Raw genomic sequence first — 288,358 nt, forward strand, 5'->3', positions numbered from 1 at the left:
TATAACAGGCTATGGCTGGTGCAAGATGTCTCTGAGTTTTCTAACTTCTGGAAAATAATGTTGAAAAGAAAATAAGAAACTGGTAAGAAAGGGTGGGTAAATCTTAGGTAAGCTTGTTTGTTATAAACAAGTCAGGTATGTATGTGAGTAGGGTGAAGCTCATAATTTCGGGATAGTATGACCGCTGCACTGCTGCCTTCCAGATTGGTAAAGTATTGGTAAAGTATTAATATTAAAAGTATTAATTAACATTAATTCTATAATGCTGTTTTGACTAATAAAACCAGATTGAGCCTGTGTTATCTGATGTCTCATCAATACTCTAAATCAAACCCTAACAACTGAGTCTCTTCAGGATCAGGCATAAATGCACAAAAAGGGAAACCATATCCAACCATTGTCTTAGGATGTTTTTTAATTTGAGACAGACCTCAGATCTTATATAAGAGCAACTCTCACCTGGGTCTTCAGCCTGGCTGCCAGGTTGAGACTGTTTCTGTTCTCCCATATTTTCCTAGCCCTTTCCCATTACAAGAGAGCTACAAATCCAATGTGTTTTTTCTTAAAGTGACTGGTAGCATAATCACCTTTTCTTGAAATTTGAGATAATTTAGTCATGTGGGGAGTACAGTTTTCAAGGACCTAGAGAAACAAAGGAATTAATTCTTTCATATATTCTAGTCAGTCACTTTCTCATGTTACACCATGTTGAACAGCTCTGTGCCAAAGTAGCATCTCTATTGTAAAGTATTTTTGATAGAATAAAAATTAACCGAGAGATTGAAGTAGGAACAGGAGGGAATTGGTGAAGGATACACATTCCCCATTATATCTGAAAAGTTGAGCAGAGAAGGCTATCGCTCCTACCAGTTGCTCACATGCATCAACTGTATCATTTGATGATCCACACACAGATTAACTGAACCTGATGGAGCGTCAACTGGAAACAGATGACCAAATGACCAAACTGGCTGGAAAGATATTAAAGAAGTGAGAATACAATTAGTCATTATGGTGATTGACCCATAAACAACTATTAGGATCAGAGGCACTTAGGTTCTATGGTGAAGGAGCATTTTACAAATGTCTATAATAGGTAAATATGTTGATTGATTAGACAGAAAATAGGACTTTATTCTACTCTGTACTGAAGAACTCTCACTGCATGGGCACTTCCTCATTGTTCCAGGGTGATATGGGCCTTTCAAGAGGGACAGGGACAGAAGGCCAGTGCACCTGTGACTGGTTAGTTGCCATCCGCAGCTCCCTCACTTAGGTTTAAGAAAGGGCCCCAAGTTAGGGGAGGTGGGAAATCCAGTGAGCTGGAAACTTGGAGAGCCAAGAAGTAACAGGAAAAGAAGTACTTGAAGGAAAGCACTAAATGTGAGGTGCTGGTGAGGAGCTTAGAGGAAAGCTGTTGGTGACAATTGACAAAAGTTGGGGTCTCCTGATGAGCAGAAGGCTTGGGCAGAGACCCCTAGGAAAGGAAAAGATGTATCTTGATCAAGGGGAGATGAACCTGGAAACAAGAGGGTTGTTGCAAGAGGGTGGATTCTTCTGAACAGAGGTAGGATGTCTTAGTAGGGAGCCTGGAGGAATGGAATCCTTTGGGTGAAGGACTGTGGGAAGACCAGTCACTCTCAGGCAGGTAGGCCTAGAGAGTGGGACTCTGGATCAGGGGTAAAAAAGGAACTGGGGACAAAGTGCTGCTCTTGACTCTTGGGTGGGTGACTTGAAGGTGATGTCTGTGAAGAGGGGGATGTGGGGAAATCCCTGCTTTATCTGCTTTGTGTTTGTTATGGAGAATGATCTCTTTGTAAGGTTTGGGGGAGTCACTGAATTGGTGTAGATGAATAAATTATGCCCAAAGGGGGGCTTTGTAATGGACACTGGGAGACTATGCCCCTTTCATGGGCAGAAGAAAGGGGAAACTAAGACAAGTGTATGTGTCAGGTAGTAGCCTGCTGCAGGAGGGCACCCAAGGCAGAGGCCATTTTTGTCACATTCAGATACTGGAGAGCTTAACTTTTGAGGTCTTAACTTTTATATTTCCTCAGATGAAGGAGGAAGTGGTATGATTTTGTGGGTTTTTTTCATAATGTATTTTTCCCCAGTGTGAACCAGTTTAAGCTTTATATGATAAAAAGTTGGGTTTTTTGTATATTTAAAACAAAAAGTGGAAGGGCTGGACCCAAAAAATGATGCCTGAGTAGGTTGGGTTTTGACCCACAGAGAGCAATGTTATATATCCACAGAAGAGAATTAACCAGAAATGAACACCTGAAGCCATTTACTTAAATGTGTTGGGCTTTGAGAATACGTAAGTGTTGGTTTGTATTTTTTGTTTTGTGGAGTCTGCTTACAGTATAGTGTGTGGGGTTTTTTCATTTGTTTTGTTTTTTTGGCAGGAATGTAGCAGTCTGGCATTTGCATTGTCAAGGATGATTTAACCAAAATAATCTCCTGAAACAAACCTCAGACTGGGTTTTTGTTTCTACATCTCATGCTCCTGGGACCTCTAGTTTCAAAGACCCTGCCCTTGCATTAGCTTGCCTAACATTCTCTTGTGGCCTAGAGTCTTCCTCAGCATAGCCAGGTGTCTCTCAATTTCACATTTACTTCTAAATGTCACTGATGGTTTTGGGGATCTATAGGTAATGCAGATGTTTGCAAAGTTTATTAATATTTCTATTCAAACATAGGCAATATTATGAAAATAAAATAAAATAGCAGGTACCTGAGTCCACTGTTCTCCACCCCATTGCGGAACCCCAGTAAGTGTGATGTCACCACCATAATGCATACCGGGAAACATGGAGGGCAGGCGCTGGTGGTGCTAAACAGCAGGACTTATAAAATATAAGAATTTGTTATCAATTATTTGCTAGATTTTCCACTCTGCCCTGACCACAGTGCTTAGGACATTAAACAAATAACTAAATCAACTGGATTTTTTAAGCATTTGCAGGTCATCTTAAAAAAGTACATCTCCAAACTTAAATCTGGATTTGGGGATAGGTATGTATATTTCAGTCAAAAAAAAAAAAAGATGATGAAGAAGAAAAAATGTCAAAATGAACCATTTCAGCACTAACAAAATGTCTCATTTTAATTTTTCAGGCTAAATTCACAGATGGGATTTAAGAACCAAAAACACTGGCAGGGGAGTCGGCAGTGCCATCTTTATAACCTTCAGCTAGGTTGTGGGAGAACCAGGTTTGAATCCCCACTTTGGAGCAGGTGATTGAACCCAGGTTGCTGCTCTTTCATGGGTGGTCACTCTCAACACCAGGCTGTTGAGTGTTTGGAGGGTGAGTGCTTCTTAATCTCGCCTGTTAAAGCTGGTTCACTGGGTGTAAAATACTTGAATAGCCATTGGGCCAGAGAATGAGAGAGTGACTTTATAGCCCAGTAGTTAGGGCACTGAGAAAGGGGAGACACTTGAGTATTCAGTGGAGCAGGGGCTGGAACACAAGTATTTATACAAAGTGGGAAAGCTTCAAAAGGAGAGACGGAGTACCTAAATCCAGAATATCCCATAGCTTTGCTGTTAAGGCATTTACCAGTGTAGGAACTCTCTTATCAGGGAGTATTGATTGTATTACACACAGCCTTTCAAAGGGAGTCAGATATTCAGTAATATCATCCTCCTCACTGTATGCAGGACACAAGTGTTCCCATTTATGGATTTTTGGAGTGATGGGGGTCGGGGGAAGGGCCGGCTCCAGGCAGCAGCTTTCCAAGCAGGTGCTTGGGGCGGCATTCAGAACGGGGCGGCAGTCCGTGTCCCACGGTGACAATTCGGCAGCAGCTCCACCCCTCTTCCGAGTGCAGCTGCAATTTGGCAGCAGCTCCGGCGCTGTTGCAGCGGCAGCAATTCGGTGGCAACTGCTTGGGGCGGCAAAATTGGTAGAGCCGCCCCTGGTCAGGGGCCTCTGGTTCTGCTTTTATAGCAGGTCCAGCTGGTGTTTTCTTTCTCTCTCTTTTTCTTTTATCTCCAGTTCTTTCAGTTGCAATAATCTCTGGTGCTACCTCTTCTTTCCTGCAACCTGCAGCATAAAAAGCTCCAACTTCGCAATTGCTTCACTGCTTTCAGTCATTTTTCTGCTTTCCTGTTCTTACTTCCCTTTCCCAAAATAAGCAAACAGAAAATAACAAAACTGTGACCTCCTCCTGACTGTTCTTAGCCACTGCACTTAAGACTCACTTAAAATCACAAATATCAGTGCTTAAAGTGTGAACTCCACTTGGAGTAACAAGCTGCACGTACACCCCGCTCGGTGTGATGTTCCCGTGGTGTTAGCTGGACTGGTGATCTGCTACGTCACTCCAATCCTCAACTCTGGGAACCAGCCTTACCCTGCTTCACTGTGAGAACCCTCACTCCCATGCTGTTCACGCACAGCCTCTAGCATATAAGCTGCTCCCAGCACGTGAGTGAGCACTTTTGGCCAGCTGCTGCTTGGATTGTGCAACCAAATGACACTAGCCAATATCTCTGGTCCCAGATACAACCCTAGGTACCTCCATCTTGCAGTGTCCAGTTATGCCTGCTACATGCTGCAAGCTTATATGAGTTTGTCAATTTAACAAAGAAATTGATATGTACCAGACTTGTTATCCCCAGGGGACTCTCTGACACACTTCAAACCAAATGCACTGCTGCTTCAGGTAGAATAAACAAACACATTTATTAACTACAAAAGATAGATTTTAAGTGATAAGTCAAAGCACAACAAATCAGATTTGGTCAAATGAAATAAAAGCAAAACGCATTCTAAGCTGATCTTAACACTTTCAGTGCCCTTACAAACGTAGATGCTTCTCACCACAAGCTGTCTGATTGTCCTTCAGCCAGGCTCTCCCTTTTGATCAGCACTTCAGTCACTTGGTGGTGTTGTCTGTAGATGGAGGTGGCAAAGAGAGGGAGCATGGCAAACGTCTCTCCCTTTTATCGTGTCCTATCTTCCCTCTTGGCTTTGTGTCTCCCCTTCAGAGTCAGGTGAGCATTACCTCATCATAGTCTCAAACTGACCAAGGGATGGGGGTGACTCACTCAAGAGTCCAACGGATCCTTTGTTGCTGCCTAGGCCACTGTCCTTTGTTCCTGTGAGGCTGGGCTGAGTTTGTTCTGTACATGCCCTGATCAGGTGTGAACTGCCCCTCTGCTCTTGGAGGGTTTTGCCTGGGCTTGTTTTAAGCCATGAGCACACATTTTCAGCCTCATAACTGTATACATGAAATTACAACCTATAACATTACTATAACAACGACGCTCAGTGCATCATGAGCCTGCCGAAAACACTCAACACAATAAATTTTGCATTGGAAACCGCACAATAATATTATAAGGATGAACATGGGGGTGCAGGGTGTTTCCCTGAGGTACAGAGTGTCAGAAGCACAAACAATGTTACACACTGTTTCATTTCCATCTTTATTTGCGTAGGGAAAACAGGATTTGAATGTCTGTTCTCACAAATGTTAATAATCTGCTGTAACAGGTTCCTACCCTTGAACTATAAAGCTTCTTCTGTATAAAAACCAAAACATTCTTGTAACTTTTTACCTGGGCGGCAGGTATCAAAGGCCAGGGTAAATTAAGCCTCCCCTAACCCAGGCCGTGGCCCTGTCCTAGCTCCCCGTCCTCCCTGAAGCTGATGGAGGCTCAGCTCCAGCCTAGAGCTCAGGCTAGGGGTCAGGCTGAGCGGCCAGGGCCTTGGGTGGCTGAGACTCCTCCAGCCGCAGATGGGGGTGGTGGCTCAGGGCTCCTCTGGCCATGGGGTTGGGGGCTCAGGTGGAAGGGGTGGAGCTGGGGGGCTAGCCTCCCCAAAGGGGGGTTCATCTGCCACTCATGCATGGCAGTTTAAGATCCTGATCACCTCTTTGGAGGTTCATCCCTCTATCAGTGCCAGGCTTAGTGGAGGGACAGAGTGGAGGTGGATGTGCCTCCCTGATTCCAGGCCTCCTGGATGCCCTAAAACTGCACCACTGCAGCACCACAGAATCACTGGGATAAAAAGACCCTAGCCACTTCCCATTCCACCCTTGGCAAGCACACTGACTGCTCCTGAATTCCACCTGCACCTGGGATGTGTGTGAGAGGGTGCAGGAGGGGGGCATGCAGTACACAGAGCCAGCTCCTGTTGAAAGTCTCTTGAGCCAGAGTGTTTCCTGAAGGGCCTGTACAGCTGCAGAACAGCTGTAAATTGGGCTCCAGGAGAACAGCTTCTTGTGGTAATTTGGTATTTCTGCTTCACCCCAATAAAAATTAAAAAGTGCAGAGGAACTGTAGAAATGTTGTTAAAATTTGTGCTTTTTGAAAAAACTTATAGAAATGTATGACTGGGGTAACTTTGAGAGGTCATCTAGTCTAGCCCCATGTGCTGAGGTAGGACTAAGTATACCTAGATCATCCCTGACAGATATTTGTCTAGCCTGTTCTTAAAAACCTCCAGTGAGGAGGGATTCCACAGCCTCCTTCGGAAGCTTATTTCAGTGCTTAACTAGCCTTATAGTTAGTAAGTTTTTCTTAATATCTAACCTAAATCTCTCTTGTTGCAGGTTAAGCCAATTACTTCTTGGCCTGCTTTCAATGGATATGGAGATCACAACTAGAGCTATTAAAATTGGGGCCTTAAACTTGTCTCTGTAAAATGGGCATGGTATTACTTAAGCCTCACAACATCACTGAGAGGAGTAATTAATTATGCATATGTGCTTTGATGTACTCTGGTGGAAGGTGCTATTTAAAGTAATTTGATTGTATACTGTTTGTTAAAGTTTAAGTCTTACAACATTACAAGTGGCATCTGTCTCTTTTGTCTTTTTGAATGTGTCCCTGCCACATAAAATCCGTAAAGACAAAACATTAACTGACACCTGAATTCCAGTGACTTAACTGCCTTTTAAAGAATTACAACAAAATATTGTGCTGTAAATTACATGCTGTGGGACAACTATTTTACTGACAAATCTTGTAAAGTGTATTTTATTTTTTAATCTAATGTGAGGTTGTGATGTTGCACTCTGTATGATTTTATGAAAATATACTAATGAGTGTGAATATAATATAACTGGAATATGCTTCATGCAAAAGGTCTCTTGTAAGGTATCATTACAAAGCTTATAATCTTGTGAGTGTGGTCATCCTATTTGTATAAATGTATCACTCTTGTATCTGAAACTAGAAATATGAAATATAACTCTGAGGGCCTATTGTAATTATGCAAAGTGTGGGTCATTAATGGTTGTTTGGAATCTTGATGGCTCCCATCAACCAGGACAATTGACTGTGGATGACTCTGTTTGCAGGCAGGCCTTCCTGTGTGTCAAGCTGAGAGGAATGAAGGCTTGGGGTCTCACAGGACACGTGACCAGGTCACCTGGTACTGAAATCCATCTTAAACCAGGTGCTTTTCCATTTAGAAGGAGGGGTGGGAACCCAGAGAGGCACAAAGGATTCCCGCCTTGTACAAAAGATGTATACGGAGCTGGAAAAGAACAAAGAGAGGCAATCATGAGAAATCCCCTAGCTACCACCTCAGCTGGAACAAGGGCTGTACCAGGGGAAAGAATTGTGCCCAGACTAGGAAGGCATCCAGTCTGTGATAGAAGCTTATTGAAACATCTCTGAGGGTAAGATTTTATCTGTATTCAGTTTTCTTACTGTATTAGGCATAGACTTGCATGTTTTATTTTATTTTGTTTGGTAATTTACTTTGTTCTGTCTGTTATTACTTGGAACCACTTAAATCCTACTTTTTGTATTTAATAAAATCACTTTTTACTTATTAATTAACCCAGAGTATGTATTGATACCTGGGGGGTGGGGCAAACAGCTGTGCATATCTCTCTATCAGTGTTATAGAGGGTGAACAATTTATGAGTTTATCCTGTATAAGCTTTATACAGGGTAAAATGGATTTATTTGGGGTTTAGACCCCACTGGGATCTGGGCATCTGAGTGTTAGAGACAGGAACACTTCTTAAGCTGTTTTCAGTTAAGCCTTCAGCTTGTGGGGGACGTGGTTCAGACATGGGTCTGGGTTTGAAACAGGCTAGTGTGTCTGGCTCAAACCAGGCAGGGTTCTGAAGTCCCAAGCTGCCAAGGGAAACAGGCTGAGGGGTAGTTTCAGCACATCAGGTGGCATTTCCCAAGGGAGTTTCTGTGATCCAACCCGTCACTGAGGTATTATGATTTACCTTGTTCATTTGTTCCCTCTCTGGGTAGGTGGGTGGGAACTACGAACCTCATCTGCTTGAAAGCACGGACACAAAGTAGATGCGGTGTAAGAAAATAAAATTCACATACTCTAAATACACATACTCTAAAAAATCACAAATGAAATAACCCACACAGCAAGAAAATTTAATGGACATCTACATAACACACATAGGAGTACATGAGGTAGAGCTTGTCTGAATAAGCTGTCCAAATAACTTTAATGTGTTTACTGTTTAAAATAAATAACAAGACTGCACGTCTTATTCATTTGTACCCCCTACCCCCAGGACCTCCCATGTGTGTGAGAGAGATAAATACTATAAAATTAGGTTCATCCACTGAGCTGTACAAATAGTACCAGAGAATAAAAGAGTCACAGCCCTCATATGTGATCTGGCCAGGGTGAAGTGGTACCTAGAGGAGATCTCCTACATCTCTCCATTTTTTCATTAGCATCTATTCCTGAGGCAATATTGGGTTGCTACATGGAGTGATGCTGTAAATGAATGGTTAACTTTTATACTGTTCAGCCATATATAACATAGCTTAAATTCACAATAGCCCTTCATGGTTGTGTGCATTAAAGGATGTTCTAGCTAGCGAAGACATCTGCTGTATTGGGAAAGAAGGGCTACAGCCAGCTCAGCCCGGCTTTGCTAGTAGCAGCCTGCAACCTACCATGTACAAGAAGTACATGATGGGTGAGCTCTGTCTCCTTTTCCCTGGTGCTAGACCCTGTTTCTTTTCTTTGCTTATCTTTCTTGTATGGCCTCATATTTTGGTCATTAGATTGAAATCGGAACACTTCCTACTCTCTCCTATCACACTGGTTTAATAGGTGTGCTAGTCTGAGTTTTGACTGTCCTGTGTGTCCCTTAGTTTCTGTACTTGGCAAAATTCTGCCTTAGCTTTGCACGTTTACATTAGGTAGGTCAGCATAATAAAGGATCATAAGGGCATGTCCCAAGCTCTTGCTGCTTGGGTACTCTCTCACCTGCCACCTCTACCCTGTGAAAACATATTCTCTTACAAATTGTGTTAACTAACAAAAATATTATTAGAGGGCAGTGTCATGTTTATGTTTAAAAATGGGTTAGCTGGTGATGGGAGTATCTGGTAAATAATTCCACACCCATTTTACAGAGACATATAAGTTGAAGGTGCCCCTGTTATTGGGTTTAACACTGTTTGTGTTAACACCTTTTCTATCAGAAAGCCTCTTCTGAGCGCTGGACCTGGCTACAGACACGCGGTCCCCTTTCTCACAGCATGATAGCTAATACGCTCACAACCCATATACGAAACAAACCACCCACCCTCTCACACAAACCGGGGGTACCCTCTCCCTCGCACAACCCTCACCACAACCCCGTGCGCGCTCACACTCCCACGCGCGCACACACTTTCGCCTCTTGCCCCCAGGCCAGTCCCCTCCCTGCCGCTCTCGGCAGGCGGCCCTGGCGCTCCGCGGCTGGGCCGGCTCGGCTCGAGGCAGCGCCTGCGGTTGCCGCTAGGTGGCCGACGCGGACAGCGGCTGGAAGCGGTGACGCGGAGGGTCGCAGCTCTGGTCGGCGTCCCAGCTGAGACTCGGAGTTGAGAAGCAGCTGCCGCCACCGCCCGCGCTGAAGTGATGCGCCCGGCTGAGGGAACGGCCCCAGGAGCCGCCGTCGCGGCTCTAAACGCGGCGTGAGGGGAGCTCGGCGCCCAGCAGCGGGAGCCGCAGAGTTTGTCCCGGTGAGGGGAGCTCGGGGAGGAGCGGGGCAGGGCAGGGCAGGGCAGGGCAGCCCTCTGAGGGGCTGGGGAGCGGCTGGGGAGCGGCTGAGGAGGAGGGGGTTGGCCGTGGGTGAAGGGGCTGTGGCGGGGCAGTGCCTGGCAAAGCTTGTCTGGGGGTGAGGATGGTAAACGGGCTGTGCTGGGGGGTGGCGTCTGGAAGAACGAGTCTGTTGGAGGGGATAGTGTACCTGGGGAGAGTTGTGGGGCTGGGAGCCGAGTCCCCGAGGAGTGGGGGGGGGCATGGCGGGGGTGGAGAGGAGTGCCCGGGAAGACTTGGGGGGGGGGAAAGGGGGTGTACCTGGGGGATGAGTGACTGGAGAAAATTGGGGGAGTGGGGTGCCTGGAGAGAGTGGGGGCAGGGGCAGTGGAGTGGGATACCTGGAGAGAGTTGTGGGGAGGGGGTGGTGTGCCTGGGGAGAGGGAGCAGGGTATCATGAGGAGGCGCAGCAGCACCCGGGAGGCAGGGTACTCAGGATTTCTGTTTAATGATACTACTTCTGCTTCCCTTTAGGGAGGAGGAGGTGGGTTTTTGGCAAGGTGCAGTTTCCTACTGCCCCACACTTTGAATGACAGAAGAATCCTGTGCCATCTGTATCCTTGGTTGCCTTGTTCCCCCTCCCCTCGAGAAGAGTGAGGCAGGGGTGGATGAAATAGCGCCAGCAGCAGGTTGTGGAAGATGCTGTGGCTGCTGGTAGCTTTCCAGGTCCTGCTGTTGCTGCAGACGGTGCTGTGGAGCACGGGCACAGAGATGTGCCCTTCATCAGAGTGTGAGTGCTTAGACTGGGACCACTACAAAATCACCTGCAAGGAGACACGTTTCATTCCCAGCCTTCCACAGGACACCAAAACCCTGTGAGTAGTGGAGTGGAGTCATACAACAGCTTTGTGTGAGAACTTGGAGGGATACACTCAGAGCTGGTACCCTGTGACAAATGGGGAGGGAGATGGCAGTGAGATGTGATGAATGCTGGCACTCAGGCCTGAGAGTACCTAGGGATGGAAACAATGATATTCAGATGCTATAGGTAACTGCAGGTGAGGAGAGCAATGACCTTCAGACCTCGCAATAATGTGCGGAGTATAGAATCATAGAACTGCAAGGGACCTCAATAGGTCATCTAGTCCAGTTCCCTGCACTCGTGGCTGGACTAAGTATTATCTAGACCATTTCTGACAGGTGTTTGTCTAACCTGCTCTTAAAAATCTCCACAACCTCCCTAGGCAATTTATTCCAGTGTTAACCACCCTGACAGTTAGGAAGTTTTTCCTAATGTCCAACCTAAACTTCCCTTGCTGCAATTTAAGCCCATTGCTTCTTGTCCTATCTTCAGAGGTTAAGAAAAACAATTTTTCTTCCTCCTCCTTGTAACAACCTTTTACATACTTGAAAACTGTTATCACGTCCCCTCTCCATCTTCTCTTTTCCAGACTAAACAAACACAATTTTTTCAATATTCCCTCATAAGTCATGTTTTCTAGACCTTTAATCATTTTTGTCACTCTTCTCTGGACTCTCTCCAATTTGTCCCCATCCTTCCTGAAACGTGGCACCCAGAACTGGACAGAGTACTCCAGCATTACACTGTTGATTCATGTTTAGCTTGTGGTCCACTATGACCCCCAGGTCCCTTTCCTCAGTACTCCTTCCTAGGCAGCCATTTCCCACTTTGTATGTGTGCAACTGATTGTTCCTTCCTAAATGGATTACTTTGCATTTGAGTGCGATGAATATGATGGATATTTGGACCTTGTAAGAGTTTAAATGGGATGTGGGAAAGTCAGGCACTGAGAGTACTTGTACGCAAGAAGATGGGAAGCTTGGATCCTATGATTAATATACCTAGAAAGGGAGGAGGGAGAAGGCAGGGGTAGGTCAGACACTGTACCCTAAAAATGAACATAAATCAGATGTGCCACTACCAAACAGAATAGTTCCATACAACCTCACCATATTTACTTTTCCTTTTTGCCCCATTTTGACAGACAAGATATAACTGTGCAGGAATTTCAAAAGCACATGGAATTCATTTTTGTTCTTTAGTGTAGAATAACATATGCTAACACCTCAGGTTCCCAATTCAGTCTTTCAGGTGTCAATCAAAATGCTTCATAGTTAGGCCCCTACCAAATTCACAGTCCATTTTTGTCAATTTCATGATCATAGGAATTTAAAAATAGTAAATTTCATGATGTCAGCTATTTAAATCTGACATTTCACAGTGTTGTAATTATAGGGGTCTTGATCCAAAAAGCAGATGTGGGGGGTCGCAAGGTTATTGTGGAGGGAGTTGCGGTACTGCTACCCTTACTTTTGCACCGCTGCTGGCGGCAGCACCGCTGCCTTCAGAGCTGGGCAGCTGGAGAGCAGTGGCTGCTGGCCAGGAGCTCAGCTCTGAAGCCAGAGCTGCCACCAGCAGCAGCACAGAAGTAAGGATGGCATAGTATGGTATTGCCACTCTTACTTCTGCACTGCTGCTGGCAGTGTGCTGCCTTCAGAGCTGGGTGCCTGGCGAACAGCCACTGCTCTCTTGCTGCCCAGCTCTGAAGGCAGCGCAGAAGTAATGGTGGCAATACTGAGAACCTCTAAAATAATCTTGCAACTCCCTTTTTTGTCAGGACCCCCAATTTAAGAAATGCTGGTTTCCACCATGAAATCTGTATAGTATAGGGTAAAAGCACACAAAAGACCAGATTTCACAGGGGAGACCAGATTTCACAGTCCGTGACATATTTTTCAGGGCCGTGAATTTGGTAGGGTCCTATTCATAGTAATAAAAGAGTACATTATCTGAGATAGTAGTAAATTGGAGGCATGTGAGAGTGATAGATACCTCTCCTTTTACAGTATTTTTTTGCAAGATTAAAAATGTTTCTAACCCCAAAAGAGAGACCCTGGTTTGTTTGTAATATTCCAGTAAAAAAAACAAACAAACTAACAAACAGCGACTCCTAATTTATTAAACTGGGAGTTGAAACCATTTCAGGTTATTTGAGAACCCTGATTAAAATTATAGATTTTGACTGGATGTTAAAATAATCAAGTTATTTTAATAATGAGCTTCTCAAGAATATTTAAAACCCTTAAGAAGTAGGATGTCACAGAACCAACTTCTTACCTGCAAGTACAGCTAAATAAATGTTTACATGCTTTCCATTGTTTATCTATGTGTGCCTTGTAATTTTTGTACTATTGGACTGCAGCTGTTGAAGTATTCCAGTTGTTATGGATATTCTTGAATTTCAGATTAGACTCATTTGTTCTTGGAGATGCTGGACTTGAGGCTTTATGTGGTTTAGTTTATAAATATGATAATATTGTACAGAGACAATGCTTACTGTATGTCTTGGGAATCTGTGCTGCCAAACTGGAAAAACAGATAGCTCTCAACTCTTGAGACAGGAATTTAAATCAAATCCCAGAAATGTCTGAAATCCCCAACTAAAATTGGAGGCACTCTTTTTGGAAAAGGGGTGCATAAGAATGGCCATACTGTGTGCATGTCTTTCAGTATCCTGTCTTCCACACGTGGCCAGTGCCACATGCGTCAGAGGGAAAGAACAGAACAGGGCAGTAATCAAGTGATCCATTCCCTGTTGTGCAGTTCCAGCTTCTAGGACACCCAGAGCAAGTGGTTGCATCCCTGACCATCTTGGCTAATAGCCATTGATGGATCTATCCTCTGTGACCTTATCTAATTCTTTTTCTGAAGCCAGTTTTACTTTTGGCCTTCACAATATCCCCTGGCAATGAGTTCTACAGGTTGATTGTGCATTGTGTGAAGAAGTACTTCCTTTTGTTTGTTTTAAACCTGCTGCCTATTAATTTAATTTGGAACCACTGGTTCTTGTGTTGTGTAATTTACCCTTTACACTTCCTTATTCACTTTCTCCACACCATTCATGATTTTATAGACATCTATCATATCCCCCCATTAGTCATCTCTTTTCTAGCTGAAAAGTTCCAGGCTTTTTAAGTTCGCCTCATATAGAGGCTATTCCATGCCCCTGACCATTTTGTTGCCCTTATTTGTGTACCTTTTCCTATTCTAATATATCTTGTTAGAGATGGGGCAACCAGAACTAGTATTTGAGGTGTGGCATACTGTAGATTTATACAGTGACATTATGTTTTCTGTCTTGTTATCTATCCCTTTCCTGATGGTTCCTAACATTCTGTTAGCTTTTTTGACTGCTGCTGTACATTGTTTTCAGAAAGAAAAGGAGTACTTGTGGCACCTTAGAGACTAACAAATTTATTTGAGCATAAGCTTTCATGAGCTACCGCTCACTTCATCAGATGCATTCAGTGGAAAATACAGTGGGGAGATTTATATACATAGAGAACATGAAACAATGTGTGTTATCATACACACTGTAACAAGAGTGATCACTTAAGGTGAGCTATTACCAGCAGGAGAGCAGGGTGGGGGGGAACCTTTTGTAGTGATAATCAAGGTGGGCCATTTCCAGCAGTTGACAAGAACGTCTGAGGAACGGGGGGGTAGGGGGTGGGAAGGGGAATAAAAAAGGAAAAATAGTTTTACTTTTTGTAATGACCTATCCACTCCCAGTCTCTATTCAAGCCTAAGTTAATTGTATCCAGTTTGCAAATTAATTCCAATTCAGCAGTCTCTCGTTGGAGTCTGTTTCTGAAGTTTTTTTGTTGAAGAATTGCAACTTTTAGGTCTGTAATAGAGTGACCAAAGAGATTGAAGTGTTCTCCAACTGGTTTTTGAATGTTATAATTCTTGACATCTGATTTGTGTCCATTTATTCTTTTACTTAGAGACTATCCAGTTTGACCAAGGTACATGGCAGAGGGGCATTGCTGACACATGATGGCATATATCACATTGTTTTCAGAGAGAGTTTTCGGAGATAGTTCATGATGAATGAGAAGTACATAAAAATCTAGCCTCCTAAAGGAAGCACTAAGTGTTGTGTGGAAATCTAATATTTTCAAATACCAATTTCTAATGAGGGGCTGTAGGAAAATGAGGATGATCACCAAAATATTTAAGTAAAGCATGCAGAAACTTCAATTCCATCAAAACCGTAGAAAACAGCTACAAATTGTTTTCAGAATGTTTGGGTGCAGTCTAATAATCTGTATCAATGGAGAAGGCATTTGTGAACGTCTCATTATAAAATAAATTCTTAGTTTAATCTACTCTTCAGATAACAAGAAAAGATTTAGGCAAGTGAAAAATGTGATTTTTATACTGTGCAAAGTGGAAAGGGTAGAGTGTTCAGTGTTTATCTTTATCAGTTTCTATCTGAAGTTGCATTTATTTTAAAACAAATCAGGGCTAAGGTAATAGGGAAAGCACTGTTTTGTCTCATAAGAATTTGCCTGGTGGTTTACTTTTATTCACAGTTTCCCCTAATGGGAAAGGAGCAAAAATTTTCACCCTTACAACTGAGTTTGTCATATGTGTAATCCAGTGGTTCTCAACCTTTTTGGGCTCAGGGCCCGTTTGTAAATGTTTATGGCCTGTCACAACCCAGTAAATAGTCTTGGGGTGGAGGCCTTGGGTAGTTTTGGTCAGATCCTGTCCTGTCCGGCACTCACCCTACAGTGGCGGCTCCTGTGCTGTGGGGCTGGCTTGGCTTGGCTCTCCACTCCAGGCATTACAACCTCTGGGGTTGTAGCACTGCTCAGGTTTGGCCCCGCCCGCACAACTGGACCAAATTTGGGTGAGTGGAGTTGTGACCTGGCTCACTCTAATTTGGCTTACCAGACTCCCCTCATCATGTCGGCTGGGCTAAACCTGAGTGGTTCTGGGACCCTAGAGGTTGTAGTTCCTGGAGCAGGGAGGCGAGCCCAGCCAACCCCTTAGGACAGGACTTGTCTCACAACCCTTTAAAACATTCTGGCGACTCAATTTTGCGTCTAGCTGAAGTCTAGTGAACTGAGTCATAGGATTGTGAGTTAAAATATTTGGGTTCTGATTTTGTTACTGACTGCTCTGTGATTTTGGACAAGTTACTTAATCTCTTTTGTTTTCCCCATCTATAAAATATGAATGATAATACATATATACCTTTCTGTTTTCCATGCACACAACATCCATAACACTTCAGTATTACTGTTTATTTTATATTAAGGAAAAAATAACAAAAATAGTCTCCATGAGAGAGCACAGAGTGTCAGACTCCTCTTTAATGTACTGAATTCCTCTGCTTCACAAAATAGCAACAGTCTCTGCAGACTGCAGATTTCTAGAAGTTTAGTTTCAGTTGTTAATTGAGAATAAAACAAGATATACTTTTCTTTTTGAAATAAAGTACATAAATGCCTAAAAAATTGTACAACTCTAGCAAAATCATACAACTTTTTAAACATTCTTACATGGCTAACCAGTTTTGTAGAACTTGCAAACCTGAATGATTGATTGTGGTAAATATGGGAGTAGACTGGCTGGCTTTTGGGGACAGTGAGCCCTTTTCAGTAGGCAGAATCTTGAAACTTTAGTTGCAATATCACCCAGCTTTTTCAATCTGGACTGTTCTCTTTTGTGTGTCCTACTTTAGAAGAGCAGCATACAATCTCTTTTTTGTTTGCATTTTAAGTGAGGTGTATGCTTATAAGAAATTATAGGAAATGTTTATTTCAAAACTCAGCTGGTGGAACAGTCTTATGAAATCCAGCCAGCAAAGCCTGCTTGTCTTAGACTGTTCTTACTGTACTTATCCAGAAATGACTAGTGCAGATGCTTATCCAGAATGGACCACTGCACAGCAGTTATTCATGGAGCAGCTTATTTTTCAGTGTTAGAATTTTGTCTTTGCTGTGGAGTAAACCAGAAAAATAGAGATTGGCATATATGTTATAGGCATAGCTGGTAGTGTTGCCTATTATTGTCACCCAACAATTTCAAGACCCTGTTTTCAGTGGTTTATAACTTTGCCAGACTTTAACTGTTCATGCTGAAATTTTCCATGCTGGGTGTCTGCCTCGGGCTGATTATTTTATTTTAATTTTTTGGGAGACTTTCAGCAAAAATGGTTCAGCAGTTTCTGAGAACACAGTAATGGAAACACATTATTTTGCCCATGTTAAAAGAAATTCTTCTAGCCATTTCTCTGAGAACTCTTTGGTTCAGGGACTTGAAATTTGGCAGTGGGTGTTTGTGTCTGGGAAATGCTTTTTGCCCACAGTTGGCCAAGTTATAAACCATTGAAAAAGGTTTCAAATGGCAAATGGTCACTAGAGATTTGTTAGAGTTTAGGAGCTAAATTCTCTAAGAGTCCATCTGTTCTGAGCATGCTCCATCCCAGGGCTGAAGGGGCTGAGCAGGATTTTCCTTCAACTGTTGTTCTGGACCACCAGAACTGAGAATAGGGAGACTATGACCATGCGAACTTACATTGGTATAACTGTGTCGCTCAGGGGTGTGAAAAATCCACACACCTGAGTGACGTGGTTATGCTGATCTAACCCCCAGTGTGAACAACACTATGTTCATGGGAGTGCTTCTCCCACTGATATAGCTACTGCCTCTTGTGGAGGTGCATTAACTATGCTAACAGAAGAAGCTCTCCAGTTGGCATAGTAGCATCTTCACTAAAGCATTACAGTAGTATAGTTGCACCACTGCAGCTTTTTAAGTGTAGACCTGCCCTATATCTCCAGTGTTCTCTGTGCCCCAATGCTGACTTTCCAGGCAGTGTGGAGGAAGATTGCAGTCTGACTTAAATGTAGAGGGAACAAGAGCTGGGTCTGGTGCGGGGTGGAAACTGTAGGAATCGGCAGGGAAGGGAGAAACGGCTGATGGCGTGTCTACACTTAGGGCGTGTCTACAGTACAAAATTACGTCAACCAAACTTATGTTGGCATGCAGCCACCACAGTTATTAAATCGCTTGTGTGTGTGCACACTTGGTTCCTTGTGTTAACGGTGCGCATCCTCACCAGGAGCACTTGTATTGATTGTATTGTCAATGTGGGGCATTGTGGGACGGTTACTGAAAACCAGTAATAGTTGACATAAGCAACGCAGTGTCTGCACTGACACTGCGTCGACCTAATTACATAGCCGATTTAGTAACACCACCTCCCTGAGCAGCATAGAGGGACACTTCAGTGGAGCCAAATTTAAATAAAGACACTTCCACAGCTAGGTTGAAGCAAGACAGTTTATGTTGACCTACCCTGTAGCGTAGATCAGGCCTTATAGCACTGCAATGGCACAGCTGCAGCACTTAGTGAAGATACTAGTATCAAGAATGAGGAGATTGGTGTGAGGAGTAATTGCCATTACTTTGTGGCCTGAGTTGCTGTTCAAAACTTACATTGTTGAGAAGTACAACATTATTGTAATCTGGTTTATGAGTGTAATGTGCATTAATTTAGATTTATAAAAAGGCACTCCTTCAAAGGCTCTGGGAAACCAGACATCAATTCAAATTGCAAAGATATATAACAAACATGCTGTTAGCTTTTCTATTTTACAGACGCCAACAGGCTCTGATAAACACATCAATATCCTGCAATACTTCAGTTATTATCCATCCATTTGTACTCTAACTTTCTCCAAAATCCAGGAGAAACTGTCAGCAGAGTCTTCTGCAGTTTCCACAGTATGCATCCGATGAAGTGAGCTGTAGCTCACGAAAGCTTATGCTCAAATAAATTGGTTAGTCTCTAAGGTGCCACAAGTACTCCTTTTCTATCAGCAGAGGGGAGACTGAGTCGCAACAACTGTTTCCTTTGCATTTCATTACAGTGCTTAAATAGTTAACTAAGATTACCATACATCCAGGTTTTCCCAGACATGACCTCTTTTTTGATTCTCCGATCTCCATCCAGGTGGATTTTTGAAATATGAATAAATGTCCATGATTATGAACTGGGTGGCCAGAAAGCAGCAGTTGCTGGCCAGGCATCAAGCTCTGAAGGCAGCGCTGCCACCAGCAGCAGCGCAAAAGTAAGGGTGGCATGGTATGGTATTTGGGTGGGGGAGGGTCGTCACAGCCTGAAATATTTTCAAAGGGGGGCCTAGCAAAAAAAGGGTTGAGAATTACTGAACTAAATCAAAGCTAGCTTGGGTATGTAAACAAATGCTGCAGTCACACCTCTCAGAGCAGTATAGACTACCCTGAGTCTGGCAGTGTGTAAGTCCAGTATCGACTTGGAACATCCACTAGCCAAGGTAGCTCTGTATCTGGCTTAAGTGGCATCCATCTCCCTGTTTTTATTTCTGAGAACCTGATGCCAAGGGCCTCAGATTCCCCCAGGTTCACCTATTTCAGTTCTGATATTCTGGCATTGTTGACAAGGTGATGAGGTCTCTGGTTCCCATTGGTATGACTGAATTCGATCCTGGCATCTTGGCACCATTGATCCAATGCATTGACCAAGATTGCCTAGGATCCAGCATCATAGATCCTGGTGAACCACTTGATTAGGTGGTCCGGTGCCCATTATAGATAGTATTAATGTTACCACAAATTCCAGGTCATCTAAATCTGGTGCTAAGGTTTCAGTACCACTTACTTAAACTGGCGAGCACCAGTATAAGTAGTGTTAAACCAGGAAAAATCTGAGGAACGAAAACCATGCCTACTGGGTCTAGTGCCAAGGATCCAGCATAACTTGAAGTGACTCAGTGCACAGTAAAAGTGGCACTAAGGTTGATCTTAGTTGAAGTGGCTATGTACCCAAATCAACTGGCAATAGGAACCTCAGATCTATCTGAGTCAATGTAATTGTGACAAGTGACAAGAACTAGCACTAGTAACTTGGGTAAGTCTCTTGATGAAGTGGTTTGGTGCCCAGTGTCAGGAACACTCAAATCCCCAGGTTTGCACAGGAGAACTGGGTCCAGGCTGGCATGATTCACTGTCTCTGAAGTGCTACTTGCCAAAAGAGTATTATACTCTACATAAGTGTAACCAAGATTCCCTGATTTGTCACAGGTTCAGCAGAATTACATATTATGGTGCTTTAGGTCAAGTATAAGTGGCACATAGGTCCCTGGACCTATTTACATCAATTGAGTCTGGTTCAGAGAACCTGGCACCATAGATCCCTGATCCTTTGGGGTCTGGTAGGTTGGCACCTCTAAAATCTGGGTCTACTATCCTAGTCTCCCTTAAATACTACTGAGAGGTGATATCTACCAATAGTTTATTGCCAGAGCCTGTAGGGATAGTTAACTGAAGCTCTAGGCATTCCTTTTATTGAAGTCTTTCCAGATGAAATTGGTAGAACTGTTCAATGTTTCCAGGTCTAGGTTCTGATGAGGGCCTAGAGCAGTGTTAGTGGCACTGAAACCTTTCAGAATTGTGTTACGGGTTTTCCCCAGATGGTATGGATAGTGATTTCAGCTTCCACCAGTGCCTGCTTTAGTCAACAGTTCTCACTCACCTTGCAATACTCTAGCCTTTGGTGGGATTGCTCTGTGTACTACTGGGGTTATTTAAGATGACTGCTTTGCCATCAGGGTTGTGCCGAAGGAAACTGGATTTCTTTATATTAGTATACTTGGTTGTGCTGTGAGTGTCACGGGATGGATGTATTAATTTAGTTGCCCAAATGATATTTTTTCTAATGCATGTATCTCTCTTGGTGTGGAATTGGAGTCTTGTTTCTCAGAATTTGTTGGACCTCTGGTCTGCTACTTGATAGAATATCACCTGTACTGTACACCTGAGAAGAGGACATTGCTCCTACCCATAGCTACTGCTTGGACTTACTGAGATACAGACCACATGGGTTGTTTTCTATAAACTGTAATCCATATGGGAAATGTGATTTGGTCAGTCAGTGCCCTCATCCCCATTTCCAGTCTCAATTCATCTCTGTTTCTATCTCAAACTGTTGCTAACATGACTGTATTTCCCTGTAGCGGGGCAGTTCCTCTGGTGGAGGAAGGCTGGGCTGACTGGGGAGGCAGCTACAGCTGGGGCCACAGCCCCCACCAGGCCACACCTGACCCTGTTATAAGGGATCAGGGAGGAGCTGGGTCAGTTTTTTTCTAGCTGTGGAGAGAGAAGGACCTGACTGCCTGGGAGCACAGGGTACTGGGAGTAGAGTAGTACAGGGGAAAGACAAGAGGAGTGGGGGTACTCTGGCCTGGCAAATCCCCAGGCTGTGGGCCTTGCTAAAGGCCAGAGCAAGTACTGGGGTTGCAGAGGTGCAGCCTGGGGTTAAGCAGAGGCAGCTGGTCTGACCCCCTTGCCAATGATGAGTGGCCTTTACAGACTGCAGTTTGCCCCAGTGAGAGGGAGCTAGATGACAACTGGCAGTAGCCACTGAGGCAAGGTGGGTATAGAGGGCTGGGGATTCCCTGGAAGGGGAGACTGAGAATGAGAGGGTACTGTTGGGGCAGAACTCCAGGGTAAAGGGCACTGGGGTCCAGGAGGGACACGGAGCCTGAGGCAGGTGAGACATTGGCCAGCAGGAGGCAATCTGAGTGCTGAAAGAACTAATTCCCAGGATGACCAGTGGGAGGCGCCATGCCAGTGAGTCTTTGCTTCTCTACATTCCCCAAGTCTCTTTTACATTCTTCTTTATCCAGGTCTTCATTCACCTGCATTTATCAGAAGGTATTCAGTAAGCTGATGGCAGCCTCAATTGCATGCTTCTCTCTCTTGTAGAATTTGCAAAGCTGTTACTTGAAGCTGTATGTATTTTTTTTAATTGCCCTTCACTGAGGTCTGATGTGAGAGGGTGATATTTTGGTCATTTCAATACACACTTGACTTGTCACCTACAGCTCATGCTTGCTTTGACAGTATTGTAGTTCCTATTCACCTAGAGTGCCTGCACCCAACTTCCTAGGGGTTTGTATTGCTTGCTGATCTCCCACAAGTGGGAATATGTAGAAGCTACTCAAAGGAAGGAGAGGTTACTTACCAGTAACTGTTGTTCTTTGAGAGTGTTGTCCCTGTGTATTTACATTTCCCACCCACCTTCCTCACTTCTTTGGAGTGTCAGGTAAAGAATTCCAAAATTAGGGAAGAAACTGGAGGGCAGTTGGTGTCCCTCCTCCTTTTAAACTCTCAGAATCTTTTGCAAGGTAAAGGGGTACATAGCCCTAGTTGACACGGCTTGCTAGAAGAATTCCGCAGCTTGATGCCAGTAGCGAAATATCCCACAAATGTGAATATGCAGAGGCAACGCTCTCAAGTAACGTAGCTACTGGTAAACATCCTCTTGTTTCTCATGGTGAGTTTATATGTACTGTTTGGGTGAAAAGCTGAAAAAGCATTGTTGGCTTTCCTCAGAGGCCTGTCACCAGGTGCTTTTGGGAAGTGGGGATGAGGCTAAAGTTGTTGAGGGATGGGGTTGTGCTCTCTCTACTAATTTCATTACCTTTACTATATGTGGGAATTTCACAAATGCACTTAGGAAGAAGAAACCTTATAATTTGCTGCATGAGCATAACAAGGGTCAATAAAGCAATTTTTCAGGTTGGCATCCTTTATAAACTGGCCTCGTCACATAGTATTAAGATGTTTTATCTTTATCCAGTGCCCTCTTTGCACCATCTGAAAAAATGGTACCTGAGTCATGAATGTTTCATCTACTAATGTAATTTAGTAGTAACAAAAAGAGGACTTACCAGCTTTCCAGCAGCTATTTTAAAAAAAGCCACCAATGTACTTTTTAGCTTGGAATAGTAGGGGTTGTTTTTCTTTTTTACATCTTTGATAATTAATCTGCTGTTTGGGTTGTTGTGTCCTTTATTTGATTTCTCTTTTGCGGCAATTCATAGATTTTAAGGCCAGAAGGGGCATTGTGATTATCTAATTGGACATCCTACATAACACAGACCATAGAACTTCTTTTAATTTAATTCCTGCTTCATGCCTAATAACTGTGGTTGAACTAGAGCAGATTTTTATTCAATCTTGATTTTTAACATTTCCTGTAATGGAGAATCCACCACAACAGTTGGTAGGTTGTTCCAGTGATAAATTACCCTCATTATTAAAAAAAAAAAGTGCCTTATTTTTAGTTTTGATTTGTCTAGCTTCAGCTTTTGACCATCAGATCTTGTTATACCTTTGTCTACTTGACTAAAGAGCCCTGTATTATCAAATTTATTTTCCGCATCTAGGTACTTACAGACTGTGATCAATTTGTTCCTTATCCTTCTCTTTGATCTAGATAGAATTGAGCTCCTTGAATCTCTCACTGTAAGGCATGTTTTCCAATCCTTTATTCATTCTTACGGCTTTTATGGATTCTGTTGAATTTATCAACATACTCTTTGAACTGTGGATACCAGAACTTGACATAATATTCCAGTAACAGTTGCACCAGTACCAAATGCAAAGGTAATACAATCTCCTTACTCCTACTTGATATTCCCCTATGTATACATCTAGAAATAACATTAGTCCTTTAGCCATAGCATCACACTGCAAGTGCATGTTCAGCTGACTATCCAGCGTGACATCTAAGTCTTTTTTTTAGAGGCATGGCTTCCTAGGATCGAGTTCCCCGTCCTGTAAGTACTGCTTTCATTCTTTGTTCCTAGATGTATAACTTTACATTTGGCTACATTGAAATGCATATTGTTGTCTTGCACCCAGATTACCAAGTGATCCAGATCACTCTCATAATGATTGTCCTCTTGTGCAGTACCAAGTTAAATGCCTTACAGTCGTCTATTACATTAACATTATTACCTTTATCAACTAACCTTGTAATCTCATGAAAAATATCACATTAGTTTGATATCTAGTTTGACATTAATTATGTTACAAGGACTTCATTAATAAAGAATTAAAAGAAAGTATTAGCTCCATTATTTTCCGTGGGATTGAGGTCTGGCTGTATGACAAAGTGGGATATGTCTGTGTCAAATTATGACTTGTTGAACACGTCTAAACTTGCTTGAGGGCAGCCTATTGTAAAGCGGCTGTCTAGAATGGATTACCCAGGAAAGGTACTTGATACTTCATTGAAGGACTACCTCAGGGAAGCCAATGAGATGGCAATCTAGAACTATTGGTTTTGAAAGATAACTACTGGTCACCTGTCAAGCTCCATGGATCCTTCACATGCATATGGTATACCTCATCCAGTGTACTAAAAGCCCCAATAACTATGTGGGTGAAACCAGACAATCACTATGCTCTCAAACTGTCACAGGAAATTGATAAAAGATAACACTTTATCAGCAGTGGGTGAATGCTTTTCACAAAGAGATTGCTCTATATCGGAGCTATCAGTCCTCATCCTCAAAGGAAACCTGCACAATACTTTCAAAAGATGAGCCTGGGAGCTTAAATTCATTACTCTGGTAGACACTAAAAATCGTGGACTTAACAGGTTTCAGAGTAGCAGACGTGTTAGTCTGTAGTCGCAAAAAGAAAAGGAGGACTTGTGGCACCTTAGAGACTAACCAATTTATTTGAGCATAAGCTTTTGTGAGCTACAGCTCACTTCATCGGATGCATAAAAGTGGAAAATGCAGTGAGGATATTCTTATACACACAGACCATGAACAAATGGGTGTTTATCACTTCAAAAGGTTTTCTTTCCCCCCACCCCACTCTCCTGCTGGTAATAGCTTATCTAAAGTGATCACTCTCCTTACAATGTGGAGTACTTGTGGCACCTTAGAGACTAACCAATTTATTTGAGCATAAGCTCAAACTTTATTTAAGCATAAGCTAAACACCCATTTTTTCATGGTCCATGTGTATAAAAACATCCTCACTGCATTTTCCACTTTTATGCATCCGATGAAGTGAGCTGTAGCTCACAAAAGCTTATGCTCAAATAAATTGGTTAGTCTCTAAGGTGCCACAAGTACTCCTTTTCTTTTTATGGACTTAACAGACACTCTGGATTTATGGTTTATTACAACAATCTGTAACCCAGTAACCCCCTCTTACTGTGCCATGTAAGGCTCAGAATTTTATCCTAAACTCTCATGTGTAACTGGGCTTTGACATACCGGTTTGTTCTCCTTTGTTTTTGTTGTTAATCAAAATGCCCTGCATATTGATCAATTTTCCATGCCAGCATTTGTTACTGAAGATTATTACATCTTCATACACCTATAAGTTAAGTTTTCTTGGCTCCATGCACTATTAAAATCTGACACCATCACCCCCTATGTACAAACACCCATACAAATAAATTCTGGGCTCTTCCTCTCACTCATATCTGTCCTTATGAATCCTGGATTCGTTCACTCTTTCCCCCACATTAATGAATTCTAGTCTATTTTCCTAAGTATTTTATGTATTCCAATGCTTAGTTTACAGATCAAAACAGGAATTTTTCTGAATACCAAGACTGCAAGATCTGAAAACTGGTATCCTTTCTGTCTCCATTATTCATATAATCACAACATAGTTGAACAATTTAATTGATATAGGAAGAGCTCCTACTGGAATATATTTTACATTTTAACATGCTCATTATATATCACAAAGATATAAATAAAATATTTTAGGTTGCAAAGGCAAAATTTGTGTGTAGTGTAATATATACTAGTTTACTAAACATAATATGAATAGAAACCTTTTTCATGAAGCTGAAAAAGAATAATTTAAAATGTAGATATTTCTCACTAATTTTGTGACTCCAAACAACAGCATTTTTCAGAATGACCACTAGAAAAGAGAAGCAAACTATTTAAAGAAACTAAGAACTTATTTATATGCAGAAGTTAGTGTGGAGTAAGATAGTGTGAATTTAAAGCACACTAGCTACTCTGTATTAATGCATTGTGCATTAATGCTGAGTAGCAAGTGTGCACTAGCTACTCTGGCCTTTTTTCTTCAAGCAGAAAAGCTCTTAATAGTTAATGTTGTCCACGCTGAATGAAATGTTAAAAATAAGCAAAGTGCAGACATGAGAAAAATTAGATTTTTAATTGTTAGTAACAATTTTAATTTTATCTGTAAAAACCCTCCTGTGCTGTATCTGTTTTATTATAATAAGTGGTGGTGGGTTAGTGTGGTGGTCTTTTTTTTTTTTTTTTTTTTTTTGAATTTCCCGATGTTCTTTTGCTTTTTGTCATATCTCCAAAAAAGTAAGTTTCAGGAGATTTTCTTGAATTTTAATGTATTTTTTTATTTTTAAAAGCCCCAGTAGTTTTCACAGTCTGTTTCCTTTTTCCCCCATCCATGATCTCAGCCCAAAAGTGCCCTTCTTGTCTCACAAAACCAGATGTTTCTACTTATGCAATTGCAGGAATTTTTTTAAGTTTACATTAGAAATATAAAAAACCTACTAGCTAAAGCATGTTGCTCCCTAATACGTGCTTCCCGAGTCAAATTCCAACTGAATTCCCTTCCTATTCTAAAATAAACTTATTTATACTGTTTTTCCTTTTGTAACTATTTCTTTAAAGGGACACTATTCAAATAGTCTGTGCACCAAATTTGACCTACCATAACATTTTCACAATCTGGGGTAATGGCCTGTGGATTATCAATATTTTTGTTTTAAATCCACGAATCTAGTTTAGAAAAATTAAGAAACCACAATAACAAAGTAAAAAGGGCTGTGGGGGAGGGTAATTGCGTTGGCACTGGGAATGAAATCTCTGCCAGGCTCTTCCCCTCTAGGAGGTGCTCTATAGCACAAAATTTTACCATGTCTGAACGCAGTTGTGAAAATTCTGATAATTGACAAGAGGCTGACTGTGACGTAGCAGTCAGTGTAGACCAGGACAAATCATGCTAGCGATTTGTCTGGTCAATGCTAAATTCAAAATTGTGGTCAGTATTGTATCAGCTAACTTGATTCTGTACAACCAGGTTTGGACATGATAAAATTTTGCAGTGAAGACAACCTATGAGAGATTCCTCTGAATTCTTTCATGAAGGAAAGAGGTTTGTCCCTTTCACCTTCCCCCTCCCACTCTTCCTTCCCCCAAACATGAAATAGGAGGTTTGACCCTCAAATCCTCTGGATGTATGAAGATTCCGTGGATGTCATGGGATTCACTGGTGGTCCTTTGCCTCTCATCTGTCTTCACAGATATCTGTTCCTCATCCCAGTCTGTAGCTGACCTTACAATCTCCCTAGAAAGGGAGAGGGGGATTTCCATGTGAAGAGGCCCTGCAAGAAAATTATACTTTTATGTAGGCTATATTATCTTTTGTGCAGATTCCCTACTTTGTTGGGCAGCGGTAACAAAGTGAATCCTCCCCCATCCTTAAACATACAGAACTCCCTGTAGGGACTGTAACAGGCAGGAGTAATATTGTGGAGGTCACTTCGCCCTCTTCCCCTGTGGCCTATAATGGTACTTCATGACCGTAGTTTCGTTCTGCTACTATAGAAAAGTGACTAGCAGAGGGAGCACAAGTTAACGAACAAACCCTATTGCCAGAATTTCTATATCATCAGCAATGGTAATAACAAATTAAGAAGTAAACCAAAATAAATCATATTGATTTTTAAACATAAATTTGGGGGTGAGGATGAGACTTGGCAGGGGTTTAGTTCCTACCAGGCAGGTGCCCACGTCACTGGAAAACCGTCACACTTTGTGCTGAATGAACGCAACATGCAAATGAATGACTCTTTCAGTTACAGAGGTGACCCCTTCATAACAGGATTGAGATTCATTTGCAGGGCTGTATTGGGAAGGGAAACCTGCACTATTGCTAGAAATACTGTAACAGTTCTATGGTTAAATAGAGGACATAAGTCTTAAGTGATGTAAAGCTAGTAATTTTCACCTGTACTGAAAAGAAAATTAATTAGAAAAATGCAGGAGAGAAGTATATTAAGAAAAATTAAAAGGAGTAGAAGTAAAACTGGTATAAAAAGTTCAGTAATGGACATTTGGATCCAATGGCTCTTTGGAGTTATGACATTCTGAAGAAGTCACTTTATTTCACTTCATTAATAAATAGGGTGCAGCCAGATCATCCCCTCTCTGTCAAGAGGCAATTCATCTAGGGGACTGTGCATACATCACCCGATCAGTCTCATTCCTCTATACTTAACAGGTGTTCAGAACAAACAGCAGACCAACTTGGCAGGAAGTGCTTTCTGAGTCACAAATGGACTTTCAAAGATTCAGTCCTCTATCAAGTCATCCTCAAATGGAGTTTTCCTTCCACAGGCCTGTTTGCCACCAGTTTGAACAAGAAGTGTCAGGCATTTTGCTCCGGAAGAGACATAAACCCAGGCTCTCTTTCAGATGCATTCCTAATCCAGTGAAACAGAGGGCTGATGGATGCTTTTCTGCCATTAATTCTCAGAACAGTAAGGCAGGACAAAGTCTTGCTTTGTGCATGGGTACATCAGTTCTCGGTGTTCACAACTGATGCACCTATTAACATATCTGCCCATCACTCTTCCAGATCTCCTGGACATTGTTTCACAACCCTGGTCCTACACCCAGACCTCTCTTCTCTAAATCTGACAGCCTGAAGCTGCTCCGGAAGATGCAAAATATTCTGATTCACACAGGAATGTTTCTGCAAAACTGAGACTCTCCAAATGGGTATCAGATTTGTACTGAGATCTCCTATGAACTAAATAAATTAGCTCCATCCTCTCATATTAGAGCACATTCTACTAGGCTGCAAGTGACCTACTTGGCATGTTCGTGGAACATCCTTATATCAGAAATATGCAGTGCAGACACTTGGAGCTCAGTGTGTACTTTTATTCAGCACTACCCATTGGTTGCAGCTGCTGAGTCTGGTGCCCTATTTAATAGGGCAGTCTTTATTTAACCAGTATTCCTGGCACCTACCACCTTAGGGCGATAACTGATACACTCCATACATCTATCTGGCTAGCTATGTCAGCAAATACTTGAACAAGAGAGATGGTTACTGACCATACAGTGTCTGTGGCTCTTTGAGATGTTTTGTCCACATAGATTCCATAACCTGCCATCCTTTCTGGTACTGCAGAGTCCTTTTGCTTTGGGATACTATATTAGCAAAGGAACTGAGAGGCTTTTGTCCCCATTCCACCTTTTGGGTCCCCATGGGGGCCACAAGGACATACAGGGTGCAAGTAGGGAACATGCTCACCTAGAGTGGGACCCATGTGCAAAAAATATCCTGAGGAACCGTATTTACTGTAAGGTAAGTAACCATTCTTTCTCAGTGTGGAAAAGTTAACATGGAGGGACTTAATGACCAGGAGCTCAATCCTGCATGCACTGAACTAGTATTGATTTCTATGTGTGGAACTCCCACCAAAGATTTGTATGATCAGGCTCTTAAATGAATTTTATAAAATCAGAGAAATGTAGGGCTTGAGGGACCTTGAGTGGTCATCTAGTTCAGCTCCCTGAGCTGAGGCAGATCCAAAACACCAGTCAGGGATCATCTAGGTATATTTAGACCCACCTACTCTGTCTAACCTGTTAACAACTCCAATGTCAGGAATTCTACAAACTCTCTTGGAAGCCTATACCTGTGCTTAAGTACCCTTATAGTTAGAAGGTTTTTCTTAATATCTAACGTAGATCTCCCTTCCTGAAGATTAAGCCCAATGCTTCTTGTCTTACCTTCAGTGAGAACAGTTGATCACAGTCCTCTTTATGACAGACCTTAATAAATTTGAATGCTGCTACAGGTCCTCACTTGGTCTTCTTTTCTTAAGACTAAACATGCCCAGTTTTTTATAACCTTTCCTAATAGGTCCAGTTTTCTAAACCTTCCATCATTTTTGTTACTCTCCTCTGGACTCTCTCCAGTTTGTCCACATCTTTCTTAAAGAGTGGCATCCAGAACTGAACACAGTACTCCAGGGGTGGGCAACCTGAGCCTGAGGAGGAGCTAGAATTTACCAATGTACATTGCCAAAGAGCCACAGTAATACATCAGCAGCCCCCGCCCTCCGCTCCCAGCGCCTCCCACCCACCACTGATCAGCGCATCCTCGCACCTCCCGATCAGCTGTTTCCTGGCATGCAGGAGGCTCGGGGGGGGGGGAAGCGAGGACACGGCAGGCTCAGGAGAGGGGACGGGAAGGGGTGGAGTGGGGGCAGGGCCTGTGGCAGAGCCAGGGGTTGAGCAGTGAGCACCACCTGGCACACTGGAAAGTTGGCGCCTGTAGCTTCAGCCCCGGAGTCGGTGATAGGAAAAAAACCCAGAAAGCGACCCTATAATCATGTAAAGCTACGCTGCTGTCTTTTTTCTATGCTTATCTGTCCTTTCTACTTTGTTTATGGATAGAAAGAATGCGAACTGTGTGTAACCTGCACTCCCTGCTTTTGGGGAGAGAATTCCTTATACAGATAAGCCTCCATGCTCTTACCTACCCCAGAACTTCAAACAGACTGGGTTAACCGGTTCGAACTGGAAGAGATATCACAATGTATGTTGAACCAAGCTATAAAAGCTCATCCCTGTTCTTTGTTCGGGGCTTCACCATTTTCCTCTGAAAAGGAATTGGTGAGCCCTTCAGCTGTCGTATTCGCTAGCAATAAAGTGCCTCACTTTATCAAAGAGCCAAGACTCTGTGTTTTGTTTGGCTAATACAGAAGTCCAGGGAAGGCTACCCTCCTAACCCTAGACGGGAGGGGAACCCTTTTTCCCTAACAATTTGGGGGCTCGTCCGGGATCGCCTCTTCTCCGGACCGGTGGACGGTCGGGACTCTGAATCCTTCTTGCCGGCACCCGGGTTGCTTTAACCCTGAAGGCTTCCCGTCTCGCTTCCACCCGCCGCTTCGGCGAAATAAGGCATCCCGAAGGCACTAGGGTCCGGACCTATTGGTGAACACCGGCCGGTGGGAACTTGGTGAGTTCTGAATTTTTCCTTTGTGATTGTCTAGACAACAGCCGGGGGTCCCGTCTTTGGGAAAAGATGGGGGGGGGGTCCAGTAGAACTGTTGATCCTTCTACGCCTCTGGGCTATATGTTAAAACATTATGATAGGGATATCAAGGCCTTACAATCGGATGGCAACAAAGCTTTGTATAAGTTTATATTTTTGTGTCAAGGTCCCTGGGTGGGAATGACGCAAGATGACCCGGAACCAGGAAATCGCTGGCCGGGGGAAGGAACATTTGAGTTACATAACATTGTTCAATTACGAAAAGTATTGTATGATTTACAACCGCGGCAACTTAAGTATTCTGATGTATGGATAAGGGAGGCCGAACGGCGCAAAAGTGCCAGTGTAACTACTAGTTTACGTGCTGAGGTAGAAAAACTTAAAGCCATGCGGCCCCCACCATACAATCCAGAATCTAGTCATGCTGACCAGAAGCTAAAAACGTCAAAGTCTATTTATCCCCAACTCCCATTGAAAGAAGCGGGGGATCCTATACCATTGGAAGAATGTAGCTGGCTATGGGGTGGGGTACCGCAGCCTGACCCTGATGCACCCACTCCCCCAACCGGGGAAAGGAGCGGTCCCACTCTCCCACTAGCTACCGATACCCCCACAATTAACGCAGAGCGGGGGGGCGATCCGGAGGCTGGCACCTCTACCAGGGGGTTGACACGTCCTGATCCGCGACACCCCAGTGATGCAACCCCTGCAAAGACCCGGTCTCACGGTTCTCTAGGCACCCCTAAGGCAAAAGTTCTTGGAGCTGCAATAGCTAGTGCAGTCCAAATGCCTATGCGACAACTGCCGAGCGGTAGGGGGGGGACACAGATGGTGTATGTCCCTTTTACCAGCACGGATCTAATGAATTGGTCATCTACTTTTCCCTCATTTCGACAGTGTCCGGAAGAATTTATTAAAAAGTTAAAGGGTATTTTCACAATGTATAATTGTAATTATGACGATGTGGAAATGATTTTAAATCAAGTGCTAAGCGAGGGTGAGAAGGAAACGGTGTATAAGAAAGCTAGAGAGACGGTGCAAGGCAGGGCGGCTTATCCGCAAGAGAAACCTGAAATGGATTGGGATGTTCCAGAGACCGTTCAAGAGTGGGATAAAATGAGAAAGCGAATCTTAGAAGCATTAGAGGATATGTCTAAGCCTGTGTATGATTGGGGAAAAGTAGATGCATGTGTTCAAAAGCACGATGAGCACCCAGGGGAATTCTTCCACCGCCTTTGTAAGGTTTTGAAAAACCACGGCGGCTTAGATCCAACCTCCCCTGTAGCGAAAACACAAGTGATCGGCCAGTATGTAAAAAATTTATTACCATTCGCTCGGAAGTATGTGTGTAGTCAACCAGCTTATGAAAACAAAACGCTGGAGGAGGTGGTGGGGTTAGCAGCCCATGCCTGGAGGAATAGGAAGGAATTAGACACTAGGAGGTCCGAAAAGCTCCTTAATCTGCAGTTGCAAGGTTTCCAAGACGGCTCTCGGGGACGGGATGCAAGCCGCAGGAGGGGAGGCTTTCGGGGACGAGGCGGAAGAGGAGGCAGCTCTACCCAGGGATGGGGATCACAAGGTCAGAGCTTCCAGCCACGGCCCGGGAGGGCAGGGCCAGATGAGTGCCGGCGGTGCCGACAAAAAGGACACTGGGCTGCCCAGTGCCCAAATTACCCCCTCCAGCCAGCTGACCCTCTTATGCAAGCCTACCAGAGGGTACAGGAAAGGGGGGGAGAAAAAGGAAGTACTGATTGAAAGCTAGCCACCCACAATGCTTCGTCCCCCTCGCCAGGAACCCCCTCTGCTTCTTGGACAGTGCAGTTGGATGCAAACCACCCGGAGCTTCCAGTTGTGGTGGGAGGAAAAACTTATTCAATGTTAATCGACACCGGGGCAGATAGAAGTACTCTACAGGACCCCACCCTTCCTACCACTTCTGCAACCGTAAAAGCTATAGGCGTTGGTGGCACCGTGTGCGCCCTTCCTCTAACTGCGGAGCAAACGGTCCAGCTTGGCCCGTTATCAGAGGATCATAGCTTTTTAATTGCAACTTCCTGTCCTGCAAATTTATTAGGTAGAGATCTGTTATGTAAACTACGAGCAACTATAACTTGCAGCCCGGAGGGGCTATATCTCTCAGTCCCTACTTCGGTCCCTGAAGCTACGGTAATGGCATTGTTAGCCACTACACCCACCGCCCCCTTTGTCCCTGCTGAGTTATCTGATATTCCTGAAGCATTGTGGGCCTTGGCGTCCACTGAAACTGGACTTTTAAAGTCAGCAGAACCGGTGTATATCAATTACCGTACAGATGTCCCTCTGCCCCGAAAAATGCAATATTCATTGCCTAAAGAGGCCTTAGAGGGCATTCGGCCAGTCCTACAACAGCTTTTAACTCAAGGAATCATTAAGGAGGCTACCAGCCCTTGCAATACACCTATTCTTCCTGTTAAGAAACCCAAGCCTGGCCCCGATGGCAAACCGGTTTACCGTTTCGTGCATGACCTCCGACTGATTAATGCTATTGTGATCCCGAGAGCTCCGGTTGTTCCCAATCCAGCAACTATTTTAACTGCTATTCCCCCAGGGGCTACTTATTTTACTGTGATTGATCTGTCTTCAGCATTTTTCAGCATCCCTGTGCACCCAGACTCACAGTTCCTATTTGCCTTTACCTTTGACGGATGTCAATACGTATGGACCCGCCTCCCTCAGGGCTACAGGGAGAGCCCTACCATCTTCAGCCAGTATTTAAAGCGAGATCTGGACTCTATTTCGTTGACTATGGGTTCTTCTTTGATTCAATACATTGATGATCTGTTATTGTGCTCTACAGCCAAGGCTGCCTGTGTACAGGACACTCGAATCCTTCTTTTTGCATTGGCCGAAAAAGGTCACAAGGTGGCACTCTCCAAGCTACAGTTTGCCCAACCCGAGGTGGAATATTTGGGGCATCGTATTTCATATGCTTCTACTGCACTTACTCAGGACAGGATTGAAAGCGTTCTGAGTATGCCAAGGCCTACCACTAAAAAGCAACTCCGCCAGTTACTGGGAGCAAGTGGCTATTGTAGAGCCTGGATTCCGGCTTATGCGGAGTTAGTGCACCCCCTCACCGATTTGCTGCTGGATTCCGTTCCCGAACCCTTACCATGGACGACTCTACACAATAACGCCCTTACCGCCCTCAAACAAGCATTAACTTCTGCACCAGCCCTGGGCAGACCGGATTACGCAAAGCCTTTCACCTTATTTTGCCATGAACAATCTGGCACGGCGTCTGGTGTGCTAACTCAGCCCTTTGGGCCTGGCCAGCGACCGGTGGCTTATTTTTCGGTCCTTCTTGACCCAGTGGCTCAGGGTCTTCCGCCCTGTCTCCGCGCTGTTGCGGCTGCCGCCGTGTTGGTCGAGAAAGCTTCGGGGCTTACCTTGGGCCACCCTCTTCTAGTTCAAGTGCCTCATGCCGTTGCAGCACTTCTTAATCGTGGATCCACGCAGCACCTCACAGCAGCCAGACTGACCAGGTACGAATTGGCCTTGCTCGCCAATCAGGCTGTTACCCTACGCCGCTGCGAAGTCCTGAATCCTGCAACCCTTTTGCCTCTGCCTGAGGATGGGGAACCCCATAATTGCCTCCACGTGGTGGATTTGATCTCCACGCCTCGTCCTGACCTCTCTGATATTCCATTGCAGAATCCTGACCTCCAATTATTTTGTGATGGTTCCGCCTGTCGGGACGAGTTTGGGGCCTTGCGAGTTGGCTATGCAATTGTTACCCTGATGGCAACGCTTGAAGCGCATGCCTTACCTACACAAAAGTCAGCGCAAGCAGCAGAACTTGTGGCGCTTGTTAGGGCCTGTCAATTAGCTGAAAACAAAACTGTGGCCATCTATACTGACTCCAAATATGCCTTTTCGGTATGCCACTCTACTGGACAACTTTGGAAGCATCGTGGGTTCCTTACCTCCAGCGGCTCTCAGATCTCCCATGTTGCCTTGATTTCTGCCTTGTTAGAGGCTATTCAACTTCCTGCAGCTGTTTCGGTTACACACTGTAAGGGCCACTCCCGCGCCTCGGACGAGGTTTCCAAGGGAAATGCTGCAGCCGATTCGGCGGCCCGTCATGCTGCCCTCTGTGGGGCTCCAGCCCCTTTTCCTTTTTTGGCACCCCTGCTACTGCAACCAGTGACGCCAGCCGTTTTGCTCTCTGCCCAGCAGACGACGCCCCCCAGCCGAAGTTAGCCGTTGGAAATCCATTGGATGCCACCTAAATGAGGACAACCTCTACGTCAGCCCGGACGGTCGTCCGGTTCTCCCAAGACAATTCCTCCCTCAGGTTTCCCAGGCACTCCACCTGGCCTCGCACCTGGGAAAGGGGGGATTAGTGGCTCAAATGGAGAAGTTGTTTTTTGCTCCGGGGGTCCATGCAGCTGCGAAGACCGTCACTGCACAGTGTGAATTGTGTCAACGGTACAATCACCAAGGAGCAGTCAAACCACAAGCTATGGGACATTGCAAACTGCCTGAGTACCCATTTGCTGTGGTCCAGATGGACTTCATGGACTTACCACCAGTGACAGGACTAAAACACTTGCTTGTCCTGGTTGATCTTTTTTCAGGGTGGGTTGAGGCTTTCCCCACTCGAAGGGCAGATGCAGTATCCGTAGCGAAGTGTCTCCTCAAGGAGATAGTGCCCCGCTTCGGGATAATGACTCGTTTGGAAAGTGACCAAGGCCCCCATTTCACTTCCCAAATTATTCAACACTTAGCAAAGGCCCTCGGCATAAAACAAGCCTTGCATACCCCCTATCATCCACAAAGTTCAGGAAAAGTAGAAAGGGTGAATGGGCTGATAAAAACCCAATTGGCAAAGCTATGCGAGCAGACTAGATTAAAGTGGCCTGAAGTGTTACCCATAGTGTTAACCAATCTTCGTAATACACCCCATAGGAAGCATTCGTTGACACCGTTCGAAATTCTATTTGGCCGACCCTTGCCGATTCCTCTAACCAGTGTAGACGGGTTTGCCCCAGCAAAAACTTCATTAATGGCTGGGCAAGATAAGTTGGCGGGTTATTGTCGCATGTTGCAAGATGCCTTGAGTGATGCATGGGCCAGAGTAAAAGATGCCCAACCTTTACCGCTTGATACTTGTGCACACTCTCTTTTTCCAGGAGACTTTGTCTGTGTTAAAATCCATCGAAGGAAGCATTGCCTGGAACCAAGGTGGTCGGCCCCGGCCCAAGTCCTTCTGACTACTCCAACTGCAGTGAAGGTCGAGGGCATCGATAGATGGGTGCACTGCAGCCACTGTAAAAAGGTTCCTGCTCCAACATCCCCAACGACTCCCATCACGACCGCCGCTTCTACATGAACTGGGTACCGGTCAATCAGCGGAATCAGAAGCAGTTACAGAACTCTGGAGTATTAGTATACTGTTACAAATATTGTATTAATATTATTTTTTTTAGAGTTGTTAGTAGCTGGTAGTGTTTATAATGTATGTATGGCTATGGGCGTTAACCTGGACCTCTGCCCTGGGGGGTTGGGATAAAAATACGTTTCTACAATTAGCCCAAAATTTAACCAACGCATGGAATGTTAGTGACTGTTGGGTGTGTTCCCACTTCTCTTCCCATTCACTGCAAGGGTTCCCCATTTTGCCGGTTCCAGCGCTCCTCAATTCTTGGCAAAATGGTTTGGCGTGGTACGGCCAAAAGGGAAAAAGGGGAAGGGGACCCATAGATTTTAGGACCTGGATCCCGAACCATCGCCCAGACTTGCTCGTTAAGGCCCCCTTGTGCGTAGAAAAGAGGTCGCTACGCACCCGAGGCAAAACTACTCTGGGAAAATACCCGAAAACCCACTGTGAGAAAATTCTAATTTTGGGAAACAATGCAAGTACTACTCTTTTCCTGTATCCCAATGGTACTGAGGTAGCCAACTATGCCCGTGCTGGAGGCTATGTGGGGTACATTCTCAGAGAAAATGCGACTCAATTTGCCGGCCTTACATTATGGAAATGGGGGGGAATAGGACCCAATCCTGATGATGCTGCATCCCTGGTGGGACGATTGCAGGAAGTATCTCAGAACTCAGGGGGCAATAAAGGCAACTATAGCATAGTATTAGGAGATCATCACTTATGGTGGGTATGTGGCACTTGGGCAGGAAAGACCTTGCCCCCAAGGTGGTTGGGAAGATGCACGGTGGCCTTTGCCTGGCCAGGAGGGATGCATCGTAGAGACTTAATAGAAATCAGAGACACAACCCGACGAACCCGTCGAGATACCAGTTATAATCCTATTGTCGAGGAAGGCAGTACAGGTATGCGCGCCTTCCGTATTCTGTTTCCGTGGGTGGGGGTGGGCCAACTTGAATACGCGCTAAAAAATATGTCAGCCGAAATGGAAATATTTACTAACGCCACTCGAGATGCAATCCAAGCTTTGCAAGAAGAAATAAGCTCACTAGCTCGCTACAGTATGCAAAACAGGTTGGCCCTGGATCAGCTTTTAAGTGCACAGGGAGGGGTGTGCACATTTCTCAATGCCACATGCTGCCTTTATGTAAATCAAAGCGGACGCATAGTCACAGATACTAACATAATTGCAAACGTGTCAGCCTTCTTTCATAAGCAGGCCTCTATTTCTCCCAGTGTGGGCTTTGACTTGTGGGGCTGGCTCACCAGCTGGTTGCCTAACTTTGGATGGCTAAAAACCTTGTTTGTGTATGGAGTGGGATTCCTTATGATTGTGGGTCTGCTGTTTTGCTGTGCGTCCAGTTGTTGTGCTCTCTTCCACCGGGTATGTACCAAAACCATGAGCCCAGCAAAGATACTATATGTAAAGAAGGGTGGTGTTAACCAAGATGAGAAACACATGAACATGTTAAACAATGAATAATGAGCCATGTAAGATAATTATCTTCAGGCTCAAAGGGGGGAACTGATAGGAAAAAAACCCAGAAAGCGACCCTATAATCATGTAAAGCTACGCTGCTGTCTTTTTTCTATGCTTATCTGTCCTTTCTACTTTGTTTATGGATAGAAAGAATGCGAACTGTGTGTAACCTGCACTCCCTGCTTTTGGGGAGAGAATTCCTTATACAGATAAGCCTCCATGCTCTTACCTACCCCAGAACTTCAAACAGACTGGGTTAACCGGTTCGAACTGGAAGAGATATCACAATGTATGTTGAACCAAGCTATAAAAGCTCATCCCTGTTCTTTGTTCGGGGCTTCACCATTTTCCTCTGAAAAGGAATTGGTGAGCCCTTCAGCTGTCGTATTCGCTAGCAATAAAGTGCCTCACTTTATCAAAGAGCCAAGACTCTGTGTTTTGTTTGGCTAATACAGAAGTCCAGGGAAGGCTACCCTCCTAACCCTAGACGGGAGGGGAACCCTTTTTCCCTAACACGGTACCTATACAAGGAGCTGCATGTGGCTCCAGAGCCATAGGTTGGCCACCCCTTCAGTACTCCAACTGAGGCTTCACCAGTGTTGATTAGAGCAGGACAGTTATCTCCCATGTCTTCCATACAACACTCATGTTAATCCACCCTAAAATTATATTAGCCTTTATTGCAACTGTATCACATTGTTGGTTCATAGTCAATACACTAGAACTCCAGATCCTTTTCAGCAGTATTATCACTTCGCCAGTTATTCCCAATTTTATAGCTGTGCATTTTATTTTTTTCCTTCCTAAATGTAGTACTTTGTACTTTATTGAATTTAATCTTGTTTTTTTCAGACCAATTCAACAGTTTGTCAAGGTTGTTTTGAATTCTAATCCTGTCCTTCAAATTTGCTTGCCACCCCTCAGAACTTGGTGCGGTCTGCACATTTCATTAGCATACTCTCCAGTTCATTATTCAAGTCATTAATGAAAATATTGAATAGTGCCAGACCCATGTCAGAGCCCTGCAGTACCCCACTAGATATGTCTCCCCAGTTTGAGAGCAAACTGTTGTACTCTTTGAGTACAATCTTTCAACCTGTTTTGCACCCACCCTATAGTAATTTCATCTACGCCAGATTTCACTAGTTTGTTTATGAGAATGTCCTATCGGGCTGTGTCGAAAGCCTTAGTGAAATCAAGATATGTCATTTCTGCAGCTTTCCCCCATCCAATAGGCCAGTAACCCTTAAAAAAAAAGAAATTGGGTTGGTTTGGCATGATTTATTCTTTACAAATCTATGTTGACACTACTAAGAATTTTATTATCCTCTAGTTGCTTAAAAATTGAACATTTAATAATCTGTTTCAGTATCTTCCAGGTATCGAAGTTAGGCTGACTGGTCTATAGTTCCCTGATTCCTCTTTATTTCCCTTTTAAAAGATAGATACTCTGTTTGCCCTTCTCCAGTCAGCTGGGATATTACATGTCCTCCACAGGTTCTCAGAGATAATTGCTAACTGCTTCAGCCAGTTCTGTAAGTACCTTAGGATGGATTTAATCAGGTCCTGCCAATTTAAATACATCTAATTTATTTAACTATTCTTTAATCTGTTCTGGCTTGTGTTCTGTCCCCATTGTTGTTAATATTAATTTTGTTAAGTGTCTGATCACAATTAATGTCTTAGTGATGACTGAAGGAAAATAGGTACTAAACACCTCAGACTTCTTGATGTGATCTCTTATTAGCTTTCCTTCCCTGCTAAGTAGTGGACCTACACATGCCTTTATCTTTCTCTTGCTCCTAATGTATTTATAGAACCTCTTTTTTTAGTGCTTTTTATATCCCTTGGTAGATGTAACTCATTTCGTGCCTTAAGGTTTCTGATTTTTGTCCCTAAATCAGTGGTGGAAAACCTGCAGCCCCTCAGGGTAATCTGATTGCGGGTTGTGAAACATTTTGCTGACATTGACTGTCTGTAGTATGCCCCCTCCCTTCCCACTCCTCCCCCTGGAGCTCCCAGTGACTGCGGTTTGCCGTTCCCAACCACTGGGAGCTGCTGGAAGCAGTAAGCTGCAGGGACATGCTGACCACCACTTCCCATTGGCCGGGAACAGAGAACTGCGGCCACTGGGAGCTGCGGGGGGCCGTGCCTGCAGATGGTCAATGTCAGCAAAATGTCTCACGGCTCACAATCAGATTATCCTGATGGGCCACCCACGGGGTGTAGGTTGCTCACCACTGCCCTACGTGCTTGTGCTATTCTTTTGTACTCGTCCTTAACTATTGGTCTGTGTTTCCCCTGTTTGTGGATTCCTTTTTGATTTTCAGATCATTAAAGAGCTCCTGATGAAACCATATTGGTCTCTTGCTATTCTTCCTGTCTTTTTGTCTCATCGGGATAGTTTGACATTGTGCCTTTAATATTCTCTGTTTGAGAAATTGCCAGCTCTCCTGAATGCCTTTTCCTCTTGTGGCTTGTTTACACTGGCAAGTTTTTTCGATGAAACTAATGTTCCCAAGGAAAAAGCGACAAAAGCAAAGTTGCCAGAGCAAGTCTACATTTGCTCCCTCTGTCGACAGATAGTGTCCACATTTGGGGCACCTTTGTTGACAGTGAGAGCAATGGACAGTAGGTATGTATCCCACAGTGCCTGGTGACACCATCCATCGCTAGGCGTTGTGGGAATGCAGAAACAGAGCATGGCGCATCCTGGGATGTGCAAAATGTACTGTCATGCACCGCTTTGTGTCCCACCTCTCCAAAGGTCTCCGGCTTTCTTTTGCAATGTTTTTCCAACTGTCATTCTTTTGTAGTGCACACCAGCATCTGCAGTGAGAGAGGATGGATCCCACACTTCTCTCCTATGCGCTGTTAGCTGTTGTGACGACATTATGCATGGCAGCACAGTTATTCACAGAGTTACTTGCAAAGTTAGAGGATGAATCACAGGCACCCGAGTGTAATATTGATGGCAGCAACTTATCAGTGCTTTGTGCATTCACAGGACAGCTGCATATGGTAGAGCGTCGCTTTTGGGCTAGGAAAACAAGCACTCATTGGTGGGATTGCATTGTCATGCAGGTTTGGGATGACGACCAGTGGGTACAGAACTTTAGGATGCATAAAGCAACCTTCATGGAGCAATGTGCTGAGCTGTCCCCCGACATGTGGTGCAAGGACACCAGATTGAGAACTGCCCTTCTGGCAGAGAACCCTGTTGCAATCGCTGTGTGGAAGCTGGCGAATCCAGACTCCTACACCAAATTGATTTGTGACCGGCTGGTAGCAAAGTCCACTGTTGGGACTGTATTACTCCAAGTTTGCAGGGCAATAAATCGCATACTGCTGCATAGGACCATGACTCTTGGAAATGTGCATGAAATAGTGGATGGCTTTGCAGAGATGGGTTTCCCTAACTGTGGTGAGGCGATTGATGGCACACACACATTCCAATTTTAGTGCCAGACCACCTTGCCTCTGAATACATCAATAGGAAGGGATACTTCTCCATGGTGTTGCAGGCGCTCAGATCTGCTCAGTCTGCAGCTGTATCAAAGACTTGAGCATCTCTGTCTGATCCTCCATAACTTTTATCATTTGCTCTGTTGCTTTCCTAGCAAAAGCAGCACTCTCTTTTCTGTCCTTTCTTTCAGCTTCCCAACACTCTTTCCATTCCCTGGTCTGTCTCTCATCACGCTGTAGCACGTCGTGGAACATGTCTTCTTGCTGCACATATTTTGGTCCTCAGGGTATTATATCCTCCCCTCCTTTTTGCTGCATCCACAATAATTCCTATGTCTTCATGTGATCACAACTTTGGCCATTTACATTTCAATGGTGCAACAGACATATACTTTATAAAGTGCTTTAAGATCCTGGAGAGTGAATTCTGTTTCAAGCTCTGACAGTAGCTCACTGTATGACTCTGAACAAGTCACTTCACCTCTCTATACCTAAGTGTCCCATCTGTAAAATACGGATAATAATACTGACCGATCTTTGTAAAACACTTTGAGGCCTATGGATAAAAAGTGGTATATTAAGTGCTAAGTTTCTGTATGCCCTTATTTGCACTATGATGTTAGGAATAGAATAACATTTTTCCCTTGCAAGTGTGGTTCCACTTCGAAAAAAGTCAGTTCGTAAAAGTGACAGTGTGTGATTTTAAACTGAGAATGAACTAAAAATAAATAAAAATACAGATTTTTATAAAGTGCAGCACTTTTTAGGTTGCAGTGCTTGTGGGATGAAAAAATAGTGCTCAATTGTCTAAAATACACATTCACTTTATGAACTTGGAAACTGTATTTAGTAGAGTTGTCATTTAATCGCAGTTAACTCACGCAAATAACTAAAAGAAATTAATTTTGATTAATCGTAGTTTTAATCACACTGTTAAACAATAGAATACCAATTGAAATTGATTAAATATTTTGGATGTTTTTCTACATTTTCATATATATTGTATTCTGTGTTGTAATTGAAATCAAAGTGTATATTTTGATTATCATTTTTACAGTGCAAATATTAGTAAACAAAAGAAATAGTATTTTTCAGTTTACCTCATTCAAGTACTATAGTGCAATCTCTTTATCGTGAAAGTGCAATTTACAAATGTAGATTTTTTTTAAATTACATAACTGCACTCAAGAACAAAACAATGTAAAACTTCAGAGCCTACAAATCCATTCAGTCCTACTTCGTCTTCAGCCAATCGCTAAGACAAACAAGTTTGTTTCCATTTACAGGAGATAATACTGCTCTCTTCTCACTTTCTGGTGACATTGTAAGTAAGAACAAGCATTTCAATGGCACTTTTGTAGCTGGCATTGCAAGGTATTTATGTGCCCGATATGCTAAATAATCAGATGCCCCTTCAAGCTTCGGCCACCATTCCAGAGGACATGCTTTCATGTTGATGATGTGCGTTAAAAAAATAATTCATTAATTAAGTTTATGACTGAACTGCTTGGGGGAGAACTGTATGTCCCCCGCTTTGTTTTACCCACGTTCTGACATATATTTCATGTGATAGTAGTCTCGGATGATGACTCAGCACATGTTGATCATTTTAAGAACACTTTCACTGCAGATTTGACAAAACACAAAGGTGCCAGTGTGAGATTTCTAAAGATAGCTACAGCACTCTAAGGTTTAAGAATCTGAAGTGCCTTCCAAAATCTGAGAGGGACAAGGTGTGGAGCATGCTTTCAGAAGTCTTAAAAGAGCAACACTCCGATGCGGAAACTAGAGAACTCAAACCACCAAAAAGGAAAATCAACCTTCTGCTGGTGGCATCTGACTCAGATAATGAAAATGAACATGCATCGGTCTGCACTGCTTTGGATTGTTATCGAGCAGAGCCTATCATCAGCATAGATGCATGTCCTCTGGAATGGTGGTTGAAGCATGAAGGGACGTGAATCTTTAGCGCATCTGGCACGTAAATATCTTGCGATGCTGACTACAACAGTGCCATGTCAGGTGACATTGTAAACAAGAAGCAGGACTGAGTGGGACTTGCAAGCTCTAAAATTTTACATTGTTTTATTTTTGAATTCAGGATTTTTTGTGCATAATTCTACATTTAAGTTCAACTTTCATGGTACAGAGATTCCACTACAGTACTTGTATTGGGTGAATTGAAAAATACTATTTCTTTTGTTTTTTTACAGTGCAAATACTTGTGAGTACTGTACACTTTATTCTGTGTTGTAATTGAAATCAATATATTTGAAAGTAGAAAAACATCCAAAATATTTAAATGGTATTCTATTGTTCAACAGTGCAATTAATCATTAATTTTTTAATTGCTTGACAGCCCTAGTATTTAGTTATTTTATGAAAGGCCAATTAGATTGTGTTATATTTTCAACCTTTGTTTGAAAACTAAAACTGAAACTAAACTTGAGTGATGCTTTGAATAAAATCAGCTAAGATTTTTAACAAAATTTAAGAAGAAAAGTGTGTAGTTTTCCTAAATGAAAGAGTGAGGGGAATAAAAAAATAATCCAATGTTGTGCATTCATGTATGTACAGAGCAATGATTTTTTTCAGTCTAAAATGACTTCTACTTTAGATTAAAGAAAACAGCAAGAAAAGACAAAAGTAAAGCATTCAGTTTAGTGCGTTGTATGTGAATGTGTGCCTCTTCTATAAAAGGCTACAGAAGATCTGGGAATAAAGTGATTGCTGTCTCCATACACAAAGTTAGGTTTCAGAGTAACAGCCGTGTTAGTCTGTATTCGCAAAAAGAAAAGGAGTACTTGTGGCACCTTAGAGACTAACCAATTTATTAGAGCATAAGCTTTCGTGAGCTACAGCTCACTGCTGTAGCTCACGAAAGCTTATGCTCTAATAAATTGGTTAGTCTCTAAGGTGCCACAAGTACTCCTTTTCTTTATACACAAAGTTAGATATTTGAAAGGTCCAGTACATACAAAACAAAGCCACCAGTTTCATAGCTTTAATACGTTGTATATAGGTTGTTGAAATATTGTCAAGAATGAGGAATATTCTTCCATTTCTGAGGAATGTGGCTGATGAAGGGGCCCTATCTCAGTGTTATATTTGATACTTTGTGTATGTGGTTCCCTTTCATCTTCCTGTTAACGCTGTTACACTAATAAAAAGGGTACCAACAGGATCTTGTAAGAGGGACAAGGCAAATTGCCATGTTTATTGTAAATACAACAAAATATTCCTATATGCAATTTCTATATAGATCCATTCACACACAGAGACATTCACACACAGGTTCTGCAAAAAGGTTGTTAGTTACCAGCCTAGACGTTACTTGTGCCAAGTCACTGGCCAGGTGGCCTGGACACAAGAGTGGAGCCGAGTTGTGGTCAGATGTGCATCCAATGCTCCTGGAGGGTGATCGTAGAACCAGACTCAAAGAACACAACCCCTAGACCCAATTTTTATAGGTCTCTGGTTCAATACAAGTCTATGGAAGTTGCTTCATCATGCTGAATTTACAACTGAGATGACCATCAATCAGCAGGTGGTACATCCATGATGGCTAGGTGTTATCTTGTTCTTCCTTGATGCATTTTGGGTGGATTCGGGTTCGCCCTCCGCGGGTCATCCGGTTATCTCCATTTTGCATATTCTTCGACCCATCGATACCAAGCTTGAAATTCTTAGGATTAGGCTGGCACCATTTACTAACCAATTATTTTCCTGCTTCAGGCTCTCAATTCCATGCACTCATCATTCATTCTTTTACTTAACAACACAATCTATGACTCTTGATTCATTTAACAAGTTTTATCCCACTATCTATTTTTCCCTCTTTGGATACCAAGATTTACATAGGCATGACAAGGGGCCCCCACGGGGGAAGAGCATCAGGGTGTTGTTTTAAAGAACAGCATTGTTTCCTCAAAGTTCTTATCACTTTCCAGCACAGACTCTTTGTTCTGTACTGGCCTGAAATAATTAGCACTTTGGCCTTGCATTTGTTACAGAGTGAAATTCAAGAGCATGGAACTGATGTTTATACCTTTTTACAATACCTATATACTCTTTTGTCTATCTTTATTTGTACTACTACATAATTATAATGCTATCATACTTTGAGGTCGACCCAACAACACATCTGTATTGATCTAATACAAATGGCTACTGCCAGTTTTAATATTCTCTATGTTCTTAACTCAAACTACTTCCCTGAATTCACGCATAAACAGTAGTTGTGCACTCAGATCGGAGGCAGCATAATCAACTCTAATTGCACAGTGAACTCAGTGTCTGCCAAAGACTCTGAATTGCATCGTAATTGATGTGATCTGAAAAGTTTGAAGTAAGTTACCATAGTCTGTCCCCCTCTTAATATGTGTGTCTAGAGCCTGGAAAGTACCTTACTTGAAGTATCTTTTGAAAATTATAATTATTTTAGGAATAATTGGCAATTTTCTTTACCATTTGAACATTTCAGGCACTAATTATTTTTCAGGTGGCTTTTTCTGGGGAATAAACAGCACATCTGCAAAACAATGATAATATTCCTATTTAATCTTATGTTTAGTATTTAACTGAATGAAGACAAGCCATGCTAGGGAAAAGAATATACATCTTCTAAATAGCCTTTTGTAATGAGGTAACTAGTCCATTAAATGAAACTGGGCTCAGCTCTCCTTTGCCTAATTGGGCCAATTAAGAGGGCGGGATAGCACCTGGAGTATGTCTACATTGCAATTAGACACCATGGCTGGCCAATGCCAACTGAGTTAGGCTAGTGGGGCTTAGGATAAAGGCAGGGGTGAAAGTAAGTTAGAGGACTTACCCGTACGCTGGAGTCCTGAGCAGGGGGCGTGGCCTCAACCGGAAGAGGCAGGGCCTTAAATCCCCAGGCCCTTTAAATCTTGATTTGAAGGGCCAGAGCTCCAGCTGCAGTAGTGGTGGCTGGGAGCCTGGGGCCCTTTAAATCACCCCTGAGCTACCAGCTGCAGAGGCAGCTGGGAGCCCCGGGGCTCGGTGGCGATTTAAAGGGCCCAGGGCTCCAGCTGCCGCTACCGCAGTGGAGCCCCAGGCTCTTTAAATCACTGAGGAGCCCTGGGGTCTCCTGGCTGCCACTGCTACCTCGGGGCTCTGGGCTCTGGCAGAGCTTTTAAAGGGCCTGGGGCTCTGCTATGGTAGCAGCTGCCGTAGCCCCGAGCCCTTTAAATCCCTGCCTGAGCCCTGCTGCCCGAGCCCTGGGGTAGTGGTGGCTGGGCTCCATCGTGAATTTAAAGGGCCCCGGGGCTCCAGCTGCCGCTACCACCCCGGCCCTTTAAGTGCCGGCCAGAGCCCCACCACCACTACCCCAGGGCTTTGGCAGCAGGGCTCTGGCGGGGATTTAAAGGGCCAGGGCAATAGGGGTGGCTGGAGCTCCGGGGCTCTTTAAATCCCCTCCAGAGCCCCTCCCACCCCTACCCCAGGGCTTGGGCAGCAGGGCTCAGACGGAGATTTAAAGGGCTTGGGGCTCCAGCCGCCACTACCGCCCCGGCCCTTTTATATCCCCTCCAGAGCCCCGCTGCTGCTACCCCAGGGTTTCGGCAGCAGGGCTGAGGCAGAGATTTTAAGGGCCCCGGAAGGGTAGTGGGGGCTGGAGCTCCGGGGCCCTTTAAATCCCCGCCAGAGCCCCACCACTGCCGCTACCCCAGGGCTCGGGCGGCAGGGCTCAGGCGGGGATTTAAAGGGCCCGGGGCAGTAGTGGCGGCTGGAGCTCCAGGGCCCTTTAAATCCCCTCCTGAGCCCTGCTGCCCGAGCCCTGGGGTAGCGGCGGCGGGGCTCTGGTGGGGATTTAAAGGGCCCTGGAGCTCCAGCCGCCGCTACCCCCACCCCTCGGGCCCTTTAAATCCCAGCCTGAGCCCTGCTGCCCGAGCCCCGGGGTAGTGGCGGCAGGGCTCTGGCGGGGATTTAAAGGGCCCCGGGGCAGTAGCGGCGGCTGGAGCTCCAGGGCCCTTTAAATCCCTGCCAGAGCCCTGCCACCACTACCCCAGGGCTTTAAATTGTCCTCTCTGAAAGCTGGTCCTAGTACAGCGCACCGATTCTTACCGGTACGCCGTACTGGGGCGTACCGGCTTACTTTCACCTCTGGATAAAGGGCAGTTTAACTGAAGTATAGACATTCAGGCTTGATCTGCAGCCTGAGCTCTTGGACCCTCCCACCTTGCAGGGTCCTACAGTGTGTGCTTCAGCCCAAAGCTGAATTTCTACACCACAGTTAAACAGCCTGTTAGCCTGAGCCCAAGTCAGATGGCACAGGTCAGCCACGAGTTTTTAATTGCAGTGTAAACATACACTTCTCCTGATTTTCCAGATCCCTTACTCACCAGACCTCTTAGGGCAAGGGAGGAGAGCTACAACAGAGAAAATGTGGTTCCCAAATGCCTGGGAAGAAGACTTTATTGGAGGCTAATACATTTTCCTGTCAGTGCTATTTATTTATATTATAGTAGTGCCCAAATGCCTCAGTCAGAATTGGGACCCTGTTGTGCTCAGCACAGCACAAACGCTGACCCAAAGAATGCACAATATAACACTAAAAACGACAAATGGATGTAACAAATAATTGGAAGACATGGAAAAGATGACAAGAGAATAACAGTGGTCGGAAACACATAGTTCTCTAGACTAGTTATGGTATGTGAATAGCTACATAGATAGATAGAAGTCTAGAATGTTAAGCATGCAGAAAGGGCTTCAACTTCATGTTCTGTTAATCCCTGGATTTATCCTGTTTCTTCCTGAAAAAGAACTACAGAAATGAATGGGACTATTTGTGAAGTTAGGTACTTAATACAAATTAAGTAATCAGAATCTGGTTCACAGGGCTTTCAGGATAGCATTTTCCGGTTGATTCAGGACTGGGTTAACTGGGTAGTTGGGGGTTATTGTATGGTGCTCTGTTTCAAGAGTCAGGATTTTTAGCATAAACCTGTCTCTTGCTCATTCCACCCCCTTGGCTGCACTGTTGCCACCTGCAGCACAGATTAGGCTGGGGTGAATGGAGAGAGATGGGAGAAGAAGTCTAGTATAGCTGGAGAGGAGGACTTAGCGATAATGGGAGGATGTCATATGGGCAAAGGGCAAGGAAAACAGAGAACCTGGAGCAGGAAAAAGAATAATGCCAGGTGGTTGAGGAAGTGGGCCCAACAGAAGCTTAATTAAAAACACATTTTCTTTGGCACTTTAATATTTTACTGCAATGGGGTTTTAAATAATCCTACTTATTGCTATGGTAATGTGACTGATTTTAACCAATCAGTCCTTGAAATTTCTGAGCCTATGCTTTAATACAAATTAATGCTTTCCAGTTGATGGTCAGAAATTATTTGACTTTGGAATGTAAAAAAACACATTGCCTTATTATGTTACATAGAAGAATTTCTCCAGTATGGGATGCGGTGCTGGAAATTACATTGCTGGGAACCCTTGTTATTCCATATATCGTACCCAACGAACTATCAAACACCATCAGAGGTTTTCAACTCAAAGTTATTAGCTCTACTGTAAATGCTCCCAGATGGTAACTGGGACAGTTGCCAGGGAATCACATTCAGAGGCCCAATCCTGCACACACTGTAATCCATTGCAAGCTTCTTATTGACTTCAAAGGGAGCAGGATTGGACCTTCAGAGTAATGTGTTTCAATGCCTCCAGTCCGTGGCTAAACAAAGAATCGGTCTTGTTTCAATAGCATGCCTAATGGTGCTTACAAGCCTAAATCTTGTAACAGGTGAGAATGGGTGTTCTCCAGCTTAAATTTCCCACTACTTAGCCCTTAATTCACATTGTTTGGCTTCCCTACTGTGCTGAGTTTGCTAATAGCATTGTTCACTACACTGCAGTTTTCCTTATGTCTTTTAATGCTTTTAAAGCAATTTATGAAATGCAGCTGAATAACTCTCAGTACTGTGTGAAATTTAATTGGCACATTTGGATACACAAACTTCTGTGTCAGCAAACAGGATTAATTTTGTAAAGTTCAGAAAAATGTAGATCTTTATGAAGTAAATAGGAAGCTTCTTTTGGGAATGCAGCTATAAACAAGTGAAAGTTACTGCACTTAGGAAGGAAAAAAAATCTAATTCACAACTACAAAATGGAGAAAAGCTACATAGTAGTATTGCAGAAAAATATCTGTGGGTTATAGTGCATCACAAATTGAATGAGTCAGCAATGTGATGCAATTGTAAAAAAAATGCTAAAGACATCCTGGGGCCTACTAACAGGAGTGTCATATGTAAGATGGGAGGAAACTGTCCTCTTCTCAGCACTGGTGAGGCCTCAGTTGGAGTACTGTGTCTGCTTCTAGGTGTCACCCTTCAGAAAAGATATGGAGAAATTGGAGAGAGTCCATACGAGAGCTAGCAAAATGATAAAAGATTTAGAAAACTGGATCTAAAAGGAAAAATTTTAAAAATGGCATATTTAGTCTTGGGGAAAAAAAGAGGACTGAGGGAGGACCTGACAAGTCTTCAAATATACAGGCTGTTATAAGGAGTATGGTGATAAATTGTTCTCCAGGTCCACTGAAAATAAGACAAAAGCTTAATGGGCTTAATTTGCAGCAAGGGAGATTTAGGTTAGATATTAGAAAAAGCTTTCCAACTATAAGGATAGCTAAGCACTGGAATATGCTTCCAAGGGCGTTTGTGGAGTCTCCATCACTGGAGGTTTTAAAGAACAAGTTAGACAAACACCTATCATAGAATCATAGAATATCAGGGTTGGAAGGGACCCCAGAAGGTCATCTAGTCCAACCCCCTGCTCAAAGCAGGACCAATTCCCAGTTAAATCATCCCAGCCAGGGCTTTGTCAAGCCTGACCTTAAAAACCTCTAAGGAAGGAGATTCTACCACCTCCCTAGGTAACGCATTCCAGTGTTTCACCACCCTCTTAGTGAAAAAGTTTTTCCTAATATCCAATCTAAACCTCCCCCACTGCAACTTGAGACCATTACTCCTCGTTCTGTCATCTGCTACCATTGAGAACAGTCTAGAGCCATCCTCTTTGGAACCCCCTTTCAGGTAGTTGAAAGCAGCTATCAAATCCCCCCTCATTCTTCTCTTCTGCAGGCTAAACAATCCCAGCTCCCTCAGCCTCTCCTCATAACTCATGTGTTCCAGTCCCCTAATCATTTTTGTTGCCCTTCGCTGGACTCCCTCCAATTTATCCACATCCTTCTTGAAGTGTGGGGCCCAAAACTGGACACAGTACTCCAGATGAGGCCTCACCAATGTCGAATAGAGGGGAACGATCACGTCCCTCGATCTGCTCGCTATGCCCCTACTTATACATCCCAAAATGCCATTGGCCTTCTTGGCAACAAGGGCACACTGCTGACTCATATCCAGCTTCTCGTCCACTGTCACCCCTAGGTCCTTTTCCGCAGAACTGCTGCCTAGCCATTCGGTCCCTAGTCTGTAGCTGTGCATTGGGTTCTTCCGTCCTAAGTGCAGGACCCTGCACTTATCCTTATTGAACCTCATCAGATTCCTTTTGGCCCAATCTTCCAATTGGTCTAGGTCCTTCTGTATCCTATCCCTCCCCTCCAGCGTATCTACCACTCCTCCCAGTTTAGTATCATCCGCAAATTTGCTGAGAGTGCAATCCACACCATCCTCCAGATCATTTATGAAGATATTGAATAAAACCGGCCCCAGGACCGACCCTTGGGGCACTCCACTTGATACCGGCTGCCAACTAGACATGGAGCCATTGATCACTACCCGTTGAGCCCGACAATCTAGCCAGCTTTCTACCCACCTTATAGTGCATTCATCCAGCCCATACTTCCTTAACTTGCTGACAAGAATACTATGGGAGACCATGTCAAAAGCTTTGCTAAAGTCAAGAAACAGTAAATCCACTGCTTTCCCTTCATCCACAGAACCAGTAATCTCATCATAAAAGGCGATTAGATTAGTCAGGCATGACCTTCCCTTGGTGAATCCATGCTGGCTGTTCCTGATCACTTTCCTCTCATGCAAGTGCTTCAGGATTGATTCTTTGAGGACCTGCTCCATGATTTTTCCAGGGACTGAGGTGAGGCTGACTGGCCTGTAGTTCCCAGGATCTTCCTTCTTCCCTTTTTTAAAGATTGGCACTACATTAGCCTTTTTCCAGTCATCCGGGACTTCCCCGGTTCGCCACGAGTTTTCAAAGATAATGGCCAGTGGCTCTGCAATCACAGCCGCCAATTCCTTCAGCACTCTCGGATGCAACTCGTCCGGCCCCATGGACTTGTGCACGTCCAGCTTTTCTAAATAGTCCCTAACCGCCTCTATCTCCACAGAGGGCTGGCCATCTCTTCCGCATTTTGTGATGCCCAGCGCAGCAGTCTGGGAGCTGACCTTGTTAGTGAAAACAGAGGCAAAAAAAGCATTGAGTACATTAGCTTTTTCCACATCCTCTGTCACTAGGTTGCCTCCCTCATTCAGTAAGGGGCCCACACATTCCTTGGCTTTCTTCTTGTTGCCAACATACCTGAAGAAACCCTTCTTGTTACTCTTGACATCTCTGGCTAGCTGCAGCTCCAGGTGCGATTTGGCCCTCCTGATAACATTCCTACATGCCCGAGCAATATTTTTATACTCTTCCCTGGTCATATGTCCAACCTTCCACTTCTTGTAAGCTTCTTTTTTATGTTTAAGATCTGCTAGGATTTCACCATTAAGCCAAGCTGGTCGCCTGCCATATTTACTATTCTTTCGACTCATCGGGATGGTTTGTCCCTGTAACCTCAACAGGGATTCCTTGAAATACAGCCAGCTCTCCTGGACTCCTTTCCCCTTCAAGTTAGTCCCCCAGGGGATCCTGGCCATCCATTCCCTGAGGGAGTCGAAGTCTGCTTTCCTGAAGTCCAGGGTCCGTATCCTGCTGCTTACCTTTGTTCCCTGCGTCAGGATCCTGAACTCAACCAACTCATGGTCACTGCCTCCCAGATTCCCATCCACTTTTGCTTCCCCCACTAATTCTACCCGGTTTGTGAGCAGCAGGTCAAGAAAAGCGCCCCCCCTAGTTGGCTCCTCTAGCACTTGCGCCAGGAAATTGTCCCCTACGCTTTCCAAAAACTTCCTGGATTGTCTATGCACCGCTGTATTTCTCTCCCAGCAGATATCAGGAAAATTAAAGTCACCCATGAGAATCAGGGCATGCGATCTAGTAGCTTCCGTGAGCTGCCGGAAGAAAGCCTCATCCACCTCATCCCCCTGGTCCGGTGGTCTATAGCAGACTCCCACCACTACATCACTCTTGTTGCACACACTTCTAAACTTAATCCAGAGACACTCAGGTTTTTCTGCAGTTTCGTACCGGCGCTCTGAGCAGTCATACTGCTCCCTTACATACAGTGCTACTCCCCCACCTTTTCTGCCCTGCCTGTCCTTCCTGAACAGTTTATAACCATCCATGACAGTACTCCAGTCATGTGAGTTATCCCACCAAGTCTCTGTTATTCCGATGGATGGTCTCTCAGGGATGGTCGAGGTATACTTGTTCCTGCCTCAGCACAGAGGGCTGGACTAGATAACCTCTTGAGGTCTCTTCCAGCCCTGTGTTTCTGTGAGTCTATGATTGTCTAACATCTTTCTCAGGTGGGAACTCTGTCTGTTTTGACATGCTGTCATGGGGCGTCTCACCACACTGGCGCCTCCCGCTGGCCATTTTGTGAATTAGCTCTGATCAGCAGGTGTGCCCTCTGGGGTGGTGGCTCTCCTGTATTAGTTTCTGCCTGTAGACCCACTGCAATTCCAATCTCACTGCCTCTGCTTTTTGGCATAGCCTTCCGTCCGTGTCACAATCCAGGTTTTCCCCCTTCCAGGGGACTCCTTCTGCAACAGTCTAGCCGCTCCTCACAGTGGCATGGCAGTCCATAGCCTGGCCACTTCTTCAGTGGGGGGTGGCAGGCGGGACCCAGGCCCACCGACTACTCTAGGTCCTAGCCTAGGGACAGTCAGAACAACAGTTTCCTGCTGCCCCTCCTTTCTTTCTCCACCAGTCTGTCTCAATTCCCTGGGCCACTTCCCTGCAGCCCCAGCACCTTTGGCTCCTGCCTCTGGCTCTTTCACCCTGTTCCCAGGGCCTCAGGCCTGCAAGCCCTATTCACAGTGTAGTCCCTGCAGCCCTCTAGGAAGACAGTCCCCTCCCTGGAGCTTCCTGTATCAGACTGAATTGCTCTGGCCTGCAGATTCCTTTTTTAATGGGCTGGCTGGGCCCTGATTGTCTGGTCCAGCCTCCTCCCTAATTGACTGCAGCTACTGCCCTAATTGGCTGTTTCCTTGCAGCCCGCCAGGCTGGGTTTTAACCCTATCAGGGAAAGTGCGGGGCAGATGCCCCATCACACATGCCTAGTGCATTTTGGGCCCTATGATATAATAAATAGCAATAGCTGGAATAACTAACAGATCATACAGATTTCTCATTGAGAAAGTAGGTTAACTTTACTGATCTAGGGAGAGATATTGATGATGCCAGGTAGATTTTTTTCTATAGATGCATTTCCTTCTTTTGATCAAAATGTGATGGATCTTTGTCTTTAATCACTCCCCCCTCGCCTTTTTTTTTTTTTTTTTTTTGGTAACCTCATTTGCTGCAGTTACAACCAGCATTAAAATGTTTTTCTTTTGGTTAATGTTTTTAATGCCGTAGCTGATGGGATCATGGGAACATTTTAAAGAGGTTTAGTTCTCCATTCAGTGTAAAAAGTAATAAGCAATTAAACATCTCTAAAATGTTTCTGGCTGTATCATTTTAGTTTTTCACTATTAGGGTCAAAATAAACATAAGCTCATTTGGAATGCTTGTTAATTCCAGATGCAGTGGTAGATTTGTATGGAGTTACCTTACAATTTTTTTGAAAGTTAGCACTTGAGGTAATATAAATATCTAGGAAAACTTTGAGTACTATGCAGTAAAGAATATAAGAATGTGAGAAGTCTATTCATTTTCATATTTAACAGAGGCCTGCTATGGTGGTTCAGTGGGCCAAAGGACCAGCCTTTTACCTCTAGAGACTTGAGTTCACACTTTACCCTAATTTAGATGTAATTATACTTTGCAGTACTATGCTGCCTCCTATTCAACAAACTTTATAAGCCTTAACTTATTAGGGTTGTCAAGCAATTACAAAAATTAATCATGGTTGATCACACACTTAAACAATAATAGAATACCATTTATTTAAATATTTATGGATGTTTTCTATGTTCTCAAATATATTTATTTCAATTACAATACAGAATACAAAGTGTACAGTGCTGACTTTATATTTTTTTGATTATAAATATTTGCACTATAAAAACAAAAGCTGGTATTTTTCAGTTCACCTAATACACATGCTGTATTGCAATCTCTTTATCATGAAAGTTGAACTTACAAATGTAGAATTATGTAAAGAAAAATAACTGCATTCAAAAAAACATGTAAAACTTTAGAGCCTACAAATCCACTCAGTCCTACTTCTTGTTCAGCAAATTGCTCAGACAAACAAGTCTGTTTACATTTACAGGAGATAATGCTGCCCACTTCTTGATTACAGTGTGACCTGAAAGTGAGAACAGGCATTCACAGGGCAGTCTAAGTCAGATGCCAACAAGAGAAGGTTGATTTTCTTTTTTGGTGATTTGAGTTCTGCAGTTTCCGAATTGGACTGTTGCTGTTTTGAAAGCATGCTCCACACCTTGTCCCTTTCAGATTTTGGAAGGCATTTCAGATTCTTAAACCTTGGGTTGAGTGCTGTATCTATCCTTAGAAATCACACATTGGTACCTTCTTTGCATTTTGTCAAATCTGCAGTGAAAGTGTTCTTACAACGAACAACATGTGCTGTGTCATCATCCGAGACTGCTATACCATAAAATATATGGCAGAATGCAGATAAAACACAGATCAGGAGACATACAATTCTCCCACAAACAGTTCAATCACAAATTTAATTAACACTTTTTTTTAAATAATGCCATCATTATGTCATTTAATGTGACCAGTATGGAAGCACGTCCTCTGGAATGGTGGTTGAAGTATGAAGAGGCTATACATTCATATGCCCATCTGGCACATAAATACCTTGCAATGCCGGCTACAAAAGTGCCATGCGAACATCTGTTCTCACTTTCAGGTGACATTGTTATTAAGAACCGGGCAGCACTTTCACCTATAAATGTAAATAAACTTGTTTGTCTTAGCAATTGGCTGATCAAGAAACAGGACTGAGTGGACTTGTAGGCACTAAAGTTTTACATTGTTTTGTTTTTGAGTGAAGTTATTTAACAAAACTACATTTGTAAGTTGCACTTTCATGATAAAGAGATTATACTACAGTGGGAGGTGAATTGAAAAATACTATTTCTTTTATCATTTTTATAGTGCAAATATTTGTAATAAATATAAAGTGAGCACTGTACACATTGTATTCTGTGTTGTAACTAAAATCAATATATTTGAAAATGTAGAAAAACATCCAAAAATATTGAATAAATTTCAATTGATATGCTATTGTTTAACAGTGTGATTAAAACTGCGATTGAGATTAATTTTTAATTGTAATTAATGTGAGTTAACTGTGTGAGTTAACTTGCAATTAATTGACAGCCCTACTTATTATGCCTTACAACATTGCTCTGAGGTTGAAAAATGGAAGCAGAAGAGGTTAGACAAAATTTTCAGAAGATGCTTCAAATTTTCTGAGATGTCTAGGGTCTGATTTTCAGAAGTGCTGAACACCCACAATTCTGATTGAAGTTCATAGGAAATGTAAGTGCTTAGCATTTTTGAAAATCAGACATGAGATGTATCAAGCTGGGCACACAAACCAGAAGTCAGTTTTGAAAATTTTGGCCTGAGTGAGCAATATACAGTCGTCAGTGGCAGGGGAACAGAGGAATTGCCATACTGCTTCAGACCAGTGGCGAGTCTAGTCCAGTATCTCTTGTCTGAGAGTGGCCAGTACCAGACACTTTAGAGGAAGAAGAAAAAGCCCTAAAGCAGGCAGCTAGAAGTAGAAGCTGAATCAGATTCTTCATTTAGTGGACAGAAAAAGGCTGTGATGAGTACAAAGATATTAACTATACAGGGGACTTGCACTTGTGAATATGCATTATGAGATGGCGCTAAAGCTGCACTTTGTTACCTACTCTATTCGGAAGGGATATGGGTTCACTAGGAGATGGCCTAATGTGTCAGCTCTTGTGACAAAGTTCCTCCTCTACCTTGGTGGGTCTTGCGCTTATTGGCAGTTTTGCTTGCCTTGGAGCTTCACGGCAGCCCTCAGCTTGGCCGTTTTTCTGAACCCACAGTCCAGGTCAATGATTCCTGTGTCTGACCAGGAGTTGGGAGGATTTGGGGGGAACCTGGGCCCGCCCTCTACTCCAGGTTCCAGCCCAGGGCCCTGTGGAATGCAGCTGTCTAGAGTGCCTCCTGGAACAGCTGTGCAACAGCTACAATTCCCTGGGCTACTTCCCCATGGCCTCCTCCCAACACCTTCTTTATTCTCACCATAGGACCTTCCTCCTGGTGTCTGATAATGCTTGTACTCCTCAGTCCTCCAACAGTCCGCGTTCTCACGCTCAGCTCCTAGTGCCTCTTGCTCCCAGCGCCTCACACGTGCACCACAAACTGAAGTGAGCTCCTTTTTAAACCCAGGTGCCCTGATTAGCCTGCCTTAATTGATTCTAACAGCTTCTTGATTGGCTGCAGGTGTTCTAATCAGCCTGTCTGTCTTAATTGTCTCCAGAAGGTTCCTGATTGTTCTGGAACCTTCCCTGCTCCCTTACCCAGGGAAAAGGGACCTACTTAGCCTGGGGCTAATATATCTGCCTTCTATTACTCTCCTGTAGTCATCTGGCCCGACCCTGTCACACTACATTAATTCTACATGCATTACCTAGCACCATTACTGTAGGCACAGAAACTAAAAATACACCTTTAACTCTTTCTATGAGTGAAATAATTAATATTAAATAATTTGTCTTCTAATTGCTAAAAAAAAAAAAAAAAAAAACCTTCCCTGCTCCCTTACCCAGGGAAAAGGGACCTACTTAGCCTGGGGCTAATATATCTGCCTTCTATTACTCTCCTGTAGTCATCTGGCCTGACCCTGTCACACTACATTAATTCTACATGCATTACCTAGCACCATTACTGTAGGCACAGAAACTAAAAATACACCTTTAACTCTTTCTATGAGTGAAATAATTAATATTAAATAATTTGTCTTCTAATTGCTGAAAAAAAAAAAAAAAAAACCTTCCCTGCTCCCTTACCCAGGGAAAAGGGACCTACTTAGCCTGGGGCTAATATATCTGCCTTCTATTACTCTCCTGTAGTCATCTGGCCCGACCCTGTCACACTACATTAATTCTACATGCATTACCTAGCACCATTACTGTAGGCACAGAAACTAAAAATACACCTTTAACTCTTTCTATGAGTGAAATAATTAATATTAAATAATTTGTCTTCTAATTGCTGAAAAAAAAAAAAAAAAAAAAAACCTTCCCTGCTCCCTTACCCAGGGAAAAGGGACCTACTTAGCCTGGGGCTAATATATCTGCCTTCTATTACTCTCCTGTAGTCATCTGGCCCGACCCTGTCACACTATATATTTTATTTAAATGTACAATGAAAGGAAAGCCTTGAAGAGGCAGATAATACTCAGAAGCATGGATATTTTACTGCTTCTGGTTGATATTATCCTTTTTTAAAAAATCTCAAATATTTATCAAGAAACATACAAATATATCATCTTTAAAAAGTGGATCTGTGGTTTTGTGCTTATGTATGGCTAGCCCATACATAAAGTGTTGTGTATTAGGCTTTATTTTATCATATAGTGAATTATAGAAATTTTACATGGAAAAGGCCTATGAGGTTAGGAAGATGTATTAATCCCTTACCCTAGGACATGTACAAAGTATCTGTGGACCTTTAGGGTATCTGAGCCTGGATTGTCACAGAGATCAAGGGGACACAGGGTAGTAATAATTTCAAATTTAGTTAAGAAAGATTGCCACCTCCAGCCCAGCAAGGCTATCTACTGGACTCTGTCACATTGAAAATCTGTCCTTAAAAGCTGGGGAACTCACTCTAAGGGTAGCCCAGAAAGATACTCCGAGTTACTAGACCATTTTCACAAGTTCTGATTTCCCACTATGTGGTACAATGTTATTGAAAATCAACAGGTGCAGAGGTTAGGGCACAGAACTGGGAATCAGGAGATCTGGGTTCTAATCTTAGTTACTGGTCATTTCTGCTGGGCACATCAGTTTGTAGCAAGGTTCTTCCAGAGGTCAGAAGCAGGATTGAAGACAAGATGGAGGAGTTTCCAGGGCCTTTTATATTCTCTGCCCGTGGAAGGACACTCCTTTGTGTTAGGATAAAGATATTCAGGCCTGTCTGCAAAGGCCTGTACTTTAAGAATTTAGGTGTATTCTTATCACTTGGCTAGTTCTAGAGGTATAAAGGAAAGAATCAAAACCACTGTCTGCTGGTGTAAGGGCCTTCTCTTACTGTGACAGTCTGAGGCCCTGTTCTTAGGCTAAGGCCTTTGGCTAAGCAGCAGAGGCAGCCATAAGCTAGGAAGCGAACAGTCACATCCTCACATTCCAAACTAGTCACATTGAAATAAGGTGCTATTGGGCTGTCAGGCACTATCAGGATAGGATTGTATTCCTATCACCTCCAGAGAAAGGGGGAGGTGCCTAGAAAATGTGGAGGGAAGCTTGGTTTGATGGCATCCTGTCTGGCAGGAACTCACTTATCAATAGCTGGGATGTGAAATCCTCACTTCTGTATTGTCTTGTCATTATAGTTCCCACTTTGCTGTTGTTTGTCTGTATAATCTCTGTCTGGTTCTGTGATTGTTCCTGTCTGCTGTATAATTAATTTTTGCTGGGTGTAAACTAATTAAGGTGGTAGGATATAATTGGTTACATAATCATGTTACAATATGTTAGGATTGGTGAGTTAAATTTCAGGAAAATGATTGGTTAAGGTATAGCTAAGCAGAACTCAAGTTTTACTATATAATCTGTAGTCAATGAGGAAGTGTGGGTGGGGGTGGGCATGTGGGTGTGTGAGATGGGAACAGGGAATGGGGGTAAGGAAATTGCAATCATGTTTTGCTAAAGGGGGAAATGGGAACAGGGAATGGGAGTAAGGAAGTTGGAATCATGTTTGGCTAAGGGTAGGAATGGGAACAGGGACACAGGTGTAAGGCTCTGTGGTGTCAGAGCTGGGAAGGAGGATACTAAGGAAGGAAACTGGAATCATGCTTGCTGGAAGTTCACCCCAATAAACATCAAATTGTTTGCACCTTTGGACTTCGGGTATTGTTGCTCTCTGTTCATGCGAGAAGGACCAGGGAAGTAAGTGGGTGAAGGAATAAGCCCCCTAACACTTTGTTCTTACTGTGGGAAATCACAGCAGCAAGATGGAGTCTGGAGTCACATGTCCATGCATGACTCAGTTTGCAGGCCAACACCATTGTTTACATGTTAGTTTGAATATTCCCAGGAAAGCTCAGATGTGGATTGGCATCTCCCAAGGTTCATTGTTAGTTAAGCGTTTCTTGATTGGGCATCTACTGAGAATAGTCTTTTCTCAGGAAGCTGACCAAATGCTTCACTGAGGCTACTCAGAGTCAAAACACACTGAGATACAAGGCCCAGTTCATCTCTACCTTGGACTTAACCAAGGGGTACTGGCAGGTACCGCTAGATGAATCCGCCAAGGAAAGGTCAGCCTTCACCACACATGTCGGCCTGTATGAATTTAATTTTGGGCTGCGGAATGCACCCACCACCTTCCAAAGACTTGTAGATGGTCTCCTAGCAGGATTGGGAGAATATGCAGTTGCCTGCCTTGACAATGTGGCCATATTTTCGGATTCCTGGGCAGAACATCTGGAACATCTACAAAAAGTCTTTGAGCGCGTAAGGGAGGCAGGACTAACTGTTAAGGCTAAGAAGTGTCAAAGAGGCCTAAACAGAGTGACTTACCTTGGACACCAGGTGGGTCAAAGAATTATCAACCCCCTACAGGCCAAAGTGGATGCTATCCAAAAGAGCTGGCATCCCCAGCCAGAGCCCTCACCCGTCTGCACTCCAACCCTCTGCCCCAGCTCTGAGCTCCTCATCCCCAGCCACACCCCAGAGCCCGCATCCCCAGCCAGAGCCCTCACCCTCCGCACCCCAACCCTCTGTCCCAGCCCTGATCACCTCCCACACTCTGAACCCCTCAGCCCCATCCCACCATATGAACTTTGTTATGAGCACCAATATGCGGGTGATGTGTCACAAATAATCTCCATATTGGTGCACATAAAATTCATTCTGCACATGGGTGGGAAAAATTAGAGGGAACACTGGTCACCACTATCCTACATTTTCTCCTGGAAGTGGTGGCTGCAATCCTCCCAGCCTTGGGGGTACATGGGTTTTCCTCCTCTACCTTCGGGGATGATTCCTCATCGCTCGATGCCAGGGCAGCATAATGGTTCTTCATCACTGTGGTGGGTGAGTTGGGAGTAAGGGATGGAACATTGCCTGCTGCTAGAAGCCACTGTCCTCCCTGTGACAGAGCCACATCCTCCTCCCCTGGTGGCATAACAGCAGTCCTGTCTAGATGGATAGCTTCCTCAGCCTTGGATGTTTCCTTATGAGCACTCTGAATGAATTCCTCATGGGCACAGATGCTCCTCAGCCTAGCCACCTTGTCCTGTAGCTCTCCCACCAGCTTCCTGAGAGATTCTACAAGCACACATCTTTTACACTGGATGGTCCCGCCAGCTTGGCTTTCTCAGAGTGGGATATGCAGGCTACCATTTCTGCAAATCCACACCAGTGTCTGGCATTTGTGGTCTGGATACAGGTGCAGGAGGAGGAGACAGGAGCAGTGTTGGCACTGGTGATGACAATGGAACCCTACAGGCAGCCATATACAAGAGAGCCACAGATCCTTCATAGATCCAGTAGCCACCCCAACACAGCAAGAAATCTGTTATCTACAGTCACTCAGATACCCCAGAATATGCTCTGAGGAGAAAGTCCAGGATATATACCTTAACACACTCAAAACCACTTTCATCAAACATGGACATTCCACCATGATGCAATATTTCTCTGGAATGGGCTACCCAAATACCCTGAGAGAAGCTGTTTCAATACAGAAATACCCTCCCTCCCCCCACCAACTGGACACCCCTAGTTGTCAACGACCACCCCACACTAGAACCCAAATGGGGTATGATCAAACTACAACCAATATTCGATGTGGACCCCATGCTGAAAAATCTTTCCTGAAACCCCCTCCCCCGCACTCTCCAAGCTCATCATCCGAACCTAGCCACCCATAGACAGGACACACTGGTTCAAAGCAGCACCTGCCAGAACAGATGCAAAACCTGCAGACACATCTCTACTGATATAATGATCAACCCCCCACCCCCATAACACACTGTTCAAGATTCATAGATTTTACACATGCTGTCAAGGTTCCTTCCTCACTCTGAACTCTAGGGTACAGATGTGGGGACCTGCATGAAAGACCCCCTAAGCTTATTCTTACCAGCTTAGGTTAAAAACTTCCTCAAGGTACAACTTTGCCTTGTCCTTCAACCCTATGCTGCCACCACCAAGTGTTTTAAACAAAGAACAGGGAAAGAGCCCACTTGGAGACGTCTTCCCCCCAAAATATCCCCCCAAGCCCTACACCCCCTTTCCTGGTGAAGGCTTGATAAAAATCCTCACCAGTTTGCATTGGTGAACACAGACCCAAACTCTTGGATCTTAAGAACAATGAAAAAGCAATCAGGTTCTTGAGAGAAGAATTTTTTAATTTTAGTTAAAGAAAAAGTAAAAGAATCACCTCTGTAAAATCAGGATGGTAAATACCTTACAGGGTAATCAGATTCAAAACAAAGAGAATCCCTCTAGGCAAAACCTTAAGTTACAGAAAGACACAAAAACAGGAATGTACATTCCATTCAGCACAGCTATTTTACCAGACAGTATTTCTAGCTAGATTACTTACTAACTTAACAGAAGTTCTAAAGAGCATTCCTGACCTGGTCCCAGCAAAAGCATCACACAGACAGACCCTTTGTTTTCCCACCCCCATCCAGCTTTGAAAGTATCTTGTCTCCTCATTGGTCATTTTGGTCAGGTGCCAGCGAGGTTATCTTAGCTTTTTAATCCTTTACAGGTGAAAGGGTTTTGCCTGTGGCCAGGAGGGATTTTATAGTTCTGTATACAAAAAGGTGGTTACCCTTCCCTTTATATATATGACATGCCCCACAAATCACAGATCGGGTGAAACACTGGCTGTGATTTCTTCCTGGAGCTCTAGGAGAAAACAGAGTTATAAGACACATGCACTTCTAAATATACTACCAAGTGTATAAAGACTAACAATATTTTCCACATCTCAAGGATGATTTTAATCAGTTGATTCTGGGAACTTTCACAGAAGAGTACATCAGCCACTTTGTTAGAAGCTCCTGAGAGGTGTTGTATGTTGAAATCAAAATCTTGGAGAGCTAAACTCCACCGAATAAGTTTTTTGTTATTTCCCGTGGTGGTCTGAAGCCACTGTAGCGCAGCATGGTCAGTTTGCAGGTGGAAACGCCATCCCCAAACATATGGGTGTAGCTTTTCCAGAGCTTAGACAATGGCATAACATTCTTTTTCACTAACTGATCAGTTGCTTTCCCTCTCAGACAGCTTCTTGCTGAGAAACACTACAGGGTGGAATTCTTGATCAGGTCCTTTCTGCATTAAAACTGCTCCCACACCACGCTCGGATGCATCTGTGGTTACTAGGAACGGTTTGTCAAAGTCTGGGGCCCTTAGTACAGGGTCAGACATGAGTGTCGCTTTAAGCTGGTTAAAGGCCTTCAGACACTCTTCGGTCCACTGAATGGCATTTGGCTGTTTCTTTTTGGTTAGGTCTGTCAGTGGGGCGGCGATTTGGCTGTATTGCGGTACAATTCGCCTGTAATATCCGGCCAAGCCTAAGAAGGATTGGACCTGTTTCTTTGACTTTGGGACAGGCCACTTTTGGATAGCATCCACTTTGGCCTGTAGGGGGTTGATAGTTCCTTGACCCACCTGGTGTCCAAGGTAAGTCACTCTGTTTAGGCCTATTTGACACTTCTTAGCCTTAACAGTTAGTCCTACCTCCCTTATGCGCTCAAAGACTTTTTGTAGATGTTCCAGATGTTCTGCCCAGGAATCCGAAAATATGGCCACATCGTCAAGGTAGGCAACTGCATATTTTCCTAATCCCGCTAGGAGACCATCTACAAGTCTTTGGAAGGTGGCGGGTGCGTTCCACAGCCCAAAAGGGAGCACATTAAATTCATACAGGCCGACATGTGTGGTGAAGGCTGACCTTTCCTTGGCGGATTCATCTAGCGGTACCTGCCAGTACCCCTTGGTTAAGTCCAAGGTAGAGATGAACTGGGCCCTTCCCAGTTTCTCCAACAGTTCATCTGTGCATGGCATTGGATAGTTGTCTGGCCGAGTCACAGCATTTAGCTTATGGTAGTCCACGCAAAAACGTATCTCCCTATCTGGTTTGGGAACTAGAACCACTGGAGATGCCCATGCACTGCCAGAGGGGTGGATTACTCTCATCTGTAACATATCCTGGATCTCTCGTTCTATAGCAGTTTTAGCTTGAGGAGATACCCAGTAAGGTTGGGCTTTAATTGGGTGAGCATTACCTGTGTCAATGGAGTGGGATGCCCGTTCAGTCAGTCTGGGGCGGCTGAGAACATTGGCACATAGCTAGTGCACAGCTCCTGGATCTGCTGTCGCTGCATACGCCCAAGGATCATGGAGAGTTTCACCTCTTCTACGCCACCATCACTTTTTCCTTTGTAGTAGACACCTTCGGGCCACTCAGCATCGTCTCCTCCCTGGGCTGTAAACTGACAAACCTTTAATTCTCTGGAATAAAAGGGCTTTAGAGAATTAATATGGTACACCTTAGGCTTTCGGTTGGAGGTGGGGAATGCTATGAGATCATTAACAGCTCCCAGGCGCTCTTGGACCGTGAATGGCCCTTCCCACGACGCTTCCATTTTATGGGCCTGGAGCACCTTTAAGACCATGACCTGGTCCCCTACTTTGAAGGAACGCTCTCTGGCATGTTTATCATACCAGGCTTTTTGCTCTTTTTGCACATCCTGTAGGTTCTCTAGCAAGGGCTAAAGAGGTTCGGAGCGTGTTTTGTAGGTTGGTTGCAAAGTCCAGAATGTTAGTTCCTGGAGAAGGTGTAAACCCCTCCCATTGCTGCTTCACCAACTGTAATGGCCCCGTAACCTCACGGCCACATACAAGTTCAAATGGTGAAAACCCTAAACTGGGATGTGGTGCAGCTCTGTAGGCAAAAAGCAACTGCTGCAACACTAGGTCCCAATCATTGGAGTGCTCATTTATGAATTTACTTATCATGGCCCCCAAAGTTCCATTAAATTTCTCCACCAGGCCATTTGTTTGATGATGGTAAGGGGTGGCAACCAAGTGATTCAGGCCCATGAGCTTCCCAAAGGCTTTCCATAGTTCCTACCAGGAAATTAGTTCCTGCATCTGTGAGGATGTTGGAGGGCCAACCTACCCTGGCAAAAATGTCTGTTAGTGCCTGGGACACACTTTTAGCCCTGGTGTTGCTTAGGGCTACTGCTTCCGGCCATCGGGTGGCAAAATCCATGAAAGTCAGTATGTACTGCTTTCCTCTGGGTGTCTTTTTCAGAAGAGGACCCAGAATATCCACAGCTACTTGCTGAAATGGAACCTCAATGATGGGGAGTGGCTGGAGAGGGGCTTTGACCTGGTCTTAGGGTTTTCCCACTCTTTGGCATACCTCACAAGTCCAGACATAGGTAGAAACATCCTTGCCCATTCCCTCCCAGTGGAATGACCTTCCCAAACGGTCTTTGGTCCTGTTCACCCCAGCATGGCCACTAGGATGATTGTGGGCTAAGCTCAAGAGCTTTACCCGGTACTTAGTTGGAACTACCAACTGTCTGAGGATGCCAGTCTTCCTGGTGTCCACCAGAAAGAGTTTCCTTGTATAAAAGTGCTCTTTCTACAACAAACCTGGATCGATTAGAAGAGCTGAGAGGCGGTGGGTTGCTCTGTGCTGCCGTCCAAGCTCTCTGGAGGCTTTCATCTGCTTCCTGTTCAGTCTGGAACTGTTCCCTTGATGCTGGAGACATCAGTTCCTCATTGGATTGTGGACCTAGGCTTGGTCCCCCTGGAAGCGATGCAGGTGATAGGGCTGTTTCCGTTGATTGTGAACTGCTCTCTGCTGGCGCACTATGTTGGGGTTCAGGCTCCGGCTGAGCCTCTTGCGTAAGGTTATCTGCTGCTGGTGGTGCAGGTTCGGTGGGGCCCTCTGGTGTTGGGGTTGAAAGCACTGGATTCAGTGCGGGCACTGGTTTTGGTGCTGGTTGTTCCGCCAGTTCTGGTTCTCAAACTGGCTCTGTCTGGGTCTCTGGGACTGGATCCACTACTGCTGTTGCTGACGTTGGCATGGGGTCCGGTTCCATCACCTCTGACCGGGTCCTGGTAGAAGTTTCCAGAATAGAGCTAGGTGTGACAGCTTGCTTAGCCTGGCTGCAGGTCACCATTCCCACCCTCTTGGCAAGCTTCACACGATTGGCCAAGTCTTCCCCCCAAAAGCATGGAGATGGGATAATCATCATAGACTGCAAAAGTCCACATTCCTGACCAGTCCTTGTACTGGACTGGCAACTTGGCTGTAGGCAAGTCAAAAGAGTTTGACTTGAAGGGTTGAATCATCACTTGGATCTCTCAGTCAATTAAATTGGGGTCCACTAAGGAAGCATGGATAGCTGACACTTGTGCTCCAGTGTCCCTCCACGCGGTGACCTTCTTCCTGCCCACATTCACAGTTTCCCTCTGCTCCAAGGGTATCTGGGAGGCATCTGGGCCTGAGGACCTCTGCTGTGATTCCGGGGCAATGAACTGTAATCTTTTGGGGTTCTTGGGGCAGTTGGCCTTTACATACCCCGGCTCATTATTTAAAACATCGTCCAGCTGACGGGTCACTGGAGCGAGGTGGGTTGCTGGAGAATGGTATGGCAGGATGATAAAGTGTCTGGAGTGTTCCTTGGTGTGTAGTTGGGGCCTTGGGCTGTCCCCAGTAGTGGGGTGAGGTCAGAGGTTGTCCCTTCTGGTCTCCACTCCAACTGCGACCAGGATTGTTCCTCTCTCCATCCGTTTTGTTCCTGTTTGCCCCTTCTGATATTCACCCCAACTGCTACTAGTTTTTTTTCTTTTCTGCCACCTCCACCCATTTGGCTCCAATCTCCCCTGCCTTGATTACAGTTGTGGGCTTCCCATCTAGAATGTATCTTTCCATTTCCTCAGGAACACCCTCTAAGAACTGCACCATTTGCATTCGGAAGGGCAACTCTTCTGGAGATTTAACACTTGCTCCTGATATCCAGGCATCCCAGTGTTTCACAATGTGGTAGGCATGTCGGGTAAATGACATGTCTGGTTTCCACCTTAAGGCTCTGAATCGCCGACGGGAATGCTCGGGTATTAGCCCCATTCTGACTCTTGCCTGGGTTTTAAACAGTTCATGCTTGTTCTTGTGTTCCTTAGGCATTTCAGCCGCCACCTCAGCTAAGGGTCCACTGAGCTGCGGCCTCAGCTCTATCATGTATTGGTCTGTAGAGATGCAGTATCCAAGGCAGGCCTTTTTGAAGTTCTCGAAGAAGGCCTCGGTATCATTGCCTGCCTTGTAGGTGGGGAACTTCCTCGGATGTGAAGCGGTACCTGGAGAAGGATTGCTAGGGTTTGTTAGTATATTCTGCTGAGCCTTTGCCTTCTCCATTTCCAGTGCATGCTTCCTCTTTCCTTTTCCTCCAGTTCTTTTTCCCTTGCCTCCATAGCTCTCCTGTGGGCAGTCTCTTGGTTTTTTCTGCCTCTTTCGCTGCCTTCAATTCTCTGCTGAGGGTAGCCTCCCTTTCCTCCTCAGCATGCTTCCATTCTTTTTCCTTTACCTCCATAGGTCTCCTGTGGGCAGCCTCTTTGGCTTTTTCCACCTTGGATTCTGTCATCCTAGCCTCTCTATTTTTAACTAACTTTACACCCAAGAGTTAAAGAAACAAAAAAATCTGGTTTGTAAAATTTGTGCTGTAATGTGATACCTATGTTCTCGATAGCTATTCTCAGCCTACAGAATCATAGAATATCAGGGTTGGAAGGGACCCCAGAAGGTCATCTAGTCCAACCCCCTGCTCAAAACAGGACCAATCCCCAACTAAATCATCCCAGCCAGAGCTTTGTCAAGCCTGACCTTAAAAACTTTTAAGGAAGGAGATTCCACCACCTCCCTAGGTAACGCATTCCAGTGTTTCACCACCCCCCTAGTGAAAAAGTTTTTCCTAATATCCAACCTAAATCTCCCCCACTGCAACTTGAGACCATTACTCCTTGTTCTGTCATCTAATACCACTGAGAACAGTCTAGAGCCATCCTTTTTGGAACCCCCTTTCAGGTAGTTGAAAGCTGCTATCAAATCCCCCCTCATTCTTCTCTTCCGTAGACTAAACATCCCCAGTTCCCTCAGCCTCTCCTCATAACTCATGTGTTCCAGTCCCCTAATCATTTTTGTTGCCCTCCGCTGAACTCTTTCCAATTTTTTCACATCCTTCTTGTAGTGTGGGGCCCAAAACTGGACACGGTACTCCAGATGAGGCCTCACCAATGTCGAATAGAGGGGAATGATCACGTCCCTCGATCTGCTCGCTATGCCCCTACTTATACAGCCCAAAATCCCATTGGTCTTCTTGGCAACAAGGGCGCACTGTTGATTCATATCCAGCTTCTCGTCCACTGTCACCCCTAGGTCCTTTTCTGCAGATCTGCTGCCTAGCCATTCGGTCCCTAGTCTGTAGCGGTGCATTGGATTCTTCCGTCCTAAGTGCAGGACTCTGCACTTGTCCTTGTTGAACCTCATCAGTTTTCTTTTGGCCCAATCCTCCAATTTGTCTAGATCCCTCTGTATCCTATCCCTACCCTCCAGCGTATCTACCTCTCCTCCCAGTTTAGTGTCATCTGCAAACTTGCTGAGGATGCAATCCACACCATCCTCCAGATCATTTATGAAGATATTGAACAAAACCGGCCCCAGGACCGACCCTTGGGGCACTCCACTTGATACCAGCTGCCAACTAGATATGGAGCCATTGATCAGTACCCGTTGAGCCCAACAATCTAGCCAACTTTCTATCCACCTTATAGTCCATTCGTCCAGCCCATACTACTTTAACTTGCTGGCAAGAATACTGTGGGAGACAGTGTCAAAAGCTTTGCTAAAGTCAAGGAACAACACCTCCACTGCTTTCCCTTCATCCACAGAACCAGTTATCTCATCATAGAAGGCAATTAGATTAGTCAGGCATGACTTGCCCTTGGTGAATCCATGCTGACTGTTCCTGATCACTTTCCTCTCCTCTAAGTGCTTCAGAATTGATTTCTTGAGGACCTGCTCCGTGATTTTTCCAGGGACTGAGGTGAGGCTGACTGGCCTGTAGTTCCCAGGATCCTCCTTCTTCCCTTTTTTAAAGATGGGCACTACATTAGCCTTTTTCCAGTCGTCCGGGACTTCCCCCGATCGCCATGAGTTTTCAAAGATAATGGCCAATGGCTCTGCAATCACATCCACCAACTCCTTTAGCACTCTCAGATACAACGCATCTGGGCCCAAGGACTTGTGCATGTCCAGCTTTTCTAAATAGTCCTGAACCACTTCTTTCTTCACAGAGGGCTGGTCACCTCCTCCCCACGCTGTGCTGCCCAGTGCAGTAGTCTGGGAGCTGACCTTGTTCGTGAAGACAGAGGCAAAAAAAGCATTGAGTACATTAGCTTTTTCCACATCCTCTGTCACTAGGTTGCCTCCCTCATTCAGCAAGGGGTCCACACTTTCCTTGACTTTCTTCTTGTTGCTAACATACCTGAAGAAACACTTCTTGTTACTCTTAACATCTCTTGCTAGCTGCAACTCCAGGTGTGATTTGGCCTTCCTGATTTCACTCCTGCATGCATGAGCAATATTTTTATACTCATCCCTGGTCATTTGTCCAATCTTCCACTTCTTGTAAGCTTCTTTTTTGTATTTAAGGTCAGCAAGGATTTCACTGTTAAGCCAAGCTGGTCGCTTGCCATATTTACTATTCTTTCTACACATTGGGATGGTTTGTCCCTGTAACCTCAATAAGGATTCTTTAAAATACAGCCAGCTCTCCTGGACTCTTTTCCCCCTCATGTTATTCTCCCAGGGGATCTTGCCCATCAGTTCCCTGAGGGAGTTTCTGAAGTCCAGAGTCCATACTCTGCTGCTTTCCTTTCTTCCTTGTGTCAGGATCCTGAACTCGACCATCTCATGGTCACTGCCTCCCAGGTTCCCATCCACTTTTGCTTCCCCTACTAATTCTTCACGGTTTGTGAGCAGCAGGTCAAGAAGAGCTCTGCCCCTGGTTGGTTCCTCCAGCACTTGCACCAGGAAATTGTCCCCTATATTTTCCAAAAACTTCCTGGATTGTCTGTGCACCGCTTTATTGCTCTCCCAGCAGATATCAGGGTGATTGAAGTCTCTCATGAAAACCAGGGCCTGCAATCTAGTAACTTCTGCGAGTTGCCGGAAGAAAGCCTCGTCCACCTCATCCCCCTGGTCCAGTGGTTTATAATAGACTCCCACCACGACATCACCCTTGTTGCTCACACTTCTAAACTTAATCCAGAGACTCTCAGGTTTTTTCTGCAGTTTCATACTTGAGCTCTGAGCAGTCATACTGCTCTCTTACATATAGTGCAACTCCCCCACTTTTTCTGCCCTGCCTGTCCTTCCTAAACAGCTTATATCCATCCATGACAGTACTCCAGTCATGTGCGTTATCCCACCAAGTCTCTGTTATTCCAATCACATCATAATTCCTTGACTTTGCCAGGACTTCCAGTTCTCCCTGCTTGTTTCCCAGGCTTCGTGCATTTGTGTATAGGCACTTGAGATAACCCGCTGATCACCCCTCTTTCTCAGTATGAGGCAAGAGCCCTCCCCTCTCACGTGCTCCTGCTTGTGCTTCCTCCCGGTATCCCACTTCCCCACTTACCTCAGGGCTTTGGTCTCATTCCCCCGGTGAACCTAGTTTAAAGCCCTCCTCACTAGGTTAGCCAGCCTGCTTTCAAAGATGCTCTTCTCTCTCTTCGTTAGGTGGAGCCCATCTCTGCTTAGCACTCCTGCTTCTTGGAACACCATCCCATGGTCAAAGAATCCAAAGCCTTCTCTCCGACACCACCAGCATAGCCATTTGTTGACTTCCACGATTCGACGGTCTCTACCCAGGCCTTTTTCTTCCACGGGGAGGATGGACGAGAACACCACTTGCGCCTCAAACTCCTTTATCCTTCTTCCCAGAGCCACGTAGTCTGCAGTGATCCGCTCAAGGTCATTCTTGGCAAGATCATTGGTGCCCACCTGGAGAAGCAGGAAGGGGTAGCGATGCGAGGGCTTGATGAGTCTCGGCAGTCTCTCCATCACATCGCAAATCTTAGCTCCTGGAAAGCAGCAGACTTCTCAGTTTTCCTAGTCGGGGCGGCAGATAGATGACTCAGTTCCCCTGAGGAGAGAGTCCCTGACCACCACCACCCACCTCCTTCTTTTGGGAGCGGTGGTCATGGAACCCCCAACCCTAGGACAGTGCATCTCATGCCTTCCAGTCGGCGGAGTCTCCTTCTGCTCCCTTCCGTCAGACGTATCATCTGGTCCACTCTCCGCATTAGTACCTGTGGAGAGAACATGCAAATGGTTACTTACCTGTATCTGCATTGCTGGTTCATGGACGTTCCCCTTTTTTGTTTTGGCAGAAGAAGTATGAGACAATTGTACAGTAAACAACTTTTTTTAAGTCTAGTTACAAAAATGGAAATAAGTTGTGAGCTCCTGCTTGATGAAAGAATTAGGAATGTGAAAGTTAATTAAGTAAACCAAGAAGAAGGAAGAATGTTTTGCTCTTCCCATCTCTTGTTGGCATAGGTTTACTTGGATTGTTTTGAGACAGATATACATTCATAATACCCCATTTAAGACCTCAAAAAGAGTTCAAACGAGTTCTACCTAAAATGATGGACTAAAAATTTGAACTACTGTACAATGGGATAGATTGAGGGCAATTAATATAATAGCCAGTAACAATGGTGATACAATTTTTAGGCTGTATCAGTTTGAGACTTACTTTAGTTTTACCATCCAATGCCTCTTGGTAGACTCTGCTACTCACATCCAGCCTAGCACTTAAGTGTTCATAGAATTTGGAGCAGCAAAATGTCCCGGCAGGGATAGAGAACTCCTAAGTGAATGGGGAGGCAGGCAGCAGCAGCACCCAGCACTTAAGCTTTTATTCAAGGTATTGCTGAGGACACTAGAATACCAGTTACAAAAGCATAAAGCACTTAGTATACAGAGCAATGGATAGCAACTACTGGACAAGAAAAACTTTAAGGGAAGATATAACACTCCCCAAATACCTGCAGTATAATAGTATACGGGAAGAAAAAGGTTTAGGCACATTGATACAAGTAGTAGGAGTTTTTTCAACTGCTGTCAAGTGGAATTCTGATTCAAACAAACTTCACTCTGAGGCTATGTCTGCACTGGACGTGTACCTATGTCCAGGCTCACATGCATGCGTCTATGTGTTAGTTAAGCCCTGCCCATTGTCAGAGTACATGCTGCAGAGCCGCACGCAAGCTAGACCCTGTGTACTCGCATCCACATTGACTCTTATTACACAGTGTTTTGTGTTTGAATTTATGGGTGTTTATTCCATGGTCCTGAACATCCTTGCCACATGGAGCTGTGGTAGTACTTTGTTTGTTGTGTGTTGTGGGAGAACTTGTCTATCCTTCTCAAACCCCTATTTGGAAGGGCGTTCAGACTGCCACATTTTAAATACTTTTTTTTTTCTGAGACATTTGTGCTATGCATGCTGCTTGTTTCTGTCCATTCCAACCCAGAGATGAGTCATGGATCTGTTGTCAGCTGCTCCTGTGTGCAGGTGAATAGCTTGTGCAGCAGAGCAGAAGTTTGATGAGATGCTGGATGGCATTTCAGGAACAATTTGAGAAAAAGGTGACGAAACTTGGAGGGGGGCTCACTCACGGCAGACTGGACATAATGAATGAATGCCACTATTACTGTTCATTTTCCATCTCTAGACCTGTATTTCTGGTGCAGGAGAAAAAGCACAGTGTGATGGGACCACACCATCCTGCAGATATGGATAATGAGCAGTGGCTCCAGAAATTCTACATGAGGAAGTAGACATTCCTGGAGCTGAGAGAGAAACTTGCTCTGACCCTCCAGCACTAGAACGCTTCACTGCAGGAGGCCATACTAATACAGAGTGGGTTGCAATTGCCTCTGGAAGCTAGCTACCCCAGACCAGTGGTTCTCAACCAGGGGTACACAGAGGTCTCCCAGGGAGTACATGAACGCATCTAGTTATTTGCCTAGTTTTACAACAGGCTACGTAAAAAGCACTAGCGAAGTCACTACAAAATTAAAATATATAGTACTCCTTCACTATTTCTCATGGGCATACATTCTCACTTCTGGCATTGGAAGAGAGAGATTCAAGTAAAATTGTTTTATATAAAAAAATAGGAAGATGAAGGAGGATGGGATGAAATAATGTCTCAGGAACTTTTATCAAAGACAAAGTACCAGAATGGATAAAAGCAGTAATTTTCCAGGCAAATGGGAGGATCCTATCTATGCATGTTGTAACCCTTGTACCAGGTGTAGTCAGCAACAAGGGCTGGGTTCAATATCTAGGGGTTTCTTTTGATAACACAGAGCTCGAGCCTCCACCCAGTAATCTGGGAAAACTACACACTACCCCTGGGTGCTTTGAAGAAGCAATACTTCCCCTCTCACAAGCACTGAGTCTGTGTATGGAAAAGAAAACCCAACATTAATTTGGGAAAACACCACAGGCATGATTTGAAAACATGCAACCATGAGCAAAACATCCATGCCAGAGCATGTTGGGCAGTGTCCTTTCCCTCAGTCTCTCTCCTTGTGGTGTGAAAGTCTCCCAAACAAATATCCCTTTAACACGCCACCCCCCTCTCCTTCTATCTCACCCTACTCACAGTTGTTGTTCTTGTTGTCAGTGATGACCCAGAGTTCAGAGGTGTGTTCAGATGAGTTCACCTCCCACGCCAGGGTGGGGAAAGGAGGGGAAAGCATCAGGCAATGCCTCAGCTGCTGCTCCGCCATCGTTCACTGCTGGCTGCTTTGTTGTCATTTACTCTATCACTGCCCTCTCTACTGCAGCCTCTAGGATGTCTTGTAGTCCTGCCACTTAACACAGCTCTCAGTGATTTCAGCTGTTAGTGGGGAAGACTTAGGGTATGTCTACACTATGAAATTAGGTCGAATTTATAGAAGTCAGTTTTTTAGAAATCGTTTTTATATATTCGAGTGTGTGTGTCCCCACAGAAAATGCTCTAAGTGCATTAACTCGGAGGAGTGCTTCCACAGTACCGAGGCAAGCGTCGACTTCCGGAGTGTTGCACTGTGGGTAACTATCCCACAGTTCCCACAGTCTCCGGAAATGAGATTCAAAAGTTCGCGGTTCTTTTCCTGTCTACCTGGCCAGTGCATCTGAGTTGAGAGTGCTGTCCAGAGCGGTCACAATGAAGCACTCTGGGATAGCTCCCGGAGGCCAATACCGTCAAATTGTGTCCACAGTACCCCAAATTTGACCTGGCAAGGCCGATTTAAACACTAATCCACTTGTCAGGGGTGGAGTAAGGAAATCGATTTTAAGAGCCCTTTAAGTCGAAAAAAAGGGCTTCATCGTGTGGACGGGTGCAGGTTTAAATCGATTTAACGCTGCTAAATTCGACCTAAAGTCCTAGTGTAGACCAGGGCTTACTGAAAGTGCAGGCTGAACAGTTTCATCAGAGACACTGTTCCATTGGCAGATCTAAGGCTTAGCACTTAGACTTGGTTATTAGTGATTTCAGCTCTGCTGATCCCCACAACAAAAGACTCTTAACTGAGACTTAATCAGCTCTGTCCTTAAATAGTGGAGAGGGGGAGGGTCAAATTATGTCTAGGGCCCTGAGGCAGAGCCCACACTACCAGACACAGACACCTGTCCCCACCCTCTCTCATCTTCACTGGGCTTTGGCACCACTACCCCTTGCTTAGTGAATGCAGTTCAGTTGAGTGTGAAGCCTAGGGTGACCAGATTGCAAAAGTGAAATATCAGGACACATTGGGCGAGCGGGGGGGCGGGGGTGGGGAAGAGAGTCACAGGTGCACAGCCTCGACTGGAGCCATGAGAGGGGGCGCACAGCCCTAGGAAGCTGCAAGAGGGGTGTACGGCCCCTGCTGCAGCCCGTACCACAAGCCACGGGACAAGGACTCAAGGACTCATGGCTCCAGCTCCAGCCCCCAGCAGAAGCCACAGGGCCAGGGGCACAGGTTTCTCCTCCCTCCCTCCGAGTGCTCTTCCCCACAGCCCCACCACCACAACTAAACAATGCCCCACACAGACCCCCAGTGCTCTGACACACAAAGATCTCCCCCACTGCCCAGCACCCCCCAACAGGCCCACACTGCCTAGCACCTCAAAACACAAAAACCTCCCCCACTGCCCAGCGCCCTCCACACCCTCACAGCCCAGCACCCCACACACCTCCCAGACACTCAATCCATCACACCCTGCCCCCTTCCCTGGCTGCACTCACCAGCCCTACTGGGAGGTGTCTGGCTCCTAGGCTCAGAGCGGTGACGGGGGTCTCCAGACTCTCCATGTGCTGTGCCTGCTACAAGCATGAGCTCCGTGGTTCCCATTGGCCAGGAAAAGCGCCAATAGGAGCTGCCGGAGCTGCTGAGTGGGGCTTGCAGGTGCCGACAGTGTGCAGAGAGCCCCCTGCCTCCCCCACCATGACCCTAAGAGCCAGCGGGACCTGGCGGGGGGCAAGGTGGGGAGTCCCAGCGGTGCTTACCTGGGGCGGCTCCTAGGAAGCATCCAGCAGGTCCCTCTGGCTCCTAGGATAGGGTTGGGTGGCGAAGGGCTTTCTGCCCGCTGCCGGCACCTGCAAGCCCCACCCCAGCAGCTCTGATTGGGCAGGAGGGAGCCAGTGCAGCATGCAGAGACCTCCTCCGCCTCTGTGCCCAGGGGCTGCCTGCACTGCAGGCTCCTGCTGGCAGGCGTGCATGCAGCCGGGAGCTGCCCCAAGAAGTGCTGCCACGCCATCCCTGGGACTTTGGCAGTGATGGTGAGTGGTCCGTCCCCGATATCGGGACAAAGGGCATCCCGACCGATGTGTGGTCAGGATGCGGGACAAATGGGTTAAAATCGGGACTGTCCCGATAATATTGGGACGTCTGGTCACCTCAATCAGGGCATGCTAAGCACAGTTCTGCTGACCTTTATTCACACAAGGATGACACTTTATTACCCCTGCACCCAATAACAAAGGGATTTGCAGTCCAACACCAGCCAAAAGTGATCATTTGGGAAAAGCAGCTCCACCATGCTGAGCACCTAGGCAGAGTGGGTGTGTTTATGCAAACAAGGTTAGTTCCTGAAGTCTTCTCCCCTAGCTCATTACTAGATGTCAGGGGAGAGCTCATTCAGACCCTGGTTACATATGCAAAGGAGATACATAGGGAACTGGTCACTGAACAGTATATCAATGAGTGGCCAGTTGTGAGCTACTCGGGAAGCAAGAAATTTTTCTCTACCAAGAAATATGAAAAATTGTTGAATTCCTGCTCCATTAAAAGTTTTCAAATGTCACCTTCCAGGAGCAGAAGAAAATCAAGAGTAAAATTAACTAAGTTTTTGATTAAGAGGCATACTTTTGCCAGCAGCAGAATCCCATTTCCCTCTGTCCCCCACAACCAGCCCCCAGAAAGACCAGCAAGAGACAGAGAGCACAAGAATGCCTGCTGCATGAACATTAATCAAAAAATTGCCTTTCAAAGTATAAAAGTGAAATCAGGATAAACACTGACTTTCAATGGACTGCTATATGGGACAATAATTTGCTAGCTAAAGTAAGCACCTAGACCATTATCATAATGAATGCACAACAGTGACTGTCACAAAGAACAAGCATGACTGTCACAAAGAACTTTACCAGAACTGGACTTATAACCATCAATATATGGGACAATAATTTGGTAACCAGGGACTACACTAGTAGCATTATATAAGCATTCCCAACTTTACAAAAAGCTATACTTGCAAAAATATGCATTAGGGCTTGCTAGGCCAGTTACCCTTTACCAATTAGTAAATAGAGCTGCCAGGGGTAACCCAGACTGATGTGTAGGTTGGATCTCATTACAATTTCCTGTAATTTTACAGAAATCAGTGGGATTGAGCTTGGGAAAACACCGTAAAGGAGCAATAACAGACTGGAGACCAAATGTCTTCAGGAGGTGTACTACATCATTAAACCAGAGACAGTATGTGAACCTAACAGCTACAGTAATTGTAAAGGTTTTTTTTCTTATTTGAAGTTGTATATGTGCTCAATAGTTTGGCTGCTGAAACAACTAGTTATGTAGTACAACTAAATGTTTTATTTAATTGTCAATATAATACCCAGTGTGAGCCTACATGAAAGCAGAAGCTCTCCAGTTGTCAGCAGTCCCAGTCCCTGTATTGATTTTGTAAGGAGTATTGTAAATACAGTGTGTGTGTATATATATGTGTATATACAGTGTGTGTATATATTGTAAATACAGTGTATATATATATATATATATACACTGTATTTACAATACTCCTTTATATATATATATATATATACACACAGTATTTGTGATTTAGGCCCTGTGTTATATTCTTCATTTTAAAGGAAAAATAACAAATCTCTAGTTAGTGATATTAGTCAAGCTAGGGGGCATTGTAACTGCTATCTTTGGAGTGTTAGTTATAAAAAAGAATTTGAAATTATTAATTGTATGTGCATAACTGTTTTATCATAAAGACTGGCACTGGATTCCTAAGAAGAGAAAGAAATAGAATCCTATTATAACTTTTACCGTTAGTATTTCAAAAGGTTCCTATAGAAAATTCAGCTCTAGTCTCTTGCATTGATGGGCATTCATGGTCTGTGCAAATACCTTAAGTCAGAGAGAGGAATTCTGGAGCACAGATTCAGTAAGTAAATTGACTTACCTCCCCTCTGCATTGATTACACAAGGAACTAACATTTATGCAGTATTGAGGTGGCGAGATCAAGCTTCCTAAAGTCAGGAAATTTCAGAAGTTTAATCACCAGCTTAAATGTCAGATAATGAACCTTCACAATCTACAAAATAGGAAATAATGATAGAAGTTGTTCAGCAAATATATTTGAGAAAATTGCCATTTTGCTTCTACATAATTTGAACAGAGAGGTAAAATTCTTCCATTTATTTACTGCAATTTATTCAGACAGCTCTATTTAAAAACCAAAACTCTCTCAATCATCATCTGGCATCCATTTACCTCTACTTTCACTTCTGGAAAGGCCTGGAAGTGCAGATAAGCTTGTAGCATGATCTGAAGGTCAACAAGGTATGTTGGGCCAATGGGGAAAGTGAGTTCCAAAATTGAAGGCCCCTTTCTGAGAATACTCTGGGTGACCAATTCCTAGTCCCATTGAAATCAGTGGAAGTTTTGTCACTGACTGTATTGGAGCCAGGATTTCTCCCTCTGTCTCCAGCTTCCACCTGCTTTAAACCTGAGGCAAATGGTCACAGAGCTAAAGTGTAATGTGCTACGTGAAAGAAATGTGTTTGGTAAGAGAGTCTAGAATAGTATGAAAAAAATCCTCTAAGAATAAATAAAACCAACATTCAGAATGTCCTGCATTTCTGAAATGTGACCAGTTGATTTTAGTAGTGTGTGCAACCTGATTATCCAAATCAAAGTAAGGAAGATCTAATGCATTCTTTCACTGGATGAAATTGTATAGATTTAATAGAATTTAAGGCCAGAAGGGAACATTAGATCATCTAGTCTGACCTTTTGTATATCTTAGGGCATTAAATTTCACTCAGATACCCCTATTCTGAGCCCAGTGATTTTGGTTACACTAAATCATTAGAATCCTCAGGAGTTTAAAACATTGTGTGCCACTGTGACGGGGTGGACTGGCCCCGCACTGGGACTGAGAGGGTCAACACTTCTCTGCTGGCAGAGGAAGCCATGCCCCTGAACTGGGCATGCTCCAATAGGGAGTCAAGTATACAAGCCTGCAGAGCTGCTCAGTCAGGGCTGGTGGCTGAGGAAGGAGGATGCGCAGTGGAGGCTCCAGCCCAGGAGCAGTGGTGACTGGTACAGGAGGGAGCCGAGGGGCCAGGAAGCGAGACCAGAGACTGGCAGCTGTGGGAACCCCAGGGAGCACCAGGGGCTGAGGAACCTGAAGACTCTGATGCCACAGGGATGGTTATGTTTGGAGAACTGGTAAGAAGTGACTCAGGAAAGGGAAGGGAGTGGTATCTCCCACCACTCTGAGGGCAGCGTGTTGCGGTAGGATTCCCTGCTGACCCGGAGTGGATAATGCCATCAATGACAGGGCCCTGGGTTGGAACCTGGTGAAGGCAGGTGGTCCTGGGCTCCCCTATCAGGGGTCCCTCCCCTTTTTTTGTGATGACATAGTTCACCGACCCCTCTCTTACCTCAAAGGAGATAGATGAACTCTGGCCACTGGGCTGCTCTATCCTACAAGGAGAAGAGGACTTAGAGGGACTCTGGCCCTCAGGCCACACTGTTTTAGGAATGCACTATAGAGACTCCAGCCTCTAGGCCACTCTATCCCATCATAGAATCATAGAATCATAGAATATCAGGGTTGGAAGGGACCCCAGAAGGTCATCTAGTCCAACCCCCTGCTCGAAGCAGGACCAATTCCCAGTTAAATCATCCCAGCCAGGGCTTTGTCAAGCCTGACCTTAAAAACCTCTAAGGAAGGAGATTCTACCACCTCCCTAGGTAACGCATTCCAGTGTTTCACCACCCTCTTAGTGAAAAAGTTTTTCCTAATATCCAATCTAAACCTCCCCCACTGCAACTTGAGACCATTACTCCTCGTTCTGTCATCTGCTACCATTGAGAACAGTCTAGAGCCATCCTCTTTGGAACCCCCTTTCAGGTAGTTGAAAGCAGCTATCAAATCCCCCCTCATTCTTCTCTTCTGCAGGCTAAACAATCCCAGCTCCCTCAGCCTCTCCTCATAACTCATGTGTTCCAGACCCCTAATCATTTTTGTTGCCCTTCGCTGGACTCTCTCCAATTTATCCACATCCTTCTTGAAGTGTGGGGCCCAAAACTGCACACAGTACTCCAGATGAGGCCTCACCAATGTCGAATAGAGGGGAACGATCACGTCCCTCGATCTGCTCGCTATGCCCCTACTTATACATCCCAAAATGCCATTGGCCTTCTTGGCAACAAGGGCACACTGCTGACTCATATCCAGCTTCTCGTCCACTGTCACCCCTAGGTCCTTTTCTGCAGAACTGCTGCCTAGCCATTCGGTCCCTAGTCTGTAGCTGTGCATTGGGTTCTTCCGTCCTAAGTGCAGGACCCTGCACTTATCTTTATTGAACCTCATCAGATTCCTTTTGGCCCAATCTTCCAATTGGTCTAGGTCCTTCTGTATCCTATCCCTCCCCTCCAGCGTATCTACCACTCCTCCCAGTTTAGTATCATCCGCAAATTTGCTGAGAGTGCAATCCACACCATCCTCCAGATCATTTATGAAGATATTGAATAAAACCGGCCCCAGGACCGACCCTTGGGGCACTCCACTTGATACCGGCTGCCAACTAGACATGGAGCCATTGATCACTACCCGTTGAGCCCGACAATTTAGCCAGCTTTCTACCCACCTTATAGTGCATTCATCCAGCCCATACTTCCTTAACTTGCTGACAAGAATACTATGGGAGACCGTGTCAAAAGCTTTGCTAAAGTCAAGAAACAATACATCCACTGCTTTCCCTTCATCCACAGAACCAGTAATCTCATCATAAAAGGCGATTAGATTAGTCAGGCATGACCTTCCCTTGGTGAATCCATGCTGGCTGTTCCTGATCACTTTCCTCTCATGCAAGTGCTTCAGGATTGATTCTTTGAGGACCTGCTCCATGATTTTTCCAGGGACTGAGGTGAGGCTGACTGGCCTGTAGTTCCCAGGATCTTCCTTCTTCCCTTTTTTAAAGATTGGCACTACATTAGCCTTTTTCCAGTCATCCGGGACTTCCCCGGTTCGCCACGAGTTTTCAAAGATAATGGCCAGTGGCTCTGCAATCACAGCCGCCAATTCCTTCAGCACTCTCGGATGCAACTCGTCCGGCCCCATGGACTTGTGCACGTCCAGCTTTTCTAAATAGTCCCTAACCGCCTCTATCTCCACAGAGGGCTGGCCATCTCTTCCGCATTTTGTGATGCCCAGCGCAGCAGTCTGGGAGCTGACCTTGTTAGTGAAAACAGAGGCAAAAAAAGCATTGAGTACATTAGCTTTTTCCACATCCTCTGTCACTAGGTTGCCTCCCTCATTCAGTAAGGGGCCCACACATTCCTTGGCTTTCTTCTTGTTGCCAACATACCTGAAGAAACCCTTCTTGTTACTCTTGACATCTCTGGCTAGCTGCAGCTCCAGGTGCGATTTGGCCCTCCTGATAACATTCCTACATGCCCGAGCAATATTTTTATACTCTTCCCTGGTCATATGTCCAACCTTCCACTTCTTGTAAGCTTCTTTTTTATGTTTAAGATCCGCTAGGATTTCACCATTAAGCCAAGTTGGTCGCCTGCCATATTTACTATTCTTTCGACTCATCGGGATGGTTTGTCCCTGTAACCTCAACAGGGATTCCTTGAAATACAGCCAGCTCTCCTGGACTCCTTTCCCCTTCAAGTTAGTCCCCCAGGGGATCCTGGCCATCCGTTCCCTGAGGGAGTCGAAGTCTGCTTTCCTGAAGTCCAGGGTCCGTATCCTGCTGCTTACCTTTGTTCCCTGCGTCAGGATCCTGAACTCAACCAACTCATGGTCACTGCCTCCCAGATTCCCATCCACTTTTGCTTCCCCCACTAATTCTACCCGGTTTGTGAGCAGCAGGTCAAGAAAAGCACCCCCCCTAGTTGGCTCCTCTAGCACTTGCGCCAGGAAATTGTCCCCTACGCTTTCCAAAAACTTCCTGGATTGTCTATGCACCGCTGTATTTCTCTCCCAGCAGATATCAGGAAAATTAAAGTCACCCATGAGAATCAGGGCATGCGATCTAGTAGCTTCCGTGAGCTGCCGGAAGAAAGCCTCATCCACCTCATCCCCCTGGTCCGGTGGTCGATAGCAGACTCCCACCACTACATCACTCTTGTTGCACACACTTCTAAACTTAATCCAGAGACACTCAGGTTTTTCTGCAGTTTCGTACCGGAGCTCTGAGCAGTCATACTGCTCCCTTACATACAGTGCTACTCCCCCACCTTTTCTGCCCTGCCTGTCCTTCCTGAACAGTTTATAACCATCCATGACAGTACTCCAGTCATATGAGTTATCCCACCAAGTCTCTGTTATTCCGATCACGTCATAGTTCCTTGACATCACCAGGACCTCCAGTTCTCCCTGCTTGTTTCCAAGGCTTTATGCATTTGTATATAAGCACTTGAGATAACCTGTTGATCGCCCCTCATTGCCAGTATGAGGCCGGAGCCCTCCCCTCACAGACATTCCTGCCTGTGCTTCCTCCCGGTATCCCGCTTTCCCACTTACCTCAGGGCTTTGGTCTCCTTCCCCCGGTGAACCTAGTTTAAAGCCCTCCTCACTAGGTTAGCCAGCCTGCTGGCAAAGATGCTCTTCCCTCTCTTCGTAAGATGGAGCCCGTCTCTACCCAGCACTCCTCCTTCATGGAACACCATCCCATGGTCAAAGAAACCAAAGCCTTCTCTCCGACACCATCTGCGTAGCCATTCGTTGACTTCCACGATTCGATGCTCCCTACCTAGGCCTTTTCCTTCCACGGGGAGGATGGACGAGAACACCACTTGCGCCTCCAACTCCTTTATTCTTCTTCCTAGAGCCACATAGTCCGCAGTGATCCGCTCAAGGTCATTCTTGGCAGTATCATTGGTGCCCACGTGGAGAAGCAGGAAGGGGTAGCGATCCGAGGGCTTGATGAGTCTCGGCAGTCTCTCCGTCACATCACGAATCTTAGCCCCTGGCAAGCAGCAGACTTCTCGGTTTTCCCGGTCAGGGCGGCAGATAGATGACTCAGTCCCCCGGAGGAGAGAGTCCCCGACCACCACCACCCGCCTTCTCCTCTTGGGGGTGGTGGTCGTGGAACCCCCAACCTCAGGACAGCGCATCTCATGCCTTCCAACCAGCGGAGTCTCCTTCTGCTTTCTCGCCCCAGACATATCATCTGGTCCACTCTCCGCAACGATACCTGTGGAGAGAACATGAAAGCGGTTAGTTACCTGTGTCTGTGTTACTGGAACCCGGACATTCCGCTTACCTCTTCTGGAGGTCACATGTTGCCAAGCTTCTTCACTGGTCTCTTGGCTCCTCTGTGCAACCTGCTCTATATCTGTAGAGCTTTGTGCCCCTAGAAGCCTATCCTGAGTTTCGTCCAGGAAATCCTCAGTTTCCCGTATGCAACGCAGGGTTGTTATCTGTTGCTCCAGACCTTCAATCTTCTCTTCCAATATGGAGACCAGCTTGCACTTTGTACAGACAAAGTCGCTTCTGTCCTGTGGAAGAAAGACAAACATGGCACATTCAGTGCAGGTCACAACAGCTGAACCCCCCCCTTCCATATCACCTTCCTACTGTGAGCTTCCTCAGAGCAGTTTGCAAGACGTAAGCCTCACTGGGCTCCCTCCAGGCGAACTCCCAGGCAAACTCCTGCTGTGTGCTGCTCTGCTGTCCCCGCTGCTCAGCTGGTTCGCGAAGCTCTGGCTATTTTTAAACGGCCAGGCTTCCCTGTCGCAAACAAACAGACACCCTACTGCCCGCCCCCTGCAGGCTAGCAGCCAATCAGACACTCACTCAGGCTCTCACACTGCCCCCCTAGCAAACACACGCTCGGATACTTCCTCAGCAAGCAAACAAACACAGACTCGGATACTTACCAGTCCCAGGCAAACTCCTGCTGTGTGCTGCTCTGCTGTCCCCGCTGCTCAGCTGGTTCGCGAAGCTCTGGCTATTTTTAAACGGCCAGGCTTCCCTGTCGCAAACAAACAGACACCCTACTGCCCGCCCCCTGCAGGCTAGCAGCCAATCAGACACTCACTCAGGCTCTCACACTGCCCCCCCAGCAAACACACGCTCGGATACTTCCTCAGCAAGCAAACAAACACAGACTCGGATACTTACCAGTCCCAGGCAAACTCCTGCTCTCAGGGGAAGAGAGTTTCAAGAGACTCTGGCCATTGGGCCATGCTGCTTTAGGAGCGCACTACAGGGACTCTGGCCACTAGGCTGCACTCTCCCACTAGGGGAAGAAGATTTAGAGGGACTCTGGCCATTGGGCCATACAGCCCTGACTACCGGGGAGGTTGTAGAACCAGCGTAGAAGCCGGGAGGTGGGGTTAACCTCAGCCCCCCCGCCCGCCTCCCAGAATCAAAGGGGTTGACGAGGTACAAAACCTGCCACAGACAGAGAAAAGGAGAGGCTGAGGTGTTGCCAATGCCAGAAGCCCCTACAATGGAAGGTGGAAGAAAATCCAAGGTCCCTGGCAATCTGACCTGGGAAAATGCCTTCCTGGCCCCAAACCTGGTGAAAGCTTGAGCAATTCTCTGTCTCTCCCAAGCTCAGGATAGACTGATTCTGAATGTTGGGGTAAGCTTTATAATTTTTACTCTGCCCCCAAACTAATTCTTTTTGTATGTCTTAAAAACAGCAACATCCAAGTTTAGGTTAGTCATCCTACTAATTGACTTAGGAGATGTGGCGCAGATGCAGATATACCACCAGAATATGATTGCTTGGGACATTGATTGAAGTGTTTCCTAGTCTGAAGTCAATTTACACAGTCATGTATAAGATCGTTTCTCAGTCCCCGTTTATGAAGAAGCTTGGTGTGTCTTCTATGTGATGTGTGGATGCAATTCAGAGAGGGTCATACTTTTCATGGGAGTGAAAAGCCACTGGATTCTTTGGTTAGGTCCTCGTTGAGGTGTGTGTTTGGGATGTTGCTGTCCTTCCACCTTGCCCATCATTGATCTTTTAGGGAAAACCCTATGTTTTTGAGTTCTTGCACTGCGAGCCTAAAAGGTTTTCTAGATTTCAGTTGGTGTCTCGGTGTATTATTTAGGTCTTCATATATTGGAAGATCCTTGTGTCTTTGAATACGATGGAACTCCTGAAGGATTTTCATATCACAACAAATTTGGGGTGAGTGGATGTGCACCAGTATGGGAAGCCATGGTTATGGTGTTTTATTGTACCTGTAATGATCCACATGATGGTGTTGAGAATGTACAAGTGATGTGTAGGAGCTGTGTGTCCCGACTGATGAGCAGTATTATGCCAGAGAGTAGACAAGGGCCAGTGAAGAGGTCTTGTAGAGTTTTTGCACTGGTTCCCCACATAGTTCCTCCCAATCTCTGAATGAGATTTATATGCATATTTGTTTTGGATATTTTTCAGGTGTTGGTGGTATGTGAGGCTTCAGTCTAATGTCAGACCAAGCTATTTTGGGGTGGGATCTTATCTTATCTGCTTACCACAAAAGCCCACATGCAGTTCTGCTCAACCCTTTTGATTGTTTAGATGAAATGCTGACATGACAGTCATAGTGGGGCTTTGTTTTAGCTGCCAATATAATATATGTTCTCCCATGATTTTAAAGGTCCTTAGTTAGGATTTGTTCTATAGTAGGTAAATTCTGTGCCTATGTGGTTAGAGCAATATCATTAGTACAGACAAATTTCCATGATGTTTGCAGATGATTGCAGTTCTAGATATTAAACAGAATCATGCTGGGACTAATCTCTGTGGTAGGCTATAGTTAAAAATGCATGGCCTGCTCACCTGGTCACTGTGGAAAATGCAAAACTTGTGATTGGTCAGAACGTCTCAGCAGAGTTTTATTGTTGTATTGCATGGGATAATATTGCTGGGTTTCAAAAGGAGGCTGTTCCTCCATATGGTGTTGTAGGTGGCAGATAGTTCTAAGAAAGTTGCCCCATTCTTAAATCTTAAGAACATTCCCCACCTCAGTGTGTGTTTAAGGCTAAGATGCAGCTTCAGACTTGTCAGAAATCCACTTGTTAATTCAATAACTTTGCTTCTACAAGCAACATAATCCTTGCTAGTAATATCCTCTCCAGGAGCGTGTTTGACACGCAGAGGAGTAATATGGACTGGTAAATGAAGAATTAGTGGTTGGCATCCCGTTTTAGCAATTGCAATAACCATAGTCTTGTCTCAGCTTCTTGGGACAAGCCCTGAGGAATGGATATTGGAAATCAGTGCTGCCAGCCATTTCCATTCCTTGGTCTTGAGATTTTAAAGAAATTCTGGAAAGACATTAGCACATCCTGCAGCTTTCTTGGTTTTTGTGAGTGAAAGAGCCTTATTTATCTCCTCAACACTGAAGGACAATGATGGGGAGGGGATGAGATCGGTACTCAGCTGATTGTCAGAGCTCTGCACACTTTGAGCTTAGTAGACTTGTCCCTTGATACTTGACTCCTGGCCCCCACTAAACTAGTTAATTAGCTATCAGTGTCACTGATGGACTAGTCCATCACAATAGCATAAACCAAAATTGAATGATTTCAAAATAACACAAAGCATAAGTGTATTAATTGTACTAATTGGAATAGATAATTAAGGGCTAATAAGTTAATGAGCAAACATTATAACTAGGGTCAGGGCCTTGCTTCAGTACTGAGTCACAGGAAACCTTTAAGGTTACATTATTGCTTCATACTTTAGAAAGGCTATTGTCCTGGTTCTCATTTTGGGTTTCATTGCTGCAAGAATATTCCCTTCCTTAGTGTACTGCTGTAAGCCACAGACACTATTAGTGGCCCCTGTGATGCATGACCAGAAAGGGTTAAACATCCTGCAGAATGAATGACTCAAATTCAAAGACACCTGGGAAGATAATGTTTGTGTTTTTGTGTATTTACATATATATGGGTAGTGGTCAACAATGTAATCAACAGTCTCTGTCTATGCTGTATGCTGATAATTCAGAGCTAAAAAGAACATCCTAGCATTTAAATGAACTGTAAACATGGGATATTGCTATATTCATCTCTCTTTGAAATGTATAGGAAATCATCTGTGAATGGTGGAGGAACAGGCAATTGCCTTATGTTAATTCATGTAGCTAAGTCCTGGTGATGAACCTACTTCAAAGTTGCTCTAATTACCTATTGTTCCCCGAGGCACTCCAACCTGTCAAAGAAGGCCTGAATTGTATAAAAGATTCTTGGGTCCCAATCCTTTTTATCTCATATCTGCTTAAGCTTCATCAGGGGAAGTTAAGTTGCAAGATTGAGGTCCCAGTTCAGCTGGAAACACCCTGAATATGATATTGGACATTGGACCATAACCTATGGACTAAGTTCTAAAAGAATTCTTTGCAACTACAAAGCTCACCAACTCTAGGTATCAAAAGCTCAAGAATTGAACTCATGTCTGTATATACATTGCTCTTTTAACCATACTCTCTCTTTTCTTTTTTAATAAATTTTAGTTTTGTTAATAATAATTGGCTGCAAACATGTATTTAGGTAAGATCTGGAATATTCATTAACCTGGGATGTAATGTGTCCGATCCTTTGGGATTGGTAGAACCTTTTCTTTTATATGATGAAATAAGATTTTCAGAAATATTCATCATATTTGACTAGGGTACCTGGATGTAGGCCTGAGGCTGGGTTACTTTAAGGGAACTGTATTGTTGGTTTCTGGGCAACCAGTGAGGTAATAAAGAAGCTATTTTGTGCTGACTTGGTAAATCTAAGTATTGAAATATCCACCAGCTTTGGGGATTGTCTGCCCCATTCTTTGCAGTTCACACTAATTGAGTGACCTCAGCTGGTCCCCACTGGGACCCCGGTCAAAGCCCCAGATTGCTTTCTAATTAGAGGCAGAGAGGTGTATTTTTGATTAAAATATATGGAGAAAGGCTACCTATTGCATGTAGCACAAATGACAATTAAAAGTTAGTCTTTCTTACTAGCAGAAACTCTGTAAGCAGAGAGCTGTCTAGGAGGAGGTGTAGAAGGCAAAGATTTTTCCATTGAGTCCACCATCCTTGTACATTTGTTTTTATTCCAGACGTTATCTGGTTTTTCTGATAAAAACATTTTTTCTCTGAAATGTAAGAATTAGACATCTTGTCTGTGTAAATGTCATTACTTAATGATGGGGCTGTACAGCCTGCCATGTATTCAATCCATTCTCTTGGCACTGGGTTTGACCCTGCCAAAAAAACGTAATGTGGCCTTTGATGCAGTAACCTAGTTTTGTAGTCTTAAAACATGAATGAATAGGGCCCAACCAAATCCACAGCCATGAAAAACGCGTCACGGATCATGAAATCTGGTCTCCCCCCGTGAATTCTGGACTTCTGCGTGCTTTTACCATATACTGTACCAATTTCATGGGGGAGACCAGAATTTCTCAAATTGGAGTTTCTGACCCAAAAGGGAGTTGCAGAGAGGTCACAAGGTTATTTAAGGGGGCATTGTGATATTGCCATCCTTACTTCTGCACTGTCTTCAGAGCTGGGTGGCTGGAGAGTGGTGACTGCTGACTGAGGGCCCAGCTCTGCAGACAGCAGTGCAGAAGTAAAGGTGTCAGTAACATACAATGCCATCCTTACTTCTGTGTTGCTGCTGGCAGTGGCTCTGCCTTCAAAACAGGGCTCCCAGCCAGCAGCTGCTGCTCTCTGGCCACCCAGTTCTGAAGGCAGTGCCGCTACCAGCAGCAGTGCAGAAGTAAGGGTAGCAGTACCACAACCCCCACTAAATAACCTTGCGACGACCCCCCCCCCACTACTTTTTGGGTCAGGACCCCTACAATTACAACACTGTGAAATTTCAGATTTAAATAGCTGAAATCATGAGATTTACTATTTTTAAAATCCTATGTCTGTGAAATTGACCAGAATAGACTGTGAATTTGGTAGGGCCCTATAAATGAGAACTGGAAGGTGGTATATGTTTTCAAGTAGTGAGCAAGGGATGGACTGCTTAATTCAATATAACAGTACTAATCAGAAAGATGTCTATATTTTTCACTTAAATTTTTTCAGAGACCTTTTAAAAGCTTTGCCTTTCTCCATTGGAGAAAGGTAACTACAATCAAATGGCACCTTTTCTTCACACCTCTGCTTCCTGTGTATCTTTGAGTCACAGCTGCTGACTTTACTAGCACAAATCAAGCTTATTGATGTGATAGAATCACAAATTTAGGCTCACAGCATTGCAGAGCCAATACAGTGATGAGAGAGGAAATTGGTAATGCACTGGAGTGTCAGAAGATGCATTATGACCATTATTGTGTTGGACTTGGTTTCACATTTTACCAATATAGTAACATTTTAACTGTCAGACTTTAATTTCAGTTGTTGGGCTTTCCATGTTTTTGTCCCTGCGAGGTCTGTTTGGTCTGTAATTGAGTTCCTGAAATACTGTGGGAGAAGACAAGTCCTATTTTAGAATGGAAGTGTGTACAAATGAAATAGAACAGAACGGTGTGAAGGGAGCCATGATGCAAAGCAAACATGGGCAGACTGGGAATATAGAGAAATGAGAGCAGAGATGTTGGAAGGGCTGGAGTTATGCAAGGCTTTGTTACATTTCACTTCTCATTGAAGGACATTAGCTGACAAACACTTGTTTTTGCAGGAGGTTTATGGAGACTCATCTGAGAACAATTCCAAGTGGTGCATTTTCTAATCTCCCCAACATCTCCAGGATGTAAGTATTCTATTTTTTATACTTTAATAAAGTATTAAAAAGCACCACTTCTTTCCCTTCCCTCAAAAATTCTCCTTGTGGGTAACTCTCTCTCACATCAGGCTACAAAGGCTATACTTTAAGATATAAGTGGTAAACTTTAAGGGCTAGGGCCATATAGTTCCCTTGTACATACGAGTCTGTACAGCAAAAATTGGCACCATTATTAGCTGTGAGGATTTCAGTCAATCTTCACATCTTTTTTAATATGTATAGTCTGCACTGGCTGTTCTTAAGCATGTAAACCAATACCAGATAAAGTAATAAATCTGATACAGAGGTGATAAATGGGTTTATTCTTACAGTTCATTGTATATGAAAAGGTGGTTTCATCCATTATAACCACCATCCTGTTTTGTCAACATGCTGGTCTTGGGCTATATTTTCAGTGCCCTGGGGCCATTTATAGCCAGTGTAAATTAGTCTTCAGGTTGTTGTAGTATGGCATAGTGGGGCCTGGACCTTCACAAAGGCTGCACTAGGATCAGCAGAATACTAAAATGAGTTTTAAGTCACTTTTGTCGTTGAGAGAGCAAACACAACCAGCATTCAGAAAATGTTCCTGAGAGCACAACTTAGGTGGACCAGACATGTCATCAGAATGGAAGACTGCCGTCTCCCAAAACAGATCTTGTATGGGGAGCTGAGTCAGGGCAAAAGACTTTCTTTTCAGGGGGTGGGAAGTGGGAGGGAGTGGAAGGGGCCAGGGCTAGGACGGGGCTCTTCCCCCTGGTCCTCTTTTTTGATTGTTGAAATATGGTAACCCTAGGTGAGGGGAGAGCCGGGGGTCGCCCACATGCATCTGCTGCAGCCTGCAGGAGCCCCAGGGGGTTGGGTGCCAGGCCGCAGCCTGGGCAGGAGGTGCGGCTGCTCCCCGCTAGCGGCGCTGCCACCTTTGCAGGGCTGCTGCCCCCCTACGCCACGCTGGCTCCTCCATGTCTGGGGCTCGCACCCGCCACAAGCAGGATGCTCTGGCTCTCCGGTGCCTCTAGAAGGCGGCTCACCCCTGCCGAGCTGCTGCAGCGGCTCAAGCCTGGCAAAGCCAGTGAGTGGACTCGGGGCGGGGGCCGCCGGGGTGGCATGCGGAGGGGAGGGCTCCCGGGGGGGCTGTGCACCCTCCAGGGGAGTTCAGGGGGCTGGGAGGGGGGAACCTGGTCTGGGGACAGCCCCTGGGCACAGCTGGCCCCTGGGCAGGCTGGCCCTGGGGTCTATAAAGGCTCGTTGGGATTTGCCCCTCAATGAACCAATGTGCCGGGGTGGGGGGGAGGCGCAAGGTGGAAGTTTCACCTAGGGCACAAAATATCCTTGCACCGGCCCTGCCCAAAAAACTTGAGCAAATGTCTCAGAACAGGACTCACTGGCAGTCTCTGACAAGATCAGCATGTAACAGTTTTGAGCAAGATCAACAAAATCATCTCCAGGCTGCACGTGAAAGGTGCCAGAGAGCTGCATCATCAAACATCATAGAAACAGACTTCCCATGCCCTCAGTGCGGCTGACTCTGTTCATCAGGGTTTGGACTTCAGAGTCATATGTGTAGCCATCAATGTTCCCTCTAATTTTTAACAGGCTGTGTGCACAAAAAATGTCTTCTGTGCCACCACTGAAGAAAAAAAAAATCCGCCACCGAAGCCAGAGTGTGCACGGTGTTTAAGATCTGTGTGTGTGCGCACACGCACACAGCTTAGAGGGAACAGTGGTAGCCATAGATGAGAACTGCAACAATATCATCATCACTGTCAGTGATGGACTAACAACATACACATAACCTGCCATCTCTCCAGCTCAGCCTCATCTCAGGATCTTGCCCATATTATTTTAAAAAAAGGATTATCCAGCTTTAAAACAACTTATTTACAGAACTGTAACAGCTGGTTTAGAAAAATAGCAGCCCACTGTGTAAGAGAGCTTCTAAAATGGGTATTTTCTCTGTACAAAGCACACCCCTAGTTGTCACACCCCACCCCACACTGAAACCCATACAGGGTATCATCAAACTACTGCAACCCATATTCGATGGGGACCCCATACTGAAAGAAATCTTTCCTGAACCCCTCTTCTGGCCTGCAAACACCCCCCACTTCCCAGCTCATCATCAGAAGCAAGCCATCCACAGACCAGGATACACCAATTCTAAGTGGCACCAGACCCTGCCAGAACAACAGATGTAAAACGTGCAGACACATCTCCACTGCTACAATGATCAACGCCTCCCACAACATACCTTTCAAGATCCCTGGGTCCTACATATACCTATCACAATATGTGGTGTACCTCATCCGGTGCACTAAATGTTCCAATAGCAACTAGGTGGATGAAACCAGACAATCACTACGCCCTTGAATGAACTCACACAGGAAAATGATAAGACAACAACTCTGTCAACTGTGGGTGAACACTGTTCACAAAGTGATCACTCTATGTCCAGGTGTAGTCAATTATTTTTTGTCAAGGTCCAAATTTCTTGATCATGGTATAGTCAAGATCCACACTCCAGAGAAGAAAATAAAAAATGATAATGACAACAATAAATAAATAAAAATATTTCAGGGTCCATTCAAAAACATCTGGCAGTCCAGATTTGGCCTGTTTGTTTACTACCCCTGCTCTATATCTGAGCTGTATATCTGATCAGTTCTCATCCTCAAAGGAAACCTGCACAACACTTTCAAAAGATGAGCCTGGGAGTTTAAATTCATAACTTTGATAGATACTAAAAATCATGGACTGAACAAAGACACTGGATTTATGGTTTATTATAACAATCTGTAATCCAATCTGTAATCCACCCGTGTCAATGTTGATAGGCATATGTAGGACCCACCCCCACCATCTGCTTTTCCCCCTCACTCTCCTCCCTATTACTGGAGGAGTGTTAGCAGGCCACTTCACCTTGATTGGCCCCTTGAAATATGTAACAACTGTTTATGGAAAACAAACTGTTCAAATCTTGTATTTAGCAGTGACACTTTGAGTTAGGTCTACTCTACACTACATGCCTATATCAATATAGCTATGTTGCTCAAGGGTTTGGAAAATCCACACCCCATAGCAACATAGTTATATTGACCTAACCCCTGCATGAAGACAGCGCCATGTCAGTAGGAAAGCTCCTGCCGACATAACTACTGCCTCTCAGGGAGGTGGATTAACTACACCAATGGGAGAGGTCTTTCCCTTTGTCTTAGAGAGTCTTCATTAAAGCACGCATCAGTGCATCTGTGCTGATGCAGCATTTAAGTGTAGACTTGCCCTTAGTTTCCCAGAGCTGAAGAAGAGCTGTTTGTTGGCCTGAAAGCTTGTCTCTCTCACCAATGAAGGTTGGTCCAATAAAAGATATTACCTCAGCTACCTTCAAAAAGAAAAGGAGGACTTGTGGCACCTTAGAGACTAACCAATTTATTTGAGCATAAGCTTTCGTGAGCTACAGCTCACTTCATCGGAGTGAGCTGTAGCTCACGAAAGCTTATGCTCAAATAAATTGGTTAGTCTCTAAGGTGCTACAAGTCCTCCTTTTCTTTTTGCGGATACAGACTAACACGGCTGCTACTCTGAAACCTGTCAGCTACCTTGTCTTTCTAATATCCTGGGACCAACATGGCTACAACAACACTGCATATCTCATAGTAACATTTATTCTTCAAGTGCTTGTTCATATCAATTCCAATCAGATGTGTGCGCATGCACGTGCATGGTAGCTGGAAGATTTTTCCCATTGCAGCATATGTTAGGTTGGGTTGGTCTGAGCGCCCCCTGGAGTCGCACCTTCATGGCGCTCAATATAGAGCCCTGCCGACCCACCACCCCCTCAGTTCCTTCTTACCGCCAGTGATGGTAGGCTGGAACTTCCCATTAGGGTGATGAAATAGCAAGTGTGAAAAATCAGGACAGGGGATGGGAGGTAATAGACACCTATATAAGACAAAGCCCCAAATTTCCAGACTGTGCCTATAAAATTGGGACATCTGGTCACCTTACTTCCCGTAGCCCTTGCTTTAGCAAGCGTGTTCAACAGTTCCTTGTATATAGTTAGTTTATCTTAGTTGTTAGTGATGAGAGTTGTTGGGGGTCCCCACCCCATTTTCGACTCCCTGGAGCCATGGTATGCCACTGTCCCTGGTTTAAAAACTGTGTGGTCTGCGCGAAGCGCATGCCAAAGAGTAATCCGCACTCCTCGTGCTTACGGTGCCTAGGGGAGGGTCAACAAAAGGATCGCTGTAAAATCTGCTGTGAGTTCCGCCCTAGAACTCTTAAAGAAAGGGAGCATCAGTTTAAAGTGATCCTCAGTCCCTGGAAAAATCATGGAGCAGGTCCTCAAAGAATCAATCCTGAAGCACTTGCATGAGAGGAAAGTGATCAGGAACAGCCAGCATGGATTCACCAAGGGAAGGTCATGCCTGACTAATCTAATCGCCTTTTATGATGAGATTACTGGTTCTGTGGATGAAGGGAAAGCAGTGGATGTATTGTTTCTTGACTTTAGCAAAGCTTTTGACACGGTCTCCCATAGTATTCTTGTCAGCAAGTTAAGGAAGTATGGGCTGGATGAATGCACTATAAGGTGGGTAGAAAGCTGGCTAGATTGTCGGGCTCAACGGGTAGTGATCAATGGCTCCATGTCTAGTTGGCAGCCGGTATCAAGTGGAGTGCCCCAAGGGTCGGTCCTGGGGCCAGTTTTATTCAATATCTTCATAAATGATCTGGAGGATGGTGTGGATTGCACTCTCAGCAAATTTGCGGATGATACTAAACTGGGAGGAGTGGTAGATACGCTGGAGGGGAGGGATAGGATACAGAAGGACCTAGACCAATTGGAAGATTGGGCCAAAAGGAATCTGATGAGGTTCAATAAGGATAAGTGCAGGGTCCTGCACTTAGGACGGAAGAACCCAATGCACAGCTACAGACTAGGGACCGAATGGCTAGGCAGCAGTTCTGCGGAAAAGGACCTAGGGGTGACAGTGGACGAGAAGCTGGATATGAGTCAGCAGTGTGCCCTTGTTGCCAAGAAGGCCAATGGCATTTTGGGATGTATAAGTAGGGGCATAGCGAGCAGATCGAGGGACGTGATCGTTCCCCTCTATTCGACATTGGTGAGGCCTCATCTGGAGTACTGTGTCCAGTTTTGGGCCCCACACTTCAAGAAGGATGTGGATAAATTGGAGAGAGTCCAGCGAAGGGCAACAAAAATGATTAGGGGACTGGAACACATGAGTTATGAGGAGAGGCTGAGGGAGCTGGGATTGTTTAGCCTGCAGAAGAGAAGAATGAGGGGGGATTTGATAGCTGCTTTCAACTACCTGAAAGGGGGTTCCAAAGAGGATGGCTCTAGACTGTTCTCAATGGTAGCAGATGACAGAACGAGGAGTAATGGTCTCAAGTTGCAGTGGGGGAGGTTTAGATTGGATATTAGGAAAAACTTTTTCACTAAGAGGGTGGTGAAACACTGGAATGCGTTACCTAGGGAGGTGGTAGAATCTCCTTCCTTAGAGGTTTTTAAGGTCAGGCTTGACAAAGCCCTGGCTGGGATGATTTAACTGGGAATTGGTCCTGCTTTGAGCAGGGGGTTGGACTAGATGACCTTCTGGGGTCCCTTCCAACCCTGATATTCTATGATTCTATGATTCTATGATTCATGGAGGCAGCTCTACGCCCCCATTCGGGCCCGGATGTGAGAGGTTCGGTCACAGAGACCCCCTTGGGACTGTCACCTGATGTGCTGAGACTACCTCTGAGCCCGTTTTCTCTGCCAGTTTGGGTCTCCAGAACCCTGCCTTGTCAAGCCAGACATGCCAGTCTGCTTCAACACAGATAAAGTTTATACAGGGTATACTCATAAATTGTCCACCCTCTATAACACTGATAGAGAGATAGGCACAGCTGTTTGCTCCCCCAAGTATTAATTACTTACTCTGGGTCAATTCATAAACAAAAGTGATTTTATTAAGTATAAAAACTAGGATTTAAGCGGTTCCAAGTAATAGCAGAGAACAAAGTAAATTACCAATCAAAATTAAACAAAACACGCACGTCTAAACCTGATACATTAAGGAACAGATTACAGATGAAATCTCACCTCCAGAGATGTTCCAGTAAGCTTCTTTCACAGACTGGACTCCTTCCTAGTCTGGGCCCAATCCTTTCCCCGGTACAGTTCTTGTTAGCTCCAGCCCAGGTGGTAACTAGGGGATTTTTCATGATTGGAACTTGATTTGTTCTGTTCCACCCCCTCATTAACTTTGGCACAAGGCAGGAATCTTTTATCTCTCTGGGTCCCCACCCCTCCTTCTAAATGGAAAAGCACCAGGTTTAAGATGGATTCCAGTACCAGGTGACATGGTCACAGGTCCTGGGAGGCCCCAAGACTTCATTCTTACTGGCCTGATTCACAGGAAGGCTTTCAAGTAAACAGAGCCATTTACAACCAATTGTCCTAGTTGATGGGTGCCATCAAGATTCTAAACCACCATTAATGGCCCACACTTTGCATAATTACAGTAGGATCTCAGAGTTATATTTAAGGATGACCACACTCAGTAGATTATAAGCTTTGTAACAATACCTTACAAGAGACCTTTTGCATGAAGCAGATTCCAGTTATTACACTCATTAGCATATTTTCATAAAATCATATGGTGTGCAATGTCACACCAGGCTCTGGGGACTTGGCTCCTACATGTCCTTGTCGACACAGAGCACCTCGGCAATGTCATCAAGCTCGGTGCTGAGAAAAGACTCATCCCTGGATGTTCGGCACTGGCACGGCACCTCCCAAAGCCCAGTGGAGAGCAGGCACCGATCCCACTCATCGGTGGCTCAGAAGAAGAGGCAGCTGGATATTCGGTCACCTATGGCTAAACCTAGAGAAGTGAGACTCCAGGTGGGCCACAGCTCCAGATCCCCTGTTAGGGCCATGTCGACTCCTTCCCAGGCAAAGCAGTTGAGTCCAGGCCCCCCATGGTCACCACTTCCTTTGATGCCAGAAGCTTTCAAAGCTGCTCGGGACCTGCCACACCTTACGGCACCGTTCTTGCCCCCTAGGAGGGAGGAACCTTCGGCACTGGCAGTCCCACCCCGCCCGCAGGTGCAGTCAAGAGGGAAGCCAGCAATGATGTCCCCCTCTCCATGTCCTTCGGCACCGGCCCACTCAGACAGAGAGCGTACTTGCTCCCCAAGCTCTTGATGCTCGAGGCACTAAAGCTAGGCTCCTCCATGGTCTTCAGTCTCTGAAACCCCGCTGTCAGAGTCTGACTTCTACTGCTCTCGTAGGAGTAGGAGCCAACGATCGAGGTCAGGGAAAGACAGGCAAGAGCCGCAGGCATAGCCACCTCAGTGGCAGAATCCACCACAGTGGCCATTCTGGACCCCTTGAGCCCTTCACCAAAGCCAGACAGGGATTCAAGGGCATCGTTCCGCTGCGTCTTCCGTGGTCTCAGCCACGTTCATCCTGCCATCAACTGCGCAGCTTGCCATGGTGCCTACCCACACACCAATGCCTTCGGCTGCAGTGCCATCACCGGCACCGACCTCAGCACTGACCTCAGCACCAGTGACTCGTTTGACTTCGGTGCCAGCATCGATCTCGACACTGACTACAGTGCCGACACCGACGACCCCAGCGCCAATAGCGGCAACGGTCCTGTCACCTTTTTCAGTGCAGGCAGCGGGTTTGGCACCGGCTCCATTGGCGGTTCCACCAGTGTTGCCGATGGCTGTCCCAACACCAGGTTTGGCGTTGACAGTCCCAGCACCGATGAGCGCTCCATCGGCATCGACATTGCTCTGAGAATCGCAGGACCTCTTGGGAGTGCATGGCAGGGAGCATCCGTTGCTTATAAGGACTTCCTCCTCCTCCTCCTTGCCAGAAGAGGCATTGGCAGGCACGACCATAAACCTGGTGCTTGAGGAGAACAGGGTGCTACAGCAGGGCTGCTCAGGGTCTGGGCATTAAGGCTGAAGGGCTGCTCAGGGTCTGGGCATTAAGGCTGAGGAGGTAGTCGAGGAGGCTGATCCCATGGTGGACATCCTCGCCCCCTCAGGACCTTCTCGTATTGCCCTACCTTTATTAAGACTATTGTGGACACCACCGAGACCCTGTGGCAGACCCCAACTTCCTTGCCACCCATTGCCAAGCACAACAAGAGGCATTATTTTGTGCCCTCCAAAGGGTATGAACATTTGTACTCCCACCCATCTCCTGACTCTCTTGTTGTGGACGCTGCTAACCAGCATGAGAGGCAGGGTTTCCAGGGCCCTCCCCTAAAATGGGGAGGCTAAGCGACTAGACCTTGTCAGGAGAAAGGTCTGTTCTACAGAGGGTCTTCAGCTCCATTTTTCGAACCAGCAGGTCATCGTCAGCAGGTACTCTTATAACACCTGTGCAGCGATGGCCAAATTTACGGAGCTCCTCCTGTCGGACTCCCGAACCAAGTTCTCAGCCTTGGTGGAGAAGGGGAAGCTAGTCTCCCAGGCTTCCCTCCAGGCCGCATTGGATGGTGCTGATGCCGCCACTAGGGTCATGGCTACTGGGGTGGCCATGAGAAGGGGCTCCTGGCTCCAAGTCTCAGGGCTCCTTTATGAGGTCCAACAGATTATCCAGGACCTCCCATTTGAGAGTGTGACTCTCTCCTCTGAAAAGACAGACAAGAGGCTGTGCAGCCTGAAAGACTCAAGAGCCACCCTCAAGTCTTTGGGCCTGCACTCTCCTGCCACACAGCAGAGACACTTCAGGCCACTACCTCCTCCAAGATTCTTTCAGCAGAACCACCAATATGGTTCTTAGAGGAGGACCAGGAGTGGCTGGAGACGACAACACCCATCTTCAGGCCAGAGCTCTGGCCAGCCCAAACTGCCTTCTGGCCCCAAACTGGCCTTTTGAAGGTGCAGTCGACGATGATGCACCAGACCAGAGACTTGATCTACCCCACCTTACCTTTTCCTCCTGACTGTCCCCTTTCTACCATGCATGGTCCCATATCACTTTGGACCGCTGGGTGTTCCGCACGGTAGAGAGTGGATACTCCATCCAGTTCTGTGCCCTCCTGCCCTACCACCCTCCTTCCCTGTCCCACTTCAGGGACCCTTCTCACAAGCAACTCCTTATCCAGGAAGTGCAGTCACTCCTATTGCTAGAGGCAGTGGAGGATGTTCCTCAGGAGCACAGGGATGAGGGCTTTTATTCCCAGCATTTCCTAATACTGAAAGCCAAAGGCAGCCTCAGGCCTATCTTGGACCTACGAGAATTCAACAAGTTCATGAAGAAAGTCAGGTTCTGCATGGTCTCCTTGACCTCCATCATTTCCTCACTAGATCCAGCAGACTGGTATGTTGCCCTCGACTTGAAGGATGCATATTTTCATATCGCAATCACTCAGCCCCACAGGAAGTACCTCAGGTTTGTGGTCAACAGTACGCACTACCAATTTACTGTCCTTCCATTCGGCCTGTCAGCAGGACCTCGAGTTTTCACCAAGTGCATGGCAGTTGTCACTGTGTTCTTGTGAAGGCACCAGGTACAGGTATTTCTATACTTTGATGACTGGCTGATCAGGGACCACTCCAGGACCCAAGTGGAAGCTCAGGTCAGATTCATCAGAGACACCTTCGACAACCTGAGGATAGAGTTCATAGGGGTGGTACTGGACTCACCACAAGCCAGGGCATAACCTGACAGAGGCAAGGTTTCAGGCCCTGAACAATATAATCCGAGGCCTCAGGCAGTTTCCCACCACCACAGCGTGGAACTGCCCAAAGCTTCTCGGATGCATGGCCTCCTGTACCTATGTGGTGCAGCATGCGAGACTCAGGCTTCGACTGCTTCAGTCGTGGCTCATGTCAGTATATCATCCAGCCCAGGACAGCTTGGACAGGATCATGACCCTACCTCACCCGGTCCTTGACTCCCTCCTGTGGTGTGTCGACCCTCAGGAGGTGTGCTCAGGGTTGCTGCTCCACAGCCATTTCTGTTGCTGGTGACGGATGCATCAGGCTTGGGCTGGAGAGCTTATCTGGAAGACTGCAGGACTCAAGGCCCCAGGTCTCAAGCAGACCTGGGTCTCCACATCAATGTTAGAGAGCTAAGAGCGGTGCACCTAGCATGCCAGACCTTCCATCCTTACTTAATTGGACAATGTGTATCAGTCATGACGGACAATACAATAGCAATGTTCTATATCAACAAATGGGGCTGCACACTCCTCTCCCCATGACAGGGAGCTCTCATGCTCTGGGACTTCTGTGTAGAACATTCAATACACCTGCAAGCGTTGTGCCTCCCCGGGGTACAGAACAAGTTGGTGGACCACCTCAGCAGGTCATTTCACAGCCACGAGTGGTCCCTCAGCTTGGATGTCGCGATTTCGATCTTCCAGAGGTGGGGCTTTCCCCAGATAGACCTATTTGCCACGTGACACAACAGGAAGTGCCAGCAGTTCTGCTCCTTTCAAAATCACAGATGTGTTCCTCCTCCATTGGGGAGGTTCTCTCCTATAAGCCTTTCTGCCCATACTGTTCTCTCCTATAAGCCTTTCCGCCCATAGAATCTAACATCTAAAGGTTTATTCATAAAAAGAAAGAAATATAGACAAGAGTTAAAATTGGTTAAATGGAATCAAATACATACAACAATTGCAAAGTTCTTAGTTCAGGCTTGTTTCAGGCTTGATGAGATTACTGCTGATTTAAACCAATCAAGTGTCTGGAGTACAAACATCCTCGCTTGGATGGGTCATTCAGTCCTTTGTTCAGAGCTTCAGTTTCAAGCAGTTCCTCCAGAGGTCAGAAGCAGGATTGAAGACAAAATGGAGAAGATGCAGCTGCCTTTTATAGTCTCTTGTCATGTGACCTGTGCTTCCTTTGTTTCCAACACTAGCTGCCCATGGCTTGGAAGCCTTAGAGTTCTCTCCATAGGCATGTCCCTGCATGCCTTGCTGAGTCATAAGGTGTATCTGCCTTCTCTCAATGGGTCAGTTGTATAGCCGATGGTCCTTAATGGGCCATCAAGCAGGCCAGGCAGAAGCTTAGCACAAGTTTGAAATACAGACATACATACATATCTATAACTCATAATACAAAGGTGATACAAACATGTAAACAAGATTATCATATCTGGCAAATTATACCATTTTTGCAGATATCTTACATGGCATATCTGGCTGATTACTTTGTGGGCATTACCCCAGGAGCCAACATTTGAAACAGGTATAGAGCCAATACCATTAAATTTAAATAATAAATTATACATGCATACAGATAGCATAAACATAACCAGAAAATCATAACCTTTTCATAGACACCTTACTTGACCTCCTTCGTACACGATTTGGTGCAACTATAGGACCTTGGTTGCAACAATGATCTATACGATCAGAGTTCATGTCAATAACGTCACAGCCTGTTCATGCCTGGGACCACAACCTGGTCCTTTCTAGGCTCAGGGTCCCCCTATGTTAGTGATATGTTCCCTGCTCTACCTCTCTTACAAGGTGGCATTCCTGGTAGCGATAACTTCGGCCAGGAGGGTGTCTGAGCTCAGGGCCCTAACATCAGAGCCTCCTTACACTGTGTTCTATAAGGACAAGGTTCAGATCAGGCCTCATCCAGCTTTCCTCCTGAAGGTTGTGTCGCAGTTTCACATCAACCAGGACATCTTTCTCCCAGTATTGAACTCTAAGCCTCATTCCAGTGGCAGGGAGCAGAGGCTCCACTCTCTGGATGTCCGCAGGGTGCTGGCCTTTTACATCGAGAGAACTAAATCATTCAGAAAATCAGTCTAGTTATTTGTGGCAGTGGTGAACAGAATGAAAGGTCAGCCTGTGTTGTCATAATGCATCTTGTCATGGATAGCGTCCTGTATTCGTGAGTGCTACAACCTGGCAGGTGTTTCTGCACCTCCAATCACTGCACACTCCACCAGGGTGCAGGCTTCATCAACAGCATTCCTGGCTCAGGTTCCCACTCAGGAAATCTGCAGAGAGGCGACGTGATCCTCCATACACACTTTCACCACACACTATGCGATTACCCAGCAGGCCAGAGACGATGCGGCCTTTGGACAAGCAGTGCTCCAATCAGTGGACAACTCTGACCCCGCCTCCTGAACTTGGGCTTGTGAGTCACCTGATTGGAATTGCCATGAACAAGCACTCAAAGAACAAAAAACGATTACCTTCTCATAACTGTTGTTCTTCGAGATGTGTTGTTCATGTCCATTCCAATACCCACCCTCCCGAAGGAACTGAGGGGCTCTATATTGAGAGCCATGAAGGCACAACTCCAGGGGGCGCCCAAACCAACCTGATAGATGCTGCAATGGGAAAAATCTTCCAGCTACCGTGCATGTGCACGCACGCACACACCTGATTGGAATGGACATGAACAACACAGCATTCATCCAGCCCTTTAAAGAACTACTGGCAGTGGCATTAGTGATGTTCATTATCCCTGATGTGGTGGAAATTCCAAAAGAATTACTTGGTAGTTATTTTGAATATTTTGGCCATAGAAATTCATGAGATCCAGTGCTTGTAGCTTATCTTGAGTGTGGAGTCCATTGATTAGCTAGATTATACCACATCTCCATGAGATAGGTTATTTGATGGTCCTACAAGGAGTAAGTGTGGTGTAGGGACGTTGCTTCAGAGTCAAGTTTAGCTATCTGAGTAATTCATTTCAGTCTTTTTTCATGTTATTAATTGATATAGGAATATCTGTGGCTTTTAAGTTTGCAGGTGCAACTTTGCTCCCACAGTTGCAAGCTCAGTTTGTCAACTTTTAGGATTTAACTACCTGCTTTATTGTTGCAAACAGATACCTTGATGTTTGAATGCTACTATTTGCATCCACAATACGTTGTGAGTGCAGTCATTTGCAGACACAGAATTGCTTCCACGAATTAGAAGCTGAGTTGAGACTTAACTGGTCACTGGGCTTTGTATTGTTTTAAGCCTATAAAGATAGGCAAACTATTGATTCTGAGGAATATTGTAGTGCCAGTTGCATCTCATAGGGTTCCTTTGTACATGAAGAAGAATATTTTCCTCCCTTTTTCTCTCTCATCCCTAGGATCAAATATAAAATAAATAGCTGACTTAGGGTTTTCTATAATAAATCATGCTGGAATTTTGCCACACTAAATAATTCTCCAGGCACTCCTGATACACACTCAGTATTTACTTTTTATTTTGCCAAGCAAAAGTCTTTCACCTGATAAAATATATTAAATATTTTGCTAACTAAATATGAAGTGTTTGTTGTAGTCACCAATAGAACTACAGCTTATGAGACAGATAGTGCTATACTTAGAATTATATTAACTCGTATGCAATTTAAAATAGAAACCACTGCATCCATTAGAATGCTGTCAGTGAGAGCTATAAGAAGAAATTTTCCTTCAGATACAATTTAATCCAAATAGCTTCAGACTGTGCACATTCTGATCATGCTAGAGCTCTTCAGAAATCTTTTTGAAAAGATAGTTGGAGGGGCACCTGCATTAATCATTGTCCTTCCAGCAGGGATTTGATCAAAGTCAAATGATAACCAATGATGTGTGTTTTAGAAGGTTATAGATAAAACTGGACCTTTATTTGACTTTCCATCTGTGAGGGTTTCCCATTCTCCATCCACAGGAGAAGCACTTCTTAGGTGGGGGCCTATCCCACAACTCCATTGTGGCTCACACCTCGGACAACCCACAGATTTTTGCTCTGAATCTATCCTGTCCTTTTTAGAGCCCACTGGGATTCTTTCCCAACTAGTATCTTGCAGTCTGAGGCTCTTGGATCCCACTTAGGTTGCTCTGTCCTCTGGGCCACATAAATGGGGTATGGCAGGTTCTCCTCTGATGGTATTTGGGTTATCCTTGTACAGATAACCCTTTGCTCCTTCACTCCCTTCTCCAGCTTCACCTCTACCCCAGTATTTAACACCTGGGTTCCACTCTCCTGGTCTATTAGAATTTGTCTAGGTTCTCTCTATCCTATTTTTCCTTTGCCCCAGCATTTTCTCCTTGAGTCTCACTTTCTTTGGCTTGTTGTTGCCTGTCTAGGATTTACTTGTATCCCTCCATACGTGACCCTAGCTCCTTGTTTTCTACCCTCCACTGAGGTTCCTTCCACTGGGCTTCCCTTCATCTACTTAGAGGGAATGGGTTCCAATAAGTCCCTAAGACCATAGGATGGGGTAAAGTTTCTATTATCCCAACCCTTTTCTATTGGAACCTCCCACTTACTCCTAATGGGACTGTTGTCACTGGATAACGTTCCCTCCCCATGTATGCCCTGTATGCCTAGAGTGTCCTCTACCCCCTACCCCCAAAACGACTGGTTAAACCAGCATGCTCCACACAAGCAAGCACCGGGACACTGAACCATTAACCCCCATCTCATCTTCAGACCGCTCTTAGAGGACTTGTTTTTACTCTCTTCTGAGAGCTTCCAGTAACTCCACTCCATCTACAATATTCCCCCACTCCTCATTCCATATACGGGCAGTCCCGCTTAATATGACCTTTTCCTCTGCATGGGTAGCAGCTTATATCCTGGCTGTCTGAAGTGGTCTTCTCTTCTTCCTGTCTTGCACTTGTGGGCCTTACTGCTTGAGGGGTCCTTGCAGGTTAACAATAAGTGAATTCTGGGACCCAATCTCCTTTGAAGCATTCCCCTGTAGTGTCCAGCTCCTTATCCACTCAATAGTCACAGAAATACCAGGATTGCTGGTCCCAAGGGAACAATGTACACACCAGCTTGTATGATTCAACTCAGGATCAGAACTTTGATTAATACCAGAGCACTGAGATTTATTTATAGTGAAAACAAATTTATTATCAAAGATTCAAGAAACAGTGAGTGAGGATAATGGAAACAAAAGGTTTCTATGTACTCACAACAAAATCATACTATTAAACTTAATTAGACAGGATGTTAACTTATCTCACCCAAAGCATCTTCAACCAAGGCTGGATATGATCCTGTTTTCATTAACGTAAACTCACTGCCCATTTACTTTCTAGGTGCAGGATGACAGGGTCTTCTTTGTTCCCCACATATAATCCAGCAAGACTTTGAGGTTTATCTCAAGATGAGGTTTTCCTTCCCTGCTGTGTTTCTCTAACGGTTAGTTCTTCTTCAAGTGGATGCTCCACTTTAGGTGTCTTGGTGCCCTGCTCTTGTAACCAGAGAGTAGTAGCAGTGCCCAGTTGGCCGCGCATGCACGGCAGCAGTCTTGCACCACTCTGAGCAGTTATCTAGCATGCACAGCCAACTGTCCCCCAGTTCCTTCTCTACCGCCTTTGGCTTGAGTTGGAGCGACAGCAGCGCCATCTCTTACCTCAGATAGATCAATTGTTTTTAGTTATTCCTAATAGTGTTAGCTTAGTTGTAGTTAGCTACCCTATCATTTCACAGAATCAAAGAAGACTAGGGTTGAAAGAGACCTCAGGAGGTCATGTAGTCCAACCCCCTGCTCAAAGCAGGACCAACGCCAACTAAATCGTCCCAGCCAGGGCTTTGTCAAGCCAGGTCTTAAAAACCTCAAAGGATAGAGATTCCACCATCTTCAGTGCTTCACCACCCTCCTAGTGAAATATTGTTTCCTAATACCAACCTAGACCTCCCCAACTGCAACTTGAGACCATTGCTCCTTGTTCTGTCATCTGCCACCACTGAGAACAGCCTAGCTCCATCCTCTTTGGAACCCCGCTTCAGGTAGTTGAGGACTGCAATCAAATCCCCCCCCCCCCAACTTTTCTTTTCTGCAGACTAAATAAGCCCAGTTCCCTCAGCCTCTCCTCATAAGTCATGTGTCCCAGCCCTCTAATATTTTTTCTTGCCCTCTGCTGGACTCTCTCCAATTTGTCCATACTCTTTCTGTAGTGGAGGGGCCCCAAACTGGACACAGTACTCCAGATGTGGCCTCACTAGTGCCGAATAGAGGGGAATAATCACTTCCCTCGATCTGCTGGCAATGCTCCTACTAATGCAGCCCAATATGCCATTAGCCTTCTTGGCAACAAGGGCATACTATTGACTCATATCCAGCTTCTCGTCCACTGTAATCTCCAGGTCCTTTTCTGCAGAACTGCCGCTTAGCGAATTGGTCCCCAGCCTGTAGCGGTGTATGGGATTCTTCCTTCCTAAATGCAGGACTCTGCACTTGTCCTTGCTGAATCTCATCAGATTTCTTTTAGCCCAATCCTCCAATTTGTGTAGGTCACTCTGTATCCTATCCCTACCCTCCAGCATATCTACCTCTCCCCCCAGTTTAGTGTCATCCACAAACTTGCTGAGGGTGCAATCCATCCCATCATCCAGATCATTAATGAAGATGTTGAAAAAAAACAGCCCCAGGACCGACCCTTGGGGCACTCTGCTTGATACCGGCTGCCAACTAGACATTGAGCCGTTGATCACTACTCGTTGAGCCCAACGATCTAGCCAGCTTTCTATCCACCTTATAGTCCATTCATCCAATCCATACTTCTTTAACTTGCTGGCAAGAATACTGTGGGAGACGATATCAAAAGCTTTGCTAAAGTCAAGGTATATCATGTCCACTGCTTTCCCCATATTCATAGAGCCAGTTATCTCATCATAGAAGGCAATCAGGTTGGTCTGGCATGACTTGCCCTTGGTGAATCCATGCTAATTGTTCTTGATCACCTTCCTCTTCTCTAAGTGCTTCAAAATGGATTCCTTGAGGACCTGCTCCATGATTTTTCTGGGGACTGAGGTGAGGCTGACTGATCTGTAGTTCCCCGGATTCTCCTTTTTCCCTTTTTAAAAGATGGGCACTATATTTGTCTTTTTCCAGTCGTCCAGGACCTCCCCTGATTGCCACGAGTTTTCAGAGATAATGGCCAATGGCTCTGCAGTCATATCAGCCAACTCCCTCAGCACCCTCGGATGCATTGAATCTGTCCCCATGGACTTGTGCGTGTCCAGCTTTTCTAAATAGTCCTTAACCTGTTCTTTCACCATTGAGGGCTGCTCACCTCCTCCCCATACTGTGCCACCCAGTGCAGCAGTCTGGGAGCTGACCTTGTCTGTGAAGACCGAGGCAAAAAAATCATTGAGTACTTCAGCCTTTTCCACATTGTCTGTCACTAGGCTGCCTCCCTCATTCGGTAAGAGGCCCACACTTTCCCAGACCTTTTCCAGCAGAAAGCCTATTCTTCAGCTATGCTCCAGTTCCACATAGCTAACTATTCAGCCCTGCTGGCTATAAATTTCTTTCTTTATAGCCTATATTTTACTTTATTTTTTTTTCTTCAAAAAAAATTTATAGATTTCCCCCTTCCCTTTTACCCCGCCTCTCCAGCGGGTACTTGGCTTTGAAAAAAAAACCAAGAAGAGAGGGGGAAAAAATGGGGTTATCCTTCTTCTTTCTCCAAAGCAATTACCCTCTCAGTCATGCCCGGCTCTCCTGACTTTAAACACTGCCTGATCTACAGACTTTTGATACTTGTCTCAGATGGCCATGAACAGTGTGTCTACTGCCTTGGCGAGACACACATCACTCAAAAGCGTCCACACTGCAAAAAATTTATTGCTTGGACACGGAAGGCCAGGGATCTCCAACTGAGATTTTTGATGATGGAGAAATCCCTCAGACCAGCCTCTGACCCCGAGTCCAGGATGCCTCTTGGCCAATGGTCACCAGCGGCAGTGTCTGACAGGGGATCTACTTCAAAAATGGCTGCTAAGGAGCCTGCTCCCAAAAAGGCTGCCACAAAGCGGTCACACTAATCGTCACAATGAGATTAGCCTAAAAGAAAGCGATCTCCGAGTGAAAAATCTGCCACCAGTTAACTAAGAGCCCTGGACCGTGAGGCACCAGGAACATCCAGTACTGAGACTTCCCGAGAAGCTAAAGACCCTATGCGGGCAGGTTCTCATGGAGGTACGTGCACTAAAGCCAAACCTCTCAGAAACTCAGCTCCATCAGAGTACACCTGGCTGCCATCACATCCTTTCCCGACAAGGTGGGCAGAGTCACTATCTTTGCTCATCTGATGACTAAATGCTTCCTTAAAGACATAGAAAACACGTATCTCACACTAAGAAACCCTACTCCCACATGGGATCTCAACCTTATTCTCTGCAGTCTCTTGGGGAAATCATTTGAATCCCTCACAACTTGCTCTTTGTTACACTTATTGATGAAGGTAGCTTTCCTAATTGCCATCACCTCAGCAAGATGGGTGGAAGAATTAGGTGCCCTCATGGCAAACCCACCTTATATTACATTCTTCAAGGATAAAGTAATCCTATGACCGCATCCCAAATTCATACCCAGGGTGGCCTCCCCTTTTCAGTTAAATCAGCCCATTTACTTACCTGTATTTTCCTGAAGCTGCGTGCCGACAGCAGGGAGGCCTCAGTTCACAAGCTGGAAATTCTCAGAGCATTAGCTTTCTACATAGAAAGAACAAAAACATTCAGAAAATCATCTTGACTATTTGTTTCCATAACAGAATATTTGAAGGGCCAAACCATCTCAAAACAGACTATCTGAATGGATATCCAGATGTATCCATTTGTGCTACCAAAACAGCAACCTGCAAGCTCCACCGGGAGTTCGCATACACTCCACCAGAGCATTCTCAACATCTGTGGCCCTTCTCAATAATGTACCCATCACAGACATTTGCAAAGCAGCTACCTGGGCATCTGCCCATACCTTCACTAAACACTATGCTTTAGAGCAGCAATCAGCTGCAGGCGCTCAGTTTGGACTCATGGTGCTATCCACCATCAATGAACAAACTCCGAAGCCCCTCCCCTCCATGGAGGGGCACTGCTCAACAGTCACCTAAAGTGGAGCACCCACAGGGACACTCCTCAAAGAAGAAGAAGAAGAAGAAGAGAAGGTTACTCACCTTGTGCAGTGTGACGTTATGAGTATAATATAATATCTCATTGAAAGGTGACACAGGGCCAGAAGAGTTAATTAAATCAGACTGTCATAGCCAATTGCCCAACTTTAAAGACTTGTTAGGAAGATATGTAAATGAATAGAGCTTTGAAATGCAAGCCTGCATTGTTAGAGATAGAAGGGTAGCTGTTTGCTCAGGCCTTGTGATGTAAGCAAACAAGTCTTGTCTATTACTATGGCTTTGATTTAAAGATCAAAAAAGGAGTATTAAAATTTAGGAAGACAATTGAGTGAAATATTATTATCTATATGTCTCGTTGAAGGTTGTGGTAACCTGTATCTGAACTCTTTAATGGATAAATTACCCTATGCTAGTTGCCATGATGTTTGGGAGACGGAAAGTTAAGCCTATTGTTTTCTCAGGCCAAGAGGCTGCTGGAAATGTATAAAACCCTGGGACACGATCCTTCTTCATCTCAGATCTGCTTTGGGTTTCAAGAAGGGGAAACCCTAAGCCATAAGAATTGAGATCCCCAGTCACTGACTGGAGTCACCCTGAATATGGACATTGGACTATAACCTATGGACTATTTCTAAAAGAACTTTTGGCAACTACAAACTCACCATCTCTGCTATGTATCTGGACCTCAAGAAACTGAGCTCGAGTCTGTACGTATATTGATCTTTCAACCAACTCTCTCTCTCTTTTCTTTTTTAATAAATTTTAGTTTAGTTAATAAGAATTTGCTATAAGCGTGATTTTGGGTAAGATCTTGTTATCATTTGACCTGGGTTTGGGGCTTGGTCTTTTGGGATCAGGAGAACCTTTTTTCTTTTACTGGGGCATTGGTTTTCATAACCATTCACCCCCATAATGAGTGGCACTGGTGATGATACTGGGAAACTGGAGTGTCTAAGGGAATTACTTCTATGACTTATGGTTAGCCATGGGAGTGAGACCAAAGTCCTCTCTGTTTGGCTTGTTTGGCATGCCTTAATAATAAAGGACACCCAGCTTTGGACTGTAACTGCCCTGCTCTAAGCAATTTGTCTTGAATTGATACTCTCAGTTGTGTCCCGCCAAAGGCAGCATCGTTACATGCAGTAACTGCGGTTCTTCGAGATGGTTGTCCCTGTGAGTGCTCCACTATCCCCCCTCCCCTCTACTTCGGAGTTTCATCCCAAACCTCTGGGGTAGAGAGGGAACTGGGGACTTGCGTTACCTAGGGAGGTGGTAGAATCTCCTTCCTTAGAGGTTTTTAAGGTCAGGCTTGACAAAGCCCTGGCTGGGATGATTTAACTGGGAATTGGTCCTGCTTTGAGCAGGGGGTTGGACTAGATGACCTTCTGTGGTCCCTTCCAACCCTGATATTCTATGATTCTATGACTGTTGGCTGCGCATGCTAGGTAACCAATCAGAGCAGGACGAGATGGCTGCTGCGTGTGCACAGCCAACTGGGCACTGCTACTACAAATATCCAGTTACAAGCGCAGGGAACCAAGACACTTAAAGTGGAGCACCCGCAGGGATAACCATCTCAAATAACCTCAGTTACTGCACAAGGTGAATAACCTTCTCTTCCTTTCTGAAATTCTTACAACATTCCATCTGCAATTAGCTTAGACTGGTGATGGAACACCCATTCTGAATGACACAACACTTAATTCACATTTCAGCAGAGACAGGTGAATAAACATCCCTGTGTTTATGAAACATATGACAGAAAACCTGCTTGTCAGCTCTGGCTTGATACAGACTTTAAAATACTTTTGCTATGTACATATAACTCCTTACACGTGAAATGTATGTATAGACCCGAACAATGACAAGTGTGACCCTGACTTTCATTTATGACCTCACGTGGCATTCTTTGTACAGAATGTACATACCAGAATCAGGATATTCTTATAACCCCCTTGCCACTTGGCATTGAGGGGTTCTTGGGGCATAACTAGAAACAGCCAAATCAAAACATAAATTATAAATTCAAATTGTTGCAAAAGCAACAGGATGGATGCATTCTGCCGATGAATACCAAACTAAGACACATTTAAAGCTCTACATCTCATATCACCAATCTGCCCATTAGATGTATCATCATTACTTCCCAAATATTCCTTCCATTTTATTGCACCTAACTGGTCCTAGGCACTGGTTTTCATCATACAGTGGGGTATTTTATAGGCCACTCACCCTCACCATTCTGTTAGAAACTGTGGGTGAAGAGAACCTTGACATTTTCTGTGTGACTAAATCTTTTGTACAGGTTTCCTATTCGTAATGCAAATCACTACTGCACCAGCCATACCATCACACACATGCCCGTAGTCTCATTCCATCAACAGTACTCATGGGTGAAAATGTACAGAGATTCCCAGTTAGGTGAACTCAGCTAGTAAAATCACTAATGTTTCAGTACGGATGAGGAGTACTTGGTACCATTATTTCACCATTAAGCTTGTAGTCCTAGTGATCTAGTAAGCATAGACAACTCGTGCCTCCTGACAGTGGGGGGACACAACTCCAGAATGGATTGAGTCATGCCCCTTCCCCTCCCGGAAAGCAGCGCCCCCTCTGTGCAGTTCTCAGCTGTTCCTCTGCCTTCTCCCGGCAGAGTTAAAGCAGCGGCGCCTCCTGCAGCTCTGCCTCTCCATGCCCGGTGCAGTTTGCCAGCTCATCTGCTCTGCAGGGAGAGGGCTTGGCCACACCATCTGACCGAGTAATCGGGGGGGGGCAATGTGACCCCCACAGGCCCCCCACATTGCCTCTGCTAGTAAGTGTGATTGTGTAAGACTATCCATAACCATTATCACTACTTTTGCTTTCTCCACTAAATCCCTGCAAGTAGACATATCTATTGTGTAGCACCTTGTTCTGCCGAGAGATGTCTGCTGCAGCCTGCCTCAGTTTCCCATTCAAGGATGTAACAAAGAGAAGTTGTTCGAGTAGTCTGCCTATGGGTGCTTCACTCTAGTTGTGCTTGTGCCCTCTGTGCCTTTGAAGGTTTCATGTAGCAGTGTCTGTTCAGCCCGCACGTGCGTTACTCAGTCTGAACCATTGTTACAGTATACACTGCTGCACACGTGAACTGCCCCTAGTTCCTTCTCAACTGCCTCAGACTGAGACGAAGCTTTAGCAGTTGTCCATGTTGAGTTTTTACCTCAGCTGTGTTCCCATAACTATAATAAACTAACTACTGTAAGAACTATTAGTGGCAGTTAGTATTAGTTCAAGTAGTAGTAGTTAAAAAAAACACCTTTTTTTCAAAAAATGTTGTATATGTTATCTTTCTTAGTTGTAAGGAATGTTGCCTGTTAGATTGTTTCTCCCCTCCTGGGAGCTTTACATTACTGGGAGGGCATGCCTGGTTCTCCTGGATTCAAATGTTGCCATTTATACCAGGAGGCAATCCTAATGAGTGACAGACTCTCCCAGTGCATTTGTTGCCTTAGGGAATTTCATATAACCCCAAAGTGCAACTTCTGTTTGGCATTAAAATCTAGAGCCAGAAAAAACAAGGAGATCAAACTTTGGATCCTCATGATGGTGAGCTTGCTTTGCCCAGCCTCTGATCCAGGCCAGGAGACCTTCCCTGTGTGCCAGTCTCTGAACAAGTCAGCTATCTCAACTGTCTCCAAGTTGTACTTCAAGGGCATCTAAGAGGAAGACCCAAGATTCCTTTCATAAGACTTCCAGAGGCCATGCCTTGAGTTCTCCAGGTAGGGAATTTAACACAAAGAAGTTGCAGTCACCAGCAACACAAGCCTATTACTCCCCACCGCTTGTCCCGATTTTTTACACTTGCTATCTGGTCATCCTAAGCAGGAAAGACTGGGAACATGGACTTGATGGAGATGTGAGAACTTTATTTTGGGAGTGATTGTTATTTTAATAAATCCCGTCCCAAGTCGAGCTGTTGCTGAACCAGAGAAAAGTTTGTTTTGGTAGTCTTATTAAGAGAACCCTGAAAAGTAGGGTGACTGGGCCACTGTAGAGTGACCTCAAGCCACAAGGGGGTGCTGAGAAGGTGGCTGACCCTATTACACTACTCATGTTCACTTTCTATTTGGTGCTGTCCAACCTACTAACAATACAGTGCACTCAAGTGGCAGAGGCTCAACCATGTAAAGCATTTCAAAATCCAAGGGTCAGCAGTTGATGTATGAGTCAGTGACTGAAACAAGGCTTTAACACGTTTTTTCTAAGTACTCATATAATATACCGTTTGAAAAAAGCTGTATGCAGATATGTTTTAATTTTTTGTCTTAACTCATAGTTGTTTGATTTTTTTATATTTTATTTTGACCATCTTGTGACAGATTTGGCAATTTCCTTTAAGAACCTTCTTGAATTAAGTTTAAGTACATTTGATTACTCATAAACTCATAGACTTTAAGGCCAGAAAGGATCATCATGATCATCTAGTCCAGGGGTCGGCAACCTTTCAGAAGTGGTGTGCCAAGTCTTCATTTATTCACTCTAATTTAAGGTTTTGCATGCCAGTAATGCATTTTAGCATTTTTTGAAGGTCTCTTTCTATAAGTCTATAATATATAACTAAACTATTGTTGTATGTAAAGTAAATAAGGTTTTTTAAATGTTTAAGAAGTTTCATTTAAAATTAAATTAAAATGTGGATCTTATCAGTTTAATGTGATCCTTGCCCTTGCTTTTCTTTGCTGAGTTTTCCAATGTCTGGCATGTATTTGGATACTTTAAGCTGCACACAGGCTTCTGGGTGATCAGTTGTTAACCGGCTCCAAGAGGGACAGAGGACAGATTTTATGTGTGAAAATACTTGTTCACACAGGTATGTGGATCCAAATGCTGAAAGCATTGCAAACGCAATTTTCTTCAAACAGTTACATTTCACTGGCAGGGACGTCCAGCAGGTCAGAATAGAGGCCCTGTGATCTCTCTCGGTAGCTTCAAGTGCACTCCGCATATCTCCAAACTTTGATGCCCACAATTCTGAGCTTTTTAACTGTATGAGCTGCATTTCGAAATCTTCAACACCTATCCACTGAAATACAGACAAATCCAAGTCACTTTCACTGAACTTTTCAGGTTTACTTAGAAAAGAAAGCATTGGGCCAAATCGCTGGAAATCTGGAAATCTGTCAGAAAATTCTGATTCCAGTTCTTGCATGTTCGTTCTAATCTCAACGTCAAATGCAGTGCACTGTTCCACGTGGCGTGATAGTGATGTAAGCAGCAAATCAGGACTTTAAAATATCCCAGTACAATGGTGCTGGAACAATTTTTAAGGTGGGGGTGCTGAGCTGCGCTCCCTCTTACCCCTGTCTGCACCCCTCACTGCGGCTGTGACCCGAGGCTGGCAGCAGAGTCCCCTAGACCGGTGGCTGGGACCCAGGGCCGGCAACGGGCTGAGCGGGTCCACGGACGGAACCCCAGCTGGCAGGTGGCCAAGGGCTGGTACCCCAGGCCAGCAGCGGAGCCCCGGGACCGGTGGCCAGGACCCAGGCAGTGTGAGTGCCACTGAAAATCAGCTCGCGTGCTGCCTTTGGCACGCATGCCATAGGTTGCCTACCCCTGATCTAGTCTGACTTCCTGCACATTGCAAGCCACAGAACCTCACTCACCCACTCCTGTAAATAAACCCCTAATCCTGGGCTCAGTTACTGATATCCTCAAATTATGATTTAAAGACTTCAAATCACAGATACTCCACCATTTACAGTAATTTAAACCTGCAAGTGACCCGTGACCCATGCCCCATGCTTCAGAAGAAGGCAAAAAAAAAAAAAACCCAAGGTCTCTGGCAATCTGACCCCGGGGAAAGATTCCTTCCCAACCCCAAAAGGTGATCAGTTAGACCCTGGGCAAGACCCACTAGTCAGACACTTGGGAGAGAATTATCTGTAGTAATTCAGAGCCCTCCCCATCTAGTGTCACCATCACCAACCACTGGAGATATTTGCTGCTAGTAGTTGCAGGTCTGCTACATGACATTGTAGGCAGTCTCATCATACCATCCCGTCCATAAACTTACCAAGCTCAGTCTTGAAGCCAGTTAGGTTTTTTGCCCCCATTGCAAATGCAGAAGTTATATATTATTGTGGGCTGGGATTGCATGTAACTTCTCTAGGGTGCAAGATGGGATGTGAATCCTGGGAAGTGTTATAAACTTCAAAGGACTACGCTCATCAGTGTGCCAGAGAAGAATGGACTTTTGGAACAAACAATATAAAGTGTTTTCCTGGGGAATCTCTGGGATGTGAATGCAAATTCCCACCCCTGATTATGTAAAAACCCAGCCTTTAAAGCTATACCCCCCAAGAAGGGTGATTGTTAACTGATTGCCTGTTGTCAAAGATTGGAGAAAAAAGGCCCAAACTGATTCAAGAAACAGGCTGATCTGGCCCTTTGGCATGCTTGTTTTGAGCTAAAGCTGTTATGAACTTGTAAGCACAGAAACAGCCCTTGGTGGGGTTTGAAGGACTGACTCCTACTAGAGCCCTGGTTGGAGTTGGGGGTGATCTCTGATAAGCTTATTTGCATGTGTGTAAGGTTCTTTTATTGTTTTCTCTATAATGCTTTCACCTTAAGAATAAATGTTCTTGCTTATAAAGAACATGTGGTAACTTGTGACTGCCTTCTGTTACAGCTGTTTATAGCCTTTGAAGAGAGAGCAGCAGTGTAGACACTAGCCTGTTTAGGCAGGCTGGCTTGCTGGGGATGTCATAGTGTAGATGGGGAACTGTGCAGCCTGGGGAGAAGAAACTCTGGTCAGGAGGAAGAAAGACATGGGTCTTCACCCAAATGAGGTGATGCCTGAGAAGCCAGGAGCCTAGAGTGGGTGCTGTTGGTGGACGCCTGAGGGGGAATGCAGTTGCCCTGGACTGTGACACATGCCAACAAAATAAAGTGGCTTCAAAAGTTACTGTTTGTAGCAACATTTTTAACAGTAAGAAAATATTATAATGCACATGCTATTTTAAAATGAATCCATTCAGTTAAGAGTTAAGAGAATAACATGTGATTGGAATAATTAAATAAAAATAAATTTAAAAACTCATATTCTCTTGTTGCATATTTACAACATATTTAGTATTTCCAGGGGTGTAGTCAGAGAAATAGATGGAAATAAAGCAAATTCACCTGGGATTTAATAATACACTGGACCCTCGCTAGAATGTGGGATTTGGGATTCATGCTCAGTACCACATTAACATTGGGACCGCGTTAAAATTAATTGCAATTAAAATAATTAAATTTGGGATCCATGACCACGACTGCATTATATGCAAAATCACGCTATATAGATGCGCGTTCTAGCGAGGATCTGGTGTACCTATTTTTTATGTTGCACTTTTTATTCATACATCTGAAAGCATTTACAAAACATTACAATTACTTACAGAGGGGGAAATGGAGGTATAAAGAGAGGAAGTGACTTGCAAGATCACCCGTTAGTAAGTCAGATGCAGAAATGAGAACAAAATCCAGTGCTCCATGCTCCCAGTCTAATAACCTGCCACTGGAGCACATCGCCTTCTTATCATAGCACCTGTGTCTGTCATTGTGGGGGGAAACGTGGAATTAAAAATTCTCTTATATTCATGCAAGAAAGATAGATTCTTTCAATGCTGTTCTGAATGTAGGCTGCCTTTATTGTCTGCTTACTATGTAATTTAAGAGCGTTTGTTGCAGTCACAGCCCACAGGCCATCTTTGTTTCCCTACTCCAGTGATTGGCAACCTTTGGCACATGGCCCATCAGGGAAATCTGCTGGTGGGCTGGGATGGTTTGTTTATCTGCAGCGTCTGCAGGTTCGGCCTATTGCAGCTCCCACTGGCCACGCTTCGCCATGTCAGGCCAATGCGGGCTGCGGGAAGTCGAAGCCAGCACATCCCTTGGCCCGTGCCGCTTCCCGCAGACCACATTGGCCTGGCACAGTGAATTGTGGCACAGTGAGATTGGCTGAACCTGCGGACGCTGCAGGTAAACAAACCATCCCGGCCTGCCAGCGGATTTCCCTGATGGGCTGCGTGCCAAAGGTTGCCGATCCCTTTGCTCTCCTCCTTATTGTTCCCAGACTTGCAAAAAATGCTAAGTCTATGCAAGAGCTCTCCCTCTTCATTGCCAAGCGGAATTGGGGGAAAGAACCTGAACTAGGGCTTAGTTCGCTCAGCAAAGTGAACTCCAGTTGCTTCTCTGATGTTTTCTTCATGTCTTTCTGATTTAACTGTACATTGTGTGTATTTGGGGTCTAATCAGAATCAGGGACTTGTGCTTGGCACTTTGCAAACATTTACGACATTCCCTTAAGACAAAACAAACAAACTGGGGGCTGAAGAGAATGGGGAGGAACAATAAAACAAGCACAATGAGCATTAGTCATTGCTTACAACCTGTCTTTCTATGTGACTTGTTTCTTTTTCTGTTTTCCTGATGTTTAGCTATATCTCCATAGATGCTACGTTACAAAGGCTGGAGGCCCATTCCTTCTACAATTTAAGTAAAGTCACTCATATGTAAGTACAATGGAAAAATAAGTTTACTTCCTTGAGAAACGTGTGGAATAACAGACTCTTTCAATAAGTTTAAATTCTCATTCTCTCATATATGGTGCTAAATGTTTAACTACCACTTCTCTCTCTCTTTCTTCCTCCTCCATACTCTACCCTCATCTTCTCTGTACCTCACATCATTTTCCGGCTATACTCCTTTCCCACATCCATTGCATGGAGCTATATATTTTTATTCCTTGTTTTTGTTTGCTTGTTGTTTGCATTGCTTCACTTTATTTTTCTTTACTGTGACCTGTCCTTGTTTTTTTGTAAACGAAGCTCACTGTTGGTGTTTCCTGCTTCTTCTTTGAGTGCTGTCCCTGTGGGTGCTCCACTTCAGGTGACCGTGCATCCCGGTGCCATTGATTGGAGATTTTCACTAGCAGTGCTCGGTCAGGCCGCACATGCGCAGTAGCTGTCTTGCAGCACTGTTGGAGTCTCATTTAGCGCACACACGGCCCAACTCCCTCAGTTCCTTCTCAGCCATCTTCGGCTGAAGATGGAGTTCAGGGCAGTCTGATAGCTTCTGCCCCTGTAGATAGGAAAAAAATAGAAATTTAGTTGTTAGATACGTTTGTTGTAGTTATTAGTTAGGATTAGTTGTTAAAAAAATAGTTTTTCTTTCTCTACTTCCCTGCTCCCTTTGGAGCACCACCCACAAAAGTTTTCTCTGCTTCCCCATTCCCTCAGAAATGCCATTCTCCCCTGGCTTTAAGAGATGCAGCTCCTGCTGAGAAGCGATGCTGCGGTCCCATGGGCACTCTCTGTGTGTGAGATGCCCGAGAGAAATGCTCATACCACAGAAATGCGTTCATTGTAACATCTTGAAAGTGAGAGTCCAGCGTGATTGGGATCTCCGCCTCAAAATGATCCTCATGGAGAAATCATTCCAACCGGGGTCAGAAAAGAACCAACAGAAGCCTTCCTCTAAGTGCTTACCAATCCAGTCTGAACCGACCAAGAGCACGTTTCCATCCTCTCAGGAAAAGAGGAAGCAAGCATTGACCTCTCCTCAGCAGGATCCGCATAAAGAAACAGTCCCCTGTGAGGTTGTTATCATTGGTGCAGATGACCTTGAGAGCCAGTACATATGACTCCCCTAGTACCTGGCACCAGCCATGCCAATGAATCCAAAGCGAAGGGCAAGGAGTCGTGTCAAGGTTCCTTCCTCACTCTGAACTCTAGGGTACAGATATGGGGACCTGCATGAAAACCTCCTAAGCTTACTTTTACCAGCTTAGGTTAAAACTTCCCCAAGGTATAAACTATTTTACCTTTTGCCCTTGGACTTTCGCTGCCACCACCAAACGTCTAACCGGTATATTGCTAGGAAAGAGTCCATTTGGAAACGTCTTTCCCCCCAAAATCCTCCCAAACATTACACCCCCTTTTCTGGGGAAGGTTTGATAAAAATCCTCACCAATTTGCATAGGTGACCACAGACTCAAACCCTTGGATCTTAAGAACAATGAAAAAGCACTCAGTTTCTTAAAAGAAGAATTTTAATAGAAGAAAAAGTAAAAAGAATCACCTTAGTAAAATCAGGATAGTAAATAGCTTACAGGGTAATTAGATTAAAAACATAGAGAATCCCTCTAGACAAAACCTTAAGTTACAAAAAGACACAAAAACAGGAATATCCATTTCATTCAGCACAGCTTATTTTCTCAGCCATTTAAAGAAATCAGAATCTAATGCATATCTAGCTAGATTACTTACTAAGTTCTAAGACTCCATTCCTGTTCTGTCCCTGGCAAAAGCATCCCACAGACAGAGAGAGAGGCTTTGTTTCTCCCTCCCCCCAGCTTTTGAAAGTATCTTGTCTCCTCATTGGTCATTTTGGTCAGGTGCCAGCAAGGTTATCCTAGCTTCTTAACCCTTTACAGGTGAAAGGGTTTTTCCTCTGGCCAGGAGGGATTTTAAAGGTGTTTACCCTTCCCTTTATATTTATGACAAATCGAGACATGGACAAAGCCATGTCTCCTCCATGGTGCCAACCATGCTGGCACCCACAACGGATACGGCACCGACCATGCAACCACCTCCGGTGCCAACCATGACTTTAGCAATGCTGCTTTGCTCAGCACCGACCCCTTGACTGGCACCTACTGACAGCACTGCGATGGGCCCACCGGCCCCAACAAAATCCAGCCACAAGATGGCTGTGCACCTTCCTGCCACAACTAAACCCTCAGCACCACATCCACCGGCACTGCAACCATTGCTCAATCAGAAATATATTACTGTTGCATCGGTGCCCCAATCACTTCTCCTTGGCACCGATGGATTGCCCGCGAGGAGTGTCTTTACACAGCCTATGTCTCCCACGGCACTGTCGATGTCCAGCGACAGTGATAATGAGGACTAGGAGGAAGAAGTGTTCTCCCCACAGTGCTTCCCCATGACTCAACTCAGACTTGCTGAGGTACACTGAGACCTAAAGGCCAGCATACACAACCACCTTACCCGTGGTATGGATAACCATGGGTGTGTCACCACATGGCATTCCCCTTGCGGTGGCCACATGGGACCCGTGGGCAACAAACGAAGCCCACTATGCATCAACCTCATCACCAACCAGAGGTGAACTTCAGTCTCCCCCTTTATCTCCAGTGGCTACAACATTGGTAGTCCCAGAGGAGATGATGGAGGAGCCAGAAGAAGAAACAGGCCCTGAGGATGTGTTGCGAACACACAACTCTTCTTCCTCCAATGAGGCCATCATGCCACTTCCACCTACATGGGCAGATGACTTCAAATCATTTCAGGAACTTTTTAAACACATAGCACTTAGCCAGGACATTCCTCTAGAGGAGGTCCAGGAAAGCCAACACAAGTTGCTACAAATTTTGCAACCTTCCTCATCCACCAAAATTGCTCTGCCCATAAATGGTGCAGTCCTCGAACTTGCAGAAACGGTGTGGCAGACACCAGCCACCATCCCTCCAACATGCAAATGGGCTCACAGAAAATACTATATGCCAGCCAAGAGAATGGACTTTCTTTTTTCCCCTTCCACAACCAAACTCACTAGTGGTCGAGGCAACAAACCAATTTATCTTTGTCAAAGGGGAGATCCTTCACCTTAATTTGCAGTTCGTTTAGAATATCGACCAGACAATTATAGGAAGCTCTTTGAGTTTACATCTGATCTTCCTGAAGATGAGAGCACAATTTAAGACTGTGCTCACTGAAGGGCAACTAGTTGCCAGGACTACTCTACAGGCTTCCCTGGACATGGCCGATACAGCAGCTCACACCACAACGAGGACAGTCGTGATGTGCAGAGCCTCCTGGCTCATGTTGACCAGTATTCTGAAAGAGCTGAAAATGAAGGTGGAGGGACCTCCCCTTTGACAAAGATAAAAATTGTTTTAATCGAAAACCGATGAGGTTCTCCATTCCATGAAGGGTTCTCAGGCAGCTCTTTGCAGACTGAGCATCTAAACACTGCCCACTAAGAGAAAGTGCTAACAACATTACCACTGCACCAGGGACACATAATATAATCGTCCTCAGTCCAGACCGTACGAGTCTAGTAGACAGAGAAATAGACCACCATGACACAGGCCACCTCAACCTCAAGCAAGGAGCATCATAACTGCTCCTAACAAGCCACAGTTTTGAATGATTGGTTGAGGGTCTGAATGATCTCTCCCTTACACCAACATCAACTTGGCCATTTGGCCACTGCCTGAGAAATTTCTACCAGGCTTGGGAGTACATCACGCAAGATCATTGGGTCTTAGAAATCATATACTCAGGCTATTCCAACCCCTTTACTTCTTGCCCTCCTACCCTACCCCCTTCCCATCCCTCTTCAGGGACCCTTCTCACGAGCACCTGTTAAGTCTGGAAGTAGATCGTCTACTACAACTAGGTATCATGGAAACAGTACCAACACTGTTTCCATCTGCCCACTAATCATGGCAAGAACTGGTCTACAACTACTAGGACACATGACCACCACCATATTCATGGTAAAGCATGCCAGACTACACATGCATTGTCTCCAAGACTGGCTGAGTTCAGTATACAAACCCAACAAACACAGCCGAAACAAGATGGTCACACCACCTCCCAAGGTCCTAGAATCCCTACAGTGGTGGACAAGACCAGAGAATCTCTGTTCAGGGATTCCCTTTCATCAAACACCACCCTCAATTATGATCATGATGGATGCCTCCTTGATGGATTGGGGAGCATACCTGAATCATCACACAGTACAAGGCAGGTGGTCACCAGTGGAGACAAACCTACATATAAACTTACTGGAACTCAGAGTGGTATGGAATGCCTGCTTTCATTTTTTCCCACTCATAAGGAATGAGACAATATGACTGATGACAGACAACGCATGCATGTTCTATATCAACAGACATGGGGTGGGGGAACAATCCCACTTCTTATGCACAGAGACCATGAAACTATGGGATTGGTGTATTCATCATTAGAGGAATTAGATGAATGGGCCAAAAGAAATCTGAGGAGGTTCAACAAGGACAAGTGCAGAGTCCTGCACTTAGAAAGGAAGAATCCCATGCACTACTACAGATTAGGGACCAGGTGGCTAGGCAGCAGTTCTGCAGAAAAGGACCGACGGGTTACAGTGGATGAGAAGCTGGATATGAGTCAACAGTGTGCCCTTGTTGCCAAGAAGGCTAATGGCATTTTGAGCTGTATAAGTAGCAGCATTGCCAGCAGATCGAGGGACGTGATCATTCCCCTCTATTCCTCATTGGTGAGGCCTCATCTGGGATACTGTGTCCAGTCTTGGGCGCCACACTACACGAAGGATGTGGAAAAATCGTAAAGAGTTCAGCAGAGGGCAACAAAAATGATTAGGTGATTGGAGCACATGACTTATGACGAGAGGCTGAGGGACCTGGGATTATTTAGTCTGCAGAAGAGAAGAATGAGGGGGGATTTGATAGCTGCTTTCAGTTCCCTGAAAGGGAGTTCCAAAGAGGATGGCTCTAGACTGTTCTCAGTGGTAGCAGATGATAGAACAAGGAGTAATGGTCTCAAGTTGCAGTGGGGGAGATTTAGGTTGGATATTAGGAAAAACTTTTTCACTAGGAGGGTGGTGAAGCACTGGAATGCGTTACCTCGAGAGGTGGTGAGGTTTGACAAAGTCATGGCTGGGATGATTTAGTTGGGGATTGGTCCTGCTTTGAGCAGGGGGTTGGACTAGATGACCTCCTGAGGTTCCTTCCAACCCTGATATTCTATGACTGTATTATCACCACATTGATATCTCAGCTTTCTGCCTTCCTGGATGCCAAAACATCACAGCAGACACTCTAAGCAGAAAGTTCTCACAGGAACACGAATGGGAAATGAATCCCTCAGTCTTACAACAGATATTCCACCAATGGGGGTTTCCCTCCATTGACTTATTTGCCATGGCTCAGAATCACAAATGCCCTCTATTCTGTTCCAGGGCAGGATTAGGACCTTGATCTTTAGGGGATGCATGTCTTGTCATGTGGGACAGGATGCTCATGTATGCATTCCAGCTGATCCTCCTAATCCCCAGGGTCCTGTTCAGGATATGGGATGAAAAGGCCAAAATCATACTGATTGCCCCAGCATGGCTCAGACAGACCTGGTACCCGTACCTACTACACATGTCTGTTCACTCTCCATGACCTCTCCCATTGAGAGTGGATTTCCTCTCACAAGCCAACGGTCAGATCCTCCATCTGAACCTCGAGAAACTCCACCTGAAAGCATGGCTCCTGCATGGTTCCAGTGACACAAATTAACTTGTTTGGAACAAGTCAAACAAGTTACTAAACAGCAGACGTATGTCCATAAGCAATACTTATCTGCTAATCAACCTATTCATCTCCCTACATTCTATCCTAAACCTCACAAAAACTCACAGGATGCCGCATTGCATACCCTGGATGTTTGACGAGCTACAGCTTTTTACCTGGACAGAACAAAATCTTTCTGCAAATCCCCAAGACTCTTTGTCTCGATGACTGAATAATCCAAGGACTCTGCTATATCCAAACAGAGACTATCTAAGTGGCTCTCGAGCTGCATTCGCTTATGTTATCAAACATATAAGACAGAACTCCAGTGGGGATCAGATCCCATTCTACTGATCCATGGCAGCATCCATTGCATTCCTAAATAATGTACTCATTTCAGAAATCTGCAGAGCCGCTACATGGGCCTCAGAGCATACTTTCATCAATCACTATGTGATTATACATGACTCAAGGGCTGATGCCATACTAGGCCTCATGGTCCTCTCCTTCGCTATGCATGTAACTCCAAAATCCCCATAGTGGCCACTGCTCTACATTCATCTGACGTGGAGCACCCACAGGGACAGCACTCGAAGAAGAAGAGAGGGTTACTCACCTTGTGCAGTAACTGAGGTTATTTGAGATGTGTATCCCTGTGGGTGCTCCATTACCCATCTTCTTCCCCTCTACTTTGTAGTTTGATACGAGGACTCTACAGTAGAGAAGGAACTGAGGGGGTCAGGGCATGCGCTACATGAGACTTCAACGGTGCGGCAAGACAGCTACTGTGCATGCGTGGCCTGACCGAGTATTGCTACCGAAAATCTCAGATCAATGGCGCCGGGACGCACTGTCACCTGAAGTGGAGCACCCACATGGACACACATCTTGAGGAACCTTTAGTTACTGTACAAGATGAGTAACTCTCTCTTAGCTTTTCCCATGTTCTTTTCTTTCTAATTGTCAACTTTCTTTTTCACATTTGGAACATATAGTCAGTCTCCTTTTCTTCTTTCCCTCTGCACTGTTCCTTCACTTTTTCAATTCCTTTTTCCCTGTTCCTCTTTTATTTTTAACCATGTACATAGTTAGTGTGAGGTATATTTTTTTTGCTTTTGTAACCCTTCTGCCCGTCAGAGTTGATAGCAACAAGGGCTGGGTTCAATATCTAGGGGATCCATTCCAATAACACAATGCAAACCGGCTCAAGCCCCCACCCAGTGACCTGGGACAAATATATACCACCCCCACTGAGTGCCTCCAAGAGGCAATACTTCCCCTCTCGCAAGCACATAGTCTGAGTGTAACAAAAGCCTTTTAATAACAGAGAGAAACAATGTGGCATTATGTTGGGGAAACACCATCAACAGGATTCATAACACAACCCATGAGCAAAAAACCCACCCCAAGCAAATTGGGGCATGCCCTTTCCCTTTGGTTCTTGAGTCCAGCAACTCCAAATCACCCAAAGTCCCAAAAGTCCAATGACCCAAAAGTCTCTGTCCCTGGTCAGGACAGCCCCAGAGTTCAAAAGTTTATCTACAGAGCTTTACCTCCCAACCTGGGTGGAGATGGGGGCGGAAGTAAGAGGCACCTTACGTGATCTGAAGCTGACCGCTCCACAGCTCCATAGCCCTTCGCTCCACTCCGCTCACCACCCCACGAACTGCTTCGCTCAGCTCCACTCTGCAGCCCACAAGCAGCTCCCGCCGTCCCACGAACTGCTCCGCATCCCACCAGCAGCTCCCGCCGTCCTATGAACTGCTCCACCAGCCTGTCCACAAGGCACTCCAGCCATCCCACAAACTGCTCCACAATATATCTTCAATCTCCCCCACTACTTAACACAACGCTCAGTGATTTCAGCTCTTAGTCAGTTCACCTCTTTGGTGAATTCAGCTTGTAGTAGGGAGCCTCAGTGCTGGTGCGCTATTAGCCCAAAGTGAGCTCAGCAGCCTGTCACTAGACTTCTAATGAAATCAAAATTAGCTCTGATATTCCACAGTGGAGAGAGGAGGAAGTGCAATTAGCATGTAAGGCCCTCACCAAGGGGCCCATGCCACCAAGTATTAATACTTGTCCCCAACCTCTCTCAATTCACAGAGTTTTGGAACCCATGACCCTTGCCTAGCGAGTGCTACTTAGTTGATGGTGAGTCCCTCCATCATAACAAAAGGCCAAGTACAGTTCCAAGCACAGTTCTCATAATCAGGATAATAACAATTTATTCTTCCTGCCCCAATAACAGAGAAACTGGGGATCCCACAGCAGCCAAAGTGACCATTTGGGCAGCTATGGCCTCATTCTAGGCGGGGTGGGTGTGCCTATGCAAATGAGATCGGCCCCTGAAGTTCTTTTCCACAACTTGCCACACCTCACCACCAGATGTCAGGGTGGAGCTCATCCTGACACTGCTTACACTTTGTTAATTTATTTTTCCTTATTTTAACAATAATTTCCTTGCTATAAATAGACTGTTTTTCTAAAAACAACTTGCTTACATGTGATGCTGAGTCAGAGAAGGTTAAGTAACTAGCAGGCTAGGTGACCTGAAAACAAACGTATTAGAAGAGTATTGAAATGGTAAACAGGGCCATTCCTTGTAGATAGTTATCAAAACCATGTTAAGTATTAGAACCCTTGATATATAGGCTTATATTTGTAAGCAGGGTCTGAATGAGCTCTCCCCTAACAGCTACCTGGGAGGGGGAGAGACTTCAGGAGCAAACTGTATTTTCATGAACATGCCTACTCTGCCTAGGTATCCAGAAGATAGAGTTGTGTTGCTCAAAGTGATCAACTTTGTCTGTGTTGGGTTACAAATCACTTTAGTACTGAATGCAGGGGTAGTGAAATGTTATTATCAATGTTGTTGTCTTTGTTGTATGAGTAAAGGGGAGCAGAACTGTGCTTAACCTGTCCTGAATGAGGAGGTCACTCTCAGCTGAAAGAAACTCAGTAAGCCAGGGTCATGAATGCCAGACCCCTGTGAAAATAAGGGTGGACAGATATCTCAGCCAGGAGGTGTGGACTCTCCCTCAGGGTCCCTAGTCTGGTTTAACCTGTTCTTCCCCACTGTCCAAAGATAGAGCTAAATAGGCTCCATTAGGAGCCTTTTGTTATTTTAAGTGCTTAATAGAGCTGAAATAACTTGTGATGGGACAGTGTTTCCTCCCAGCCTGCTTCTGGTTCCCCCACTAAGAGGTGACAATCACTAAGAGTTGGGTGGAATCTCAAGAGACTGACCTGCAGAGGTCACAGCAGAGAGGCTGGTGGTAGCTGGTGGGAGTGGCAAGCAGCTGGTGGGGCAGCCAGCGGAGTTGAACAGTGGCTGGTGGGGCAGCCAGTGGAGCAGAACGAGCAGCTGACAGGGCAGCCAGCAGAGCTAAATGGCAGCTGGTGGTGTGGCCAGACAGAGCAAGTGCTCAGATGGCAGAGCATGCAAGGTGCCTTCTTCCCCGGGTGGGAGGTGAACTCACACAGATACACCTCTGAACCCTAGGACCTCACTGACCAAGGATAACCACTGTGAGTGGGGTGTGGTGAGGAAGCAGAGGGTGGTACACTAAAGGAACTTTTGGTTATAGAACTCAAGAACATGAGGCAGAAGACACTGCCCCACACATTCTGGAGTGGGTGTCCTGCTCAGTTTTATGATTGTGAATCCTGCTTGTGGAATTTTCCCTAATTAATGTTGAGTGACTTCCCTCCTTTTATTAAAAGTTTCTTTTCTACACTCAGACTCTGTGCTTGCGATTGGGGAAGTATTGCCTCTCAAAGGCGCCCAGGTGTGGTGTGTAATTTTCCCAGGTTACTGAGTGGGGGCTTGAGCCGGTTCTGTGTTGTACAGGGAGTCCTCTGATTTACGACACTTTTCAATTGACTGCCCCGTTTGCCCCACCATGCTTGTTTCACCCTTACGACACTCGATTTGCATAAAGTTTTCTTGAAATCACTTCTTGGTTGCGTTATACTGGTATGGAGCTGGAAGGGGTCGCTTCTGATTGGCTTCAAGGCAGCAGAGTGGCTTGTTTCTGGGTAGGGTTGCCACTTGTTTTTGATTGGCTTCTGGCCCATGGCTCAGTCAATCAGAAAGCTTGAACAGTGATTGGCTGAGGCTCAGCATGTGTGCCCTTCTCCCTTGGATTCAGAGCAGCATATGTGAGTTTATACGTTTATTTGAATGCTGTTTGCAAAATACAGTGTACAGTATTAGTCACCTATAATTCATTTAGTACAAAAATCTGGGTTATTATGGTGAAAATAGTGTATCAAGCCTTGGTTCAGGAACCAATCCCCCCTTCATACCATTGATTCCTATGGGAAAAGCAGTTTCGACTTATAATGTTTCAACTTACAACGTAATTCTGAGGAACGAATTGTGTCGTAAGGGGTGTGTGTGGTTAAACCCATTCAGTTCAACAGAATAAGTCAGTTCTATTGTACTCAACTACATGTCTGAACCATCCCTGTTTGTTTTATTGTAAACACATTTTTATGATATTTTTTCCCTCCCAACATACATTTCAGCTTTTTGCTGTAAATGGGTCTCTCTTATACAAAAGACACAAGAGCTAGGCTCTCACAAACAATTATTTTTTATTTAAAAGACATACAGCTCCTTGAAAACAAACCAATATGCTCCATTAAAAAACTTTTAGCTCACTTAAGGGCCAGAGACCTTCTAACAGAAATCCAGATAGACACAAAACCCTTTTCAATGGATTTTTTTTTAAATTTACAATTTATAGCTACCAAGTTTTATATCGCATGTTTGGCCCCTCACCATTTTCTAACTTAATCCTTTTAGATTTCTTACAAATAGGCTTTTTCTTAAGCAGGGTTCTGTAACTTTTTGTGCGGACCAGATGGTCAATATAACTCTCTAAGCAGGCATCTTCCAGTTTGGTCATTTTCTTTAAAACACAGTCAGGGTCTCCACTGAATTGCACAGCATTTATCAAGGTCACCCCTTGCACTAAATGTTCTTGGGTTAGGCACAGACATTGCATAGCATAATCTATGGCAATAATAGTGTTTAATAAGCTTTCCAAACACAGCTCAGCACACAGGCCCCGGAACTTGCAGTTTATATCCACTGAAGTCCAAGTCACACAGTCATGGTGCCGTTGGGCTGGCACATCTATGACACAGCCCTCACAATCTTCAAAAAGCTTTTCCCTAAGACAGAGGTTAAGGACAACATAAACAGCAACGCGTACAATAGTCAGCATAACTTTTTTACGCTCACGACGTGGCACAGGCTTAGTTAGGTCCATGCCTAGCCTCCTCCTAAACTCCTCAAAGCCGTCATCCTCGGAGTCCTCTTCAACAATTTATATCGACGTTGAGCAAACACAAGGTGGGCCCGGTTCATCTTCGCTGCTTGATGCAACACTGTCCAGGACCTCCGGGTCCTCCTAGAAAGACATCGTCAAGCTGTCGAGAGATTTTCAGACAAGAAACAAGTGTAAGTTCCCACTGCTTGTTTTTAAATTTACACAATCCCTGGTTCCTAGCCCCATTACACCCCCACCCTCGACCATCGCTTCTTAATCATTCATTTACCTGAGCGATGTCTTTTCTGTTCACCTTTTCCACTGGTGACTCCCCCGAACTACGTTCGCCTTCCTCCTCCAGGGGGGTGGATGACAAGAAGCCACCATGCTCATCGGGGTGTCTCACAAGCAGCTGGGTTTCGGGTTCAGGTTCCGGCATATCCATCATCGGCTGGGCCAAAGGGCTCCCCTCGGTTGCTCCCTCCTCCTCCTCCTCAGAACTGTTGCTGATGTAGCGCTTTCTCCGCGGATTGGCGAAGACCCTCGGGGCTAAAACAAAGTCCAAAGTTCTCATGGGTGAAGGAGTCCATGTTTCCATGATTTCTAAAACACGCATTCGTGGTAAAAGATGGCCTCTTCTGCCCAGCGCTGGGACTTATGGGGTAATGGTGCTGCACTCTGATTGGCAGAGTGGTACATGACCCTCTTCTGGGTGGTTCACCCTGTCTCAGAACCTGCCCTATTTTGGTCAAATCTGCTCTCAGGGAGGTCCTATGTGGCCGAAATCCCTTCTGATTGGTAGAGGGATGTGGAAGGAGTTTTTAGAGGGGTCACACAAATCACTTCTGGACGGGTCACCCTGCCCCGGAACTCCCCCCAATGGGTCAAATCTCCTCTTGGGGCGGTCCTATGGGGCAAAACCCCTCATGATTGGTAGAGGGTGGTAGGAGGAGTTCTTAGAGGGGTCACATGATCCACTTCCAGACAGGTCACCCTACACTGGAACTCTCCCTGGTTGGTCAAATCTCCTCTCAGGGCGGTCCTATTGGGATGAAACCCATCCTTATTGGTAGAGGGAAGTGGGAGGAGTTGTTAGAGGGTCACATGACACACCTTGCTTCCGGTCATGTGGCCACCTTGACCCCAGAAGTAATACCCCCATGGGGCGGGACTTCCGGTCATAGGTGGGCAGGGTTTAAGGGGTCACGGGGCAGGGTTTAATTGGTCAAGGGGCGGGGTTAGGGTTTGATTGATGGTAGGGCCCTTATACTACTGCAGTCTGTACTGTAATGCTGCAGGTTAATGGTTTAAGCCATACTTGATTATATATGATGGGGGGGGGCTTGTTATAGTTATACATAATGAGGCAGGGATTCTGTCCTCACGTGTATGAGGTCCTGGGTTCATTCTCCAGCATCTCCAGTTCCTTTGAGGAGATTCTTCTCAGCAAGTTAAGGAAGTATGGGCTGGATGAATGCACTATAAGGTGGGTAGAAAGCTGGCTAGATTGTCGGGCTCAACGGGTAGTGATCAATGGCTCCATGTCTAGTTGGCAGCCGGTATCAAGTGGAGTGCCCCAAGGGTCAGTCCTGGGGCCGGTTTTGTTCAATATCTTCATAAATGATCTGGAGGATGGTGTGGATTGCACTCTCAGCAAATTAGCGGATGATACTAAACTGGGAGGAGTGGTAGATACGCTGGAGGGGAGGGATAGGATACAGAAGGACCTAGACAAATTGGAGGATTGCGCCAAAAGAAATCTGATGAGGTTCAATAAGGATAAGTGCAGGGTCCTGCATTTAGGACAGAAGAATCCAATGCACCGCTACAGACTAGGGACCGAATGGCTAGGCAGCAGTTCTGCGGAAAAGGACCTAGGGGTGACAGTGGACGAGAAGCTGGATATGAGTCAGCAGTGTGTCCTTGTTGCCAAGAAGGCCAATGGCATTTTGGGATGTATAAGTAGGGGCATTAGCAAGCAGATCGAGGGACGTGATCGTTCCCCTCTATTCGACATTGGTGAGGCCTCATCTGGAGTACTGTGTCCAGTTTTGGGCCCCACACTTCAAGAAGGATGTGGATAAATTGGAGAGAGTCCAGAGAAGGGCAACAAAAATGATTAGGGGTCTGGAACACATGACTTATGAGGAGAGGCTGAGGGAGCTGGGATTGTTTAGCCTGCAGAAGAGAAGAATGAGGGGGGATTTGATAGCTGCTTTCAACTACCTGAAAGGGGGTTCCAAAGAGGATGGCTCTAGACTGTTCTCAATGGTAGCAGATGACAGAACGAGGAGTAATGGTCTCAAGTTGCAGTGGGGGAGGTTTAGATTGGATATTAGGAAAAACTTTTTCACTAAGAGGGTGGTGAAACACTGGAATGCGTTACCTAGGGAGGTGGTAGAATCTCCTTCCTTAGAGGTTTTTAAGGTCAGGCTTGACAAAGCCCTGGCTGGTATGATTTAACTGGGAATTGGTCCTGCTTCGAGCAGGGGGTTGGACTAGATGACCTTCTGGGGTCCCTTCCAACCCTGATATTCTATGATTCTATGATTCTATGATCCTAGGTCGAGATGATCAAGTGGTCCCTTCTGGCCTTGGAATCTATTAATCTATATTAGACTTTGGGGTTTTTTTTCTTTTAAAAAAACAGCCGGGGGAATTACACATGAAAGCAAAAAACAAAGTTGAAAGAGCGTTATTATTTAGGTCACAAAGTCAATAAAGAGTTAGGAAATGCCAGATTTATGCTAGCTTGTGCTTCCCACCCCCTATGCATACACATTATGATAGTTTAATTACATGATCACATACTATTTTTCCATCCCTTGAATATCCATCCCTGCCTAATTTGGTGCACAAGCAGTCATAAATCTGGCTTTTACGAGCTCTTGATTGTTGGATTTTTGCAAACTAAATATCATTCTTTTAACAAGGTATTTTTGTATGCAATATGTTATGAAGTTTCTTTAAAAATATGACTTTCCATTCTTTTCCATACAAATAGGTCCTCTTTTCAGATACAAAGCAAAATAGTGAGAAGGTTTGTTTCCTAGCAAAATAAGAGGTGCAGTGCACTTTTCGTGACAATGACCTAATTTAATAGAAGTGGAGATTCAGTGCCTGTTTCATAGAAAGAACTTCTCACCTGAACTTCACTCTCTACTGAGTGAGCTGTCTTTGATAACAGTCTCTTGGATGCACAACTTATGCAGCTCACCTACATGATGTTAGATAAAAGCTGTAGTTCATTTGTTTTGCCACCTACTTGTGCAGAGGTCACAAAACTGCTTTATTTTACAATAGAAGATGTTAGAGATGAAAGTGACATGTTAGTAAATGTTTGTCCCATCCCAGGTTTGACCAGAATTACTCCCTACAGTTCTTCTTTGAGTGATTGCACATGTGCATTCCACTCTTGGTATGTGAGCATCCTGCACGCAATCACGAGAAATTTTTTCTTCTGTGGTACCCATTGGAGCCACATGAGTGCCCTCTATTGCTGTGTACTGGTAGAAAGGGTCCAGCTGACCCTGAGCCCCCTCAATTCCTTCTGCCCATCCATGACAGTCCATGGAACTGCTCTTCTTGCCTTTGCAAGTTCTCTCAGTGGACTGTGTATTCTTGTATTTTGTTGTAAAGAGTTTAGTGTTTGTTGAGTATAATTAATTAGGTTTTTACACCAATTGAGGATTTTGGTTGATTCCTGGTGACTGAGGCATCCCTTTGCACCAGGCTTCAAGCCCTGCATTACCTGAAGTAAGGCTATGCCCATGAGTGACCTGCATGGGGCTTGTTGCCTGATCTATTGATGGTTTGTTGATTATATTATTGATTTAGAATCCCCAATTAACACTGAAATGTGGTAGGTTCTTGTCCCAAGATCAGGGCAGTATTATCAGAATTACTACTCCTACTCAGGCTATACAAATTTAGGCTTAAGCAGTTAGCGTAAGTATTTCTTATAAGACTAGGCCTGTAGGTCTCTTGAGTTTCTGCTATCAATTCCTTACCCCTTTATCTTATGATTACTGTATGGCTACGGATTCCATGCTAAAATTTAAAGATATGCTGCCAGGATATGCTGCAGGAGTTTTCCTCACTAGTGGATGAGGGAAAAATCGGTAACAAAGGCCTCGCAGCAAACTGCTCTGGATGCAGCTACTCAGCTGCCAGATCCATGGCTTCAGCAGTGGTTATGCATAGGAGCTCCTGATTGCAGTCCTCCAGGCTCCTGCAGGAGGTTCAACAAACTGTGCAGGATCTGCCTTCTGAGGGAGCCATGCTCTTTTTGGAGCAGGCTGACGCTAAGCTCCATGGGTTAAAAGACTGAAGGGCAACCCTGGAGTCTCTCTGATTGTACACGCCTGCCCCTTCCAGGAAGCATGTTAGACCTCAACAAACCCTCTGCTATTCTAGCTCAGTGCTCCAACATGACCTGCAGAGGAAGAAGAATAGGGGCCATAGGCATAAACAACCTCCTCTGCCCTCTGCATCAGTGCCTGCCCCACCTAGACATCCAGGGGTTCTAAGCAGGCATTTTGATGGGATGCTCAAGGATGATGTACCAGTTCCCAGGATGCCAGGTCCTGTTTTTTCCTGTGTTTACAAACTGCCTTTCCCATTTCCTCAGTGCTTGGTCCCATATGACTATTGGGTTTTGAGGACTGTGGAAGTGGGATACATCTTCCAGTTTATTTATCCCCTTTCTCCCCGTCCCTCTTCATGAAGAGCTTCTGGTCCAAGAGATTCAATCTCTCCTTCACATGGGAGCCATAGAGGAGGTTCCACAGAATTTGAGGAAAGTGCTTCTATTCCCATTATTTCATCAGAGCTATTTTAGACCTACATCAGCTCAACAACGATCTCAAAAAAATAAAATTTTGCATCGTCCCCCTGGCATCCATTATTCCCTCACTGAATCCTGAAGACTTCTCAAGTTGCCCTCAATTTAAGAGCCTCTTGCTTTCATATGTTGATAAACCAAGGTCACAGAATGTGTATCAGGTTCACAGTGAAGCACTCGTAATATCAGTTCACAGTGCTTCTGTTTGGCCTGTCTGCAGTTCCTGGGGTGTTCACAAAAAGATATGGCCATGGTGCCAGCATTCCTGAAGAGACTAAGAGTGCAAGTCTACCCTTACCTGGATGGCTAGTCAAGGGCTGATATAAAGCTCAGGTTATATCCAGTGTTCAGCTCATTCAGTCAACTTTCAAAGCTCTAGGCCTACTGTTCAATATGGACAAGTCTACCATTTGCCATGTACAGAGGATAGAGTTTATAGGGCTGTGTTGGACTCTAGCCAGGCCAGAGCATTCCTTTCAGAGTAAAGATTGCAGTCTATTCAATCTCTCATGACAGACTTCAAGATTCATAGGATCATAGAATATCAGGGTTGGAAGGGACCACAGGAGGTCATTTAGTCCAACCCCCTGCTCAGAGGAGGACCAATCCCCAACTAAATCGTCCCAGCCAGGGCTTTGTCAGGCCTGACCTTAAAAACCTCAAAGGAAGGAAATTCCACCACCTCCCTAGGTAACACATTCCAGTACTTTACCACCCTCCAAGTGAAAAAGTTTTTCCTAATATCCAACCTAAACCTCCCACACTGCAACTTGAGACCATTACTCCTTCTTCTGTCATCTGTTACCACTGAGAACAGTCTAGATCCATCCTCTTTGGAACCCCCTTTCAGGTAATTGAAAGCAGCTATCAAATCCCCCCTCATTCTTCTCTTCTGCAGACTAAACAATCCCAGTACCCTCAGCCTCTCCTCATAAGTCATGTATTCCAGTCCCCTAATCATTTTTGTTGCCCTCCGCTGGATGCTTTCCAATTTTTTCACATCCTTCTTGTAGTGTGGGGCCCAAGACTGGACAGAGTACTCCAGGTGAGGCCTCACCAATGTCGAATAGAGGGGAATGATCATGTCCCTCGATCTGCTGGCAATACCCCTACTTATACAGCCCAAAATGCCATTAGCCTTCTTGGAAACAAGGACACACTGTTGACTCATATCCAGCTTCTCGTCCACTGTATCCCCTAGGTCCTTTTCTGCAGAACTGCTGCCTAGCCATTCGGTCCCTAGTTTGTAGCGGTGCATATGATTCTTCCTTCCTAAGTGCAGGACTCTGCACTTGTCCTTGTTGAGCCTCATCAGATTTCTTTTGGCCCAAACCTCTAATTTGTCTAGGTCCCTCTGTATCCTATCCCTACCCTCCAGCGTATCTACCTCTCCTCCCAGTTTAGTGTCATCTGCAAACTTGCTGAGGATGCAGTCCACGCCATCCTCCAGATCATTAATGAAGATATTGAACAAAACCAGTCCCAGGACCGACCCTTGGGGCACTCCGCCTGATACCGGCTGCCAACTAGACATGGAGCCAATGATCACTACCCGTTGAGCCTGACAATCTAGCCAACTTTCTATCCACCTTATAGTCCATTCGTCCAGCCCATACTTCTTTAACTTGCTGGCAAGAATACTTTGAGAGACCATGTCAAATCTTTGCTAAAGTCAAGGAACAATACATCCATTGCTTTGCCCTCATCCACAGAGCCAGTTGTCTCATCATAGAAGGTAATTAGATTAGTCAGGCATGACTTGCCCTTGGTGAATCCATGCTGACTGCTCCTGATCACTTTCCTCTCCTCTAAGTGCTTCAGAATTGATTCCTTGAGGACCTGCTCCATGATTTTTCCAGGGACTGAGGTGAGGCTGATTGGTCTGTAGTTCCCAGGATCCTCCTTCTTCCCTTTTTTAAAGATGGGCACTACATTAGCCTTTTTCCAGTCGTCTGGGACCTCCCCTAATCACCACGAGTTTTCAAAGATAATGGCCAATGGCTCTGCAATCACATCAGCCAACTCCTTTAGCACTCTCAGATGCAGCACATCCGGCCCCATGGACTTCTGCTCGTCCAGCTTTTCTAAATAGTCCCAAACCACTTCTTTCTCCACAGTGGGCTGGTCGCCTCCTCCCCATTGCTGTGCTGCCCAGTGCTGTAGTCTGGAAGCTGACCTTGTTCGTGAAGACAGAGGCAAAAAAAGCATTGAATACTTTCGCTTTTTCCACATCCTCTGTCACTAGGTTGCCTCACTCTTTCAGTAAGGGGCCCACACTTTCCTTGACTTTCTTCTTGTTGCTAACATACCTGAAGAAACCCTTCTTGTTACTCTTAACTTCTCTTGCTATCTGCAACTCCAAGTGTGATTTGGCCTTCCTGATTTCACTCCTGCATGCCTGAGCAATATTTTTATACTCCTCCCTGGTCATTTGTCCAATCTTCCACTTCTTGTAAGCTTCTTTTTTGTGTTTAAGGTCAACAAGGATTTCACTGTTAAGCCAAGCTGGTCGCTTGCCATATTTACTATTCTTTCTATACATCAGGATGGTTTTTTCCTGTAACCTCAATAAGGATTCTTTAAAATACAGCCAGCTCTCCTAGACTCTGTTCCCCCTCATGTTATTCTCCCAGGGGATCCTGCCCATCAGTTCCCTGAGGTTGTCAAAGTCTGCTTTTCTGAAGTCCAGGGTCCATATTCTGCTGCTCTCCTTTCTTCCTTGTGTCAGGATCCTGAACTCGACCATCTCATGATAACTGCCTCCCAGGTTCCCATCCACTTTTGCTTCCCCTACTAATTCTTCCCGGTTTGTGAGCAGCCGGTCAAGAAGAGCTGTAGTTGGTTCCTCCAGCACTTGCACCAGGAAATTGTCCCCTATACTTTCCAAAAACTTCTTGGATTGTCTGTGCACTGCTGTATTGCTCTCCCAGCAGATATCAGGGTGATTGAAGTCTCCCATGAGAACCAGGGCGTACGATCTAGTAACTTCCGTTAGTTGCCAGAAGAAAGCCTCGTCCACCACATCCCCCGGTCTGGTGGTCTATAGCAGACTCCCACCACAACATCACCCTTGTTGCTCACACTTCTAAACTTAATCCAGAGACTCTCAGGTTTTTCTGCAGTTTCATACCGGAGCTCTGAGCAGTCATACTGCTCTCTTACATACAATGCAACTCCCCCACCTTTTCTGCCCTGCCTGTCCTTCCTGAACAGTTTATATCCATTCATGACAGTACTCCAGTCATGTGAGTTATCCCACCAAGTCTCTGTTATTCCAATCACATCATAATTCCTTGACTGTGCCAGGACTTCCAGTTCTCCCTGCTTGTTTCCCAGGCTTCTTGCATTTGTATATAGGCACTTGAGATAACTTGCTGATCGTCCCTCTTTCTCAGTATGAGGCAGGAGCCCTCCCGTCTTGCGTGCTCCTGCTCATGCTTCCTCCTGGTATCCCACTTCCCCACTTACCTCAGGGCTTTGGTCTCCTTCCCTGGTGAACCTAGTTTAAAGCCCTCCTCACTAGGTTAGCCAGCCTGCTTGTGAAGATGCTCTTCCCTCTCTTCATTAGGTGGAGCCCGTCTCTGCCTAGCACTCCTCCTTCTTGGAACACCATCCCATGGTCAAAGAATCCAAACCCTTCTCTCTGACACCACCGGCCTAGCCATTTGTTGACTTCCATGAGTCCACGGTCTCTATCCGGGCCTTTTCCTTGCATGGGGAGGATGGATGAGAACACCACTTGCGCCTCAAACTCCTTTATCCTTCTTCCCAGAGCCACGTAGTCTGCAGTGATCCACTCAAGGTCATTCTTGGCAGTATCATTGGTGCCCACGTGGAGAAGTAGGAAGGGGTAGCGATCCGAGGGCTTGATGAGTCTCGGCAGTCTCTCCGTCACATCGTGAATCCTAGCTCCTAGCAAGCAACAGACTTCTCGGTTTTCCTGGTCGGGGCGGCAGATAGATGACTCAGTCCCCCTGAGGAGGGAGTCCCCGACCACCACCACCTGCCTCCTTCTCTTGGGATTCATGCAATCACAACAGCCTGAAGTTGTCTGAACTCCTGGGCCACATGATCATGTGTACATATGTAGTACAGCACATGAGGCTGCATCTCAGGCCCCTCCTGACATAGCTGGCCTCAGTATACTCGCCAAGCCACCATCATCTGGACACTGTGCTCATGATACCTTTGTGGGTTCTAATTTCAGTGAGTTGCCACGTGCATTTTCCAACAGTGGGGGATTCCCCAGATAGACCTATCTGCAAACAAGTCCAACAGAAAATGTCACCAGTTCTGCTCCCTGCAAGGCCACAGTCCAGGCTACATCACAGGTGCCTTCCTGCTACCCTGGACAGCATAGTTTTACTTTGCTTTTCCCCCAATCCCACTTTTTCACAGACTGTTACTAAAGATCATGCCAGATCACACCTGGGCTATATTAAAAGCCCCAGTGTGGCCCCGCCAACATTGGTTCTCCACCCTACTGGACCTCTCAATAGCTACTCCAGTCTCACTCCCGTTGCACCTGAATTTGATCCCCAAAACTACATCACCTGCTCCACCGAAACCTGCAGTTCCTTCATCTAATGATCTAGAAGCTCAAAGGCTAAATCCCAGAGAGCAAGCTTGCTCAGAGTAAGTTCACCAGATCTTACAAAGTAGCAGAAAGCCCTTCACCAGGGCGGCCTACCTGTCGAAACAGAAGCAGCTCTATGTCTGGGTTTGTCAGACTGGAGTCCATCCAGTATATACTAGACTATCTGCTGCACCTAAAACAAGGCTTAGCAGTTTCTTTATCAAGGTTCACCTGGCAGAATATGAGCTTTCTACCCTCGTGTGGATACCCATCATGTTTTCTCTTGTGATATGACAATCAGATTTTTTTAGAGCCTGGAAAGGTGTAGGTCCCGTGGGGGTCCCAGAGCTTGAGCTCCAGCCTGAGCCCAAACATCTACATCAGAGTTAAATAGCCCCTCAGCCCAAGCCCAAGTCAGCTGGCATGGGTCAGCTGTGGGTTTTTAATTGCAATATGGACATACCTTGGGGGTCGGCTGGACCCTTTATACCAGCACCACTAGTGGTGGCAGCAGAGGGAGTTCATGCCATTGTGATGGGTACCACTGAGGGAAAAATTTCTGGCCAGTGTGCATAGGGCACAGGCACACCAAGAGTGGAATGGATATGTGCAATGCATCTACAAGAACAACAGTTACGAAAGGTTAGTAACTGTTTTGTCATTCTGCAGTACTTTGTCTAGTTCAAATTTTAAATGTCTCTAGTGATGGGATTTCTTTCACATCCCTTATGAGACATTGCCACAGTCTCACTCTTTGGTAGTTTTAGATCTCACTTTGAGTGAGCAGATCTCACTTTTGGGATGTTTTCTCTGAGATTGGACTAAATCATGAAATCCTTGCTTAGTTTTTACTCAGTATTTTTTGAAGCAAAACTCTCATTGGAGTTAATAGGAATTGGCCAGAGTGAAAGCTGAGGGAGGACCTCAGACTTCAGCCCAGTCTCTGTAAATTTCCTTTTCTTCCTTGTACAGTATGTTGCTTAGGGCTTGTCTACACTACCAAGTTTTGTTGACAAAACTTATGTCGACACCCAAAAATCGACAAAACAAAAATCTCCAAAGGGTGTTCACACTTGCTTCCTCTGTCGACAGATCATGTCCACATTCGGGACACCATCATCAACAGAGTGAGCAATGCACCGTGGGCATGTATCCTACAGTGCAGTGTTGTGGGAAGGAAGAGCTGATCACTGCGCGAGTTCTCCCACATCCCCCTCAGCTGCCGAGAGCAGCATCATGAGTGGCTCTGTAAGCTATCCATGCTGAGGAATGCCAAAGTAGCACAGCAGTCTGTCCCCCGCCCCCTGCAGCAGGAGTCTGCCTGCTGCTGTGTTCCTAGTGCAGGGCAGAACAGGAGCATTCCAATGATTTGCTCTTTGTTTGTTCCCCAAAGGGAGCAGCACACAGATACTTCCCAGAGCTTTGAAAGGGGAGGGGCGCATGCCTGCTGGGCAGCACAGATCAAAACATTGAGGAGAGCAAGCAGGGCAGATATTGTGGGATACTGGCGGAAGCCAGTTCTGTCGACAAATAATCAGCAGTGTCTACACTGGCTCTTTGTTGACAATAAAGGGAGGGGAAAAGACAAAAGTCTCTCGTAGGGGAGGAAGTTCTTTGTCACCAAAACTGAGCATTTTTTGTGACAAAAGTCCCATTGTAGTGTATGCTCTTGCTATTTTGTCACCAAAAGGCAGTTTTTGGCGACAAAACTTGGGAGTGTAGACAAGGCCTTAATTAATTGAAGTCCAAGCACAGGAATTATGTTGAAAACTGAACTAGCCTATTGACGGGAGCGAAGGCAGAAGCCACGTTCTTGGATCCACGAGAGCAGATGAATTTCTGGCTTGTATAATTTTCGATTAAAGTATTTGATCCACTTAATTACCTCCAGAAAAGCTAGACCATATATCTCCTGTCAATGTTGTTAGTGTCACCAGCAAAATAAGGTTTTCAATCCATCCTCTGCTACTCTTTCCCAGTAAAGACCAAATATTCCCAAATGTGGTATGCAGTATGGTCAACTTCTGTAAGAGGCACTGTGATGGGGTGGACTAGGCCCTGAGGCCCCGTGCTGGAGACTTCGCTGCTGTGCCATGCCCTGCCTCAGAAAAGGGAAGTGGAGAGGGTCCTCCAAGCTGCCAAGAGAGGTGGCATAGGATGCAGCCAACCAGGAAAGAGACTGCAGGGCATAGCCAATCAGGGTCCAGCAGTGTTAGGGGGCTTATTCCTTCACCCACTTACTTCCCTGGTCCTTCTCGCATGAACAGAGAGCAACAATACCCGAAGTCCAAAGGTGCAAACAATTCGATGTTTATTGGGGTGAACTTCCAGCAAGCATGATTCCAATTTCCTTCCTTGGTGTCCCACTTCCCAGCTCTGACACCACAGAGCCTGACCTGTGGCCCTGTTCCCATTCCTGCCCTCAGAGGACATGATTCCAATTTCCCCATACCCATTCCCTGTTCCCATTTCCCCCTTAGCAAAACATGATTCCAATTTCCCCACCCCCATTCCCTGTTCCCATTTCTCCCATCCACCCACGCACCCACTTCCTGGTTGACTGCAGACTATATAGTAAAACTTGAGTTCTGCTTAGCTATACCTTAACCAGTCATTTTACTGAAATTTAACTCACCAATCCTAACATATTGTAACATGATTATTTAACCAATTATATCCCACCACCTTAATTAGTTTACACCCAGCAAAATTAATTATACAGCAGACAGAAACAATCACAGAACCAGACAGAGATTATACAGACAAACAATAGGAGAGTGGGAACTATAATGACAAAACAATACAGAAGTGAGGATTTCACATCCCAGCTATTGATAAGTGAGTTCTTGCCAGACAGGATGCTATCAAACTAAGTTTCCTTTTACATCTTCTAGGCACTTCCCTTTCTCTGGAGGCGATTGGCATTATCAGGACAGGATTGGATTCCTAACAGCCCAATAGCACCTTCTTTCAGTGTGACTAGTTTGGAATGTGAGGATGTGACCATTCGCTTCCCAGCTTATGGCTGCCTCTGCTGCTTGGCCAAAGATCTTAGCCTAAGCACAGGGCCTCAGACTGTCACAGTAAGAGAAGGCTCTTACACCAGCAGACAGTGATTTTGATTCTTTCTTTTATACCTCTATCACTAGCCAAGTGATAAGAATACACCTAAATTCTTAGAATATAGGCCTTTACTGACAGGCCTGAATATCTATATCCTAACAAGCAGGCTCATATAAAAGGAGTTGCAGGACCAGAGTGAGTTCAGTCTGCTGGCAGGGACTGGGGGAGCAAGAGGTGCTCCTGGCTGGCTGAAACGGCTGGACAGATCAGTTGCTGGCAGAGATCGGGGAGCTGGAGAATAGCTTGTGGTTGGCTGCTGGGACTAAGCAGTAGTTACTGTCAGGGACCAGGGGAGTGAAGAAAGTGTTTTTGTCTGGCTGCTGGGACTTATCTAAGACTGGCTACAGGGAAGTGGCCCAGGGAAACAAAGAACAGAAATTAGTAACGGTACAGAGCAGCAGGCTGCTATACTTAAAGGGTCCTTGGGTTGGGACCAGTAGCAGTGGGGGGGACCGGGTCCCCCCACCGCCAGTCCCCCACCAGCCACTGGAGGAAGTGGCTATGTCCTAAGGAAGAGAATTTGAACTGTGGCACCCCTGGGAAGGGGGCTGCACTATTGGGACTGACTCGGGGGTTTACCGAACTGAGTAACTGTGGTCAGCGAACTGAGTCCAACGGGTGGCTCAGCAGGAAGGCTGAGGTCACTGAGGACTCAAGTAGAGGCAAGGAGTCTGCAGGGAAGAAGTCCTTGGGGAGCTTCTCAATTCTGGAGTAGGGACCTTGCAACCAGACCAAGGAAGGGTACCCTGATGAGCCATGATGGACTGGTTAAAAATTGAGTCCAGGGAGGGCTGCAGAAAAGGACACACCAACCAAGGGTAGCATGACCGGCCCTGTTGGACTGTTTTAGAAGACTGAGCCCAGGGAGGGCTGTTAGGACATAGGGGACATTTTTGACTGTGTCCTGGAAGGGGTTTGCTTGTTTCACACACAGACTGTGTGTGACTTGGCTAGAGGGCTGAGTCACTGAAGACGTGCCTGACAAGGGCAGCAGCTGACAGGGGCACCGTGAGCAGAGTACCGTCTTTACATACTTCCAGACACAGTCATCTACTGTGTAATAATATGTTAGGGGAACACAAGGCAGTGTCATCTTGGCAAGATGCCCTGGCTGTATTTTGCACTTTCCAGAGAAGCCTATGAATTCAAATAATGCATTGTGATACCATTACTATCTTTTACCCTGTAGGCATATTCCAATATTTGTGATTCTATTCATAAGAAATTGTAAACCTGCAATATTGATTTTCATAAGAAATTGTAAACCTGCAATATTGATTTATAATATTTATTAAATCTGTATTTATAATTCTTCTATTTGACATAATTGTAAATCTGCAATATTGATTTACAATCCTGTATTAAAGCTTGCAAACCGTACCTTGCAAACTGCTCAATTGGCTTTGCGTTCTCTAAATTGATACTTTCTCTCACTTGTTATGGCGCTTGTAAAACTAAACTGCTCAATTGGGCCCTGAATTGATACTTTCTCACTTGTTATTAAGATTGACGCTTGTAAGACTAAACTGCTCAATTTGACTCTGAATTGATACTTTCTCACTTGTTATTAAGATTGACGCTTGTAAGACTAAACTGCTCAATTTGACTCTGAATTGATACTTTCTCACTTGTTATTAAGATTGACGCTTGTAAGACTAAACGGCTTAATTGACTCTGCTTTCTCTTTCCATTGATTGTAATGGAGATTGACACGCTTCTTAACTAACTTCACGTTATGTTCAATTGGCTCTACTTTGCAAACAGACACTTTGTAATGGAGATTGACATGCTTGTTTGTAACACCCATGAAGAACCGCGAATTGGAGCTGGCGCTCATAGAAATGTCACATAGAGACTCCCACCTTCTATAGTTTGGATCAGGAATGTTAAAAAACGGGGAGTCTCAAATAAATAACACCTTTGTATAACAAAAGAAAGGCAATACCGAAGGAATGTCAAGAGACAGGGAGTCTCAAATAAAATAACAACACTCGGTGAAATAAGAAATGTGTTTTTTATTAAAGTAAGGAATGTATGTGAATGAATGGTGGGTTTTGAATAAACAGGGAAGTGCCAGCCTAGGAATTTAACATCGATTGGCCGAAGAAGACGCCAGGTGGAGACAACCAGAGAACCCCACCGGAGGGCAAACTGGGATCCACCCGACCAATTCAAAGGATGAAGAAAGCTGATGAGCACCTGACAGCCGTCCTGGAGCAGTCATGACTAACGATATGACAAAGCAAATTCCACGGACTGGCATAGGAAGAAAGTCCTATAAAAATGGACACTAAGGGCTGAGAACTTGGAGTCTCCAGTTCTGCCACTACCCTTCAGGAGCATCGGATGCGCATCTGACACGGACTCCGCTCCACTCTCGTGTAGAGGTTACCTAGCCAGTACCCTGTCACGAGCAACCTCTAGGCTGGTAACTATAAACCCCTATGCAGAACTGGTATGAATGAATGAATGAATGAATGAATATATATATATATATATATATAATTAAGTAAGGAATAAGTAACAATAGGACAGTGTGAGTTTTATATTTCTTTATTATATTTACAATAAATGTGGCATTTTGCCTTTTCCCTTTAATAAGATCCTGCTGGTTTTTATTTTATTGGTACAGCATTTTGGTGGAGAATTGCGAAAGGGGGAATATTGGTAAAAAACCTCAGTTATTGTAAATATTGGTGTGCACACCGCCAGCTCCAGTGAGCTAGGCATTTCTATTAGGTTAACCAGACCTGCTGGCCTCCGAGAAGGTAGCAGGGGACCTGCTGGCCTCCGAGAAGGTAGCAGGAAAAACAGATTAAACCAGACCTGCTGGCCTCCGAGAAGGTAGCAGGGGACCTGCTGGCCTCCGAGAAGGTAGCAGGAAAAACAGATTAAACCAGACCTGCTGGCCTCCGAGAAGGTAGCAGGGGACCTGCTGGCCTCCGAGAAGGTAGCAGGAAAAACAGATTAAACCAGACCTGCTGGCCTCCGAGAAGGTAGCAAGAGACCTGCTGGCCTCCGAGAAGGTAGCAGGGAGAAACAGGTTAACCGGACCTGCTGGCCTCCGAGAAGGTAGCAGGGAGAAACAGGTTAACCAGACCTGCTGACCTCCGAGAAGGTAGCAGGGAAGAACAAGCATAGATTAAGCACTGAACAAAATCAGGAGTGATAGAAAAATTAAAAATTTGTTAGAATGTTAAAGAAAAAACAGGGTAAAGCAGGTATGGAGGGAGGAATGAAACCGGAGGGAGCTCCCCCCTCAGCTTTCATTAGAGAAATTACACCTTTCAAACAAGTCCTCCAAAGATATGGACATAATCCATGGACTGAACAAGTCCTTGTAGATGTCTGTACTATATCAGACCTAGAGGATAGATTGGCTCAATACACCCTCATGTACAAACCTTCTAGTGCTGCCAAAAGAGACGCAGCAGCTATTTGGCTATTATGGGAGGCATGTAATAACAGTTACCTCTGCCTAACTACCTGTAAAGAAAATAACATTTCTCTGCAGGAAAAACTAACCCAATTGGAAAAAGGGATAGAAAATTGGAAAGTGGTGGCAATAAACTCACAAAGCCAGATGGAAATAATAAAAGAGGCACTGCAGGAATACAAAAGCAAAGAAAGATTCCTGACAGAGCAAACTACCGCATTTAAACAAATAGAAAAAGAAAACCAAGCCCTAATTAAAGAGAATCAGGTCCTACAAGGGATGGTTAAAAAGCTAACATTAGAACAAGGCAGAACTCCGGTAAACCACAGTCGTTGTGAATCTATTATCAAACAGCTTAAATTGAAATTGGGCTTTGCCACCCGTCAAATTGCGGCTGTTAGCTCTGGAGAATGGGACCCTGCCAACCTTAATCTAAGATCAGATTGTGGGGGGGAAGCCTGGGATCACTGGGACCCCCAAGGAATTTGGGAGAAGGATATTGTGGACGACCTAAAGGAAAGTCCTTCAGTCTCGGTGGCTGCTTTAGAACGGCGCACCATTACTACCCCCAGGGCGGACGCTGAGGGAGGGGGTAATGAACAAATCACAACTATCCCGGTGTCAGCAGCAGACCTAAAAGCAATGGCTGACCACCTAGGTACACTAAATAGGGAATCCTTTTCCCGGTGGTGTACCGATGCCTTCCTATTAGCCGGGAGGGAGAGATTAACCACTACAGAGATCTACCGACTTATGGGGATATGCGCAGCTCCAGAAATAAGAGCCACACTGGACCGTATTAGGGTAGAAGAAGCTACCAATGAATTATCCCTAATGGCGATTTTCGGGGAACAAATAGGCAGGAGAAATTTTATAGCCCAAGCTGTAGCTTCAGCCCAGGGTCCCAACGAAGACCCAGAGAACTATCTTACTCGATGGGCATTAATGCAGGTGATGGCCGGTCTAGTAACCGTGGCTGGCATTGCCAATTTATATACCTTACCATTCCCCATCTCCTCCCTGAGAGATTGTGCCGCGTCACTACTACCATATTATTCAGGGAAACTGGCTGTTTGGCAGGATGGGCATCCTGCTACTTTAGAAGAATTAAGGGGGATGGTGCAGCAAATTACCACACATGCAGGACCAAAACCTAACATAAAAAAAGAAAGAGTGGCATATGTGGCTGCCATGGAGCCAACAGTCACCTATTCAAATGAAAGTGGGGAAAAGGGAATTTTAGCACCCCGTGGAGGTTCCTGGAGAGGGAGGTCTCGAGGACGGGGAAATTATCATGCAGGAGGGAGGTTATATCCAGAAACACACAGAGCTCGAATAACTGAGGAGAATAGACCATCTCAGGGATGCCCCGATAAGCTCGATCCAGATATGCGTCGAATGATGTGGAGATTGTTAATGCAGCTGGGAGGGGATCGGGAAAAATGGGACAAGGCTCCTATGGCTGATATCATGAGGGAAATGCTAAGACTGCAAAGCCAGCAGAGGAGGGTATCTGGGGTAACCACCCCAAGCGCTCCTCCGATGGATTTGCTTCCTCCCCCTGCAGAGGATCACGAATACTTCTAGGGAAGCCCGCTGAATGTAGAATCCCCACCTGGTATAGGAGCACAGCAGTGGAGATTCATAGGAAAGTTAACATGGGATCCAGGAGGGAGACCCCACATATACATTCAGCAGGGAGACCAAGCTCCTACCCTAGCCCTAATTGATACCGGAGCCTCAGTCTCCTTAATTAAGGCAACCCCCCACAATGGCAGGAAGGGGCAGGAGGTAATCCTGCAGTCATTCCAGGGGAAACCCAGTATGGGACAAGAATGGACACAAGTCCCTTTCACAGTACAAAGTTTCCCGTCCTCAGTGCAATGCTATAGCACAACTGGAAACTTAATTCAAACAAAATACATGACTAACGATGTAATTCTAGGAACGGATTGGTTGTTTAAAAACAATATCCTAATCGATTTACCCCGGAGCGCCCTGTGGAAGCTGGAAGCCCTCCCCCCTTTTTTATCAAAAGAGAGCCAAAACAACATGGTTTCCAAAAGAGGAGACCGATCAATTGCAGCCCTCACTGCCCAACAGAAAGAGGAGTGGCGTGCAAAGTTTCCCGTGGTCTGGACCCAGAAGAAAACAGATTGGGGTAAAATCAATGCTTGTGTCAAAATTGTAGGGGAACTAATACCACCCCAGAAACAATACAGGTACCCTAAAGAAGCTGAAGCACAATTGATCCAGATCATCAAGGACCTGGAAGAACAGGGGGTTATCAGGAAAACTAACTCTCCCTTTAACTCCCCTGTGTGGCCAGTCATAAAGGCAGATGGACAGTCCTGGCGACTAACTATTGACTACAGGAGGATCAACAGAGGAAGCATCCCCATGGCTCCCATCGTGGCAGATATGACACAAGTTATCCAAAAAGTACAAGCCACCTCCAGGTACTTTTCAGTTATAGATCTGGCTAACTGTTTCTTTGCAATACCCTTACACCCTGATTCACAGGACCAGTTTGCCTTCACCATAAGGGATCAGCAATACACATTTCAACGCTTACCCCAAGGATTCCAAGACTCTCCAGCTATTGCCCACAGACATGTGGTAGATATGCTGGATCAATTAAGTCCAGCAGATCGACTACTTGTTTTTTCCTATGTGGATGATATTTTGGTTTTCGGGGAGCTGGAGGCGCAGTACAAAGGCTTACAGAGGATGTCCTCACACTAATCCAGGACACCGGATTCAAGGTAAGCCTGGAAAAAGCACAATTGGTGCAAACCCAGGTCAGTTACCTAGGGATTATCATTGGCCAAGAGGGAAGGCAGGTAGATCAAAGGAAGGTGAGGGCATTAATTGAAATGCCAGCTCCTACCGATGTACACTCCTTAAGGGTTTTGCTAGGGGGATTCAACTTTTTACGGCCCCATATCTATAAATATGCAGAGATCACCCTTCCTTTATGGAAATTACTTAAGAAAAAGACACATTGGGAATGGGGTCCAGACCAGGATACCGCTTTAAACACCTTAAAACAAAAAGCCCTAACCGCCCCTGCTTTGCGCTTCCCGGATGAATCAAAACCATTTGTCATCCGGTTAGCAGCTAATGAAGTGGCCATGGCAGCTACCCTCTTACAACAAAGTGAGAACCAGAGATTGGTACCCGTAGCATACGAATCTAAGAAATTGCAGGGAGCTGAATTAAATTTCGACACTTGCGAACGGGAGTGCCTGACAGCAGTATGGGCTGTTCAATCCTTTGAGCCGCTTACCGGCAGTGCCCCAATTACAATACAGAGCACACATACACCTCTGAAATACATCCTGTCTGGAAAGTTGATAGGAGGCAGGGTATCTAATACCAGGATGGCACAATGGACCCTAACCCTGGTAAACAGAGGAGTCCGGGCTGACACAGTAGCTAAACCTGACATGCTGACTCATGCTCTTATCGAAAGGGGGACTAAGCATGAATGTCCACTAGTTACACTAGAACAGAGAATCATGCAAGCCCAAGCGCCCCCCCTTGAAGAACTAGATACAGTGGGGCGGGAAAGACACATTTGGTTCACCGATGGCAGTTCCATGGTGATCCATGGTAAAAAGAGAATCAGATATGCAGCCATAAATTTAGAAGAAGAGGTGCTAACAGGGTATTTAGATCAGGGCTCGGCACAACATGCCGAACTCCACACAATATATCAAGTTTTAAAACAGTATGCAGCAGAAGAATGCCCCAAAACTGTATACATCTATGCTGACAGCAACTATTGCGTGATTGGAGTGCAATATTGGATGTTTGATTGGCAAAAGAACGGCTGGAAAGCCGCGGATGGTAAAGAAATAGCGTATATAGAGGAATGGAAATGGATTTATGCCTGGGTTACCTCTCATCCCAATCAGTTAAAAATCAAACATGTAAAGGCACATGGGAAAGGCTCAGCAGCTGAAACCATCTGGAATAACCGTGCGGATGCTATAGCCAGAGACTATGAAGGGATAGCAGCAGTAACCCGAAGGCAGGAACAGAAGGTATTAGGATCAGTCCACGTCCCAGGAAGAATTGAAAGGCAGGAACTGGTGAATATAGCTCACCAATTCATGCACGAAGGAGTGGAGGGGACGCTGGGAAGGTTAAAGCAAGTAGCAGAATGGAGGGGGATGAGAGATGATGTAGAAACATGGGTCAGGAACTGTGTTCAGTGCGCCAGAGATAAAGCCCGACCCCCATACCAGCCTCAATTGCTACATCAAAGAAGGCTGGGCCCCTGGCATAGGATCCAAATAGATTTCATTGACAAATTACCACGAAGTAAAGAAGGATTCCGGTACTTGCTAGTAATCATAGATTCGTTCTCAGGATGGGTGGAAGCTTTCCCTACTAGGGACAATAGTGCTCGTACCGCGGCTAAGAAACTATTCTCTGAAGTAGTTTGCAGATACGGGACTCCCGAGATTATTGATTCAGACAACGGAGGATCGTTTGTGGGAAACATATTTACCCTAATGTTTAAAGCTTTGGGGGTGTCACACAAACTTCATGTTCCATACAGACCCCAGTCCTCAGGACAAGTGGAACGAATGAACCACACTATTAAAGAAGCTCTCAGGAAAGTTGTGGACCGCACCGGTAAAGACTGGCCTGAGAAGCTTCCACTAATACTGGCAGCTATCCGCAGCAGCAACAGGCTGAGAACTAAAATACAGCCTTACCAAATCCTCTTCGGGCAGGCAATGAGGCTGGTCATTAACCCTGAGCAAACATCAGATACGGAGATAAACAATCCGCTGGGAGCTCATGAGCACTGGCAGTGGCTAAAGCAGCTGCAGGAAGATAAAGCCACCTTACAGCATAGGGTGAGCGAAGCCATTGAGCTCATGAATACAAGAATGGATAACAAAAAACCTGGGGACTCACTATTATGGGAGCCAGGGGATCAGGTAATGTACTTAAGGCTGGGCAAAAGGGATCACACACTAGAGTCGAAATGGACTGGACCTTACTCCATAGTTGATCGCCTCAGCCCTCTCATTTATCGCATAGACAAGAATGGGAAATTAAAATGGGTTCACGTTTCACAACTCAAGCTGTTCTCATGACTTAATCCTCTCACAACTGTAATTGTATTTTCAGACACAACACCCTGATAACAGTTGTGAACCAGGATCTGCAGACGTGGTGCGTTTATTTTTCATTCCTGCAGGCACGAAAGACTGCTGCTTAAAACCGCCAGCTCTGATCCTTATCAAAAGGGCAAAACAATGCCTCCAAGGAGATGGAAACCAGAGCTACAACAGACGCAGCAGCCCCCGTTCTGGATCAAAGCGTTAACCCTACTTACAGTGGTGAAAACACAACACCCAGGCGCTTCCACGCCCATCAATAACAATGGTATCCATGCTCCGGGATACATGGGACAAGGTAAATCAATTCTCACTGCCTTACTAATACATGCACAAGCCAACAACACACCATGGCTTCCACCACAAGAGACAGACATTCACTTAAGATGGGTTGATTTAAAAACTAATCTCACATTAACAACTTTAGGGGAAACACATGTATATATTGGAGAAGGGGAACTGGGGCTACAAGTAAATATCTCAGTCGCCGCAGGAAGGAAAAAACATTGGATGGTGGGGGTACGGACGGCAGGATATGTGGGAGATACCACCATACTTTCAGACTACCCCTCGCTCCCTTATATATGGGAGGGGTTTATAAAATCCGGGGACCTTGTAACTGTAATTGTAGTCTACTGCCCAAGTCACACACATGCAATGACATTCCCAGATGGGTGTGAATGGACTTGGGAAAAAGAATATGTGTTTATAAGAAACACCCCGGTACAAATGGCAAAACCAGCCTTATTTAAAACCCAGACTACCCCGGTAAAAGCCTTGGTGAGCCCCCTGCTGGTAAAAGTAAGAATTGACATGGATTGGACACGACTAAATGTATCAAAAGTAGAGCCCAAGTGTATGCCTTTCTCTCTCCCCATACTGTTAGCCTGGATAAAGACACATAAACTGTCCCCTCCAGATACCCCTCACCCCAGAACTAAAAGAAACATTATGGATACCATGCTAGGCGGGTTCGGAGCAGGACTTGCCAACTCAGTAGATTTGGAAACTATTAAAAACAAATTAAACTCCCTGGCTCAACTACAGGACAACCTGATACAAAAACAAGTACATGCCAATGTAGACTTGGTCCAAATTGGTTTGGGCAACTTAAAAGCGCAGTGGAATCTCTGGCAATGGCTCAATACTACTACATGGCTTGTGCGCAAGAAAAGTTTAGATATAGGAAACCACACGGCCATAGCCATGGGATGCACTGAAATGCAGATTCTTGCCCTTGCCACATTGGAACATGAAATGTTCTGGGTCATATCGGGAAATATTAAGGTTTTGATGCATTTGGTAAAACAAAGAAAGAGATCTTTATTTGACACTTATCAATATGACTGGATGCAGTACGTTTCCAGTAGTGTAAAACCAGACTTGTTAATAGGGGAAATTGTTGTCAAAATTGCACACCAACGGTCCCTGGAGGCAAAGGTATGGAAGGTTAGCCCACTTCCCATATTACACATGGGATCCTTCTGGCTACCCCAAACCTCGAGCCAGTGGGCTGGGGAGGGAGGGAAGCTATTGGACACTAGAGGTTGTACCGAATGGACTCCTCAACAGTGGGTGTGCCTCACCTTGCCTGTTGCTCCAGAACCTTGTAGTAAAGATACATCACTAGGATCATGTATATGGGATGAATTGGATAATGAGACCAAAGTATTGTATAATGGACAATGTGTGTGTATTAATTCTTGGGAGGAAGTATTCTGGGAAGACGGGAGTGTTAGCAGTCCTCCAGTAGATGAATGTAAGTGCAATGTAAGTGCCATATTCACCAAAAGCCACACATACTATTTACCACAGCCAAAAAAGTCCCAGCTGACATTAAGTGCGGGGTTGGCTGAATTCTCCATTGACCTTGGAATTCAATGGCATGACCTTACTGATAGTCTAATAAGAAGTAAAGAAGTGACACATTTTCTGGAACAAACAAATGATCAGGTGGGAAATCGAACTATTCATATTATACATACCAATGGGGACATGTTAAGAATTGCCACAGCAGAGAAACAAATAACAACTTATCACTGGTATGATATATTCTCTGGATGGTCCCCAACCACCAATGGTATCCTGTCAGTAGTACTACATCCCTTGATAATAGTTTTATTATTAAATTGTATCTGCATAATCGGAATGTGTGGTATGGGTTGTTGGATAAGAAGAATGTACACTCGATTAGAATCACAGAGTCAAATAGCCTCACAGTACCTCTTCTTGAACAGGCTACAAAATAGGTGACACTGACGATTATCTGTATATCTTAGTGTCAAAAGGGGGATTATGTAGGCATATTCCAATATTTGTGATTCTATTCATAAGAAATTGTAAACCTGCAATATTGATTTATAATACATAATTGTAAACCTGCAATATTGATTTTCATAAGAAATTGTAAACCTGCAATATTGATTTATAATATTTATTAAATCTGTATTTATAATTCTTCTATTTGACATAATTGTAAATCTGCAATATTGATTTACAATCCTGTATTAAAGCTTGCAAACCGTACCTTGCAAACTGCTCAATTGGCTTTGCGTTCTCTAAATTGATACTTTCTCTCACTTGTTATGGCGCTTGTAAAACTAAACTGCTCAATTGGGCCCTGAATTGATACTTTCTCACTTGTTATTAAGATTGACGTTTGTAAGACTAAACTGCTCAATTTGACTCTGAATTGATACTTTCTCACTTGTTATTAAGATTAACAAAAAGAAAAGGAGTACTTGTGGCACCTTAGAGACTAACCAATTTATTTGAGCATGAGCTTTCGTGAGCTACAGCTCACTAACACGGCTGTTCCTCTGAAACCTGTTATTAAGATTGACGCTTGTAAGACTAAACTGCTCAATTTGACTCTGAATTGATACTTTCTCACTTGTTATTAAGATTGACGCTTGTAAGACTAAACTGCTCAATTTGACTCTGAATTGATACTTTCTCACTTGTTATTAAGATTGACGCTTGTAAGACTAAACGGCTTAATTGACTCTGCTTTCTCTTTCCATTGATTGTAATGGAGATTGACACGCTTCTTAACTAACTTCACGTTATGTTCAATTGGCTCTACTTTGCAAACAGACACTTTGTAATGGAGATTGACATGCTTGTTTGTAACACCCATGAAGAACCGCGAATTGGAGCTGGCGCTCATAGAAATGTCACATAGAGACTCCCACCTTCTATAGTTTGGATCAGGAATGTTAAAAAACGGGGAGTCTCAAATAAATAACACCTTTGTATAACAAAAGAAAGGCAATACCGAAGGAATGTCAAGAGACAGGGAGTCTCAAATAAAATAACAACACTTGGTGAAATAAGAAATGTGTTTTTTATTAAAGTAAGGAATGTATGTGAATGAATGGTGGGTTTTGAATAAACAGGGAAGTGCCAGCCTAGGAATTTAACATCGATTGGCCGAAGAAGACGCCAGGTGGAGACAACCAGAGAACCCCACCGGAGGGCAAACTGGGATCCACCCGACCAATTCAAAGGATGAAGAAAGCTGATGAGCACCTGACAGCCGTCCTGGAGCAGTCATGACTAACGATATGACAAAGCAAATTCCACGGACTGGCATAGGAAGAAAGTCCTATAAAAATGGACACTAAGGGCTGAGAACTTGGAGTCTCCAGTTCTGCCACTACCCTTCAGGAGCATCGGATGCGCATCTGACACGGACTCCGCTCCACTCTCGTGTACAGGTTACCTGGCCAGTACCCTGTCACGAGCAACCTCTAGGCTGGTAACTATAAACCCCTATGCAGAACTGGTATGAATGAATGAATGAATGAATGAATATATATATATATATATATATATATATATATATATATATATATATATATATATATATATATATATATATATAATTAAGTAAGGAATAAGTAACGATAGGACAGTGTGAGTTTTATATTTCTTTATTATATTTACAATAAATGTGGCATTTTGCCTTTTCCCTTTAATAAGATCCTGCTGGTTTTTATTTTATTGGTACAACAACCCCAGCTCTCACTCTAGACAATGACCCAGATCTTACAGTATTGAAATAACTGGGTCAGATTCTCTGGTCAGGCTGGACTCTGCTCAGTGCAAGATCAGGGTGGGAGGCAAAGGTGGCTTTAAGCCACTGATATGTTCCTCAAGTGCTGAGACCAAATGGTTTCTAGGAGCCCTGTTTTGCATAACTAAACCTTGCATCATCTCTTTTGTAGTAACTAGGGCCCCAAAATTATATATTATTATCATCTAAGAATTGCCCAAGCATCAAGGTCTTTTAGAAAAGATAGAATGCAGGACTGAGAAAATAAATCTCAGGGTCTAATAGCTAGACTTCAATAGTAAGAGGAAACAGAGTTGCTGCAGCCTTTTACAAGAATGTACCACTGGTGCTGCTAAAGAGACTTCTCTTTTTTCCCTGTCTTTGAATGAATATATTGATATTCAACATTAAAATATTCTGAGAGATTGCCAGATACAGTGGAGGGAAAAATGGGGAACAGGATGTAATGTGATATTGTCATTAAATGAAGTTGTGTGTGTAAAAAGGAAGTCAACTGTAAGTGATACAGCTTTGGTCAAAACATTGTAAACTTTAATGACTGGGTTTCCCTCATGGACAATCCTGTAAGGTAAAGAAAGGAGGTGCATTCATACTGATATCTTTTTAGTCTCGTAACAAAGTACCTATCTTGAATGGGCGCCTTTAACTAACACTGCTACCCCCTGACATTTGACTCCTTTAACTGTCTCTTTCTATCTTCCAGCAATTTGGGTTGCCCACTAGCACACTGGGGAAAGATTATAGTCAGGTCCATCCTTTGTTCCACCTGTGTTTACAGTGTCAGCTCTGGCTGTGAACAGTAATTGAGCTGAAAGCTGATGGCTGAGTAAAGATCTGATGATAAGGAACACAGTGTTTCTCTTCTGTGATTACCCAAATCAATCAATTGACCATTTCCTGAAACTGAATTAGTAAGGAAATGTACATGTTGTGTATGTGCTTTAAAGATTGTCACGGAGTTAGTGTGTGTCCTTGTTTTGTAACAGATTACAATCATGATAGTTGTAAAGGAGCTTTAAAACTGAACAAGTTACAGTTGTTAACTAAAATTTTAGAACACTGTACATGTATCTATCATGGTGTCTAGGTTCAAGTTCTAGGTGCTTAAAAACATAAAACAGACCAAGTGTACAAGCCTCTTGAACTGCAATCAGCCTGTACAGTCTGTCATAAATGTCAGATATTTAGGAGTGTTAGATCCTGGGTCTAAGGTAATTTGTGGGGAAATAGGTTAAAAAGGGTGGGCTACTATAGATCCATTGAGAAGAAGACCTTGGTGAATTGGCATGTAAGTGACTGAATTGTCTTATGCTTTAGTGTGTTAATAACCAGTTAGCACAAGTGAGGCTCTATTCTCAAGGTCTCTTAGTCAAAACTTTAAACAAAGATACCTTTCCAAGATACTGATTAGGTATAAGTGTTATTATCTGTTGTAGCTATGTGATTTGATTCTGAAAATTTTACATATTTTAAATCAAGATTGGATGTTTTTCTAAAAGATATGCTCTAGGAAATATTTTGGGGGATGTTTTGTGGCCTGTTATACAGGAGATCAGATTAGGTGATCACAATGGTCCCTTCTGGCCTTGCAATCTATATCAATGAATGGCTATATCAATCAATTTCCTAGTCTGTTTGCCAAATCATAATCCAGTACTATTTTTGTCTTATATACTATACACTTAGTTGCTGTTGTTAGGAAATTTAATAAAACTTTAAGACTAAATTCAACTCAAGTCCTTTTCTTTAGTTAAGCAATCAAAATTAAAAGAATCCCGAGAAAGGTGGAACAAGTAATCAGTTAAGCAGTTGCTTAACTAATTGTATTTTATACCCTATCTTTCTTACATTATGGTGTAGGTAGTAACAGCAGGAGAGATTATGAGGCTTAATGTTTGTAAAGCGCTTTGAATATGAAAACAAATGCTAAATAGTAGTATTTATTCGCAGTTTACTGTGCATGCAAACTGCAGCATGGAGGTGTAAGTAACTGCAGGATGCCACAGCATGTCACAGACAGAACCAAAAATAGAATGATGGTGTTCAAACTTCCAGTCCTGCCCCAATGGAGATGCTTCCTCCTGTATACTTATTAATTCAGATATTTTAAGTTTTGTATAGATTAACTTTTATTATTATACTTACTAAATTTAAATGAGAAGGTGGAAACTAATTGAGAGTATTAACAAAAGAAACTTTGGCACTCACGGGCCCCTAAAATGGCCTCACATGAAATAAAATCCTATTTTATAATCTTAGTTTTCTCTTTATTTCCTCCATCTCCAAAACTAAAAATTCCAACCCATTACCCAATCCTCCAAGACACGCAAACCTCCTCCCATGCTCCCTTTGATTTGGAATGTTATTAGCATTCAACCTTACACACATTTCAATAGCTTTATTGACATTTCCTGAACAAATCAGTGTGTGCATATGAGCAAGCCAAAGCCCTGTGCTTTCTCCCCATTACTTAAGCTTATTAGTGTCCAAAACCAGATCTGTCCAGATGATGATGCTGTAATGTAGCAGTGCACACCAAACATGCTCACTTCCACTGAGTGATGTCAATTTGTTGTATTACTGGGATGCAGTCCAGTGCAAGAGCTCAGCAGAGGAGTTATGTTTCTCTGAAAGTTCACTTTAGTGTTATGCTGTTTTGTTTATTTTAAATTTCAAATATGAACATTAAAATGTTTGTTTTTTTGCTAATATGCTAATTTGTATCTATTTTTTAACAGAGAAATTCGCAATGCTAGAAATCTACATTACATAGATCCAGATGCCTTTAAGAACCTCCCACTGTTAAAATACCTGTAAGTACTGGGCACTTAATCTTCAGAGATTATTCTCAGTGTAGATGTTGCCCTACTACAGTGTAACAATTTCTTTTTCCCTTCAGAGCTGGATGGAAAATTTATTCCCTGTTTTCTTTTACTGTAAGCATTCAACTAAACTAAGGCCAGTTATAGGCTCTGCAAGCAAGAAAAGAGCTGCAAGCTGTTTTATAAGGGAGTCCCAGGAATGCCTATGCCCTTTTGGTCTTGTTTCTGGAGTAGGAGGTTGGGTTAGGCTAGAATTAGGCCAAGACTCTGGCTCTCATTAGTCTCAAAAGCCCAGCCCTCATCCCAGAACCTGGATAGCTAATTCTTTGTTACATTATTCATTACAATAAATGTATTCATTTTCCATATTTACTTTTTTCATTACAGTAATTACACCAGAATAAACTTGGACTGCTCTTGCTGAAAGGGGTAGATACTCACACTTAATCAGGAACTCTATTTGACATCTCATCCAGAAAACTGATGGAGGTGTGGGGGGAGAGGGAGGGTATTTGCAAAAGTGTTTTAAAGGTGCCATGAAGGAGGGGTAGGGAATTTAGTTTGGGCTTTTTATTCCTTTTATTTGCTGCTTGTTCTATACTTTCAGTAATATCAATGAAATCAAATATTGCACCACAAATTATTGGATATGAATTACTGAGTGAAATTTTGTGGGCTGTGTTATGTAGATTATTAGAATGGTCCCTTCTAGGAATTGTGACAGAATGGTAAAGGCTCTTTTCCTCCCATGAGCTGAAAAGGGGTTACCTCCAGTCAACTAAGGACATGTACACAGACACTGACTTTCCAAAGTGCAGGGGGGTGCTCGACCACCGGCTCTTTCCCAGACCCCGCCCCCACTCCACCCCTTCCTCCAAGGCCCCACCTCTTCCTGCCCCTACTCAACTTGTGCCCCGCCTGTTCCACTACCAGAGAGGGAAATGCTGAACACAATCTATAGGAAAGATTGAGAAGAGGGATACTGTAAAAAAGACTGCTGCTTACTGAGCACCCAGTGCTGGCCAGGGGTTCCTCTTTAAGTTCTTCACCTCCGGTTTTTACTTTCTTCAGGGCCGTTCAAGAACTCACAGAGGCTTTCTTTTGTTAACACTACCCCTCTCGGCACCAGTTTAATACCAGCACCAGTTTACAAGAACCCAGAGGTCCAAACGGAAGTCCAACACCACAAAGAAAGTCCAAACTTAGCTCTGGCATTCTCTTTCACCCCCAGGGCTCTTCTTCCATCCCAGTCTGATCTCCCAGTTCTCCCTCACTGAGGCTCTGATATCCAGTCCCAAACACAGTCATGTACTCCCTAGGGGCTTCCTGCTTACTGGGCTTTATCCTCCAAACTCCCTGGTGTAATGATCCTACAGGAACCCTCTTCTTTTCTCCCTCTAGAGTCCATCAGCATGACTTGGGATCCCCCTTTACTGCAGCCACCTTCCGTTTTTCATAGGGAATTTCCTGATTCCCCTCAGATCTCATTCTGTAATCAAGGTTGGCTTGGCCCTAGTCTCTCCAGCCCACTGTTACAGATACAACAGAAATATGTAGTTTTTACTTTAATTATATATATATGTTTACATATAACAATACACATTAGCTACAGCTGACAAGTTCATCATTAGGCCCCAATTTGCTGTAAGTTCTATGACAGAAATGGGTCTGGAGGCGTTCTCCTCCATTTGTCCCTAGAGTCTTCAAAAACAAACAAACAAAAACAAAACAAAAAAAACCCAACCAGGTAGATGAGACCCAAAATTACAATGAAAAAATATCAACAAAAAATCTTTGTGATTTTGAGCAGGAGATTGGGGGCGTAGGAAGGCAGGGACCATGAATTTCATGTCTTTGTTTATATACCATAAAGCTATAAAAATAGGCACAAACACAATTTTGTCTCCATTGCAGGTCACCTTTAAGCTCAGAGTAGTGTTTTCTTGTACTTTACTTTCACTCTCAAAGGGATCAGTGCTAAAGAAAAATAACTGCATACCTGTAAAGTTGGGGCAGACCTGGAAAACTAGATCTTTTTCCTTCAAAGCAGAACTTGAACAACAAATCTTAGCCGCAAGGAATGGCAGAGTTCTTAGTAAAAAGAAAAGGAGGACTTGTGGCACTAAGGTGCCACAAGTCCTCCTTTTCTTTTTGCGAATACAGACTAACACGGCTGTTACTCTGAAACCTGTCATTATGCAAGAGTTCTTAGTGTCACCAGCTTATTATGTGGAGCCCAGTTTACATAATTCAGGCAAAGAAAACATGGAGGACATATTTTTCCTTCCATAGACTGGGGAAGGGGAGAGTGTGTAGTTTAAAGATCACACAGTTTGTGTAATTCAAAGATTCTTTCCTAGGGCCTCCTTGGATAATGAAAGGCTGCCTTGTTGTTTCATTCTTTTCTTTACAGTAGTGCCTACAATGGGTTAGTGCTCTTCAAACACAGTGAGCCCTGCAGAGCTCTCACTCACAGAAGACAAATGACAAATAATAGGAGGGAGAAGGAAAAAACACATGCAAAAATAAATATTAACTACTTATTAAGGATGTTACCTGGGTCCTGGGGACACCAAGTGTCATCAACTAAAGGCATGGGGAAGCTTTGAAACAAGGCATTTTGATGGGGAATGAATATGAACCTCCGTTGCTTGGTCTCCCGCACCTTCACTCACTTTCACCGGGCTGAGCAGGGGGTTGGAGAGTGGGAGGGGGTGCAGGTTCTGGGCTGGGGGGTGGGGCTGAGGCATTTGGAGTGTGGGAGGGGGCTTTGGGCTGTGGCAGGGGGTTGGTGTGCAGGAGTGGCTGTGGGGTTCAGGCTCTGGGAGGGAGTTTGGGTGCGGGAGGGGGCTCAGGGTTGGGGGAGGGGGTTGGGGTACAGGACGGGTTGCGGGTTCTGGGAGGGAGTTTGGGTTCAGGAGAGGGCTCAAGGCTGGGGCAGGAGGTTGGGGTGTGGGAGGGGGCAAGGGGTGTGGACTCCGGCTGGGTGGCACTTATCTTGGGCCTAGAAGCAGCTGGCATGTCCGGCTTCTAGGCTCAGGGACTGTCAGGGGGCTCTGTGCACTGCCCCTGCCTGCAGGCACCACCCTTGAAGCTCCCATTGGCCACAGTTCCCAGCCAATGGGAGCTATGGAGTCAGGACTAGGGGCAGGGGCAGCACACTAAAACTCCCTGGCCGCCTCTGCACCTAGGAGCCAGATGTGCTGGCTGCTTCTAGGAGCCGCGGAGAGCCAGTGCAGGAAGGGAGCCTGCCTTAGCCCTGCTGACTGGACTTTGCCCTATTAAAATCTCCCAGATTGCCTTTAATAGTCACCAGGAGATTGAGGCCGATTCCGGAAGACTCCCAGCCAATCCGGGAGGGTTGTCAACCCTAGTTCTGCGACTTCTCTCATTTATTCTGGGGACTGGTCCTGGCCCCCAGCAAGGCCCAAAATATCAGGAGGTACAAATGTGGCCAATAGCCACATTTATTCTTCCTTCCCTTACCTGCCATTTCCTTGCACTGACTATATCAGCTGGAACAGAGATTTGGGCCCTCTGTTCTCCATCTCCAAGAGCCCTATCTCTCGTCATCTCTTTCTGAATGTTGACCCATCTTTTTGCTTTCAGAACACACACTCACTTTCTCTCCCTTCTGTGTGTCTGTACCACATACTGTCCCAAAAGCATGAAGGTCCTACTCTCTGACCCTTTTCTCTGCTCCTTTTTTCTTTCTACCCTCACAAGCTTGCTCCCTCTGTTTGCTCCAAGTCTCCACCTTGCCTTTCCTCTTAAAGACTTTCTGACTTTCTCAACATCTTCCTGACATTGACAGTCTTACTGCTGTATTAGAGCTTAATCATGCATCCATTGGAGTCAATGACAACACTGCTATTGATTTCAGTGGGAGTAGGTTTGTGCCCTTAGCACCTCAACTCTACCCAGTTGCTAAAAGTGCTTCTTGACACTCCTGTGGAGAATTGGAAGGAGATGGCATGGAACATTTTTAATGCTGATGCTGCTAAATAAAGGAAGGGAGCTACATAATAAGTGGCTTAGTTCAAACCTGTGTAATCACAGAGTCTTGGTAGTTAGAGGTGGAAAAGTCTTTACAGAATATCTCTCTGAAACCCCACACTGATTTATGATGTGTTGTTCATAGCCCTACATTTGGGTACAAATAGTTCATAGGTGAGTTGACAGTCAGTGGAGAGTATAAAATAAACATATTCCATCCAGCTCTGTGTAATGGTCTGAACCTATAGCGTCTTTTTTGTGTAGTGATTAATTAAATTTAATTCTTTCTCTTTTTCTATTTTGTCCTCTGTTTTAGTGGAATTTTCAACACTGGAATTACGATATTTCCTGACCTCACCAAAATCTATTCAGCTGATGTGAACTTTTTACTGTAAGTGTCTGCGCTGCAGATATGGTTAGAACAGTGCTACAGTCAGGTCCCAAACAATTCCGCAGTGGAGGCTCCCATTTTAGAGAGAGGTGCCAAATAATTACCAGAAAGAAGTATCCTAGCAATCCAGCAAAACCAGTCTCCCTCCATTGTTTTCTCTGTTCTTCTGGTCCAGAGCCCACAAAATGCAAGAGCTGGAGAGATGGAAAACACAAAGGGAAAACGTTAACTGAACACCTGCAAACCACTAAATAAATAAATGAAAATAGCAGCCTGGCCTCAGTTCACATTCTGAGTAAAGTTTTTAGTGCAAGGAGTTTATTTTATGCAGACTGGTTGCTCCACATTCACATTCTAATTTAGAAAAAGTACAAGATGTTTTTAAAAAGCAAACAAACAAAGCTAGGAAAGAGGGTAATGGAACTTATAACTTCCTTGTTCTGAAGCAGTTTGGTTTCATGTCTTCTAATGGCAGCAGTCTTTAACTCAGGTTTTTTTGGCGGCACGTGTCCTATACCAAGGTCTGCTGTCTTTTCTGGAATGATTCCTCTTGCTAAGCTAAGGTGCTGTTGGTTGTAGACATCATTCTGGGATGCCTTATTTGAAAGTACAGGTCCACTTTGAAAAGTGACTTTTAAAAGTGATGCCATGGATCTCATGTTTATAATTCTCAGAGACTTTGGATAAAATGTGCTCAGGTTAGAAGTAAAAAGATGTTTTTTTCCATCTGATGGCCCTGCATATTCAACTGGGGATATTCTTTCTGGTTCATGCATCACTACCAACAAGAAAAATTCTGCACTTGGAACTTAATAAACAATTTTATAAATGATGAACCAGGTGGAATTGAATCCAGCTCACTCTTCTGTACCTATGTTGGTTCTGCAGGTCTAGCAGGAATTTATTAAAATAAATGTGTAATGTTTTTTAAAGTAGGCAGATTCAGCAAGAATATACAGGGTTCATCTTCTCTAGAGAGTTGCATCAATTTTACCATAACTCAACACTAGTCTAAATGAAAGAATTGATGTTAAATATAATTTATTCTCTGTGAAGAGAAGACAATGAGCATATTTGCTGAGTAAAAGATATCACTTTTACTTAGTCAGTTTTCTGATTCTAATAGCACTTAATTAACACTATGTAAAGAACAGAAACATTTTACCCCATGTGTTCATGATTCCCAAATTTAAAGATTCATAACTGTAAAAGGACTGAAAGTCTTTTCTTCAAACTTGGCTTGAACCTTAGATTTTGGAAAGCTATAAAATTGAGCTAAGTTTGCAGTTTTTACTGTTAGCCATTCTTGAGTCGCAGATTTTCTGATTTTCTCTCTGTGGGTAAAACATATTTTAGATCCATGCTGGAATAACTCAAAACCAGCTGAACCAATTTTAAACAAATTTTATAATGAGAAAGAGGGGTAATCACTTTGGGGGCTGAGATCAGGCATGGAAAATTTCAGCCCCAAAATATTGTGTGAGAAAATGGAAAAAGTTTGGAGTGAAGGTGGTAGTGATAAAAGTTGAATTTTAGCATCTTGTATCATGTATTTATACCTCAAGGGGTAATGAAACAACTCCTGCCACATACAGCGGAATGGACTATACCAGGGTTTCTCAGCCTATGGGGAATTACTCTCAAGTAGGCCATGAGGAGGTGTCCATTGGAGCACACCATCCACTAGCTGAAGAAAATCAAAACCTGCAGAATCTTGCGGTAGCTAGAACCCAGTGGGAGCTATGGAAGAGTAGGGAAGGAACAATTAGCTCCCTTACTCCTCCCCATCATATCACCACCCGGCTCGATCCTGCCTTCAAACCCAATCATGGTGAAACTATACCCTTTCCCTCATCCTTCCTCCCCTCCCTGCCCCAATAGCACTTAGCTCTGAGACAGGAGAGCTGTGGAGATGGTAGTTGCAAAGGATTTGGGGATGTGATGGACTGTGGGACAATTATCGGGCCATTAAGTTGAGATGTGCCATTGGGCTAGATGACCCACTAGAGGTCCTTTCCAGCTGCTAGGATTCTGTGCATTTCAGGGTTAACTGTTCATCCTTTCCTTTGTACTAGGTGTAGTTCAGACGCATAGGAAGACAGTTTTTATCTTGAACAGCTTAGTCTATTTGTGATCTTTTCTTTCATAGTATTCTTCACAAAAACTAGAATCTTATCTTTAACTTTACTTGGGATAAATTAGTTAACATTGTGGTGATTGTTGTTATTTACTTATCTGCTAATTCCCTAACTTGTGAAAGGAGCAACCTGGCTGTGCTATTATTCAAAAGAACCACACAGGCTGGGCACACATTAGCCAATAATAGCGGCAAAGAGTCCTGTAGCACCTTATAGACTAACAGAAGTATTGGAGCATAAGCTTTCGTGGGTAAATACCCACTTCCTCAGCATCCGCCGAAGTGGGTATTCACCCACGAAAGCTTATGCTCCAATACGTCTGTTAGTCTATAAGGTGCCACAGGCCTCTTTGCCGCTTTTACAGATCCAGACTAACATGGCTACCCCTCTGATACTATTAGCTAATAATGTAAACCCCATCTATTTTATACAAGCAATTAATGGTACTGGTATTCTGGATACCTACACTTCTTAGGTAGCTGAAGCATTTTAGTCTTCCAGCACATTTGGAACATATAACTTGTTGAACTATACCCTTTATTATGTATTTTTTGCATTTTATTGTGCTGTATATCAGAGAATCATTAACAATGGAAGATTCAAACTAGGTCTGTTCTGTTATGCAGATGTTTTATTGCAAAGTGAAGCCTTTTGTCTCCTTTTGCAGTGAAATTGCAGATAATCCTTACATGACTTCAGTGCCTGCAAATGCGTTCCATGGGCTGTGTAATGAATCCCTTACACTGTAAGTCCTACCAGTTTAACTCACATGACTGTTATATTCCCTGTGTCTCTGAAGCAAATCACTGTGACTTGTGAAATAACAATTCAGCCCTAATCTATAGTGGTTTGTAAAAGAAAAACACCAGAGACAAATGTTATTCATAGTCTCATTTACATAGTTTTCTTCTTTGCCACAGTGACTTGGATCATGTCAATTTTTAAATTGACACTGCCAAAGTATTTTAATAGCAGAAATAACAAGAAGAAAGTGATTAAACAGACAGTGGGCAATAGGCAATTATGCAAGGTCTGAGCTGTAGAAAGGAGCACAGAGGGAAAGGGTTTGCAGTACTACTTCGGTAAAGCTGCAACACAGGTATAGTCAAGGGTGTGTAACACACTTGAAGCTAGGGGTATGATTCCCAGCTAGTGCACACATATTTGCGTTAGCTGTCATGGAGCTAGCATGCTAAAAACAGTGTAGCGCGGGGTAGCACAGGCAGCTGCAAACAGTGGCACTAGCTAGATATGTCAAGTACAAACCTGCCTGAACACCTGGGGTATGTACTCAGCAAGGCTAGCCCATCCACTGCTTGCTGCTGTCCATGCTAGCCTGGCTACACTACTATTTTTAGTGTGCTAGCTTGATGAGAGCCAATGCAAGTACAGTAACTCCTCACTTAATGTTTAGTTATGTTCCTGAAAAATGCAACTTTAAGCGAAATGATGTTAAGCGAATCCAATTTCCCCATAAGAATTAATGTAAATAGGGGGGGTTAGGTTCCAGGGAAATTTTTTTCACCAGACAAAAAGCTATATATATATATATATTTATACATACACACAGAATATAAGTTTTAAACAAGTAATTTAATACTGTACACAGCAATGATGATTGTGAAGCTTGGTTGAGGTGATGAAGTTAGAGGGTGGAAGAGGATGGGATATTTCCCAGGGAATGCCTTACTGCTAAATGATGAACTAGCATTCGGCTGAGCCCTCAAGGGTTAATGCATTGTTGTTAATGTAGCCTCACTCTCTACAAGGCAACACAAATGGAGGAAGGGGAGACAGCATGGCAGACAGAGACAGAGACACACACCCTGTGTGTGGGAGAGAGAGAGAGAGAGAGATGTGCATTGCCCCTTTAAGTATGCTGACCTGACTCTAAGTACATTACATTGCCTTTAAAAAGATCAGGAAGTTGAGACAGCAGCTGCGGTCTCTCCCGTCTTTCTGTCCTGAGCCCTGTCGTGTCTCCACCCTGCTCTATATGGAGAAAGGGTAAGTGGGTGCAAGAGTAGGGGGGAGGACATGAAACAATGGGTGTTACCATACAGACTGTAACAAGAGTGATCAGGAAAGGTGAGCTATTACCAGCAGGAGGATGGGTGGGTGGGTGGAGGGGAACCTTTTGTAGTGATAATCAAGGTTGGCCATTTCCAGCATTTGACAAGAACGTGTGAGGAACAGTAGGGGGGGAAATGAACAAGGAAGTTTTTTTGTTGAAGAATTGCCAGTTTTAGGTCTGTAATCGAGTGACAGACTCCAACGAGAGACTGCTGAATTGGAATTAATTTGCAAACTGGATACAATTAACTTAGGCTTGAATAAAGACTGGGAGTGGATGTGTCATTACACAAAGTAAAACTATTTCCCCATGTTTATTCCTCCCCCCTCTCCCCCCCCACTGTTCCTCACACATTCTTGTCAACTGCTGGAAATGGCCCACCTTGATTATTACTACTAAAGGTTCCCTCCCACCCCCCCCCGACCCCCGCTCGCCTGCTGATAATAGCTCACCTTTCCTGATCACTCTTGTTACAGTCTGTATGGTAACACCCATTGTTTCATGTTCTCTGTGTATATAAAATCTCCCCACTGTATTTTCCACTGTATGCATCCAATGAAGTGAGCTGTAGCTCATGAAAGTTTATGCTCAAATAAATTTGTTAGTCTCTAAGGTGCCACCAGTCCTCCTTTTCTTTTTGCGGATACAGACTAACACGGCTGCTACTCTGAAACCTAGTACACTTTGCTATAACATAGGTTGAACTCAGCTGTCCCTGTCACACACCATGAGTACAATTAGTTTGAAAACTGGTTGATAGGAGTCCTGGACAGGAGTCTGGAATGAGCCATATTTGGGTGTCAAATATGGTTCATTGTTGTGGTACAGATGCAGTCTGAGCCACAGAGAAGAGCACAGGGTGTTCTTCTTCAAGTAGTTGAAGCTGTGTATTCTACTTAGGTGTGTGCCTATCCAGCCCATCAGAGCCAGAGAATTTGCCTAGCAGTACCCATGGGGGGTGCGGGGTGCTCATGCCTCATGGCCATAGCCCCTCCCCTGGCTATATGAGGCAGCGACTTCCCATCATGCCTCAGTTCCTTCTTACCACCCTTGGCTGGAGTTGGAGCTCTATGTAGTTTTCAACCTCACAATCATCTATTCAGCTACTTTTTTTCAAGGTGTATATAGTTCATTGGTTCACAAAATGGACTTAAGTGATGAGGGCTCTTTTTCTGAAGCAGCATCTACTTAAACAGGCCATGCAGCCTACTCAGGCACCGAGGCCCTCGTCAGATCAGAGGTCACCCTTGGGTTCAGAGAGTGCTGCCACTTTGCGTTTTGGAGCTAGCACCTTTCAAAAGAGTTGAAGGAGTCGTTGAGGAAAAGGTCCCATAAGACCAACCAAGGCCACTCCAGGTCCTGTGAGGATTTGTCTTCCTCCTCCAGAAGGAGAGTGCATCGGCCCAGGATGAAAGCCAGTATGCAGGACGGAGCAGGTCCCGTCATATGCTCCCCAGCACCGCACAGGGAGATCAGAGATCCTGTGCTGTTGACCCCTGTTCCAGCCCTAGGGCATCCATTGTGTCCAGTACTGACAAGAGCGATGCTACCTCCTCTGCCTTTCTGTCCCAACCTCTTCCTTGGTCGAGGACTTTGCTGTGTCTTTGTTCTTTATAGCCCTGTTGAACCTGAACTGAACCTATGGGTCTGTCAGTGCTGCACCCCAATGTTTCCTTTCCAGACTCAGTAGAAATGGGGCTGGTACTGGACTTGGCACAAGGTACCTCCTTGGCACCAGGAACTTCTTTGATGCCCCCCACAGCTGACACCACTCTCTGCTTCAGCACCATAGGATCATCTGTAGCTCATGTTTGGGCAGCCTTTTCTTTCCCCAAGACTGCGGGACTACCCCAGAAAGGGGCATAGATCCCATAGGAGGAAGTAGTTGGGTTCAAGGTATGGACAGTCCACACACCTTCCCTGGTATCCCCCAAGCACCCATTTTGACTCCTTGGTCCAGAGCAGTGTTCTAGTCATCACTCCCCACTCCTCCCCCCAGCCCCTCCGTTTGGGGATAGGCTGGCTCACTTTCACAGTTTTGGGGCTCGATCACCACCACCAGCTGGGTCCTAAGCACTGGCAGACTGGGCTATGCCATCCAGTTCTTCTCCATACCTACTTCCAGCCTCCCCTCAGAGTTCCTCTTTGGGGATCCCTCTCCCAATATACTGCTCCTTGAGCAGGTTTGCTCTCTGCTCACATTGAGAGCAGTGGAGGAGGTTCCACCAGATCACTGGCATCAGGGTTTCTATTCCATGGACCTCTTGGTGGCAGTGCTACTCATGCTCCCATTCTGCCCAGACTTGATCTCACAAGACCATGGTCTGTTATTTCTCCCAAACCTTGCCTTCATGAATCTGACTGTATGGATGCTGTGTGGCTGAACCCCAAAGAACAGGCCTGCTTGGATCAGATTCAACAAGTCTTGCTGAGTAGTAGAAAGCCCTCCACTAGGACTACCTACGTGGCCAAGTGGAAATATTTCACTTGTTGGGCCTCCGAACAGAATCTGTCTCCATTCCAATCTTCTCTGTAGTCTATCTTGGACTACCTACTCTACTTAAAGCAGCAAGGTCTGGCTCTCTCTTCTGTTAAGGTTCATTTGGCATCCATCTCAGTCTTCCACCTCCAGTGAATGGCAGATTGGTGTTCTCTCATTAAATGGCGGTCTGGAAAAGGGCTGGAAAGACTTTATCCTCTGGTTGGTGAGCCGCCTCCCCTCCCCCATGGGACTTAAACCTGGTCCTGTCAAAGCTCATGGGGCTCCCCTTCAAGTCGTTAGCATCGTGCTCTCTACTGCTTCGCACCTGGAAGGTCGCTTTCCTGGTGGCTATCACCTCAGCCTGATGGGTCTCTGAGATCAAAGCCCTTATGTTGGAACCTCCTTACACAAAGTTCTTCAAGGACAGGGTTCAACTGCACCCCCATGCAGCCTTTCTACCAAAGGTGGTGTCACAATTCCGTACCAACCATTTTTCCATTCCACAATTCCACAACTAGGTCATTTTTTTACCTGTCTTCTTCCCAAAACCTCACAAGTCTGCTGTGGAACGTCAGCTTCATACATTGGACCTTAAGCGTGCTCTGACCTGTTATATTAAAAGGGCTAAGCCCTTCCACAAATCCATGCAACTCTTTGTAGCAATAGTGGAAAGGATGAGAGGGTACCTGTGTCATCCCAAAGAATCTTACCCTGGATAACGACCTGCATTCGGGCTTGCTACAAGCAGGTAAATGTCCTGCCTCTGGCCATTGTGACCGCTCATTCCACAAGAGCCCAGGCTTCATCAGCAGTGTTCCTCGCACAAATACCAATCCAGGACATCTGCAGAGGTGCAACCTGGTTATTGGTTCATACCTTCGCATCCCACTATGTCATCACCCAACAGGCCAAAGACAATGTCATTTTCGGGAGAGCAGTGTTACAGTCAGCACGTTCATGAACTCTGAGCCCACCTCCTTGGGGTACTGCTTATGGGTCATCTAGGATGGAATGGACATGAGCAAGCACTTGAAGAAGAAATAATGGTTATTAATCTTTTGTAACCGTTGTTCTTCGAGATGTGTTGCTCATGTCCATTTTATGACCCACCCTCCTACCCCTCTGTCGGAGCTACCGACAAGAAGGACCTGAGAGGGTGCAGGGCGGACTGCGGCTCTTATACTGGTGCATGTGTGCACGACTCCAGAAGGTGCTAGAGCCGGCCCTATGGATACCACTAAAGTAAAAACATCCGGCAACAGTGCATGCAGCACACACACACACCTAACATGGTATGGATATGAGCAACACATCTTGAAGAACAACAGTTACAAAAGGTTAGCAACCTTTTTTTCTCAACTTTTGCAGCCTCAACAAATATGTCAGGTACATGAGGTTCTAAACGGTCTCTCTGTTGACTATTTCCCCCACATTTTTTTCTCTGAATGGCTGGTTTACTGCCTTGGACATTCAGAACACCTACTTTCATGCAGCAATTTTGCCGAGCCCCTAAAAATTCCTTTGATTCAACATATCAGAGCACCATTTCCAGTGTGGGATGCTTCCTTTTGGCCTCTCTTCTACCTCTTGGGTTTTCACCAAATGCATGGCTGTCATCATGGCATATCTCAGGAAGAAAGGGATCCACATCTTCCTGTATCTGGATGACTGGTTACTGAGGGGCACATCCAGGGATGAAGTCCTTTCTCATGTCAACACCACACTGTTCTTGCTCATTATCTGGGTGTCATCCTAAACACATGGAAGTCAACTTTGGTTCCCACTCAGAAAATATAGTTAATTGGGGCCCTAATAGATTCTGTGAGTTTGAGAGCATTTCTGCCAACTGACTGTTTTCAGGCAACTCATCACCTCTGTCTCAGTCTGCAGTCTCAGCCTTCTGTGATGTCCATGAAGTCTGCTTGCATGCAGGTGATCCAGTTCAAAAAGGCTGCATCTTCGCCCCTCCAAATGTGGCTCAGGGCAGTTTACCATCCAACTCTTCACTCCTTGGTCATATTGGTCCACCTTCCTCCACTGGTCCTGGACTTCTTACAGTGGTGGATGCGTCTTGAGAATGTTTGTCAGGGCATTCCTTTCGTCAGGCCCTTCCTAAGCAGGACTTTTGTCACCGACACCTCCTTATTGGGATTGGGAGGACCTTTGGGGTTGCTGAAAGTCCAAAGTCTGAGGTCGGAGCTGGAGTCTTCTCTGCATATCAACATGTTGGAGCTACAGACCCTTTACAATGTATGTCACACCTTTTGGATCCATGTCAGGGACTCAGTGGTTCACAGATTTACTGACAATACCACTGTGATGTATTATGTGAACAAGTAAGGAGGAGCACACTCATAGGCACTGACTTTTGTTTTTGCCAGTGGGTGCTTTTGAAGAGGTGTGTGTGTTTGGGGGCTGGGAGCAGGATGGGGCACTCTGCCAGTTTTGGAGGGAGGCTATTTTCAGCATATTTATATACTTCTTTCATATTCTAGTTATTGAATGTGTCTAGCATTGGTATCTTTACTATGTTAATGATTAAATTGTTATGAACTACATAATTACATTATCGTGAATTACAGTATGTTAAAATCATTGCAATCAGTTACAAGCTGTCTTCCCTAATGTCCTAATTTAAAAACATTATGTCTTACTGTAGCTTTCTGGATGAAACTGTCAGCAATCTTATCTACATCTAGTTCCCTAGTATAGTCTTGATGCATGTTAAGAACAGCTACATTATACAGTTGTGTGTTCCATTGATGACAGGAGATAATTTTTAAGTCTTCTGAATCTGGAGAATGAGTTCAGGATGATATAGGCACAGTGGGAAGGATTCTTATAAATTTGCAGTACTCTGGAAACATAGTGCTTCCGGAGTACTGCAAATGACTCTGAGATCTCTTTCTTGATGGGTAACAGCTAATTTGGACCCTATCATTTTGTATGGCTAATTATATTTTGCCATGTGCATTACTTTGCATTTAACATTGAATTTCATCTGACATTTTGTTGCCAAGTCTCGCCCAGTTTTGTGAGATCCCTTTGTAACTCTTTGCAATCTGCTTTGGATTTAACTATTTTGAGTAATTTTGTATCATCTGCAAATTTTGCCACCTCAGTGTTTATCCCTTTTTGCAAATCATTTATGAATATGTTGAACAGCACTGGTCCTAGTATAAGCCCCTGGGGGACACCACCAAACTGAAAAAGGACCATTTATTCCTACCCTTTGTTTTCTATCTTTTAACTGGACTGCCTGGCAATGCTTTCAGGATCATCTAACGATCCTTAATTTAAGGACAAGCCTTTTGTTATCTTAATCACCCTGCCTCTGTTTATAAACAAACTCCCTGCCCCAAGGGCAGAAGTTGTTAGCAACATAGAACTCATCAAATTTTACACTCAAGCTCTGGCTCATGGGTGCTGAGTACCCACTATTTTTTTCCTCTGGGTGTTTGAGCCCCAGAGTACTCATGGAGTCGGCACCTATGAGCACACTCCAGGATGCTCTCCCAAGATGCAATCAGGTTGTGACTGGTTTGCATCAAGGAGAGTATCACTGTGAAAGCCAACCACTTGCCCCTGTTTCAGAATCACCTCATGAACCATTTGAGCAGGAATTTTTTGTTGAGTCATGAGTGGTCTCTAAAGACAAGTATTCTCTGGACTATCTTTGCAACCTGCGGCATTCTGATGATCAACCTCTTCACCATGAAGGACAACAGGAAATGTTACCTGTTTTGCTCTTGAAGGGGCCTCAGTTCAGGCTCCCTGTCTGATGCCTTCCATCTCAGCTGACAAGTTGCTCTCTTTTATGCCTTTCTCCTGATCCCAGTCATCCTACAGGTAATCCTCAAGCTGAATGCAGATTGGGTCAACCTCATCCTCATTGCCCTGGTGTGGCCAAGGCAGTACCAGCTCTCCAATCTTCTTTGGCTATCAGTTCAGCTGCCCCTACTGCTTCCTCTCCATTCCCACCTACTCACTCAGAATCATGGCCACATCAACTTGGGGACGGAACATCGCTCAGTGATTTTCTGGTCATCAGAGCAGCCACTCAACAAATCCTAAACTTTTTCCTCAGAGCCACACAACATGCTAAATAGGCCCTGGAACAAGAATCCTGCAACTTAATGCCAAAGGACTCTAATGGGCAAAATGCGAGTACCTTGGAAATCTGCTGAAGACTCACAACATCAATATCCTCATGTTGCAAGAGACCCATGTTAATAACAACCAACAGACTAGGCACTACTGTATCTATGGCTATAACCTAATGACTAGTCACTATCATCCAAAATATGGCTTGGCAATATACATCAAAGACACCATCACAGATTTTAATGTTATTCCACCAGCCGAAGTGGAGACCACATTTACCACAACTCTCAAAGTAGAGGAGCTCTAAATTATCAATGTCTGTAAAGACCACAGCATAAGATGGCTAAAACCAATGTTATCCAGCACCCGTATTCCATACATCTATGCAGACAATTTTAATAGTCACCACGCTATGTGGGGCTATAAAACAAATGAAACTGACGGCAAACATCTCATGGACTGGATATCTGCACAAGATTTACAATTAATCTACAAATTTAAACAACTATCAACATTCCATTCAAGCCACTGGCAATGTGGGTATAAAAAAGACCTAACATTTGAGTCTAAAGACAAAAGTGGAAACACTCTCATTGCATCACATGAAGTACTACCGGCATTTCCAAACAGCCAACACAGGCCCATAATGATCTACATAGGCATTGAAATTCCTGTGTTTTTTCCGAAACAGGTACCACAATGGAACTTTTCTAAAGCTGACTGTCATGCCTACAAACACACTATTGAGAAAACTGTCACAAGGTTCCAGTGAGAGCGGAATTCTGTCAACAGTTCATAGGGCTCATAAAAGTAGTAGGAAAGAAGAACATTCCCCAAGACTTTCAGAAAAAGCAGACTCCCCGCTGGGTGTGAGAGACACGGGAGTTGCTCAGGCAATACAACCGGAGCTCTCACACCTCAAAAGCCCTGCTACCCTCCCGTGATACAGCAAGATGCCAGCGCTGGCTTGACTGTATGCAAAAACTTGATTTTACACATTCAAGCCATCAAGTCTGGACACTACTGCAATGCCTTGGGGCCACTAATCCCACAGAGTATCAGCCACCAAAAATCTGGCTAAACTCAATAGCCTCAAAGCTGGTGGAGAATACAAAAGGACCACTCAATAAACACACATGAAGAGAAGTGTATCAACAACTCTACCGGACACTTGCATCAGTCCCCCGAGGAGAACCTGCCACTGTCAACATTGAGGAAGTAAAAGAAGGACTTGCCACGATGAAAAAAGGGAAGTCTGCAGGCCCTGACAGTATTCTGCCAGAATTCCCTCCACTATCTTGGTCCCAAAGGACTCCAATGGCTAGCAACATTGTACTCCTGTACCGTAAGACAGTACAGATCCCTGAAATATGGTGTGAGGAATGATAATTGCCATTCCAAAGCCTGGGAAGCCCCCTGATGAAGCGGAAAGCTGTAGGCCGATTTCTCTACTATGCACAACCTATAAACTTCTTGAACGTATCATCCTCAAAAGAATACACACTTTTACTGAGCCAATTATCCATGTTGAACAGGCAGGCTTCCAGGTAAAAACGTAGTTGTTGCAACCAAGTTCTGGCACTCACAAGTCACACTGAGGCTGGCTACCAGAAAAAACTAAAGACTGGTGCAGTGTTTGTTGACCTATTGTCTGTGTATGACACTGTATGGATTAAGGGTCTGAAACTGCTGAACCTTGCAAAAATTATACCTTGCTACCAAACACTTCGTCTGCTGTGGACCATTCTGAGTAACAGATGCCTACAGATGTACCAGGGTAATAAGATCAGTTCACCCCGTACCATAAACAATGGGCTACCACAAGGCTCTGTACTTCCGCCAACCCTTTTTAATATTTATATAAGTGACATGCCTCCAACTAAATCACGAAAATTTGGATATGCAGATGATCTTGCCATGACAATCCAAACACCAAACCTCCATGACACTGAGAAAGCATTAACTGAAGACCTCCAAATTATGGAACAATATTTCCAGAAAATGGAGGCTCAAACCAAACCCTAGAAAAACAATCATAAGTGCATTTCATCTTGATACTAGGAGTGCCAAAAACACACTGAAAATAGCTTTTTTTGGTAAAAATGTGCTACATGATTTCACCCCAACTTACCTTGGAGTGAAATTCTGCCACACCCTCACCTTCCATGAGCACTTTGAGATAAAAACGAGAGCCAACATAATTCAGAAACTAGGAGGTACAACCTGGGGTGCATCAGCATCAGTGTTGCGAACATCTGCAATGGCACTTGTATATTTGGTACCTGAGTATTGTGCACTGGTATGGAGCAGATCCAGCCACACATGACTTGTGACAACCAGCTGAATACAGTGATGTGGTGCATCACTGGAACCCTTTAGTTGACTCCAACACCATGGCTGCCTGTTCTGTCTAATATTGCTCCCCTGCCAATATGCTGAACTTCTGCGATACTCCATGAAGCGCAGCGAATCCAGGAAAACAGATAGTTTCCTATCCACCGAGACCTCATCAACCCCAACATCTTAAGTCCCTCAAGCCTTTCTGGGAACATTTGCTTAGCCTCATGCAATCAGGTAATGATCAGAAGGAGGTTTGGAAAGCAGATTGGGATAAACAAGACTTAAAATATAAACACCTTGTGCTGAATCCCATGCAGAAGGTTCCTGGTTTCGACCTTCCATGGACATCTTGGTCAACTCTGAATCGAATTCAAACCAACCATGGTAGCTGTGGACAATTCACAAATGGAAAATCAAGGACTCCCCAGCATGTGAGAGTGGCTTCCCACGACAGACCATCAAACATATCACCTACTGCCCAAATTATAAATATGAAGGAGACATCACTGCAATAAATTCTGCCACTCCTGATGTAGCCATCTGGTTTGATCAACTTCAGGAGAAATTGTAGCTGCTGCTCTACACCAGCCATATGAAAGAAGAAGAATGCTGCACCGTGCACCCCACACTCAGCTCCCTGTATCTCACAGCATGGCTGCTGCATGGCTGAATAAGGAGGAAGAGCCGAACGGTGGCTGTTCAGCAGGTTCAACTGAACAGTAGAAAGCTTTCTGCCTTGAAGGCCTATTCGGCAAAATGGAAATGGTTTTCTGTGTGTTCATTGGCCTGCAGAATTCAACCAATGCTGGCTTCCTGCTGCACCTTTAGTCATCAGGAGTTGAATTTAGTTCATGAAAATGCATTTCGCAGTGATATCAGCATTTCATTCCCCTATTCAGAGTTGAGCAGTCTTCTCCAATCCTTTGGTATCAAGATTCTTAAAAGGACTTCTTCATTTACACCCTCTGGTCTGAGAGCTAGTTCCTCTGTGGACTTTAACATGGTACTAGTGATATTGATGGGACCTCTGTTCGAGCCCCTATCATCTTGTCCCTTTCCGCTCTTGTGTCAGAAAACTGTGGTCCTGATAGCGATAACATCTGCAAGGAGAGTGATTAAGTTGCAGGCTCTGATGGCAGGGCCTCCTTATACACAGTTCTCCAAAGACAAGGTGAATTTATGGCCACACCCAAAATTTACAGTGGTTTCTCTGTTTCATTTGAACCAGGTGGTATACTTACCTTTATTCTTTCCTAAGCTGCATTAATCTCTGGAGGAATAGTATCTCAATACATTAGAAGTCAGCTGATGTATAGTCTTCTATTTGGACAGGATAAACTATTTTGTGCTTCACCTTGACTGTTTGCGTCATATGCAGATCGTATAAAGGGTCACGTGGTTTCTTCACAGATGATCTTTAGATAGATAACATCCTGTATCAAGACTGCATATGAAATAGCTTTGGCTACGCCCCCTCAGCGGGTTGGAGCTCATTCAACAAGAGCACAAGCAACATCAGTAGCATTCCTCAGTGATGTTTCCATATTGAACATTTTCAGGGTTGCCACGTGGTCTTGCATACATACATTTATGAACCATTATGCTGTTACTGCATCTTCCAGGACAGATACAACCTTGGGAAGGGTGATGCTGCAATCCTTGTTTAAACAGACTCAGAGTCCCGCTTCCTGGGTGGGATACTCCCTTGTGAGTCACCTAAGTGGAGTGTTAGGGGGCTTATTCCTTCACCCACTTACTTCCCTGGTCCTTCTCGCATGAACAGAGAGCAACAATACCCGAAGTCCAAAGGTGCAAACAATTCGATGTTTATTGGGGTGAACTTCCAGCAAGCATGATTCCAGTTTCCTTCCTTAGTATCCTCCTTCCCAGCTCTGACACCACAGAGCCTTACACCTGTGTCCCTGTTCCCATTCCTACCCTTAGCCAAACATGATTCCAACTTCCTTACTCCCATTCCCTGTTCCCATTTCCCCCTTTAGCAAAACATGATTCCAATTTTCTTACCCCCATTCCCTGTTCCCATCTCCCTTACTCACATGCCCATGCCCATGCCCACACCCACCCCCTTCCTCATTGACTACAGATTATATAGTTAAAGTTGAGTTCTGCTTAGCTATACCTTAACCAATCATTTTCCTGAAATTTAACTCACCAATCCTAACATATTGTAACATGATTGTGTAACCAATTATATCCCACCACCTTAATTAGTTTACACCCAGCAAAATTAATTATACAGCAGACAGGAACAATCACAGAACCAGACAGAGATTATACAGACAAACAATAGCAAAGTGGGAACTACAATGACAAGACAACACAGAAGTGAGGATTTCACATCCCAGCTATTGATAAGTGAGTTCTTGCCAGACAGGATGCTATCAAACTAAGTTTCCTTTTACATTTTCTAGGCACTTCCCTTTCTCTGGAGGTGATAGGAATACAATCCTGTCCTGATAGTGCCTAACAGCCCAATAGCACCTTATTTCAATGTGACTAGTTTGGAATGTGAGGATGTGACCGGTCGCTTCCTAGCTTATGGCTGCCTCTGCTGCTTAGCCAAAGGCCTTAGCCTAAGAACAAGACCTCAATCTGTCACAGTAAGAGAAGGCCCTTACACCGGCAGACAGTGATTTCTTTCTTTTATACCTCTAGAACTAGCCAAGCGATAAGAATACACCTAAATTCTTAAAGTACAGGCCTTTGCAGACAGGCCTGAATATCTATATTCTAACATGGAGTACATAGCTGCATCCACGCGAAGAAGAAGAAACGGTTACTTACTGTAACTGTGGTTCTTCGAGATATGATGCAGACATGTGTTCCATGACCCACCCTCTGTTCTCTCTGCATCAGAGTTTCATCTCTGGGCATTTGGTGTGAAGAAACTGAGAGTGGTTGGGGTGGCGCCACTTCATAAAGCCAAGGGAGGTGCTATCGCCATGAGGCACAGTGCCATCCCCCTACGAGTACTACTAGGCAAATTCTCCCACTCCAGTGAGCTCTGTGCACATGCACCTAAGTGGAATACACATCTGCATCACATCTTGAAGAACTACAGTTACAGTAAGTTATTGTTTCAACTGGGAAACTATGGGAGCTCATTTAATGTTTCTGGGCAGGTCTGAGCTGGGTAATAGAACTACCTTGTCTTTCTTGGGAAGAAAGTAAAAGTTAGTACAAGTTGCAAGTGCTGCCTGGCATTCTTCTGCGCTCAGTAGTCAAGAATGCTGCTCAGCATCCATTAGCCCTTATATTATATTATACTTCCAAGAGATTAAAATTAGTCCATCTGATATGCTGCTGGCCAGGGAAAGATAAAGCCTAATTCTCCAGGAGTCTAGCCAGTACTGCATTGTAAAAATGGATAATTTCATTTATTTGTTTGCAGCAAACTCTACAATAATGGCTTCACTAGGGTCCAAGGCCACGCTTTCAACGGGACGAAGCTGGATGCTGTGTAAGTAGTACCTCTGAAACATTTTTCTGCCTAGGCACATGACCGGAGGCTAAAATTCTCAGCATGGATTCAGCCTCTCTCTCTCTCTGGCTTTGCTGGACAGCTTGGGAGATTGAGATATATAAAAGAAGATTTTAAAAACACCCCTCACCCAGGAAATTATTGTATGGGAAACTAAAAATTGTGCCTGAGAAAATGCCAAAATTGGACAAAGTGAGAGACAACACATCATCAGGAAATGGAGGGAGGAGTTGCACGTTGGAGGCTCCAGAATAAAATAACATGTGTTTCTTTCTGTAACAAATGTGTCCAAAAAATAAAAAGTCAGGATTAGGAAACAGCTGATACTGACTGGCACCCTTCCAGACCCCCTGTGCAGCTGCAAATGTTATAGGATATGTCTCCATAGGCAATACTTATATGGGCTGTTTGGAATATGCTTATGCATCCTGACACTTAGCATTCAAAGAAAAGCATAAAAGGATTTGGTGGTTTACAGGGATTGGGAATGAGGTAGAAATTTTTATTATGTCTACCAGGGGCGCTACTGATCCCTAGAACAAGTGGTTAATCTCAGCTCAGTTTCCATCTCTCCTAGCACAGCATATTAGGGGAAAGGCAATGACTGGCCACTTGCTTAGGCGTGCGCACGAGGTGTGCACACCCTAACACAGTGCAGAGCTCGGTGGGGGCGGGGCTACTTGCTCCCATGGGGGAGCGTGTCTGGCTCTGTGCTGAGCCAAACACTGCTAGGAGCCTCATGGTTAGTGGGGCCGGGGGGTTGGATAAGGGGCTGGGGCAGTCAGGGGACAGGGAGCAGGGTGGGTTGGATACATAGGCAGCGAGATGGGTTGTGGTGCCCATGCTCCATGGTTCGGCAATGTGAGGTGGGGCGCTCTCACCTGGGGGCAGCTCCCCACTCCCTGGCGTCCCTGTGTGCTGCGGAGAGTCTCAGCAGAGGCAGGGCAGCTCCGCACGCTGCCTCTGTCCCCCCTCCCAGAGCTGACCTGGTTCCCAGCCCATTGGCCAAGGTTCCTGGCCAATGGGAGCTGTAGGGGGGGTGGTGCCTGAGCTGCCTGACCAAGCCTCCCCAGCAGGGAGTGGGAGGGAGCTGCAGGCAGAGAGAGCAGCAGGAGTCTGTCACTTTCAGACACAGATGGGGGGGCATTGTGGGGGAGACAAACAGATGGAGCCGGGGGCAGGAGAAAGGAGCAGCGATGGGCACCCCAGGGCTAGCATAAAATACACACTAAAGACGGGGCTTCCTGAGGGGCGGGGTATAGTAACACTCCCTTCTCCTACAGGCCAGGCCCAGGCTGCAGCTGGCTCTGTCCATCACTTCCCCCCTTCCCACAGAGACCCACACAACCCTCTGCCCCCCTGGAAGATCCCCATCACCCCCTGTGCCCCCATCACCCCTCTCCAGAGAGCCCCCCCTTTGTGCCTCCAGAGACAGCTCCCCTCCCCCTGCCTCCCCTGCTCCCAAGCTCCCTACAATCTTCCCCTTTGCCTTCCCCCTCCCGCCCCCACCTCATTGGCCAGGAGGCTCCCAGACTGTTGGCCACCAAGGCCAATGGGAGGTGCACCTGAGGCAGGGGGCCTGCTTGCAGATGCAGACATGCCCGGCTGTGCCTCCAAGCACAGGGAGGTGGAGCCACAGGTGAACAAACCCCGGTCATCATCATCACAGGCACAGCAATTCTCTGGATATTTAATTTCACTGAGGCAAGTAATTTAATCTGCTCTTCCTTTCCAGACAGTTTGTGGCTTTTCTTGTAAGAAAACTTACAATTTCTTTGCAAAGAAGTCCAGTTATAGTTTTTCACTTGAAAAGTATATTTTCTGGTTGTTCATAAGCTCATTTATTTTGTTAACTCAGTTTCATAGGAAATTTTAAAGGTCACTTGAATTGTAACTGTTTTTTTCCATTGGTCCAAAAACACATGGAAGATGTGTAGATTTTTATTTCTGTGGGCCAAACCATGTAGAAATGTAAATGTCAGAGATAGAAAAGCTCTGCAAGGGTATGGGTCCCTCAGGAAATTGTCCTCAAGTCATTCATTCTTCTGGGCATTCCATTCTATTGTTCCCTCTTACAGTGAGAGAGATCAGTCTCTCCACCCACAGGGGAGATGCAGAAGACTGGACCAATCCTGCAGCCACTCTGCCTCTACCCTTTTTCTCTGTCTGCTCCCTCTGCCAGCCCCTTTGGTCCCCTAGGATTCCACCTACCATTATTCCCTCTGGGTCTTCTTTCTCTGGAGCTTCTCATGAAGTAAAGTTGTCGTTACAGGTTCTTATCTCTGCAATGTATTTAATTTTGATGTATTTATTGTTAATTAATGCACTATGGGAGCCCCCCTTCAGCCCTCTGTATAAATTGATCCTCTTCTTTCCGTATGTTTTGCCCATAGGGTTTTCTGCAGCCCTAGGGCAGCCAGCAATAAAACCTGTGCCTTTGCAATGGGGTGAAGGAAGGGGGACCATGAGATCCCTATTTATGTGATTTGCAAGAAGTGTTATCATTACTCAGGGTACCAAATGTGTTTAAATGATATAAGTGCCTTGTAAAATCCCAAAGCAAACTCATTTTCATTTTTCATATAATAATCTCATATACAGTATACACACATTTTTCATTCTATTAGTTGATTTTATTACTATTAATAATAATTATTATTATTATTATTATTAACTAGGTTACTGGGTTTTTTTCAGTGTGAAAAATTGTGTGCTAAATGTTCGCCTTTAAAAAAAAAAATTCCCTGGGTACACACCCTAATGAAATGTGCTCTGCACGCCTGTGGCCACTTGGAAGACAGAAGAGACGGGCTTATTTATCCCTGTGCCAGGACTGGCCCTTAGAAATTAGATACAGAAAAGTCTTATCAGGTTATCTAGTTCATCCCATTAAGATTTGTTTCCTACAGCATTTTTCTAGTGCTTTGTCTAGGCCATGTAATTTCTGCTGCTTCCCCATATAGGCTTTTCTACCATCTGATCTCACAATTAGGTAGGGAGTGCCAATTGCAATTATATTTTTAGTGATGTGGGCTGGGAACTGGACAGAAGCCAGCCACTCATTTCACACAGGCCACTGCACACCCAGCCAATACCAAAAAGTTTTATTTACTCTTGAACTGGATCACATTTGGCCACTGAGCTAAAGGTAACAAGCTACATAAACCTCTACCAGTCCTTGTTGAGACATCCTTTAGTTCAGAGATTGGCAACTTTTGGCACGCGGCCCACCAGGATAAGCCCACTGGCGGGCCGGGACGGTTTGTTTACCTGCTGCATCCGCAGGTTTGGCCGATCACAGCTCCCACTGGCCACAGTTCACTGTCCCAGGCCAATGGGGGCTTCAGGAAGCGCCGCGGGCCAAGGGATGTAAGGTAAGCAGCAGGGATACGGACCCTGGACTTCAGGAAAGCAGACTTCGACTCCCTCAGGGAACGGATGGATAGGATCCCCTGGGGGACTAACATGAAGGGGAAAGGAGTCCAGGAGAGCTGGCTGTATTTCAAGGAATCCCTGTTGAGGTTACAGGAACAAACCATCCCGATGTGTCGAAAGAATAGTAAATATGGCAGGCGACCAGCTTGGCTTAACGGTGAAATCCTAGCGGAACTTAAACATAAAAAAGAAGCTTACAAGAAGTGGAAGGTTGAACGTATGACCAGGGAAGAGTATAAAAATATTGCTTGGGCATGTATTTTTAATGAAATCAGGAGGGCCAAATCGCACCTGGAGCTGCAGCTAGCAAGAGATGTCAAGAGTAACAAGAAATGTTTCTTCAGGTATGTTAGCAACAAGAAGAAAGCCAAGGAAAGTGTGGGCCCCTTACTGAATGAGGGAGGCAACCTAGTGACAAAGGATGTGGAAAAAGCTAATGTACTCAATGCTTTTTTTGCCTCTGTCTTAACGAACAAGGTCAGCTCCCAGACTACTGCACTGGGCAGCACAGCATGGGGAGGAGGTGACCAGCCCGCTGTGGAGAATCAAGAGGTTCGGGACTATTTAGAAAAGCTGGACGAGCACAAGTCCATGGGGCCGGATGCGTTGCATCTGAGAGTGCTAAAGGAGTTGGCGGATGTGATTGCAGAGCCATTGGCCATTATCTTTGAAAACTCATGGCGATCCGGAGAAGTCCCGGACGACTAGAAAAAGGCTAATGTAGTGCCCATCTTTAAAAAAGGGAAGAAGGAGGATCCTGGGAACTACACGCCAGTCAGCCTCACCTCAGTCCCTGGAAAAATCATGGAGCAGGCCCTCAAGGAATCAATTCTGAAGCACTTAGAGGAGAGGAAAGTGAGCAGGAACAGTCAGCATGGATTCACCAAAGGCAAGTCCTGCCTGACTAATCTAATTGCCTTCTATGACGAGATAACTGGCTCTGTGGATGAGGGGAAAGCGGTGGACGTGTTGTTCCTTGACTTTAGCAAAGCTTTTGACACGGTCTCCCACAGTATTCTTGCCAGCAAGTTAAAAAAGTATAGGCTGGATGAATGGATTATAAGGTGGATAGAAAGTTGGCTAGATTGTCGGGCTCAATGAGTAGTGATCAATGGCTCCATGTCTAGTTGGCAGCCAGTGTCAAGTGGAGTCCCCAGGGGTCGGTCCTGTGGCCTGTTTTGTTCAATATCTTCATAAATGATCTGGAGGATGGCATGGATGGCACCCTCAGCAAATTTGCAGATGATACTAAACTAGAAGGAGTGGTGGATATGCTGGAGGGCAGGGATAGGATACAGAAGGACCTAGACAAATTGGAGGATTGGGCCAAAAGAAATCTGATGAGGTTCAATAAGGATAAGTGCAGGGTCCTGCACTTAGGACAGAAGAACCCAATGCACCGCTACAGACTAGGGACCGAATGGCTAGGCAGCAGTTCTGCGGAAAAGGACCTAGCGGTGACACTGGACGAGAAGCTGGATATAAGTCAGCAGTGTGCCCTTGTTGCCAAGAAGGCCAATGGCATTTTGGGATGTATAAGTAGGGGCATAGCGAGCAGATCGAGGGACGTGATCGTCCCCCTCTATTCGACAATGGTGAGGCCTCATCTGGAGTACTGTGTCCAGTTTTGGGCCCCACACTACAAGAAGGATGTGGATAAATTGGAGAGAGTCCAGAGAAGGGCAACAAAAATGATTAGGGGTCTGGAACACATGACTTATGAGGAGAGGCTGAGGGAACTGGGATTGTTTAGTCTGCAGAAGAGAAGAATGAGGGGGGATTTGATAGCTGCTTTCAACTACCTGAGAGGTAGTTCCAGAGAGGATGGTTCTAGACTATTCTCAGTGGTAGAAGAGGACAGGACAAGGAGTAATGGTCTCAAGTTGCAGTGGGGGAGGTTTAGATTGGATATTAGGAAAAACTTTTTCACTAGGAGGGTGGTGAAACACTGGAATGCGTTACCTAGGGAGGTGGTAGAATCTCCTTCCTTAGAAGTTTTTAAGGTCAGGCTTGACAAAGCCCTGGCTGGGATGATTTAATTGGGGATTGGTCCTGCTCTGAGCAGGGGGTTGGACTAGATGACCTCCTGAGGTCCCTTCCAACCCTGATATTCTATGATTCTATGATTCTATGATCCAAAGTGAGGACAGTGAGGAGTCCGACGAGAATATTGAGTCACGTAATGCATATGACACGAAATTGCTTGTCTCATTCACGGGCATGCTCTCCACCATGGAAGCCGCTTTTGGGCTTGGGAAACAAGCACTGAGTGGTGGGATCACATCGTTCTGCAAGTGTGGGATGACGAGCAGTGGCTGCAGAACTTTCAGATGAGAAAAGCCACTTTCATAGGACTGTGTGCTGAACTTACCCCGACCCTGCGGTGCAAGGACATGAGATTGAGAGCTGCCCTGCCGGTGGAAAAACAGGTTGCTATTGCAATCTGGAAGCTGGCAACTCCAGACAACTACCGATCGGTCGCTAACCAGTTTGGAGTGAGAAAGTCAACAGTTGGAATTGTGTTGATGCAAGTTTGCAGGGCCATTAATCGCATCCTGCTCAGAAGAACCGTGACTCCGGGTAACGTGCATGACATTGTGGCTGGCTTTGAACAAATGGGTTTCCCTAACTGCGGAGGCGCGATAGATGGGAAGCATATTCCTATTTTGGCACCAGACCACCTAGCCTCCCGAGTATGTTAACTGAAAGGGGTATTTCTCCATGGTTCTCCAGGCGCTTGTGGATCACCATGGGCGTTTCATTGTCATTAACGCAGGCTGCCCCGGAAAGGTGCATGACGCATGCATCTTTCGGAACACTGGCCTGTTCAGGAAGCTGCAAGCCGGAACTTTTTTCCCAGACCAGAGGATCACTGTAGGGGAAGTCTAAATGCCCATTTTGATCCTTGGAGACCCCGCTTACCCTTTAATGTCATGGCTCATGAAACCCTACACAGGGAGCCTGGACAGCAGTCAGGAATGGTTCAACTACAGGCTGAGCCAGTGCTGAATGACTGTGGAGTGTGCTTTTGGCCATTTGAAGGGCCGCTGGCGCTCTCTTTATGGGAAGCTGGACTTGGCCGAAGCCAGCATCCCTGCGGTTATATCCGCATGCTGTACCCTCCATAATATTTGTGAAGGGAAGGGTGAAAGCTTCACTCAGGCGTGGGCCTCAGAGAGTCAACATCTGGAGGCTGAATTTGCACAGCTAGAGAGCAGGGCTATTAGAGGGGCCCAGCGTGGGGCTGCAAGGATTAGGGATGCCTTAAGGGAGCAATTTGAGGCTGAAAGCCACCAGTAATGTCTGTTGCTCTGCACGGGAGTTAAGTGCAGTGGCTGTCTTTGGTACACTGAATTGTGGTGCTTGTTGCTTTCCTGAGCTAAGGTATATTTTGCTTTATGCTCTAATAAAGTATGTTTTCAAAGTGAAAAACTTCATTTATTGAAAAGAAAATTCATTTATTGAAATAAAAACAAAGTAATACAACGGCAAGGGGATGGGGTCGGAGGGGACCAGTTCACTCACAGACTTGAGAATGTCCTGATTTCATACTCTGGAATCCTGTCTGGAGTGCTGTGCACTTAGTGCTGCACTTCAGGATGGCTATAAGGCATGTTGAGGGGGATTGAGTGCAGTGGACAAGGGTTGTAGTTTTCGTGGGTGGATGGTGAAGCTGGAGGTGAGCCTGGATAGAGTCCAGTTGGCGCTCCATTATGCTAATCAGCTGATCCATGCTTTACTGCCAGAGCACCGCGTTTTGTTGCCGGTGATCCTCATTCTTCTGGTGGATCCTCCTTTCACTCTCCCTCCACTTCTGTGCCTTTCGATTCTTCCACAGACTGCCGCATCACTTCCTGCAGCATGTCTTCTTTGCTTTTATGGGACCTCTTCCTGAGTGCTCTCACTCTGTCGGCCGGTGATAACACTGGTGGCTGAGATCTCAAGGTTGCACCTATACAGGCAAAATGCAACACTTAACAGAGGAAGCATTGTATACACCAGACAGAGCAATGATTCCCCCGCACTTAAGGAGGGCAATCACAGTCCAAACAAAACCATACTTTGCCTGCCCCAAAGCGAGCGCACATAAGCCACAGGAGCCCCAGAAATGGTGAGTAAGCACAGGGTCCAGGGGGACTGATTGTTTCATGGGTGTACTGTCTTCTGGATTTCTGTGCCGTGGGGAGAGCCAACAGCTCCAGGGGAAATTTACACTGAACACTGTCACAACATTCTCCACAGGAGATCGTCCTGGAAGATATTTCGCTGCTGAGGGTGACCGGGGAAGCAAGGGAGGGTCTTCTACTACAAAGCGGCTTCCACCCTGGCCCATACACAGCTTGACTGTGTGCAGTAATGGTCCCCCCGCCCCTCACGGCACAGTGGCATGGACACGTTAGCCTGACTGGGGCAAGAACCACGCTGGCTCTCCCAATAAACCTGAGCAGGCGCATTGCCCACGTTCTGTCTGAGACTTTTGAAGAGATCACCGATGCCGATTACCGTGGTGTGAGAGAGCACATCAATGCGCTATTCCACATCTAGGCATGCATGTATCCCAAACCCTCCTCGCCCAAAGAGCCTGCACCAAAGAACTTCCTTCCCGAAAAAAAAAAAACGCCTACCAGGAACCTCCTCTGTTGTTTGTCCTTCCCCAAGCACCGGACGCTGTGACTGGCTGCCTTCCTCCTGGCTCGAGAAGAGCTCCTGGCTGCATGCATCAAGGGATTCTGGGGTGTCTCCCCCCTCCTCAGCACCCTCGCTTGCATTTTCCTCCTCCTCCTCCTCCTCCCCCCACCTTGCTGTGCTGGGCTCAGAAGTGTCCATGGTGGTCGTTGGAGTGGAGGTGGGGTTGCCCCCAAGTATCGCATCCAGCTCTTTGTAGAAATGGCAGGTCACGGGGGCAGCACCAGAGCAGCCGTTTGCCTTGCAGGCTTTGTGGTAGGCATTCCGCAGCTCCTTCACTTTAACCCTGCACTGTATGGTGTCCCAGTCATGGCCCCTTTCCATCATGGCCCTTGATATGTGCCCGAAGGTATCGTAATTCCTGTGTATTTAAACTGACAACTATAGAGATAAGTGTCCATTAACAATTCCCCTAGCCTTCCAGTGTTCAGGTACAGCTATATTGTTGAATTGGGACGATGTCTATGGGTATAGAAAGAAAAATGGTGTACTAGTTGTGCACTCAATTTCTAAGCAAAGCCGTGGTAAAGTCAGAATGCTTATATCTAGGTATAGTGAGTTGTAATTATTCAACCTGACAGCCACTAGGGCCTGGATCACTGGGGCTAAATGTGTGTTTGATAATATGAGATAGAGTCCTTTGGTTTGTGTTGAGGGATAGGAAAGAAGATTGGGGTTAAGAAGTTTAAATATAATTATTACAGAACTAGAGCAGCATGTCACAATTTCTTATTTTTATGGATGCAACTTCACACCTTATGCAGTTGGCTTCAAATGCATCTGATGAAGTGGGTTCTAGCCCATGAAAGCGTATTCCCAAATAAATTTGTTAGTATCTAAGGTGCCACAAGGACTCCTCGTTGTTTTTGCTGTTTCAGAGTAACACGGCTACCACTCTGAAACCTATCCGGTGCTGTAACTCCTTATCCTTGTGCTCTGAGGGATTGATCTAAAGCCCAATTAAGTCAATGGAAAGTGACTTTAGTGGAATTTGGATCAGGCCCTGACTTCCAGCTCTTGACATGTGACATTAATCTATTTCTGGTATTTTTCATGCATCCTGTCTGCCTATGGGTTGGAGGTTAGGGAAGGGGCAAGGGTGGGCGAAGGAAGAGATATACTCGTAGGAGAGCAATAATGAGGTGTTCTTCTTCGAATGCTTGCACATGTCCATTCCACTGTACATGTGTGTGTGCATTGTGCGCGATTGTCTAAGACCTTTTTTCCTCAACAGTACCTGTCAGGGTAGCTTGAGTGCCCTCTGCCATCATGCACTGCAGCATGTAAGTATAAGAGAGTGGAGCACAGACACACACCGACCTTCTTCAGTTCTTTCTGACCTCCCGGGAGGTTGTCGGAATGGAGTCAAATTTGTTGTGGCAAGAGCTTCCCTCACTCCTTGGTATATATACCCTCTTACTGTTAGAAATTAGTTAGCTGAAGTTAGTTTAGTTGGTTTTTAGTACTTGTTTTAGTTTTAGGTCTTTTTTGATTAAATTTTATCTTTCAGTACTGGGATCGGTACTGGAACGAAGCCTCACTCACTGGGAGTTTAAGGCTTGCAGAAAGCCTGTGCCAGTCGGTGACCCGCACCTGGCTTTCTTTAAATATTTGGGAGAATCCCACATCAGCATCAGATGTCACATTTGTGAAGGATTTAAGCCCAGCTCAAAGAAAGAAAGAACAGCGAGGCTCAGGTGTTTACTTATGGAGGTAGCACTTTGCACTCTATCGGAGTCATCACATGGGGAAAGCACCCCATGTATGGAGGCGCCCCATCAGAGATATCTGCAGCTCCTCGATCCCTTTCGCCAGTGCTGAAGAAAAGGCATAGACCCTCCCAGGGTTTGGTACTCATTGAGTTTGTTGGTATAGAAGCCAGGTAGAGGCAGAGACTCTATGAGACATTTGAGAGAGAGAGGCTCTCCCTAGAGCACTTATCAGTTAAGAAGAAGAGACTGCTGCCTCTGGAACCTGTGCCAGGTCTGTCGAGACCATCCTCCAAAAGATCATTGCATCAGGGTCATCAGTTGTTGCCACACTCAGTCACCCTGGAGGAGTATGCAAGGGACCCGCTTCGCCTTTCAGTGCCAGTATCCCTGGCAGTACAGGAAGGCTTACAATTGGTACTGATTCCTGCAGCTCCTACCTCACCATGTCAGGAACCAACAATACTGTTACCTCCCAAGCTTCCACAAAAGCTGGTGCAGTCAAGAGGAAGTCTCCAATGATATCCCCAGTACTGCTGTTATCAGGTTCTGGCTACCTATCTCAAGTCCAAACTGGTTCTTCCCCTCAGTTGTCAAAGGTATCGGACTCTTCTTCTTCAGACTCAGAGGTGTGTTTGTCTTTGTCATGTCCAAGATTGGGAACATACACTTCATCAGAGACCATGGGTCATGCAGCAGTCACAGCACTGGCCTCCTGCTCAGGGGCAATGGCTCGGTCAAGGTTCCAGGCCCATATTACTGACCATTTTGGATACTGTGAGGTGTCTTTCCTCCCACAAGGATCTTTCCTCCGCTTTCTCATTTACTGTCCTCAATGGCAGGCCAGGGGCATCAGCACTGTGGACATCATTCTCCAGTACCAAGATTGGTACTGAGCATCCAGAAGTCACTCGGGCTGGTTCTCCACCACAAGACATAGAGCAGCCACAACCTCAGAATCCTGTTGCATCTGACCAGATCAGGTGGCAAGAGATTCACCACCACCAGAGGACCACAGAGCTCATCAAGATCTATTGAGAAGGGTGGCCTCTGTTCTTGACAGTCAGACAGAGGAGGTGTGTGAAAGCTCTCACAAGCTGGTGGACATTGTGGTATCAGTGGCCCCTGCCAGAGTGGCCCTGCTGATCAACAATGCCATTTTACTCCTACTAGAATTCTGCACCACTGCACAAAGCAGAATTTACACAGAATTTATGGTCCCCACAGAATTTTATTTTTTCACGCAGAATTTGTGATTTCTGATGCTCTGTAATGGGATTGGCACCCACCTCTTGTGAGTGCCCCCCTCTGGTTGTGTGCGGTCTTTAAAGTATGGAGCCATATCCCCAGGGGTTCCTCCCTGGAGACACTATCTTCCTGCAGCACTCCCCAGGCTCAGTCCCTACTCAGGGTCCTCAGCCTGCCAGGAGCTCCTTCATTGCTTCCCCAGTCTTTGCTGGCAAACTGTCTTTGGCTCAGTCCTAGCAGGTCATCAAGTTGGGCCATTTCCAGCACAAATCCATGATCACTTTAGATAAGCTATTACCAGCAGGACAGTGGGGTGGGAGGAGGTATTGTTTCATGATCTCTGTGTGTATATAACGTCTGCTGCAGTTTCCACGGTATGCATCCGATGAAGTGAGCTGTAGCTCACGAAAGCTCATGCTCAAATAAATTGGTTAGTCTCTAAGGTGCCACAAGTACTCCTTTTCTTTTTGCGAATACAGACTAACACGGCTGTTACTCTGAAACCAGTCCTGGCCAAGGTACTGTTCTCCCGCCTATGGTGGACAAACCCACATCACAAACACATGGGAGTCCCCCTTCTTCCCTCTTCTCCTGACAAAACTATCATCATCATCTATGCTTCCCTACTAGGCTGGGGAGCCCAAATGGACAACTGGTCATTCTATCTACAGGACCAAGCACACTGGGGCAGCAATCCTGACAGGGGGTGCTGGACACTACTGTCATATAAATAATAATGATACTTGTCCACTGAAATGAGGACTGAAAACACCAACTCATTTCAGATAAGTTGCCAGACATATTTCAGTGAATAATTGATGTTCAGTCATTACCTGGACTGAATGTCACTGGCCTAGATTTGAACGCTAGAGGTAAAATTATCCTATTTCCAATATCAATCTCCTGAGCGAGAAAATCCCCTGAAAGCCATTAATAATTGAAAACATTACTGAGAACAAAGATACAGACAATACCACTATTTTCAGAATGTTAACATCTGTTTTAAAACTTACTTTGTAGGCATGAATGATAAACAGTATCTGTTTCACAATTCATGCTCTGGACATTGTTTTCAGGAATTTATTTCTGTGGTTCCTTCATGAAATTTATTCATGCTGGCTCAGATCCTGAGGTACAATGCAGCTTCTTTCTGCCACACTGAGGAGAGGTTCTGTCCCTAAACCTCTGCACAGCCAGACACAAGAGGATCACTTTGGTGTAGGGGGAAACTCTTGTGGCATACAACCTGCATAGCAGCCGCTACACCACCCTTTGCCCCTGCTGCCTACAAAGAAGGAATGTCCAGAGCACAGGGCTCTGGGGCTTTCCTACAACCCACTGATCCCTGGCTGCCATATTGTTAATTGAAATTGCTGGCAGCTGGCATAACTCAGAGCCGCCTTCAGGTTACTGTAAGTTACAGTAGGGAACCAGCTCAGCAAGGAGCCAGCCCCAGGATCTGGGAAATGCAAAGTCTACTTTTGCACCCACTATGGAGCTGCACCAAGGTTCTGGGCCAGTATCATGCTTGTTGTCTCATTACTGATGGCATGTTATGTAGAAACTCTAAACTCATTTAATAATTTGATGGTCATATTTAAAATGTAGCTGATGGGGGCATATTTTTTTCTGCTTTACTAAACTCTGTAGACTTACTCTAAAATTAGAAGACAAAAAGAATTGGTGATTCTATCAAAAGAAAACACACTTATCCAATGATGTATTTTCATGAGGAAGCTCAGTAACTGTTCCTGGTTAAAACTGTACTTGGATAACAACAAGGGTTTTACCATAAAGGATCTTTTGGAGAAAAATATTGAAATGCAATCAACACATTAAACTGTATCTTAAAACCTTTCTGAGAAAGAAAGCCCAGAGGGCAATTATTATATAAGAATGCTCTGTGTTGTTGTCTGACGTTCTTTTTCTTTTTCCATTTCTTTTTTTCATGTTTCATATAATGAGTTTTGTATTGATGAAGTTAGCAGATTCTTTTCTTTATTCCTAGAACAGGCTCAGAATGAGCAGCAATAGTGTAAGTTTCCCCTGCACTGCCTATCCAATGTGCCTCAAACTTGACACAAATTGAGGAGAGGGTTACAAGAAGTTGGCTGAAGGGAAAGAAAAAAACAGGAGCATGTGGTTATGGAGTAGAGCTTGGTGAAAGGTGTGGCTTAAATTTTTTTCACTGAAAAATGCTGATTTGGGACAACCAAGACATTTTGTGCATCTGAAGAAGTGGGGTTTTTACCCATGAAAGCTTATGCCCAAATAAATCTGTTAGTATTTAAGGTGCCACCGGACTCCTTGTTGTTTTTGTGAATTTGTGTCAATTTCAACAAATTTTCAGTCAAAGAAAGAAATGTCAAAACAGTTCATTTCTACATTAAAGTTGTTGATATTTTGGGCTTGAAGCACACGTGGGCTTAGGTTCCTAACTCCAACTTTTAGGCGCCATTCACAAAACTGAGAAGGAAGAGGAAGTGGTGATGTCACCACCCCTTTTATAACAAGTAGCTCAGTGATTAGGGCACTCACCTAAGATATAGAAGATCTAAGTTTGAATCCTCACTAAGGAGCAGGGACTGGAACCCTGGTGTCCCACACCTTCCAGTTGAGTGTCCTAACCACCAGGCTAGAGAGCCATTTTTATTTTGTGCCTGGGTCAATGAATATTTAATTATTTATACAAAGTGGAGCAGCTTCAACAGGAGAGATTGAGAGACCTATCACAGAATACCTTATAGCCTGGTGGTTAGGGCATGCAGTTGAGAGGGTGGAGACCTGGGTTTCAGTTCCTGCACTAGAGTGGAGTTTCAAATGTGGGTCTTCATATTCCGGGTGGAGTGATCTAACTCCTGGATAAATGACATTTGCTTTTTTTTTTTTTTTTTAAAAAGTTGCCACAAATTAAAAAGTTTAGTTTGGGGTTGAATAAAATGTTTTGTTTGACTCAAAGCTAATTTTTTTCACAAGCTTCAACTTGCTGAAAATTCCAAAAAATATTCTGTTTTAGGTCAACATAAAAAGAATTTATTTTATTATTGTTATTTTTTGGAACTGCCTGCTAATGGAAAAAATCAGTTATTCACATAACTCTATTATGGAGAGTAGTTATGTGCACAATTAGCAGTTCTTTGAGTGCTTGTCCATATATATTCCACTCATGGTCTGCATGTGCCCTGTGTGATTGAGAATCTGAGTCTTTTGTCCAGTGGTGTCCAGTGTGGCCATGCATGTGCCCTGAATGTTTTCATGCCCTGCACCAAAGAGATACAGGGTAGAGCAGCCCAAATGTTACTCCATTTCTGCTCACCACCCATGGCTGCAAGACAAAACTACTTGTTGTCATTCTCATGAGCTTAGATTTTTCTAACCTTGTGTATATATCCCTACTTTCATACTTATTGTTAATGATTAGTATTAGGTTTTTTGCTTGTTGGCAAATACTTCTGATAGATTTTCTTTTCTTTTTTCAACTTTTTACTGGGTATACATCATAATTCTCCTGTTACTGCAGCTTAGATATGTCAAACCCTAAATCCTCCAGATTTAGGTATTGCCTCTATTGTGAGAGTGCATTACCCATAAATGAGGACCATACATGATGCCTTTTTTTTGAGTGCCAAGGGAGGTCCCACATCCCCAGTCAATGAACAGTCTGCAAGTCTTTCTCAGAGAGAACATTAAACATCAAAGAACCTCATCTGAAAATGTCTTTGCTTGATTGATCCATGATTCCAGCCTCAAACTCTGGTATCTCTGAGCCCACTGGGGAAGATCTTCCTGTTTCCAGTAGTACACCTGTTAACTCAGTGTCTGCCAGCTCCAGAGCTGTCATGTACGGCTGCAATTTCTGTCTCAGAAAGAATTGACAAAAAGAAGGAGCACTGCTCTGGAAGAGTTAGAGGCAGATCACCAGTGAAAGTCTCCTTTAACAGGTGGTCTGGTTCCCTTCACTGTTCTTAGTGTAAAGAGACTTGACAGTCTAGTATGGCTGCTGTGGAACTCAAAAACATCACACTGTTGATGTTTCAGTACCACAGTGGTATATAAAATTGGATGCCTCTTTGGTGCTGGCTCCTGCCATATTGTCTAATATTGCTTCCTTGGCACAAATGATCTCTGTTATAATTCCTTCAGTCCCAGCAATGACTGCTATGCTCCGCTCAGTACATCAGCACAGTTGACTCCACTCTTTCCTATGCTCGCTCCCCTGTTGACCCACTGCACCATTTAGTACTGACAAAGTATGTGGTACAGGGAGGCTTGCAGGTGTTGGAGGAGACTTCTCTCTACTTCTCTCAATAACACCTCTTCAATACTGGTACCTTTATCTGCGGCACTGAGTGTGTTTCAAAGTCCAACTGCACAGGGTCTACTGGTACAGATGACTAGTCCAGCTTCTTCCACCCCACCATTGGATGCAGAGTGCTTCATTATATCTTCCTTAGGATCACAAGACAGGATGCAGGAGTCATCTACATATTCCTCAATGGCATCTCCTTTTGCCTCTTACAAATCTTGTAGATGTTCAAGAGACTCTTCTCATGTGAGATTCTACAGTGACTATCACTGTCTTGCCCCATGATTTCCTCTTTGCTATTGGGCCTTCCCTTTGCTGTTGGGCCTTCCCTTTGCAATATGCCTGCATGGCCCTTCTGAAATCTATGGGGTTCATATAGGCCAGAACATCATACCTCTGTGCCACCTCTCAGGGAAAAAAAATCCTCCTTCTGCTTCTGCTTCTCAGCCTGCTCCTTGACATTGCCTTTTCAAGGTCCTCCTCAAACCGAGGAGATGTCTGAAGAAGTTCCACCTCAAGCTGGTGATTTGATGGGACCTACACCTGTATCATTCTTGTTGTCTGACAAGTTGTAATTCCTGCTGCCCCATTGCAACTGGTTGATTTTAAAAATTTTCAAAACTTACTTAAGAGAGAGGTTGAGTGTCTTCAAACCCCTGTTGAGGAGGTTCAGGAATGCTCTCATAAACTGATTGACATACTTCATTCAGCTACATCTAGGAAAATAGCTCTCCCTATTAATGATGCTATTGTGGACCTGCAAAGATTTTGAGGCAAACTCCTGCTACGTTAAGGTTTTGGTTTTTAAATACCATGCTCCTTTGCAGGGACAGAATTTTCTATACTTATCCAGTACCAGGATCTCTAGTTTTTGACAGCTGCCAATTGTTAAGGGCTTTGCCTTCACCCTCTTCTGGTTCTTGTCATGCAGACAGAAAACAGAAGACCAGAAGTCCAAAGTGTAGGCAATGTGATGTTTATTGGGGTTAATCAAGCAAACACAACCATAGTTTTGCGTCCCATGGGAGGGGTAAGGAGTGAGGTTGTGCTTTGCTTAGGGATAGGCATTTCTTTAGCTTTAAGTGTTTCTTATACCTTCTCTCTCCTGACCGCCATCCTCCTCGCCCCTCCCAACTGGTTGCTTGACCTTATCTAAGGAGAGGAGTTGAGGCAGGACTATCCTTCAAGTGTATGCTCATATATTAAACTCCCACTCTGCCAAGCAACACTGTAGCTCTATCTCTCATCTCTTTTCATCCCATCTGCTTGTGGGAAGATGTAACACACAGTGTCTTTGTTCACACATGTTAATAAGAATATAAAAATATCAAAAGTCAAATGGACACACAAGACCCAAAATTCTTTCTCAGGCAAATATACAGGCCTGAATACTACATTATCATCACTAACACTCCTAACACCAATGAGTGCTCATTCCTTTAGAGCTCAGACAGCCTCAGCAGTATCTTTACAAAATATCTCTATTATGGGCATCTATAAGGCAGACACCTGTGGATCAAGTCATACTTTCACAAGACACTACTCCATTGTAGAAACATCAAATTTGGAAGTATCTTTTGGCAAAGTTGTGCTGTGGTCTTTATTCATTTAGATTCTGAGCTCACATCAGCTTACATGGAATCACTGCTTGTGAGTCACTATGAGTGGAATATATAAATATGGGCAAGCACTCAAAGAAAGAAAATCAGTAACTGGAGTTCTTTGAGATGTACTATCCATATTATATATTCCGTGACACACACTCCTTCCCCTTTGCTATGGAGTCCTGTGACATTGGGATTCTGTGGTGGAGAAGGAACTCAGTGGCTGGCAGTTGGGCTCTCTGCCTTATATGCCCTCAGTGCAGGTTACAAGGACATTCAGGGCATGTGCACAGTCCCAATGGACACTGCTGTCCAAAAAACTCTGATATTGAGTGCACGGGGTGCCTGCACACCGTGAGTGGAATTTTTATATATGCACAACACATCTCAAAAAAAACTACAGGTAAGTAACTTTTTTTTATTCTTTAATGAATTTTTTTTAGGGTATAAACAAGATATTAATGATATCAGTAATCCTAACTGATCACTTACCTAGCCATTATCAGTTGCTTATTTACTACAGGCATCATGGTAGAAGAGAATATTGAGATATTTAAAGGAGGGCAGGTAATGGCTTTACAGATTAATTTGGGGAGGGCATAGCATGCATTGGGGCAATATGGAAGAAATGTGAAGGTGCTTGTGGGAGAAGTGGATAAACAGGCAATGGAGACTGGCATCATTATAGAGAAGATGGTGCTGGGGAAAATGTGGAGAGCCATAAAAGTAGGGGCTAGAGGTTTGCATAAGATGCAGTGGGAAAAGGGAAGCCATTGGAGGGACTCAGAAGTGGCATAGAACTGCTTGAAATTTTGTTTTTGAAACTTTTTTCCCCAGCAGAATTATAGCCTTGTTAAGAATAAAACATTTTGGTAAAATGCTTCTGGTTTTTCTACATTTTACAGTTTTTCATCTACATTTCAAATTTTAAAAATTTGAATTTTCAGGGTTTGCGGTTTTGCCACTGCATACAATATAATGAATTTTCACTTTTTTCTTTTTTCTTTTTCTTTTTGCATTTTTACTTTTACCACTCTATCACTTTTCAGTATTTCCTGAAAAATTGTGAAGTGGCAAAAGGAAAAATGAGATTCTAACTCTGCCAACCATAGCTCTTCAAAAGTTGAAGTTTTGAAAAGTTACAAAGTACCAAAAGGAAAAAAATAAAAAGCAAGGGAGAAAAAAACCTGGATATCACTCCTGATATTGCAATCAGTATCAGAGAGGAAAAACTGGGAGGAAGCAAGACACCAAAATTTTGAAAAAAATATTTCACAATTTTTTTTAAAAAATGGGGGAGAAAGTCATACCCTTTGAGACAGAAACAACTTTAGAATTGTTTTTCAGTTTTTTTAGCCAGCTCTAGGATGACATGTTCAGACCAGCAGGTCAGAAGAGTAATTCAAAATTGACCGGAGATCGGGGTCAGGAAGGCCAGAGACGAATAGGTTGCAGTAATCAAGATGGGCAATCATAAGCATCTGGACAAAAGTTTTTAATCAGTGTGGACAGAGAGAAAAGATTGGATCTTGGAAATGGTAGGAAGGAAGAAGCATAATTTGGACATAGCCTGAATGTATACAGGTAGAGAGGGTGGAGTCAAGGATGACACCCAGATAATAGGGAGGCATGACTTCGGAGGGTGATTATGCTATCAACATTGACAGATATTAGTGGAAGAATGGAGGGCTTGAGAAGAAGCTTCCTTGACACAGTCCCTCACGTCATCTGGATATTAACATTCACTTAAAGCTATTTTAAAAAAGATAATAGTTGAACAAGGGCATTGACATTTTTAATTTGGTCTTGGGTCATGATGAATTTGAGAGAAAAAAGTTAGTGTACACTTTGACAAGAAATGTAAAGAAGGACAAGAAAGCTGTTGGAAGAGGCTAAGCCAGCCATACATAAACACCTTCAGTCAAACCAGAAATTAACAAGGAGAGTCTATTCCTTTTCCATTTAAAATGGGTACCTATTAAACAAAATAAAAAGGGCTTAAACAATTGAAATAAATTAGTATCAGGAAATCCTGCATTCTGATGGGCCTGACTCTTGTGCACTCAAACTGGCAGGCAACAGTGAAGCCCCTCCTCATTAAGGGATTATTATAAACATGCCATTGGTCTCTGGATGGCTCTGTAGGTTTGAGAGTCTGTCTAGTTTTATTGGCAGATCTGAACTGTTGTCTTTCAACTTTATTACTCCCAGGGGTGTCTTAAATGTCAGAGAAAAATATTGCAAAATTGAACAAGCAATTATTTAGATGTACAATGATTTCTAGTGCTTAGGGCAAAGAGGTTTTCTCTTGCTTCAGTCACAGCTACAGTGAAGCTGTTGAAGGCTCTGGTTAATCCTTAGCTCTTGTTCTGTTTTTGATTTTTAGAGATACTCAGTGTTAGATTTGCAGACAGGAAATGAAAGGGGGAAATAGCAAATAGTGAAACAGTAGCTCAAGATACTAAAGCCACTGGGTCTACATTGACAAGCTATAAGAATGGCTCTCATATTTCTCCATAAAGCATCAGATAAAGGGAGATACTAATCCCTGATATAGTGTTAAAGCAGAACTAGGGTTTGTTTCACATGACAGCAGATGAGAGGATAGGCTATGAGAGATTTTCTTGGTGGCATGCAGGGAATTAGGTATGTGTTATGCCTAACAAATAATATGCAGGAAATATATTCCAGTGCTCACTGTGCACTTGTGTTTTATAGGTCAAGTGAAATATTTGCATCTTCTGACTTGACTACAGTGAGAAGTATGGGCCTGTGCCTAGTGAGGTCAAGTTTGCCAATAACGTCAATGGGGACAGGATTTGGTTCTTTGTAGTTTTCAAGACACAAACATTATGGATTGCAGATGAATTTGCACACTTTACAGCTAAACCGATTCAATTGCATTTTCAGGACTCGAGTCTAAAGACTTGATCTGTGCTCCCCTGTGGACCTTTAGTTCTTCACCAAACGCTGGCCTGTTCTAGCCAGTGTAGTCTAATGATTAGAGCAGTCGAGCTCGGGAGATTTGGGTTGTGTTCACAGCTCTGCCACTGACGGCAGGGAAGTCATTTCATCTCTCTGCCTGAGTTTCCTCAGGAGATAAGGATACTTACTAAGTTGCCTCTTTTGCAAAGTGCTCTGAGATCTTCAGATTAAAAGTGCTATAAAACAGCTAGCTGTTGTTCTCTAAAGAGTTTTGGGAACCTGAAGGACACTGGACCTAATCAAACTGAATTCCAGATTACATTACTACTTGCCAGTGGAATGCAATTGATACCCAGGATGTAGCCTCAGGCTGGGTAGATTGGTCACTTTCTTTGTAATGTTGAGTAGCTTTAATTAGTCCATTGCTGTATTATGGTAACTTCTTGAGTGTTCAATAAGCATTTTGTGGTATTTATTTAATTATACAATGTGCTACCCTGTCTCTGCAATGCATATGCACTGCAATCTGTATCTGTATCCGATGAAGTGAGCTGTAGCTCATGAAAGCTTATGCTCAAATAAATTGGTTAGTCTCTAAGGTGCCACAAGTACTCCTTTTCTTTTTGCGAATACAGACTAACAAGGCTGTCACTCTGAAACCTGTATTTTCTCTGGTGTTTCAAGTGCCAGAGTGATGTGGAGTGAAAGGTGGTCTTGTCTTTGTTTACATGGCTCATGTGTAGGGATGAGAGAATGCTGTATTGCTACAGGCTTTAGGAAAGTGTCTGAATGATGGAGGGAAATTGTTTCTCTAGAATTTTAGAACATTGATTTTGTTGATGACATCATGGTAGAGATTTAGTTTGGTTGTTTTTTCTTTCAGGTTCATTCTTTCTCTCTCCTTCTTTCCAAGGAGCTTCAGTCTGATCTCTAAATTGTTACATGTACATAGGAGGCCCTGTTTTGGTTACGCAAACCTTAGGCACCTGAAACATGTATTCTCACACTCAAATCCAGCGTGGGCAGTGTTTTCCTACAGGTCTCTGATGTGTCCACAAATGTCATTTGCCTCCTCAGATCTGAGGTTGGGGATACGAAAGCTTTAACCCTCCTCCTCCCACCCACCCCCCCAGATTTTCTTAGGGGGAGTGTTTGGTGTTTATGGTGTGCATATGTGTTTGGGGTGGAGGATTTACTTTATTTACGGGGATGTTTCTTGGCTTTTTGAGGAAAAAAGATTAAAATGTTCAGAATGGTAAGACTGAGTTTATTCATTCTTCCTAAGACTTGTTAATTGGGCTCATTTTATGCAAAGCAAAATAACTGATAGTACTTAAAATGTTGATTAGATAAGGTGGACATGCAGATGCAGAGGCCACTTTTAAAAATGTGGTTCAACAGGTGAACTGTAATGCTTTTTACTGGACTTAAAACTCCTTCCATCCCTCACACTTATGTCTTTTCTGCTCCTAGTAAAACTAGGTGGGAGGAAGCATTATGTCGCCTCCTCTCCCCAGATGGTGGTGGCTCCCTGTGGCCTGGTTGCCTTCCATCCGCATTCACAGCTAAAAAGAAGTGGTTGTTTCTCAAAGCCCAGTCCTCTTTCCCCCCCTCCCCCTTCCTCCTCACGTTCCTTATCATAACTGAAGAGAAGTGGAATAGGTATCATTTTGAATTAAGACCAGGTAACCTTAAAAATATTTGTGAATAAAGACAGAATAACAATAAATGAAAATATGTATATTTAATTTTTATTTTTAAAGAGAGACTCCTTTTATAAGTTGGTGAAAGAATACCAATATATACAATCAGTTCCACAATGTGTAACTATCTCTAGATGAAGGTGTGACTGTAGCTCTGCCTCAAATACTGCATGGTAGAGTATAAATAATATGGGAGCAGAAAATGAACTCGTAAGTTACAGGTAAAGTTCAATGAGCAGTGGCAGAGGTTCTTTTTCTAGTTTTTAAATGCCAGAGAAAGGTGTCAACTGACCATACCAAAGACTAAAATCCTGTACAGAATTGGTCTGCACAGAATGGGTATGATATGTGCAGTGGCAAGGCAAGTTTCCTCCATGTTACTTAGCCAATGTGCCTCAACCCTGCTCTGGAGAGACCATCCTTAAGGTTTAGGTAAGATGTTCAGCATCCATAACTTATTCAGTCTTGGTTGCCTCTACTGAGGTTGCCACTTGAGGAGGTAGTTTTTGTGATGTGGACACTTGTACCATTAGAAATTGGACTGACAGCTACTAAGCTGCTGGCTGTTTGTCAAATTTATTTAAAGCATGAAAAAAAAAAAGGCTCATGTGGTAACTCAGGGTTCCTATAGCTTCTAGTCTTATTCTTTTTCACTGGGGTGTTCATATTCCTCTTTACATATGGTAGCTCATGGGAGATATATAATTTTATCACCAGATAATTGTGCATTTTCTCTCTGCAGCTACCTGCACAAGAACAAATACCTGAAAGTTATTGAAGAAGATGCATTTTGGGGAGTGCACAGTGGACCAACCCTGCTGTGAGTAGGACAAAAGGGTGGAGAACATTTTAAAAGTGGTGTTCAATAGCACTGCACTATCCTCAGGACTATCAACAGAAAACAAGAGTGGGGGTGATATGCTTACACAATAACATTGGTGATAACAGCTGTTATTCTGGAACTGACTATATTACCTAGGGTTAATGCTCTGTGTTGCAAGAGACTTGGGTTTGGGTTTGATTCTCAGTCTTTCTTAGTCTTTTGTTTCTTGGGGTTTAGACAGTGGCCGATGTACATAGCTTAATTATTCCTTTAGTTCAGGGGTGGGCAAACTTTTTGGCCTGAGGGCCACATCGGGGTTCCAAAACTGTATGGAGGGCCGGGTAGGGAAGGCTGTGCATCCCCAAACAGCCTGCCCCCTCCCACTTTCCACCCCCTGATAGCCCCCCTCAGAACTCCTGACCCATCCAACTCTCCCTGCTCCTTGTCCCCTGACTGCCTCCTCCTGGGACCCTACCCCCATCCACCCCCACCCCCTGACAGGCCCCCCAGACTCCCATGTGTATCCAACCCCCCCCATTCCCTGTATTCAGGACCCCCCCCCCGAACTTCTGCCCCATCCAACTGCCCCCTGCTCCCTGTCCCCTGACTGCTGCCCTGGGGCCCCTACCCCTTATCCAACCCTCCGGCCCTGGCGTCCTTACCATGCCACTCAGAGCAGCATGTCTGGCAGCCGTGCCGCCTGGCCGCAGCCAGACACGCTGTCGTGCTGCCCTGCATGAGTGCGCAGCCCCGCTGCCCAGAGTGCTGCCCGCATGATGGCGTGGCTGCAGGGGAGGGAGTACAGCGGGGGAGGGGCTGGGGAAAGCCTTCAGGGCCAGGAGCTCAGGGGGCGGGCAGGATGGTCCCGTTGGCCAGATGTAGCCCGCGGGCCGTAGTTTGCCCACCTCTGCTTTAGCTGATTAAAAGTCACCTGTAAAAAGGAAATAGTTGGGTTTGTGCCTTTTAGAAATATATTTATTTTTGATACTCTGTGATGATTATAGAAGGGCTGAAAGACGTTTTAGAAGTTAGTGTTTTACATTAGAAATACAACTCCTCATTACCTTCTTTCTCCTGAAAGACACTGTATAACTGGAGAACTAGTAGGATTGTAATAGTATAAGTAATAAGGAAATGGAAACTGAGATGGGAAGGGATTTTTAGTCAACACTTGAAATTATGTTGTTGCTGCTGCTGTTTTTGTTACTCCCTATTTAATTTGGCTCCCCGTCCAGTTTTCTGGTCCTCCAAATAGGCTACCATTAAAAGCAAGGAAGACAAGGTTTGATATTCTTCTGTTTCTAAAGTAAAAAACAGGAAAAAAGTTTGAAGAATGCATGACAGATTTTTTCTATACAAATGAATGGACACAACCCCAGTGCTTTGTTTTTCTACAGTTTAGGTTTAAGGAGAGGGTTTGATAGACTTAGAAGGGAGTCTGTCCAGTCCTTAATGTAGAGGATGGATGATATCCTGGGGACAATGGTGGTGCTGAGAAATGTTGGAAGAATGAGAGAGGGTGCTGAGTTTAAAAACAAACAGGTACTTCTCTAGCCTCTAATTTACTTGCAGAAGATCCTGAAATTCCTTCCTTCCGGCATAGCAGCTGAATTGCAGTGTTTAGTCTGTTGGTGATCATGGCAGTGATGCCAGCCACACAGATCACGCCAAATGAGGTTGCCAGATTCACTCTCTATTTTGTGTGTCATATTCGGTGTCATTGCATCAAAATGATGTTCGACTACTGGGTTACTTAAGGATCAATAAGAATCCTCCCTAGCTAGACTAGGTAATTCAGGTTGTAGGAGGCATGATCTTTCTCTCAGGATGTGACTGATGCCAGAAAAACAGGCAGGGTAACAGCTTTGCGGTAACATACCCCTATCTGATTAACCATAAAATGGTATTGACATGTGAGGCCTCAGTCCTGTATCAGAAGGTTCCTTGATAGTGACCACGAGTTCAGAAAGGGAGGTGGAATATGGAACAGGAGAATCAAGACAAAAAGCCAGAAAGCACATCAGTTTAAAAAATAAAACCTTCCAGTTGTAGTTTAACACTTTTGGGTATTTATTCTTTAATATTAGTCTTTTTCTTACACCAGAATTTGATTTTTGCCTCAGTACTGCAATCTATTAAGTAGGGAGTCTCTCTATCAGTCTGCTTATGTTGTTTCCCTCTTTTTGCTGACTGCTTATGGAACATAAAACCTATATTTTAACTGAGAGCCAAAAGAGATCTTCCTTCACCTCAAATGGTAGAAGACGGTTTTTCTTAGCTGATATTCTTAAAGTCTATTCTCTCTGCTGCAGTTTGCAATGGCAGTGTCTGTGCAGCTAGAGATCTATCCCTTTAAATGCACAAGGTTTCCCAAATACCTTTACAGGACAGAAGATTATTTACAAAATGGTTTCATTGATGGGGAAGGGAATATTAGGCAGAATATTTTGTGTGTATTTAATAGACATCTAAAAAGATATTGGTCTAATATGTTGACCTAACTATGTCAAAATACATACCTATATAAACAATCAAATCACTGAGGCTGCAGATAGATAGCATTTTATAGATATCACATTAATGTAGAGTTGTGGTTACCAATAGTGGAAAAGTAGAATTCAGGGCATATAAAAAGACATTTCTTTTCCTCCTGTGTTTTCAGGTTAGATTTGTTCTCAAAGTGACTGGAAGTTGTCATCATGTTCCGTAGTCTATTGTGCTGACCCACCCGTCACTAATCCACAGGACACTGGCATGTGTTTTGAGTCTTTCAATCAAATCAGCCAGCTTTCCATCTTCCTTTAGAAACTGTGCATGTGTGCAATAGACAGGTCATAATAACATTTCCACCAAAAGATGGAGGTGGTGCTAAATAGACATTGCACAAGGCGGAATTGCTTCTCCAGGAAAGAAGACAGAGGAGCCATGATAAGTGATCATAAATGTACCATCTGCTGTTTATTCCTAATCCAGTTTCTTGTTTTAAAAGTTGACAGCATTTTTCTGTGATGTGGTCCTTCGATTTGCTGGCATTGCACGCACATATGAACTACTTTGGGAATGCAGGATGTTCAGTCAAGTTTAATTTGTGGGTAACAACTTCAGGGCCTTCTGTAACCCTTACACAATTGGTAGAGCCCTGCACGGATATAAAAAAGTGGATCTTCATATGATCCGCATCTGCAAGAATCAACTTGTATCCGATCTGCACTCCCTCGTTTATCTGTATCTGGACCGCATCTGCAGCAGCAAGCTATCTCACAGTGCCTCTCAGGAGGAGCATCTGAATGCGTGTGCATGTGTACTGTATATAGGATGTCAAAGGCAAGGAAGCAGCTGTCTGCAGCTCATAGCCTATGAGGCTGCTTCCCCACCTTCCAAATCCTATATTCCCTCTCCCCTCCACCACCACCCCATACAGAGAAAGGGGAGATGCATGTATCATTTTTGTATTTAAAGATATAAGTATTGGCTCTATACTGTCTGTATTTCAAACTCGTGCTATGCTTCTGGGTGACACCCCAGACAAGTTGGTGTCAGCTCTGCCTAGCCTGCTTGATGGTCCACTAAGGACCATCAGCTATACAATTGACCCACTGAGAGAAGGCAGGCACATCTTGTGACTCAGCAAGGTATGCGGGGACATGCCTATGGACAGAACTCTGAGGTTTTTCCAAGCCATGTGATGGACAGCTTGTCTTTGGAACAAAGAAAGAAAGACCACATGTCAAGAGAATAAAAAAAAGCTGCTGCAGCTCCTCCATCTGGTCTTCAGTCCTGCTTCATACCTCTGGAGGGACTTTGCTACAAACAGAAGCTCTAAACAAAGGACTGAAAGACCCATCCCAGCTGTGGATGTTCTCCAGAGTCTTGATTTGAACCTGCAGTTTATTCCATCACTGCTGCAAGCCTGAACCAAGAACTTTGCTATTACTGTATGTAATAGATTCCATTTAACCAATTCTAGCTCTCATCTATATCTTTTTCCTTTTATGAATAAACCTTTAGATTTTAGATTCTAAAGGATTGGCAACAGCGTGATTTGTGGGTAAGATCTGAATTATATATTTACCTGGGTCTGGGGCTTGGTCCTTTGGGATCGAGAGAAGCTTTTTTTCTTTTACTGGGGTATTGGTTTTCATAACCATCTGTCCCCATAACAAGTGGCACTAGTAGTGACACTGGGAAACTGGAGTGTCTAAGGGAATTGCTTGTGTGACTTGTGGTTAGCCAGTGGGGTAAAACCAAAGTATTCTGTGTCTGGCTGGTTTGGTTTGCCTTAGTATCATAGAATCATAGAATATCAGGGTTGGAAGGGACCTCAGGAGGTCATCTAGTCCAACCCCCTGCTCAAAGAAGGACCAATCCCCAACTAAATCATCCCAGCCAGGGCTTTGTCAAGCGTGACCTTAAAAATCTCTAAGGAAGGAGATTCCACCACCTCCCTAGGTAACGCATTCCAGTGCTTCACCACTCTCCTAATAAAAAAGTTTTTCCTAATATCCAACCTAAACCTCCCCCACTGCAACTTGACACCATTACGCCTCGTTCTGTCATCTGCTACCACTGAGAACAGTCTAAATCCACCCTCTTTGGACCCCCCCTTTCAGGTAGTTGAAAGCAGCTATCAAATCCCCCCTTATTCTTCTCTTCTGCAGACTAAATAATCCCAGTTCCCTCAGCCTCTCCTCATAACTCATGTGTTCCAGCCCCCTAATCATTTTTGTTGCCTTCCGCTGGATGTTTTCCAATTTTTCCACATCCTTCTTGTAGTGTGGGGCCCAAAACTGGACACAGTACTCCAGATCCCTCTATCTGCTGGCAATGCTCCTACTTAAACAGCCCAAAATGCCATTAGCCTTCTTGGCAGCAAGGGCACACTGTTGACTCATATCAAGGCTTCTTGTCCACTGTAACCCCTAGGTCCTTTTCTGCAGAACTGCTGCCTAGCCACTCAGTCTCTAGTCTGTAGCAGTGCATGGGATTCTTCTGTCCTAAGTGCAGGACTCTGCACTTGTCCTTGTTGAACCTCATCAGATTTCTTTTGGCCCAATCCTCTAATTTGTCTGGGTCCCTCTGTAACCTATCCCTTCCCTCCAGTGTATCTACCACTCCTCCCAGTTTATCATCATCTGCAAACTTGCTGAGGGTACAATCCACGCCATCCTCCAGATCATTAATGAAGATATTGAACAAAACTGGCCGCAGGAGCGACCCTTGGCGCACTCCGCATGATACCGGCTGCCAACTAGACATGGAGCTATTCATCACTACCCATTAAGCCCGATTATCTAGCCAGCTTTCTGTCCACCTTATACTCCATTTATCCAGCCGATACTTCTTTAACTTGCTGGCAAGAATACTGTGGGAAACCGTGTCAAAAGCTTTGCTAAAGTCAGAAAAGGGACACTATATGCAGAAGACTCTACCTTACTAGAGGCAGTTCTTTCCCCAGTGTCTCTCTGATGGGTCTCACAAACATGCTCAGAGTCTAGCTGATCATCATATTTGGAGTCGGGAAGAAATTTTCCCCTAGGTCAGATTGGCATAGACCCTGGGGGGGGGGGTTCATCTTCCTCTGCAGCTTGGGACACTTAATTTAGAGTAAAAGGTGGATTCTCAGTCATATGAAGTCTTTAAATCATGATTTGAGGATTTCAGTAACTCAGCCACAGGTTATGGGTCTATTATAGGAGTGGATGGGTGAGGTTCTGTGGCTTGTAATGTGCAGAAGATCAGACTATAATCACAATGGTCCCTTCTGGCCTTGAAGTCTATGAGTCTATAAATGAAGGGCAAAAACGGGGTGACTCAAATTGAGTATTTTTTTCCATAGACTAGCAGTGTACGTGATTTGTAGATATAGACTATATTTTAATGGAAACAAATCAAATAAGTAGCAGTAGTTGCATCTCACAACCTTTCTAGATATTGTCAGCAGTGTAAGTACCAATCACGTTCTAAAACATTTTTTGTAGTAGTCTCTGAAACTAGGATTGAGCAGTAATGAAACAGGGCAAAACCCATCACCATGCCTTCTGTATATCCTGTCAGGAAGATCGCCATAAACTTACTGTGAAAATTCTGTAATGTTAGCCTTCAGAATTAGGTGTTTGACATAAGTTTACTGCTGGTGAAAGACGGGTAGATTGACAGCCCTGGAGAATGAAGACACCTGTTTATCCACAAAACAAGTACAGCATAAACAGTACACATTTCCCCACATTTCCTGGCCCCACATTCCTCTGAACCTAGAAATAACACCCCTTGGTAATATGCACATGTGAGGGAGTTCAGCAAAAATTGGTTTTATTCCACTCCTTATACACCAGATCCAGTATTTGCAGTGAAAGCAGCTTTGTGGTGAACCATAACATTTTAGATAATGCAAACTATTTCAATTTTGTCTCTTTCATTATTTGACTAAAACAAACTGTGAATCCCAGCTGTGTTGTAATCCCACAAAAATGTTTTGAGATTGTCTAAGCTTCATCATGTGTAAAAATGTGCTTAAGGTCAGTGCAGGAAACAAAGTCTAATTTAAAGCAGATGGAAAGGCTGAGGAATAAAGAGTGAAGGACTAATCTCCCTTATTAAATGAAATGATTTATAAATTTAATTTGAGTTTGATGTTTTCCCACACCCCCTTCATTTTATGGTTAAATGGGAGGAATTTTTCCCACTGTATGTGGCAATCTTTAGACCTTAGCTGGACTACTGTGTCCAGTTCTGGGCACCACACTTTAGGAAAGATGTGGACTAATTGGAGAGGGTCCAGAGGAGAGCAACAAAAATGATAAAATGTTTAGAAAACCTGACCTATGAGGAAAGGTTAAAAAACCGGAATGTTTAGTCTTGAGAAAGGAAGACTCGGGGGAGAACCTGGTAACAGTCTTCAAATATGTTAAGGGCTGTTATAAATAGGACTATGATTGATTGTCCTCCATGTTCAGTGAAAGTAGGACAAGAAATAACGTGCTTAATCTTCAGCAAGGGAGATTTAGATTAGATATTAGGGAAAACTTTCTAACTATGAGGGTTTCGTTTTGGAATAGGCTTCTAAGGGAGGTTGCAGAATCCCAGTCATTGGAGGTTTTTAAGAACAGGTTGAACAAACACTTGTAAGGGATGGTCTAGGTTTACTTGGTCTTGCCTGAGCACAGGGGACAGGACTTCATGACTTCTCGAGGTCCCTTCCAGCCCTACGTTTCTATGGTTCTATATTGTTTGGTACTTCTAAAATCTCATTTTCTATTTTATTTACTTTTACTTCCTTGGCTTTTGGTATTCCAGTCTTCTCTTTTGCATTTGTAGTGATTTTTTTTAATGGAGATTCTTCTTACTTTGTTATAAGCATATAAAAATTAATGTATTTTTACATAATTACTTTCACAATTACTCTAAATTCCCAAACACCCAACAAAATTAAATTATATTGGCTGGAAGTTTCAATTTTTAGTAGAAAATTATTTCTCCTTGGTTTGAAAACATATAATGGATGTTGAGATATATTGCCCTTAGCCACCAGGCATTATTCTCCCCACTTCCTTTCCCATCAATCATTATATTGTTCTTGGAGGCAGGGATCAGAGCTGAAAGGGCCAGAAATCTTGTAAGAGTCTGCTTTCATGAGCTTTCCAGCCCAATTTTGCAGACTCAGGTTTAAGATTCCTATCAGCATCCAAAGCTTGGGATGCTTATATGTCTCTAGACTCCAAACCTTTTGAGGTTCCCCCTCTCTTTCTCTCTCATTTTAAAACTAATATGACTATGTTCTTCATCTTTGTTGTCTGAGTAACTTAATGCTATAATTTAATAACCTAACATTAAATCAATGTGTTTATCAGCAAGCACTGCCCTAGTTCTTCAATCTCTCTGCTAGCTTTTCCCCATTCCTCTTATATTTTAGGTGGGGAAACCTGGTTAGTTGCTTGTGCAAAGTGACAAATGAGATTGCATGTTTCCCATTGAAATATATGTTTCTCCTTTAGGAATCTCAAAAGTAAACATAGGCAATAATGTTTATTTTCCTATGCAACATTTTTCATTAATAGGCACCTCAGGTTTTAATATATTGCTTTTTACAAAGATACTTTTTGTTTGTGTTTTCATTAGGTATCCACTTTTATTGTGCTTTTCTCTTTCCAGCTCTTATTTTCTTATACATTTCTGCAGCCTCTGGAGAGTATAGTGATTCTGTATTAGTTTTGTTGTTCTGTTAAAAAAAAAATTGGTGACCTTTGTCTCCCCAAGGTAATATTCACAATTAAAATCTCTGTTTTCCTGTACATAATCCCAAGAAGTTTTTTCCCCTCTTTTGTAACGATTTCCTTTTACTGTCTCTCAGAATAGAAAAACATTGTGTAGGGTGGTGTACAGGGTTATAACCCCGAGGAATTATGTGAAATTAGGCTGAATACAGTGGGATCTATTAATCTTCCTGATCTATTAATCTTCCTGAATACAGTGGGATCTATTAATCTTCACTTTCCTGAGGAGAGTGGGGAATCCCCATTATGGAAATGAGGGAGGGCAAGGGGGACATGCTTCCTTATATAGACTCACATGGAGCATCCCATGGCTTGAGGGAGGAGTTATGTGGCTCCTCACTGGTTAGACCTATCCAAATAGTTACTAGCTTGTGTGGAGTGATGTCATGTTTAGATGTTTGTTGTAATTATTAGAATTGGGAGCACTGGCTGTTGGGAGTCTGAAAGGACAGGAAACAGGAAGGAGGGGGAGGAGTTGAGAGGCTGGGAAAGAGCTACAGAGGGTGCAGCAGCAGTTTGGTAAAGAGGTTTCCACTTTGAAAATAAAGTCCTGTTGAAGCTTGTTAGTACCTTGCCTGGTTGATACAACATTTTGGTGATGAGGATGGATCTTCTGCCTCTGAACCCACCTGCACCCTTTCTGCAAAGCCCAAGTGAGCCTCCAATTGCTTTTGCTACCTGGATCCATATGTTTGAGACTTATCTGCTTGCAATCAGTGCTACAGAGATTTCTGAAGTAAGAAAGTGTGCTCTTCTAATCCACTGCCTTGGAGCAGAAGGGCAGCATATATTTTATACTTTTCCTCTGAGACTGTACTCTGCATTAAAGAATTTTTTTGTGCCCAAAGTGAATGTAGTAGCTAATCGCTACAGATTTTGCCAGTGTGAGCAGAAACCAGGGGAAACTATAATGCAGTATATTGCTTCCCTGAGGAGTCTAATTATAATTTGTGACTTTGGGAATATGGCAGATGAGATTATTAGAGACCAGCTCATTGAGAAAACAACCATGCTTCATGTAACAGAACGCTTACTTCTAGAACCACAACTTACACTAGAAAAAGCAATAACCATTGCTACTCAGATTGAGTCAGCTACAGCTGAAGCCAAAATAATGAGCATGGATACAGGAGGCACAGTCCAGGCTCTGACTCCTTTACAGAAAAGTTCACTACCACTGCAGACACACAATTGCAAGAGGAAAACTAATGAAAAACCACCGAATCAGCAAATTCAAAATACAGTAAAAGCATGCTTTCACTGTGGATCTCCACAACACCTTGCAAGCTACACAGGATATCCGGCAAAAGTAGCTCAATGCAATCATTGCAAAAAGATTGGACATTTTGCTAAACTATGTCGCAGTAGCCAGTTCAATCAATAGGTGCATGAAGTTACAATACCAGATGTTACTGTGCTGAGCATGGACAAAATCACTACTGCACATATTCCAGAACAGATAAAGTGCACTGTAAACATTTCCGCCATACCCTCAGGCAAATCACACTCTATTCAGCTAATGTTGGACACTGGCTCAACAGTATCTATACTACCTGATTCCATCTATCTGCATTACTTTAAAGATGTGCCTCTTACTGAACCCAAACTTCACTTGGTGTGCTATTTGAAAAACTATATTCCTGTACATGGCTGCCTGCCAGTAATAGTTACTTTTGGTGATTGCTGTGTAACTGCAGAGTTCTACATTGTCCATAAAGGCACTCCTATCCTTGGCAGAGATTTATTGGCTGCTTTAAATCTCAGGGTAGTTAATGGACGAAGTGATCTTCCTCAGCAAAGCATTCTTGCAGTACACACACCAGTTTCAGCTGGGACCCAACACCAGGTTGAGGAGAAACTCAGCTGTGCTTATGGGTTTCTGCATAAAGTTAAAATGCGGAATAATGTGATGCCTATATGACAGAAGTTATGGCACTTACCATTTTCAGTCAGGGAAGCTGTTTCAGAGGAACTTAGAAAACTTGTTCAAAAGGACATTATTGAAGAGATCGACTCCTCGGAATGGGTTTCACCTATAGTAATGACGCAGAAGAAGGGTGGAGGCATTCACCTTTGTGTGGACTTAAGGGATCCAATAGAGCTATTGTGATTAGCAGCCATACTCTTCCTCACATAGAAGTATTTGCAGAACTCCGTGGAGCAAAGATGTTTTCTGCTCCTGATTTGCAGAGCGCATACCACCAGGTTATGTTGCATGAAGATAGCAGAGACCTCACAGCATTTATTACACATGAGGGACTATTCCATTTTAAATGCGTTCCATACGGTCTCACATCTGCCCCAAGTTCCTTTTGAAAAATGATGTCATTGATTCTGAAGAATCAACATGGAGTTCAGTGCTATCTGGATGATATTATCATGTTTGGAAATACTTCTGAGGAGTATGATAATAACCTGCAGTCTGTACTAAACTGCATCAACACAGCAGGCCTCCAGCTCAGTAGGTCCAAATGCAAATTTAGACAAACTGAACTCTCCTTTCTTCTTCGAGTGATTGTTCATGTCCATTCCAAGCAGGTGTGTGCGTGCCGCGTGCACGCCAGCCAGAAGATTTTTCCCCTAGCAGCATCTGGGCACCTCCTGGGGTGGCACCTTCATGGCACCCAATATCGAGCCCTGCTGACCCCCCCATGCCCTTAATTCCTTCTTACCGCCCGTGACGGCTAACTGGAACTTTGCTCGCTCTTGCAGCAAGCACCTTAGCAGTGTCTTTGTTCTTAGTGTAAATAGTTTTTCTCTATAGCTGTACATAGTTAGTTTCCCCTCCAGGGGTATGCCCGGGTCTCCAGGGTTTAAACTCTGTGAGTCCTGTGGCAAGTTTATGCCCAAGAGTGATCCTCACTCGTCCTGCCTGCGGTGCCTTGGTGAGACTCACCAAAAGCACAAGTGCTGCATTTGCAAGGGTTTCTGCCCAAGAACCCTTAGGGACAGAGAGCAGAGATTGAAACTCCTGCTCATGGAGGCGGCTCTGAGACCGCAATCCAACCCGGGACCCAACGACCCGGCACCGATCACGTCCTCTTCGGTGCACAGTGCTCCGGTGCCGACGGCACGCGAATCGGGCCAGACTAAGGACTCTAAAGCCCACTGGCACCACCACTCTTCGGGACATAGGGCGTCGGCATCAGTTCGGCACTGTTCTCTATCTCCGGTGCCGGTAAAGAAGAAGAGGCTGGTGAGGGGCCGATCACCCCCCCCGAAGCCTAAAGGCCCAATGCCATCCGCAAGTGGCACAGACCACGTCCACCTCGCTTCCACCCAGGGTCTCATTGACTCCTGCCCCGGCCGGGATCCAGTCAAGTCCGAACCCTCTCCGGTCCCCGGACCATCTGGTGGACATACAACCACCATCAACGCTGGAGGCGTTCGAGGTGGCAATGGACCTGATGCGCCTCCCGGTGCTGGCCTCCCCCCAAAGGAGAGACAAGTCTCCGGCAACCGTATGGCACCTGTTTCACTCCAGGGGCAAGCCAACCATGATGGCTCATCGGTCTCCATCTCCGGCACCGCCCGCACAGACACAGGAAGCGCGCCACTCCCCGGAGTCGAGTCGTTGTTTGTTGGTGACCCACGTTGCTCCTCCATGGTCTTCTTATTCGGAGACCTCAGAGTCGGAGGTAGACTCGGCTCGATTGAGCAGACTGTGCAGCAGAAGATCCCGGTCCCAGCGCAGTCGCCAAACAGACCCGGCACCATGGCAATAACAGTGGCAACCACCTGCTCAATGCCCTTTTGGACACCCTGGGTGTACCATGAGAGCAAGGTCCATGGTTCGTGCTCCAGAACGGTGTCGGTGTCCTCGGCGTTCTTTGTGCCACAGTCAGCACCGATGACGATGGCACCACCCTCGACCAGAGTGGCCCCACCGACTCACATGATTTCAGCACCGATGCCTCAGCTGGCACCGGCACAGGCTCCCCAACTGACGGCACCAGTGGAAGCCTCAGCTCCGTCCCTACCAACCTCAACGGTCTCGGTCCCACCGGTTTTACCTGTCCAGGCACCGGCTGCGATGCAGAGTTCTTCATCGGCGCCAGTTCCTCAGACTGAGTACCGCGTGCTGAGGGACCCCGGAGCGGGGGGGGTCTGAAGGCAGTGAACTCATCACCTCCGGTTCTCTCTTCCTCGTCTTCACCCGACGAAGCGGTCACGGGGACTTCACCGGCCCCAGCTTTGGAGGACACCCAGGTTCTTCAACAGCTTTTGAAGAGGGCCTCCCAAAGCCTGGGGATTCAGGCAGAGGAGGTAGAAGAAGAGTTAGACCCGGTCATAGACATCCTGGCTCCCTCCGGCCCATCCAGGGTTGCACTGCCATTTATCAAGTCAATAACTGAAACGTCTAAGAACTTGTGGCAAACCCCTGCTTTTCTGGCACCTATGGCCAAGAAATCTGAGCGCCGCTACTTTGTTCCCTCTAAAGGGTATGAACGCCTTTATACCCACCCTCCTCCGGACTCTTTGGTGGTCGACGTGGCCAATCAGAGAGAACGTCAGGGGTTTCAAGGCTCCACCTCTAAAAACAGGGATGCCAAGAAACTGGACCTGTTTGTCCAGAAGGTCTACTCCACAGCAGGTCTACAGCTTTGTATAGCCAATCAACAGGCCATACTAAGCCGCTAGGGACATAACACCTGTTCATCGATGGCAAAATTTACGGAGCTTCTGCCCCAGGAAGCTCGGGGGGAGTTCTCTGCACTTGTGGAGGAGGAGAAGTTGGTCTCCTGAGCCTCTTTACAAGTGGCCCTGGACACGGCGGATGCGGCCTCTCGCACTTTGGCCACTGAGGTGGTTATGAGGACAGGCTCCTGGCTACAGGTCTCTGGTCTTTCCCACGACGTCCAACAGACCATTCAAGACCTTCCCTTCGAAGGTGTAGCTCTCTTCTCTAAGAAGACGGATAAGAGACTTCACAGCTTGAAGAACTCGAGGGCTACCCTTCGTTCGCTGGGGCTTCACATGCCTGCTACCCAGCGCAGACCGTTTATGCCTCAACCTGCTTCTCGTCCTTATCAACCCCAGAACCGACAGGACGCTCCATGTAGGCGGAACAGGAGCACTCGGAGGAGGCAACGTCCCCCCTCTGGGCAAAACTTGGGCCAGCCTAGGGCCCCACAGGGCTCTAGACCACCCTTTTGAGGGTACAGTCGAGGACGGCTTGCCAGTTCGGCCTTTGGATCCTTCCCATCTTACTTTCTCGTCCCGTCTATCCCCTTTCTACCGTGCCAGGTCTCAGATTATTTCAGACCACTTGGTGCTGCGCACGGTAGAGAGGGGATATTCCATCCAATTCTGTACTCTCCCACCCCCCCAACGCCCTCCCCGTCCCTCTTCAGGGACCCCTCTCACAAGCAACTTCTGTGTCAAGAGGTGCAGTCCCTCCTCTCGGTAGGGGCAGTGGAGGAGGTTCCTCAGGAGCTAAGGGGCAAGGGTTTTTACTCCCGGTACTTCCTAATACCGAAGGCCAAAGGGGGCCTCAGACCCATACTGGACCTGCAACAACTCAACAAGTACATAAAGAAACTCAAGTTTTGCATGGTCTCGCTAACCTCCATTATCCCCTCACTGGATCCAGGAGACTGGTACGCCGCCCTCGACTTGAAGGATGCGTATTTTCATATCACAATAGTCCCACATCACAGACGCTACCTCAGATTCGTGGTGAACACAGGCCACTACTAGTTTGCAGTCCTCCCACTCGGACTGTCAACTGCCCTGCGAGTATTCACAAAATGCATGGCAGCCATTGTGGCGTTCCTGCACAAGCACCAAATACAGGTTTTCCCATACCTCGACGACTGGCTGATCAAGGGTTGCTCGATGGCCCAGGTGGAAGCTCAGGTCGAGTTAATAAGGAGGACCTTTCTCGAGTTAGATCTCCTCCTGAACGAGGAGAAATCAACTCTGTCCCCAGTGCAGAGGATAGAGTTCATAGGCACGGTCCTGGACTCTACTCAAGCCACACTCCTCTGATAGGGAGCACAGGCTGCACTCACTGGATGTGCGTAGGGCCTTAGCCTTCTACATAGAGAGAACTAAGTCGTTCCTGAAATCCGTCCAACTCTTCGTAGCCATGGCAGACAGAATGAAGGGCCTTCTGGTATCATGTCAATGCATATAGTCATGGATAACGTCCTGCATTAGGGAGTGCTATACCCTGGCAAAGGAGCCCACTCTGCAGATAACCGCTCACTCTACCAGGGCCCAGGCCTCCTCTGTGGCATTCCTGGCACAAGTCCCTGTTCTGGAAATCTGCAGGGCAGCCACGTGGTCCTCAATACATACATTTACGTTGCACTGTGCAATTACACAACAGTCCAGGGACGATGCGGCTTTTGGGAGAGCTGTGCTCTTTTCTGTGAATCACCTGCTTGGAATGGACATGAACAATCACTCGAAGAAGAAAAAACGGTTACTCACTTTCTCGTAACTGTTGTTCTTTGAGATGTGTTGTTCATGTCCATTCCAATACCCACCCTCCTACCCCTCTCTCGGAATGGTCGGCAAGAAGGAACTGAGCGGGTGGGGAGTCGGCAGGGCTCGATATTGGGCGCCATGAAGGCACCACCCCAGGGGGCGCCCAGGACAACACTACAGACTCTGCTAGGGGAAAAATCTTCCGGCTGGCGTGCACGCGGCGCGCACACACCTGCTTGGAATGGACATGAACAACACATCTTGAAGAACAACAGTTACGAGAAAGTGAGTAACCATTTTTTCTGGGGCATACAATTTCACAGGCTGGACTAAAACCTGATCCAGATCATATCCTGGCAATTTCAAATGCTCCTCCTCCAACAGATTTGCAAACCTTACGTTCCTTCTTGGGTCTTACCTCCTGGCTTGCAAAATTCATTACCAATTATGCTTCTGTCATTGAACCATTACAGGAATTACTATGGAGAAGTTCAACCTTAGTGTGGACAACGGATGCACAAGTTAGTTTCAAAATGGTGAAAGACGTGATTGTACATAGTCCAGTACTTGCACTATTCAGTCCTGCATTGCCCACAATTGTAACTACTGATGCTTCTGATTATGGACTTGGGGCTGTTCTCACACAACTGCATGAGGACAACACGGAGAGGACTGTTGTATTTGCTTCAAGGACACTAAGTAATGCTGAGAGAAAATATTCTACAATCAAAAAAGAAGCACTTGCTTGTGTCTGGGCTACTGAAAAATGGAGAACTTATCTGTGGGGCCGCATGCTCAAGTTGCACACAGACCACAGCCCTTTGACGATGTTGCTTACCACGAAAGGACTGGGAAGAGCAGGATACCATATTGCTCGATGGTCTGCAAGACTATTCTTTTTCAATTATGAAATGGAATATAAGCCTGGAAACCAAAATGTGGTCACTGATTGCCTTTCTTGCCTGCCTTTGCCTTCACCAGATGGTTCACCGGAGAATGAGGATGTAGTGGTTGCGCTTATTACAAGCACTCTCACTGCAGTTACCAGAGAAGAATTTCAAGCTGCTTGTTCAGCATGTCCAATTCAACAAAAACTATGGGAATCTCTGAAAAAGAGATGGCCCAGTCACCCTAAAAACCTTGACCCAGTTTTGCTGCCTTATTTTAGAGTTCATGATAAACTTTCTTTGTTTGATGGCTGTGTGCTCCGAGGTACACACCGGCTCCTTGTGCCAGAAGAATTACAGTCAAAACTCATACACCTGGCACACAATACTCATCAAGGAATTGTCTGAATGAAACAATGACTACGGGATCTGTATTGGTGGCCAGGGATGGACTCTCAAACTGAAGTACTCATAAAATCCTGTGTCACTTGCCAAATTCCAGATAAGACAGCAGTGGCATGTGCCTTTCCACTACAGCCTGTTCCTCTTCCTGAATCTGCATGGGAAAAAGTGGTGATTGACATTGTTGGACCCTTTGATACTATTCCAATTGACTGCCATTATGTCATCACTTTAATAGACTATTTCAGTAAATGGCCTGAGGTAGTGTTTATATAGCAAATCTCTTCTGCTACAGTAATTAAGTTCCTCTCTTCAGTTTTTAGCAGGGAAGGTAACTCCAAAGAACTGGTTTCAGATAATGGTAGTCAATTTACTTCTCTGGAATTTGAAACTTTTCTAGCACAAAGGAACATTTTACACAGAAGGTCATCCCTATATTACCCTCAAGCCAATGGGGAAATCAAATGGTTTAACAGAAGTTTGAAAGAGAGTTTGCAAACAGCTAAACTGGAAGGGTGATTGTGGATACCCTTCACTGCTGATTTCTTGCAAGCATACCAGGCTACACGACATGCCATAACGCAAAGATCACCCACAGAGTTACTGCATGGGAAACAGATGACCACTAAACTGAACATTGTTGGATTGTTAAAGGCATGACCTGATGCCCCAAACGAGGATGAGGTGAGAAAAGCAGTTGAACAGAACCAAGCAAAGTCTAAGGCTTTCACAGACTAGCGGCGGGGTGCTAAGGAACCAAAGTTTGAGTGTGGTTCCTTCGTTAGAATATGAAAACCAGGAATTTTACGCAAAGGGGACCATAAATTCACAGCTCCTCTTAAAATCATAGAGAAGAACGGACCTTACACCTATTGACTTTCTGAAGGGCAAGTATGGAATGCTTCTTATCTTGCACCTGCCTATGCACCAAGAGGAGATTATGCCAACACCCAGGCTGCATTGGATGACTTCACCGTAGTACCAACACAGCAAGACATTGCACTGGAACTGGGGATTGAGAGATGGCCTGTCAGACCCAGACGACCACCTGTCTGGACTAGAGACTATGTTATTTAGTATCTACAGTATTTTCAGTGTAATATTTCTGCCAACAGTATAGTGTCTTGTTTCATGTTTGTTCAATAATGTTTATTTTAATTGGGAGAGTTTCTTCAGAGAGAAGGGAATGTGGTGTTTAGATGTTGCTTGTAATTATTAGAATTGGGAGCACTGGCTGTTGGGAGTCTGAAAAGACAGGAAACAGGAAGGAGTGGGGAGGAGTTGAGAGGCTAGGAGAAAGCTACAGAGGGTGCAGCAGCAGCTTAGTAAAGAGGTTTCCACTTTGAAAATAAAGTCCTGTTGAAGCTTGTTAGTACCTTTCCTGGTTGATACAACAAGTGAGCAGGCACATCCCAAGAGCGTGGTTCTTTTACTGATAACTGCTAAAAGTAACACCACTGTTTATCCGAAAAGGAGAAACAGAAAAGGTCATTCTTCCCAATGGCGAGCCACTTGTGTGGGGTATTGCCAGATGGGAATGGGGTTGCATTGTCTTGCTCATCCATTCACTCTTCTCCCAGTGATGACATCTGCACAAATCTTTTGTGAGGGCTCAGGGCACAGGTTTTTGGCGAAGGGGAAAGAGATGCATTTTGCAATGTTGCTTTGCACCACATGTCTTTTCCAAAAGCTCATTATTAGTTCTTTACCTGTCAATTAGGGAATACAGTGCACAGAAAATACACTTTTATTTACATGATTAGAATCATGTTCTTTGTTAATAAAACTCTTGAAATAGCAACACTTGACATTTGCCATCTTTCTTAATATAATACAGGTTTAATATGAGCTCATGTTGAGCTTGTGAGGAACATTGCTATAGCTATGAGAGTGTTTTCTCTTAAATTGGCATATGGTTCAAGAAGCACCACTAGAAGCTAGAGGGAAAATAGCAGAAGGAGAAACTTTGTGTGTTTAAATCTACATTTTTATTGAATTTTTGTGTGTTTTGAACTATGAGCCTTAAAAGCCTATTTTAAAAGGTTTTTGTCATTCATCGTTTGCCCAAGGAGGTAGCAAAGTAATCAGTTTTAAAACCTTGAGGATGGAAAAATGGTATACAGATGTGCTAAAGGGAGCAGGGAGAAGATCAAGCGGTGGCCAGCAAATCTCTCGGCCCACACTGCATCCCGCAGCCCCCATAGGCCTGGAATGGTGAACAGCGGCCAGTGGGAGCGGCGATCGGCCGAACCTGCGGACGCTGCAGGTAAACAAACTGTCCCGGCCCACCAGTGGATTTCCCTGATGCGCCGAGTGCCAAAGGTTCCCGATCCCTGTCCTGCTCAAATTCAGATTATAGCTATACCTAGCTAACTCTCATCAGCAACTGCAGCAAATGATGGCATCAATTCTGCAGATACTTCAGTATGCTCTTAACTTCATGTGCATGAATAGAGTCAAGTGTGTAAAGTAATGTGTGTGCTTAAAGCCTTTGCAAAATCAGGGCCTGTGTGAATTAGATGAGCAAATGATACTATCATATCTGCTTCTGTTTTCAATTGTCTCTCCAAAATGAGCATGTTCTCACAGATATTGAATCTTTAAAGACTTTATTTTCAATTAGAAAGGCAAGCTGGAGCACTGCTTCTGCTGCAAGGCTTATGAAGACCATAGCTGAGGGCCACCAATGGCAATCACAACACTGTCTATGCAAAAATGTGTTTGAAATAGAAAACCAGTTTTAAAATTATGAAAAAAGAGGCTCTTTCAAAGTTGTAGCAATTTTTCAGGTTTGTAAACCGAAGAATAAATTAGGGAGATTATGTCATCTCAAACAAGTTGTACCCAGTGTCTCTGTGCAATCATTAATTAAAATAAACAACAAAAAATAATGCCCTGGGCTCTGTGCCAGCTTGGATTCATTCATCCCATTCACTGCACTTTCATTGTGCATTCATGCAGCCAGACTAGTTGTCTGGCATCATGATGCTGGGTGCCCTCTGAATGCTGTTTGGTGATACCCAGTTGGCACATTTCAGGCAGCATGCCAACTCCTGTCCTCACCTCCCTCATGTGTTGTTGGTTGTGTTTTAGTTTTGTTTTTTGTGCTGCAGCTTTCTGTGCAACTCCTAAAGTGCTTTGAAGATCTTAAATGTCTCACTCCAATCATTTCATTTGCTGAGGTTTTATTCTTTCTTTACGCAGTGATGTCTCCCGGACCAGCGTTGCTGCCCTTCCAACAAAAGGACTGGAAAACCTTAAAGAACTGATGGCTAAAAATACATGGACACTGAAGAAACTACCTCCTGTAAAGACTTTTCTTCATCTAATGCGAGCTGACCTGTCGTATCCAAGCCACTGCTGTGCTTTTAAGAACTGGAAGAAAACCAAAGGGTGAGTGTTAGCAACTTCGATTAAATCATAAATCATATAATTAAAGAAGGATTAATTAATATTTTAATATATAATAAATAATGTCATAATTCTAGTTAATGGGTTTTGTAGCCATTTTTTAAAATTATATAGTAGTGCAGAGGGACAGGTTTCAAATTAATAAAAAGATATACTTTTTCACAGAATACATAGTTAGCTTGTAGAACTCATTGCCACAAGATATTTTTGAGGCCAAGAGATGAGCAGGATTCAACCCAGGATGAGATGTTTTTATAGATAACAACAATATCCAGAGTTGGTGTAGTAAGGATTTTAAAATAACCAAAAGTCTTGGAAGGGGCATAAAACCTTGTGCTTCAGTCAGCCTCTAACTAACTCTAACTCTAACCAAAAAGGTGAGGAGGACATTTTCTTTGTGGCCAGGTTATTCCATAATTGTCTTCTGCACGGTTGCTTGCCTGTTCTTCTGAAGGAACAGGTGCTGGCCACAGTTGGAGACAGGGTACTGAAGTAGATGGACTGCAGATCTGATCCAGTCTGGCAAACCTATGTTCCTATAAGTAAAATTTAAACTTTAATGTAATTTGAGAGAGACTGTCATTTCAGAATTCAAGTTTAGATTTAAATGCAAACTTCTCCAAAGTTCAGAGCCAAGGGTCTTGCTCAGGCCAATCTCTGATACATGAAAAGAAAATAATTCCTATTTATAGAATTTATAGGATACCTATCATATTTAAACATTGGCATAGATAGTATATTAATGGAATTCACAGATGATGTTAGGTCATGGAGGAGTTTCAAACATCTTTGAGGGCAGAGAACTACCACAAAGGGATGTACAGAGATTAGAAACATGGGCAGAAAGAAACAAAATGAGATTCTCCTTTGAGAAAAGCAGCTCTAGTACATCTGGTGAAAGTCTGAAAGACAGTGAATGGGAGGGAGACGGCTGGGATGAGAAACACTGAAGGAAGTGTAGGGTGATAGCAGTCAGCAAATTCAATACACATTTGCAGAATGTTGTTGTAGTCAGAACATTGCTAATGCTATTTGGGGCTACATAGAAGCATTGCATCGTGGAGCAATGTAATAATTAGAGCCCCATGTTTTTCGCAACTACAGAATAACACAAAATAAAACTAGAAACAACATGTAAAATGAAAAAACCCTGCAGTGACAATCTCAGTGACTCCTGTCCTGCAGGGCTTAGCCTGGCTCCCCTCGCTGGTTATTCTGACCTGACATGTAAGATTGCAGCACCACTCAGATTTGGCCTGGCCTCTCCTCCATCATCATGACACGGAGCAGCCAGATAGTTACTTGCTTTTGAAGCTGAAAGAAACTCAAATGAAAGTGTTTCCCTTATCATACATGTTGTATACAAAACGGAACTGCAAATTCCAGTGATGATTTCACACCTGTGCTCTTTCAGAATTCTGGAATACATGATGTGTAACCAGACCAGCAGTCACAGCTTTCGTAAGAAAAGATCCGTCAGTACCTTCAATGGCCCTTTTTACCAAGACTATGCAGAAGAGGATGCAGACCGTACTGACACAGTGTATGCTGAAAACTCCAAATTCAGGGATTTTCATGGCAACTCCCACTACTACGTTTTTTTTGAAGAGCAGGGGGATGGAGATGTTGGGTTTGGCCAAGAGCTCAAGAATCCTCAAGAGGACAACATCCAGGGGTTTGACAGCCATTACGACTATACTGTCTGTGGTGGCAGTGAAGACATTGTGTGCACTCCAGAGCCTGATGAGTTTAATCCCTGTGAAGACATAATGGGCTATAAATTTCTAAGGATTGTGGTGTGGTTTGTGAACCTGCTGGCTATCCCGGGTAACATTTTTGTCCTCTTCATCCTTCTCACCAGCCATTACAAGTTGACTGTACCACGTTTTCTGATGTGCAACCTGGCTTTTGCTGATTTCTGCATGGGACTGTACCTTCTCCTGATTGCTTCGGTGGATCTCTACACTAGGTCAGAATACTACAACCATGCCATAGACTGGCAGACTGGGCCTGGCTGCAACACAGCTGGCTTTTTCACTGTCTTTGCCAGTGAGCTTTCTGTATACACACTGACTGTGATCACCCTGGAGCGCTGGTATGCCATCACCTTTGCTATGCGCCTGGACAGGAAGCTTCGCCTTCGGCATGCTTTGGTCATCATGCTGGGTGGTTGGCTCTCATGCTTTCTTCTCGCCTGCTTGCCCCTGGTTGGAGTCAGCAGCTACATCAAAGTCAGTATCTGCCTGCCCATGGATACCGAAACACTGTTGGCTCAAGCCTACATTGTCTTTGTTTTAATTTTGAACATCATTGCCTTTATCATCATCTGTGCCTGCTACATAAAAATCTATATAACTGTGCGAAACCCTGAGTACAAGTCCGGAGACAAAGACACCAAAATTGCTAAAAGGATGGCTGTGTTGATTTTCACTGACTTCCTATGCATGGCACCTATCTCATTCTATGCTTTATCTGCCATTATGAACAAGCCCTTGATAACAGTCAGTAATTCCAAGATCCTGCTAGTGCTGTTCTACCCACTCAATTCTTGTGCCAACCCCTTCCTCTATGCTATTTTCACCAAGGCTTTCCGAAGGGATGTCTTCATCCTGCTCAGCAAATTTGGCATATGTGAGCATCAGGCTCAAATCTACCGGGGCCAGACAGTCTCAGCCAAAAACAGCAGTAGTTCTTATGGCCAGAAAGGCAGCCGAGGGACAGGTCAGGACTACCATGACCCACATGATGACTATCACCCTGAAATTGCGATGCAAGAGCAAATAGTTGTGGAAGACTATATGCTGACTGTGTTATAGCACCTGAAAGCATCACAACTGCAGTGCAATCAATCAGATGGTAATTTACTGATCAAAAAAAAAATCCAGTGATAAGATACAATTTTTCCTAGTTGTTTTTGAGGAACATCTGTAGTGATTTTTCTTTTGAGTGAGCCATTCATTTGACTCTCCAATCTTATACTACTGTCAGTGTAAGAGAGAAGGTGCCAGTTATGATGACAATACTGGAAGCATATATGAACACTCAGTATAAATCAGAAAGTGAACATATTTATATGAAATTTTAAACGTTCATTCTTCTCTAATTGGCTAAAGGGAAAGGGAGACAGCATAAATTTAGGGGATACTTGTACAAATAAAATAGGATTTTTAGATTTATAATTAAAGTGGAGTTAATAAAAAAATAAAAATTATATAATGAATTTTTCAGGTTCTAGGTCAGATTAGTCAGGCTGGCTTGCTTGCTTTTTTTTTTTAAATCAAAAGATTTATTTGTTTTTCTAATTGCCAGTTTTATGAACTGGGTTCTTTCTGCTCCTATTATCATCACTTGTAAAAAAAATTCAGCAGTTGGAATTTAATTTACAATTTTGTTTAAAATGTGTGAGGCAGAATAGAATCCAGCTGGCTTTCCCATTGCTCATGTTGCCTCACTAGGTCAAACAACAGTAAAAACCATTTTTAAAAATAAGTTAAAGAGCAGATAGTAAGGCTTTAACTTCTTTTTTCTTTGTGTGTAGGGAAAAACTTCCCGACTCTCTCTCAAATGGGGGGATTCTGACTTTTTTAGGTGAGTTTAGGGGGAGATTTATTTTATATTTCTTTTGAAACCTGTCTGTTCAGAATAATGGGTTCAGATCCCAGTTTTACGGATGGTGATAGTTACTTGCTTTTGAAGCTGAAAGAAACTCAAATGAAATTTTGATACTAAAAATTAACATTAGGGGAAGCAAATTGCTTGGCTTTTATCTAGTCATCTGAGTATAGTATAAGTGTTTGGCACTTTAGGATATGTCTACATTGAAAAGTGAAGATGTGACTGTAGCACAGGTAGGCATATGTGTTAGCTTTTATCTAGCCAGAATGAGTAATAATAGCAGTGTAGACGTGGTGGCATGGGCTTCAGAATGGGCTAGCAAACAGAGTAAAAGCCCTCCAGCAGTATGGGATAGGGCAGTGTGATCATGATAGCCACTCCCTGATGCCTATTTGCAAGCCACAGTCCCTCACATTGCACAGTGACTTTAAAGAGAATGTGCAAAAGTAGTAGTGGATTTGTTCCTTTGTTGCTTCTTTCTGGCATACAATCACACAGCAGCAAGAAAGGGTCATAGCTGCCAAGTATTTTGCAGCTCCACATGTGATATTTATCACAGATGAAAAAGAATTGTCATTCTTTGCCACATGGTCCCACTATCACTGCTCAGGGTGGAGAGCTGTCATTTGGGAATGGTGGCAATGTTCTCACTGCTGAGGAATGTCACACAAGGAGCTACATAAAACTTCACCCCCTCATTTTCCCCCCAAAAGGCAATTATTCCCTACTGCCACCCAAAAGTCAATTTACGTTCCCTACCTCCCCATGTTTCGGGTGACCAGACATCCCGTTTTTAAAGGGACAGTTCCCATATTTAAGCACTCCTGCAGGTGTCCTACTTCATCTTAAAAAAGGGCAAATTGTCCCATATTTTCTGTCTTCCGCCTCCCCCACCTCCCCAGCCAGTACTGATGGGTCCTGGTGCTAGTCAGATCCCTGCTCGCCAGCCGCCCGCCCACCAGCAGTGAGTGAGGGGGGGTCCAGTGGCCGATGATAGGGGTGGGTGTGCCAGGCTGCCGGCTGGCCAAACCTGCTGCGCATGAGGCCCGCTGCTGGTCCGACAGCACAGCCCCCACTGCGTGCTGGCTCTCAGGTAGCAGGACCTCGCCTCCTGTTCTGTTTCTGGCCAGCACTGGTTGTGCGTTGCGAACTGCGGTGGCTGGTGAGTGAGGGCAGGTGCCAGGCGGCGGCTGGTTACATGTCACCTCTGCTGCCCACCCATCAGCTTTTTATGTGCTCCCCCTCTTACTCTCCTCTCCTGCTTTTCCCCTTCACCCCACCTAGCCCCACAGCTCCTCCATATCCCCCCTCAGCGTGGCACATCCCACTCCCAGTGCTGTGCGGAGAACCAGCCCCTGGTCGGAGTGCTCAGCTCACCAACAGCTTGGCCGGCAGGCTCCTTCCTTCCCGCCCTGCCTCTGGCTGGGCTGGCACCCCGGGAAGCCCAGGACTGTCCGGCCAAGGGCACTGGCCAGGAGAAGCTGAGCCCTGCATGTGTCAAAGCCCCACACAGCGCTGGCACTGGGAAGCCTCCCCACCTCTCAGCTAAGCTCTGGAGTGGTGGCAGGATTCAATTTCCAGCCTGTTTGCACCCTGACCCTGCAGGCTCTAAAGCAGCAACCCAAGCAGGGGCTTAGCACCTCCTTCGCCGCGCCCCTCCCCGCCCTGGGTCCTGCCCCAGGGAGCACAGGGCTGCTCTGTCCCTTAAGCATGAGACCCTGTGTGCCCCCCGCCCCCACACACACGTTGCATCAGGAAGCACCAGGTACCAGGAGGGCGGAGATGCCGGGCAGGGAGAGTCGGGTTGGTCGGTCACACCCCCGTATGAGAAGTGTATGGGAATGTGTGTGTGTCATCTCTCCCTGTGTGAACCCTAAAGCCTTAAAGATAAGAAGGTAAATAAAAAGAATCCAGTTATGCAGTATTTCTTTTTAACTGGCGCTCAGTCAACTTGATGTTAATTTGAACGTTTGTACTGCATAGTTCTGATTGATTGCTGTTGAACTCACTTGAATACGACTCATTTTCCCAGGGGTCCTGTATTCAGCATAGGGAAATATGGTCACCCTACCCATGTGCCTTGCTGCTGCCGCCCCTGTTCCACCTACTCTGTTAGGCAACAGAAAGCACTTGGATGGGATTGGGGGGGTGCAGGAAAAGGTGCTGGAATATTTATTGCACTTTGCCCCAAGTGGGGGAAGAAACAGTAGCAACTCCAGGAGGAGGGGAGCCCCGGAGAAGGACAGCTGCAAGCAGAGAAGACGGGAGAGGAACTTCCTTGTAGCAACGCCCACCCTCCCAGCAGTGGGAAAGGTTGAGGGCAGTAGGGGAATTCCTTCACTTGGCAGGTGATGGGGAGGGAGAGCTGGGAGTTTGGCCCAGCCTTTGATAGGCACAGCCCTGGGAAAGTTTCTGCCCCAGTAGTAAGGGATTCCCATACCCATATTTGGGCTTTGCCCTGCCTTTAAAAGGAAAGACCCACCATTCAGCAAGCCCAGTGTGGGAGTTGGCTGGACCAGCCCAGCAGGAAGAGAAAGGTCACCCTCCCTGTATGGATTGGGGTGGGAGGGCAGTGGAGAACCCCAAAGAATGAAGATGGGGTGACAGGGAACTGCTGCTCCAAGAAGATGGGAGAGGTGGGGCGAGAACAAGGCCACCAGCCCTCCCTTTTTTCTGCAAGAAGACAACAAGGGTTAGCTCTCAGGGGGCTGGGGAGCAGGAGTAATTTGTGGGATGAGATAACTGAGCAGTGCAGGGAGTTGAAGGAGTCGGAGGCAAGAGCTCTGGGTAATTTTGGGTGGATCAGGAGCACAGTGGATCTGGTGCACTGGGGAACAGGGGTAGTTAAAATACTGGATCATCTGGGGTCAGCAGTTGGCTCAAAGATTTGGATAAGGAGTCCATCACTGGCACAGCTGCTCCATCTTTACTTGCTCCCTTTCCACCAGAGAAAGCTAGCATGTACTGTGCATGTGCAATGTGGGGAGGAGCAGCTGCTTATCTCCCTTCCCACCAACTCCTCCCCTTATTGTGTCACTCGCATATCTTTAAGAAGGAGGCTGTACAGATTTTAGCAGGGTGTATTTCCCATACACAGGGGACAGCATGGGGGAGATAAGCTCAAAGGTGTCTGAGAGAGAGGCTGGCTCATGAGCAATAATAAAGACTGGAACACTGATGGAAGAAAGGTAAGTGGTACCAGAAGATGCCTAATGATTCTGCCAAATGGCTGGGTTGCAAGAAACTAACTTGCTACTAGAATAGCAGCTGCAGAGCGTCGCTTAGAGGAGAGCAAAAGTAAGCCTGCCAGGAATCATGCGAGATACGCATGATACTTTACAGTACAGCTGGGAGAGGGAAGGATCCAACAGCCTGACACCAAAGGGAAATGGTGCTGGTGCTTTAAGGGAATGAGTTTGGATGGAGGAACAGCTGCAGCTTCCCAGCTGTACAGTTATTGCATGTGCCTGCCCCTTTTTCACTCACAAGGGAACAAGCAGAGGAAGCCCAGAGCCCAGTGAAGACCTGCCCCCCGACTCCGATTGCCCCTCCCTCCCCGCTGCTCAGGATTCCATTGTCCCAGACCCTGACCTAAGAGTTCCTCACCCCTTCAAATACTTCAGCCCCAGATCCCTCAGAACTCATGTTGCTCCAGACTCCAAAGTGCTCCCACCCCAGCTTCCCAAGATTTCTGAAGTGTCCCAGGCCCCTCCAGGCTCACAATGGGCCCCAGCACAACTCAGGACTCATCTTTGGAGTCATATGAGGGAGCCTGGTGGCCTTTTCCCTCCCTTCCCTTCCTGCGTTCTGAGAGTGACCAGCAGGACTGGCCTCTTACCTATTGGGGGAGCTGCCCCCAAATTGGGACCTTTTATTTTCAAAGGTGGGGGCCCCTATTCCTGCTGGACAAGCCTATTTGGCTCCCATCCGGAGTGTCTTGACTTTTATAGAGGCGTTGTCCTGCTAAGAGAAGCCTGAACTTGGAAGGTTTCCTCTGCCTGCTGTGAGCAGGGCCTACCAAGTCCCACACCTATCAAAGGAAGTACCCAGGCCTTTTGGCTGCACCTGCATACTACCTGAGAGAGGGCTGAGCCACTGTGTCCCTTCACCTTATGTCTTTCTTCTGCTTGAGGGTACTTCTGCCTCCTCCCTTGACAGGGCATGGTAAGGGCTAAGATACTGTGCTTGTTGCCTTGTCCCACTTTTGGATGACAGGACTTGTACCTGGCACCATTTCGCCTCTTCTGATTGCCTTGGGCAGCTGAGCCCTTCCACTTCTTCCCACTGTCCTGGTTTGAGACCTGTTGATAGCTCACTGACATACCCAGAACAGCGCTGCTGTGACCCTCCCGAGCAGCAGCATTTCTTTGGGAGCTCATCTCAGGCTTCACCCCACCTGCCCTCTCCTCTGCCTACTTGGCTCCTTTCTGAGACTCTCCTTCCTCGCAGTTCTTCCTAGCTGAGGGGGAGTAAAGATCTTGGCATGAGCAGCCAGGAGTGAAGATCCTGAGGACATCCTGGCACTCTGTAGAGCAGCAGGAATCCACAAAGGAGTAAGAGCAGCTAATTGATGTTTGGAAGGAAGATGATGACAGAAATTGACTTTGAGGGGAGTGGGGACACTTCAAAATTTTCTACGGAAGACCACCAGAAACGTCTATTCAAAATTTTTGTTGTCTCCCTTCCCCCCACGTCTCCAAACCTCTCCCATGGGTCAAGGGCAGCCCCTCCTTGGGGGCAACATTTTGAAGTCCATACCGTGACATTTCTTACCACAAAGTAAAAGACTAACACAGTCCCCTGAGTATGGGAATAAGGCCTTGTCTACACGACAAAGATTTGTCTGCAAACGTTATGCTGCTTTAATTAAAGCGCTTTAATTAAAACCACTGTTGCATGTCCACACTAACAGCTCTTGCATTGACACAGCGAGCAGTGCACTATGGTAACTATCCCCCTATGCAACTGGCCGCAGGGTGCTTTGGGAAGGATTTGCAATGCCTCATGGGGCAGGTTTCTCAATCCTTGTAGATTGTGAGCCGCTTTTTCAACTGAAGTGTGCGGGGGTAGGGAAAGGAGAGTGGTGTGTCTGGGACGGGGGAGACAGCAGGCTGATCGACCTATCCTGGGGAAGGGGGCCAACCCCGCACGCCAGCCCCGACTCTGCTCCGCATGGCAGTAGCTCCCAAAACAGCCCGCTCTGCCTGCCTGCCTATGGTTCTGTGATTTCCTCCAAGTTCTCCCACAGCCTCCTCAGCAGCCGGGAGTGGTGATTGTGAGCAGGTCTGTGAGCTCTCCGTGCTGAGGAATGTCGATTCAGCACAGCAGAACACCCCCCCCCCACACACACACACACACACACTCCCCCAGCAGCAGTCTGCCTGCCCCTGTGCTCCTAGCGCATGGCAGAACAGGAGCATTCCACGTTAATGATTTGCTCTTTGTTCCCCAAACAGAGCAGAGTGCTCAGCTGTCAGATACTTTCTGGAGCTTTGAAAGGGGCGGGGCGCATGCCTGCAGGGCAGCAGAGATCAAAACAGTGAGCAGAGCGGTCACGGCAGGCATTGTGGGATACTGGTGGAAGCTAGTTATATTGACAAAACAAACATCAGTGTGTACCCTGACACTTTGGGCTTGTCTACACGGTGAAGTTGTCGACAAAACTTTTGTCTTTCATGGGTACTTTAAAAAGCACCCCTCGCCCCCTGCAAAAGACAAAAGTTTTGCCGACACAAGTGGCAATGTGAATGCGACTTTGTCGGCAGGAGCAGTCTCCTGCTGACAAAGCTAACGCTGCTCATGGGCCTGTAAGTATTTTTGTCGGCAAAAGTGCCAACAAAGTACCGAAAAAGAGGATTTACAGATGCTGACTTTTAGCGACAAGGCTGTATTGACACTCAGGCATAGCTCTCATTGCTCAAGGGTACCACATGGGGGAAATCAGTGACCTTTTTCTCATTGGTCAGAACTATTACAGAGCTACACAAAACTTGACAACTATACAAAAAAGTGCAGATAAGGAGCTATTTGGGATAGGTGGGCGTTGCTAATATAGCTTTCTCCTTGCTACCAGCAAACTGTCTAGTGCTGCACTGTGCATTGGCAAGTGCAAGTAACTGGTGCTGGCACAAGAGCTGCCCTGACCTGCTCTTTCGGTAAACAGCAGAAGTTACTAAGTGGATAGCTGCTTATTTTATCCATTACTCCCTCTCCTGACATTTAGCTCTCTCAAAGGCAGAAGAAGTGTGCAGTGGTGATGCGGGACCAAAGGGGAATCCTGTGACTGAGCCCGCTATGCTGCCATGTTGGGAGGGATGGTACAATGATGTGAGACATCTATGGGATTTGGACCCAGATTTTCCGTGGGCCACTGGGATCCACGTAATTGAAAGGTCACCCTTCCACAAATGGGAAAACAAAGGGTGGTCTTTGCCCTTGGATGGGTATTTTTAAAGTCAGTTTTCCCCGCTTTCTGGGAATTTCTGTGGCATTTCTCTGAGGGATGATTATTCACTTTAGCAGACAGAAGTAGGACACCTACCAGTGAAAGCAAGGCAATAGCAATGCAACTCAAATATATAAGGGAAAGTTCCCACTACTGTGCCTGTTCAGTTTTCAAGGAGCATTGTAATTATTCAGGTACAAAATTCTGTATGTATCCTTATTCCAGTCCAGCCCCAGTAGTTTGGCTAATTCCATGATCCTGATTATAAAATCATGGCTGCCTTGGCTGGCAGGCAGAGTGACCTGAATTTGTGACATACTCTCATGTAGGCAAAGAGGTCTTTGTAATATCGTGCTTATAACTCCATGAAAATCAATAGTGCTGTAGCAGCGATGAATTTGGCTTCTTTTTTTGTTTTCATTTTTACTCACTCCTACACCTGTTGGTTTCTTCCAGGCTTGGAAACCAGAACTGCTGAAATACTGTAAGAAAGGTGGTTTATAGCTTCCTCCTTGCTCCTTTAATTCCTGGGCTTGCCCTGGCCTAATTTAGAGCAGCCTAAGGGCATGGCTACACTGGAAACTTCAAAGCGCTGTCGCGGGAGTGCTTCCACAGCAGCGCTTTGAAGCGCGAGTGTGGTCTCACGCAAGCACTGGGAGAAGGGTCTCCCAGTGCTCCTGGTAATCCACCTCCATACGGGGACTAGCTCCCAGCGCTTGGAGCCTGTTTACACTAGCGCTTTAAAGCTCTCTGACTTGCTGCGCTCAGGGGGGTGATTTTTCACTCCCCTGAGCCAGCAAGTTAGAGCGCTCTAAAATGTAAGTGTAGCCAAGCCCTAAGTCTGTTTTATATTGTGCCTGTTAGTGTAGTTCCCTGGGGGCAGCTCCACTGAGGACTTCTGAGTGTAAAATGTTCTGGCCACAGCTAGGAGCACGATGTGGCTCAGGTAATGTGCAGTCGGCTATGCCAGCTTTACCCTACCTGGGAAATCCTCTCGGTAAGGGGATTCACCAGCTGACCCGTTAGGGCAGCTGTCTGCCCCTTTGTGCAACCAAAGTGTCACAAAGGGTGTGGAGTTAGGTCCCAGACAAACCTTTGTGTCTGTGCATGTTTGTGTGTGTTTTTATTAGCTAACTAGAAGATAAGACAATCTAGTCCAAAGGGAAATACTACATAGGTGTAATATATGGAGACTTTAGGAATTGTAAAAATAAAAAAAATTATCTCAAGTCATATTCATCTTCAACAGGAAAAGGAAAACAGGGGTGAACAGTTATTTTAAAATACATATAGATACCAAAGATCACTTTACTTAACTTAAACAAAATACATAACTTGTTCTAAAGGAAAATACTGGTTCATTGAAGAGATCCACATACAATATAGTTTGGGGCTTGAAGACAGAAGTTCCGTTAGCCAATATAAATTCCTTTGCAATTACTAATATAGGGTACATTTCTATGTATTGATTTTTGGATCCCATCCTTCCTAATAAACATATATATAAAATCTCCTTCATATAGGATACCTGAAAGGTAGCTCGTCTTGACACCTATTTTTGTCCAGTATAAGTGGATCTGTGATACTGCCTTACTGTGTATGCAAAGTCCGGTGTTTCTGCTTTGTATTTCTTCAATAAGTTGGGTGTAACTTGGTGAAAGATATTTAAAAGCTATAAGGGAATGTCTATGCTATGGATTTTAGATAAGAGCTTGCCAAAGATTGTCACAAAAGCTCATGCTATTTCAGATATCTTCCTCCATTCTTCTTAGGTTACTGATGTAGTCAAAACAACGAGGAGTCCTTGTTGCACCTTAGAGACTAACAAATTTATTTGGGCATAAGCTTTCGTGGGCTAAAACCCACTTCATCAGATGCTCTTTTGGTCTAGTGTATGTACTGATTTGATAACTGCTTTTTCAAATGTAACATAAGGTCTATTTCCCATACTGTACAATTTTCATTAGTGGTGGCTTTTCTATGGGATTTTTATTATAAAAGGAGTGTTTGTTTCCCAATAAAATACTTTCTTCATAAATGATTGAGTGTATGGTGTCAAGGTCTAAGCAACTTTCTAATGAGTTGCTTAAGGTTTTATATTTTTCTCTGTCAAAAAATCTTTAGACTTCAATAAACCCCTTTGTCCCTATTCCTTATGTACATAATGTTCCTTTTCTATAGGGAGCTTGGTAATGTAATTACTGTAGCCCTTAGTGCCAAGGTTCACCAAACCTCTCAGGTACTAGTAGCTTGCCAGACGTACCATGGTTTGGAGGCAAGTGCTGCTGAAGACACTTTAGATGGTTGTCCCTATAGGCATTAGTCTGTCAGTTACCACCCTTGCAGCTTTTTGTTCTGTTCTCCCACAGACATGTTCCTTGAAAGTTGTCCTACTGAGTATCTGATAAGTACTTGATACTTGTAGCTAGGTTGAATGCCTAGCTCGCTTTCCACTCTTGGTCATAAATTGCCAATCTGTTTCTTCGGTTTCTATTCTCTCCAGTTCTCTTATCACCAATTGTGGCAACCCCAGGTGTTCTGCACCCCAGGATCACATAACTGCTGCCACCACCAAATTTCTCATTTGGAAATGTTATATTGTGTCACCTTTCACTCTGCTCCTTTATTCCAAGGATGCTGTTCCCAGAAGGAGGCTGTTTGCTGATAAATATGGTAAGTGCTTTGAACAGCTTCACTCCAAACTTAATGAACTCTTCCTTTATTGCTTACAAGTAAACCCATGAATGAATTCAGTTATTGTCCATCAAAAGGTGCCCTTTCTAGCTCCTTGCATGCAGGAAATTCTTATTACAGATCCCAGTTCAGATTTTCTTCTCAGAAGTTGCTTCTTCTCTGAACTTGGTCTCAGTGCCACCTTCCTGGTAGCCTGGACTCCTACAGTCCCTGTTGGATTAGTCTCTGGTGTATTGAGAGTACAGTCCTGGCAACTTTATCAAGATCCCCAAAAAAACCCATCTCTCACCAGCCTCACCCCTCCCTTCTAATGGTTCTTGATGCACTACTGATATTTGAACAAATATTCCATGGTGACTCTTAGCAACTAAACAGGCTTTTACAGAGTCCTTGGATATTAAATCATTGTGTCATGTTTAGTCATTGATTTTACTTCCCACAACACCATACATAAAATAACATTTAACTTGACGCATTACCTAACATTTGCCAAACTAATCCTTCCCCTTGTGGCTTCTGTAGCAACAATTTATGAATTCAATTGTCCGAGAAATCTTTTTTTCCCTCTGATTCTGCACAGTATCGAAACTTGCTCTTTCAGGCCATGTATCGTCCCCTCCAGTGTGGCCACCAGTTTTGCACTTCACACACTAGAAATCTCTTCAGTCTTCCAGCAAAAAGGAGCACATTGGACATCCAAGCAGGTCACAGCAGTTGCTTGCTCATCCTCCATATTCACTACCTGGTGCAGAGCCATACCTAAACAAAAGGGACCAAATCGCCTGTTGGCTGCTCCTGTTTTCCTTAACTTAGGAGTTAGCTTGGCAACTGACTTATAAACTCAGTCTCACTGCTTAGCGCCACACCCTTGAAAAGGGGGGATTAACCCTTCAGATTTTAAAACTCAATCCCAGTTAGACACTGGACTAAGAGATACACGTGCAAATAATACCATACCAATGTAAATTGTGTCTACCTTAGGTGCAGTTACATAAGTGGCTTGAAATCCCAGCACAGAAAAGAGCATAGACTCTGACTCTTGTGCCAGATTATTAGAGAGGTGGTTGCTAATACAGTTTGTCAGGGATCAGTCTTATTTAACATTTTTATTAATGACCTTGGCACAAAAAGTGGGAGTGTGCTAATAAAATTTGCAGATGACACAAAGTTGGGAGGTATTGCCAGTATGGAGGAGGACCAGAATATCATACAAGAAAATCTGGAAGACTATGAAAACTGGCATAAAAGAAATGAGATGAAATTTAATAGTGCAAAGTGCAAGGTCATGCAGTTAGGGACTAACAAGAATTTCTGCTATGAACTGGGGATTTACCATTTGGATGTGACAGAGGAGGAGAAAGACCCAGGTGTATTGCTTGATTACAGGATGACTATGAGCTGCCTATGTGATGCAGCTGTGAAAAAGGCTAATGCAGTCTAAGGCTGCATCAGGCAAGGTATTTCCAGCAGCAATAGGAAAGTGTTAGTATCATTATACAAGGCACTGGTGAGACCTCGTCGGAAATATTGTATGTAATTCTGGGCTCCCATATTAAAGAAAGATGAATTCAAACTGGAACAGATGAAGCGAAGGTCTACTAGGCTGAGCAGAGAACTTGAAAAACCTACCTACTCAAAGACCTCAGCTTGTTTAGCCTAACCAAATGAAGGCTGAGGGAAGATATAATTGCTATAAATATATATATAAAATATATATCTCTATAAATATATCAGAGGAATAAATACCAGGGAGGGCAATGAGTTAGTGAAGTTAAGTGCCAGTGTTGACACAAGAACAAATTATATAAACTGGCCATCAACAAGTTTAGGCTTGAAATTAGATGAAGGTTTCTAACCATCAGAGGTGTGAAGTTCTGGAACAGCCTTCCAGGTAGGGGAGTGGTGGGTGCGGGGGAGAGGGTACAAAAAGGCTAACTGGCTTCATGGCTGAGCTTCACTGAAAACAGGTGAAACCCTCCCTTCAGGGAACCTAGCCCACTGACTCCGCCTCTTCTTCCCGCTGCCCTGTAGACCCTCTCCTTGACCTGAGGCGTCCAGAAACCCCTCGGCCAGAGGAGCCCCAGCCCACTTGCCCAAGTGCCAGGTTGGCCCCTGTTCCCAGCCGTGCCTGCCCCTCCCCAAGTGCCAGGCCGAGCCGCTGGCACCCCCAAGCATCACCACCCTCCCATGCGCTGCCCTGGGCCACCAGCCCCTGCACCAGGTTAGCCCCAGCACTGGGCCAAGCCAGCACCCTCCCCCAACTGCCTCCCCCAAGCCGCTGGTCCCCCCAAGCACCAGGCCAGCCCCAGCACCACCCCAGGCCACTGGCCCACCCCCAGCCTGAGTGCCATCCCGGGTGCCATCCTGGGCTGCCCCTGGCCACCAGCGGGCCTAAGCATCGGGCCGCCAGGTTGAGCTGAGCACCCCCTGCCAACTTAAGGGTACGGGGGGCAGGAGAGGGCAGGGTCTCGGGGAGGCGAGTGGGCAGGCACCACGGCCTGGGTCAGGGGAGGCTTAGCCTATCTTTGTCTTCACTACCTATTGCCTATGTTGAGCTTGATAAGTTTATGACAGGCTACTATGATTGGACTGCCTACAATGGCATGTAGCTGCTGTGCAACAGCTATTAGCAAATATCCCCAATGTCTGGTGATAGGACACTAGATGGGGAGGGCTCTGAGTTAGTATAGAGAATTCTTTCCCATGTGGCTGGCTGTTGGGTCTTACTAAAATGCTCAGAGTCCAACTGGACACCATATTTGGGCTTGAGAAGGAATTTCCCCCTGGGTCAGATTGGCATATAGCCTGGGGGCCTTTTGCTTTCTTCTGTAGTTTGGGGCATGGGGGTCATCACTTGGAGGTATAAAATAGAGTAAATGGTGGCTTCTCTGGAACTTGACATCTTTAAATCATGATTTGAGGGCTTCAGTAACTCACCCACAGGTAAGGGTCTGTTACAGGACTGGGTGGGTGAGGTTCTGTGGCCTGCAATGTGCAGGTGGTCAGACTAGCTGATCATGATGGTCCCTTCTGGCCTAAAAGTCTGTGAGCATCTTGCAGCACAAAAAGGAGCTTCGTTGGGAGGGTTAAAACTGTTTCACTGCCTTTCTTTGTCTAGGCGTAGAGGTGTACTGTATGCTTCACAAATCCTAATTATATGGCAGTCTACTTCATTCTTGTAGATGTCGAATAGTTTTCTCAAAAGACTTCGTAATGTTATGTACAATGGAATTTTTATTAAAAATTGATGTTCTGAATTTGCAACATGTTTTAAATTGCATTTTTCCTCTCTCATTTTTGCTGAATTGCTATCAAGACCCTAGGAAACTTTTGTTTTTTCCAGCTTGTTCATGGCTATGTAGTTCCTCTATTTAGCCCTGGAAACCAGGAAACTGGCGGAAAATTAATTGCTATCTCTGTATAGTTCGCCACTAGTGAGTGCTCTGTTTTGCTCCCCAGAAGACATGAGACTCATCTCTTCTATTTTTGTTTCTTCCTTCTTTGCTACTAACTTGTTTCAGCTTCTTCCAGTCAAGGCCATAGAATCTAAGACATTTGTGATGAGACCATGTATGATAGCCCATTTTGTTTATTTCCTTAACACTGTGTGGGGCTGCTTCCCCGACCCCAGTATATCGCTAGTACTTTGTCTATTTAAGTTTAAAATTTCTCAAGCAATGGTGCTTTTACCCTTGCTCAAGGAAACAAGCTCTTGTTTCATGTTCCTCAGCCTAAATTTTCCTTCAATTTCATCATATTGCTTTCCATCACATTAGTATTTCATTGGCAGCTACCAAGGACAATCGACCACTGCTACCATCAATCCTATGATTTGGGTAAGGTGTCAAGAACAAGTAAAAAACCCACATCAAACAAAAAAGAGTTATGCCATGTTCTCAGACAAGTGGACCAATCACCTCTATCTCTCTCCTGGGATGATGAGCTCAAACTGAATTTGGTAAGTCCTCATTTGAAGAAATAGACTAGCTGTAAGCAAATGCAAAACTGTGTGGTAAAAGTTGTCATCAGGGAAGCTAGAAGGTTTTTGGCAGCTGAGCAAAGGGACATTTAGAGCTTGTGGCACCTAGCAGTCCCTAGGAAGCAGTTTTAAATTGTTGAAAAAGCAGGTTACAAGGGCTTTTTTTGCTGACATGATCAGCAGCGAACATTACTGCAAGTTAAAGTGCCAGGTTTAGAGTTAGCACCCCAAATGAATGTCTGAACCCAAGGATCTTTGCAAACTGTACTCCCTGAGTGCTGTATCCTTATTGTCTCCATCCTTTGTCTATTTGGATTGGAAGCTATTTGAGGCAGGGGTCATTTCATCTTTTGTGGTCGTACAGCGACTAGCACAATGGGGCCCTGATCCAGATTTGGGGCTTGTGAAAGTACCATAATATAAACAGTAATACAGCAGAGTTCAGGAACCGAGGGTTGGACAGGTGTCTCACAATAAGAGCACAAGAAGCATCTCAGCCTGTTTCTCTGCTGATCTGACCTATCTTACCTTCTGCTTTCCAGAGACCACCTTCTTCCTGGTAGAGCAGCCACAGAAAAATTGGCACTGTAACTATTTTCCAAATAAGATCCACCTGGGGATGAACAACTTTCCTAATGCTCAGCCTGCAAAATAGAAAAGCTTTTTATCGTATATAAAGCACCTTTTGATGAATCCCCGTTTAAAGCACTGTTACAGCGGCTCTTAACTTCATCAGATTTCAAATAAAATAGGCAGGGGATTTTTTTCAGCACAGGTGACTTGTGAGGAGGCTTACTAAGTAGAAACAGGATCCCATGGAATACTTATGGAAGTGGAAAAAGGAAAATGTAGTTTAATAGTCCTTGGGGAAGAGGGTATTGCAGTCTGTGGTCAACCAGGGATGATTGACAGGCAGAACTAAGCATCTCTCTCTGTTAAAGCAAACATTTGTTTCTGTTAAAGTGTGTGGCCTTTAAGATGATGGCAGGAGGTTTTGCTGGTTTTGGGACTTGAGGTAGGAGGATGATTAGGGTGATTCTTAACCACTTGCTAGAAAAAGGATAGAGAGTAAATTTAAAAGAGATCAGCAAGTGAAATGAGAGATTTGTGCTGCATATTGCATTTATCCATCTTAAAAACAGCTGCTGGACTTTGTACTCAATTCCCTATCCCCCCCTTCCCCCCCCTCCCCGCCGCAATTTGTGGATGCAGAAAGGAGCTGAGGTTAAAATTAGAGCTTGGTGCTTATGAGAAGCATGTAAAAACAAATCAAATGCAAACTCACTTCTCTTCTTGCAGGACAATTTAATTGTTAAGGGTCCTGCATGGTTCTTTGAGATCCTGCTGTGAAAGGTGCTCATGAACTGTAGAGTCTGGCATAAACCAATCTCCACTTTTAAACATTAAAATGAAGCCTCGTCCCCTGTTGTTGATTTGGAGGTAATTCTTGTGAGCTGATCAGGTATAGTAAAGCTATCTAAGCTTTGTTTTTTCCAAGGGATGCCAGCTAGCCTGTATGACAAAGCCATTCAGTAATCAAGTGCTTACTGGCTCACAGTGAAACTGAACTGTCTGATGCAGGAGCCTAATTTGACTTACAAGGTACTAAGCACCTCTTTCTCTTCCCCCTCCAACAGTGACTTTGAAAACATGGCATCGCACTGTGCTTTGATATAGGCTTTGTGGTGCTAGGACTCAGTCTCCAAAGGACCCTCATCATGCCCTGGAACAGAAGGCAGTTAAGTGGGCTCAGTCAATGACGCACACTTACAGACCTCTTTACAAAATCGTAGATCCAGGATTCACATTGCTCAACTGTTCATATTAAAACTCCAAAACCAAGAAATCTTCTGTTCCCCCTTTCCTCCAGTCATCTTCACTCACTCTACCCCTTCCAGCAAAAGCCTGGAAACACAGCTAGTGCCCTGAACATGAGCAAATGCAAGCTGTGGGGCGATCAGCAGGTTATCTCAAGTGCTTATATACGAATGCACAAAGCCTTGGAAACAAGCAGGGAGAACTGGAGGTCCTGGTGATGTCAAGAAATTATGACGTGATTGGAATAACAGAGACTTCGTGGGATAACTCACATGACTGGAGTACTGTCATGGATGGTTATAAACTGTTCAGGAAGGACAGGCAGGGCAGAAAAGGTGGGGGAGTAGCACTGTATGTAAGGGAGCAGTATGACTGCTCAGAGCTCCGGTACGATACTGCAGAAAAACCTGAGTGTCTCTTGATTAAGTTTAGAAGTGTGAGCAACAGGAGTGATGTAGTGGTGGGAGTCTGCTATAGACCACCGGACCAGGGGGATGAGGTGGATGAGGCTTTCTTCCAGCAGCTCGCGGAAGCTACTAGATCGCATGCCCTGGTTCTCATGGGTGACTTTAATTTTCCTGATATCTGCTGGGAGAACAGTACAGCGGTGCATAGACAATCCAGGAAGATTTTGGAAAGCGTAGGGGACAATTTCCTGGTGCAAGTGGTAGAGGAGCCAACTAGGGGGGGCGCTTTTCTTGACCTGCTGCTCACAAACTGGGAAGAATTAGTAGGGGAAGCAAAAGTGGATGGGAATCTGGGAGGCAGTGACCATGAGTTGGTTGAGTTCAGGATCCTGACACAGGGAAGAAAGGTAAGCAGCAGGATACGGACCCTGGACTTCAGGAAAGCAGACTTCGACTCCCTCAGGGAACGGATGGGTAGGATCCCCTGGGGGACTAACATGAAGGGGAAAGGAGTCCAGGAGAGCTGGCTGTATTTCAAGGAATCCCTGTTGAGGTTACAGGACAAACCATCCCGATGTGTCGAAAAAATAGTAAGTATGGCAGGCGACCAGCTTGGCTTAATGGTGAAATCCTAGCAGATCTTAAGCATAAAAAAGAAGCTTACAAGAAGTGGAAGGTTGGACATATGACCAGGGGAAAGTATAAAAATATTGCTCGGGCATGTAGGAATGAAATTAGGAGGGCCAAATCGCAACTGGAGCTGCAGCTAGCGAGAGATGTTAAGAGTAACAAGAAGGGTTTCTTCAGGTATGTTGGCAACAAGAAGAAAGCCAAGGAAAGTGTGGGCCCCTTAATGAATGAGGGAGGCAACCTAGTGACGGAGGATGTGGAAAAAGCTAATGTACTCAATGCTTTTTTTGCCTCTGTTTTCACGAACAAGGTCAGCTCCCAGACTGCTGTGCTGGGCATCACAACATGGGGAATAGATGGCCAGCCCTCTGTGGAGAAAGAGGTGGTTAGGGACTATTTAGAAAAACTGGACGTGCACAAGTCCATGGGGCCGGATGAGTTGCATCCGAGAGTGCTAAAGGAACTGGCGGCTGTGATTGCAGAGCCATTGGCCATTATCTTTGAAAACTCGTGGCGAACGGGGGAAGTCCCGGATGACTGGAAAAAGGCTAATATAGTGCCAATCTTTAAAAAAGGGAAGAAGGAGGATCCTGGGAACTACAGGCCAGTAAGCCTCACTTCAGTCCCCGGAAAAATCATGGAGCAGGTCCTCAAAGAATCAATCGTGAAGCACTTACATGAGAGGAAAGTGATCAGGAACAATCAGTATGGATTCACCAACGGAAGGTCATGCCTGACTAATCTAATTGCCTTCTATGATGAGATTACTGGTTCTGTGGATGAAGGGAAAGCAGTGGATGTATTGTATCTTGACTTTAGCAAAGCTTTTGACACGGTCTCCCACAGTATTCTTGTCAGCAAGTTAAGGAAGTATGGGCTGGATGAATGCACTATAAGGTGGGTAGAAAGTTGGCTAGATTGTCAGGCTCAACGGGTAGTGATCAATGGCTCCATGTCTAGTTGGCAGCCGGTGTCAAGTGGAGTGCCCCAGGGGTCGGTCCTGGGGCCGGTTTTGTTCAATATCTTCATAAATGATCTGGAGGATGGTGTGGATTGCACTCTCAGCAAATTTGTGGATGATACTAAACTGGGAGGAGTGGTAGATACGCTGGAGGGCAGGGATAGGATACAGAGGGACCTAGACAAATTGGAGGATTGGGCCAAAAGAAATCTGATGAGTTTCAATAAGGATAAGTGCAGGGTCCTGCACTTAGGACGGAAGAACCCAATGCACAGCTACAGACTAGGGACCGAATGGCTAGGCAGCAGTTCTGCGGAAAAGGACCTAGGGGTGACAGTGGACGAGAAGCTGGATATGAGCCAGCAGTGTGCCCTTGTTGCCAAGAAGGCCAATGGCATTTTGGGATGTATAAGTAGGGGCATAGCGAGCAGATCGAGGGATGTGATCGTCCCCCTCTATTCGACATTGGTGAGGCCTCATCTGGAGTACTGTGTCCAGTTTTGGACCCCACACTACAAGAAGGATGTGGATAAATTGGAGAGAGTCCAGCGAAGGGCAACAAAAATGATTAGGGGTCTAGAACACATGACTTATGAGGAGAGGCTGAGGGAAGTGGGATTGTTTAGTCTGCAGAAGAGAAGAATGAGGGGGGATTTGATAGCTGCTTTCAACTACCTGAGAGGTAGTTCCAGAGAGGATGGTTCTAGACTATTCTCAGTGGTGGAAGAGGACAGGACAAGGAGTAATGGTCTCAAGTTGCAGTGGGGGAGGTTTAGGTTGGATATTAGGAAAAACTTTTTCACTAGGAGGGTGGTGAAACACTGGAATGCGTTGCCTAGGGAGGTGGTGGAATCTCCTTCCTTAGAAGTTTTTAAGGTCAGGCTTGACAAAGCCCTGGCTGGGATGATTTAATTGGGTATGGGTCCTGCTTTTGAGCAGGGGGTTGGACTAGATGACCTCCTGAGGTCCCTTCCAACCCTGATATTCTATGATTCTATGATTCTGTGTTATGCTGCTATGGGCAATGAATTCCAGCCATCAGGACCCCTCAGACCACGAGACTGCCAGTCTCTCAAGCCCCTGCTCTAACGTGAACTGCCACATTACCACACAGGGAAAATACACAGGACAAAATCATTTTAGGGCTTTAGACATCAAATACCCACTCCCATGGCACTGCACCCAAAAATGGAAATCAGTTCAAACTTTGGTGCTCCAGTGGCATACATTCCCTTTGATGAAAAATCTGCCAAGTGAGAAGACCATTGAGCACATTGCAGCAATCTGCTCTGGTGGTAACTTAGAGAAGAAGTATGACAGATACACCTCTTCCAACCAGTTGTGGGTGAAAAAGTGCTCATGGCTACAGCTGCTACCGGGACAGCCCAAACCAGCCACAAAGTCACAAACCAACAGGCACAAAAATATCCATGTTGGGTTGAGTTACTTACTGTGTAGTGGTGGCTCTACTGTGTCTTCCACATTAAAAACTTGAGTTTGATGCTCATACAGTTGCTCATGAACACTCACCAAGCCAGCTCTTTGTGACTTCACCACTGAAGTCTGCACTGGGTCAGTTTTATTGAGACACCAAATGTTAGGTAGTTTCCGAGCCTAACCTACAGAGCAACCAACTCAAAAACCAATTCCCTTTCACAGTTACAAGAGGTCATGAAGCTGCTTATTACAGATCATAGAATATCAGGGTTGGAAGGGACCCCAGAAGGTCATCTAGTCCAACCCCCTGCTCAAAGCAGGACCAATTCCCAGTTAAATCATCCCAGCCAGGGCTTTGTCAAGCCTGACCTTAAAAACCTCTAAGGAAGGAGATTCTACCACCTCCCTAGGTAACGCATTCCAGTGTTTCACCACCCTCTTAGTGAAAAAGTTTTTCCTAATATCCAATCTAAACCTTCCCCACTGCAACTTGAGACCATTACTCCTCGTTCTGTCATCTGCTACCATTGAGAACAGTCTAGAGCCATCCTCTTTGGAACCCCCTTTCAGGTAGTTGAAAGCAGCTATCAAATCCCCCCTCATTCTTCTCTTCTGCAGGCTAAACAATCCCAGCTCCCTCAGCCTCTCCTCATAACTCATGTGTTCCAGTCCCCTAATCATTTTTGTTGCCCTTCGCTGGACTCTCTCCAATTTATCCACATCCTTCTTGAAGTGTGGGGCCCAAAACTGGACACAGTACTCCAGATGAGGCCTCACCAATGTCGAATAGAGGGGAACGATCACGTCCCTCGATCTGCTCGCTATGCCCCTACTTATACATCCCAAAATGCCATTGGCCTTCTTGGCAACAAGGGCACACTGCTGACTCATATCCAGCTTCTCGTCCACTGTCACCCCTAGGTCCTTTTCCGCAGAACTGCTGCCTAGCCATTCGGTCCCTAGTCTGTAGCTGTGCATTGGGTTCTTCCGTCCTAAGTGCAGGACCCTGCACTTATCCTTATTGAACCTCATCAGATTTCTTTTGGCCCAATCCTCCAATTAGTCTAGGTCTTTCTGTATCCTATCCCTCCCCTCCAGCGTATCTACCACTCCTCCCAGTTTAGTATCATCCGCAAATTTGCTGAGAGTGCAATCCACACCATCCTCCAGATCATTTATGAAGATACTGAACAAACCCGGCCCCAGGACCGACCCTTGGGGTACTCCACTTGATACCGGCTGCCAACTAGATATGGAGCCATTGATCACTACCCATTGAGCCCGACAATCTAGCCAGCTTTCTACCCACCTTGTAGTGCATTCATCCAGCCCATACTTCCTTAACTTGCTGACAAGAATACTGTGGGAGACCGTGTCAAAAGCTTTGCTAAAGTCAAGATACAATACATCCACTGCTTTCCCTTCATCCACAGAACCAGTAATCTCATTATAAAAGGCAATTAGATTAGTCAGGCATGACCTTCCCTTGGTGAATCCATGCTGACTGTTCCTGATCACTTTCCTCTCATGGAAGTGCTTCAGGATTGATTCTTTGAGGACCTGCTCCATGATTTTTCCAGGGACTGAAGTGAGGCTGACTGGCCTGTAGTTCCCAGGATCCTCCTTCTTCCCTTTTTTAAAGATTGGCACTACATTAGCCTTTTTCCAGTCATCTGGGACTTCCCCGGTTCGCCACGAGTTTTCAAAGATAATGGCCAATGGCTCTGCAATCACAGCCGCCAATTCCTTCAGCACTCTCGGATGCAACTCGTCCGGCCCCATGGACTTGTGCACGTCCAGCTTTTCTAAATAGTCCCTAACCACCTCTATCTCCACAGAGGGCTGGCCATCTATTCCCCATTTTGTGATGCCCAGCACAGCAGTCTGGGAGCTGACCTTGTTAGTGAAAACAGAGGCAAAAAAAGCATTGAGTACATTAGCTTTTTCCACATCCTCTGTCACTAGGTTGCCCCCCTCATTCAGTAAGGGGCCCACACATTCCTTGGCTTTCTTCTTGTTGCCAACATACCTGAAGAAACCCTTCTTGTTACTCTTGACATCTCTGGCTAGCTGCAGCTCCAGGTGCGATTTGGCCCTGCTGATATCATTCCTACATACCCGAGCAATATTTTTATACTCTTCCCTGGTCATATGTCCAACCTTCCACTTCTTGTAAGCTTCTTTTTTATGTTTAAGATCCACTAGGATTTCACCATTAAGCCAAGCTGGTCGCCTGCCATATTTACTATTCTTTCGACTCATCGGGATGGTTTGTCCCTGTAACCTCAACAGGGATTCCTTGAAATACAGCCAGCTCCCCTGGACTCCTTTCCCCTTCAAGTTAGTCCCCCAGGGGATCCTGGCCATCTGTTCCCTGAGGGAGTCGAAGTCTGCTTTCCTGAAGTCCAGGGTCCGTATCCTGCTGCTTACCTTTCTTCCCTGCGTCAGGATCCTGAACTCAACCAACTCATGGTCACTCCCTCCCAGATTCCCATCCACTTTTGCTTCCCCCACTAATTCTACCCGGTTTGTGAGCAGCAGGTCAAGAAAAGCACCCCCCCTAGTTGGCTCCTCTAGCACTTGCGCCAGGAAATTGTCCCCTACGCTTTCCAAAAACTTCCTGGATTGTCTATGCGCCGCTGTATTGCTCTCCCAGCAGATATCAGGAAAATTAAAGTCACCCATGAGAATCAGGGCATGCGATCTAGTAGCTTCCGTGAGCTGCCGGAAGAAAGCCTCATCTACCTCATCCCCCTGGTCTGGTGGTCTATAGCAGACTCCCACCACTACATCACTCTTGTTGCACACACTTCTAAACTTAATCCAGAGACACTCAGGTTTTTCTGCAGTTTCGTACCGGAGCTCTGAGCAGTCATATTGCTCCCTTACATACAGGGCTACTCCCCCACCTTTTCTGCCCTGCCTGTCCTTCCTGAACAGTTTATAACCATCCATGACAGTACTCCAGTCATGTGAGTTATCCCACCAAGTCTCTGTTATTCCGATCACGTCATAGTTCTTTGACATCACCAGGACCTCCAGTTCTCCCTGCTTGTTTCCAAGGCTTTGTGCATTTGTATATAAGCACTTGAGATAACCTGTTGATCGCCCCTCATTCCCAGTATGAGGCAGGAGCCCTCCCCTCACAGACATTCCTGCCTGTGCTTCCTCCTGGTATCCCGCTGTCCCACTTACCTCAGGGCTTTGGTCTCCTTCCCCCGGTGAACCTAGTTTAAAGCCCTCCTCACTAGGTTAGCCAGCTTGCTGGCAAAGATGCTCTTCCCTCTCTTCGTAAGATGGAGCCCATCTCTGCCCAGCACTCCTCCTTCATGGAACACCATCCCATGGTCAAAGAAACCAAAGCCTTCTCTCCGACACCACCTGCGTAGCCATTCGTTGACTTCCACGATTCGACGCTCCCTACCTAGGCCTTTTCCTTCCACGGGGAGGATGGACGAGGATGTAGGATCAAAATAGGGTTGTACAAATTTCATGCTGGCAGGAAGCCACACCAAAGCAGGAGAACAAAAAAAACTTTATGCCCCTGTGAATCTGTTGCTTAAAACTGGCTAGGTTTACGGGTGTGGTTCTCTGATGTTAGAGAGTGTTAGGGCAGCATGGCAGATACATGAGGCAAGCCTGGGGAGGGGGGCACATGGAAATAAGTCTTTTCATGGATTGGCAGTACCATGGTTTGTAATTCAAACACACAATAGCAGGATTATACCCAGCCCCTAGACAACTACGGTCATACATTCCAGTCTCTATGAGATGTAACAACTGAGAGCAAATCCACAAAGGGGGAAAGCAGGCGAGAGAGAGAGACACAAACTGCTCTATGAGTGTTAAAAAAATTGTATTGGAGTAGCACAAGGACAGCTGCAATGTCTAGACTGACAGCTGGACCAACATTGCTGACGCCATTATTGGCTAGCAGAAAAGAGAAAAGCAGACAATTTGCAATAAGTTGCCAAGCAAAATATTAGAAAATGAATATTGCTTACAATGATTCTGAGAGGGAACTGAAAATAGCTTATATTTTTCAAAACCTGGGCTTGTTGGCAACCAATCTGATCATATTGAAAAAATACTCTTGTAGGCTGGGAAATTGGAATCAGTCCCAAGATGGAAAGCTAAAGAGTCCCATACAATATTGGACTTTTTTTTAGTTTACAAAGCAATTTGACAGTAGGCAAGGCTTCTGGGAAAACATTCTCCTTGTGCTTTTTGGGGAATCTCTCTTAACCCAAGTTCTACTATCTGAGAAACATGCATTTAAGCTTAAATGCCCAGTCATTTTTTTCTTCTGGATGTTTCTTCTTCATGTGGTAAAGTGACCACTCCAAACCCTTTCTGTTGGAACAGAATTCTTTTAAAACTCAGTGTTGTGAATTTCTGGGCTTTTCTGTAGCACAAGTGAGTTTTCCAAGGACTCCTAAGTTCTGAGGACAGCTTGAAAGTGTGCTAAGCAGAGGAATGGATAGTTTTGGGGTATTTTTTTAGTAGCATCTATGTCATAATTATAGCTAGACAGAGGCCCCATTAGAAAGCACAAGGAAAACAATTAGAGAGACACGGTAGGTGAGGGAATATCTTTCATTGGGCCAACTTTCAAGAAGAAGGGAGAGAGAGAGAGACACGCTGTCGAGCATACATGGGAAACTAAGGCTTGTCCACATTTACAGCGCTGCAGCCACAATAGCACTTAGTGAAGCTTCTATCTGCACAATCGGAGAGCTTCTCCTGAGGCATAGGTACTCCACCTCCTCAAGAGGCTGTGGCATCGCTGAGGCAGCGTGGATTTTCCACGCCCCTGAGTGACATAGTTAAACCAGTATAAGTTGGTAGTGTAGAGCAAGCCTAACAGAGCGTCACTGCTAAATATAAGGTGGAATAGGTTGTTTACTATACATAGTTAACATATGTCAAGGGACCATGGAAGGTGAAGTGGCCAATTAACATCCTTCCAGTCATAGGGGGAAAGAAGGGACAAGGGGGTGAGCATGGTTTGGGGGTTATAGATTGTTGTAATAAGCCATAAATCCAGTGTCTCTATTCAGTTCATGATTTTTAGTATCTAGCAAAATTATAAATTTAAGCTCCCAGGCTCATAATTGGAAGTGTTGTGCAGGTTTTCTTTGAGGCTGAGGACTGATAGGTCAGGTATAGAGTGATCACTGAAAGCTTGTCTCTCACCAACAGAAGTTGGTCCAACAGAAAAATTTACCTCATCCACCCTGTCTCTCTAATATCCTGGGAGCAACATGGCTACAACAACATTCCATACAAGGAAAATAATTGGCAGATTTCTCTTCAATTGCCACAAAAATCAGAGCTGTAGCCAAGTTCACAGAATAGAAAATTAGGTAATACTATGCAGGAGGACAGTTTTATTAATCTTTCTTCCTTCCACTTGTAGCACCAGCCTCTACCACAGTGAAGGATGAAAGGGACATTTTCAAAATCCAAATCACCAAAAAAGTTCACATATTGCATCTTGCTACTAGCACCTTGGATTATTAGAACAAAATGCTGCCGTGTAGATTTTGCCCTTTACAGCACTTGGGTAATTATTGCAGGTATGGTGGAAAATACGTACCTTTAATGAAATACTGCATATCTACATGTAATAAATGCTTAGCAGGCTATAACATTTTTCTGGATAAAAATGTAGTAGGTAAAAGTAACACTGTGTAGGGGGTTGTTTTTAAGAAAAAGAAATAGAAAAAGCTAATATTTTTGTTTTATTTTACTCAACACACTTAAGCAGTAGAACATACTGACCACACACACAGGTGATCAAGAACCAGAGCCAGACTCTTAGTTAGTATAAGTCAGAGCAGCTCCCCAGACTCTAACTGATCTATGCCCATTTGTAGCAGATGAGGATCTGGCCCAAAAAAATCATCACAGCTACAGAAAAACTGGTTTAGCTAAGGAGGATTAGATAATTTAAGACATTGTTAATGAGGACTATACACTTTCATCTTTGGTTGCTGATTGAAATCTGCAATTGGGGTGTAGCACTCAAGACTCAAAAGACTGATTGCATTGTGGTGAATCTGTTTAGTTCCTCAGGGGTAGATTACATTACACAACAGCCACCAGACTAAACTACCACCTTCTCAGAGTACAGATGGTCAGGGCAGAGGTACCTTGAAAGGCAGTGAATAAGAAAGATCGCTTAGCCTCCTTTCCTCTTCTGTGGATGGGAGAACTTCATTTCACACATCTATTAATCTAGCATCTTTCACCAGGACTATTTATATTTTACAATTAGATAGGCTAGGTAACATTATTGGGAACTACCTAGGTGTTCTGCAAAATGCAAAAGGTCAGGCTGATTGAGTCAAGTGTTTTTTTTTTTCATAGATTTGAAGGCCAGAGGGACCATAATTATCTAGTCTGACCTCCAGCATAACACAGGCCACAGAATTTCACAGCCTGCTTCCCACATGAAGCCCATTACCTCTGGGAGAGCTAGAGTATATCTTTTAGCAAGATATCTAGTCTTGATTTAAAGATTTCAGGTAAGGGAGAATCTACCATATCCCTACATAAATCGGTCTGATGATTAATTACTCATTTTGCCCTAAATTCACTAATTGTTTTATTTAGTCTGTCCTGTTCTCTCTAGTAATGGCTGTGGCTAATTTTCCCAGCCCTAATAAGCAATAAACATTGGGGGGGGGAGGGGGAAGGTGCTTCACTGAGATATTGTAGTGAGCATTTGCGCCACTTTAGGGGCACATGTGCCTCATGCATGCAAGCTCAGAATCTGTTGAACACCAATATGTGTTGGGGCTCTGCTTACAACTTGTGCCTTTCCATAAGGATGTAAGTGTGTACCATGTAAGACTAAGAATGAACAATGCAGGAAACCACTGTAATGTACTTACAATAGAACCTCAGAGTTACAGACACCTCGGGAATGGAGGCTGTCCATAACTTTGAAATGCTCGTAATTCTGAACAAAGCGCAGTTCAGGCTCCAGCTGCTGAGCTCCCTCCTCAGCGCCAGCAGCTTCCTGGCAGGCAGCTTCTGTCCCTGGGTCGGACTGAGTTTGCAAGCTTGTGTCCCACTCCTGATGTGTGTGTCTGTGTTTGTGTAAACAACACGTCCCCCTCTCAGCTGGGGAAGTGAAGGTATGAAAGCAGCGGAGACCCCAGCACTGCTCCTGCTCTGCCAGCTTCAGCTGTCTTGGGCTGGCCGCCCCAGCATCTTCAGCTCCTAGCTGTAAGTGGCTGCCCCCTCTTGGGAATGGGGTTGGGATTGGGACAGGCAGCCCAGAGATGCCTACCTTTAAGATACCATACAGGCCTAGTACACTAGTTGCTTTTTTGTTTGTTTGTTTTTTGGTCTCCACAGCTGCCTGATTAGTTACTTCTGGTTTCACATGATGTCCAGTTGACTGATCAGTCATTAACTCTGGTGTTCTTATCTTTGAGGTTCTACTGTACCTTATTCTCAAACTTAGGTATATTGATTTTTTCTGTTATTTCAATTGTGTGTCTGTATTAACTAGAGCTCCTACAACTTCTCTGTATGCTTAACCAGTTTTATCTTCTTAATTAGCTCTAAGGGTGTGTCTACACAGCAAAGAAAAAACGTATGGCTGGGTTGTCCCAGCCAACTCGGGCTCAGGCTGTGGGACTGTTTCATTGCTATGTAGACTTCTGGGCTTGGGCTGGAGCCTGAGCTCTGGAACCCTCCCCTACCCTACAGCGTCCTAGAGCCCAGGCAGTGGCACAGTGGCAGCCGATGGAACCTGGGCTGGGTCAACCTACTTCTGTTCCTTGAGCTTCAAAACTCATTAACTTGTGAAAAGCCTCTCTTCACCTTTATTTTAGTTTTCTATGAAGAAGATTTTAATTGAGCATTCCCCCACCTCCAGGAGAAAGAGCAGACAGCCCCACACCTCCTGGGACTCAGCAACAATTTAGCAGCTTTGTGAATCCTGATAATCCATCACCGCCCTCCAATGGTCACTGCAAAATCCTTCATCAGGTTGGTATTCCATCCAGTGTTAGACCTGTTTGCCATCAAGGATAATGCCCAGGGCCCAAACTTCTTTGCCAGAGGAGGCATAAGCTCAGGTGTTTTGCCAGGTACCTTTCTTCTCCAGTGGAATCAGGGCTAATCCCTGGGGTGATTGCCAAGGCCAGACAAGATCAGGTGAGACTTGTCATAAATCCCAACTGGCCAAGGCAGTTTTGACTGACAGACCTCCTGCACATGTCCATGCAGCCCCCAGTTTAGCTCGCAGGCCTTTTGTTGCAACATCCAAGTCAAGTATTCCGTCCAGACCTGAAATTGCTGCCAACAGCCTGGATGTTGGCTGGTTGAGTCCACAGAAAGAGACTGCTACTCACATGTTTAGAGATCCTGGCACAGAGCAGGAAGCTATCCATGAAGAAAACTTACTGCCTTAAATGTGAAAGGCTCTTGATATGGGCAGTCCAACACCCCCGAACCTTGTGCAGGCCCCAAAACCAAATATTCTGGACTACTTGCAGAGTCACAGCATTCTGGGCTCGTTTAGTTCAGCTGGAAGCAAGCTCAGCATATTATCCACCAACAGTTGCTCTTGATTTGCTCATTCAGCAGGATCAGAATTTCTTAAGAACCTCATGCAGATTCAGTCACCAGTTAGAGAACATACTCCAGCATGGGATCTCATCATCCATCATAGGCTTATGAAGTCCCCCATCCATCATCTTATTCTCAAAATGGTTTTGCTGACAGCCATCACTTTGACCAGAAGACTCTATATACCTCCTTTCATAAAGGCAAGATAATTTTGAGACCTCATGCAAAATTCATCACCAAAGATGTTTCAGAGTTCCACTTGAAATCAGTCAGCTTACCTGTGTTCTTCTCAAATTCATATTCCACAAAGGGGAGGAAAACTCCACATCTTGGATATATCCAGACCTCTTCAGACATGGACACCTACAGTGGGATTGATGTGGACTACAGCATCTCAAAGAACCAGTTACTGTCAGGTACATAACGGTTCTTTTTGTGCAACAAAAGTGCTACCCACCTTCCAAGACAGGCTGCCAATTGATCAAAAGAAGTATGGTGGAACCAGCAGGCATCTTATTGACTGTGGCTAATCCTGAAACAGCATCATTCTGCTACAGCACTTGCCTTGTTACAGACTTCAGGGCCTCGTGTGTGACAGTCCCATCATAAAACATTTTTCCAGTTGCAAGAATGAAAGGTCAGTGCAAGGATTAATAGAAACAATCCTTTTTATTCTTCACACATGGGGATTTTAAAGCTAACTATAATTGTTTGAAAAGATTTCTAATTATCGGTTAATGTTCTCCTTGGGAAGAATTCTTGGAATGAAGAGGAAATCCAGGATCTGTTATATCCAACTTTTTCAGTACTGGGTGCTAGCAAGGCTACGTACTTCTGTGATGTTTCACTCCATATTCTTTATGAAAACTTGCTTTTGTTATGAATATGACATAACTGAGATTTACTTTATGCAAGATGGGTCTTGTAAGATATCATTGGAAAGGTTATAATTTACTGAATGTGATTATCCAATTTGTATGGCCATGCCATTTCTGTATCTCAAGTTAGGAATATTGACTATGTGTCTGTGTTTCAACTATGCTATTTTGGGTCATGCCCACTGCAAAAAAACTTCAGGTACAACAATGGAAAAGGTTGATGACCCATCAGCGAGGACAATGGACTGTGAAAAGGCTTGACCTTCCTGCAGATGCTCCATGCTGCCACTGACTCATGGACGCTGTGATACTACAGAGTCAGGTGGTCCTGTCACCTGATACTAAACCTTACCTGGGACTTCTTTAAACTTTCCACTGGAAGGGAAGGGGGGTCAAGTTTGGGAAACAAAGGATTCCTGTCTTATGTAAATCCTATTTAAGGTGGGGAGGAAGGCAAGTGGGGCTCCTCCTCTCCCTGGCCTGTCCGCTCAAGAAGAAAGACTGCTAAAGCCACCTGAAGGGAAGGCAGCGGGGGAGTCCAGACTGAGACAGGGTTCCAGTCTGAAAAGAAATATGACAAACAGATGGTTACTCACCTTTGTAACTGTTGTTCTTCAAGATGTGTTGCTCATATCCATTCCAATTAGGTGCGTGCGCACCACGTGCATGATCGTCGGAAGATTTTTATCCTAGCAACACTCAGTGCATCGGCTGAGGTGCCCCAGGAGTGGCGCCTTCATGGCACCAGATATATGCCCCAGCCGATCCAGCGCCCTCTCAGTTCCTTCTTGCCAGCTACTCCAACAGAGAGGAAGGAGGGCTGGTTTGGAATGGATATGAGCAACACATCTCGAAGAACAACAGTTACAAAGGTGAGTAACCGTCTTTTCTTCTTTGAGTGCTTGCTCATATCGATTCCAGTTAGGAGACTCCCAAGCCTTACCTAGGTGGTGGGGTCAGAGTGAGATGTCGCGGAGTGAAGGACTGCTGAACCAAATGCAGCATCACCCCTGGACTGCTGAATTATCGCATAGTGGGTGGTGAAGGTATGCACTGATGACCAAGTCGCTGTCCTACATATCTCTTGTATAGGTATGTGTGCCAGGAAAGCAGAGGCTGAAGCCTGAGCCCGCGTGGAGTGGGCGGTAAGGTGCATAGTTGGGACACCAGCCAAGTCATAGCACGCACAGATGCATGATGTGATCCAGGATGAGATGCGCTGGGAGGAGACCAGAAGGCCCTTCATCTGGTCTGTCACAGCAACAAACAGCTGCGACATTTTCCTGAAAGGTTTTGTTCGCTCGATGTAGAATGCGAGGGCCCTGTGAATGTCCAGGGAGTGCAGCTGTTGTTCCCGTTGAGAGGTGTGTGGCTTTGGGTAGAAGACGGGGAGGAAGATGTCCTGGTTGAGATGGAAGGCAGACACCACCTTAGGGAGGAAGGTCGGGTGGGGTCGCAGCTGTACCTTGTCCTTGTGAAACACCGTATACGGTGGTTCTGATGTGAGTGCCCTGAGCTCAGACACACGCCTCGCTGAGGTGATAGCTGTGAGGAAGGCTGTCTTCCAGGAAAGGTACAGGAGTGAGCAGGTGGCCATCAGCTCGAACAGGGCACCCATGAGTTTGGAGAGGACCAAGTTAAGATCCCACGTAGGGAGCGGTTGTCGAATTCGTGGGAACAGGCATTCCAACCCCTTGAGAAATCTGCTGACCATGGGATTGGAGAAGGCTGAACACCTGTTTTCTCCCAGGTGGAAAGCCGAAATAGCTGCCAGGTGCACTCTCATGGATGATATTGCGAAGCCCAGCTGTTTTAAGGACAGGAGGTAGTCCAAGATGATAGGTACTGACGCCCGTAGGGGGGGCCATATAACTCTGAGCGCACCAGCAGGAAAAACGCTTCCGCTTGGCTAAGTATGTGGACCTGGTAGAGGGCTTCCTGCTACCCAAAAGGACCTGCTGAACCAAGCAAGAGCAGCACAGCTCAGATTGAGTTAGCCATGCAGCACTCAAAGAAGAAGTCTGAACTACAGAAACTTTGCAACCGGTCTAAAATAACATTTAGGGTAAGAAATTACATTTTGTAACCTATTTCTTAAGTATTTTGAGCTTAGCTTGCGTACTTTGGTTTATTTGCTCAGTAATCTACTTTGTTCTGTCAGTTATCTCTTATATTCACTTAAGTTTATTAACTATAAAAGGTTAATTTTATTTCTTGTTTATAATATAACCCAATTTATGTAATTTCTAACTGGGGGGGGGGCAAGAAGTTGTGCATATCTCCCTCCATATTGAGGGAGGGGGAAAATTTCATAAAACCTTTGGGTTTGTAACCCTTACAGGGAGTGAGCACTAGAGCAGATCTCTGTCTCTCTGTGCAGCTGGGTGTGGCCCTGCCTGTGTGCTTGGCTGGAAGAGGCTTGTGAGCCTAACCCAGCAAGATCAGGTAAAGGGGACTCAGGCTGGCAGAATAGGCTGACTCAGGGGCATCCCAGCACATCAGGTGACACCCCAAAGGGCCCAAACCCATCACAACTTCTACCTCCCGACACAGATCAGAACAAGTCCTCTTTCCATATCCTGCAGCAAGAATGCATAGCAACAGTGGGCAGGCAACTCCCCCAAACAAAATAAGAAACAAGAAGACAAGCAAAACCAACAACAAAAAAGTTAAATTGCTCAGCTCAAGAGACGATTCAAACAGTATTCTTCAGAAAATGAAAATCTGTCTCAAGTGGAATTGATATAAAACATGAACTATGGCAGGTAAAGTATAAGATGGAAATGAGAGGTGAAAGTGAACTTGGAAAGCAAATAACTAGCAGCTTATACAAATCAACTTGAAGTAGGAAACCTGCAAGAAAATGCAGTTGTGAAGATAAAGGAGAAATTGAGAAGAGTAAGGACATTAAAGAAAACCAAAATGATATATTTGTATCAGTCTTCACCAGAGACTATTTTGGGGAGATACTTATCCTAGATCTAGACTTTTCCACTAAAAATGAGATACTGTCAGACACTGAGGTTCTAGAACAATTCCCACGTTCTAACTTCATATCCTGGATTTGGCAAAGGTTGTGTCACTTTATGATGCCTAGACTACATGGTCAGTATACAATAATGAATAGATTACTTTGTTGTGGGAGACAAAGTTTAAAAGGTGGCAGCATTATATGGGTCTGCCTAGCCCCTTGTCAATCTCACAGAGAGAGGTGGCATGCCCCTTGTTGTTCAGACCACATTGGTCAGGTATAGCAAGCAGCAGAAGCTAAGGAATCTGGCAGGGATGTTCTTAAATATTTCAAAACAAAGATCTCTTTAATCTTTTTGGATCTATCCCCCCTCTGTGGGACTCCTGAGCTCAACAGGCTCTCCCATTTCTTCTGCCTTTAAAATCATCACATAATAGGGCCCTAGCATGTTTCCTCCTCCCTGTTGGTCTTTAGCCTGCTCATTCAATGAAATGTCATGCCTCTAGGTTGTCCCAATTATATAGAGACTCATAGGACTGGAAGGGACCTCGAGAGGTCATCTAGTGCAGACCCCTGCACTCATGGCAGGACTAAGTATTATTTAGACCATCCCTGAAAGGTGTTTGTCCAACCTGCTCATAAAAATCTCCAACGACAGAGATTCCATAACCTCCCCAGGTAATTTATTCCAGTGCTTAACCACCCTGACAGGAAAATTTTCCTAATGTCCAACCTAAACCGCCCTTGCTGCAATTTAAGCCCGTTGCTTCTTGTCCTAGCCTCAGAGGTTAAGGAGAACAATTTACCTCCCTCCTCCTTGTAACAACCTTTCATCTACTTGAAAATTGTTATGTCCCTTCTCAGTCTCCATATACATCTACCTGAGTTCCGAATGCCAAACTAGAAACCCACTCCCCATATTTGACCATTTTATAGAACTTTACATCTTCAACAGCACCATACAAACAAATTAATTCTCACCACCTGTCTGTAAACTGGGACATATCATTATCTCTGTTTTACACTTGAAGATGTCTAAATGTGCGTACCTAATTCATAGATTCAGAGATATTTAGGTCAGAAGGGACCATTATGATCATCTAGTCTGACCTCCTGCACAACGCAGACCACAGAATTTCACCCATCACTCCTGCAAAAAACCTAATTCTAGGAGCATAAGCCAATTCTTTTAAAAAAATGGTTACATAAGACAGGTCCTTATTTAGACACCTAAATATGTAGTCTGACTGATTTGATGGCAATGACAAAAAAGATGCCAAAGACTTAATTGGCTAAAGAAACTGCCTGCTGGTTGTTCCAGGGATTAGCCAGTTTGCTGGGAAAGTTTCTACAGCTGCCTAGGCTTTCCTCAGGCTTCACTTGAAAAGGTGATGTGGGTGAAGAAAACTACAAACAGCATCTCTCCTCTTTGGGTTCCATCAAACCCTTAAGAACAGAGGCCCACATCCACTAAGGGACTTATGGGTTGCGATGCTGAGCATTGTGACACACAATTTTTAGGCACCTAGAAAATCACAGGAACACCACTGCAATCTATAAAGCCTGAGTTAGGCACCTAGGTTCCCTACATTGAATGGGGAGAGATAGACTGCAATCCACAAAGCCAGTACGCTAGGGGCAGGGGGGCAGGAAAGAGAGCCACCTAAGCTAGCCAGTGAGAACCACTAACCAGAGGGATGCGTGCTGAACCTCACCCCTCTCATGTAGATAGATGCCTAAGTCCAGACTGCAGGAGATGCCTAGCTCTGAGTTTGATCCACGAATTGGGGGTAGATAGGCATTTGGCCACTTAAGTTGAATGTAGGACCAAAACAAAACAGTAGTGGCGGTGGACAGGGGACTTATCCAGGATGTGGGAAATCCTGCTTCAACACTCCTCTCCTCCTGAGGAGCACAAGGGATTTGAACAAGTATCAGCCACCTTTCAAGTGAGTGCCCGAACTAAGGGGCAAGAGATTCATTTTAACTCTTTTACTGGCCCCAAATGTTTTGTGTGAACTACTCTGATCAGGTGGGTCATCTCTCAGCAAGCCTACCAGATCAGCCCTCTCGCCCGACCCCCTGACTTCGGTGGCTGAACACCCATCTTTCCTTGTTTGTGAAGAACTCTAGGCTCAGGCAAGAGAAAGGGGAGGCCTAATGTGGGATAGCATTGTGCATGTGCAGGCAGGAGATAGGTGCCCTGACACCTGGAGTGTGACTGCAGTGCACATGTCCAGAGGCAAAAACTTTGGCGCCTACAGGGTTAGACAGCAGCTGAGCAGGAGTTTTGTGGTGCACAGTTACCAAAAAAGTAGGATTTAGGCACCCAAGTACTTTGATGGCTAGTACCCAGGGACAACAAATGAAAACCAATAATGTAATAGTTAATTGACATCTCTGCAGGCTTTCTCCAGGAACATTACCTTCACTGTGACTTGTCACTGACTGGATCCCCTTTTTCTTTTCTTTTTTTTTTAATTGTGACACTGCCTGATTCCCAAACTGTACCAAGTTCATACTCCAAACAGAGGAGAGTTCAAAAGCTGATCATTGTGGTATTTGAACAGCTCTGCTTCTGGTTTTGTAAGTAATATAAGAATACTATAGATGGTTTATGTGCTGCTGCCTACAAGAATTTGTGGTAAATAAAATAATTACTTTCGGCATGCTCCTAACCTTCACCTGATTAAACATTAATGACATGCCAATAAAATGAAAAAATCTGATTGTTACAAAGCAAACCATTATGCAGTGTATTCCTTTACTGGGGATCCTAATATCTCCAGCCAAGGGACTGAATAAGACTATTGGCCTTTGACTGAATATAGCCTTTTGGATTTCCACCGTTAAACAGTGGCATCACAACTGTTGGGTGTTTTCCAGTGGGAAGACACAATCCACTATGCAGTGGGTAAATGGAAACAGTCTTATGGGCAAATGAACCTTTTTAGCAGGGTCTCGTAAATAGTTTTAGAGGGCCCAGAAGCTCATGGTGTTTTGATAGGGTAAGGAGAGCTAAGGGGGTAGGGTATGAAAGTTATCAGTTATAATTACATTATCAGCAATCAAGTTGTCTGAAAAACCCTAAGCTTGACTCTAGGCACTTTTACTGCTTTGACTGACTACTCTGACCAGATTAAAGAGTTTATGAAAAAAGTAAAGCAGTGGGATCTCAAGGGATTGGGACCAAGTGGGTCTGGGAGTGAGCCTACTCACTCACTATAGAAACCTAATAAATCACTTGATGCACTGCCTTACTCCTAGCTCTGCTTGCAAATAGGTTTTCTTAACAATGTCTCTCTTTATTTAGCTTTTTAAAAATCCATCTATATTATTTGTATCTATCTTTCTGTGGCCCCCAGCTTAGTGTCAAATGTTCTCTCAGCCTCATCATTCAACATTTGTTTTTAAAACTGTCATTTTTAATTTACCTTAGCTTTACTAATGCTAACATTTATCTGGTGCCATCCATCCTAAAATTATTTTATACCATCCATCTATGCAGCCACCTCAGGGCAGAAGGTGGCAACTTTAACAGCACACAGCAACACATTAGGATAGAATATAAAGCATAAGGCTATGTCAACACTGTAAGAAGAATTTAGATTGACAGGCTGAATCAGGTTATCTAAGCTAACACACCCACTGTTATTAAAAGAAGAAATTATTACCTACCTTTCCACAGCTGTTGTTCTTTGAAAGGTGTGCCCATGGCCATTCCACTGTAGGTGAGTTCATGGCAGCACACGATTGTTGGAAATTCTTTGTCCCCCTGAGCAATACCTGTAAGGGCAGTTCAAGCACCCTCTGCTGCCATGTGCCACTGCGTGCAGGTATAAAGGAATGAGCACACCTGACCCGCCCAGGATATTTGGCTTCGGGTTCTCCTCATGGAGTCTAAAACCCCAGCACTGAGCAAAAAGGGCCATGGTCCATTGGGCAAAGGACCCACTTTGGGCTGCCCAGCCACTCCAGACCTGCGCACCCCTCCAGCCAGGACCCTTAGCCCTGTGACCCATCCACCGCTGACTCCCGGGAGTGGCATGGGACCCAAAACCCTAGCGGCACCGACGCCTTCACAGGCTCTCCCGGCACTGAGAGAGCATAGGCCTCCGCCACCCGCCGATGCAGCATGTGCCCCAGGAACCAGCAAAGGCTCCCCATGAGGGCAAGCCAGCGGTTAAGATCTCTCAGGAGGCAGTGGAGCACTGCTCATCCCCAGAGATGAAGCAGCACTCTCCACCTCTGTGCTGCAGGTCGCCGGAGCCGCAGCCCGGACACTCTAAGGCTCATCTTCGGTCACTGGCACTATGGTCCCAGTTGCCACCATCTAAATATGGATCGCCTAGAGCAAGATGCCGGTCACCATACTACCGACCACTCACCTTCTCGCAGATCATCTTCTAGGCACAGGTCCCAGGCGTCCCCTCGATACCAGCCACCAATCACCCTGCTCCGGGCAGCGGCCAACAAGCAGACCCAGGTGTTGATGGCCCCAGCGAGGTCACCGGAAGGGAATTCCTCCAGCACAGAAGCCCAGTTCAGCCCCTCACCTAGTTTGCACAAGCACGAATGGGCACCCAAGGCTGCGTTGACGTCAACAGCGCTGACTTGGCAGCACTGCCAGTGGCTGGTGCAGTGGCTTTATTGGGGTGCATGGGGAATGCTGTTTGTGATGATGCCCCCTTCTCACTGCTCATCAGCCACAGCCTCAGAGCAGCAGCTGATGGCACCAATGGCCCTAGGCTTGGTGCACACCTCGTGGTTGGAGCAAAGGAACAGTGCCCAACCCTAAGTCTCCCTCCCCCGTGGTGGAAGATGCCCTGGAACCTCCCCCGATGGTGCAATCATCATCCTCATCCATGGGTAAGGTGGTTGCGGGACCCTCGAGGGCCAGCCACCAGACAATTTCAAACAACATCAGGCCCTGCTGTATCGGGTGGCCAAGAACTTGGGCCCGGAGGTCGAGAAAATAGTTGAGCAGATGGACACCTTGTCTGACCTCTGGTCAGCCTCCATCCCAACCCACGCCGCGCTACCGGTGCATGACGGTGTCCTTAGGATTGCCAACGGTCTCTAGCAAACTCCACCCTCCATCCTTCCCACCTCAAAGAGGGCTGAAAAGAAGTGCTTTGTCCTGGCCAAGTGGTTCAAGTACTTCTATACTCACCCTCCCCGAGGCATGCTGGTGGTGGTCTCTGTGGCCAATGAAAGAGACAAGCAGGGGCATACCAGTTTGACTCCCAAAAATAGAGGCAAAACAGCTGGATCTGTTTGAAAGAAAGATTTATTCGACAGCCAGTTTGCAGTTTCAGGTGACAAACCAGAAGTTCAAGGAGTCCCTTCCATAGGGGCTGGCCCAATAATTTGGCAGTTCTGGCTGCCCCTGCCGCCTAAGCCTTGACAGTCTCACCAGGGGCCTGCAAGAAAAAGGGACAGAGATGCTAGTTTCAGCTCCTGTCGCCCCGTTCCTCCCGCTCACCCACACAGCCCAGTCTGGCAAATCATTCCGGGGGCCAGAAGCACTCATTTTGAGGGTGTGATCGAGAGCGACACCCCAGTCACCATCTAGGATCTACCCAGCTCTTTCCTCAACCATCTGTGCCCCTTCTGTTTGGCCTGGTCCCAAGTCACCTTGAACCATCGGGAGCTGGACATAGTGTCTCACGGTTACACCCTGCAATTTTCAGCCACCCCTCCCTCCCACCCACACCCTACCCTTCCACCTACACCCCCTCCTTCCTATCCCTCTTCAGGGACCCTTCTCACAAGCAACTCCTCATTTAGGAGGTCGAGAATCTCCTGCACCTGGGGGCAGTAGAGGAGGTCCCTTGAGACATGAGGAGAAAGGGATTTTACCTCTGCTACTTCCTAATCCCAAAGGCAAAAGGAGGCCTCAGGCCCATTCTGGACCTGTGAAGCCTCAATGAGTCTCTCAAAAAGTTGAAGTTTTGCATGGTCTCCCTGGCCTCCATCATCCCCTCCCTGGATCTGGGAGACTGGTACACCAGCCTTGACTTGAAGGACGCCTATTCCTACATCTCTATATTCTAAAGTCATAGGCGTTTGCTCTGGTTTGTAGTGGGTGAATGCCATTTCCAATTCATGGTGTTCCCCTTTGGCCTCTCATCAGCCCCAAGGGTTTTTACCAAATGTATGGCGCTGGTGGCCGCTTACGTCACATGCCAAGGGGTCCACCTCGGTTACCTCGATGACTGGCTTATCGGGGCAGGTCCTGTAACCACGTGCAGAGAAGGCTCGATCTGGTGTGTTGCACCTGCCACGACCTTGGTCTGTTGATAAATGAGAAAAAAATCCACCTTTAGGCTGGTCCAACGCATAGAGTTCATTGGAGCGGTTCTCTACTCCATGAGAGCCAGAGCCTTCCTCCTGGAGGCACGTTTTCAGGCCATGTTGGATCTGATCTCCCATGTGAGGAGCTACCCACTCACTATGGCTCACACCTGCCTGTGATTGTTGGGCCACATGGCTGCCTGTACCTATGTGGTCAGTCTGGAAGTGGGGGAATCCCCACGTGGATTTGTTTGCGACCTGCCAGAACATGAAATGCTGTGTGTTCTGTTCGCTCCAGGGGATAGACAGGGGTTTGCTGTCAGATGCTTTCCTACTTCCTTGATCAGGGGCCCTGATGTACGCCTTCCCACCAGTGCCATTGATCCACAGTGTCCTAGTGAAAATCAAGCAGGACAGGGCAAGGTTTATCCTGATAGACCCCCAGTGGCCTCACCAGCACTGGTTTGGCACGCTGCTGGACCTTTCGGTAGCCTAGCCACTGCAACTCCCTCTCTGGCCAGACCTTCTGTTTCAGAATCACGGCAGTCTCCTGCACCCGAATCTGGAGGTTCTGCGCTTGAGAGTGTGGCTGCTGTGTGGCTAAATGCAGACGAATGGGAATGCTCAACCCAAGTGAAACAGGTCCTGCTGGGTAGCAGAAAGCCCTCCATCAGAGTGACCTGTCGGGCAAAGTGGAAACGGTTTACGTGCTGGGCCTCGGATCAGCATATCTGGGCTAAGCAGGCCTCCCTGCAGGTGATCCTGGACTATCTCCTACACCTCAAGCTCCAAGGCTTGTGATTGTCACTGTTGTCAGTCAGGGTTCACCTGGCCGCTATTTCAGCTTTCCACCCTCCATTCCAAGGCAGGTCTATCTTCGCTCACCACATGATAGCCCAATTCCTGACAGGTTTGGAGTGTCTTTACCCACACTTCGGGGATCCGGTCCCTCCCCGGGATTTGAACCTCATATTGTTGAGGCTCATGGAACCTCCATTTGAGCCTCTGGCTTCTTGCTCTAGTCTCCTTTTCTCCTGGAAGGTGGTGTTCCTGGTGGCAATTATGTCTGCCCGCAGATTGTCTGAGTTCAGGGCGCTTACGTTGGAACCACCCTATATGGTGTTCTACAAGGACAAGGTCCAGTTGCAGCCACACCCGTTGTTCCTGCCCAATGTAGTTTCCCAGTTTCATGCTGGCCAGAACATTTTCTTACCGGTCTTCTTTCCAAAGCCCCATAGTTCCGAAGAGGAGCACAGGTTACATGCACTGGATGTCCGAAGGGTGCTGGCCTTTTATATCGACAGGACATGGCCTTTCCATAAGTCAACACAACTGTTCGTTGCGGTGGCAGACAACATGAAAGGTTGCCCATTGTCAGCTCAGAGGATTTCGTCCTGGATCACAGCCTGCATCCGATACTGCTACGAGCTCACAAGCCTGCCTCCAAAGTGCACTCGACTAGAGCACAAATGTCATCGGTGGCCTTCTTGGCTCAGGTGCTGATCCAAGAGATCTGTAGAGCTGCTACCTGATCATCTGTCCACACATTTACATCCCATTATGCGCTGACCCAGGATGATGCTGGCTTCGGCACGGCAGTGCTGCAATCTGCAAAACCGTGAACTCTGAGCCACCTCCATTGCCACTGCTTGTGAGTCACCTAGAAAGGAATTGACATGAGCAAGCACTTGAAGAAGAAAAAGCGATTACCTACCTTTTGTACCTCTTGTTCTTCGAGATGTGTTGCTCATATCCATTCCATTACCTGCCCTCCTGCCCCTCTGTCAGAGTTGCCAGCAAGAAGGAACTGACAGGACGTCAGGTCAGCGGCTCCTGATATACCAGCGCACGAGCACAGCACTCAAGGGGGCACCATTGCTGACCCTATGGATACCACTAAGGCAAAAATCTCCTATGACTGGGCATGTGGGCCCATGTACACCTAGAATGGAATGGACATGAGCAACACATCTCAAAGAACAGCAGTTACAAATGGTAAGTAACGGGTTTTTATGGCAGGTGCCATGACATGAGCTGCTGAATCAGCTGCATCCAACCTGGCCTAAAGAGTTGTTCTGGACACTAGCTTGCCCTTCTCCACCATTGCAGTGAATTCCTGTCTTCAGTCATCTGATACCCTTCCCTTGAACTTCAATATATTATCCCATAAAGTGAGGTAATTGTGACTTAGGAGTGCGTGTGATTTGCAATACTGAGCTGCAGGCCCCCTGTAGAATAAGTTTCCGAACAAAAAGATCCAATTTCTGAGAGTCCGTCCTTTTTGGTGTTCATACCTGGTGTCCTTGCATCTTGCATTGATTAGCTCTGGCAACTACTAAGGCCAGTGAGCACGTGTGTGCAGATGTGTGCAGATGCTCAAATCCCTTAGACAGGACATAGTATCTTCCATCCATTCTTTTTGCTGGGGGAGGGCAGAGACAGGATCTCCCATAATGCCTTTATCAGCTCTAAAAAAAAAAAAAAAAGGAGTACTTGTGGCACCTTAGAGACTAACACATTTATTTGAGCATAAGCTTTCGGCTGCATGCATCTGATGAAGTGAGCTGTAGCTCACGAAAGCTTATGCTCAAATAAATTTGTTAGTCTCTAAGGTGCCACAAGTCCTCCTTTTCTTTTTGTGGATACAGACTAACACGGCTGCTACTCTGAAATTTGTTAGCTCTGTAATAGCCTCATTAAATCGGGAGAGCCACGCTGGTGGGCCCTGCTGAGACCGAAATATCCACTAGCTTGTGGGATTTCTCACAGACCTCCTTAGCTTGGATATTCAGGACCAAGTCTACTGTTTTTAACAAGTCCTGGTGAGCTCTATCATCAGCTGGAGGAGAAGAGTTGCTCACTGCCTCTACCGCCTCATCTGGTGAAGAGGAAGAGGAAGCACCTGGATGATATAGCAGAGCTTGCTGTATTTCCTCTGCTGGAGGAGCTGCTGGGGTGGCTTCCACCTGCTGGGCACAGGCCCCAATACTGATGACAGGAAGACATTTCCTTCTATGCTGATGCTTTTGATGTGTGCCTGAGGGGACAGACTGAGGTGGCTGAGAAGGCGTGGCAGTTGTGGGGGAAACCCACAGCAACCAAAAAGGCCATTGATACGGTCCTGGGACCCAACCCTGACTGGACCATTGTCCCTCATCTTGTGGGCACTGCTGAGGCTGCTGCAGGAACCATGGGGCATAAGCTCCCAATGAAGGTTGCATATCCTGTCTAGGCTAGGACAGAGAACCCAGTCTCTGAGTCTGAAGAGGACAAAGAATCTGAGATTTCTGATAATGGGCAGAAGCTGACTGTAATTGAGAGAGACAGCTAGAGCCCAGGGATGGAGGTTCCAGAGGAATCATAGCTGGTTTGCCCCTTAGCGGTACAGTCTGCCAAGGCCAGGAAAGCATAGAAGGTAAAGGCACCGCAAGCTTCAGGGCAGCTGGAGTAGAATTGGTCGAAAGACTTCCTACACTGCTGGAGAAACTGGCACCAAAAGGTTAAGCAGTTCTCTAGCTGCTGCATATGCCTCCAGTGTTGATGGTACCGATAACACAACTCATCCCTGCGGTGCCAGGAGATAACGTGAAGAAACTGTAGTAGATAGTTCAGGGGTCAGTCTCAATGGACCTCACTCAGGTTCTGGAGCTGACAACCCCTTTTTAGCTGAAGCCTGTTTCGGGGAGTGTCTCCTTTCAGTATCCCTCCCAGGTAAGCTTGCCTTTAGAAAGCTTTTGTACCTGGGATCTTGCAGAGTGAGGTACCAAGTCCCTGGATGAGATCTTGTGCCTCTTCACTTTGTGGCCCACAATGGTAAATACATTGAGAACCACTGAACTACACTAACCAAAAACTGGATACATTTTACAAGGAATGAGGGAATAACTTGCAATAGCAAGGCTGTAATCACTCCAACAAGAAGGAACTGTGGGATTCAGGGTTGGTTCCACTATTTATACCTGCATACAGCAGCATGTGGCAGCAGAGGGTGCCTAAGCCACTCCTTCAACTGTGGGCTAGTTGCGCACTTGCCTACAGTGGAGTGGACATGTGCAATCACTTGAAGAATTATGGGATTTTTAATGGCCCCCAGTGGTCAGGGGCATGGTTACATTTCTCATCCAAACGATGGCACCTTCAGTAGCACATCACCTGGCAGCACTGGTTCAGTGCTATATAAACAGCTCCATCTCTCCCTATAAAGCTGAAGTGCTTTTACTCGCAGTCATTATAACACTTTGAGTATAAAACTGCTATTTATTATTTCAGGGCTTACAGCATGTTGAGCCTTGTATGACATATAGAGAATGCGTGTCAGGGAATTTACAGGCTAAGTTAAAGAAACATTTTTATTGCATAGCCTAACCCGATTCTTGGCTTGACACTCTATAGAGCAGAGCTATCTGGAAAATGGAATTTCCATCCCCTCCAAAAAAAAAGCTTTCAGAAAAAAATTAATCCTAATTAGGACAAAAAGCCAAACAAACCCTGTTTGTTTTTTAAATGGGACTGAAATTCTGAAGTATTTGATTGCAGGGACATTTTAGGTGTTTCCAGCACAAAATGTGCTCCCTGGAAATCACCTGCACTGCCTAGTTTGCCAGCCCAGGTGCTTGATCACCCAGACTTCCTGGGGAACTGGGCACTCATCCTGCTAGGGAGGCCTAGGATCCTCCACAGCTGGGCAGCATAGGAGTGGTTTCAGTCTGTCCTACCCTGAATCCGGGTCTAGCCCAGTCTAGAATATTAGCTTCAGTTGGATAAGCTTGGAGTTGGCGTTTGGCTAGCTTCTCTATAAGCTTGCTCAGGAAAAAGTGGCTTTTGTTACTGTGCAGTAGTTCACTAGAATGGATGTATTTGAGGTGAGTTTCTTCAATGTTGGTTGAACTATTGCGTGATTGGAGGAAGGGAAGATTCCTTACTTGAATGAATGATGCGTGGGCTATTTGTCATGAGTACCACCAGTTGCTTATGACTTTCACAAGTCAGGAAAAGCATGGTCAGATTCACTGTTCTAGTGTCGATACTCCTAAGGCATTCAATAGTTCTTGATTAGTCAGTATACTGAACTCCAAAAAAAACTAGACGGTTTGGTATGGGGGAGCAGATCTATGTTATTTGAGAAGTCTTCCTGTATATGCACAATCTTTTCAGCAAAGTAGGATGATAGTTCTTCAGAGTACCTAGTGCTGGGTGTTCTGATGCAGTCTGTAGGCACTCAGGATTGAAGCAGTTTACTACCCTTGATTTGGCGATTAGTAGAGGTTGATAGGAAGATTCTATTGTCCTCTAATTCTGTCTCAACATAGAGTTAGAGGAATTTGTTATGTTTCACCCTGTGTGTGTTTCCATTCTCCTCTATCAGCACTCAAGTTTCCTCCCTCTCCCCATCTGGCACGGGTTGTCTGAAGACCATGATCATTAATAGGGGAAGCAAAAGTGGATGGGAACCTGGGAGGCAGTGACCATGAGATGGTCGAGTTCAGGATCCTGACACAAGGAAGAAAGGAGAGCAGCAGAATACGGACCCCGGACTTCAGAAAAGCAGACTTTGACAACCTCAGGGAACTGATGCGCAGGATCCCCTGGGAGAATAACATGAGGGGGGAAAGAAGTCCAGGAGAGCTGGCTGCATTTTAAAGAATCCTTATTGAGGTTACAGGGACAAACCATCCTGACGTGTAGAAAGAATAGTAAATATGGCAGGCAACCAGCTTGGCTTAACAGTGAAATCCTTGCTGATCTTAAACACAAAAAAGAAGCTGACAAGAAGTGGAAGATTGGACAAATGACCAGGGAAGAATATAAAAATATTGCTCGGGCTTGCAGGAGTGAAATCAGGAAGACCAAATCACAACTGGAGTTGCAGCTAGCAAGAGATGTTAAGAGTAACAAGAAGTGTTTCTTCAGGTATGTTAGCAAGAAGAAGAAAGTCAAGGAAAGTGTGGGCCCCTTACTGAATGAGGGAGGCAACCTAGTGACAGAGGAAGTGGAAAAAGCTAATGTACTCAATGCTTTTTTTGCCTCTGTCTTCACAAACAAGGTCAGCTCCCAGACTACTGCACTCGGCAGCACAGCATGGGGAGGAGGTGACCAGCCCTCTGTGAAGAAAGAAGTGGTTCGGGACTATTTAGAAAAGCTGGACGTGCACAAGTCCATGGGGCCGGATGCGTTGCATCCGAGAGTGCTAAAGGAGTTGGCGGATGTGATTGCAGAGCCATTGGCCATTATCTTTGAAAACTCATGGCGATCGGGGGAGGTCCCGGACAACTGGAAAAAGGCTAATGTAGTACCCATCTTTAAAAAAGGGAAGGAGGAGGATCCTGGGAACTACAGGCCAGTCAGCCTCACCTCAGTCCCCGGAAAAATCATGGAGCAGGTCCTCAAGGAATCAATTCTGAAGCATTTAGAGGAGAGGAAAATGAGCAGGAACAGTCAGCATGGATTCACCAAGGGCAAGTCATGCCTGACTAATCTAATCGCCTTCTATGACGAGATAACTGGCTCTGTGGATGAGGGCAAAGCTTTTGACACGGTCTCCCACAGTATTCTTGACACCAAGTTAAAGAAGTATGGGCTGGATGAATGGATGATAAGGTGGATAGAAAGCTGGCTAGATTGTCGGGCTCAATGGGTAGTGATCAATGGCTCCATGTCTACTTGGCAGCCGGTATCAAGTGGAGTGCCCCAAGGGTCGGTCCTCAGACCGGTTTTGTTCAATATCTTCATAAATGATCTGGAGGATGGTGTGGATGGCACCCTCAGCAAGTTTGCAGATGACACTAAACTGGGAGGAGAGGTAGATACGCTGGAGGGTAGGGATAGGATATAGAGGGACCTAGACAAATTAGAGGATTGGGCCAAAAGAAATCTGATGAGGTTCAACAAGGACAAGTGCAGAGTCCTGCACTTAGGATGGAAGAATCCCATGCACCGCTACAGACTAGGGACCGAATAGCTCGGCAGCAGTTCTGCAGAAAAGGACCTAGGGGTTACAGTGGACGAGAAGCTAGATATGAGTCAACAGTGTGCCCTTGTTGCAAGAAGGCCAATGGCATTTTAAGTAGGGGCACTGCCAGCAGATTGAGGGACGTGATCGTTCCCCTCTATTTGACATTGGCAAGGCCTCATCTGGAGTACTGTGTCCAGTTTTGGGCCCCACACTACAAGAAGGATGTGGAAAAATTGGAAAACGTCCAGCGGAGGGCAACAAAAATTATTAGGGGCCTGGAACACGAGTTATGTGGAGAGGCTGAAGAAACTGGGATTGTTTAGTCTGCAGAAGAGAAGAATGAGGTGGGATTTGATAGCTGCTTTCAACTACCTGAAAGGAGGTTCCAAAGAGGATGGATCCAGACTATTCTCAGTGGTAGCGGATGACAGAATGAGGAGTAATGGTCTCAAGTTGCAGTGGGGGAGATTTAGGTTGGATATTAGGAAAAACCTTTTCACTAGGAGGAAAAAGAAAAGGAGGACTTGTGGCACCTTAGAGACTAACCAGTTTATTTGAGCATAAGCTTTCGTGAGCTTCTTTTTGCGAATACAGACTAACATGGCTGTTACTCTGAAACAGTTCACTAGGAGGGTGGTGAAACACTGGAATGGGTTACCTAGGGAGGTGGTGGAATCTCCTTCCTTAGAAGTTTTTAAGGTCAGGCTTGACAAAGCCCTGGCTGGGGTGATTTAGTTGGGGATTGGTCCTGCTTTGAGCAGGGGGTTGGACTAGATGACCTCCTGAGGTCCCTTCCAACCATGATATTCTATGATTCTATGATTGTAGATGATGGGCTGTTTGGGAGCTGATGACTCCCTACTTTATTATAGGGATTAGTAATTATGCTTCTGTACTAGCCTGTTTTTCCTTACACAGAAGCAGTCAGTAAAGATAAACCAAGGCTGTCATTTTAGTAGCACAAGCCTTGTAGTCTCAGACTTAAGGTCCTTCTCTTTCAGAACATGAGACTCAAACTCACTATCTCAGATCAAGCTTACAGGTTGGAGCATAGATTGTTTTCCACCTTATGAGACTGGGTTATTTTTATTATGGCTGATAACTATCTTCTCTTCTTCCTTCTCTTCTCTCAAAGGGAAAAAGAACAAAGGGTTGATCCATTAAATAATGTTTAAAGCAGAAGCTGATGGGAGAGTTAGCCCTTACAGAGCTACAGCCTGGCCTGCAAGTGCAAGTTTTTACCATTCAGATTTCACTTTTCTTTCCTCAGCTGCTTCACCACTGTAGCTCCCCAGTATCCTAGGCCTTTGGACATATAACAGCAACATTAACACTGTTATAAAACAAGTAGTATAAATGACAGAAAAGATAATTAGGCTCAGCAACAGGTGTCTTTCTAATTTGCAACATCCAGCAGGAAGACTTCAGGGAAAGAATGTTCCTTTATCTATCATCTTTCTACCACCTCCACAGTGTATCCAGTTGCTCTTGGAGATGGGCTGAACCAGATGGGTAAGTATTATCCCATGAAATCCCAAAGCATATTCTATCCTACATTACTTCAACCTTCTGCCTTTCAAATCAGCAACAGCACAGTGAGAATAAATGCCTAAGATGAGAGTTGGCAGCACAGGCATTTTGCAAAAAGTCACCTGGAAGAACAAAACGTGTGAATTTTAACAAACATCACAGTATTTTACTTTTCCCTGTGACTGTGCACCAAAGTGCAGCTGAGAAGGAAGACTCTGGGGGCTGGGGGGTAGAATGGGAAGACAAAAACTTTCACCATTATAAAATCTTATCCTTCCTTACAAGGAAAGGTATTTGTTCAAGCTTTTTAATAATTTGTCACTATTTTCTGCACTCTCTCAAATTTTCAGCATACTTTTTTAAAACATGAACGCCAGAAACATACACTTCTACATACACTACATAGTAATGTTCTCTTGGCTTCACCAACACTGTGTTCCTGTTTATACATCCAAGGATCATTAGTTCTTTTTGCCAAAGCATTCCATTAGGTGCTCATCTTCAGTTGCTCGTCCACTGTGACCAATAAATCCTTTTCCAAGTCCTTGCTTTCCAGGATACAGTCCCCCATTTTCTAGGTATTGGGTACATTCTTTGTTCCTAGATGTAATACTTAGGGCTGTCAATCACATTTAACTCACATGATTAACTCAAAAAAAATTAATCATGATTAAAAAAATCACAATTGCCATTTTAATTGCACTGTTAAACAATACCAATTGAAATTTATTAAATATCTTGGATGTTTTTGTACTTTTTCAAATATATTTATTTCAATTACAACACAGAGTACAACACAAAGTGTACAGTGCTCACTTTATATTTTTTTATTACAAATATCTGCACTGTAAAAATGATAAACAAAAGTGGTATTTTTCAGTTCACCTCATACAAGTATTGTAGTGTGATCTCTATCATGAAAATGCAACTTACAAATGTAGATTTTTTTGTTACATAATTGCACTCAAAAACAAAACAATGTAAAACTTTAGAGCCTACAAGTCCGCTCAATTCTACTTCTTGTTCAGCCAGTCGCTAAGACAAACAAGTTTGTTTATATTTACGGGAGATAATGCTGCCCACTTATTTAAAAAGTCACCAGAAAGTGGGAACAGGTGTTCACATGGCACTTTTGTAGCCGGCATTGCAATGTATTTACCTGCCAGATATGCTAAACATTCATATGCCCCTTCATGCTTCAGCCGCCATTCCAGAGAACATGCATCCATGCTGACGACGCTCGTTAAAAAAATGTGTTAATAAAATTTGTGACTGAACTCCTTGGGGGAGAATTGTATGTCTCTGGCTCTGTTTTACCTGCATTCTGCCATATGTTTCATGTTATAGTAGTCTCATATGATGACTCGGCACGTTGTTCATTTTAAGAACACTTTCACTGCAGATTTGACAAAATGCAAAGAAAGTCCAAATTGTGAGATTTGTAAAGATAGCTACAGCACTCGACCCAAGGTTTAAGCTCTAAAGTGCCTTCCAAAATCTGAGAGGGACAAGATGTGGAGAATTCTTTCAGATGTATTAAAAGAGCAACACACTGATGTGGAAACTACAGAACCCGAACCACCAAAAAAGAAAATCAACCTTCTACTGGTGGCATCTGACTCAGATTATGAAAATGAATGCATTGGTCCGCACTGCCTTGGATTGTTATTGATCAGAACCTGTCATCAGCCTGGACGCATGTCCTCTGGAATGGTGGATGAAGCATGAAGGGACATATGAATCTTTAGCGCATCTGGCATGTAAATATCTTGCGATGCTGGCTGCAACAGTGCCATGCAAATATCTGTTCTCACTTTCAGGTGACATTGTGAACAAGAAGCAGGCAGCACTATCTCCTTCAAATGTAAACAAACTTGTTTGTCTGAGCGATTGGCTGAACAAGAAATAGGACTGAGTGGACTTGTAGGCTCTACACTTTTACATTGTTTTATTTTTGAATGCAGTCAGGTTTTTTATATAATTCTACATTTGTAAGTTCAACTTTCATAATAAAGAGACTGCACTACAGTACTTGCATTAGGTGAATTGAAAAATACTATTTCTGTTTTTACAGTGCAAAATATTTGTAATCAAAAATAAAGTGAGCACTGTACACTCTGTATTCTGTGTTGTAATTGAAATCAATATATTTGAAAATGTACAAAACATCCAAAATATTTAAATGTTATTATTCCATTATTGTTTAACAGTGCAATTAATCATACAATTAATTTTTTTAATCACTTGACAGCCCTAGTAATACTGCTTTTGGAGTGGAGTCCTATCATCTAAAAATAAACTTAATGATGCTGATACAAGATAACAATTAGCCTTAAGAGACTTACATTTCACCAAGGACTAAAGATATGTCATCTGGTCAGGTTGGAAATACTGACTTCACTAGTGAAATGCATTTGCCAAAGCTAGATGCTTATGTTCAGAAAAAACTTTTGCATCCAAAGCTCATCTTGCATTTCCAGTTCTTCAGACTAAGTATCTAGGTGTACTGGGCTATTTTATTTGCTTTTTTCCTTCGCTAAAGGTCGTGGTGTAAGTCTTGCTTAGGTAACCAGCAAAAGAAGACTGTTAAATCTGAACCTCCAACCTCAAAATGAAAAGCTGACTTCTCATAACATTGTGAGCCATGTTAAATGGAAGAGACTATGCAGCAAGTTCACCTCAGTGATTAAAAGGGAAACACCTGTGTTTTTCTTGCTTTGAATTCACTATATTATGAAAATACTTAAAGAATCTTGTCCACGTTAAAACAATTGTGTATGTGTAACTATTTAATGCATCAGAAAATAGTAAATAAAATGGCAAGCTTATTTTTTAAATAACATCTTTAATTAAAGTTTTTGCAAAGGCAAAATATTAAACTTAAAATAGGTCTTAGTACATCAAAATACTAAGTTCTCTAATTGTATTCCAAGCATGGCCTTTGAAACATAATATCCTGTATATCACAGAAGAGCAACCTTGATCTGCAATTGTACAGAATGAATTTTACAAACATAATAAATATATTTACCCCCTTACACATAACAGTATATGTACAACAGCAGTTGACAATAGTAGCTCAGAACAGCAGAAAAGGACGTTCCCCTTCCCCATATTTTTATTAGTACCCTATGCACGCTGGAACAAGTGAACTTTGGATGGCTACACATGTAGCTAATCCAAAATAGTTCTTCCTGTTTAAAAAAGTTCCTTTTTGTCCTCAGTATCCAATCCAAACTAAATTTTAAAAAAGTGAACCACGAAAAAGAGTAGGCAACAGTAGCTTGATTTGCATGAAAAAAAGGCCTGGCTTGTACATATGCCCCAGACACTCAGAACAATAGGAAATCAAGACTAAAGACACAAATGTAACAACATACAAGTTTCCCCCGTCTTTTGTAACCACTAAACTCAAAATCTGAAACAACTTTGAATTAAATCTTTATAAAAAATTGCAAAGCTGTATAAGGCGACCCAATAAAAATCCACAGTGTGCAGTACCCTAAAGCCACAGGTCTAATTCTTAAACATTTTATTGCATCCTGCAAAACAACAAAAAAGGAACTTTTTCAAATGGAAGACAAACTTCAAAGTGAACTCTAGTGAAAAGGGTCTCATTTTTCTCCTGCATTGGAATAACAAAATTTTATCCTGGTAGCGTTTTATGGTGACATAATTGCTTTTGGGTATTAATGGATGATACAGTTACTTTCACAAAACAAAACTGAAACCCAGCAAAGTTTACTTACACTGCATTAAAAATAGAAAAAAACAAAAAACCACACTGATACAAAACTGTTAGATCACATTTAGTATGTTATTCGCTCTTTTCCAGCAACTGTGCTTTAGAACCAAATCTAATCCCTTAGAGAATAAACCTGCGACCACAATCTTTATACTTGTCATGATCTGTTGCTAGGAAAATACTCGGGTCAAAAAGCAGCTTGTAATTACAATGCAGGAAAAAGGTGGATGAAACCTCAGACATTTTGCCACTAACATTGGGGGAGGAGAGAATAAAGTTATAAATTTTATTTAAATAGTCCAATATAAAGTTCCTTATGTGACTAAGTCTCTATTATCTCCTTAGCAGACAACATATTTTTATTCCTTTTCAACTTTGATGTTTTTATTAAATGATTGCACACACTAAAAAGCCAATATAATTAGAGCTAAAATGTTTATTTATGACTGAAGCACTGCAGGACACCTACTGTCTCAGGAATCCAATAGACCTCGAGTATCATCATGCTGACAAAGCAGGAATATCTGCAAATTGAGAAGGCACAAGACTCCCAACTTTGTCCAGTTGCTCTGTAAATTTCCATTAGCCCTGAAGGTTAATATTTTAACCATGAAGTTATCGTCCCTATTTTTTCCATCTTAAAGTCAAAAAAGGTGCTCTGTTATCTGTGCAAATCTAAACATAAGCCCTCTTGAAACCGTTAATTGCCTTCATAATACTGAACTATTTAAATGAAAAATCTATTTTCTACTTTCAAGAAAAAAAATTAATAATTTAAAAACTATGAACATGGGAATCCCTTGCCCTCTGAAAGGAATGGAATCTAATGAAATGGTCTGTTCAATTACAACATTAAAACCATGATTAAAATTCAAGTACAATAATAAAATTAAGCAAACTACATTCTTACAGCAAGCTGCTACAATAAAATGAAATTAAAACATGCTTTCTGATTTAAAAAAGGAACACTTGACATAGCAATAAGAGCACAGTTTGGTATGTTTATATTTGACTGGCTTTCAGAAGATTTCACAGGTACTTGTATTAAAAGACCAAAACCCTCATCTGCCAAGCATACCATAATTAATTTGCAAGACACTGTGCATGTACAGATGGTTTCTAAACGTCCTTCGAGAAACTAAATTTAAGTCATCTTTAAAGCTGTGGTATCCCTTAAAATAAATAAAAAGGCTATGCAATGTCTGCTCTAAACATGTGGGTGAAGAACCCTATATGTAAGAAGAGACTAAATATCTTGTACAGTAATCTGGGTTCCAGTAGTATAAACAGGAATCTGTAGCTAAAGGGGTTTCATTGGTTGATTTGTGCACTATATGGGATTTGTTCTAAGTCCATATTTAAGTAATTTGAAAGGCTATGAATCTACTCGTGATAGCCATCAACATTACTCAAAGATACACAAGATAAGCAAGGGTAATAATTAGTTGATAAGTAATTGATTTCATTGTAATCACATATGCTTTAAAAGTATAGTGGCACATTAAAAAAAAAACCCACAAAATTTCTGCTTTGTACAGAGAAAAAGAAAACGCCACTCAGCATGAGATACCTTGAAGTCCAGAGCCAAATTTGCATCCTAAATGAGTAGAGCATTAATTACCTATGAGTTAGTAACACCAGAAACTGAACTTTAATGACATTTACAATGTATGCAGATCAGGTGGTTTACTAATAAACATATGGCTCTACATGTGAATTAAGGACAATTTCGTTCTATTTAGTGACACCACAGGTGCAAAAACATATGTAACTGCTCAGATTTCTTCCTTGCAATGTGCTGTGCATTTCCTGTAAACTACTGAGACTATGAATGCATTTGGAGATCAGTAACGAAAGACAGGTAAGGGAGACAGAAGGCAGTTAATATACAGTGCTGATTAAATACACTTGTGATTTCATTAAAAACTATTTTAAAAGTTTCATTTTGCAAGAACAAAAGCCAAGAAGTAGTGGGTAAAGTTTCTGCTTCTGCAGTTCTCCCTAATTTGAGTTACATTTGACTTCCTCTGCCTTCTTTTCATTGCTTTTCAGGTAGCTAGTAAGAACATTAAGTTGTAATGGGGAACCACATAAAGCATGCTCACTCCTTCGTTGGAAATGTCTGATCTAGAATTCCAATTCCCTCTTCTCTGCTGCAGCAGGAACTCCATTCCTGAAAGCCTGATTGCAAGCAGAACCATCACATGAAGAAACGGTGTGTTTGCCCTTACCAGCAAAAGCTTTTTGCTATTCATGACATGTCATTTTCAGACAAGTGAAATTATGTTAGGGTTTAGCATATGTGATGACCTAATTTTTGCATTACCAAGACACACACTATTTTAATTTTTTGCTTACATTACTCTAACAAAATTAACTATTTCCTCATTGATGCTTTCTTTTAAAAGGAACAAAAACAAAAACCACCAAAATTGCATGTCACTTGGAGATTTTAAACAGGTTCCCTGCAATACATCTTAACTTGTCAATAAGAATATACTTTAAAATTACAGGGTATTTTACCATTAAGCTCTATTTCCTGATTAGCAGAACTTCAGGTAAGGTATAAATGGCTATATATATACTAAAGTATATATATATATACTTTCCCTTATCCAGTTTAGCCATTCCTGTAGTATTTGTCCAACAGTATTCATGGATGCCTGGGCTGTAAATGTAGTAAGTGGTTGGAGGAATGCATAAACTAAGAGATCAAAATACCTGGAGTTTTCATTTGCAAGGTCTCCAAGACACTGATCTTTTAAAGAAGTGAAGGAAAGCTACCACAGAGTCCTCTGAGCTCCGTGAGGCTGAACCACTTCAAATGCCAAGAATGTTTTTAAAAATAAAGTAAGTGGTTTGAGTTTTCAGAAGGAGCTACAGGTGCTCAGCACTTTTGAAAAGAGTCATTCATGTCAAATTGAAATGGCTCGAAAATACAAGTAATCATTTTACATTTTGTAACTGCTAGGAATGAAAATTTGTTTATGGGAGAAGAATTGAGAAAATTAACTGTAGTTAAAATTATACATGACTATAGCAGAATTAAAAATATTTTTGTTATACAAGATAATTAAAATGTATCACCTTAATTCTTACTCTTCTGTACAAAGCCTGCACACCGTTCAAACAATATTCTGACCACCCTCACTACCAAAAGGAAGTGTTCAAAACAAAGATTTGTACACACATAAGCATTGTCAGACTACGAGTATATCAAAAGGGGAGAGTTCCTTCAGTTCAGTGGAAGAAATTTTAAAACCTTAACCCAAGGGGAGGAACAGGGAGACAAAGCCTTACATGCTAATTACCAGCTGCAGGTACCTGTATATAGAATTGATAATTAAGGTATCCCAGACAATGCTAGCTGCTACAGTCCCATGGCTTGCCCATTTGAAGTAGTGTCTATGTTGCCACGCTCTACCTTTGTTGCGGTAGTTTTGTTGGTACTGTTCTTTTCTGATGTGCAGACGTAAGTTTTGGTTGAAGTTTATGTCCAAGTCTCAACCTTTCTGATTTTTCTTTTTTTCTAGTTTTTTGTTTTGTCTTAAAAACTTCACCATTCTGCATCTCCAATGGCTTTGGAAAATACATAATCTCTTCCATTGAGATTCATTATGCCATCTTTGAGGTGAAACTTCCACTTGTTTTTACTTCTATGGATCTAAAAAACAAAATATACATACTGAAATAGTACTCTGTATCAGAAACAAGTAGCAAATTCAGGACTAAACTGACAAGTTAGGAAAAGAAAATCCAGATAATGATTGGTCACATAACTGATCATTATGTATGCATGGAGATCTAAACCCAGGATCTGACCTAAAAAAAGTGTTATTGCACATCTGGCAACATTTGTGGCTCATTTTCTAGCCAAGGGCAAGTTCCCACAGGAGCCATAAATAAACCCTGTATCCATAGTAATTGTGAAATCCAAGGCACATAACACATTTTATGTAGAGAGAGGAAGGTAATTTAATCTTTATCCATCTCTAACATGAATTAATACCCTTTTCCTGTTGGAACTGGGAATGTAGAAATCCATGTGGAAGCAGCACAATTCCAGCTTTTACTCACTATATTGAAGAGGTAGGAGACAATTTGTCTGACCAGCCCTGGATGAAAGAGGTGAATGAGGCAGCAATACAGCTCTGACCCTTTACCATCATTTGTTTAACCCCGCTTCTGCGTACAACCCACCTTGCTTGCAGATCTCTGGCAGAAAAAGAGGAGGAAAGTGAAATAGGCCTAATACAAGGTTGGAACTTGCTTCTCCCTGCCGCAGCGCTGCAGCTAAGGTCAGAAACACCGGAGCTGGATTTCTCCGGATGTAAAAGAGAGGGAGCCACCAGACTAGTGTTCTCTCTGAAGGGCCCTCAGCTTTGGAGGCTGCTGCTCTCCTTGGTCTGAGTGGTCAGAGTTAACTGACCTCCATGACACACTGCTAGACTTATCTATTTACTCAGGCTTTTGAAGAGGAAGGGCCTCGATAGGAGCTGCTGTTTGTGGTGGTGGATAGTTTTGTTCTGTCCTAAGAAGAGTTTTACAGTAGAACCTCAGAGTTATTAACATCTCAGGAATGGAGGTTGTTCTTAACTCTGAAATGCTCCTAACTCTGAATAAAACATTATGGTTGTTCTTTTAGAAGTTTACAACTGAACATTGACTTAATACAGCTTTGATATTTTACTATGAAGAAAAATGCTGTTTTCCCTTTATTTTTTAGTAGTTTATCTTTAAAATAGTACTGTACTGTATTTGCTTTTTTTGTCTGTGCTGCTGCTTGATTATGTACTTCCAGTTCCAAATGAAATGTGCAGTTGACTGGTCAGTTCATAACTCTGCTGTTTGTAACTCTGAGGTTCTACTGTATTGGGAGTGCCTGATTAGTTTGCTTTTATTTTAGGTTTTTGGGTTTTTTTAAAGTTATGTCAATTGTAAGCTCTCTGTCCGGGGCCTTCTTTTCATCATGTATAGCAATGGTTTTCAACCAAGGGTCCAGGGCCCCCTAGGGAGGGTCTGCCAGTTTCAGGGAGTCTGCCAAACAGGACCAGCATTAGACTCTCTAGGGTCTGGGGCAGAAAGTCAAAGCATCACAGCATGGGGCTGAAGCCCGGAGCCTTGCCACCTGGGACTGAAGGAGAAGCCTGCAAAACTTAGCTTTGCGGTGCCCCCTGCTTGCTATCCCTTAACGCCAGCCCTGGCTTTTATATGCAGAAAACCAGATGTTGTGACACAGGTGGGCCGTGGAGTTTTTATAGCATGTCAGGGGCCTCAAAGAAAAAGGAGGGGAACCCCTGATGTATAGCATGCCTTGACCTGATTCTTTACAGAGGCTTCCAGGTGCTAATAGGATACAAATAAGGGGAGATTTTCAAAGACAAGTGGGAGCTGGGTGCCTGACTGGCCTTTGTGCCTTAGAAAAAAGTCTTCCCCTTAGTAAACAGTAACAACAACAAAAAGACAACTAAGGCAAAAGTAGTCTAAAATAAAAATAGAATGAACTGGACTCTCCAAGAGAAACTAGTAACTATGGACACCAGTAAAAAAAAGGTTTTCAAAACGAGTCACTAGGTGAATTTAATTATCAACTGAATCACAAAAAATTGAACACCCGGCCGTTCCCAGAATACAGTAAGAACAGTACAACTAAAAGAACTGATCATTCAATTCTGGCTGCAAGCTACACGAACTATACATTTATTTCTTGTATACTTTGACTTGATTAATTAAATATGCCCACACAAAGGATATCTGGTATCTTGTAAAAATTTGATTAAAATGATATGTTCTACTGCAGGCCTATTTTCATCCCAGATATTTAAGTGTACAGTCACTTGCCAAACTGTACCATGCAAGTGGGCTTAGCCACATGTATCTTAAAAGGTAAAAATTACATTAATTGCCCAACTAGCTCAACATACATACATAGTAATTTTAGGGATAAATAGGCTTTTCATCATTCATTCAAAATACTTTACCCATCAACACAGTAAATGAGAGAACACCTGAACACACAATTTTCCAGATTCACAGCTGCCCAAAGGATTTTTTTCTTTGACAAAAGTAATGTAAGAGAAAGCGTGTCAAGCTCTGAGTAGTGAATATACAAGACCCCCAGAGTTTCTCTCTCACGCAAATAGCTTAGCTTGTCACTATCCTCCACAAAAGGAAAGTGAAGTTTCCACGTTTTCAAAGAGTCCAGTGTTTACTACTTGCCAGGTAGAGGAGCTTATTTTACTTGGCAGACTTTCTGGTGGATTCTGTTAGTATGTTAACACAAGATTAGCCAAAAATCATTAAAGATGACAGCTGAAGTGAAATGCACCAGACTGAAATGTCAGCAGGTAAATTTGTGGAAACCTGCTTGGCCAAGTTATGAGAATTTGCATTCTAGTCTAATTAAGTGTGCCCCATCCTCTGAAGAATCTAATAAAGCTATCCAAACCAGTAGTTCACCTGTGAAATTGTTAAACGGCGCAGTACCAAAACTGGAACATATCTAGTAGACCCACACTGCTGAGAAGATTAAGCACAAACCTACTTCAAAACACCAGAAAATATAGGAACAAAATTCAACCAGCCTATCTACCCTCATATTGAATCTGCACTTAGAGCAGGGTCTAGGGTTTGGATGTAAATGAACATTACAACTTCAGGCGTTTTTCCTGTTTTTTGGAAAGTCTAAATTTTTTTTTCATTCAAGTTTCAGTTCTTTGCACTGTAAAAAGGGCCTTTTTCATGTAATCAATACACTGTGGTCCTATGAATCCAGTCTTCAGCCAAACAACAAAGGAGGGAAATCCACCTGAACATCTCACCACTGCTAGCCTGCACTGAGTTTGGGGTTTTCTGATTCTACATCTTTTGATTTTTTTCTTTTTATTTGTCCAATCTCATATTTCCAGTCCAAGGCTCTTAAAAAAAGCTAGCCACTATACAGGAACCTAGTTACCCAGGGGATTGCTAGCTGAATATAGAAAAGAAAGGCTGTGTGTTGTGATTTCCAATCCAGGGTTATAGCAGCCAAAGACTGTTCTCTTCGGACGGCTGTTTAGTCTCTTGTCTCAGTAGACAACTGTCCACATCATACAAAACCCTCCATACCTGGCATCAACTGATACCCAGACTTGCTCTCATAAATATAAAGGGAAGGGTAAACACCTTTAAATTCCTCCTGGCCAGAGGAAAAACCCTTTCACTTGTAAAGGGTTAAGAAGCTAGGATAACCTCGCTGGCACCTGACCAAAATGACCAATGAGGAGACAAGATACTTTCAAAAGCTGGGGAGAGGGAGAAACAAAACTCTCTCTCTCTCTCTCTCTCTCTCTGTGATGCTTTTGCCGGGGACAGAACAGGAATGGTCTTAGAACTTAGTAAGTAATCTAGCTAGATGTGTGTTAGATTCTGTTTGTTTAAATGGCTGAGAAAATAAGCTGTGCAGAATGGAATGGATATTCCTGTTTTTGTGTCTTTTTGTAACTTAAGGTTTTGCCTAGAGGGATTCTCTATGTTTTGAATCTAATTACCCTGTAAGGTATTTCCCATCCTGATTTTACAGAGGTGATTCTTTTTATTTTTTCTTCTATTAAAATTCTTCTTCTAAGAACCTGATTGCTTTTTCATTGTTCTTAAGATCCAAGGGTTTGGGTCTGTGGTCACCTATGCAAATTGGTGAGGATTTTTATCAAACCTTCCCCAGGAAAGGGGGTGTAAGATTTGGCAGGAATTTTTTGGGGGAAAGATGTTTCCAAATGGACTCTTTCTTAATAATAATACCGGTTAGACGTTTGGTGGTGGCAGCGAAAGTCCAAGGGAAAAAGGTAAAATAGTTTGTACTTTGGGGAAGTTTTAACCTAAGCTGGTAAAAGTAAGCTTAGAAGGTTTTCATGCAGGTCCCCACATCTGTACCCTAGACTTCAGCGTGGGGAAGGAACCTTGACACTGGCCAACCCGAAGAAGTGATCCTTTTTCAAGCACACTGGTAAGATAGTCTGGAAGAAAAAGAAGTTCAACCACTAATTTTAACTGAGCCTTGCTTATAACAGAGTTTTGAGACGCAAGTAGACACACAAGTTGGAAATAATAGAAAACATAGTTAATTTCACATGTTAAAATAGAATACAAAAACATTATACAATATCAGATCACACTAAATATTAAGACATTTATATAGCCCCATGTATACACACACACAAATACAGCTTAAATTCATGATTTGATGGGAAGCAGAGAAACAGGAACAAATAAACGTGACATTCAGAAAAATTCTGTTTTTAGAGATTTTACCTTATCATACTGACATACGACAACATTCTCTGTATCAAACAGCTCTTGTCCTTCCTCATCACTCACATCATCTTCACTATTAAGGGGCTCCTAAAAGAAACATTTGAAAATAGTTTATGATAAACTGACTCCCATCTATTAAGATTATAGATATTTTGATCTTTTGCATGAAAATAAACTCTGGTTATAACATGAATGAGGGTTTCAGTGTGGGGAGAACGAGGCTTTGAGGTAAAAACTTGATGTGCCTGTCACAATTACAGGGCTAGCTTGACATCTGTCCCCCTCTTCTAGTCTCTCTAGAGTGCACCACCTCACTTGTCAGGGTGCCTTTACCCATCTTTGATTGACAGTTTGCAATTCTCCCACTCCCAGACTATGCCTGGGCTACCGTATCCTACATACGAACTGTTCTTACCTAATTGGTCTGATTGAGTTTGGGCACCTGTATTTTTTCCCTTTAGGAGTCAAGTGACCAGTGGTGAATATAATGAGCAGAAAGCCTTCTTAAACCAAAAGTATTGTTTATTTTACCAACTGGAACAAAGCTTTTAAGAAAGAAATAGCCTACCTGCATGTTTATCTTGCCCAAAAGCTACCCATTCCCTGATGGTAACCTAGGCAGGCCTAGCATCTCCAGATACCCCAGCAGATACCTGTGTCTCAGTCTGGCTCCCCGACAACAACCCCTCTGCTATAGTTCTTTTGTTCCTCTGTGTTTCTGGGCTTTAAGCCCTTCTGGTTAAAACCAGCCCTCTAGACTCAGCAGGAGATTATACAAGAGTCCGCAGAACCAATGTTTCTGACATGGTCCCTTAACAACTGTAGTGGTTGCTGAGGGGTGGCTTATGTTGAACCATTCTTTTTCTTCCTGCCTGTGTTAATCAGACAGATTCCTGTTCAGCTAAACCAATGCAGTCATACAGTAAATACCCCAATAACCAGTACATTATCCCGTATTCATAAATTATCCCAGGGCAGCTCCAAATGTTACTGTGCCCAAGTCCCATTTTCCAAAATGACTTTGGCATTTGCCTATACTGAGAACACTCCAGCGACGTTTCAATGGGTTTTTATAATCGTATGTAAACAGCATATGTTTTAAATCACTAGTTGATAGATCACTACAGAAAACATGAAACATCCTTTTCCTAAAAAAGTCTCATGCAGTCCCTCGCCATTGCTTTCTCATTATATGGGTTAATTATAAGAGGCACTGGGGCAAGGCAAGTTTAAATCCCCATCAACCATGATATTAGCTCTTGATTAGCTGGTATACTATTATTTTCAATCCAAGAAGGAAAACACGCTTCTTTGTACCAGAGGATGCCCTACCTCCTCCACCCTCACAGATGGTGGGTGTATTAAAGTGACCTACCTGATGCACAGAACTGGAAGTAGTTCCTTATAAAGCAGGTTGATAACAGTGAAAAGAGGAGGCTAGAGCAACATGTTGCTGATAAGATCTCTGGCCTGCTGATGGTTATATTTAATAAATCTTGTAATATAAGTGAAATTCCAGAAGACTGGAACAATGCTAATATTTTGCCAATATTAAAAAAAGGCAATCAGGATAACCCAGGTAACTATACTCCAGGGAGCCTGACATGAATCCTGGGAATGGAAACACTGATACAGGAGTCAATTGATAAAGAATTAAAAGACAGGAACATAATTCATGCCAGTCAACAAGGATTTATGGAAAACAGTTCTTGTCAAACAAAGCTGATTTCATTCTTTGGTGAGATTAGGCGTATGGTTGACAGGGTAGATAAAAATAAATGATTAAAAAAAAATCTTTAAATTCGATTTTTTTTTTAATAAAAACGAAGGGAAAAATCCTGTCTAAAGATGGTTTTAATTAGGATACATTATAAAGATATTTCATCATGGAAGAGGGATTATAAATTCTACTTCTATAGTGTGAGACAATATATTCATGTAATGTTTAAGAAAAGTTTTGTAAATGAGTTCCAATAGTTCATGGATTAGGGACCCAATCTTACGGGGTTTCACAGGCTTTTGTATAGATTACTTAGGTTAATCTTTGTATCTACCCAATGAGACTCAGTGCTCAGTCTCGAAGATACCATCAGATATGTTTAGTTTTGCAGTTCTCAAACTGTAGATTTGCATCTCCAGAGGTAACATGCTTGTTAACAGCAAAATTTTTTTAAAATAAATAAATATATAGAAGTGAGAAACAACAGACCTCAACTCTATTTTCCCTCTGCAAATTTGTGTACACAGAGTCAATTCCTTACCTCTCTTTAAAAGTGCAAAGTTTCAAAAAGTTCAATGAATAGAAGATTGTTTGGGGCAGAATAGATCTGGACAAGGAGAAAAAGTCTGGAGATAAATGTGGGAAGTGAGGGACATATGCTTCTTCTGTTAAAATATTATATGTTTTCTGTTGAAGAAAAAAATCCAGACTACATAACATTGTTGTTTTAGTTAAATAAAACAATTTAAATGTCCGTCTGGTGATCTCCTCCTAATACAGCATGGCAAGAAAATGCTCCAAATATTAATGATTAACCTATTGAATTGGAGATATTTATAAGTCATTGGGAGGTGAACTATCTGCTTCAATTACCTTTGGTAAATGAAATAATCAAACAATCATTTTCTCATATAGCTGTAAAACTAATCTGAAAAGTTTTCAATATAAATCACTGTTTCAAAACATATAGTGTGTACCTTCTAAATATGAAACCTACATCTACCTCTGAATTGTGAAGAATATGTATTAAGGTTATAACAACCAACAGGAATGCACTTTTATGTAGAAAACCATGATTAAATTGAGTATTCCTGGCTAGTGATTTAAATCAAATCCACCCTGATGGTTGATATAGGTAACTGTAGATGTACTACAAAACTTTTGAAAGGCATTTGACTTAGCACTGTATGACATTCTGATTTAAAAGTTAACACTGTACAATATTAATAGAGCACACATTAAATGGATAAACAACCAGGCAAGTAAGAGATCTCAAAAAATAGCTGTCAATGGGAAATCATCACTGAGTGGGGGTAGTGGGGTTCAGCAGCCCAGTGCTATTTGACATTTTCATTAGTGATTTAGAAGGAAATATAAAGTTACTGCTGTTAAACACTGCAGACAAAGACTGGCAGAGTGGTAAAGACAAAGACATTGCAGACAAAGATTGGCAGACTGGGTAATCACACAGCACAATCTGGATCATTTGGTAAGCTGAGTCCATTCAAAGAAAATGTGTTTTATGAAAGACAGGTGCAAAGTTATGCATTTAGGAATAAAGAATATAGGCTGTACCTGCAGATGAGGGACTCTATCCTGGGAAGCAATGACTCTGAAAAGAATTTAGGGGTAACAGTGGACAAGCAACTGAGCACAAGCACCCAGTACAAAGCTGTGGCAAAAAGGGCTAATGCAATCCTTGGAGGTATAAAGAGAGGAAAGCAGAAGTGGGGGAGGGGATTTTACCTCTGTATATAACAGCAACGAGACTGATACTGGAATGCTTTTTAAAAGGATGTTGAAAAAGTGGATTGGGGCACAGAAAAGAATGATAAAAATGATTTGAGCTCAAGAGAAAATACCTTTAAATCTCCTGCCACATGAGCTCAATCGGTTTAGTTTATCAAAAAGAAGAGTGAAAGGTGTCTTGATTACAGAGCCTAAGTACCTTCATAGAGAGAAAATAAAGGTATTGAAGAGCTCTTATCTAGCAGACAAAGGCATAAAAAGAACTAACAACTGAACGTTAAAGCCAAACAAAATTCAAATTAGAAGTTATGCAAAACTTTTTAATAGCAATGGTGATTAACCAGTGGAACAAGAGAAATGACTGAATCTCCATCTTTTGGCCTCTTCATATTAAGACTGGATGCCACTTGCGACTTGATTCTGGGCCCTACTATTTCTTTTATAATCTCTTCTTTCCTGAAGAGGTTTATGAAACCGTTTGCAATAGTTTAATTTAAATACATAGAAGTGCTACTTTGGTGCAGCTGCACTGCTGAGGCACATCTGTGAAAACGCTCTATGCCGACAGGAGAGAACTCTCCCATCTGCATAATTATTCCACCTCCGTGAGAGGCAACATAACTTCAGTATAGACTGCACTTAGGTTGCTGTAACTTGCGTCCCTCGGTGTGTGTGTGTGTGGCTTTTTCACACCCCCAAGTGACGTAAGTTATATCAACATAAGCGGTAGTGTATACCTGCCCAAGGTCACAGACACGCAAAAATCTATCAAATGAAAATGGAAGTTCAACATTAAAGTCTCAATATTTTCTAATCTTTTAGAAACATTTTATCAAATTTTACCTCTTCAACCTGGCCATCTTCACCTCCATCTTTTTCTTTGTCTTCCTCTTCATCATCATCATAATCTTCTTCCTCATCTTCTTCTTCTTCAGATGATGTGTCTCCAGCTCCATCAACTTGGAGTACAAGTGGTGCTTGCGGTTGTGCCTGTTGCTGTGGTTGCTGCTGACTGGCAGCAGTAATCTGTGCTTGTGCCGGTGTAGGAGCTGCCACTGTTGTGGGTATGACCTGTGTTTTGTTCCCTGTAAATAGGATTTGCTGCGGCTGAATAATCACTCCTGTCTGCTGGGAGATCCCTCCAGGGATAGGAGCCAAAACCTGAAAAAAGGATTTTATATTAGCAATCGTGCATACACAATACTAACAGAGCAATTACTTACCAAAAACATTTGAAACCTGTCACTTCTTTATACTACTTCAAGGAACACAGTCACAAACATAGTTATCAAACACAGAAAAGTAAACAACGATTTTTATAATTTCACTTTTAATATTGTGATAACTTTAAAAAAAATTGGTAACACTGGATGCAGATCAGGTAGGAAGATCCTGCACAGAAGCCAAAGATATGGAATTTCTAAGGCATCAAATAAGTTTTTAAAATCCCCATTTCTTTATGCAACTGTCAATTTTTCAGAGCCATTACTGGCATGCAATTCAAACAAAAGAACACATACCCTTGTACTTAAATATGCAAACTACTGGAAAACCTTCCTACCAGGTTAGTTTTAAGTATGAGCCCACTTATTCAAAATGTCCCTCTTTACCTGCTGTATAACAGGAGCTTGTACACCACCAGGCTGCATCTGTGGTATAACCTGTTGCTGTAGAACCACTGGCTGCTGTTGCTGAATGATATACTGAGCTCCATTTGCAGTTCTAACTACCTGCAGGATCTGGCCTGCAATGAAAACAGAACCACTTAAAATGTAAAAATCCACACCTAAAATTATCATCTCTTTCAAAGTTGGTCACCTGGAAAAAGACTGAGCATAATTAAGGTAGAAAGTTCATCTTACACTTCCACCAATAACAGGTTGAGAATTTTTATTATTTTTAATACTTTAAACATGGCACACATCTACAGCTTCAAAACAACAAGTCTTTAAAACCCAACCATATGTTTACAAGGGGCATAATGCAAGAGTAGTTTAGAAAAGAGTCAACAGGCAGGTTGCTAACAGGTGATACAAGGTCTCACATGAGGCCAAAGATTAACTCACTATAAAGCAGCACAGCAATCTTCTGAATATTCATTCCCTACATATGAAGAGTGTATTTCATGTTTTTGCAAGTTCCCTGTTTAAAAGGACAGAAGCCAATAATATAGATATACACAAAGAAACTACACTTTCTATCCTATTGTGTAGGCTTCGATCCGCTGTTAAACGGACTCTGTATTCCAGCATTGAGTACATTTCAGTGTTGGGAAACTATGTTTTTCTTTTTAACAAAACATGTGAAAAGTCCAAGCATTTTTTCCACTGAGTTTACTAATTTCACTGACTGCTCTAAAGGATAGCTAATTCTTTAATTTCTGTCCTCTGACAAGGCCAAGATGAGGCCAGTAGAAGAACAACTCCTTCTATAGGATTTTAGAAATTTGATAAAATCCATTCCACTTTTTTTGGGGGGTGGTGGTGGTGAGGGAATAATATTTTTACCTTAAAAGATGATCAGTCGCACTGTGTAGAATACCGTTTTTTGCATATATGGCAAACAATACTGTAAAATATAGTTGTCTCTCTTGCTATTCTACAGTTTCCCAGTTTCACCACCTTTACTATGCTTGACAGAAAAACAGATACACGGGAGATAAAATTTGCTGAACCGTTACTGGGACAAACAAAAGGTATAAGAAGGCAGTTATGAGTGGCTTTTTATACTAGGCCTTTACTCCAAAAGAAAACAATTTCAAAGATTCTTCTCCTCTGCATCTCCCCCACAAAAGCACCATGACTGTGAGCACTAAAAGCTGTTTCGGACAGAAAACACGTTTTCACAATTTAGATTGGTCTTTTTACATGATAAAACTACTGGATTTGTTTTCGAACAAAAAAACCAATTTTCCCAGCCATTTTTTACTTCCTGGTTGCTTTCGAGTTGTCCCTTGCAGACCTCATCAGGGCTGTTAGACAGCGTTGTGATGTGAATATTCTAAGCTTACATTCTTAAATTTACTCCTAACATTTGGAGTAAGGAGACAGCTTTAGACAAGGGCACTAATGGGTAAAGAAGAGCTTGAGCCCTTGGTCCTTGACTGTTTTGGAATGGGCTGCTAGGAATGGGGTTTCATGTGCCAGGAGTCAGAGGGGCAAATGCTCAGAGGGGGAGCAATTCAAACTCGGTATATACTTAAACTCTATATTTGGCTTTTATTATAGTTACCCGCTCACATTTTTAAAGGTGACTGAGGAAAATGCAAACTAACTGTGCCTGCCCTTTGGAATAAATCCACAGCACAGGGGATTTATAGATAGGATCAATACTGCAATCTAAGTACAGGCAACCAGACTATCATGATGCCAAAACCGATGAACTTTGCAAGTGGAGAACAAACTCTGAAGCAAAAAATATTTAAACTGTTTTTCAGAAATATCCTTATGCTCCGTAGATAAAAGCCTAGCAAGGACAGATTAGTACTCAGAAAAGAGGGCTAAGTTCCAGAGGCAAGAAAGATCCACTAACTTCATTTATTTTTCTTTATAAAATGTCAGCATCAACTACTTTAAGTAACAGTTTATTATGTCTGTTCACTTTCATCTTCCTTTTCCCTGTCTCTAATGCCACTTTCAGTTATTTAGGTTCTTGCATGTCCCTGATCTCCATAATATCTAAACTACTTTTCTTTCCATGTATTATGTCTTTTTTTCTTTTCAGTCTGACTGTTGTGTAATTCTCTTTCTCCATCCCTCCTTTCCGTGATACAGTTTCTCTTTATCCCCATCTCTATAGTCTCTCTTTCATTACCCATGGCACAGTCCTACCACCTTATCCCTAATTCACAGAGCACATGCAATAGTTCCATGTTTCATCTCATTACAGCAGAGAAGCGTGTAAAGATGGTCACCAGCTCTGTGCAATAGATATAAAGTTGCAGACAAGACATACCCCAGCTTCAACTCTTCCACTTTCTTATCAGAAAGACAAAGGAGGAACTGAAGTGATATCCAGATGACCCTCACCTCCATCATCTCCTGCTAAGAATAGGTTTAGCTCCCTGACTCCATCTAAAGCATAAACTCAGTGGTCAGGATCTACATCTGCAAAGAACCCAACCTTGGGAACACAATCTCCCTAGGAATCCGTGCCCTTTCTCCTTCCACATCCATTTGAGAAAACACTATAGGTACGACTGTGTATCTCTCACTGAGGCCACAGACTCCGGTGCTGGCTATGGGGCTGCCTGAACAGTTTGGGTGTGTGGGAATGAGCTAGGGGCAGGGGTGCGGGGTGGCACTTACCTCACAGTGGGGGACTCCCTAGCTCCCACCACCATGTCCCTGTAGCTCCGAGGCAGAGGGGCCAGGGGACTCCATGCGCTGTCCACCTCTGCAGGTCCCACCCCCGCAGCTCCCATTGGCTGTGGAGCCGGCGCTTGTGGTGGAAACAGTGAGCGGAGAGCCGCTGGCTGCCCTTCCCCCTAGGAGCTGCAGGGACATGCAGAGCTGGGTAGGGAGCCCGACAGCCCTGCCAACCCTCCCCCCAAGCACCAGCGGGGGTCCCGGGCCATGCACCGCTGCTCGCCCCCTCCCAGCACCAGTGGGGTCTCAGGCCACCCGCTGAAGCACCCACAGTGCTTCCAGACTGTGCCCCCCCTCCCTCCCCCCAAGTTTTAGTTAGGGGTATATAGTAAAAGTCATGGACAGGTCATGGCCAATGAATTTTTGTTTACTGTCCGTGACCTGTCCACGACTTTTAATAAAAATACCTGTGACTAAAACGTAGTCTTAACTATAGGGCAGCACTTCATAGGTGGAGAAAGATTGCTGGCAACGACATAAATAATTTGTGATTGATCCTATGGTATACACTTGTTTTCCTGTAAAACTAAGAGAGGAATTTTTTCCTTGTATTAAGATCTGAAAGTTTCACCTCTGCTCTGAATCAGATTTCTACACCGTTATAAACCTCAACCTTCCCATTTCAGGCAAACTTCCATTAAACATAGCAGTCTTTAAAGCCGTCTCTTAATATAATGTATATATTTTCAAATAGTAAACAGCTGAAAAACAATACCTTTCAAAATGTATTAAATAAAATCTTTTAAAGTTTTATGGTGGTAAAG

At 44.6% G+C, this 288,358-nt stretch overlaps 2 protein-coding genes across 3 annotated transcripts in view; one reads left to right on the plus strand and one right to left on the minus strand.

Annotated features, from left to right (window-relative positions):
* The first annotated feature begins 9,810 nt into the window (after positions 1-9,810).
* TSHR (thyroid stimulating hormone receptor) lies at positions 9,811-221,674 on the plus strand. The gene is made up of 11 exons (XM_073349347.1): positions 9,811-9,961; positions 10,512-10,852; positions 89,069-89,140; positions 116,477-116,551; positions 155,564-155,638; positions 159,960-160,034; positions 162,840-162,917; positions 176,585-176,653; positions 199,033-199,110; positions 218,312-218,500; positions 219,933-221,674. The coding sequence occupies exons 2-11, from the start codon at positions 10,677-10,679 to the stop codon at positions 221,332-221,334; spliced, it is 2,289 nt and encodes a 762-aa protein (XP_073205448.1). The 5' UTR covers positions 9,811-9,961; positions 10,512-10,676; the 3' UTR covers positions 221,335-221,674.
* A 48,857-nt stretch (positions 221,675-270,531) lies between these two features.
* The window catches only part of GTF2A1 (general transcription factor IIA subunit 1), a 35,386-nt gene continuing 17,559 nt past the window's right edge, over positions 270,532-288,358 (minus strand). For both annotated transcript variants that reach the window (XM_073349349.1, XM_073349348.1), the window contains exons 6-9: positions 284,838-284,971; positions 284,071-284,388; positions 279,756-279,845; positions 270,532-275,130 (exon numbers count right to left, since the gene is read on the minus strand). In XM_073349349.1, coding sequence (XP_073205450.1) covers positions 275,023-275,130; positions 279,756-279,845; positions 284,071-284,388; positions 284,838-284,971 — 650 coding nt within the window. In that variant the 3' untranslated portion in view covers positions 270,532-275,022. The remainder of the gene's footprint in view (positions 275,131-279,755; positions 279,846-284,070; positions 284,389-284,837; positions 284,972-288,358) is intronic.

Source organism: Lepidochelys kempii, chromosome 6 (genome assembly GCF_965140265.1).
Source record: "Lepidochelys kempii isolate rLepKem1 chromosome 6, rLepKem1.hap2, whole genome shotgun sequence".
NCBI classification, from domain to species: Eukaryota; Metazoa; Chordata; order Testudines; family Cheloniidae; genus Lepidochelys; species Lepidochelys kempii.

Coding starts and splice junctions, on each gene's coding strand:
- TSHR (XM_073349347.1), top strand. CDS start 10,677: ATGCTGTGGCTGCTGGTAGCTTTCCAGGTCCTGCTGTTGCTGCAGACG. Junction 89,141..116,476: donor CTCCCCAACATCTCCAGGAT/GTAAGTATTCTA, acceptor CCTGATGTTTAG/CTATATCTCCATAGATGCTA. Junction 116,552..155,563: donor TTAAGTAAAGTCACTCATAT/GTAAGTACAATG, acceptor ATTTTTTAACAG/AGAAATTCGCAATGCTAGAA.